General features: G+C 46.0%; 8 protein-coding genes, 2 long non-coding RNA genes and 2 pseudogenes across 26 annotated transcripts; 4 read left to right on the top strand and 8 right to left on the bottom strand.

Annotated features, from left to right (window-relative positions):
• Window positions 1-265: 265 nt before the first annotated feature.
• LIMS2 (LIM zinc finger domain containing 2) lies at window positions 266-17,576 on the bottom strand. The gene is given in 8 exon segments (XM_045575115.1): window positions 266-402; window positions 1,440-1,488; window positions 1,868-2,003; window positions 4,405-4,543; window positions 4,546-4,553; window positions 14,136-14,256; window positions 14,562-14,703; window positions 17,538-17,576. Coding segments are annotated over 8 exon segments (756 nt in total). The 3' UTR covers window positions 266-280.
• GPR17 (G protein-coupled receptor 17) lies at window positions 10,161-11,456 on the top strand. Its single transcript, XM_036420307.2, has one exon. It carries the CDS (start codon window positions 10,282-10,284, stop codon window positions 11,299-11,301), a length of 1,020 nt encoding a protein of 339 aa, XP_036276200.1. The 5' UTR covers window positions 10,161-10,281; the 3' UTR covers window positions 11,302-11,456.
• A 19,248-nt stretch (window positions 17,577-36,824) lies between the features above and the next one.
• SFT2D3 (SFT2 domain containing 3) lies at window positions 36,825-39,376 on the top strand. The gene has a single exon (XM_045575122.1). The coding sequence runs from the start codon at window positions 36,905-36,907 to the stop codon at window positions 37,553-37,555; it is 651 nt and encodes a 216-aa protein (XP_045431078.1). The 5' UTR covers window positions 36,825-36,904; the 3' UTR covers window positions 37,556-39,376.
• A 664-nt stretch (window positions 39,377-40,040) lies between these two features.
• On the bottom strand, window positions 40,041-150,449 carry WDR33 (WD repeat domain 33). Of its 7 annotated transcripts, none has more exons than XM_045575116.1 (23): window positions 150,311-150,449; window positions 135,965-136,141; window positions 101,932-102,088; window positions 99,785-99,853; window positions 98,950-99,054; window positions 96,247-96,342; window positions 95,926-96,077; window positions 94,153-94,250; window positions 59,138-59,264; window positions 57,862-58,016; window positions 57,696-57,774; window positions 56,950-57,060; window positions 56,496-56,590; window positions 56,199-56,285; window positions 55,830-55,969; window positions 54,827-54,979; window positions 53,179-54,228; window positions 50,398-50,506; window positions 47,831-48,251; window positions 44,147-44,310; window positions 43,960-44,052; window positions 43,127-43,342; window positions 40,041-41,156 (listed from the first exon to the last, which is right to left on the bottom strand). In XM_045575116.1, the coding sequence occupies exons 2-23, from the start codon at window positions 136,078-136,080 to the stop codon at window positions 40,927-40,929; spliced, it is 4,023 nt and encodes a 1,340-aa protein (XP_045431072.1). In that variant the 5' UTR covers window positions 136,081-136,141; window positions 150,311-150,449; the 3' UTR covers window positions 40,041-40,926. The 7 variants fall into 7 exon arrangements, with proteins under 7 accessions (XP_045431072.1, XP_045431073.1, XP_036276186.1 ...); XM_045575117.1 differs by having other exon boundaries at window positions 135,965-136,089; window positions 150,311-150,445; XM_036420293.2 differs by lacking the exon at window positions 135,965-136,141 and having other exon boundaries at window positions 101,932-102,158; window positions 150,311-150,443.
• LOC123651601 lies at window positions 72,289-73,363 on the bottom strand. The gene is made up of 2 exons (XR_006740420.1): window positions 73,246-73,363; window positions 72,289-73,009 (listed from the first exon to the last, which is right to left on the bottom strand). It is a non-coding gene; the product is annotated as an uncharacterized LOC123651601 (long non-coding RNA).
• Window positions 150,450-172,298: 21,849 nt separating the features above from the next.
• LOC123651600 lies at window positions 172,299-173,100 on the bottom strand. The gene is made up of 2 exons (XR_006740419.1): window positions 172,756-173,100; window positions 172,299-172,399 (listed from the first exon to the last, which is right to left on the bottom strand). It is a non-coding gene; the product is annotated as an uncharacterized LOC123651600 (long non-coding RNA).
• A 1,899-nt stretch (window positions 173,101-174,999) lies between these two features.
• LOC118708841 lies at window positions 175,000-178,738 on the bottom strand (annotated as a pseudogene).
• POLR2D (RNA polymerase II subunit D) lies at window positions 175,933-209,283 on the bottom strand. Of its 2 annotated transcripts, XR_006740424.1 has the most exons (5): window positions 209,154-209,283; window positions 196,047-196,227; window positions 189,696-189,791; window positions 178,594-178,879; window positions 175,933-176,284 (listed from the first exon to the last, which is right to left on the bottom strand). XR_006740424.1 is itself a non-coding variant. In XM_036420317.2 (4 exons), the coding sequence occupies exons 1-4, from the start codon at window positions 209,224-209,226 to the stop codon at window positions 178,801-178,803; spliced, it is 429 nt and encodes a 142-aa protein (XP_036276210.1). In that variant the 5' UTR covers window positions 209,227-209,283; the 3' UTR covers window positions 178,430-178,800. The 2 variants fall into 2 exon arrangements, 1 of the variants encoding a protein (XP_036276210.1); XM_036420317.2 differs by lacking the exon at window positions 175,933-176,284 and having other exon boundaries at window positions 178,430-178,879.
• LOC118708836 (60S ribosomal protein L36-like) lies at window positions 188,747-189,689 on the bottom strand. The gene has a single exon (XM_036420318.2). It carries the CDS (start codon window positions 189,084-189,086, stop codon window positions 188,775-188,777), a length of 312 nt encoding a protein of 103 aa, XP_036276211.1. The 5' UTR covers window positions 189,087-189,689; the 3' UTR covers window positions 188,747-188,774.
• LOC118708835 lies at window positions 197,611-198,050 on the top strand (annotated as a pseudogene).
• AMMECR1L (AMMECR1 like) lies at window positions 201,109-237,338 on the bottom strand. 10 transcript variants are annotated; one of them, XR_006740423.1, is made up of 11 exons: window positions 237,201-237,338; window positions 235,872-235,981; window positions 223,625-224,068; window positions 221,415-221,525; window positions 220,987-221,101; window positions 220,183-220,273; window positions 218,635-218,731; window positions 217,527-217,659; window positions 216,405-217,053; window positions 216,068-216,069; window positions 201,109-201,123 (listed from the first exon to the last, which is right to left on the bottom strand). XR_006740423.1 is itself a non-coding variant. In XM_045575128.1 (9 exons), exons 3-8 carry the CDS (start codon window positions 224,029-224,031, stop codon window positions 217,780-217,782), a joined length of 849 nt encoding a protein of 282 aa, XP_045431084.1. In that variant the 5' UTR covers window positions 224,032-224,068; window positions 235,872-235,981; window positions 237,201-237,338; the 3' UTR covers window positions 213,739-217,053; window positions 217,754-217,779. The 10 variants fall into 10 exon arrangements, 9 of the variants coding, with proteins under 9 accessions (XP_045431084.1, XP_045431081.1, XP_045431083.1 ...); XM_045575128.1 differs by lacking the exons at window positions 201,109-201,123; window positions 217,527-217,659 and adding an exon at window positions 217,754-217,807 and having other exon boundaries at window positions 213,739-217,053; XM_045575125.1 differs by lacking the exon at window positions 201,109-201,123 and having other exon boundaries at window positions 213,739-217,053.
• LOC123651603 (collagen alpha-2(I) chain-like) lies at window positions 236,218-248,876 on the top strand. Its single transcript, XM_045575124.1, has 3 exons — window positions 236,218-237,997; window positions 240,610-240,715; window positions 248,540-248,876. The coding sequence occupies exon 1, from the start codon at window positions 236,612-236,614 to the stop codon at window positions 237,788-237,790; it is 1,179 nt and encodes a 392-aa protein (XP_045431080.1). The 5' UTR covers window positions 236,218-236,611; the 3' UTR covers window positions 237,791-237,997; window positions 240,610-240,715; window positions 248,540-248,876.
• The last annotated feature ends 20,629 nt before the right edge of the window (window positions 248,877-269,505 follow it).

Genomic DNA, 269,505 nt, shown 5'->3' with positions numbered 1-269,505 from the left:
TCCTCCTCCTCCCATAGAGCTCCTCCTCCTCCTCCTCCTCCTCCCACAGAGCTCCTCCTCCTCCTCCTCCCACAGAGCTCCTCCTCCTCCTCCCATAGAGCTCCTCCTCCTCCTCCTCCTCCTCCCACAGAGCTCCTCCTCCTCCTCCTCCTCCTCCCACAGAGCTCCTCCTCCTCCTCCTCCCACAGAGCTCCTCCTCCTCCTCCTCCTCCTTCACAGAGCTCCTTCTCCTCCTTCTCCTCCTCCTCCTCCTCCTCCTCCCACAGTGCCCAGGGGAGGCCTAAGGAGAGTCGGGGCCGCCCAGGGCACCCACTGGCCACAGCACGTACTTGAGGGTGAGCTTGCTGTGGCAGGCGGAGCAGGAGCAGCTGGCACACCAGGCTTTGTTGAGGGCTGACAGCACTGTGAGGGCAGAGGGCGCACCCAGAGGAACGGGGTGGGGGGACGGGGGCACGTGGCAGAGGCCTTTTTTAAAAAAAAATCAATCTTTATTGTTCATATTATTACAAAGGTTCCTCATTTCTTCCCCCCTCCACCAGGCTCCCACCCCACCCTCCGCCGCCCTCCCCTCCCCATTGTCCTCATCCATAGGTGCACAGTTTATGTTCAGGGTCTCTTCCTCCCTCCTTTTCCCCAATAGTAAATGCCTTTTCAGATAGTAAATCAGTTACTTAGCATTTTCTCATATCAATAATACCTCCACATGCCCAATGATACACTTCACACAAAGACAATTTCCAAATAGGTCAACCAACCTCATCCAGGCCCCACCCAAGGCACTCAGAGATCAACACCCCAGCGCTATACTAACTCAACACATCAGATCTAAGCCTTCATCACTTGATTCAGCAGACCCTCAAGTTCTCGCAAAGTTTCCAGCCATGTCTGAGAGGCAGCCGTGGGGCGGGGGCAGGCGAGGAGCGAACTGTTCCGGGCCTGGCTGCTCCGGGCCTGGCCTCTGTTGCTCTGGTCTGTTCCACAACCAGCTGCTCCGGGTCTGGCCACTGCCGCCCCCGACCTAGTTGCTCTGGACTTGGCAGCTGCTACTCCGGGCCTGGGCCGCACCTGATCCGGCTGCTTCGGGCCCGGCCGCTCCAGGCCTGGTCACTCTCAGCCTGGCAGCTGCTACTCCGGGCCTGGTCGCACCCGACCCGTGCTGCTCTGGGCCTGGCCACTCCCAGCCTGGTAGCCGCTCTCCGGGCCTGGCCGCACCAGACCCGGCTGTTCCGGGCCCGGCCACTCCGGGCCTGGCCGCTCCCAGCCTGGCACCGCGTGCTCCGGCTGGCCGCACCAGACCCTGCTGTTCCGGGCCCCTGCCACGCCGGGTCCTGGCCGCTCCCCAGCCTGGCAGCCGCTGGCTCCGGGCCTGGCCGCACCAACCCGGCTTAGCTGCTGGGCCCGGTCTGCGCCCCGGCCCCGGGCCGCATCTGAGCGCTAACCGTTGCCCTCAATCACGTGGCTGCAGCGGTAGCAGACATCACCGAAGAGCTGCAGCCAGGCAGAGGTCAGACACGGGCGGCGACCCGGGGTCAGGGATGCTGTGCCCCCCGCCCCTCGCCCCCAGAGTGCTCAGCCTCCACCTGGCCTCGGCCTCCTGCCAGGATACAGCCTCCGCCCGAGGAAGCCACCAGGGGCAACCCCTGGCCGTCAGAGCTGCCCCGGGGGGCACCCCAGTGCCCCTCTGCCCCTCGGCCTTCCGGAGAGCGGGAGGGGAAAGGAGGGGAGGAGAGGAGAAGGGAAGGGAAGGGGAGGGGAGAGGGGGGGGCGGAGGGGAGGACAGTGAAGGGAGGAAAAGGGAGGGGAGGGGGCGGAGGGGAGGGAGGGCAGGGAGGGCAGGGCCCGGGCGTGTGGATGGTGCCGCCCTCACCTGGCCGTAGTGGAGCGCGCAGTAGGCCAGGCCCTTCCTCTCGTAGTGCTGGTGGCCCAGGAACTGCTTCGCGCACTGGGCGCACACTGAGTGCTGCGGGGGCTGTGACGGGGCGGTGACCGGGGCGGTGACGGGGCGGTGGACGGGGCGGTGAACAGGGGGGGGCGGTGACGGGGGCGGTGACGGGGCGGTGACGGGGCGGTGACGGGGCGGTGATGGAGGGGCGGTGACGGGGGGGGCGGTGACGGGGGGGCGGTGACAGGGGGGTGGTGACGGGGGGGCGCGGTGACGGGGGCGGTGACCGGGGCGGTGACGGGGCGGTGATGGGGGGCGGTGACGGGGGGCGGTGACGGGGGCGGTGACGGGGGGCGGTGACGGGGGGCGGTGACGGGGGCGGTGACGGGGGGCGGTGACGGGGGGGGGGGGTGACGGGGCGGTGACGGGGGGGGCGGTGACGGGGCGGTGACGGGGGCGGTGACGGGGCGGTGACGGGGCGGTGACGGGGGGCGGTGACGGGGGGGCGGTGACGGGGGGCGGTGACGGGGCGGTGACGGGGGGGGCGGTGACGGGGGGGCGGTGACGGGGCGGTGCGGGGGGCGGTGACGGGGGCGGTGACGGGGGCGGTGACGGGGGGGGGGCGGTGACGGGGCGGTGACGGGGGGGGCGGTCGGAACGGGGCGGTGACGGGGGCGGTGACGGGGCGGTGCGGGGGGGGGGGCGGTGACGGGGGCGGTGACGGGGGCGGTGACGGGGCGGTGACGGGGGGGAGGGGGCGGTGACGGGGCGGTGAACGGGGAGGCGGTGACGGGGCGGTGACGGGGGCAGTGACGGGGGGGGCGGTGACGGGGCGGTGACGGGGGCGGTGACGGGGGCGGTGACGGGGCGGTGACGGGGCGGTGACGGGGCGGTGACAGGGGCGGTGACGGGGGGGGGCGGTGAACGGGGGGGCGGTGACGGGGCGGTGACGGGGGGCGGTGACGGGCGCGTGACGGGGGGCGGTGTCCGGGGCGGTGACGGGGAGCTGGAACGGGGCGGTGACGGGGCGATGACGGGGGGCGGTGACGGGGCGGTGACGGGGCGGTGACGGGGGGCGGTGACGGGGGGCGCGTGACGGGGGGCCGGTGTCGGGGGGCGGTGGTCGGGGGCGGTGACGGGGGGGGCGATGAAGGGGGCGGTGACGGGGGCGGTGACGGGTGGGGTGACGGGGCGGTTCGGGGCGGTACGGGGGGGCGGACGAGACGGGCGGTGACGGGGGCGGTGACGGGGGGCGGTGACGGGGCGGTGACGGGGGCGGTGACGGGGCGGTGACGGGGGGCGGTGACGGGGCGGTGACGGGGGCGGAGCCCTTGCGGGGTCACAGGTCCGGGGCTGCTCCCTCCGGGGACCCCGGGCCAGGAGACCCCCGGCCCAACGCCCGGACAGGGACCCGCACAGCCCGCGGCTCCGGGCCACAGGCCCTGGGTGGGCCAGGCCGCTCTGCCCCACCCGGAGCCGCGGGCTCCTCCAGCAGCTGCACCTGCCCTGGGGGCTCAGCCCGGGCAGGCCCACCACCACCAGCCCCATCCCCCAGCCCCTGTGTGAGCCCCCAGCCCCAGCCCCCAGCCCCATCCCACCAGTGCCCTCTGTGAGCCCCCATCCCATCCCTGCCCCCTCTGTGAGCCCCCCAAAATTCCCATCCCCTGCCCCCTCCGATGAGCCCCCATCCCCTGCCCCCTCTATGAAGCCCCCATCCCATCCCCTCCTGGCCCCCTCATATGAGCCCCCCATCCCCATCCCCACCCTGCCCCCCTCTATTAACACCCCATCCCCTACGCCCCATCCCCCCCATCCACCCTGCCCCCCTCTGTGAGCCCCCATCCCCTGCCCCCCTCTATGAGCCCCCATCCCCATCCCCTGCCCCCCTCTATGAGCCCCCATCCCCTGCCCCCCTCTATGAGCCCCCATCCCCTGCCCCCCTCTGTGAGCCCCCATCCCCTGCCCCCTCTGTGAGCCCCCATCCCCATCCCCTGCCCCCCCTGTGAGCCCCTGACCCCCGGCCTGCAGGGCCCCTCTGTGAGCCCCCATCCCCATCCCCTGCCCCCCTCTATGAGCCCCCATCCCCTGCCCCCCTCTATGAGCCCCCATCCCCATCCCCCATCCCCATCCCCTGCCCCCTCTGTGAGCCCCCATCCCCTGCCCCCCTCTGTGAGCCCCCATCCCCTGCCCCCCTCTGTGAGCCCCCATCCCCATCCCCTGCCCCCCCTCTGAGCCCCTGACCCCCGGCCTGCAGGGCCCTGTGTGAGCCCCAGCAGTGTCAGCCCAGGGAGCAGGACCAGGGCAGGGGCTGCGGGCTTCTGGTCTGGGCACAGCATGTGCAGATGGCGCTGACCTGGCACCAGACAGGCTGGCTCACAGCCCCTCTTCCCTCTCCACCTCCCCACCAGCAGCACCCTCCTCACCCTGCCCCTCCTCGGAGCCCCGTGTCAGCCCCTTTGGGGCCAGCCCCTGAAGAGCCTCCCGCCCCGGCACCTCCCCGCCCGCCCTGCCCTCCCTGGTACCTGCAGTGGGTGCAGCTGAAGTGGTCGGGCTGGCAGGGGTCACTCCTGAACAGGAGGGGCGGCTCCTCGCTGACCAGGTGGCACGGCTGGCAGACGTGCTTGCCCAGGCCCTGGGCCTTCTCCCAGCTGTGGCAGGGCGGCACAGGTGCCTGTGGAAGTGCAGGCACTGAGACGGCCCGGCACAGAGGCCGGCGCCCCCTGCTCCGCCCCTTCCCACGTCCAGGACAGAGCAGCCAACTGAGCTCTTCTCTCCGTCCACCGAGCCCAAGACGTTGTGTGGACCAGAGTAGACATTTCCCTGACTTTTGCTAAGAAATTAGTTTTATTTTTCAAATGCCTCCCAACAGGCATGAGTGGTCACATGGCCAGTGGCAGCCACCACGGCAGGTCCAGCAGGGCGGCCAGGAGGCTGAGAGGGCCGCCTCTCCCTGGGCTCGCCCGGGGACTGCATCTGCAGGCTGTGTGTGCAAAGGGGAGCCCTCTGCAGGCTGTGTGTGCAAAGGGGAGCCGTCTGCAGGCTGTGTGTGCAAAGGGGAGCTGTCTGCAGGCTGTGTGCAGGCTGTGTGCAAAGGGGAGCCATCTGCAGGCTGTGTGTGCAAAGGGGAGCCCTCTGCAGGCTGTGTTTAGGCTGTGTGTGTGCAAAGGGGAGCCGTCTGCAGGCTGTGTGTGCAAAGGGGAGCCGTCTGCAGGCTGTGTGTGCAAAGGGGAGCCCTCTGCAGGCTGTGTGTGCAAAGGGGAGCCCTCTGCAGGCTGTGTGTGTGCAAAGGGGAGCCCTCTGCAGGCTGTGTGTGCAAAGGGGAGCCCTCTGCAGGCTGTGTTTAGGCTGTGTGTGTGCAAAGGGGAGCCCTCTGCAGGCTGTGTGTGCAAAGGGGAGCCCTCTGCAGGCTGTGTTTAGGCTGTGTGTGTGCAAAGGGGAGCCGTCTGCAGGCTGTGTGTGCAAAGGGGAGCCCTCTGCAGGCTGTGTTTAGGCTGTGTGTGTGCAAAGGGGAGCCATCTGCAGGCTGTGTGTGTGCAAAGGGGAGCCGTCTGCAGGCTGTGTGTACAGAGGAGCCATCTGCAGGCTGTATGTGTGCAAAGGGGAGCTGTCTGCAGGCTGTGTGTGTGCAAAGGGGAGTGCGGGCCAGCAGAGGCACCAACCGGGGCCTGTCCCACAGGCTCCTCCGTGAGGCCCCGGTTGGTGCTGCCCCTGCCCTGGGCAGTGGCTGTGGCGCCACGGCATCACCCAGCAGGGTGCTGCCCTGGCCTTGGGTGCCAGGTCCCCAGGCACACTCCTTCCCCGCCGGCCTCCATCTGCAAATGCCCGGGGCACACTCCCCGATCCACTCGATCCCGGTTCCCCTGGCGATGGAGGGCTGCCCCTCACGCTCCAGGCCCGTGGGGCCCAGGCAGGCCTGCTCCCTCTGGGCCTGGGCTCCATGCTGTGCAGCACTGGCCTCTGCCCGCCCCGGTGGTGGGAATGGCAAGGGGCTCGAGTGGGTGCCCGCGGCCGCGTGCTCAGAGGCTCCCAGCCACGCTGCCCCGGGTGAGGAGGACGAGGGTGGTGGCACAGGAGAAGGTGGGCATTGCTCTCGGACGGCACGGCAAGACCCGGGCTGGGAGCTGCGACCCTGGCGCCCTGTCCATCCAAGGCCTCGGCCTTCAGCTCTGTGACTCGGATTCCCCTTTTCAGTCCCCAGATCCCTGAAGCCCAGGGGGCTGTCCGCCCCCCGGCCCGGGGCCCTGCCATAGCAGCCTGAGGGAGGCCATTCCCCGCTGCCCACACAGTGCCTGGGGGCCTCTTGTCATCACACTCAACCCACGTGGGGCAGCCTTTCCTCAAAGCTACGGGAACTGGCACAACTCCCCCAGTCCTGTTGCAGTGACCTCGTCTCTGTGGGCAGTCACCCGACCACAGAAATGGCCTGCCAGGCAGCAGCCGACACCCTCATCCCCAGCCAATGAGCCGCTGCCAGGCGCCCTCCGGCACCAGCAGGCAGACTCGAGGGGCCCAGCTCTCCGACAGAACCCAGATGCCCCCTGCAGACCTGAAGGCAGGCGACTGCGAGGATTCCTCCCGCGAAGGAAGATGGAGCCCCACTTCCTGGCCAGCTCCTCCTCCTGAGCCGCTAGGTCTGCAGGGCAGCCACCCCCACGCGGCCAGCAGGCCAAGGCAGAACAAGTTCAAGGCAGCTTCTCCACAAGGTGGCCACAAACATGTTTCACATTTTAACTAAAGTATTTAAAAGTTTTGAAATTCAAAATGGCAGCTTGGGGCCCATGCCACCGGACACATCATTTTTGGAAAGATGGAGGAACAGCCTCTGTGTGAGGGTCTCGGAGCAGCGAACGCCCAGTAGGGCTTGGGGGCCGGGGCGGTGGGCAGCCTCCGGGAGGGGCGAGGTGCAGACAGCGCCATTATGAGGCCGCAGCTGGCCGGCGGGATAAAGGCCGTGGCTGTGCCCAAAGGGAGCGATTATCGGAGGACACAGGGCCCCACATCGGTGTCCTGAAAAGATCCGTCATCCAGCAGACAGACACCCCAGCCTCTCCCTCCCCACTCACCAGCCCCTCACTGTCTCCTGTGCAGGCTTGGGAGCCTGAGCCAGTTGCCATGGCAGCCAGTGGTGGGAGATTGTCCCCTTCTGAAATGGCTAGTGTGCCTGTCCGTCCCAGCAGCCCCCGCCCGCCCGCAGCACTCCCAGGCCCGCACACTCGGCCTCTGTGGTGCCGGCCCAGCTGGGCGCGGGCGCGGGCGCGGGGGCACTCAGCCGCCCAGCGGGCCGGCACCACAAGGGACCCTTGGTGAGCGGCCTGAGAGCGGGGGCCGCCGCCTCCCCTCCTCTCCTTAAATAGCTGCTCCGCCCGGCCGCTGCAGGAGCTCACACAGCCTTCCTTCCGGCTGCACCTGCGAGAGGTAAGGGGGAGGGCGGAGGGCGGAGGGCGGCGTGGCCTGCCCGGAGGTGCTCTGCATGCTCCTCCCTATGAAGACACCCTCACCAGAGCGGCTGCAGAGTCCCTGCCCACAGGACCTGCTCCAGGGGAGCTGCCGGCCGCCCAGCCCTCACCTGCCGGGCTGAGCCAGCGCGGCAGCCGCAGGGCGGAGCGCGGCCCGCCTGCCAGCGCACTGAGCCTCCTAATGGCCCCGCCGGTCACTCACCTCCCCACGGCCCGCACTCCGGGCCCTGGGCCTCCCCTGAGCAGGGCAGGGAGAGCGGAATGCAGACCGTCCTGGGAAACCCTACCACACCCCTGGCGGGCGGGACAGGGAACCAGCTGACAGCATTGGAACTGAGTCTCGCCTGGAGCGGCTCAGCCCTGGCAGGGAGGCGGCTCCAGCGAGTAGCAGAGCGGTGGTGGGACCAGGGCCCACGCTCGGAGGAGCTCTGCGGTCACCACCCGAAGCTCCTCCTTTCTGAACAAGGGCCCTGCATTTCGCGTTGTATGGACCCCCCAAGCTTGTCACTGGCCCTGGGGCCAGGCGGACAGCCGGCCTCGGGCTGCGGGCCGTCCAGAGCACGGCCCGGGTGCTGGGTGTCCCTGTGAGCTGGCCTCCAGCTCCCAGGCTATCGCCCAGCCCAGTGACCCTGGCAGGTTCGCAGACTCAGGCTGATTCCTACTCTGCAAAATGGGTCCCTGAGGCCTGCCTCTGCACCCCTGGCAGCCGCCAGTCAGCAGCACAGTCTGCAGGGAAGGCTGCAGGCGGGGCCTGGAGGGAGGCGCCCAGCTGGCCCTCAGCAGCCCTCCCTCATCCCTGGGCTCCAAAGGCCCAGCCTCTTCCCAGGCCCCACCCCTCCGCCCCTCTCTCCATACGCACAGGTCACACACACTTGGAAACAGCAGGAAAACCGCCTCCAAATGCTAATTTCAGGCATCCTGCAATTCTCTGGAGCCAGAGGGGACCATTTGGGTGGGGAAAAATCATGGGTCCCTTCAAAAATTAAAAAAAAATCCTATATAATAAAGAGGTAATATGCAAATTAGCCATCACGCCCCCTCCCCCCCAAAAAAAGATGGCTGCCTATGACCAGGCCAGCAGGGGGGTTAGTAAGGGATAACCAAACAACTGAACAAGCAGGCTGCTGGGGTGACCAGGCTGTCAGGAGGGGGGGCCAGTAAGAGATGACCAGGCTGGCCAGTGGGGCAGTGAGGGGCTAACAGGCCAGCAGAGGGGGTGGGGCAGTTAAGGGCAACCAGGCAGACAGGCAGGTGAGTGATTAGAAGCCAGTGGTCCAGAATAGGAAGCGAGAGGTCTGACGGCCAGTTTAGGCCCCATCCAGGATCAGGCCTAATATGGAAGGCGAACATCCTCCAAGGGGTCCGGATTGGAGAGGGTGCAGGCTGGGCTAAGGGGACCCCATCGTGCATGAATTTCTGTGCACTGGGCCTGCAGTGTGATGTAATTAGATGTCCACTCCCTCCATCCCTTAGCAGGCGTCCTCAAACTTTTTAAAGTGGGGGCCAGATCACGGTCCCTCAGAGAGCTGGAGGGCCGGACTATATGAACTACTAATTCCTACTGTAACACCTCGGCTGCGCTCACTGCCCAAAAAACCTGGCGGGCCGGATCAGACTCCTCTGCGGGCCGCATGTGGCCCGCGGGCCGTAGTTTGAAGACGCCTGCTTAAAGCAATCAGCAGCCACTGCTCCCTGATGCTCCTCCCATCCCCTGGACACGCCCTATTCCCTCCCATCCCCTGGGCCCTCCCCCCTGCTCCCTCCCATCCCCTGGACCCTTCCCCAGCTCCCTCCCATCCCCTGGGCCCTCCTCCCTACTCCCTCTCATCCCCTGGGCCCTCCCCCCTACTCCCTCCCATCACCTGGGTCCTCCCCCTTCTCCCTAACATTCCCTGGGCCCCCTCTGCTCCCTCCAATCCTCTGGGCCCTCCCCCTGCTCCCTCCCATCCCTGGACCCACCCTGCTCCCTCCTATCCCCCGGGCCCTCCCCCTGCTCCCTCCCATCCCCTGGGCCCTCCCCCTGCTCCCTCCCATCCCCTGGGCCCTCCCCCTGCTCCCTCAGTGGCCCAGGGGCACACGGGCAGGGCCCAGCCTGTCCCCTGTCCGTGAGGCAGGAGCTCAGTGTGCTGAGGCCCATGAGGAAAGCCCTCTGAGCCAGCACCCAGAACCTGGACCGTTCCCTCATCAGGTGCTTCTCCTGGCACAGCCCTCTCCTGCCCAGCCCCCTCCCCACCCCGGGAGCCTCCGGAGAGCCGTGGGCACCCAGGACTGGAGCAGCAGGGCCAGGAGGCCACCCTCTCCTGCTGCACCTCCCCCTCCAGGCCTGGAGGGTCCGGTGTTTGGGGGGACGTACCCGCCTTTTGGGTCTCCAGAGCAGCCCGGTATCAAAACAAGTGCATGTCACCTGTCTGTGGGGAGAACCTGGCTCGCCAGGCCCGGCCCTGGCCTCCATGTGGGTGCGGCAGGCGGGTGCTCCCGCCCGGCCTCTTGGGTCCTGGGAGCACCTGTGGCCAGTGGCCCTCCTCTGGCAGCGCCTGGCTGCGGCAGGGGCCACACTGCACCCGCCCTGGGGGCGTGCGGCCTCAGGCCCTGCGGAGCTGAGTGCTAGCAGGGCACCTAGGCTCCCCCAGGAAGGGGCTCAGGCCCACGTACCACCCTGCCTCAGACAGCACCCTGAGGGCCCTTCCCGCCTCCCCCGGGGCTGACTGCGAGGTCTGAGACCATGGAGTCCACCCCCCACACACACACACACACACACACACCCTGGCGCAGAGCCTTCACACAGCGGTGCGTCCGCAGCAGGCAGCGCGGGGCTGGCTCTGTGTGCGTCTGGGAACCGGCCGTGCACGGCGGGCTGGGCGGGTCTGTCCCGGCCCCACCCCAGGCCGCGCTCTACCGACCCTTCCTCCGTCCTCAGGCTCCGGGCTCTGCCTCCAGCCCAGCATGACCGGCCTCGGCCTCGAGGGCGCCTCCGGGCTGGCCGCCAACCGCTCCCTGGCAGCGGCGGACCCGTGCGGCCGGGAGACGCGGCTGGAGAATGTGCTCTTGGCCTCCTTCTACCTCCTGGACTTCCTCCTGGCGTTCCTGGGCAACGCCCTGGCCCTGTGGCTCTTCCTCCGGGACCGCCGGGCAGGCACCCCGGCCGACGTGTTCCTGCTGCACCTGGCCCTGGCCGACCTGGCCGCCGTGCTGGCGCTGCCCGCGCGCCTGGTCTACCACTTCTCCGGGAGCCACTGGCCCTTCGGGGAGGTGCCCTGCCGCCTCGCCGGCTTCCTCTTCTACCTCAACATGTACGCCAGCATCTACTTCCTCACCTGCATCAGCGCCGACCGCTTCCTGGCCATCGTGCACCCCGTCCGGTCCCTCAAGCTCCGCCGGCCGCGCTACGCGCACCTGGCCTGCGCCTTCCTGTGGGCGGTGGTGGCCGTGGCCATGGCCCCGCTGCTGCTGAGCCCGCAGACCGTGCGCTCCGGCCGCGCGGTGGTCTGCCTGCAGCTGTACCGGGAGAAGGCCTCGCCCCACGCGCTCGTGTCGCTGGCCGTGGCCTTCGCCTTCCCCTTCGTCACCACGGTGACCTGCTACCTGCTGATCCTGCGCAGCCTGCGGCGGGGCCCCCGCGTGGACGCGCGCCTCCGGGGCCGGGCGGTGCGCACCATCGCGCTGGTGCTGGCCATCTTCCTGGTGTGCTTCCTGCCCTACCACGCGCACCGGGCCGTCTACGTGTTGCGCCGCCACCGCAGCCCCTCCTGCGCCGCCCGGCGCGCCCTGGCCCTGGGCAACCGGCTCACCTCCTGCCTCACCAGCCTCAACGGGGCCCTGGACCCCGTCGTGTACTTCTTCGTGGCCGAGAAGTTCCGCAGCACCCTGTGCAGCCTGCTCGGCGGCCCCCGGCCCTCGGGGCGGCCCCCTAGCCTGGGAGGGAGGACCACCGAGAGCTCGGTGAGCGCCAGGTCCGAGCTGTGAGCTTCCCCAGCCACACGCCCGCCCCACCAGGTCAGACCTCATCCCCCAGGGGCCAGTTCGTGGTCCTGTCTCCCCCACGCACAAACCCCTGAAAAGGGAGCACCGTCTGCAGGCTGCCCTGTGGCCTGGCCCTGCGCCGGGGTCTCAGTGGTCACCGCAGCAGGAGGGCAGGAGGCCCGCTTTCCTGGGTGCTGCCGGCGCTCCGGCTCCTTCCCCTCGGACACAGCGGCTCGGCAGGGAGGCCCGGGCATGGGGGGGGGGGGGGGGGGGCGCAGTACTTCCCGTGATGCGCAGGTGCTGGCGTTCCCTTGGCGCCTTTGCCAGGTGCCCTGGGTTCCGGAGCCGGAGCCGCCGGCACCTCCAGAGCATGGCCTGCCCCTGCCCCTCCTGCTGCCGGAGCCGCTCGGAGCGGGGCACTGCCACCCCCGCTTCTCACAGCTGCCCACGGAGTCCTGGCCGCGCAGACCAGCGGGAGTGTGGTCAGGCCTGCGGAGCCCTCGGCGGGGAGCTGGCCTCCGCCATCGGCCTGCGGGCTCCTCCGCGCCACTGCCACCGGCCAGGCTGAGCAGCTCCGCGGCGTCCCACCATCGACTAGACACGGCCTGCGGCAGGTCTCCGTGTGTTGGTTAGGCGCTCCCAGACTTCTCTCCAACCCCAGGACGGCACTGGGGCGAAGGGGCAGCGGGGCGGCCGCGCTCTGGACTCCCGCAGAGCGCGCCCCCAACCCGAGCTCTGCGCCCTCAGAGTGCGCCCATCGCCAGAGCACCTTCCCTCTCCTGCGGGCTCTCTGAGGAGGCGTGCGCCGGCCTGCGCCTGTGTCTTGGGAGGGGGCAGGACGTGCTCAGGCACACCCGGCAGGGGGCACACCCACAGCGGGCACACCCGGCAGGGGGCACACCCACAGCGGGCACACCCGGCAGCGGGCACACCCACAGGGGGCACACCCGGCAGGGGGCACACCCACAGCGGGCACACCCGGCAGCGGGCACACCCGGCAGCGGGCACACCCCCGGCAGTGGGCACACCTGGCAGCGGGCACACCCAGGGGCGGGCACACACCCGGCAGGGGGCACACCCACAGCGGGCACACCCGGCAGCGGGCACACCCACAGGGGGCACACCCGGCAGCGGGCACACCCCCGGCAGCGGGCACACCTGGCAGCGGGCACACCCAGGGGCGGGCATACACTGGCAGCGGGCGCACACCCGGCAGGGGGCACACCTGGCAGCGGGCACACCCGGCAGCGGGCACACCCAGGGGAGGGCACACCCCCGGCAGCGGGCACACCCCCGGCAGCGGGCACACCTGGCAGCGGGCACACCCGGCAGCGGGCACACCTGGCAGCGGGCACACCCAGGGGCGGGCACACACCCGGCAGGGGGCACACCCACAGCGGGCACACCCGGCAGCGGGCACACACCCAGAGGGGGCACACCCAGCAGGGGCCCGGCCAGGCTCCTGCCGAGCGCCCGAGCCCGGTGGACAGGCTGTGAGGGCGGCAGCGCTGAGCTCGCTAGCAGAGCAGAGGGCAGGGCGCTGTCAGAGCGGTGGGAGCCGGGACCGGGGTGTGTGGAGGGGGCAGCGCGCAGGCGGCTCTGCCCTGAGCGGGTTCAGTGTGTGTGTGTGTGGGGGGGGGGGGGGGCTGCACTGGGGTGCCTGTGCACAGACCGAGCGGAGGGGGTGCCTGTGCACAGACCGAGCGGAGGGGGCGCCTGTGCACAGACCGAGCGGAGGGGGTGCCTGTGCACAGACCGAGCGGAGGCGCAGTGGCCGGGCCAAGGCCACAGGAGGACAGTGGGAGGGCACACAGACCGGAGGGCCCAGTGCGGAGCCCCAGGCGCCAGCAGGAGGGGAGCCCCTGGAGAAGACCCGAGTGCGTGGCCACAGAGAAGGCATTTCAGCAGGAAAGAGGCCTAGGCAGAGCCCCCGAGGCCGGCAGCCTCCCAGGGTGGCGCTGGGGGCCATGGGCCCCGAGGGGGCTGAGGCCATGGAGCAGATGGGGAGGGCTGCGGAGGGCGCTTTGGGCCTTGGGGCCACCCAGCCTTAGGGCGGGAGGAGGGAGGGCGGAGGGAGGAGGGAGGGCGGGGGGGAGGGGGGCGGGAGGGAAGGAGGGAAGGAGGAGGGAGGGAAGGAGGGAAGGAGGAGGGAGGGAGGGAGGAGGGAGGGAGGGGGGAAGGGGGAAGGGAGGGAAGGAGGGAAGGAGGAGGGAGGGAGGGAGGAGGGAGGGGGGAAGGGGGGAGGGAGGAGAGCTACTGAAGCCTCCAGCCTTCTCAACAGGGCACAGGGTGAGCAGAGACATGGCCAGGCTGCAGGGCACAGATGCTGGGCAGCCAGGTGCCCCAGGGCCTGGCCCCTCAGGGAGCAGGAGGGAGGCCACCTGAGTGGGTGGGTGGAGACAGTGGGCGGAGGGGGAAGTGGAGGGCCCCTCTCTGAGAGCCTGGAGTTAGGTGCAAGGAGGCCTGGCGGAGCCCAGGAGGCGTACGAACTTAAGAGTGACAGCCCGGCCGACACCAGTTTGGCTCAGTGGATAGAGCGTCGGCCTGCGGACTGAAAAGTCCCGGGTTCGATTCCAGTCAAGGGCACATCCCCAGTAGGAGGTGTGCGAGAGGCAGCTGATTGATGATTCTCTCTCATCAATGTTTCTAACTCTCAATCCCTCTCCCTTCCTCTCTGTAAAAAATCTATAAAATATATCTTTTTTTAAAAAGAGTGACAGCCGGCCTGCTCTCTCCAGAGCCCAGCCGGGGCAGGTGGGAGGCGGAGGCTGGTGTCACCTGACTCACTCCTGAGGGCTGCCAGCTCCCGCTCGGCACCTCCTTCGCCACCCGCTCACTTGCCGGTGTTCTTCACGAAGCCCAGGTGGGCCAGCTCCGCTCCGCACAGCCGGCAGCAGAAGCAGCCTGGGTGCCAGCTGTTGTTCATGGCCTTGATGACGCGGCCAAGGATGGACTCGCCTGAAAGAGGAGGTCCCTGCTGGCCAGGGCCGGGCCCTCCCTCCGCCCAGCCCCAAGCCCAGTCCACACGGCCCCAGGCCCGGTGCAGCCCCGGGAGCTGCCTGAGGGGCCTGAAGGCTGGTGCTCAGAGAAACAGGCACGGGAGAGCTCCAGACCTGGCCACACGGGGACCCTGGCCACATAGGACCTAGCCACATGGGACCCACACGGGACCTGGCCACACGGGACCCACACGGGACCTGGCCTCACGGGGCCCCGGCCTCACGGGGACCCTGGCCCACCGGCCCGCCACCACCCTTACGTACCACAGGAGCCATAGCACGGAGCAAACAGCATCTGGAAGTTGTGCTCGCAGTACTTCCGGCCTTCAAACTGCAAATGGGCAGCAGAGCCAGCGTCATCTGGTCTGCACGGCGGCTCTGTCTGGTCAGACAGGCACCCACTCTGCTACCCTCCCAGGGCACAGCCTGCAGGAAGTGCGGAGGGACGGGCCGCAGGCTGGGAGCACTGGGCGGGTGTGGGCTGCACGTGTCACTTGCCCCTGCCCTTTCTCTCCGTGTGAGACGTGCATTTCCTAGAGGCACAGAAGGCCAGGGAGGGGGCACAGAAGGGGGGCCGGGGAGAGCCCCAGGCACAGGCCCCAGGCTCCAGCCTCCACCTCCTGTCTGGGCCCCCGCACCTGGCACAGACCCGCAGGGCCGAAGCGGGCCTTGCTCTCTCCTGGCCCTGGTCTCCCGTTCTCAGAAAGGAGTGTCTCACGGCTGCGACTACAGCAGGCAGCCAGCGACGCCCAGAGGCAGAAACACTCTGGGTGAACGTTCCTGAGCCCGTGCTGTGCGCCGGGCTCTGCTCCCGGCGGCCCGCCGTCCCCACAGCCCGGCGCTCTGCGGCTCCGTGGCTGCGGGCGGCCTCGGCCGTGCTGACCGGCCTGGCCGGGCGGCGCCAGCAGACCTCACAGCGCGGCACACAGGTGCCCGGACACAGCTTCAAAGGCACAGGTGACAGGAAATGTAATAAAATAGGAAGTGGTGGGTTTTAAGGGTTTTTTTGCCTGTTTTTAATAAAATTTTTCTCATTGTGCATTTACATAATTTAACTTTTAATCACTCTAACAACCAACCTGCAAGATTACTGAAAATTTAACAATGTGCGTGTGAGCAAGGCTGCCAGTCTAGCCACCTTCCCCTGCATCTGGGTTACCCCAAAAGCCAACCTCCACCGCCTGTATCCCCAGCCTCCGCCTGCACCCCCAGCCTCCTCCGCCTGCACCCCCAGCCTCCTCCGCCTGCACCCCCAGCCTCCTCCGCCTGCACCCCCAGCCTCCTCCGCCTGCACCCCCAGCCTCCACTGCCTGCACCCCCAGCCTCGTACTGCACCTCCAGCCTCCTCCGCCTGCACCCCCAGCCTCCTCCGCCTGCACCCCCAGCCTCCTCCGCCTGCAACCCCGCCTCCTCCGCCTGCACCCCCAGCCTCCACCTGTACCCCCAGCCTCCTCCGCCTGCACCCCCAGCCTCCTCCACCTGCAGCCCCGCCTCCTCTGCCTGCACCCCCAGCCTCCACCTGTACCCCCAGCCTCCACCTGTACCCCCAGCCTCCTCCTACACCCCCAGCCTCCTCCGCCTGCACCCCCGCGCCCGCCCCCACACAGGCTGCCCGCACCCCGTTTCCCGGTGCGGAAAGGCCCGCGGGCCACGCTCCTGCCTCCGCCCGCAGCCCCGGGCAGTCCCAGAGGGTGCGGTCCAGCGGCCTGGGCCAGGCTCCGGCGGGGAGACAGCGGGTCCCCGCTCCGTCCGCCTGCCGCTGAGCCTTGTCTGGGGGTCGGTGCGCAGGCTCAGGGCGTCCCCAGCCCCATTACCCCGGGCGGGCGCAGAGAGGCTCGGTGCCTTGTCCCTTACCCAGCGGCCGCAGAGTCCAGACCTGAGCCCACACGGCTGACTCAGCGGCTCCTTCCCCCGCGCCCGCCTCCCCAACCACGCCCTCCGCCGCCGGAGGTGGCAGCGCCGGTCTCAGAATCTCCGCAGGACGCACAGGAGCCTGTTTCCAGCGCCTCGGACCGGCCTCCCGCCCCACACGGAGCCCGGAAGGCGGCGGGACAGCCTGGGGCGGGCAGCGGCCGGGCCGGGGCGCAGGGACAGCCTGGGGCGGGCAGCGGCGGGGCCGGGGCGCAGGGACAGCCTGGGGCGGGCAGCGGCGGGGCCGGGGCGCAGGGACAGCCTGGGGCGGGCAGCGGCGGGGCCGGGGCGCAGGGACAGCCTGGGGCGGGCAGCGGCGGGGCCGGGGCGCAGGGACAGCCTGGGGCGGGCAGCGGCCCGGCCCGGGCAGCCACCGCCAGACGGACGGGACCGCCCACTCACACCTCATCCTGGCCTCCAAGGGGCAGCGGGCATGTCCCCGGAGGGGCAGCGCGTGGAGGCGAGGCTGGCCGGGGTCCCAGGAGCGCCGGGCCGGGTCCCTGGCCAGGCAGGGCCCCGCACATGCGGAGGAGGGCAAAGCCTGACTGACCCGGGCGAGCCAGGCAGCAACCATTGAGCTTCCTTCCCTTTCCTGCGACCCCGAGGCCACAAATCCCACCCGGACTCCAGCGGCCCAGCCTCCGGGGTCCAGGCGGTCCAAGGCCGCGGTCCCGGGGGCGGAGGCCGGCAGGCGCCGGGGGCGGGCTTCCCCTTCCCCTGAGGAGCGCACGGGGTCCGCACGGAGTCAGAGCCAGAGCAGCACCGAGATCCGAGCGGAGCGTTCGGCCGCCCAGTCCCTGAACCCTAACTCCGCGGCGGCCTTGGGAACAACAGTCCACAGCCCCAGGTTCCGCCTGCGGGAGAAGGGCCGGCCACGGCCTTCCTGCGGAGGAGGGCCCTGCCCGGGGCACATGCCCGGGAAGAGCCTGGCCGCCCGGGAGCCCTCCTGGACCACAGCCGCCCCCTCCGACCACAGCACGGATGAGCCAGTCAAGCAGGACAGTGCTTTTTGGACCAAACTGTACAAATTTGAATTCTTCATTTGCATAAAAATGGGCCCGTCAGGAATGGGCTGTGCGTTCTGTCAGCCGACCTCCCTCTGTCTCCGTTCCACGCCAGCTGCTTCACAACGGAGCCGTTTCCACTGAATAGTCTCTCTCGTACCGCCTCCCAGTTGGCATTGAATTGGGGACAGGGACCTTCCGTTGACACCAGGGATGAGGGAGCAGACAGAGCCAGAGCTCTCCCAAAGCTTCGTCCCCAAAGAGAGTGCAGCTTCCCCTGCCCGGCCTGCGGGCCCCGGGAAGCCTGGTCCTCCCTCCGCCTCACCCACGCGCCCTGGTACCGCCTGTGGCACCATGGCAGCATCGTCCCGGCAACAGGCAGCGCCGGACAATAACCAGCTGACCGAACACTCACAGGGAAGAGAAGTGAGCTGTGCTTAGGTTCTGAAAAGAGCTGGCACCGCTGGGAATCCAGAAAGCCACGGAGACGCGGGGCTGTGTGCGCGGGAAGCCTGGCCGCGACGCCCGGGTTGTGCGGGGCGGAGCTGACCGCTGACGCTGCAAGGTGGCAGCTGGCCACCGGCTGACCACTCCACAACTGAGCCCAGACTCGGGCGCCAGCACAGACAGACTAGGAGACTAGCTCAGAAAGACCACTGAACACGCCAGCAACACACGGCATAAGCTCTGGGTGGTGCGGATCTGATTGCCAGAGTCCCCGCTTCACAGTGTTTGCAATGTCCAGTTCTCAGCAAAGAAACAGACAGTGTGGCCGATATACAGAGAAAAAGAGCTCGCAGCAGAAACTGTCCCCGTGAAGCCCAAGTGGAGAACATTAATAGATAGAAATAATAAAATGGAACCAAATAGAAATTCTGGAGTTGAAAAGAAATACTAAAGAGAGTCCTTCAGGATGAAATGAAAAGACAGTAGACAATAACTGAATCCACATGAAGAAATGAAGATCAGCCGAAACCGGTTTGGCTCAGTGGTAGAGCGTCGGTCTGCGGACTGAAAGGTCCGGGGTTCGATTCCGGTCAGGGGCATGTACGTTGGTTGTGGGCACATCCCCAGTGGGGGGGTGTGCAGGAGGCAGCTGGTCGATGTTTCTCTCTCATCGACGTTTCTAGCTCTCTATCTCCCTTCCTCTCTGTAAAAAATTAATAAATATATATATATAAAAAGAAAAGAAATGAAGATCAGCAAAGTAAATTTTACATTTATACAGTATAGTAAATTACACAAATAAATACAAAAGACAGTATTAATATAAATGTAGTTTTGTTTTGTAAGCCTTTTTCTGCATCTAATTTAAAGACAGCTGCATAATGAAATAATTTAACACAAAAGAAGAAAATGGTATAGGAATTGAGAAACAAAAAAGATATGACATTTTTAAAAAGAACAAATAGCAGATGTAAACCCTGGAATCTTATCATTATATTAAATGTGAGTTTACTTCTCGAATGGAAAGTCAGAGATTAGCTGAAACCAGATTGGCTCAGTGGATAGAACGTCAGCCTGAGGACTGAAAGGTCCCAGGTTTGATTCTGGTCAAGGGCATGTACCTTGGTTGCGGACACATCCCCAATTGGGGCTGTGCAAGAGGCAGCTGATTAATGACTCTCTCTCATCGATGTTTCTAACTCTCTAACCCTCTCTCTTCCTCTCTGTAAAAAGTCAATAAAATATATATTTTTTAAATTTTCTTTTAAAAAATGGAAAGTCAGAGATTAAATGACCTACCCTGCTGGTTTGGCTCAGTGGATAGAGCATCAGCCTTCGAACTGAGGGGTCGCTGGTTCGATTCTGGTCAGGGCACAGGCCTGGCTTGCAGGCTCAATCCCCAGTGTGGGACGTGCAGGAGGCAGCCAATCAATGATTCTCTCTCATCATTGATGTTTCTGTCTCTCTCCCCTTCTCTCTTCCTCTCTGAAATCAATGAAGATATGTATTTTTAAATGGCCTGATTATATCCTTTTTACAAGGATATCCTTATTACACATTTTTAAAATTGATTTCAGAGAGGAAGGAAGAGGTAGAGAGAGTGAGAAACATTAATGATGAGAAATAATCTGATCAGTTGCCTCCTACATGCCCCACAATGGGGATCAAGCCTGCAACCCAAGCATGTGCCCTGACCAAGATCGAACCGTGGCCTCCTGGTTCAGAGGCCGATGCTCAACCACTGAGCCACCCCAGCGTTACACTTTAGATGGCAAAAACACAAATAGTTTGAAAATAAATAGCACTCAATCGAAAGAGAATTGGGGAAGCAAGTCAGAGAGATCTTGCACATGGGGATCCGCAAGAACAAGGGAGGGTGAGAGTGTGAGCAAGAGAGTGAGGTGAGAGTGTGAGTGAGGAGGACAGGAGGGTGCAGTGGGGACTGTAGGGGGGAGACAGGAGGGTGCTGTGGGGACTGTAGGGGGGAGACAGGAGGGTGCTGTGGGGACTGTAGGGGGGAGACAGGAGGGTGCTGTGGGGACTGTAGGGGGGAGACAGGAGAGTGCTGTGGGGACTGTAGGGAGACAGGAGGGTGCTGTGGGGACTGTAGGGAGACAGGAGGGTGCTGTGGGGACTGTAGGGAGACAGGAGGGTGCTATGGGGACTGTAGGGAGACAGGAGGGTGCTGTGGGGACTGTAGGGAGACAGGAGGGTGCTGTGGGGACTGTAGGGGGGAGACAGGAGAGTGCTCTGGGGACTGTAGGGGGGAGACAGGAGGGTGTTGTGGGGACTGTAGGGAGACAGAAGGGTGCTGTGGGGACTGTAGGGAGACAGGAGGGTGCTCTGGGGACTGTAGGGAGACAGGAGGGTGCTCTGGGGACTGTAGGGAGACAGGAGGGTGCTGTGGGGACTGTAGGGAGACAGGAGGGTGCTCTGGGGACTGTAGGGAGACAGGAGGGTGCTGTGGGGACTGTAGGGGGGAGACAGGAGGGTGCTGTGGGGACTGTAGGGGGGAGACAGGAGGGTGCAGTGGGGACTGTAGGAGGGAGACAGGAGGGTGCTGTGGGGACTGTAGGGGGAGACAGGAGGGTGCTGTGGGGACTGTAGGAAGACAGGAGGGTGCTGTGGGGACTGTAGGGAGACAGGAGGGTGCTGTGGGGACTGTAGGGAGACAGGAGGGTGCTGTGGGGACTGTAGGGAGACAGGAGGGTGCTGTGGGGACTGTAGGAAGACAGGAGGGTGCTGTGGGGACTGTAGGGAGACAGGAGGGTGCTGTGGGGACTGTAGGGAGACAGGAGGGTGCTGTGGGGACTGTAGGGAGACAGGAGGGTGCTGTGGGGACTGTAGGGAGACAGGAGGGTGCTCTGGGACTGTAGGGGGGAGACAGGAGAGTGCTCTGGGGACTGTAGGGGGGAGACAGGAGGGTGTTGTGGGGACTGTAGGGAGACAGAAGGGTGCTGTGGGGACTGTAGGGAGACAGGAGGGTGCTCTGGGGACTGTAGGGAGACAGGAGGGTGCTCTGGGGACTGTAGGGAGACAGGAGGGTGCTGTGGGGACTGTAGGGAGACAGGAGGGTGCTCTGGGGACTGTAGGGAGACAGGAGGGTGCTGTGGGGACTGTAGGGGGGAGACAGGAGGGTGCTGTGGGGACTGTAGGGGGGAGACAGGAGGGTGCAGTGGGGACTGTAGGAGGGAGACAGGAGGGTGCTGTGGGGACTGTAGGGGGGAGACAGGAGGGTGCTGTGGGGACTGTAGGAAGACAGGAGGGTGCTGTGGGGACTGTAGGGAGACAGGAGGGTGCTGTGGGGACTGTAGGGAGACAGGAGGGTGCTGTGGGGACTGTAGGGAGACAGGAGGGTGCTCTGGGGACTGTAGGGGGGAGACAGGAGAGTGCTGTGGGGACTGTAGGGAGACAGGAGGGTGCTGTGGGGACTGTAGGGGGGAGACAGGAGAGTGCTGTGGGGACTGTAGGGAGACAGGAGGGTGCTGTGGGGATTGTAGGAGTGAAATATTCAGAAAGTGTCAATTCCATCTGATCTAGTGTGTCACTTAGAATTGCAGTTTCCTTAAAAAAAATTTTCTAGATTTATCCAGTGATATCTTCGAGGTGTTAAAATCCCCTACTATTGGTGTATTGCTGTTGGTCTCTCCCTTAAAATCTTCTTTTTATTTTTTATATTTGGATTATCCTGTATTTGGCGCATATATGTTTACCAGAGTTATGGCCTCTTGTTCTATCGATCTCTTTAATATCATGAAGTGGCCTTCATTACCTTTTTTTTAATTTTGCCTGGAACTTTTTTCCCATCCCTTCTCTTTCATTCTCTATGAGTTCTTTGTTATGATGTGAGTCTCTTGTAGACAGTCATATTTTCTTATTCATTCAGCTACCCTATGTCTTTTTATTGGAGCACTTATGCTATTTATCTTTAAGGTTATTATTGATAGATACTTATTTGTTTCCATTCTTTTTTTTTATTGATTTTTTACAAAGAGGAAGGGAGAGAGATAGAGAGTTAGAGACATCGATCAGCTGCCTCGGGCACACCCCCTACTGGGGATGTGCCGGCAACCACGGTACATGCCCATGACTGGAATCGAACCTGGGGACGCGCGCACACACACACACACACACACACACACCCCAGTCCGCAGGCCAATGCTCTATCCATTGAGCCTAACTGGTTTTGGCTGTTGCCATTCTTATTATTGTTCTTCTCTTTCTATTTTTTTCTTCTTACAACAGTCCCTTTAGCATTTCTTGCAGTGCTGGTTTGTGGTAATAAACTCTTTTAGCCCCCCCCCCCCTTTTTTTTTCTGTCTGCAGAGCTCTTTATTTCACCTTTGATTTTGCATGATAGCCTTGCTAAATAGAGTAGTCTAAGGTTAGTCCTTTATCTTGCATTACTTTGTATACTTCATGCCACTCTCTTCTGGCCTGAAGTGTTTCTATTTAGAAACCAGCTGACAGTCTGATGGGAGCTCCCTTATAAGTAACTTTCTTTCTTTTGCAGCCTTTAGGATTCTCTCTTTTTGTCTTTAATATTTGCCAGTTGAATTATGATGTGCCAAGGTGTGGGTCTTTGGGGGTTCTTCTTGATTCGGACTCTCTGTGCTTCCTGAACTTGAGTGACCTTTTCCTTCACCTTGTTACAAAAATTATTTCTTCAAGCAGGATTATTCAAAGAGAATAATCCAAGCTATTCCTTGCTTGGATTATTCTCTTTCTGGTGCCCCTATGATGTGAATGTAATGTTTCCTGTTGTCTGAAAGTTCTAGACTCCTGCTTCTCAAAAAAAAAAATTTAAATATACTTTTATTGATTATAGCCGAAACCGGTTTGGCTCAGTGGATAGAGTGTCGGTCTGCGGACTGAAGGGTCCCGGGTTCGATTCCGGTCAGGGGCATGTATGTTGGTTGTGGGCACATCCCCAGTGGAGGGTGTGCAGGAGGCAGATTGATCGATGATTCTCTCACATCAATGTTTCCAACTCTCTATCCCTCTCTCTTCCTCTCTGTGAAAAATCAATAAAATATATTTAAATAAACAAATATATATATATATATATATATATATATATATATATATATATATATTGATTATAGAAAGGGAGAAGGAGAGATAGAAACATCAACGATGAGAGGGAATCATTGATCAGCTGCCTCTTGTACACCCCCTACTGGGGATGTGCCTGCAACCAAGGTACATGCCCTTGACCGGAATCGAACCCAGGACCTTTCCGTCCACAGGCCGACGCTCTATCCACTGAGCCAAACCGGTTTCGGCGGGTTTAGCATTATTTATTTAACAATGTTCCCCATATAATTTAACATATCAAATAAGTGTCCTTAGTTTAATATTTCTAGTTTATAAGACAAGAGAAAGAGAAAAGGATTCTTTGAAATGCCCCCCCTGCCCCCCTTTTTTTTTATCTAAAAGTTTTCCAAAAAAATCTTAAAGGTCAAGAAAAAGTCTATAGTTGACTTAAAATTTGGGAAGTTTGTAAAACATCAAGTTTTAAAACATATAGTCAAAAGAATCATAGGTCATTGTGAAATAATACTTAGTAATTCATTTTATCATGGTGACAACAGCTTTGCAGACAAATACAGAAAGTTGAATAAATATAAGCAAAATTTAGCCTTTTACTATGAAGACTCAGTTTACTTAAGGAATTAAAGACCTGATGATAAAGAGCACATGACATCATTTTTAAACATAAAACTTTTGCTTCTACGTATTCTTTTTTTTAATAAATTTTTTATTGTTCATATTATTACAAATGTTCCTTTCCCCCCCCCCTCCATTGCTCTCCTCCACCAGGTTCCCACCCCACCCTCTGCCCTTTCCCCATCCCCCATTGTCCTCATCCATAGGTGCACAGTTTATGTTCAGTCTCTTCCCACATCCCCCTCTCCCCTTTTCCCCAAGAATCTTCAGTTCACTCCCCTTCCATACCTCTGATTCTATTATATTCAATAGTTAATATTGTTCATCAGATTTTTTTTTAATTTCCTTGGTTTTTAGATTCACTTGTTGACAGTTACGTATTTGTTGTTCATAATTTTTATCTTTACTTTCTCTTCTGAAAGAACCCCCTTCAGCAATTCATATAATTCTGGTTTGGTGGTGATGAACTCCTTTAGCTTTTTTTTATTAGTGAAGCTCTTTATCTGGCCTTCGATTCTGAGTGATAGCTTGGCTGGGTAGATTATTTTTGGCTGTAGGTTCTTACTATTCATCACCTTGAATATTTCTTGCCATTCTGTCTGGCCTGCATGGTTTCTGTTGAGAAATCAGCTGACAATCTTATAGGTGCTCCTTTATAGGTAACTACCTTCTTTGCTCTTGCTGCTTTTAATATTCTCTCTTTGTCTTTTGCTCTTGGAATTTTAATTATGGTGTGTCTTGGTGTGGTCCTCTTTGGGTTCCTTTTGTTTGGAGTTCTGTGCGCTTCCTGGACTTGTAAGTCTAATTCTTTCACCAGGTGGGGAAAGTTTTCTGTCACTATTTCTTTCAGTATGTTTTCCATATCTTGCTCTCTCTCATCTCCTGGAACCCCCATAATTCTGATGTTGATTCGCTTGAAGTTGTCCCAGAGGTTTCTTACATTATCTTCAACTTTCTGGATTCTTTTGCCTTCTAGCTTCTGTGGAGGAGTGTCTTCTGGCTCTTTATGTTCCAAATCTTTGACTTGATTCTTGCGATCTTCCATTCTGTTTTTAGGACTCTGTATAATATTTTTTATTTCAGACAATGTATTCTTTATTTCTTGTTGATCCCTTAACATTTCTTGTTGATCCCTTATCATTTCTTGTTGATTCCTTATTAATTCTAGTTGATCTCTCTTCATATCCTCATAGATCTTATCGATATTTTCTAGGAAATTCTTGAAAAACCCTATAAGTGTAGATTTGAACTCTATATTCAGTCGCTTTTTGTCCTCCATTTCTTTCGTTTGTGATCTATTTGGTTTTGGCGTTTTCGCAGCTTTCCTGATGGGGTGGGGTTTCAGGGTGGAGCCTACAGCCTTGGCTTCCATCAGCCCCGCCCTATGCGGCTCCTGGGTCTCAGGGTCCTTCAGTGCTCGCTGCAAAGCGCCTCTGAGAGAAAGGCCCTCGATTTTCGCCTGCTGCCAAACAGTCTAGGCTCTCCCGCAATGAGCCCGGAACTGGGGTTCAGTTCAGTTGGAAGTGGGATTGGAGGTGGCGTTCAGAGCAGACTGGAGCCCGTCTCCTTCCCGCCAGGGCAATTCCGCGGCACAGCCGACCGTCCCTTCTCTGCACGAAATGTGTGCGCCTCTGGGACCTCCTTTTGCCGCTCCCCCGGGGTTCCGCCTTACGGCCCAGCTCCCTCTGTGTGACCCTGGGTCCCCGGGGTCTGGCCCAGAACTGGGGTTCAGAGCAGTCGGAACTGGGGCCCAACACAGTCGGAGCTTTTATCTCCTTCCCGTTAGGGAACGCCAGCCAGGCACTCAGCCTCCCTCCTCTCTGGCTCCGTCCTCTCTGCGCGCGCCGCATGTCTCCATACCTTGGGCTTTTACAGCTCCTCCGCGCTTCCTTCTGGTTTTCTCCTTGCTTCTCGTTGTAGAATTTCCAGTCAGTTGACTTTCCTGTAGTTCTGAGTAATGTCCATTTTATATTTTAGTTGTATTTTATTGAAATTGTTGTGTGCGGCTGCGGCTAGGTGTTTACCTGGGCAGCCATCTTGGATCTGCTTCTACGTATTATTTCTTATTATGAACATAGCAATAGCACAGGGAGACTTTGTCCTTTGAGCAGAGAGAGAAAGAACCAAACTCTAACTTTGCATCAGCTCACTTGTGATATAAATTCACTTAATAATTCATTTTAATCTTAGTTGTCATCTTTACCTACATATATTTCTTTTATTTTGTTCTTAATAATTATGCTTAGGTTAACCATAAAAGCTTTTGGGTATTTTAGAACAAGTTAGTCATCATCCTAAGTCATTTTTGCTGACAAATTTGCAAGCATAGGTGAATAAAAGTATTATACTTAATACTAATCATTTTAAATACATGCCTATTTTATTTTTTTTAATTTTTAAAATATATTTTATTGATTTTACAGAGAGGAATTGAGAGGGACAGAGAGTTAGAAACGTCAATGAGAGTGAAACATCAACCAGCTGCCTCCTGCACACTCCCCACTGAGGATGTGCCCGCAACCAAGGTACATGCCCTTGACCAGAATCGAACCTGGGATCCTTCAATCTGAGGCTGACGCTCTATTCACTGAGCCAAACTGGTCCCGGCAATACATGCCTATTTTAATTAGCTTTAATATAAAATGTTTTTTCAAAACCGGAAACACATTTGGGTTATTTTCTGTTATATTTCTTAATTTATATATATATAAGCATTTAATTCCTTTAAGCCAATTAAACAGAAGTCTTTATAAACCAACTAGAGGCCTGGTCAACCCTAACTGCCCTCCTCTGCAGGGCTGATCACCTTCAACTGCCCTCCCCTGCATGCCTGATTGCCCATAACTGCCTTCCCTTGCAGGCCTGGTGCCTCCCAACTGCCCTTCTCTGCTGGCCATCTTGTGGTGGCCATCTTGTGTCCACATGGGACAGGATCTTTGACCACATGAAGGCAGCCATATTGTGTGTTGCAGTGATGGTCAATTTGCATATTACTCTTTTATTAGATAGGATAGAGGCCTGGTGCACGGGTGGGGGCCAGCTGGTTTGCCCTGGAGGGTGTCCTGGATCAGAGTAGGGGTTCCTTGGGGTGTGGGATGGCTTGGGCAAGGGGCCTGTGGTGGTTTGCAGGCCAGCCACGCCCCTGGTACCCAAGCAGAGGCCCTAGTATCTGGAATTTATTTACCTTCTACAATTAAAACTCTGTAGCCTGGAGCAGAGCCAAGCCCCCTGCTCTTGCTGTGGCTGTTAGCCATTTCTGATGGGGCTCATGTATCTTCTATAATTGAAACTTTGTAGCCTGGAGTGGAGGCCTAGGCCAGCCAGGGTGTGTGGAAAGCTTGGCTTCCGTTGCCAGGGAAACCCAATCCTCTCAACTGTTCTCTGTGGCTGCAGCCATCTTGGTTGGGGTTAATTTGCATACTCACTCTGATTGGCTTTGTGGACATGACTTGTGGCGTGGCTTGAATGGAGTGGTAGTTAATTTGCATATTACTTTTATTACCATGTTTCCCCAAAAATAAGACATCCTCCGAAAATAAGACCTACTTACAGGTTTCCTTCTGAGTGAAATATAAGGCATCCCTCCCAAAATAAGGCCCCCCCTCCCCAGGCTAAACATGAGAGATTTGGTCCACTGATTCTAAAAGAAATGGAGTCACAAGAAATTCACCAGGAAATTCAGGAATTGGATTGTTATGATGATGTTCCAGAAGATGATGACATGATTGTTATTGAATAAATGAGTAAATCGGTTTTTTTTTTTAATATATTTTATTGATTTTTTACAGAGAGGAGGAGAGAGGGATAGAGAGTTAGAAACGTGGATGAGAGAGAAACTTCGACCAGCTGCCCCCTGCACACCCCCCACCGGGGACGTGCCCACAACCAATGTACATGCCCTTGACCGGAATCAAACCTGGGACCTTTCAGTCTGCAGACCGACGCTCTACCACTGAGCCAAACCGGTTTCGGCAATAAGTAAGTTCTTGATACTGTAGGATTCACAGTTTGTCTGGTTTATGTTGACAACTACCGTACTACCGTACCGTATACAGGTAATACGTTTCCTTTATTTTCATTTAACAATAAATGTGTACCGTATTCTTCTTCATGAAAAAATAAGACATCCCCTAAAAATAAGACCTAGCGCATCTTTGAGAACAAAAGTTAATATAAGACACTGTCTTATTTTCCGGAAAACAGGGTAGATAGGATATTTCTTTTTTAAATTTTTTAAAATTTATTTTTAAATAAATTTTTATTGTTCAGATTATTACAGTTGTTCCTCTTCCCCCCCCCATAGCTCCCCTCCACCTGGTTCCCATCCCACCCTCTTCCTTTACCCCCCCACTATACTCATCCATATGTCTATAATTTTTATCCAGTGTCTTCCCGCACCCCCACACCTTTTCCCGCCTGAGATTTGTCAATCCACTCTCTTTCTATGACCCTGATTCTATTATATTCACCAGTTTGTTCTGTTCATAGATTTTTAATTCACTTGATTTTTATATTCACTTGTTGATAGATACGTATTTGTTGTTCATAATTTTTATTTCTTAAAGAATACCTTTCAGCATTTCATATAATACTGGTTTGGTAGTGATGTGCTCCTTTAGTTTTTTCTTATCTGTGAAGCTCTTTAGCTGACCTTTAATTCTGAATGTCAGCTTGGCTAGGTAGGGTACTCTTGGTTGTAGTTTCTTGCTAATCATTACTTTGACTATTTCTTGCCACTCCCATCTGGCCTGCATAGTTTCTGCTGAGAAATCAGCTGATAATCATATGGGTGCTTGTAGGTAATTAACTGTTTTTCTTTTGCTGCTTGTAAGATTCTCTTTGTCTTTTGCTCTTGGCATTTTAATTATGATGTGTCTTGGTGTGGTCCTCTTTGGATTCTTTTTGTTTGGGATTCTGTGCACTTCCTGGACTTGTAAGTCTATTTCTTTCACCAGGTGGGGGAAGTTTTTAGTCATTATTTCTTCAAATAGGTTTTCAGTATCTTGCTCTCTCTCTTCTGTCACCCCCATAATTCTGATGTTGATATACTTAAAGTTGTCCCAGTGGCTTCTTACACTCTTTAAATTTTTGGATTCTTTTTTCTTTTCCAGTTGAATGTTTTTTGCTTCTTTGTATTTCAAATCTTTGACTTGATTCTTGTGTTCCTCTAGTCTGCTGTTGGGTCTTTGTATAATATTTTTTATTTCAGTCAGTGTATGTTTAATTTCTAGTTGGTCCTTTTCCATAACCTTAAGGGTCTCTCTCATATCCTCGAAGGTCTCACTAAATTTATCATCCTTTTCTAGGAAATTCTTGAAAAACCTTATAACCGTGGTTTTGAACTCTATCTCCAGTTGTTTGTTTTCCTCCATTTCTTTTGTTTGTGATTTTTTTTTTTTTTTGTCTCCGCATTTTCACTGCTTCCCTGAGTTGGTAGGGTAGCTTTGTGTGCTTGGTGTCCTATATGGGCCAGTGGTTAAGCCTGCCCAGATACCTGAGGTGGACACTCTTGGTGCACCTCTTTGTGAACTGTGTGTGTGTACAGCCTTGTTGTAGTTAAGTCTTGATTGTTGTTGGTATCAGTGGGAGGAGTTAACCTCCAGGCCAACTGGCTGTAAGGATCAGCTGTGTTTATGCCAGGAGACAGACTTATTCGACTAGACTTGCAAAATTGCAAAAGCTTCTGTGCTCAGCTTGGATGGGGCGGAGTTTCAGGGTAGAGCCTACAGCCTTGGTTTCCTGTCATCCCCGCCCTATCGCTGCAAGCACCTTTGAGAGAAAGGCACCCTCAAGTTTCCTCACTGCCAGTCTAGTCTCTCCCCCAATGAATCTGGATTCCCAGATTCTCGCCCAGAACTGGGGTTCAGCACAGTCCTGAGCTTTTGTCTCCTTCCCACTAGGGCAATCCAGCAGCACAGTCAACAGTCCATCCTCTGCACAAAATCACATGTGCACCTCTGGAGTTCTGCCTTTTTGTTAAATTGTATGAGTTCCCTATAAATTTTGGATTAAACCCTATTGGATGTTAACATTTGCAAATATGTTCTCCTGTGCAGTGGGCTTTCTTGTTGCTTTTCTTTCCTGTATTTTTCCTTGGTTTGTTTAGTCTCAGTTGTGGGCTGTTTACATTTCCAATTTTCTGCAAGATGGATTGGGAGTTGTTGAGGAAGCTTTTAAAAATTCTATCATACTTAATTTTGTCAAATTTCTGATCATAGAATTACTAAAATATTTGAAATATTTTGTCAGTATGGACATAAAGAAATTTTAAAGCATCTGCTCAGATGGTCAAAGTTTGTTTCACAGATATAACTTTATAGTTTGCTTTATTCAGATAATGTTCAAAAACATAACCCAAATTTCCTCATTGTCTTCATGATTATTATCTTAGTAGCTATGACAAGAATTGCTTTGGTTGATGTAACATAATTCACTTTACCTGTAGTCGATGTAGCATAGTTCACTTTACCTGTAGTTTTTGGACATCAATTTCAAGTATTTGTGATTATAAACAAGGCTATAAAGGACAAGTATGATAGGGGAGCATACCACATCTCCCCCTATTGGTAGTGGGGTTTATGGGGAACCCCTGGAATAAGGATTTCCTGAGGTCCAGTTGGAGAATGAGATGGTAGAAAACTTTACTTCCATGGAATTACACCTCTGGGTATCCAAAGTCCCATTTCCCTTAGTCCCTTAGAAGTGTGTAGTTGGGGGCTTCAGTAGAGCTAAAGTCAGAGCCAGTGTCCAGAGTTTCCTTTATATGTTGGAGCCGGTCCAGTACAGCATCAGGCTAGTTACAGCCCATTAGTCCATGCTGGATCTGCATGGCCATGGGCCATACAGGCAAATGCAAGAGAACTGAGAGAGAATGGCCTGAGCAGTGAGTCCCGGAGTCCCGAAAGCACGAGTTTAGCACAGGGAGGTACGTATTCCAAATCTTCATATCCTTGAAATGGCCATGCCCGTTCTGAGCACCATCTCCGTCCACGTGTGATTGGCAGGCAAGAATATCCCCTTGTCACCCCAGCTTTAAGGGCATGTGTGTCTTTCCTCTACGGTTCCCGCCCCTGGTGGTTTACAGGGAACACGCTTGTTTTGCCTTCCCTTGCTGCTTTCCTGTGATTAATAACTAATTCATTGCAATGGTATCAATCTTTGCATTGTTCACTGAAAAATGATTTCTCCAGGATAAGTGTCCTAGAGTGAAATTATTGTTCATGAAATTCAGTCTATAAAAAACTTTATAGCTCCTAATAGTTATTGTCATGTTGCTTTCCAAAACAGATAATGCAAACTTCTGTCAGTAGAAATGTGAGCATATCAATTTCACCAGAAATTTCCCAGCAGTGTGCTATTATGTGTATTATATTAGTTGTAATGTGCTACACATAATAGGTATAAAATGGTTGAGCAAAGTTGTCTTAATTTGAAATTCCATGATTACTAGGAAGCATGAACATTTCCCCAAGCCTATACTGGTATTTATATTTTCTCTATGTAGACCAGTTTCCTTTGAGATCCTTTGAGAGGAGTCATTTTGTCTTTTAGAAGCCTCTGCTTGTCAAAGAATGCATTCCATGGTCCCGAAGAGGTTTCGATCCCTCCTTTAAGGTGGTGGGGTTGGGAGCAGTTCCTGAGATGGAACCAAAGGTTTTCCTGAATGGCTAGTCAAGTTTTAAATTACTTTGGTTACGTTGGTTGATTTTACTAAAAAAAAGGCTCAAGAGGAAGAACCAAAATGTTTGTACATATAACTAGCTGGAATTCACAAAGAAGGACTTTTTTGAGGAACTTTTGGAGAGTGGGAGTCTCATATTATTAATTCCCCTGAAAGTGGTCATGGCCAGACCCCCCCAAAAAATAATAATAAAAGATGTTAACTGAAAGACTCAGGTAATTTGTTTATATAGAAGCTGTTCTGATGAGATCTGCAGATTAGTTTTAGGATTTATGCCTGTGCCCTCTCCTCTGAAATATCTTTCTTATGACAACAGAATAACAAGGAACAACAGAAACAAGACAAGGATACAAACAAACAGAAACCCACCGGGAAAAACTCCTGTGAGCTTCTCACCCCACCCCACCCCGGGGTACTTCTTACAAGTGTGAGAGCCACGAAAGTCCTAAGAAAGGGGAGGTGGGCACTTATTTTTCTCACGCAGCAGCAAGCTCCTCACCTTCCAGGAAACCTTCCATAGGTGCCGGTTTCCTCCTGGGTGGCGGGAGAAATATCTCTGTGGAAGAAAACTCCTGCTCAGCAGCCTCATGCTGGCATGGACAATCACCACCCCCACCACTGCCCTTGCGGTGAAAACCCCTACAGATCTTAAATACAGGCCCTTGGTGGGCTTCGTGAGCACAGAACAGGCTCTCCAGGTACTGTACTTGCCCCAGGGAACGCCAGTCCATGAAGGTGAGGCCACTTTACACCCACGGCTGACGCCAGATATGTTGTTAAGCTAAAAACTAAAGACCAAAGTGAGACTCAGCAAGCATTTCTTTGAGATCTGGGCAGAATCTAAGTTCCAATTCAGGAGACAAAAGAGGCATTTATGAGAAAAGAAAGACAATTGCATCAAATACATCATCAACACAAGGAAGGCATTTTCTAGCGTGCAGATAAGCTAACATAGTGGTGCTAATTCTGAAAATGTTTTTGGTTTCCAGTCTGGAGGTCATAATTTCCGCTTTCTTGTTATCCTTGAACAGTGTTGGGATACAGCGTTGCTTTCGGCCCAGTCCAAAGGGACATTTTGCCATTTGAACATTCCTAAGGGTTGAGGCAGTTCCTCTTGAGCTGGCAGCTCCAAATCCAATTTAAAGCGGCTCCATCCATATTATTCTCTCCAGTGCCACGGGGGAAAGAGAGGAGCAGCAATGCCCTGGGAGCTGGAAAAAGAGCAAACAGAGAGGAGAGACGGTACAACTCGTCCTAAGTGCTGTCCTGCAGGCCTATTGGGTTAAAAGGGAGTGAGCAGCTGTGTGAGATGCTCCTGGAAGCTGAAGGAAGGTAAGGGAATCTTCCTTGGACGAGACAAAGCAGTAGTTGGTGACTTTCTCATGAAGAGTTTTGCTGACACATGGAATGAAGAAGGTTGAAGGGACAATGGAGGCAAATAGAGGCATCAAGCTTATAGATTTTTGAATTTTGTTGCAGTGGCTGAAGGGACAGGGTCAAGGGTTTTATTATGTCCCTTCTATCAGTGCCAGAACCAGAACAGAGCAGATTTGTGGCTTTATATACTACTCTAATATACTACTACTAGAGGCCCAGCACACAAAATTCATGCACGGGGTCCCTCCGCCCAGCCTGCACCCTCTACAACCCAGGAGCTCTCAGGGGATGTCCTACTGCTGGCTCAGGCCCACTCCCCATGGTTCTCTGCTCTCTGTGGGCCTGGAGGTTTCACTGTAACCATGGAGATGAAGCCCCCAAGCCCTGCTGCCCCGGCTCTGCCTGCGGGGCCTGGGGCTTCCCTGCTGTAGCGCTAAGGAAGCCCCCACGCCCTGCTGTCTGGGCTGTTTGCCAGGTCTAGGGACTTTTCTGCTGCCGCCGCCAGGCCAACTGCTGTCCAGGCTCTGGCTGCCCTGTCTGGGGTGGATCAAAAACCCCTCTGGAGTCGGATCCAGCCTCACTGCTCCTGTGGACAGGCAGGACACTCCCCGAGCAGGGCTGCCATTTTGTTGTGGAGTGATGGTTCATTTGCATATTACTCTATTATTAGATAGGATTTCCAGGGAAGCCCTCTTCATATAAAGTGCAGCTCACAAGATTAAAAACAAAATTTCACAACCCTGCCTATCACCCCAATTTTCTGGTGGTCTTGGGTAGATTCTCTCCCATCCCAGAACCTGTGTTTTCCATCTCACAGCTTTATAAATGATTAGGTAATATCATTTATGTACCAATATTCTGTTCTCTGTATGATTTGACCTACACACATACCTCACATAAGTGGAATCACAGTATTCACCTTTTTGTGACTAATCTATTTCACTTAGTATCCTATGTCCTCAAGGTGCATTCATGTAAGTCAGAATTTCCTTTTTAACACTGAATCATATTCCATTATGTGTGTGTATATATATGTATATACACATGTAATAAAAGCATAATATGCTAATGAGGACAGTGGGACCTCCTTCTGGACAAAGCCCAGCGGCTGTGAGGGTGAGGGCAGGCTGCGGCAGCAGGTGACAGGGGCAGCGCCTTCCGTGATCAGCCCGGTTGCCTCCCACAGAGGGAGATCAGACTGTAGCGTGGGAATTAAGGTGTCAGTAGGAAACTCCGAGGACTCCTGGACTGTGAAAGGGAACAGGCGGGCCTCTAGTGTGTGTGTGTGTGCGTGTGTCCTTATATATCCTATATAATAAAAGGCCAGCAACATAATGGCTTGACGACCAGAATGACCGATCAACCATTTGCTATAAGGTGCATTAACCACCTCTCGGTCCTTACCCCCAGCCCGCAGGCTCCAATCCCTGGATGGCCAACAGGGAACCAGGGTGAGTGGCAGCAGGCTGGGACTGGGGACTGACGAGAGGGCGGAAGGCAGACCTCTTGGTCCCTCCCCGCTCCCATAGGCTCTGACCTCTGGATGGCACATGGGGAACCACAGGGAACAGGGGTGGGTGGCAGCGGGGCCAGACTGGGGACTGGCAAGCGGGCAGAAGGTGGTTCTGATGGCAGGCTGGCAGGATTTCCTGCACTGGGCCTCTAGCACATATTATATATATGAGGCCCAGTGCGGGAAATTCGTGCAGGGCTAGGGTCCCTAGACCTGGCTGATCAGGGCTGAGCGGGGCCTTCCTTTCCCTGGCTGCCAGCTGCTGGCTGGGGCCTTCCTTCGTTCTACACAGCCCCATAGTCAAACTCCCAGTGGATGGAACTCTAGAAGATATAATTTTCATATTAGCCTTTTATTATAAGGACTAGAGGCCCGGAGCACAAAATTCATACTGCAACCTCTCCAATCTGGGACCCCTCAGGGGATGTCTGACTACCCATTTAGGCCCAATTCCAGTAGGACATCCCTCTCACAATCCAGGACTGCTGGCTCCCAACTGCTCGTTTGCCTGCCTTCCTGATTGCCCCTAACCACTTCTGCCTGCCAGCCTCATCACCCCCTAACCACTCCCCTGCCAGCCTGATTGATGCCTAACTGCCCTCCCATGCAGGCCTAGTCACCCCTAACTGCCCTCCCTTGCCAGCCTGGTCACCCCTAACTGCCCTCCCGTTGGCCTGGTTCCACCCAACTGCCTTCCCCAGCAGGCCAGGTCCCTCCCAACTGCCCTCCCCTGCTGGCCATCTTATGACAGCCATCTTTGACCACATGGGGCAGCCATCTTGTGTGTTGGAGTGATGGTCAATTTGCATATTATCTTTTATTAGATAGGACAGAGGCCTGGTGCAAGGGTGGGGGCCAGCAGGTTTGCCCTGAAGGGTGTCCCAGATCAGGGTGGGGGTTCCCTTGGGGCGTGGGGTGGCCTGGGCGAGGGGCCTGTGGTGGTTTGCAGGCCGGTGATGCCCCCCGGCAACCCAAGCGGAGGGCTTGGTATCTGGGATTTATCTATCTTCTATAACTGAAATTTTGTAGCCTTGAGCAGAGGACAGGGCAGGCCAGGAAGTTTGACTTCCTCAATTGCCAGGGAAACCCAAGCCTCCTGCTTGCTCCATGACCGCAGTCATTTTTGTTGGGCTTTATTTATATTTTACAATTGACACTTTTATTGCCTTGAGCGGAGGCCAGGGCCAGCCAGAGCGGGCGGGAAGCTTGGCTTCCTCCATTGCTGGAGAAACCCAAGCCTCCTGCTCGCTCTGTGGCCACAGCTACCTTGGTTGGGTTAATTTACATACTCCTTCCTGATTGGCTGGTGGGTGTGGCTTGTGGGCATAGCAGAGGTAGGGTCAATTTGCATGTTTCTCTTTTATTAGTGTAGACTAGAGGCCCATTGCATGGTATTTGTGCAAGAATAGGCCACTGGTTTCACTCCCAGGCTCCATGGAGCCAGCAAGTCCCCGCTCCCCACTCCAGCTACCCGGGAGCTGGCACATTCCCTGCTCCCCGGCTGCCTGGGAGCCGACGTATCCTCATTTCTGTCTGGAGCACCATTCCAGTAGCTTCCTCTGCCGCCTCCCTTTCCCTCATAGCAGGCTTCACACCACTCCCCGCTCCATGCCTCAATATGCAAATTAACCTCCATCTTTGGGTTAATTTGCATACTCACTCTGATTGGGTGTGGGTGTGGCAGAGTGATGGTTAATTTGCATGTTTTTCTTTTATTAGTGTAGATACCACTATTCATTCATCTGAAGATAGACTCTTCAGTCCATTCCAGTTTTTGGCTATCATTAATAATGCTGCTATGAACATGGGTGTACAAATATCTCAAGACCTTGCTTTGAATTCTCACGGTAGTTGATGATCACAATTATCAAGTGTGAAAGTATTTCAATCTAAAATGGAACCAGAGAATACAAAATGGAAACTTTCACACATGCACCCTCAGGAAAAGAAAACTTAAGAATTAGAAAAGTATTTCCCATATCTGGTTTAGAGACTGAAACTTATTTCCTACCAATAAACATTCCTCAAGAATCTTGCCCAGCTGGCATGGCTCAGTGGTGGAACCTATGAACCAGGAAATCCCAGTCAGGCTTGATCCCATATGGGGTGTTCCAGAGGCAGCCCCTATATATTATATATTTTTAAAAAGACACTACTTCCTCAAGCCAAAGAATTTACTGCTTGGCCTCTGGCTGGGCTTGCCCCTAAATACAACTCACCCCAAACTTACAACGGACTGGCCTGTAGCTTGTGGCAGTTTATAGAATTTCCAGTCGTGCCTGTCTAAACTTCTTAAAAGTTTATTAAAGTCATTGCAGGTTAGCATGCAGTTTTAGAAACACATCGATCCCCGTGTGTTTCAATTTCCCCAACTGTGACCTCTTGTAAAACTACGCAGCACGGCGCACCCAGGATCCTGGCGTCCATGAGGTCAAAACACACAGCTGGCAACTCACAAATCGTTCAACAGGTCAATTAGATCTTCAAATTTATATTAAAAAGTAAGACACCAGCCGAAACCGGTTTGGCTCAGTGGTAGAGCGTCGGTCTGCGGACTGAAGGGTCCCAGGTTCGATTCCGGTCAAGGGCATGTACCTGAGTTGCGGGCACATCCCCAGTAGGGGGTGTACAGGAGGCAGCTGGTTGATGTTTCTCTCTCATCGACGTTTCTGGCTCTCTATCTCTCTCCCGTCCTCTCTGTAAAAAATCAATAAAATATATTAAAAAAAAAAAAAAAAAAAAAAAAGTAAGACACCAAAAGGCCGGTCCCCAGAGGAGCTCCCTATCACCCCTCCCCCCAACTGGGTGTGCCAGGAGGCGGGCCGCAGGGCGCCTGCGCGGGTGACTGCGGCAGAGAGGGGGGCGGAGACACAGCGGGCCGGCCCCGCCCCTCCGCGCAGCCGCAGCCCCGCCCCGCCCCGCCGCCGCCCACGGCCGGCCCGCAGTGGGAGAGCCGCTTCCGGCAGGCAGCCTCGGAGGACGCGCGCGGCGCGCCCGGCCCGGCATGGCGGGCGTCCACCGCGAGCTGCAGGAGTACCTGGCGCAGGGGAAGGCCGGCGGGGCGGCCGCCCAGCCGCTGCTCGCCGCGGGGACGGCGGAGGAGCCCGCGGCGGGGGCGTGGCTGGGCCGCGCGGGCCTGCGCTGGGCGTGGGCGCCGAGCCCCGCGGAGCCGCAGCGGGAGCCGCAGCCGGAGGCGGGCCCGGCGGGCCTGCCGCCCGTGACGCGCGCGCAGCGGCTGGCGGCGGCCGGCGCGTGCCTGCTGCTGGCCGCGCTCTGCTTCGGCCTGGCCGCGCTGCACGCGCCCGTGCTGCTGCTGCGCGCCCGCAAGTTCGCGCTGCTCTGGTCGCTGGGCTCGGCGCTGGCGCTGGCGGGGGCCGCCGTCCTGCGGGGCGGCGCGGCGTGCGGGCGCCTGCTGCGCGGCGAGGAGCGGCCCTCGCGGCCCGCGCTGCTGTACGCGGCGGCGCTGGGCGGCACGCTGTACGCCGCGCTGCGCCTGCGCAGCACGTGGCTCACGGCGCTGGGCGCCTGCGCGCAGGTGGCGGCGCTGCTGGCCGCGCTGCTGGCGCTGCTCCCGCGCGGCGCCGGCCCCGCGCTCCGCCTGCTGCTCGGGCGGTGGGGCCCGGGCGCCCGCCTCGCCCAGGCGCTGCCGGTGTAGGAGCCGGAGAGGCCGCCGCGGGAGCTGGAGCGGCTGCGACGCCCCGGGGCGCGGTGACTGCCTCGGGCGGAGCTGCCCTCCGCCCCGCAGGAAAACGTCTCCTCTCGGCTCCTGAAGACTGTTCCTCATCCTTCACTGAGAGGACCCATAGAGGGATCGGCTTAAACATTAACTTAGCCACCGGACGGCGTTAAGTACTTCCGAGGGTTCACTTCGTCCATTTTTTATTGAAATTATAAATGCGCTTTATGAGGTTTGAGGAAAGCAGAGGACCTAAAATCTGTACTGATGCCCGGCCGGTGCGCTCAGTGGTTGAGTCAAGAGACCACGGTTTGAGCGGTAAAAACTTGTTTTAAAACTTGATTTCGGAGAGGAAGAGCGCATCCATGACGAGAGGATCGCCGACCCACTGCCCGCCGCCCGCCCGGCCCCGCCGGTGCCCAGCAGGCCCGCCCCGCGGCGTGGTCTGCCCAGGCTCCGGTGCCGGCAGCCGGCGGCGCCCGCGGTCTGGACGGAACTGAGATGAGGGCCTCCTGAGGAGGAATTCTACAACCAGAGCGCCCGGATTTGATGGAAACCACAGTCAAGTGTCATCTTTATCTGCTTTTGAAGCGATTGAATTGGGCAATCCCAATGCAACGTACGATGCTTTTCACATCTGAGTTTTCCTTTTAGGTCCAGCATGTTTTCTGTGACTTGATTGCACACCTAATTCATTGCCAGAAGGTATGGGCCGAATATTCGAATGAGTCCATAAAACTGCACGGGTAGCCGCTGTGTATCAACCAGAATGGGAAATGTATTAGAATGTTAGGAATTCTGCGGTTCTCAGCTGACAGCTCCTGGAAGAGCCAAACTGCAGATCACTTCGCTCAGCCCCGGGGCGGCGGGGCGGGGCTGCTCTAGAGCCTCGATTCCCATGCTCCAGGCGGTTCCTGTTCCTCTTCCCACCCAACCTCCACACTCTGAGGTCCGAGCAGCGCTCCTGCCACCAGCGTGACACTAGTGAGGCATCCACAGGCGCTTACAGGCCACTCCCAGCTCCCCCGCCCCACAGCCTTCCTTTAAGATGACGCCTGGTTCCTGGAAAAGTAAACAGGCTTACCTACCTCAAGTGTAAAAGCAAATGCAGTTTTCAGGGAGAGGTTTATTTTTTTTAACTGGAAAATCTTGTGCTCCTGGCTGCTCTTACTACCTGCTAGTTAATCTCTAATTCTAAATTTCTCTAGAATCTTCACAACGGAAGATTTTACCACAATTAGCACATTTTTATGATGTTGTTTGTAAATATTGCTTTCCCAACCTTTTCTCAAGAATTCAAGACTGAAAATCTACCTTTTATAAAATTGAAAGCACAACATATTTCAATAGTGATGCTTTAAAATGTGTGTGTATATATATATCATAAATATATATAATGTAGAGATTTCACTTTTTTCTAATTCATACTCAAAATTTGATCTGGCCTGGCTGGTGTGACTCAGTGGTTGGCCCCAACCCATGAAGCAGCTCAAGGTTTGCTTCTGGTCAGAGCACATCCCCTGGTTGCAGGTTTGATCCCCAGTGGCAGGTGTGCAAGAGGCAGCAGATCAATGATTCTCAACATTGATGTTTCTATCCCTCTCTCCTCTTCCTCTCTCTGAACTCAATAAAAACTTTTCTTAAATGTGATCTATTCTGCTTACTGAGGTACTGTGTTTAAAAATTAAAAAGCATAAAATGTTAAGGTTTCTTACCATATTCCCAGAAAAAAACAATCCCTTTTCTGCTTCTCAGAATTGATATAGACCAGTGGAGGGCAAAACGAAGAGCCACAAACCTGAAGCAGTCTTGAGCTACCCAGTCATGTTTGCCTGCGGTGCTGACAAAGAACAGGAAATTACCCGCTTTGCCTTAGCGATCCTGACACCCTGGATGGGCGCCTGCCATTCCCTCCCTGCAGAAGTTATAGCTTTCACTCTTGCGTGTGCTGTCAACACCCCTTAGGACGGGGAGTTTCTAAGCAGCACCACCAAGTTTGCCCAGAAAGCTTGTCTCCAATGCCCAACTCCAATAAAAACTTTTCCTCTTATAAAAACAAAGTAAGGGCCACTATAGGAAGTACTATGGAGCCCTTTTAAAACTGAACATCTTGCCGGGACCGGTTTGGCTCAGTGGATAGAGCGTCGGCCTGCGGACTGAAAGGTCCCGGGTTCGATTCCGGTTAAGGGCATGTACCTTGGTTGCGGGCACATCTCCAGTGGGGGGTGTGCAAGAGGCAGCTGATCGATGATTCTCTCTCATCGATGTTTCTGGCTCTCTCTCCCTCTCTCTTCCTCTCTGTGAAAAATCAATAAAATATATTTTAAAAAAATAAAAATAAAACTGAACATCTGACATCCATTCCAAATGGGGCCAAATGTAACATTTAAAACTAAAGAGATTTGTTGTAGACCATAACTTCCTGGCTTTAAGTTAGGACTATCCTCAGCCTTATAAATGCTGGTATGGAAGAGAAAGCAATTGAAGTTTTACAAAGTTGTTTTAGACATTTTGGTCCATTCTTTTCAACTTGAACAATTTGTGAAATGATTTAAAGTCATCCAAAGGATACATGTAGTTCATTTCTGGCTTACAGCAGTTCCTCTCGTTGGAAACAAGGCAGTTCGAGTCTAAGGTGATTATTAGGAGATGCACCCACGGGAGAACCCCTGCTTGGATGAGAGTATTTTCTCTTCCTCATATAATTTTCCATCTGCCAGAATGTGTTTAACCAAGGCTTTGAATCTACTTCAACCTATGTTATAGTTTTAAGGTATTTCTCTATTACAAAAATAAGAATACAATGGCTGGATGAGAATTTAAAAACCAAGTTCACAGGTGAAACTGATTTAGACTGACAGCGGCTCCATCAAGGGTGCTACAGGGATAAGCACTAACTACGCCCTCCACAGACTGGATACGTGGAAACAGGGTTTCCTTAAGGCAAGTGCATCACAACCAGTTATTTCTGTTAATTCTTGCATAAATCATATTCTGTATTCATACAAAAACAATGTTTTTTCTCTGACAAACTGTACATATAGAAACAAATTTCCAATTGAACATAAACTTAATTTTGAGGAGGTGCTCCTTGTCTCGTGACACTTAAAAAAAATTCCAGCGTTTATCTCACAAAACAATGCAGGAGCCGGGCAGTGAGGGGGCCAGGACAGGACAAGGCCGCTGCTCGGGGCCAGCAGCAGTGTCTTCACCCGAAGACCTCGGGCTCCAGCTCAGCTGCCCCAGAAGAGTTCAGGGCGACAAGGTGCAGGCTTCCTTGTTTCTCTCGGTGAGTCCACGAGAAGTTGTTAAATACTGTCCAGAGAGGCCGGGGGAACTCACCCCAACTTCTACCGGCCCCGCCCACCGCCCCTTGAAGCCCCTCGCCGTGGCGGACCAGAGTTCATGGTGCTCCCTCTACTCCAGTTACTGCTGCTCCGGACCCCTCTGGAAGGAGGGCCGCTGCCGGGAGGGCCCCCGAAAGGCTCATCTCTGTGGTAGCCGTCATGGTGGTCTCCATCCAAGGAGCTGGAGCGCCCAGACTTCAGCACTCTTTGGGAAGGTCCTGGGCCCCCTCGGCCTAAAATGAAACATAGATTTGACATGTGACTTGTTAACATCAGAGACTACTACTAACTCCTGGTACAAACTTGTACCCTGTGGTGACAGCACAATGCTTCTGGGTCTTTCTCTCAAACAGCTCTAAGGACACGAGCACTCGGTGCACTAAGGGTTGTGCCTCCACCCTCTTCTCGACCACTGTCACTCCCAGCCAGGCCCCTTCACATCAGCTAGACCCATGTTCTGCAGGCTGTGTGACAGACAGCGGGAGGCCAGGAGACACAGCACCTTCTGGAGGTCATGGGCACGCCAGGCCTCACCGGTGCACAGTCCCTTCACCTCCTGTGCCACAGCCCTGATTTAATGGGAAGCACCTGCGGCGAGGTGGCTGCAGATGCTGGCCTAGAACGAGCATTCACTAGGTTAGCCCACAGCTAGGTGGCACTCTGATTTCCTTTTATGTAGTGAAATAAAATATTTCTTGAAAAACAAAAGCATAGGAAGAAAAATGCTAGTTTTTAGAATGGTTTCTCCCAGGGGTAGTTCTATTTGTCCTAGGCTTGGACACACAAATTTAGGTATCACTAAAATTCTGATTTAAATTTTTTTTTCTCACGTGATGCTAGAATTTGGCCACCTCTCCCACAATGCACTGTCAGAAGATTATTGACAACTCATTTTGCCTTAAATTTTTTAATGGAACTGAGTCCGGACAAGAAAAAGAGGTTAGGAAAGTTAGCCAAGGAGTAATTTTAGCTTCTTTTCTTACAAAGTGCAGCCCAACCCCAGAGGCACAGGGCAAAGAGCTGTCCGCTGGGATGTAATTTTCACACTAGCCACCGGCCTCGACCAAGGACCCAAACAGCGTGCTGAGTGCCCCTGCAGACCAGCAGCAAAGTGGGCGCTGAGATGGGAGATCTGGTGGCTGAGGGGTGTGCTCGGAGAAGGGCCACACAATTGCCAAGAACAAAAGCCAGAACTCTGTCAGGGAGACAGGTCACCTGGGTATGGAGCACATGGCAGTCTTTCCAGCAGCCTCCACACCACACCCCGCACCACAGCCCTGTCTAACCTAGCCCAGAGCTGTCATCAGCATTAGGTGGCTCCTGCCCTTGCTAAATGTTAGTGCTGCATCAAAAACAAAGATCCAGCCCAATTGAGTGGCTTAGTGGTTGATGTTGACCTATGAACCAGGAGGTCATGGTTTGATTCCCCATCAGTTCACATAATTGATTTTTCTCTCTCCCTCTCCCTTCCTCTCTGAAATTAATAAAAACATTTAAAAATAATAATAAAGATCCAAAAGTTGTAGAAATAATCTTAATGGCCCCACTTGAAAACAGCCCTTCCAGACCATTTTCCCGTCTTTGTAACTGTGGGCTGAAACAGCAGAGCCTGGGCGAGGACCAGCCCACCCCCACGCACTGCGGAGAGCGCTCCAGGGCTCCAAGCAGGCATCCGTGCAGAAAGCACCCCAACAGCGACAGTGCTGGGCACCCCGACAAAGAGCTGAACTTGAATAAAGCAGAGATTTTTTTTTTTTTTTTTTTTTTTTTTTAAGAATTTTGAGAGAGAAGAGAAGGGAGAGGGAGAAAAAGAAACATCAATGGGAGAGCAAAACGTCAATCAGCTGCCTACTGCACACTCCTCAGGCCTGTGCCCTGACTGGGAATGGAACCATGACCTCCTGGCAAACAGGGCGATGCCCAACCACTGAGCCACACCAGCCAGGGCAAAGCAGATTCTTGCAAGCAAGTGGAGAGCTGTGCAGAAGGCGAGGGCGCCAGCCTGAGTGAGCGCGCCGGCTGGCTGAGGAGTGAGCCCACAAACTGCGCCTGCTCCACACTGGGGAGCGTGTGCCTTCCCGCAGCCTATGCCCGGGAGGGAGTCAGCTGCCCTGCAGGGGCAGAGGGAACAGGCACCCCCAGGAGGGGCTGCCTGGGGGCGAGGCCTCCACAGCTCCCAGACCGGAAACCGGCCTCCACCTACCTTTGCCGCCTCGATCCTCCGAAGGACCCCCGGGGGCTTCCATTTCTCTGTGCTCAGAGGTCCCTGGCCCGTCATGCCAGGGGCGCTTTCGAGGTGGCAGGGATGCCATGTCCATGCCTTGGAGAGAAGAGGAGCGCTCTCTGCCAGCTGGGGAATGGCCGTCGTGAGGGGGATGGTCAGGGCGGGGAGCATCACGGAAATGTTCGTGACCTGGCCCTGAAACAGAAACACAAACGGACAATCTCATCATATTACAATATGACCAAAAGCAGACGGAAAAATGCTGTTAAGAATTAGTAACCATCACTCATGCAAGAATCACACCGTGAGTACATATATGAAAGGTCAAGATCAGAAATCAACCTACCACCTGAATTAAGCGGCAGGTGAGGTCCAGAAAAGTGGATCTCAAACTTTTAAGTCTCAGGATAGCTTTTACAGCCTTAAAAATTTCTGGGGACCCCAAAGGGAGATTTCATTTATGAGAGTTATAGCTAACAATATTTGCCATATCAGCAATTAAGATGGAGAAAACTTCAATTGGCCTAACTACGATTTCCAAAGACGGAACAACGCAGTGAAGAGAGTGCTGCCGTCTTGGGTCCGGCCGGCCCTGCCGAAGCGCCCGGCCCAGGGGAAGCAGGACCCCGGCCGTCTGTGCGCGCCATCCTGCTCGCCAGCGAGGCTGCTGGCTGCAGGGTGAAACGATCCCGCCTCCGTGGTGATGCCAGGTGGGAGAGAGAGAACCTGGGGGGCCTGTAGGGTCTCGGGCCCCCAGGGTCCAGGAACTGCTGCCTGGAGTCACCACAGCCCCAGGCGGTCTCCTGCCTCACCTGGCTCTCGACTTCCATCCCAGGAGTCTGGTTTCCGACCTCCTTCAAAGCGAGGGAATTCATCAGGAGTGGGAAGCAGACCCTTCCTTCCTCCTACACAAAGGAACACACCACACGCAGTGCTATTTCAGCTGCGCTCCCAGCGCTGCCCGCCCCGCCCGCCCGCGCCGGGGTCCTCGGCACACACCTCGGGGGGCGCCCCGGCCTCTGCCCCGGAGGTCTCTTCCGCGGGCAGCTTCCTCAGAAGTATCAAAGCTCTCCTCTGGACCGAAGTCTTCAGGACCGGGGAAGCCGTCCCGGCCTCGCGGGGGGGCCCGGCCGTCGTGCCTCGGGGGGGCGCCTCTCCTGAAGCTGGGAGCAAACAGCAGACCGTCACCGTCAGCGTGGGCCTGACCCTCTACATACCGCGACAAGGAAGCACACGATATAAGAAGGCAGGATACAACGTAAACTGTGCATTTTTAAAGGTACACATGTTACAATCCAAATATTACAGGCAGGAAGTAAACATATCAGAATGTAGAATTATTTTAATTTTTTTAGGCTTTGAGGAATAATAGCAGTGAGCATTTTTTAATGCCAAGTGCTTTACATTATTCATTTCATTCTACCCTCATAACCACCCCGCCCATGAAGCTGGTACTATGACTGACTATTCTCCCCAGAGAACGCTGAGGCAGAGAGACTGAGTCACTGGCTGTAGGGTGCACTAGCGCCTGGGTGTGAACTCAGCCCATCTTGCCCCTCAGCCCAGGCTTTTTACCATTGCTCCCTAATACTCTCATTATCAGTGAAATTTCTGCGGGGGGGGGATGATGAGTAACACACACACATAACCAGGGAGAAAGGTGTGTGGACCCTGTCTGCCGACAGCCCGCTCCACAGCAGCGGTGACACGGGCATCAGCAATGGGCAGGCTGGTGCCGGCCGGCCGGCGGGCAGCTTCCCTCCTGAGGGTCTGGACTGGAGTCGGCCAGCGGGAGCTGCTGGCGCTGCGGGCAGCGGGACGGGCCTGCACGTGGGAAGGACATGTGAGCCAGGAGGCCCCAGGCAGCGAGAAGGGTCAGGAGGCAGCCAGGGCGTGGGCTGGTCCGCAGAAGCCACCTGCCAGGGCTTCCTTCAGGCCAGGCCTTCTGCTTTTTTTGAGTCTCCATTCTATTATGTTTTGCTTTGAAAATTTTCCAATTTATAGGTAAGCTGAAAAAATAGAACAAGCCCATACATCCATCACCTAATCAGTTCTTAAGGTTTTACACAGGAGCTTTATCTTCTCTTTATCTACTTGTTTCCAGATTCATTTTCTAAATCATTCTAAAGCCAGCCGCTGGCCTGTGCACCATCCCTGAATGCTGCAGTATGTTCCTCCTGAAAACCGTTCCCCTAGAAACACTCACTGCCCCGGCACGGAATAGTTTATCCTAGTCTCACTCCACCGTCTCCACTTGTCCCCAGTGTCCTTCACGCTGTTTGGACGGTGAATGTCAGTCCTGTCACTGGTAGTTGTTTCTGTGTTCTTTAATCCACAACGCCCCCTCCCTAGTTATCTTCCGTCACCTTTACAGAATGTCCCACAACTTGAACTTTTCTGTTTGTTCCCTCAGGATCAGATTCCAGCTAGGCATCCTTGGCCAAACCCCTTACCCTCCGGGTGGCAGCTGTCTGTTTCATGGGTACGGGGTACGGGTGGGAGGGACCGCGCCTCACTGCGCAAAGGCCATCTCCTCTGCAGGCACCTGCGTGGTGCCTGTGGCCTGGGAGGCTGCCCTGTCCCCACACTTGTTTCCTAGGGCTTTAGCTGCCAGTGAGGGAACGTCTGAGTCCCGCCCTGCACCCACAGGGGTGACCAGCACACTGGCTGAAGTAACAGCAAGAAGGTATGGGTGGGCTGGCCGGGAGAGGGGCAGAGCAGGAAGAGGAAAGCAGAGAGCACTACTGCCCCGAGAGCCACGGGGAACCCCCAAGCACAGCAGGACTCTCTGCCCAGGAACCGTCATGCCACTGCCCTCATTACAAGAAAACAGAATCTAAGTTGCCCTAATCAGAAAGCAGCTCCTGTTAAGGTCTAGATGTGTGTGTCCAGCCCCAAATTCATGCTGAAGACTCCCTGTGAAGACCTGAGGAGATGCCCTGGAGGGCATCAGCATTCCTGAGGACACGGCCCTCACGGTGGGCTCCGGGGCCGCAGCGGCACGGGGAGAGCTGCCCTCCCCTCCAGCGGAGCAGGAAGAGAAGTGTCCCCGGAGCCCTTCCTGCTGGGTCCCGTCTGCAGCCTCCAGATGTGAGGACATAGGTTTCTGTGCTTATTCCTGGCGGGGCGGCATTTGGTTACAGCAGCCTGAGCTCCTAGCAAACTGGCCGCCCTCCACGGCCTCTCCTTCCTCAGCTAACAGGTCCGTTCAGGCATTCCTGCGGCGCCAGTGCTGCTCCAGGCCGAGGCGCGTGGTGGGCGAGCAGAGCCCTGCCCGCAGGACCCCGTGCCCCAGGAGAGGGAAGAGGAAGGGATGACACGGCCTAGGGCCCACGTGCTGGGTGCTGCGAGGCCACAGAGCGCAGGGGGGGGGGGGGGACACGACGACGACAGGAAGAGGTCCGCTCAAGTGAGCCACGCCGTCTGGGAGCCGCGTCCCAGGCAGAGGGAGCAGCAAGCACAGCTCCAACGAGCAGCAGCGCCGTTTAGACGAAACGCAGCACAAACGGAGGGAGGCTCAGTAAAATCTGAAACTGCGCAAGATGCAGATTCAAGAAACCAATGCAAGTCCTGCTGGTGCCAAAGCCAGTGGAAAGGAGGCGCCGCCTCACCGTTCAGAGCGAGTGCACACCTGCCCAGCGTGGAGAAAGGCCTGTTTCCTATGAAAACTGGGCGCCCTTCCCATAGCTGCTCTCCTTCACCCCTCAGGCACCCTCTGCGGCCTTCTGGCAGCCAGCCTTCCCAACGAGCCTGAGGATGGGGTTGCCAGCCCCATCTCAGTCACCTCCTAGCAACACGAGTGAGACTGTGACAGGGGAGGAGGAGGAGGAGGAACAGGAGGGGCGCTGCTCTCGGTGGGCCCGTACCTGGGAAGTGCCAGTGACACTGGCCTCAGGGGCACTGTAGCAGCGAGGCTGTCGAGCACACAGTAAATACCACCCTCATTGACTATTCTGAGTCAAAATTCAAATTTCACTAATTCTTGGTTTTTTTCCTGCATATTTCTCTTATTTTTTTCCCTTTTTGTTCTTTTGTTTCCCTTCATGTATCTTGTGTTAAAAAAAATATTGATTTCAGAGAGGAAGGGAGAGGAAGAGAGAGAACATCAATGATGAGCGACAATCGTTGGTCGGCTGCCCTGCACACACACTGGGGATCGAGCCCACACGCAGGCACGTGCCTGCCGGGGATCCTGACCTCTGGTTCCTAGGCCAATGCTCACCGCGGCGCCACGCCGGCCGGCCTCCCGTGTCCCTTCTTTACCCCAAGCAAGCTGAGTGCTCACCCAAGACTGACCTTGACCTATCCCACAGCACTGATGTGATTTTAGGATCTTTAGGCAGTTTCACAAGAACTGCCTACTAAACAATCCCTTTACTCTTCATCTACATATCTGTCTCATCTTTCATCATTCTAATCCACAGAACCTGGAAATTTCTAATCCGTTCCAGGAAACTGCAGTATGCAGATCTTCCCATTACTTTAAAACAGCCAAAAAGATGCAAAGAAAAAACTATTTCCATACAGCGATTGTATGACAAAGACAAAGAGAACCACATAAAGGTTAGAAAGCATAATTTTTTTAAAAGTCTAAATGCAAAACGTGGAGAGTAGAGCTAGAGGTGAAAAGCAGACACAAAGCTCCCGGGAAGAAGACACAGGCCCTCGGCGGGTCTGCCCCACCTTTCCTCTCGGCGCCCTCGGAAGCGCGGGTCCTCGGGGTCCCGGGGGAACCGCTCGTCTCCGGGTCTGCGGCCTTCCCACGCCCCCGGCGGGCCCCGGGCTGCGCCCCGGCCGTCGCCCTCGCTGAACTCCCTGTGGTCAGGAGGAAAGGGCGGCCCGGGCCCCCCTCGCCTCCACTTCTCTTCCTGCGGCAGAGGTCCTCCTCGCCCCTCAAATTCCCGTAAGCGGTGGCCAAAGCGCTTGTCGGGGTGGAAGTCCTCGGGTCTGCTGAAGTCGTCGGGAAAGTCGGGGTGAGGGCCGCGCCGGTCCGGGCCGCCCCGGAACGGCCCCCTGTCGGCCCCGTGCTCAGGGCCGCCGCTCTGCTCGTGCCGCCGCTCCGACAGCGGGCCCAGGTGGTGGTTGGGAGGGCCCCGGGAGTCACCTACGGGAAACAAAGCTGCTTTTACCAGGTCTTCCACGCTTCAGGTGCATCCTGCCATCGTCCCCCCGGCTCTCAGCACCCTGAGGAGACAGCCGTCTCCAGGGCATCCTATAGGAGCGGACCTAGTGTTCGCTCACCTCCCGGACGTTACTCACACTCTGGCTCTGGACACTCGCTCCTGAGGACGCCCCCTGCCTCTCTGGGAACGGCGGCCTCCTCTCTAACACCATCACCATTCTTTGCAAATAGTATTTGGAAACCCACCAAAATGCTTTTGGAATTTTTGAACATGTGATACATTAAATTACTGAGTAAAAACGGAAAGAGACAGATGAATTTCTGACGGTGAATGGAGCTCACCCCCGCCTCTGAGGGGCGTTGTCCTGAACAGTCGTGGCCATTCTTAACGAGCACTTATTTCGGTGAACATACAATGAAATCACATTTCTGAAAAGCGGAGAGTAAGGAACACTCCTGCCTCTAAAACTAAGGGTTTAAATAAAATTCTTTTCATTCTGCACCCTGGCAATGAAGATGTTTCCAGTATCACAGTCAGCCGTAATTCCTACCCTTCCAAAGTCCTTCCTCTTCATTCTGTCCATTTCCATCCCTCCTCGCCATCAAGCATGCTTAAGAAACGTGGCCGTGGCAGTGAAAACAGCATGGCAAAACTGTCCCCTTCCCCTGGAAAACCAGCTCAGGACCTGGCGGCAGCTGCTCGGACACTGTGCTGCTGGAACGGGTGTGGCCTGACTTGAGGAGCTGATCATGTGCCGCCTGGACTTACCTATGAATGCCAATCTCCCCATTGCTCTCTCTGTCTACAAGCGCCCGATTTATCCCAGGAAAGAAACCCAGCCCCACCCATTAGAAGGCACATGGCCCGGGGATGGGGGGCAGCGCTGGTTAGCTAGCAGGGGACGGCAGGGCCCCTTTTCCGGCTCTCCCTTCTCCCTTCTGCCCCTGGGAAGAAAGGGAAGAAGGGAGAAAAGGAAGGGGGGGGGGGGAGTGGGGGGAGGGGAAGGAGAGGAGGGGAGGGGAGGGAGAGGGAAGGAGGGAGGAGGAGGAGAGAAAAGGGAAAGAACAAGGAGAGGAGACAGGCAGAGACAGACACAGGGCAGGGGAGAGGGAAGGCGGCTCTCAGTTGCTGCCCTGCACCTTGTGGATAAAAGACTTTTTTCTTCGCGCCCAAAGTCCGAAGACTGGTCCTTGATGCTTGGCTTTCTCTTTCTACTTTCCCTGTCGGCCACCACTTCCAGAGGATGGGATTTAAAATAAACATTCTAATTATTTTATTCCTTCCTTTATCCCTCCAATATCTCATATACATTGAAGACAAGCTTCCCATTTCCAAAGTGCTAGGGCTGGAAATGCTGAGAAGGACTTTCCTTACTCTGATAAAACCACAGGATGCTGTGGGCTCAGCCAATTAAAAACAGAGAGGAGAAGGAGGGACGTTCTTTGAAAAGCCACCTGCACGGACACAGGCTCTCTGGTGTCCTCCGAGGAAGGCGCCACGCACCGCCTCCGCCCCACACGCCCTCCCGCCGACGCGCCTCCACGCCTGCCCGGCCCTTCCTGCAGCGGCTTCCCTCTGGGAACAGGGCTCTGGCGCCCAGCATGCGCTCCCTCCACTCCTACGATGGACACTCATTTCCAAACAGCTCCCCATCTGCTAGACACTGCCAGCCCCATCCCTGTGCCCTCCGCTCGGTCAGCACCCGAGGCACGGCACGTCCGCGCACTGCCCTGTTCGTAGTTAGATGTGGTGCAGAATAACGCAACCAGCTAAACAATTCAATACTTGACACGCTTTGGAGGGAGAAAGGGGTGATATTAAAAACACTTAAAATCTCGGAATTCTTTATCCCATCAGAGCATCTCCGCTCTCGCTGCTGGTGCGCAGGCGGCCGGCAGCACTGCCCTCCGCAGGGGCAGGGCCGGGTCTGGGGGCTCACTGCTTGCGCAGGGCTCCGGCTAATGACGCAGGGCCAAGGGCGGGAGCATCACACAGCACTGCCACCTGCAGTGGCTGTTTCCCGGAGGTTCACATACCATCCATCAGACACTGACCCGTAACACTGTTCACTGTGAGGTGTATGCAAAGGTGGTGAGATACAACCGCTTACCGCAGGCAGACAGTTACCTTTGTTAGGGCCAGGTCCTTGTCCAGCGTTAAGAGGGGGGATGCGACCTTGTGCTCCCTGCTGCCCTAGGCCTGGGATCAGGGGTGGCGGGCCTGTATTCTGTCCTTCCTGAAAAGATGTTTTTAAAGAGGTAGTGTGAGTTTCCTGAATAGCAACTGTATGATAATGTGACAGAGAAAAACATTAGGTTGCCTCGAAGCCTTCAGTAGTAAATGTACAGCCAGTGACATCCTGGCAAACGGTCTTTAAATTCAGAGAGATCCTTCTTTGATCATAATAAGAGGAAACACACCTATTTTAAATCTGCCAATAGGTTTCATTTAAAGCTAGATCTTGACTTCTTACGCTAAGCAAGAATGTCAATGGGAAGCGAGAAACCATGAGGCAATGACACCTCCTCCTCCTGGCAACCTCCCAGGACAGCCACTCCTCCTGGTGCCACGCTCTTCCCGCCACAAGCCGGCAGGGCTGGTGTGAGAGCGGGTGGGGAACAGGGCTGGGCTCCTGCCAAGGGAGGTGTGCACACCAGCTTCCTCCTTCGCCACCTCCTCTCCACCACCCTCAGCCCCTCCTGCTCATTCACCCGGGATCTCTTGGATTCGTTTGATTCTGGCAGTTTCTACCTCATACTAACCAGCTGCTCTTATGCTTTTAATCTCTTTGCTCTGGACCCCAAGCTTGTCCCTAGTCCTCATCTCTGTATTTTTATCCAGCCATATCTAAATTCTGATTCCCCACATTGCCAGTGACCTTGGATCAGGTCTGGTGATAAACACACACACCTTCTATGAAAATAACTCAGTTTTAAAAATCAACAGCAAGCCGAAACCGGTTTTGCTCAGTGGTAGAGCGTTGGTCTGTGGACTGAAGGGTCCCAGGTTCGATTCCGGTCAGGGGCATGAATGTTGGTTGCGGGCACATCCCTGGTGGGGGGTGTGTAGGAGGCAGCTGGTCGATGTTCCTCTCTTATCGACGTTTCTAGCTCTCTCTCTCTTCCTTCCTCTCTATAAAAAAATCAATAAAATATATTTAAAAAAAATAAATAAATAAAAAATAAAAATCAACAGCAAAATTGTATTCATACTCCAAATGAGCTGGCATGAAAGAGCAGCCCTGACTGCAGGACACCACTATAGTTATAACAGTAACATCAGTAACTTCTATACTTGTTTTTTGTATGTTTCATCCCCACACAACTCATGCTGTTCATTTAATACATGTCAGCAATTCCAGTAAATTAAGCCAATTAAAACAACTGGTTTAAATCATTCGCCTGGCCGGGACCGGTTTAGCTCAATGGATAGAGCGTCGGCTTGGGGACTGAAGGGACCCGGGTTCGATTCTGGTCAAGGGCATGTACCTTGGTTGCGGGCATATCCCCGGTAGGGGGTGTGCAAGAGGCAACTGATCGATGACTCTCTCTCATCGATGTTTCTAACTCTCTATCTCTCTCCCTTCCTCTCTGTACAAAAATCAATAAAATATATTATAAAAAAATAAATAAATAAATAAATCATTCGCCTGGTCAAAGTGAAGAAAGTATTTCAGTATGTGACAAACATGAGCCTAGATTTCATCAGGCCTACTTCGGAGATGTAAAATTCCCTATTTCACACCTTCTTCACATTCATGCAAACAATACTTCCATATGTCAATTAAATCTTTACAGCAGCTCTGCATTTATAAAACATTTTTGTACATGATAGAATAAAAACTTATTAAAAAGTGCACAATAAATTCTGGAAGTAAAGTCAAATACCATCAGATTCTTCGCTGCTATGAAATTTTTAAGTTCTGGGAGATCTACCGAAGAGTACCACATAATCTTATTTAGCTAGTTCTAATTCTGGGAATTCTCAGAGCTATTAGCGGTGCTTTCTACAGTGTCCGCAGTGTGGCCTCCCCCGGCAATGGCGGCCGGGAGTCCCATCCTCCGAAAGGCGCAGGAGCACACAGCCAGAGGCGAGCGTGCTGACCCTTCCCTGCTCAGGCAGTCTTTCTGTCCGTCTCCCCAGGCAAGCTGAACCTCCTCACACGCTCCAGCACAGCTCAGGGAATGGGCATTATAACTTGGCTAATAAAAGCAGAACTGTCAAAAGGAGGTCAAGAAAATGTCTAGAAAAATACTCCCTCTTATAAATATTGTTGTAGGCTGAAAACCAATTGGACAGAATGTGTGGTTCTGGCCTGAGAGCTCTGAAGGCATTCCCTGGAGCCAGAGCAGTGCGGTGGGGCCACGCTCCTGGGGCCTTCAACACCTATGTGCAAAGGTGGAGCTGGCGGACCACGCCACCAAGGACCCGGAGAGGGAGCACGACAGGCCGGCAGCCTGGCCCCTCGGCCACAGCTCTTCTGGAGGCCTGGGACAACTATCAGCTGGTCACTCTACAACACAGGTTCATATTACGATACGTTTGATGGTCTACAGTGGTCGGCAAACTCATTAGTCCACAGAGCCAAATATCAACAGGACAACGATTGACATTACTTTTGAGAGCCAAATTTTTTAAACTTAAACTTCTTCTAACACCACTTCTTCAAAACAGACTCGCCCAGCCCAGGCCGTGGTGTTTTGTGGAAGAGCCACACTCAAGGAGCCAAAGAGATGCATGTGGCTCGCGAGTCGCAGTTTGCCGACCATGGGCCTATTGCATTTTCTTGTCTCCCTCTTCAGCTGCGATGCTCTTCTCAGGCCGCTGTCACCACCTGAGACATTCCTGCACGTCCGTGCAGTGTGTTTGCCCAAAGGGTGATGCCCACAAGTTGAAAAGAAAAAATACCTGATTGAAGGGGGCCCGGGGCCCATCCCCCAGTAGAGCTGTTTTCTGCTGCTGGAATGGCATTTGCCCTTGAGACGAATGTGGCCCTCGGGCAGGATTCTGCTGTCCTTGAGGTCCGGGGGGCCCCTGCATGCCACCCTGGGGTGGAGGCCCCAGAGAGCCCTGGGGAGGCCCCTGCTGTCCTTGTGAGCCCGGGGGCCCTCGCATCTCCTGGGGAGGGCCCAGCATCGAGCCTTGCGGAGGAGGCCCCTGCATGGCGCGCATCTCCTGAGGGCCGTGTCCCAGGAGTCCGCTTGGAGGGTGAGGTCTCATCTCTGGAGGTGGGTGGCCCATCACCATGCCCTGGGGAGTAGGACCCTGATTCTCTCGAGGGCCTGGAGGACCCTGCATTCCTCTTGGATTCAGTCCCATCAGAGGTCCCTGGGACACAGGACCCTGGATCCCCTGAGACCCGGGCCCACCTTGTATCCCATGAGGATGAGGAGGTCCTTGCATTCCTCTGGGACCAGGTGGCCCCTGCATACCTTGAGTACCTGGAGGACCCTGAGGGCCCATGTGCCCCTGGGGACCAGGTGGGCCTTGGGGGCCTATGTGACCTTGTGGGCCCATAGGACCTTGAGGACCAGAATTACCCTGTGGCCCGGGTGGTCCTTGAAGCCCCAAAGGGCCATGAGGTCCAGGATGCCTTTGCATTCCTTGGGGGCCATGTATGTCCTGAGGCCTCGGCAAGCCTTGAGGGGGGCCCTGGGGCCCTTGTGGTCCCATGAATCCTTGTGGCCCTCCACCTCCCTGATGAAGTGGAGGACCTTGTGGTCCCATTTGTCCCTGGGGTCCAGGGGGTCTGAACTGTCCCTGTGGACCTGGAGGCCCCATTTGAGCCATGTTCACTGGCATCTGCTGAGATGAATGGGGCTGTTGGAAACCTTGAGGAATCTGAGACATTGGACCTTGTCCTGGAAAGGGCTGGGGTCCAAGAAGAGGGGTACCAGATGCAGGAGGAGGCTGAATCTGCTCAGCCTGTTTCTGTGCAAGCCTTTCAATTTTAAGTTGCTGGAAAGAAAAAAAGAAAAAGCACAGTGAAAAATAAGAAGATGACAATGTGGCTGTCACTTATTTCATTGGGGAACCTCAAAACAAACACGAGGCATCAACCTCTTAAATGCCCCAACAATAACTAGAGTTCATATAACATTCCGACATTCAGACGGTGCTCAGGCCTCCAGACTCACTCTAGACTAACTCTTCTTAGGTGCTGGGAAACAGCAGTCAAGGTTATATACATCCATCTTGACCAGGAAAAGCAAAAATTTACCAGTTTTTTTGTCATTCTTGGTAGCTGTCAAGGTAGGAAAACTAAGAACAAACCACTTGCTTTAGAGCCGACAGAAAAAATAAAAACTATTTTATCTGGGGATAAATAAATGAATTCAAATTTACACTATGTTGGCTTTATCATTTCTATTAAAAATGTCTATTTAACTTAGGTCTACTTACTGCTTGACTGATCTAGTTAGCAGCCAGCTCCTACTGTAGCAGTAAGAGGGGTGGTGTTTATCACACCGTCTGAGAGCCCGTCCCTTCTCCTCATGAGCATATCCATAGTCACCCCTCCTTCCTCAGAGCATCTTGAGTCCCCCAAAGAGCTTACCTCTAGAAGCTGTGGGTTAGTATACTGTAATGTGGCCATTTCTTGCTCAATTTCTGCTTGTGTTTTTTTCTTCTCTTCCAATTTAATGTCCTCTTTTCTGTCATTCAGTACCTCATTTGGGGCAGGAATTGGAACTTTATTTTGCATCCAAGCCTTGGGAAAGAAGAGAATATTTAAAAATGCCCTAAGTGTGTAAATTACAATGGCAGAATGAGAAAACTATTGTATTATGTCACTCATTGGCTCATTTCAACTTTCTGAATACAAGGTAGCTCAACTGGTGCACTGTCTTTATTTCTAACGCTAATTCTTAGTGACACATGAGTGGGATTTGGCAAGCACTGTGGTCGGCAAACCGGCTCACGAGCCACATGCGGCTCTTTGGCCCCTTGAGTGTGGCTCTTCCACACAAAAAAACACGGCCTGGGCAAGTCTATTTTGAAGAAGTTGCATTAGAAGAAGTTTAAGTTTAAGTTTGGCTCTCAAAAGAAATTTCAATCGTTGCCCTGTTGTATTTGGCTCTGTTGACTAAAGAGTTTGCCGACCACTGGGCAAGCACATGACTAGGTAGGAATCGCTAAGTGACTAAAAGCTGTTAGATCTGGCATATTATGAAGAATGTGAAGCTCACCTGCCTCTTCCAAAAGACACCCCCCCTTTGTGCTGAGGGAACCGATAATGCAGAAGACAGGCAATGCAGAAGAGAACTGATGCACTCTCTGTGCTCTGGTTTCTTTTTCTTCCTTCCTCCAAGAGCATCGATGAGAATAGGTGACAATAATAAAAGATCTGGAGAAGACTCGTGACAAACCAACACTGCCTGCAGAGCAGCAGATGGGAGCTATGTCTACGAATGCCTGAAATGTGTGGGAAATGCTCTAAGGGTCTATAGCACAGAAATATTGCCATCAATGAGAGGATGCAGAGAAAGAAGTCTGTTTCTGAACTGCAATCAGACTCAGCCAAGCAGCACTAGCAATGCACGAGTGAGACGGCCACTCACCTGCTGGAACTGAGCAGGGATAGGCTTTGCATAAGGAACTTTCTTCTGAGGTACTTTTTTCTGATCCTTTTGCATCACTTCCTCCATTCCCCAATCTAAACCTGGAATTGTCATTTCAATTTCATTTGACTCATCTTTCCCTGTAATCATAAAGATAAGTAATTAGTCAAGGAAATAAAAGAAAGTGGCCCCTTTATCAATGAACACATTTTTGGAAGAATAGATTTAATGTTATGCCATTTACGTTACTTATATTAACATTTCTTTAAAAAAAATTGGCATTATCAAAATAATTTAATACCATAAAATTAAGAACCAGACCTATAAAAATTTTATAAAAGTAGAATTTATAGGTACAATTTCTCTTACCCATCTGCTCTTGCTCCATGGCTAATTTAAGTTGTTCTGGTATTCCCATCCCTGGAATTACTGCCAGGCTATTAGGTTCAAGGTCATCTATAAATAGGAATACATCCACTATCAATAGAGATTTTATAAACATAGTGGTCCAATAAAATTAGAACTTTTAAAAATGAAACTTGACGGTGGTTGTTTACAAATCAATAAACTATAAAACTGAAATTAACTTTGTGAAATCTCCTCTATACTCAGCACTTTCATAGCGGACTCTGGCATCTCAAAGAGGGCTCGGTGGTAGAGCCTCACCGTATTCTACTCCGTCTTCTGACATCCCCGGCAGCAGGTTCAGATTGTAGCGGTCGCGCATTTTATCACCTGGTCGGTTTCGAGTCCAGAATTTGCTGCAAAATAAAAGCAATGGATGGAAAAGGCAAGGTGCATGGGCTCAGTATATTTCCGGGCACTTACCAGTATGAACCAGTTCTCTGGGATACACAATTTTACAATGCTTTTTTTCTAAACATTTAAAATACACTTTCTTTTTTAAAATCAGAAGGCAAGACAAAATTTGAATAATAAAGTCATATTCAATACTCAATCTCCTTCTCATAACATGTGTACAAAAAAACACAAAAATGTTCCTAAGAACAAGACAGAATACAAATTAATATGCCAGTCTATCAATAAAAAACATACATACTTATTTCACCTTCCCCATAAACACAGTAACCCCTTGTTACTTTTCTTACAGAAAGCTCACCTGGTGTGGTCATTTGAGCCTGAGCAGAGAATATGTCCAAGAGGATGCCATGCCAGACTCCAGATCATTCCTTCGTGGGCCATCTCCATCCCGCCCACTTCCTTCTCTACCCTACAGCAGCACCACAGAAAGAAGTCTTTTTCACAAAAGTTATATATATATATTTAAAGACATTTTACTTCAGTGTAACATATAGCTATCAAAGCCCATTACTTTTAATGTCAATTTCACATGATATAGGGGTGCTGATTTGTCATCAGTAATATATATTTTTTAAATATGTTTTTATTGATTTCAGAGTGGAAGGGAGGGAGGGAGGGAGGGAGGAAAGAAAGGAGGGAGGGAGGAAAAATCTCAATGATGTTTCATTGATTGGCTGCCTCGTGCGGACTCCTACTGGGGATCAAGCCCACCTACGCATGTGCCCTGACCGAAAATTGAAAATGACCTCCTGGTTCATAGGTCAACGCTCAACCACTGAGCCACACCAAGTAGGGAAAATGCTTCAAAAATGATTTCACCAATAAGAAACAAGACAATCTATTTTATAATCTTAATGACTTATACAATCCAAAAATAACTGTGCTGTTTCTATTCCAAGCTGGGTTTCCAGAATTGAAAACTGCACAAAGTCTCTGATACAGAACATATGAACACTCAGAGAAAGTACAAACGGTATCATGTTTTGCACTTTCAGGTGCTCTCTCCATAAAGTAGACAGCTCCTTTACGGTAAGTGTTACATACCCAACATGCCAGAAGAGCAAAGAGCCATCGGACCCTCCACTGGCAAAAAGTCCTTCGTGCACAGGATGCCAGGCCACCGCTGTAAACACACAGGGACGGCAGAGTGGTCAGCACCGCAGGCCACCGCAGAAAGTCAGAATGAGAAGCATACCTAAAAGCCACCGACCTGTGGCTTCTTTCTTATGACCTCGGAAGACTTGAAGCTCTTCTTTCAAGTTTCTGATATCAAAAAGTTTGCAGAGATGGTCACGTGATGCTGTGAGTAGCCAATTGCCATTGAGATTTAATTTTACTTCCATCACTGTGTTTTTATGGGCATGACTAGAAACAAAGTATCAAGAAAATAATGTAAGAATTAAAAACAAATCTAAATCCATATAATGGCCATTTATGTTGGATAGCACATGGGTCAAGATGGCAAGAGGTTTAGCCTAGAAGTAATAAAGCATGAAGAAACAGCATTATAGGACCCAGTTAAAAGTACCTTTGAAATGAATAGGTCAATGACAGACATAATGTCCAGTATCTAAGTATTGCTTTCCTTAACCAGTTAAAATAGCAGCAGAGCTTCAACTGGATATAAAAGTTTATCTTTGAAGCAGGGGAAACATTTGAACATATAAATTACTACGCAATAAAACTCATTAAATTTTTTAAATTCAATGACCCTCCTCTCATTAAGACAAAGCATCAAAAAGAGCATGGGGTAGTGTGAGGGTTAATTTGAACTCAAGACACTACCACAAGCCGAGGCCTGCCCAGTGCCCATCTCCACGGAGCACCATAGCCACGCTGGTAGACGCCAGCCATTGGAGGTGTGCGCCAGCCACAGCAGCCCGCTCCAACCAGCTCCCTCCCAATCACAAGGATCAGGACACAGCTGCTTGGTCAAAACAATGTTAACAACATATTCATATCACTGTTCATGTTTACAGATAATCCAGAAAAATTTTATTATGTAGCTGCATCGTAAGTAAGCATCTCAGACAAAAAATAAATAAATAAATAAATAAATAAGAGAGAGAGAACTGATTCAAAAAGAGGAAAAGCTTCTCTGTAAAGATACAGTGAGATGGAGAAAGCTGGGCTGTATGTCCAGTGAGGGGCATACACATCAACTCCACACAGTGCTAAGTGCATTATGAGAGACAGTAAGTCAGAACAGTAATAACCACCTCCTTCTGAATCTCTTCCTCAGACTCCACTCCCAAGATACCCAAATTAAATTTAGATAGCTGTGGCAGAACATAAATCAAGCCGTATTTCATTAGGAATTCAGAGATAAAGCATATTTAATTAATAAGACAGCCATGGATACAAATCCATCTATTGTCTAACCTACTTTTCCAAAAAATATGAGAGGAGAGAAAGCTAAAAGTTAAAGAATACAGGCAGCTGTGGTCCCTTTGTTCGGGGAGCAAGGTGGGGTTCCTATCACTTACAGTGTTGCAAGACTCTGCCCAGTCTTGGGATCCCAGAACTTGATTGGCTGTTGACTATCTTTACTTCCTGAAACAACTAACCCTTTTGTTGGATGCCAGTCTACACATTTCACATCAGCACCATGCCCTGTCGGAAACAAGTTAAGATAAAAACCTAATCAGTCATATATATTTAAAGCAAGATTTCATTCTAATTTGAACCAAAGTAAAGAAATCTATTAAATTAAATGTTTTGATCCTGGCACTCTAAACTTTTTCAAGACTCTTTGGTCTTTGTGTGTAGAGCCTAAGAGATACACAGCAGCCTCTCTCCCACCCAGACGCCCAGGAACCACTCCTCTGCTCCGAGCAACTGCCATCCTCCTGCCACTTGCTGAGTGACTCAAGCCAGTACTTAAAGCTTTTTTGAATTTTCATGCTGTTCCCACGGTACCCTATTAGGCACGATTCCTGTCCTTCACCTTAGTTCTCCCATTTGGCAGTAGTCCTTAAGACAAAGTCCTAAATCCAGGTTTGGACATCACTTTCTGGTGTGATGACAGGAAAAGCATCCCCTCTTTCTGAACCCATTCACTCGATACAGAAGGACAAAAATAATCCCTGCTTCATTCACACACGCCAGATGAGATGCTAATAAAAGATGCCCTACTAATTACTAAGTTAGCAACATACTGAGCACTTATAAGCATCACCTCTTAAAATCCTAACAAAATACCAAGGAAAGTATTATTGTGATGTTCACTTCACAAGTGACAAATGAGGAGGACTGGACGCAGTCAATAACATGTCCTAGATTCCAAAGCGAGTCAACAAGAACAAGGCGGGAGCTGAAACTGCCCACAGGTCCCAGAGACGTTTCTCTTCACCCCCAGCTAAAACACGAGTCACCTCACCAATGTAAGAGATTCACTATGACAAAGAACCACAAATGTGAAAATAAAAATCTATAAAACTGAAAGAGGTGTCCTTTGAAAAGCTGGATGCTGTACAAAGAGTTCCCAGAATATGTTACAGCAAAATGCACTGAGAAGCTGGTGAAGGGGAGGTAAAGAGTATCGGAAACAGCTTCTTCTCAACCTGGGTCAAATCCAGCTTCCATGAAATTTTAGGTGTGAAGAAGGAAGGATACAGAAGAATAGAAAAACAGAAAGTAGAGAAGAAAAAGATGGTTCTAGAGGCAATGGAAAGTGAATTTGCACTAATTCAGAAGGGGAGTAATTCACATCTCAAACATATAATGACTCATGCTGGCAAGCATATATGTAGATACCAACTATTTGGAGAATAGTTTAGCGATCTATATCAAAAGCATGAAGCAAGTATATACCCTATAACTCTCTAATTCCAAATTTCAGAACTTATCCTAAGAAAATAATGGATAGCCCTAGCTAGTTTGGCTCAGTGGATAGAACGTCAGCATGTGAACTGAGAGGTCCCAGGTTCAATTTCGGGAACATGCCCGGGAACGCAAGAATCTAGTCAAAGATTTGAAATACAAAGAAGCAAAAAACACTCAACTGGAAAAGATGGATCCCCAGTGGGGTACTTGCAGGAGTCAGCCAATACATGATTATCTCTCATCATAGATGTTTCTATCTCTCTCTCCCTCTTCCTTCCTCTTTGAAATCAATAAAAATATTTTTTTTAAAGAAAAAAAATAGGAGGAGAATCCAAGATGGCGGCCTAGGTAAGCACCTAAACTGCTGCCTTGCACACAATTTCAAACTACAACTAAAAGACAGAACAGACATCATCCAGAACCACAGGAAAAGCTGGCTGAGTGGAAATTATACAACTAGAAGGAAAGAGAAAAGCTCATGGATCAGAGGAGCTGCAAAGGGCTGAGGTACAAAGACACATGCACAGAGAGGAAAGATGGCTGAGTGCCTGGCTGGCTTTCTCTGGCGCAAGGGGGAAGGAAGCCCCCAACTGCACTGAATCCCAGTTCTGACTTCATTGAACCCCAGCTCCGGCCGAAACCCCATGAACCCAGGCTCATACTGGGGAAGTCTGGACTGACAGGTAGAGAAAAAGGCACACGGAGACTTGGAGACTTGGGGGAGCTGTGGCAGGCAGGGGTCTGGGGGCGTGTTAGTGTGCATAAGGAAGACTGACCGCGGAGGTTGCTGCAGGCTTTCCATAGCAGAAGGATTTGGAAGCTCCTGATTGCACTGAACCACAGTTCCGACTACACTGAAACCCAGTTCTGGGCGAGCCCCTGGGGGCTCACGCTATTCCAGGGGGATCTGGACTGTCAGGTGGAAACTTAGAGGAGCTGAGGAAGGCAGAGGTCTGGAGGCGCACGCACAAGGGCAGGGCTGATATGAAGCCAAGATTGTCTTCTCAGCCCTGAGACACCACCCCATCCAAGCTGAGCTCAGAGGCTTTTGATATTTTGCAAGTCTGGTCCTATAAGGCTAACTCCAGCACAGGTCTCCTGGTGTACATATAGCTGATACTTACAGCTAATTGGCCTGGAGGTCAATTCTCCCAGTGATACCAACAACAATCAAGACTTAACTACAACAAGCTGAAACCGGTTTGGCTCAGTGGTAGAGCATCAGTCTGCTGACTGAAAGGTCCCAGGTTCGATTCTGGTCAAGGACATGTACATTGGTTGCGGGCACCTCCCCGGTAGAGGGTGTGCAAGAGACAGCTGGTTTATGTTTCTCTCTCATTGACGTTTCTAGCCCTCTTTCCTCCTCTCTGTAAAAAATCAATAAAATATATTTTTTTAAAAAAGACAACTACAACAAGGCTGTACACATAGACCACAAAGGGGTGCACCAAAAGTGTCCACCTCAGGTAACTGGGGAGGCTGACCCACTGGACCATATAGGACACCTAGCACACAAAGCTACCCTATCAACTCAGGGAAGCAGCGAAAATGCAGAGAAAAAGTAACAGATCACAAACAAAAGAATGGAGGAAAACAAACAACTGGAGATAGAGTTCAAAACCACAGTTATAAGGTACCTAGAAAAGGCTGATAAATTTAATGAGAACCTTGAGAATATGAAAAAGAACAACTAGAAAGTAAACATACACTGACTGAAATAAAAGAGACCCAACAGCAGACTGGAGGAATGCAAGAATCAAGTCAAAGATTTGAAATACAAAGAAGCAAAACACACTCAACTGGAAAAGAAAAAAGAATAAAAAATTTAAAGAGTGTAAGAAGCCTCTGGGACAACTTCAAGTGTATCAACATTAGAATTATGGGGGTGCCAGAAGAAGAGAGAGAGCAAGATACTGAAAACCTATTTGAAGAAATAATGACAAAAACTTCCCCCACCTGGTGAAAGAAATAGACTTACAAGTCCAGGAAGCGCACAGAACCCCAAACAAAAGAATCCAAAGAGGACCACACCAAGACACATCATAATTAAAGTGCCAAGAGCAAAAAACAAAGAGAGAATATTCCAGTCAAGGGCATGTACATTGGTTGCGGGGCTATCCTCAGCAGGGGATGTGCAAGAGGCAGCTGATAGATGATTCTTTCTCATCGATGTTTCTAAATCTCTATCCCTCTCTCTTCCTCTCTGTAAAACATCAATAAAATATATTTTAAAAAATAAAAGCAGCAAGAGAAAAATAGTTAATTACCTACAAAGGAGCACCTAAGAAATATTCAAAGTGATGAATAGCAAGAACCTACAACCAAGGTTACTCTGCCTAGCAAAGTTATCATTCAGAATTGACGGTCAGATAAAGAGCTTCACCGATAAGAAAAAGCTAAAGGAGCTCATTACCACCAAACCAGTATTATATGAAATGCTGAAAGGTATTCTTTAAGAAGAGGAGGAAGAAAAAAGTAAAGATAAAAATTATGAACAAAAAATACATATCTATCAAAACAAGTGAATCTAAAAATCAAGTGGATTAAAAATCTGAGAAACTGAATAAACTGGTAAATATAATAGAATCAGGGGAAAAGGGTATGGTGGGTGCAGGAAGAGACTTATAGAAGAGGACAGTGGCGGGGAGGTAAGGGCAGAGGGTGGGGTGGGAACCGGGTGGAGGGGCGCTACGGGAGGAAAAAGGAGAAACAATTGTAATAATCCGAACAATAAAGATTTATTAAGTTTAAAATAAAAATTAAAATAAATTTAAAAATTAAAAAAATTTTTTAAATGGATGTTCAAAAACAGTTATGTACAGGATATTTATGATACAACTTATTTTTAAAGTGCCCATGAATAGGCAACATTACAAAATAAAATTCAATATGGCATATGTGCTCAATGGAATATGATGCACCTATCATAAATGATACAAGTAATTAAATGACATCAAAACGTTTGTGATACTAAGTATATTTTAAAAACAAAAAACACCTGTGTGTATAGCATTCTTGGTAACATAACTGTAAAAGACAAACAAATTACTAACACAAGTGACTATGTGTGCATATCCCTACAGACAGAAAAAGTTCCTACCCTAGCTGGTGTGTCTCAGTAGATAGAGTATCTGCCTGTGGACTGAAGGATCCCCGGTTCAATTCCCGTCAAGGGCACATGCCCAGGATTGCAGGCTCAATCCCCAGTTGGGACATGCAGGAGGCAGCTGATCAATGATTTTCATCACTGATGTTTCTCTTTCTCCCTCTCTGAAATCAATAAGAAATATATTTAACAACAACAAAAAAAGGCAAGCTGTCTAGACATCAAACTGTTATCAGAAACAATATTAAGCTGAGTAGTGAAATTAAGGTGTTTCTTACTTCCCTGTATATTTTGTTTTTACATTTTCTATAATAAATGTACATTACTTTGTAATGGGGATCTGAAGAGAAAGGGGAAGAGAGATTTGATTGTTCCTTTCTTTTTTTTTTAATTAAAAAAAAAAAAAAAAGAACTGCCCGGCTAACGCAGCTCAGTGGTTGAGCATCAACCTATGAACCAGTTCGATTCCAGGTTGAGGCACATGCCTGGGTTGCAGGCTCCATCTCTAGTGGGGGGCATGCAGGAAGCAGCCAATCTGTGATTCTCTCTCATCAATGATGTTTCTTTCTCTCCCCCCTTTCGTCTCTGAAATCAATAAAAAATATATTTTAAAAAAAGAACTGAGGATGAACAAATTAAATAGAAATACATTTCACTTCTCCAATCTTGCCTTAAGAGCATTTAATGTTCTAATGATTTGATCCTAAAAATATGTAGTTAAGAAATTTTAAAACTTTATGGACTATCATCATCTAAAATTAAATATTATGTGTAGATATGTTCTATTTTCACCAAATTTGACTTGAAAAAGCATAAGAAAGCACTTTTAAAATGTGATGCACTGCCGAAACCAGTTTGGCTCAGTGGTAGAGCGTCGGTCTGCGGACTGAAAGGTCCCAGGTTCGATTCCGGTCAAGGGCATGTACGTTGGTTGTGGGCACATCCCCGGTAGGGGGTGTGCAGGAGGCAGCTGGTCGATGTTTCTCTCTCATCGACGTTTCTGGCTCTCTATCTCCCTTCCTCTCTGTGAAAAGTCAATAAAATATATTTAAAAAATAAAATAAAATAAAATAAAATGTGATGCACTGCCGTAACTGGTTTGGCTCAGTGGACAGAGCATCGGCCTGTTCTTGGGTTCGATTCCAGTCAAGGACATGTACCTTGGTTGAGGGCACATCCCCTGTGGGAAGTGTGCAGGAGGCAGCTGATCAATGTTTCTCTCCCACCGATGTTTCTAACTTTCTATCCATCTCCCTTTCTAAAAAAGGGAGATGGGTAGAAAAAAAAAAAATCTGTAAAAAAAAAAAAAAATCAATAAAACATATATATATATTTAAAATGTGATGCACTATGTAAAAGTTTATATCTTAGCAGCCATCTTTACCCTCACCTTCTCTGGGATATTTTCATATCATAAAGAGAGTATATCTGTTTACTTTAAACAAGTATATGGAAAAACACAAAAAATATCAATACATAAAAAGGAACATTAATATTTTTAGCTGCTTTAGTTTTGTTTCCTGAAGTTTTCTAAAATGTATTTAAGTAGAATTCAAGCAAGTGATAAATCCCATCCATCCTTTGTTAAATTAATTTAGCCATATCCATAGATCACTACTAGAAATCAAATTATACTGATTGTTGGTTATTATTTTATTAGTCACTGTCCTTAAAAATAAAAATACTACTACTAGCAAACACATATATTTATTTATGGTATATTCTAAGCTAAGTATATATACTGCCTTATCTCCTTCATAGGAAGTGTAAAAGTACAGACAAGTTAAATACCTTGCCCACGCATGAGTGGGGTCTGGGGAAAGCAATGGGGCGATAAAGACACATATATAATAATCAATTAAAGAAAAAAAAATGCCTTGCTCACAAGCACATAGTTGCTACATGGCAGAGCAGACATCTAAACGCAAGGAGTCACTGCTCCCAACACCGAGACTCGGCTGCCTTTGCAGGTGTGAAAGGCGAGTCTGCGGCTCACAGGAGGAAAGGAAACAGAAGGAGATGCTGCCTGACTTGCTTCTGTGCTGCATAAAGCGTCCCTGGAGGACGTGCACAGCAGGCAGGGAGCGAGGACAGAGGGGCACTAATCAAGCCTTTCATTATTGTATTATTGCACCATGAGCATATGGTACCTACTTTTTAAAAGGTAAAATACAAATAAAGTTATCTAAGAAAATATGTGCAAAAAAGTAATGTTAAAAAGCATGTTAACATTTGTGACTTGAAAAGTTATACACGCCCAAAATAGCAAATAAATACATTTCCAAAAAAATGCACAAAATATGTCTTAAAAAGTACACAAAAATCTGACAATATTAACTGCCTCTAAGAAGGGGAAATGAGTAGTGGGGGAACGAGGGTAAGGTGTCTTCAGTGTATAATGTTTGATAATTTTAAAATATTAAAAACTGAATAATCTATTGAGAGAAAAAAAATCAATTTAAAATTTTAATTTACTAAACAGTGGAAATTGGGTATGAAATCTTTATAGGTAGCATACATTTTTAAAACTTTTTAAATAAAAAAGAGGTTGGATGGACTTAGAAAAATATTATGCTAAGAAAAATAAGTCACAGAAAAAAAGACAAAACTATATAAATTCACGTGTGTGTGTGTGTGTGTGTGTGTGTGTAAATCTAAAAACCAAAATAAGTGAACATACAAAACAGAAACAAACTTGTAGATGCATAGAACTAATGATCACCAGGTGGGGGCATGGAGAGGGTGAGGAAAGGGTGCTAAAAGGGTGAAGGGATTCAGTAGAACAAATTGCCAATGATGCCAGAACCGGTTTGGCTCAGTGGATAGAGAATTGGCCTGCGGGCTAAAAGGTTCCAGGTTCGATTCCGGTCAAGGGCATGTACCTTGGTTGCGGGCACATCCCCAGTGGGGGGGATGTGTAAGAGGCAGCTGATCGATGCTTCTCTCTCATCGATGTTTCTAACTCTCTATCCCTCTCTCTTCCTCTCTGTGAAAAATCAATAAAATATATATTTTTAAAAATAGTCACGATGATGTAAAGTACAGCATCCTACCTTATAAAAGGGTAATATGCAAATTAACCACCACTCTGTCACAAAGCTGGTGGCTCCCATAGCCACAATATGGCGGCGCCCAGTCTTCTCAGCCCCACCAGATTCCCCAGACCTGGAAGGGTGGCCACTGAGAGTGTGCGGCGTGACCTGCCTGGTGGAATGCTTGCTTCACTGCTCCGACAAGGCAAGCACTCTGCCCGGCCACGATGGGCCTCTGGGCGTGGAGCCTCTGGGCAGTGGATGCGGAGCGGCCAAGCCCCGCAGAGAGCTACTGATTTTTAAGGACAGTGAATAATGTTAACGTGCTGCACGGATTTGTGTGCAGGGCTACTAGGAGGGAGGAAGTGACTAGTACTGTAATAATTATGTACTAGTGCCAGGTGGGTACTGGACTTCATAAGGTATACAAATGTCTAACAACTCTACAACTGGGCTCTACAACTGAAACTAATATATTGTATGTCAACTATAAGATAATTTTTAAAATGAAAAACAAGAAAATAATAATAAAGAGGAAAAATAGAGTAAGCTAGCATAGATACAAATTGATATGTAACTGCTTCCTTCTTCAGAAGAAAACCATTATTGAATTCTTAATGCAGTGACAAAATCGATTTGAAATGATAAAATTCTACCCTGCCCTGGCAGCTGATATATTTTTTTATTTATTTTTTATTAAATCATTATCTTTGTACATATACCATTGCCCCCCCCCCCCCAAACATACCCTCCCTCCCCAGAGTTTTGTGTCCATTGGTTGTACTTATATGCATGTATGTAAGTCCTTCGGTTCATCTCTTAACTCCCCCAGCTGGCAGCTGATATATTTAAATGCAGAAGAATCACACTAGTAAAAGCTTATCCTAAGGAAATAATTTTAAAAGTTTTTTTTTCAACTTTTCTATTTAAAAAGATGGTATTTGAAGCCTAGTTCATAACTGTGAAAAAGTATAGAATGACTGAACTGTTCCACAGCCAAAAACTAGATGAAGATTCTGGGAATAGCAACAACAAAACACTCAGAAAATAAAGTGACCTTTTAAAAAGAAAACAAAATCGTACCTGCACACACTAAGCATATGGTGTGAGGAGATTAAAACATCGAATGTAATAACAGAAATGTAGATACTGCTAAGTAGGAAATGAAAATTATATTGGGATAGTAGAAACAAAGGTGAAGTTTTCTATTCACATTTCCTCTGCTATATTGTGGTTTTAACCATAAATAACATAGGTTAGGTTTCTTGTGTATGGTAACTTTTGATATGGTTTTAAAATGAGAAAAAACAACACTGAATGCAAGTTACTTTGCTAGCTAATATTTTCTTTACCAAATTAGCACAAACTGAACTTGGTGACACTCATCATAATAAAAAAGTAAGAGGCACTCTCATCCATAACCAGTTGAAAAGTAAATTAGTCCAATTTTTTGGGGGGAGGCCATTTTCCAATCCATTTTCACTTCTAGGAATTTACCCTATGTCTTTAGCTGTACAAACACACTAAGATTTATATATAAAGTTATTTATTGTACCTTGTTTGAACTGCAATACTGGAAACAACCTAAAAATTAATTTCTAGGGGGTGATTTAGGAAAATTTAAGTAAATCCATATATTGAATTCAACAGAACTGTTCAAACTAAGGCAATCACAATGGACACAGACACCAGGGGGAGTGAGGGCATGATTGGGGGAGGGGTTTTAGGGAGGGTAAGGAAACATATGTAATACCTTAATCAATAAATAAATACAACTTGAAAGCCTTAAAAAAAAATTGAGGCAGAAAGATGAGACTTTTTGAGACAGTAAGAAACACTCTATATCTTGAGTATAATGATGGTTTCAAAATGAAGCAGAGAAGAGAGACCTTTGGAAGGGAATGAAATACCATATATCTCAATTATGGTTTACATATTTGTCAAGTCATGGAACTGTACACCTAAAAAGGGTAAATTTAATCATAGGGAAATACCTCAAAAACTGAGGTGTTTTTTAAAATAAGCAAAAAAAGGAGGGTATAATTTTAGTCCCATTTGTAAAAAGAAAACGTAACCTCACAATAGTTTTTTAGGGAGAAGAAATGCTATGGGAATAAGAAGGCATTTATTCTTCTGTACTGCTTGAAGTTTTCTTCTTGACGTTTTTAACACGCTTTTATTATTTATTTGATTCCCTCTACTCAAAACTCATGCGAATGGCTGAGACCAGCTCCCACCTTCATCTCCAATGCAGGCCTTGCTGTGCGGGGCAGGCCTGTGTGGGGCAGAGCTGGGCCAGGCTGTGCGGGGCAGGGCTGTGCGGGCCAGGGCTGTGCGGGCCAGGGCTGTGCGGGCCAGGGCTGTGCGGGCCAGGGCTGTGCGGGGTAGGGCTGTGCGGGGCAGGGCTGTGCGGGGCAGGGCTGTGCGGGGTAGGGCTGTGCGGGGCAGGGCTGTGCGGGGCCAGGCTGTGCGGGCCAGGGCTGTGCGGGGCAGGGCTGTGCGGGGCAGGGCTGTGCGGGCCAGGGCTGTGCGGGGCAGGGCTGTGCGGGCCAGGCTGTGCCAGGCTCGGGAGCCGGTCAGGTCATCACCGCAGCTGTGCACTCAGTGTGGCTGGAGTGAGTCCCCAGGATGTCATGGGCAGTGTGCTCTGGTATGCCATATATATAAACATATTTACGTAAACTACCTTACAGAAGAAATTACTGTCAAACACATGACTTAGCAGTTCCAACCATTAACCCTAAAAAATGCCTCTCTGCTAACTTGTACCATTTCAAAGGTTCAGAATTTCAAGATAAAATCAACATTCTCTGTGATGCCACACAAGTCCCAGGAATGGAGCGCTGTGGTGCTAAAGCAATCCAGACCTAATGAAAACTCATTCAAATGACAACTGGTTTTTTGTGGGTTTTTTTTACTTTGAAATAGTTTTATTGGCTCATAAGACTGACAACTGGTTTATGGCCTAGTGACCTAGATATTTCTTTCTGCTTTCCTTTATTTACTGATTGACTGAGAGAGAGAGGAGAAAAGACAGAGAAGGAGGCCTGGGCTTGTCATTCCACCTATTCATGCACTCATTGGTTGATTCTTATCTGTGTCGTGACTGGGAGCAAACCCACAATCTTACTGGGATGATGCTCCAACCCCATGGTCGGCAAACTGCGGCTCGTGAGCCACATGCAGCTCTTTGGCCCCTTGATCAAAATACCACGGCCTGGGGGAATCTATTTTGAAAAAGTGGCATAGAATAAGTTTAAGTTTAAAAACTTTGGCTCTCCAAAGAAATGTCAATCGTCGTACTGTTGATATTTGGCTCTGTTGACTAATGAGTTTGCCAACCACTGCTCTAACCAATTGAGCAACCTGACCAGGGCTGTGACCTAGATATTTTTAAGTAAATAACACCTTAAAAAATGATTCTAGAGAGAAGGGAGAAAGAACATCTATGTGAAAGAGAAGCCTCAGTCAGTTACCTCCCACTTGCGCCCCAACCAGGGGTCAAACCTGGAACCTGAAACCTGGGTGTGTGCTCTGACAGGAGCCGAAGCCGCTGCCTTTTGGTGTCTGAGATGCCGTTCCAGCTGCGCCACACTGGCCGGGGCCCAACAACATGCTGCTAAAGATTTGAAGACTAAAGACTTGAAGACTGAAAACTTCAAGTATTTTTTGAAAGTGGCATCTAAATTTTTAAGAATCAAGCTCTTAAAAAATACGAAGATAAATCCTCACCACCACCAGTGTGCTCCAGGTCACACACGGCCTACTCCGGGCCCGGTGCAACAGGGCCGGCTCGTGGCCCAGTCCTCCGCAGGGCAGAGCCTGAAAGCCAGGGAGAGGTGTGTGGCTGCCAAGCAGACTGTGGGGCCGTGGCAAAGGTCATGGTGCCCAATCCATTCTTGACTGCAATTAGAAACGGAGGATGTGCTTGAAGAGAGCTTTCAAGACTGAACTTGCCAAATTCTAAAATTAAGAGATCCCAGTTGCAAATCACAAAAGAACAAGGTTTTCATATTAAATCAATGTAAGGAAATTTCCTTTGAATACTTGCATTTAAGAATTTAACCTGCACTGCCTAATACAGTAGCTATTTAGCCACACAGGGCTATTTAACTTTGTTTTAAAGTTAAAATTAGATTCCTCAGTCATGCTAGCAACATTTCACAGCTCAAAGCAATATGTGACTAGTTGCTAGTGTATCAGAAATCACAAATATAGAATATTTCCATCAAAAGCCCTATTGGACAAGACTGATTTATATTGTAGTTGGCCATTTTAAAGAAAGTGTCTTCTTAGGTCCCCATAGTTGTATTACTTTTATTCACTGTCTCAGTTACACCATAAATAGCAATGACAACAACAACAACAATCGCCTCCAATTGGCCCTAGAGCCAGGGAAGAGCTGCGGTGACCTGCCTGTCGTTATAAATAAGGGAACCCTGAGGCCTGAAGGGTAGAGCAGGGGCCAGAGGGGCCTGGGCTCTCTTCTTCCCACCTGGGACCCACCCTCCCTTCGCCCAGTAAGTATATGGCATCCAAATAGCCCGGCAGCAGAGTTCCTTCTGTGTCCCTTCACTCATCAGTCAACTTGCACTTTCTCAATGGAACTGAGGTTGTAAAAGACAAACTTCTGTATACCTTCCCATCTCTCGGAATTTTTAAGAAAAATCTAGGGATAAACTGTAAAAATACATATATAACTAAGAAGTATTTCTTTTAACCATCCGAGAAGCAAACAGATTGCTTCTGAAAACCAGGATCTTGAACCTGGCAACCACTGACCTAACTCCAAAGAAATTCCAAATGAATTAACCACAGTGGGCCCACCTTTAGAGGTTACGCTTTGAGGGCAATGACATTTGTATCACTTTTTAGCTAAACATTCCCTCAGGAAAGAAGGAGCACCTCTGGAAGACAGGTGGTGATGCTCTGAGGATTAACCTGTGTCTGATACATCAGAATTGTTTAAATTACTTCATAATAATTATCTGTTAAAAAAAACCACTATTAATTGTACATTATAATTTATTCCATACAGAAGATAATCTGCTTCTACTTGATCATTTACTCACTCATTAATCTAAAACAAGTGTGCACCTTTATTGGGCTCCTCTTATGGGTACTTAATCTCTAAAATATATGATTAAACAATATGAGGATTGAACACTGGAGAAGTATTTATAGAATCACACAGCCCAATTACAATAACTTTCATTTGAAAAATATTAAAAGCTAATAAAACAACTAATGCAGGTTTTGAAGAGACCTTTTCACCCAAAGTAAAAATAGAAAAATCTTCTTTTAAAAAATGTTAACTACACCTGAAATAGAAAGGTGCAGATCGCAAGAGACTTGTCCTAACTACTGAAAAAATACTTACTGTGTGTCTTTTAAAGGAGATCCTAAAAATACAGAGACTCCTTAATAAACCCTAGCATTCTAGGACTAACAGGACAGATGGGTCAGCGTCTGGTGATTCTGCTCTGGGAAGTGCGCCTTCCTGCATTCCGGCAGCCGGAGCCAGTGCTGGGGGCGGGGCTAAAGGACGGAGCTGGAGGGATGGGCTTGCTCCCGGGCGAGGAGCCTCCAGCCTTCAGGGGAAGGCAGTGAGCTCCGCCCTCAGCAGGTCCCAAGGCCTGCCTGAAGACAACGCGTTCTGCAGCAAGGCTGGGCGAACAGTCTAAAAACTAATAAGAGTTTTATTTGAAGGTCAGAAATAGTGTCCATTTTCCTGTTTTATTTTTCCTGGATCAGACCATTACATGAACAAATGTTAATAAAAAACTCTTTTATACATAAATTACAAAAAGGACCAAGATTTTCTAATACAGGAGAAAAAAGAGCAAAGGATTTGAGTACCATGTTGTACATTAACAGTTAGATAACCGTTATTCAAGAAAATGTGTCAGACATGAACAATAAACTCAGCATAGTCCAACCACAGAACATAAAAGGTTAACAGATGAGTTTAAGGCAAAGGTTATATGTAGCCATGGTCCAGAGCCAGACACTTCAATGGAGGAGAGCTCAGGAACTTAAAAATTAAGGAGGGTAAGTAACTTGCATGCTGGTCAATAAATATGCAACTTATTAGCACTTTACCTTCCTCTTTTGTAAATTTATTTTAAACTTGATCTAATAATCAACATCAACTGGAAATGATGACTACTACTAACTTTGTCATCTACATCTAGAAAGTTAAGAAGCCATAGCATGTTTCAAGCAACCAGAGTGCACAGAGGATGGGGAAAGAGGTTCTGTGGTCAATGCTGACTCCAGAAATTGACAAATTTCTTCCCAGGTCTGAGAGCCTCTTCAGTGCTTTCAACGTATATAACAAATCCGGAGTAAGAATCTGACCACAAGCTTCTTTTCTCAGAATGCCTTCAACCGACCTGGACAATTTTTTAAAAAATATATATATTTTATTGATTTTGTACAGAGAGGAAGGGAGAGAGATAGAAAGCTAGAAACATCAATGAGAGAGAGTCATCGATCAGCTGCCTCTTGCACACCCCCTACTGGGAATATGCCCGCAACCAAGGTACATGCCCTTGACCGGAATCGAACCCGGGTCCCTTCAGTCCCCAAGCCGACGCTCTATCCATTGAGCCAAACTGGTCTCTGCAACCTGGACAATTTTTAAATGCTCGCTTATTATGCTTTGTGGGAGTGACAAGCCTACACTCAGGAGTGGAGACCTCTGAGGAAGGAGAGAAGACACTGGTTTGAAAGGGCATGTAAAAGGCCTCTTACCACACCCGTATGTCTGCCTCTTTTAAAACTAAACTGGAAGTATGGACAGCGAGTGGCAGCAGGAAAGTGGTCACCAGGTTACAATTGCGGTGGAATGCATGGTGTCAGAAGAGCACCCAAATACACCCAAATGGAGCAGCCAACCTCTAACACATTTAATTTGCATATGCAAGTAAAAATGGCTTCTATTTATTTGTATCATATATTTACATGGAAGACTAACTAAAGCTGATCTAAAAGAAATTGTCAAGTAGGTTAAAAATTAAAATAAGCATACAGCTCATAAGATTAATGCTATGTAACTACTTCTGGCATCAAAGTGAAACTTTTACAAATATATGACTAAATATGTAATTTCTGAGTCCAGTAAAAACATAAGTAGGCATGCTGAGATGTAGGTGTCAGAATGCTGGTAAGCACACCTGAGGTGGGAGAAGAGTGGAAACAGAGCAAAGCACTAGTCCTGCCCTTATTAGTGTGACTCAGGTGGCTGAGTGTTATCCCATGCACCAAAAGGTCAGATTGCAGGTTGCAATTCCAGGGGTTCAGAATCCAACAGAAGGCATACAGGAGCCAATCAATTGATGCTTATCTCTCACATTGATGTTTCTCTCTTCCCTCTCCCTTCCTTCCTAAAATCAATATATTACTTTTTTTTAAAAAGAAAAATGGAAAGAGGTGTTTTATTCGAGCACTATTTCCAAGTTTAAAGATTATATATTAGAAAAATATTGAGGTTTTTTTTAAAGGGAGCAAGACAATCAGAAGTCCATAGTGATATAAATTCTATATAATAAAAGCTTAATATGCTAAGTGCCCAGTCATCTGTTCAACAAATCAAAGCATAATATGCTGACTAGAGGCCTGGTGCACGAAATTCATGTGTGTGTGTGGGGGGAGGCCTCCAACCCAGCCTGCAACACCAGCATCCCACCATCTTTGTGATGGAGTGATGGTTAATTTGCATATTACCCTTTTATTAGCTAGGATATGCTAAGGCCCTTTAACTGCTCGCTATGACGTGCACTGATCACTAGGAGGCAGACGCTCCAACCAGTATGTTAGTTTGCTGCTGTGGTTAGACTGATTGGGACTGAGCGAGATGGGCCAGACACGCCCCGGAGCCTTCCCATAGTCCCTCCCTGGCTGGCCAACCTCCCACATCCCTCGCCAGACCCCAACATGCACCAGTGGGGTCCCTTGGCCTAGCCTGTGCCCCCTTGCAATCTGGGATCCCCTCGGTGGATGTCAGAGTGCTGGTTTCGGCCCGATCACGCAGGCCAGGCTGAGGGACCCCACTGGTGCATAAATTTGTAGTAATTGAATAAATAAATAAGAGAGGGGGAAGAGTTGACTCTCCAATGTCTAAAAATTCCAAATATTGGATGTAGAACCTAAGTCCCTATCCCTTAAATATGGACTGTGCATCATGACTTCCTCCCACAGACTTATAAAATGGAAAAAGGAGGGAACCAGCCTGACATTGGGGAACTCTGGCAAACACTGTCTCAACCTTGTGAATAAGGTCAACATCAAGACACCTTTCTTCTGATGTGATAAAAATGACATGTTACCTCTGATCTTCCTCCCAAATCCCATAAAAACCACCCATCATGAGGAAAACAAAAAATCAGCTAAATTCCAATTGAGAAACATTTCAAATTACCATAAAACTTCTTATCAAGAGTCTGAGTACAAGACGGTGGAACAGCCCTAACCGGTTTGGCTCAGTGAATAGAGTGACCTCCTGTGAAAAGTCCCAGGTTCAATTCCGGTCAAGGGCATGTACGTTGGTGGCGGGCACATCCCCAGTAGGGGGGTGCAGGAGGCAGCTAATAGATGTTTTTCTCTCATCAATGTTTCCTACTCTCTATCCCTCTCCCTTCCTTTCTGTAAAAAAATCAATTATATATATATATATATATATATATATTTTTTTTTAGACAGTGGAACAAATTTTTGAGAGTGCTACAGTGGGGGGAAAACTTAGAAGCTGTAATTCTCTACCCAACCAAAACCTCAATGTAAATGTAAGCATAAAATAGATACAATTTGTTTTAAATTTTGCCATATAGGACCTAAATAAAAAATAAAGAGAGAAAGAAAGAAAGAAAAGATAGAAATCATGATTCTAGATATGTGAAAACCAAGTAATGCTTACAAGAAATTTTAAAACTGGCCGGCAAGCATGGCTCAGTGGTTGAGCATCAACCTATGAGCCAGTTTGGGCATATGCCTGGGTGCAAGAGGCAGCCAATCATTGATTCTCTCTCATCATTAATGTTTCTATTGCTCTCTCCCTCTCCTTTCCTCTCTGAAATCAATAAAAATATTTAAAAAGAAAATGTAAAAATCAGTTCAAATTAAATACAAAAAATACCAGTATTTCCTTATGGAGGTGTTTAAAACTGCTATCTTCCTATATTTTACTAAATGAATGAATGATGAAAAAAAAAAAAAAAAAAAAAAAAAGTCCAGAGAGAAAATACATGTATACACATCACATTAAAAACCACAATTGTAAAAACAACAAAAAAAACACAACATAATTATGTTTTTAGGAAAAACGAATCAGTATTCTGCCTTCCTCACTAGTACCAAAATGAATCATGAAAATTCCCATTTCTATGTGCAATTTGCATACTTCCCTCCAATAGGAAGAAATAACCAAGAGATGAAATCAGTTTTCTCCACTAGGTACAGTGCCACCACACTTTTATTTAGAATTAAGGTGTGTTAAATGTAATTTAATTCACATTTGTACTATGGTTAGTGCTCATAGGTGACACCATGGCTGATAGCAGATCTGGAGTAAACCTGATCTATTTAAATCTCGTCACTTTCCATTTATGGCTGTGTATAATATACTTAATCCTTGCTAAACCTTAATATTTTCATGTGTAAAATGAAGACTACTTACTGACTGGGTTATTTCAGGAATTAAATGAAGTACTTAGCATCATGCCTAGGACACATTTTGAAGAGTCAATGAAAGCTCTTATTTTGATCCAATCTCTGCCCTGAAAAAGCTCATCACAGGGATAATTATTTCTACAGTTAGTTATCAAGCAAGAGCTGTTACCATGAAGAGTATGAGAACACATAAAACGGCTCAATTTGAGAGTCCTATCCCAAACTGAGCCATCTTAAGACTTAGCTGCATCTCAGTTTTCAAATGACCCGAGAAAAAAACACTGGGTTGTAATTAACATCCAAAGACTTGATCTAGTACCATGGGTCTCTTAGAATTGGAAAATCTAAAAGGGGGCCATTTATTATTTAGACTATGTTTTAAGTAACTAAGAAAAACAGATTAATACTTTTGATGTAACATTATTGTCTTCACTAGATTGAAATGTCTCAGTAGTGAAATAATACCAATCACTTCCTTTTATATGTATGGAGCAAATGTTTGATGATTCTCTCTACATTTTCTCTGCTTCGAGAATATTAACTCATTTCAACCTGGCCACTGTTTCTCAGTGGTTGGAGTGTCAGCCGAGCACCAAAGGGTGGCAGGTTAGAATCCCACTCATGGGCACATGCCTGGATTGCAGATTCCATCCCTGGCCTTGGTCAGGACATGTGCAGAAGGCAAGCAATCACTTGTCTTTTTCACATCAATGTTTCTCTCTCTCTTTCTCTATCCTCCCATTCCTCTCTTTCTCCCACTCTCTAAAAACCAATGGAAAAAAATATCGAGTGAGGATTAATAGAATATTAACTCATTTCTAGGGGGGGGGGGGACTATAGGAAAAATTCTAAGCTTAATTCAAGTGTATTACAGTTATTTTACTTGATCACTTACCTCTAAATCCCTCAAAGCCAAGGATTACCCTAAATTTCAAATACATGATTAAAAACTTAAATAAATGCCCTGGCCAGTATGGTTCAGTTGATTGGGCATCATCCCATGCACCAAAAAGGTTGAGGGTTCGATTACTACCCTATTTCCCCGAAAATAAGGCAGTGTCTTATATTAATATTTTCTCCCAAAGTTGCGCTAGGTCTTATTTTCAGGGGATGTCTTATCTTTCCATGCGCTAAGTCTTATTTTCGGGGAAACACGGTAGTCAGGGTACATGCCTGGATTACAGGCTAAATCCCCGGAAGTAGTGCAGGAAGCAGCCAATAGATGCTCCACTCTCACACCGATGTTTCTCTCCTGTCCTCTCTTTCTACAAATCAATAAAAATGTTTTTTTTAATTTTAATACACAATATTCCTTAAGAAATGGGGGAGATGATACAAAGAAAAGACTCCCAGAAGAGAAGAAAGGGAAACTGTGTGTCTGGGAGTAAGTCTTAACTCCAGTGCTCAATGAGATGGTACCCTTAAAACCCTTTCTAACTTACTGTCAAAGAGTTACAGTGGGTGCACTGATTTCCCACCACTGCTATTGACCCCAAGTTTTATGAAAATTTCAAAAAACTTAAACCCAAACATGAGCACTGCCCAAAAATAGATGTGCTCATACTGATGAGTGAACTAACACAGAAAATAAAGCCCCAAATACACAGACGGCTAATAGGGCCTTGGTGCCAGAGGCTCCGCCACTCTCCGGAGGGCAATCACAGGCACTTCGGAGCACGCGCCCCGCCTGCCTTCTCGTTTACATTGAACAGCAGCCCTCAGCTCAAGCCAGACAACTGCATCCAAACACAGCCAAGGACGTCTGGGAAGAAACCCCAAAACAGGACTGGAGGCTGACCCCGAAAGGAGGGAAAGAGGAGGGAGAGAAAGGAAGAAAGATGAGACAAGAAAAGGGAGGAGAAAAGGGAAGGGCGGAGGAGAACGAGACGCAGGTTCACCCTGAGTGAACTGAACAAACACTCCACACCATTGTACAACCCATTAACTTGGGCCACTGTGGCAGCTGCCCATTGCTCCAGACTGTCCTTTCACGCCCAGCTCCTGACGCACATGCATGCTCCAGTGAGCTACTCCTCAAGGGAGGAGCCTGTGGGGCGATGGACTCTACATAAACCGTACAGATCTTCATTCCAGTATTTGGCCAACCAAGGTCTACCGGACAGTTGAGAAAAATCAAAAAGGAAGAAAGAGAAAGACCAGGATGAAGAAAACAGATGAATTGATCCTAAGGAGAACAAACAGGAATAGACCACAGCAAACCAAACATCTCAATTACCATGCTAAAAGCTTCCTTTACAACCAACAGCAAAACGGGCCACTATGAGCAATGAAAAGACCAGAGAATTAGTAGGAGATCTTGGAAATTAAACACATAATTGGTAAAATTTTCATCAGAAGGATTGATTGGGCATGACTGAAGATAAAATAGGGGAAAACCTCCAAATAGATAGGAGGACAGAGAGAAAAGATGAAAGAAAACATACAAGGTCGATGGCTTCACCAGGCCGTTTACACACTAAGTTCCATAGGAGGAGCAGAGACGATGTGAAGTGATAAAGGGGAAAAAGGCAACATTTGATTGGGATCAAGATTTGAGATTGAAGATGAAATTTAAAATACACCAATACAACCCCGGCTGGTGTGGCTTGGTTTGGTGGTGTCCTGTGCACCAAAAGGTTGCCATTTTGATTCCCTGTCGGGGCACATACTGGAGTTGCAGGCTCGATCGTGCAGTAGGCAGCCAAACAATGTTTTCCCTCTCACATAGATGTTTCTCTCTCCCTTTCCCTTCCTCTCTAAAAATCAATTGTTAAAAAATATATTTTTTTAAAACTCTGATGGGAAGGCATTTTGTACCAAGAATTCTCAACCTAGACAAACTATGAGTCAAGTATGATGGCAAACTGAAGATCACTCCTCTGAAGCACTAAAAAAATTCCAAGGGAAAATTTTTTTTTAATGTTTTTAACTGAATGAAAAAAAAATGAGTGGCCTTAACAGGGGAAGGCAGAGAAACCCCAGCGTGACTGCAGTCACAGGTACAGAAGACAATTAATCCACATTAGAGCAGACAGCAGAGAAGTCAAGAACGTCCTCAAAAATAAAAATATCCATTTCTAATATTGCAAAATTAAAAATTAAAAAATGTGCAAGATACAGGCTTTTAGTAATATTAAGAAAAGATACAGTAATTAGAACTTGCAAGAAAAAACTATAGCAAACTAAATTGTGGCATAATTATCGACAGATTATAGGATGACAGATTTAAGAAAGCAGAATGTCACTTGATCTTTCACATTCTTCAAGTAGAACAACTTTTAAGCACCACAGGGTTTATTATTATAAACGCAATCACACTACTTGGTTCTGCAATGGACGTATCACTCCTAGTAGTAATTCCATTTATTGGTGTTTTCTTAAAATTTTAAATAGCTATAAAAAAATCCAAAACAATGTTTAAGGGAGATAAAAGGGACAGAGGCAAAAGATACTATAGAAATAAATAAAAACAATGAAAAACCATCAGCACAATTACAACTGTAATAACAAATGCAGAAGGCAGAGGAACTGTTGGCAGTGTAGGTGCATGAAATTCCTCAACTTTCCTGACAGGAATAAAGGGATACTGTCAGACAGACACACTAAGGAATACATTCTTTTGAAGCCCAATGATAATCACAGCAATAAGTCTTCAAAATTATTTTCAAAGATTACCTCCAGAGAATGGTAAAATTTGGCAGGATTTTGCATTTCAAGTTCCATTGCTCTATGGCAGTGTTTCCCAACCTTCTCTCATGATGAGAATCACCTGGTGGAGTTGTTAAAACACAGATTCCTGAATCCCAACTAAGAAGTGCTAAACTAGAATTTTTGGGAACATATAGGTAAAATTGTATACTTAACTAGTGCTCTAAGACAGATTTTATATACAGAGCACTAAGTTAGGTATGCAATTTTACCTATATGTTCCCAAAAATTCTAGTTTAGCACTTCTTAGTTGGGATTCAGGAATCTGTGTTTTAACAACTCCAGGTGATTCTCATCATGAGAGAAGGTTGGGAAACACTGCTTTATGGTATTGAAGGAAACATTTTAGCGGAAGCCGGTTTGGCTCAGTGGTAGAGTGTCGGTCTGTGGACTGAAAGGTCCCAGGTTCGATTCTGGTCAAGGGCATGTACATTGCTTGTGGGCACATCCCCGGTGGGGGGTGTGCAAGAGGCAGCTAATCGACGTTTCTAGCTCTCTCTCTCCCTTCCTCCTCTCCGTGAAATATCAACAAAATATATTTAAAAAAACAAAACATTTTACCATGGTAGAAATTTCCTAAAATGTTAAATTCTATGTTGCCTCTAGTTTCTGACTAAACCACAACATTCTTTTTTTTATTTTTTTTTATTGATTTTTTACAGAGAGGAAGAGAGAGGGATAGAAAGCTAGAAATATTGATGAGAGAGAAACATCGACCAGCTGCCTCCTGCACACCCCCTACCGGGGATGTGCCCGCAACCAAGGTACATGCCCTTGACCGGAATCGAACCCGGGACCCTTCAGTCCGAAGGCCTATGCTCTATCCACAGAGCCAAACCGGTTTCAGCTAAACCACAACCTTCTTAAACGTTATCATTAATGACTCTAGACGTGAGGATAACTCAGAAGTATCTCCCAAAAGTTTAAATGTTTATCCTCTTTGGTCCACGAAGTTTACTGTTAGGAGACTAACCAAAAGGTAACGAGTGGTAACAACTATAAAGGTACAAGGAAGTTTAGCACACAACTGTGTCTTAGCAAAAGCCTCTTGCAAATCCTAAATTCCATCACTGAGTATGGCTAAGTATGTCATTGCAGATATGCGCTATAAAGTGGTAAAGCAGTAACCTAGAGAACTGGGGTAGTAATGAGATGGAAAGATGACCATAATACACTGTGTCATGACAGACTAGCAGAAGAATATATGTAGTAAAATCCCATTTTGTGTAGTTTTCTAAAAACCCTTTTGTATATGCGTAAGAATAGTGAAAATATACATACCAAACTATTAATAGAATTGTGATGACCTCTGGATGTAAGACTAAAAGGTGAGAGGACACTGACTTTTTACTTCTAAATGTTTGAACTTCTTAAAAATATAAACTTTGTAAGTTACAAAAATTCTTGAGAAAACATCATCTACATTAGTCCTGCCCACTGCTTTCCTTACCTTCCCACCCTCCCTCTTCCACCTTCCGTGCAGCACCCAGTGAAAACATGTAGATCCAGAGCTGGTAATTTTCTCCAAATCTCATGTCCATGTAACTCGGAATATACTTGACGCCCTCATGACTGTCAAAAATGCATCTCAATGTTGCATGTGGTCTGCGGCCTGGTCGTTAGGGGCGGTGCTGCCAGGGAGGCCAAGGTGTGCGTGAAACCCCTCCCCCCCTTTAGGTCATTAACTGATATGTGGTCAGTCTGGCTTTTATTCACCATCTGTCATCTTCTTGGTGACAAGACAAGGTGTAGAAAGAGCAAAGCACTTCCCCTTTAACTAGTGGGAACTCTGCTGAAAAGGTGTGCACTGATCGCAGGCTGTCTCAGGGTGGAATTCGAAAGGACACATTTGTGTATGTGTAGTTGGAGTTTACACATTTCTTTGCCAGTCACCCACACTTAAGTCACTAAATTATGTCCTCAGCGTTTCTCGAGTGAGAACGCTGGTTAGCCAGTCTCTGCGGCAACACTGCAGGCTGTGCCCGCGGGAGCAGCGGGATGTCCGGGTTCTGTTCCTGGTCTTTAACTCTCATCTTCAGCCACCACGCTCAACACAAACCAAAGTCATGTGGCAGAGAAAGGCTTCTCAACCTGAACTGTGCTTCAAGAAAGGCTGTTCTTTCCCTACCCATTTTCAGGAAAGGCAACAATAAAAGGAGACATCGAAGAATATAGAAAAAAATGAAAGGAATTAAGAAAAATAGAACAGCCAAAACCGGTTTGGCTCAGTGGATAGAGCGTCGATCTGTGGACTGAAAGATCCCGGGTTCGATTCCGGTCAAGGGCATGTACCTTGGTTGCGGGCACATCCCCAGTGAGGGGTGTGCAAGAGGCAGCTGATTGATGATTCTCTCATCGATGTTTCTAACTCTCTATCCCTCTCTTCCTCTCTGTAAAAAAATCAAAAAATATATATAAAAAAGCCAAAGCTGGTTTGGCTCAGTGATAGAGCGTTGGCCTGCTGACTGAAGGGTCCCAGGTTCGATTCCAGTCAAGGGCACATACAATGGTTGTGGGCACATCCCCGGTAGGGGGTGTGCAGGAGGCAGCTGGTCGATGTTTCTCTCTCATCGATGTTTCTGGCTCTCTATCTCTCTCCCTTCCTCTCTGTAAAAAATCAATAAAATATATTTTAAAAAATAAAAAGAAAGAAAAATAGAACAAATGAGGACTTACAATGTGACCACAGTGCTAGTTATATAAATACTAGAAGCCCGGTGCACAAAACTTGTGCACTGTGAGGAGAGATACGGGAGGTCCCTCAGCCCGGCCTGAGACCCTTGCCGGGAGTGGGCTAAGCCAGCAGTCAGACATTGCTCTCGCAGTCCAGGACCCCTTGCTCGCTGCTCTTTAGCACTATTACAAAGGCGGGAAAAGCTCCCGCCACCATGAGCCCTGCATTGAGCACCTGCCCCCTGGTGGTCAGTGCATATCATAGTGCCCCATTGCTCTGGTCATTCCGCTATAATGGTCACTTAGGCTTCTATTATATAGATCTCTTAACAATTACGTATTTAATTTTGTTCTAATGTAAAATGTCTATTAAAATGTCCAAATCAACAATCCAAACCCAAACATGAATCATATCTTTGGTCATTATATTTTTCAAGATTTTGTAAACCTAGTAAAAGTAGCAATGGAAAGAATATTATGGCCCAGCTGGTTTGGCTCAGTGGATAAAGTGTTGGCCCAAGGAATGAGGGGGTCATAGGTTCAATTCCACTCAAATGTTCCTCAGTTGCAGGCTTGATCCCTGGCTCCAACAGGGCAGGTGAGGGTAGCAACCAATTGATGCTTACATCAATGTTTCTCTCTTTGTCTTTCTCCCTCCTTTCCAATCCTATATAATAAAAGGCTAATATGCAAATTGTCCACTTGAATAGGAGTTTGACCAAGGGGCGGGGCTGGCTGGCCAACTGCTCCCAGCCCCTTCCCTTGGCCAGCCCCACTCATGATCAGCCCCCCCACACCCTAATGGGGGGAAGGGGCACCAGCCCACCAACCACTTTCAGCCCCACCACCCAGCCAACCCAGCCCAACATGCCCGATCCGGACTGGCTAGTCTAACCCCACCATGCATGAATTTGTGCACCAAGCCTCTAGCCCCTATAGAAAAATCAATGGATAGATATCCTCAGGTGAGGATTAACAACAAAAGGAATATTCTGCTCTAAATTAAGAGAATACTTCAGTATATCTTATACACATCATATATGAATTTACCTAACTAGAACTCAAAAAAAGACCAGCTAGTGGTTCTCAGGAAAGATTCAAATATATTATCTGTTCAAAAACCAAAGCAGCAAGCACCCAAACACAGGAAAAGAACAGAACATTGGGAACAGTGCATGGGGAATGGTGTGAGTGAAATACTGCCCTAAAGTAATACTGTGGTTCTGACATGACAGTGGGAGTGAAGAAGTATGAGGACCTATGTAAAGTTTAAAAATAAGTCATAGTTCCATTTTAATGTTAATGATTTAAATGTGGCTTATAATACAATTAATTCTGTTCTTAGGTTTATTGTAAACCTAAGAATGACTACCTAAGAGTCACTATTGGGAACAGGATAGTTACAATATATAGCTACCACATCTCAACTCCTGATTTAGCAAACAAGTTCCTCTAAGTCACATGTGTCAAACACAAGGCCCGCGGGCCAAATCAGTCCCGCCAGGCCTTGCAATGTGGCCCGCACTGCGCTGTCATCACTGCACTCCGCTGCGTTTCCATCACAATGACAGTTTATGACTGTTCAGTAAACCATTCGGCCCGCGATTTAGGCTGGATTTTAGATTTTGGCCCCTTCTCTGATTGAGTTCGACACCCCTACTCTAAGTAAACACTTTATAACACCTTTCGGGTCAATCCACCTCCTCTTAATCAAATTAACTTCAATACGATACTTCCTCTAGCCCCGCCACGCTTTCCAGCCTGTTTCCTTGCACAGGAAGCCAGACTTAAGCAACAAATGTGGACTCACACTGCAGCTTCAGTACAGCCTGCTGTGTACTTCTGGGACCTTCATAACAACTCTGCGAGGTGGGTATCATTAGCCCCATAGTACAGAGGAGGGAACACAAACAAGACCGGCTGGCCTGCCCCGTGGCAAAGCTGAGATTCAAAGCCAGACCAGCTCACTCTCAGAGGAGTGGTGTGTAAAGTAGCCCAGAGGGAAAACAAAGGCTGTCCCAGATAGAAACTATGACTGTACCTAGAATTTTGGAGCAGCTGGAGAAGAGGTTCAATAATATTACTAACTTCTTCATTGTCACTTAACATCATAAACAGAAATTACACTACATTCTGTTATCATTAATATTTAAAGATAACAGCCCAGCCGGTGTGGCTCAGTGGCTGAGCATCGACCTATGAACCAGGAGGTCACAGTTCGATTCCTGGTCAGAGCACGCACCCAGGTTGCAAGCTCAATCCCCAGTAGGGGGAATGCAGGAGGCAGCTGATCAATTATTCTCTCTACTCACTGATGTTTCTATCACTCTCTCCCCCTTCTCTCTGAAATAAAAATATAATTAAAAAAAAATTTAAAGGTAATAAAAAACATAATTTACCTTATCCTTTTCATAGAAAAAAAAATGACGTTACAGACACACACTCATTGACTCTGAAAAGACATAGTAAACTGGTATAATTCTACTTAAGTCCTTGTGAGTGGAGGTTATAAAGACATAAATGAAAATCTAGTGGTTGTAGTAAATAATAATAAGAGTGAATTTTGTGGGGATTATATAAGTGGGCTGCTGCCTATACAGATTGTTTCAAAATATGAAACCTCAATCCAGGCACTTTAACCAAGAGAATATACCACAAACGTAGGCACCTAAATTATATGATGATACATTCTGACATCGACACATAATTTAGTCACAGTAAAAACGATTACATAGTAAGTTCCCTACCAACCTTGAAAACTGGGGTAACTTTGGAACATCTTTCCCATGCAAAAACATGTACTATGCTTAGTAAGTAACATTTAAATGATAGGGTGTTTAAAATCTTGCCCTTACCGGTTTGGCTCAGTGGACAGTGTGTCAGATGTGGACTCAAGGATCCCAGGTTCGATTCAGGTCAAGGGCATGTACCTTGGTTGCAGGCACATACCCAGTGTTGCAGGAGGCAGCTAATCAATGTTTCTCTCTCATCGATGTTTCTAACTCTAACCCTCTCCCTTCCTCTCTGTAAAAAATCATTTTTAAAATCAAATATAAACACATTTTTCTGGGTGAAATAGTATTTTTTTTAATCCTCACCTGAGGATATTTTTTTAATTGATTTTATTTATTTATTTTTTTTAGAGAGAGAGAGAGAAGAGGGGGGAAAGACAAAGAGATAGAAACATCAATGTGAGAGACACACATCGACTGGTTCCTCCTGCACCCGCCTGACTAAGGCCAGGGCTGGAGCCTGCAACCAAGGTACATGCCCTTGACCAGAATCAAAACTGGTCCCTTCAGTCTACGGGCCAATACTGTGGGCTGAGCCAAACAACCAGGACTATGTGAAATGGTCACTAGAGAAAAGCCTTAATCTGAAAACTTATCATCGTTAGTTTAGTATAAATCAACAATATTCCAATGCTATTGCTGCTCCAACGAAAGCACCAAGATGTACAGTTATACAATCTATAACCTTTCTTAAAGGTTTTCAAGGTTTGCCCAGCTGGCATGCTTCCGTGGTTGAGGACCAACCTATGAACAGGAGGTCACGGTTCAATTCCCAGTAGGGACACATGCAGTTTGTGGGCTTGATCTCTATTAGCAGGTATGCAAGAGGCAGCTGATAAGTGTTTCTCATATTTTAGGGGGAAAAGGCATCAAGATTCTCAAAAACACTCAAAACTACCACGAAGATATGAAAATTTCAATGAAAAACCATGGTTACATTTATTTATATATGAAAGCTCTACAGAACTGGCAGTGCCAACGTGAAGACACTGTTTGCCTATAAAGTGTCTTATCTAGTGGACTAAACATTTTGAACCCTCTTTTCATGAGACACCACACAAAAGTGCTCTGGACTTTTCTAAGTATTCATAGTAAGTCTTAGCTACAAGCTTAACTTTTCTGGTTTAAAAATTTACTCAGGCCAAAACCGGTTTGGCTCAATGGATAGAGCGTCGGCTTGGGGACTGAAGGGTTCCGGGTTCGATTCTGGTCAAGGGCATGTACCTTGGTTTCGGGCATATCCTCAGTAGGGGGTGTGCAAGAGGCAGCTGATCAATGACTCTCTCTCATCGATGTTTCTAACTCTATCTCTCTCCCTTCCTCTCTGTAAAAAATCAATAAAATATATTTAAAAAATAAATAAATAAATAAAATAAAAAACTTACTCAGTTTTTACCAAATAATCAAAAGAATTATTACTCAGTATTAAGGAAAATATCCACAATTTATTACTCAAGGTGAAGATACAATCGAAGAAGCCTATCTTGTATTGATAGTTTATTGGGAAACAAATTTTGTTCTGAAGACCACTATATATTTTTTAATATATTTATATTGATTTCAGCCAGGAAGGGAAAGGGAGAGATAGAAACATCAATGAGAGGCATTGACCAGCTGCCTCTTTTATGCCCCATGTTAGGGATCAAGCCTGCATGTGCTCTGACCAGGAATCAAACTGTGACCTCCTGGGTTCATAGGTCAATGCCCAACCATTGAGCCACAACAGCAAAGGATCTTTCTGAAAATTGCTGCCTACGTTATTAATCATCATAATTTGTCACTCTCAAAATACTGGAATCTTTCTATACACGTGTCTGGGTACTGTCATCAACACTGCTAAAACTGAATATGACGGCAGCAACAACCAGCTCTGCCATCCCAGGAAAGCCACAGACTTCATCCAACAAATTTGTATTACCGGTATGTGCAATATTCAGAACACGTGCCGATAGGACAATGAAAGCCAAGTATAAACATCTAAAACAATTCATGTAAAACTCGTACTACTGTACCATGTGAAATATTTTAGGACCTGCCTAATCCCTTTAAATAATGTACTTCAGAAGTAAATATTAAACCTTTTTCCCTTTCATAATATACTCAGATAATTATTTACATAGGAGGACCTACCATAACAGTTTGTTTTTTTTTAAGGAGAGAATTGGGAAAAGACCCTTAAATCGATTTTCCTCAAAATAAGGAAACCCAGACAGAGAAGACAGGTGTCCCTATGTAACAAGTCGACATTTTAGCTGGATGATTAAATGAGATGTGCTTGAAGTGCTTTTAATATTGAAACATACTATGTCACTAAAAGTAGTTTAAAAATATTTTAAAATATCAGAGACTTTTGAAACCCTCAGACTCTGTAAACATGTTTTCACACAGTTCAGAAGCACACTGCTAAATCACAAAATCTTTATAGAGGGGTTGATCTCATTAAACACAGTCAAATGCAATCAGGAAGGAATACACAGGGACTTCTCAATAGTAGTAATAAGCACCAGCTGGTTTGGCTCAGTGGCTAGAGAGCATAGGCCTGCAGAATGAAAGGTGCTGGGTTCAATTCCAGGTTGTGGATTCAATCCCTACCCAGTAGGGGGATGTGGGAGGCAGCCAATCAATGATTCTCATCTGTCTTTCTCTCCCTCTCCCTTCCTCTCTGAAATCAATAAAAATATATCTTTTTTAAAAAGCACTAATAAAGGAGATATTTGTGGATGAGCTTTCCCATGCTGCCAGCAGGACTGGAATCAACACTCATATATGATTCAACCCTGTCAATGCTTAATTGGCTCAAGTAGTGACAGCAGTCCAGTCCCACTGATTGTCCAGGTACATATTCTGGAGACCAGGAAGGGATGAGAGACACCTCTGGGGAGGACCAGGTACGCAGCAGTGCCCACAGGAGGCTGCACAAACAGCAGTGGGGGAAGCCCAGAGGACTTTCTGACCTGGCTGGGAGTAGTATGCCCCAGGACCTGGAGTCAACCTGGGAACCATTCACTCAAGAACTGCCCATTACCATAGAAAGATTAACAACCCAGTTGCCCAAACAATGGAGTCCCACCTCAGCCTCCTACTTCCCAGGCCTGTAATCCCTACTTCCCCATGTAATCTTTCTCTCACCCTCTATGAGCAGCTGGCTTATGGGGGCTGCAGAGCAGAATTTTGTGAATGACCTGCTGCTCTCCCATACTGCCTGCAGGATTGGAATAAACATGGGTGATTTCTTTTTTTTAAAGAAAAGTACTTATAATACTTTTTCTTAAGTTGTGTGTACTCAAGGGTTCCTTTGTTCCCCATGAGTGCTATATTTAAAAACTGAACACATCCTACCTCCTGAGTAAGTCACAATAGAACTCCTTATGTCCAGATTCTATTTATATAATCTACTATGTATCTTATAACCCATTTGCACTTTGAACTATTCCTATGGTTAAATTTTTTGTGAAAATCTATAACTTCTATGAATTGTTTAAAAAAAAAAAAAAAGAACAGGTAAAATGAATTTGAGTAACTGAGTTGCCTGTTCCCACATCCCTCTTTTCTTAAAAAAAACAAAAACAAAAAAAACAACTCTACAATTTGGTCACCACAGATCAGGAAAACATTATTGCTGTTGTTACTTTTAAAAGATTAAAGAGGCAGTTTAACACAGTGGTTTGAGAGTATGAACTCTGGAGCCAAACAACCTGGATTCAAATATGACCTTGGGCTCTGTTTACTTAACCTTTTCCCAGCGTGGTTACTCATTCTCTCAAAGGGTTAATCAGAAGATTAAATGAGGAAGAAATCTATGCCTGACTCATAGTAAGTGTGCCAGCTATTATTGCTAAAATCAGAAAGGAAAGACAAAATTCAAGCCTGACTTACAGCCTGAATTCTTTTTAGGAGTATTATACATTTTACTAAATTGACTTCAATATTCTTACCGACTCCATTTTTTCAACAATTCTCTTTTATAGGTTAGCTGGTCATTAACTACAGATAAAACTACATTTCTATCACAAGCATGACTCTTCTCCCATACTATCCATCTTAAATTTGTGAAAATATTACCTCCTTATTGCACGATAAGGGTCAAAACTTGAACTTAAGGTGGTGTGGATAGTGTAGGTTTATTTCACTTTGAGTCAAATGAATGAACATCAGTAATCTAGAAAAGGGGTGGGGAACATCCTACCTGTGGGCCATATGCAAATCATTTGGTCTGGCGCTGCCAAGGCATTAGGGGTGAGTTAATTAAATGTTTGACCAAATATAGCAGGCTTGCTTTTAAATGGATAATTTTGTAGAGCCTGCAAATGATGTTAAAAATATCCAAATGCCTCTTGGCAGAAAAAAAGGTTCCCCACCACTGATTTAGAAGCTCATGTACTCCTGGTGCTTTAATGTTGCTTTAATTCCAATCCATAAACTGAGTGCTGTAATTTATATGAAGGACAGAATGTGCGTAAGTGGGTAGATATACATATACTTTTCAATGCTGCACTATATTAAATTTACTAAAGGTCTGTCTGTTTTTCCATCCTATGGACCAATCGTCAAGACTTTTTGAGTAGCAAATCTCCTGACACTAGATCTATGGTCTTTATAATCTTAAAAATACTGATTAGTTTTTCTCATGTAACTTACTCCTTCTCCAAGAGGCCTATGAACTATTTCAGGAAGGACATCAAAAAGCAACTGTAAATCCTGCACTCAATAGTATGGTATTGTGATGCATAGGGCACTTTCTATGCTCACAGCTGAGGTTACAATGAGACGTGCCAGTTGTCTTCCAGTACTCCAAGGAGCCATGCAGAGGAGAGGACAGACTTAATTCTTCATGTTCCAGGGGCAGGACAAGTTGTAAGGAAACAGATTTCTGATAGAGCGAAAGAACTCTCTGAAAATTAGGATTACATATGTAAAATGGAAAAGGGAGTCATGTAAGGCACTGAATACTATTATCACTAAAAATGTTTGAGTAGAACACTGACATGTAGAAATGGTGTGGAAAAGGTAATTATTTAGTAAAGAGTTGGACTACATGATCACAATCTTCTCCTTCAATTAAAATGTTCTTGAATTTTTTTTTGTTGTTCTTGAATTTTTTTAATACTTAATCCCAAGTGATGGTCTAATGTACAACACTAATATGCTACAGGCATATGTGTGCCTGCTCGATGTTGCAGAGTGTATGTAGGATACATGAATGTGACCCCTGGGGCAATTGACATTTTAGAAGTTGGAAGATCATATCCCTATTTGTTTGGAATTCTATCATTCCATGATCTCCAACCCAAGTGAAAGATAGGAAAATAAGAACATTGATTTTATTATTTTATAAACATTTCTAAAATTAAAAAAAAAAAAAACTTAAATGAGGAAAAATGGGTAATCCTATTTAATAAGAGTGATATTCAAACTGACGGTTACTCTTAACACACAAGATTGCTGCCTCCACATGGACACAAGGTAGCTGCCACAAGATGGCCAGCAGGGGAGGGCAGTTGTGGGAGATCAGGCCAGCAAGGAAGGGCAGTTGGGGGGACCCAGGCCTGCAGGGAACATAAGTGGGAAGGCGAGGGGGGAGACCAGAACTGCAGGGGGGGCAGTTAGGTATGACCAGGCCTGCAGGGGAGGGCAGTTAGGGGAAATCAGGCTGGCAAGGGGAGTGGTTAGGTAGTGATCAGGCTGGCAGGCAGAAGCATTTAGGGGCAATCAGGAAGGCAGGCAGGCAAGCAGTTGGGAGCCAGCAGTCCTGGATTGTGAGAGGGATCCCAGATTGGAGAGGGTGCAGGCTGGGCTGAGGAACATCCAACCCCACTGGGACACCCAACCCCACTGCCCCCTGTTCGCACCCCACCCCCACCCCCATGCATGAATTTCATGCACCTGGGCAAATTGTCAACTGGGAAAGCAGGAGTTCAACCGCTTGCTATGACGTGTGCTGACCACCAGGGGACAGCACAGAACGAAGGAAGACCTTGGCCCAGCAGCTGGTAGCCAGGAATGGTAGTCCCCAGCTGGCAGCCAGAAGGCCCCAATCGGCCCTGATAGTCAGCCAGGCCTAGAGGTCCAACCTGTGCAGACATTTCATGCACATCTAGTTGAAGTATAATAACTTAAACCAACACACCAGACCTACTATTATATTAAAACTACTTGGGTGGTATATATAACATGGTTTAAGAGTCATATTTATCCCTACTCGGTTTGGCTCAGTGGATAGAGCATTGACCTGCAGACTAAGTAAGGTCCTGGGTTCAATTCAGTCAAGGGAACATGCTGGAATTGTGGGCTCAATCCCCAGTAGGGGGTGAACAGGGGGCAGCCGATTAATGATTTTCTATCATTGATATTTCTATCTCTCTCCTTCTTCCTTCCTCTCTGAAATCAATTTTTTTAAAAAAAATTTAAGTCATATTTATTCAATATACTCACTGAGATACTAAGAAAAATATCATAAAGTTTAAAAAAACATTTTAAAGCAAAAAGTATGGCCTGGCCAATAGGACTCAGTTAGTTGGAGCATCATCCCATATATCAAAAGGAGGCAGGTCCCCTTCCAGGTCAGGGCACATACCCAGGTTGAGGGTTTGATTCCCAGTCGGGGCATGTATGGTAAGCAATTGACTGATGTTTCTTTCTCACATCAATGTCTGCTGTCTGTCTCTTTTTCTTCCCTTCTTCCTCCCCTTTCTCTAAATTTTTTTTTTAAAGCAAAAAACATGAATAACCTAGAACATATATCCTATAAGTACATGAAGGTATAGTATTACACTTTTATGCCTCTTTGCAATTTCCATAGTAAAACTTAAAAAGAGCACCCACAAAAAAATAAAATTGAACTCTCAAATCAATATAAACATGATTGTGGGGTCTTTGTAAACTATAGGAAGAACAGGAACGAATCAGTATCCACTTAACTATACCCAAATTCACCCGGACTCAAATCTGAAAATATGTACGTATGCTATTTAATATCTCAGATGCAGAGGAAATTAAGAACTCTTCCTCTGCAATTTCCTCTAAAAAACTATTCTAAATAGTGCTTAAGAACTCTTCCTCTGCAAGCACTATTTAGAATAGTTTCATTGCTAAAATTGATTAACATTTCATTAGAACTTGGAATGGAAACATCTTACCATATTTTTTAAATCCAAGATGGATAGTAGCTTTATATCTAATTTCAGGTATCATAGTCTTAATCTACTATAAAGTTGTTTTTGATAGTTTAGAATTGCTTTTAATAAATTAAATTATTGTTTCCTCTGTATTTCTTAGATTTTCCAAAGCCTAGAAAAAGATGTTAACAGCTAAGACTTCTGCTAAGTGAAAAAAGAGGAAACACTAGTGTAGCATTAAACTAGGAGTGAGACTCGAGTTCTGGCTCTGACTTACTTTACACTGAACTTATCACTGAAGCCTCCCAGGCCATAGTGCTCACCCATAACATAATTCGAAGCCGGACAACAGAATGACCTTCACAGTGCGTACCCACTTTCCCTGTGATGAGTACTCCGTCCTCACACTAGCTATCGCACACAATACTACGGATGAACCCGCATAAAATGTGCAATGCCAGGAATGTTTAAGCAAATGTGATTTTTTAAAATATACTGTACTGAAATATGGGTTAGATATCAAGGGCATTTATTTTCTTATCTAGAATATATTGACACTATCTGCTGCAAATAAAGTTCTGAAAGTTATTAAAAAAAAAAACAAAAAAAACCACTTACAATTCAATCAACAAAACTAATCCTGCTGACTCTTGAACAGAAAGGAAAATCTCTGAGTAATAATTTCTTGACCCCCAATACTAGTGGCACCCATACACCCATGGAAACTGTTACTTTTCTGGCATAATGAAACCAAGAGCATGAAGGAGAATGTACTCTTGGTTAAATCAGGGCAGGTGCAAATTAAGCACTTGAGAAAACTACCTTCCTAGTTAGTAATAAACTAATGAGATTTCGTTAAAAGTGTAAATGTTTGTGTCTAAATGTTTATATTGCATATAGAAAACACAAAGTTAATTCCCTAACCTCTAGTACCACTTAACTTACATAAATGATATTGACGTATTGTTAGTATTTCAACAGCCCCATTTTATGAAGTCTAAAACTAAGCTAATCCAAATGAAAACATAGACTTCTTTTGTAAGATGGAGTAATTAATAGATGTTAGTTTATAACTATGAAATAAAAAAAATTAAATAAACAAGGACCCTCCAAATTTTAGTAACAAATGGGTTATGTAGTACAAATGTGATATAATGAAAAAACAAGCTTCCAGAAACAGCTATTGATATATCAGTTAATTCATACTGTAAAAAGACTGCCAAGAGAATGTGAGCTAGCTACATAAAATTAGTGTCAGGATGTGCGAGAAAGGTATCCAGAGTACCAGGCATGAAAGGAACAGAGCCCTAAAAATGCATACAGAAGCCAGCCACTGGGGGAAGGAATCACAGACAGGAAACACCTATATTTAATTTCCAGTCAAAGAACTCAAAGATGATATAAGTAGTAAAAGTCCACAAAATGACTTTGAACCAGAGGGTTTAGGTTTCTTTAAAGAGCCTAAGAGAGTGTATATGTGAGAAAACTGAGTGGAGATGTAAGCTAGTATTGTGGTATTGTGATTTAACCACAATTGCCTTCCTATTTAAATATTCCAATGAGTACTGTTAGTACACATACCTCGGAGAATTCTTTCCTCATGGCAACGAAGAAAGTCCCAGATTCTAACAGTGCCGTCATCAGAGCATGTAGCAAATTTATTATCCGTGGGTGAGAAACTGTTACATGAAGACACACAGCAGGGGAAAGAAGTCAGCATTTAACAGATTATCTGTGCTTCTCAGACAGGGAAAAATAAAAACACTGTGCTGCCTTATAAATAGAAGAGGGTAGTTTCCACCCACGAAGATGCAACATAAAGAGAATGTTGTCAGCTAACCATGGCATCTCATCAAAAGAATTTAATACAGTAGTTGCTTCTTAGTTTCCCATCATCAATATTCAGAGCACTTTACAAGTGTATTACTACTACTGCTATTCACACTTCCCACAAATACAGGATTTCTTGTTGTACCAACAGAAAACATGGAGCTAATTTAAGTGTAGAAACTAAATGAATTTCATTTTGCAATATTCCTGTAAACAATCTTTTAAGTCACAAAAGAATTCTGCTCAAAAAATTAGCATCAGCTTCCACCTCAGACGCTTCATGAAATGATAAACTGAAAAAGCTGAACAGGATTTTTAAAGACTGGTGCTAAATATTCCTACATATGATGTTTCTGATTTATTTGAAAAGTCTACGGAAAACTTTCACAGCTCCTTTCTGGCAAGCTATCTCATGAATACTGCACAAAAAAGGTTAGCATAGGGGCATTCAGATTTGTGTGTAAAGCCCAAGGAGAGAGCCTTTTTTTTTTTTTTTTCATCTGTCGTGGAAGATCATCGTTTCTAATTTAACTCTAAGAACTCCCTTGAACTTTTTAACCCTATGACTAGGAAGTGACTGACTGTGCAAACTCAATGTATGGGCAGGACACCACAGCAAAGTCATTGGAGAGACATGTGTATCCACAAAGTTTTGTTAAGATTCTGAAAGTAGAAACAGTGACTGCAGCGGATGATGTTTCTAGAACGATGTCAACCTCTCACCACACGAGTGGCACAACTATGGAGAATGCTGCTCAGCTTTATTCTGAGGATGCAGCAACTCTTCAGGCTGGTTTTTGAAGCTTTCTTTTTCCAGTTTTACTGCACATATCTCGTCGGTATGTACAAATATGTACAACTCACTGAAAATATTGTAAACTGCACTTATTACACATTTGCTCTGACGGTACCAGCAGTGAATTGGAAGACAAGTCCTAGAGTCTTCTTAACAATGACCTGCTCAGTTTCAAAGCTTGAAGAACCCGTTCATTAATCCATTAATGATTGCCACATCCAGAGCTACTCGTGCGAGTTCTAGACCTACTGTACTTTCCTTCGGAGTCAGGGCATAACCAAGCCAACCAGGTCTTCACTTAAGCCTTTTTTCTTGTATTTTGTGTGAACTCTGAAAGTGTTTCTGTAGGCTTTAGATTTTATTCAGTTGCATAATTAAAGACTGAATTCTTTATTTGGAAAGAAATATTCTTGTCTTACACAGTAGGTAATAAAAAGTAATGTATACACATTATTAACCATAAATGAAAAGAGAAAAAACCAGTGCAAAATGCGGCAGACAATACATCTCTAACATATTGTAAAGGCAGATACCAGGACAACACTACTTCAGGAAGGCGCCAGCAAAATGGTGAATATGTGAAAACAAAGAAAAATATCGTGTTCATAGGGTGCAGAGAGTTCCCCAGAATCCGACAGAGCCCATGCATCTCTGCATCCAGAATACACTTAGAGAATAATTTAACCATGACAATAGGGACTACAGAAAATGGTATATTGTGTATAAACCTGGCCTCTCTAATCGCCTCCTTATGTGCCTGGAACATCTTGACGTTGTTCATGTTCGACTGCCAATATTTCACATATCCTCCGTGGTCTGCTGTCAACATCCACATGTCATTATGTGACCACGTCATGGCCCTCACTGGGCTGTCGTGAGCCTATGAAAACAAAACATTTGTAAACATTACATACAAGATGGAAGGCTTTACAGGAGCATGAATTAACTCACAACAATTTGTCTAACTGTAAGTTTAAAATGCCAATACAGTTACTATATCTCAAGTTCTTTACCACAGAATGATGCTGCCATCTGATGATTATGGTTACCTGTAGTATTGTTTCAAAATTGAAAGTGAGTCCATTCCACAAGGTGAACTCTCCACTAGAAGCTCCAGTGACCAACCGTCTTCCTTCTGGAGTCCACTAGGGATGGAAAAAAACAGGTTATACAAGGCCACAAACCCTCAACCTTAACTAATGTTTAAAACACTAAGAAAGTCTTTATTTACAAAATACTCAATAATCAACATTAAGTAATTATACTGTAGCTCAGATTTATAAGCAAGTATTTTGTCAGGGAAAAAAAAAAACTTTATTAACACAGCACTTTAGCTCATTAACTAAATTAAAGAGTTAAGGCCCTAACTGGTTTGGCTCAGTGGATAGAGCATCAGCCTGCAGACTAAAGGGTCCCAAGTTTGATTCCAGTCAAGGACATGTGTGTTGGTTGCGGTCACATCCCCAGTAGGGGGTTTGCAGGAGGCAGCTGGCTGATGTTTCTCATCGATGTTTCTAACTTTCTAACCCTCTCCTTTCCTCTCTGTAAAAAAATCAGTAAAATATATTTTAAATTTTTTTAATTAAAGAAAAAGTTAAGTACAATATAATAAGCACCTTGCTAAGCTACACAGGCCTAAGCACTCTAAAGAGCATTTCAAAACAAAATCTGCATAGACTTTATTTTCCTGGGGTAATGAGCAGACTAACATTATAAGATATTCAGTCACCAGAAAGACTCAAAGCCTGACCTTTAATAATAAGTACCAATTTAAGGACATCAAAGCTATCAAAATTTTACTGGCAAATAAATGTACTATCAAAACTAAAACTAAAAAAAAAAAAAAAAAAAAAAAAAAAAAGCTTTTTAAAGCTCTCCTTCATTCATAGTACCATGCATTAACAAGTCTTATGCTGATCTCAAACAACAACAAAAAAAAAGTCATACAGCAGATTCATGACAAATACTACACCAATATTTTAATGCTACAATTTTCCTATTGTAGAAAACCTGTGATGTTTATAAACTCAAAAAAAAAAAAACCACTATTTTTTCAACTCTGGCTACTGTGGCTCAGTTATAATAGTTGCAGCATCATCCAGTACACCAAAAGATCGTGTGTTTGATTTTCAGTCATGGCACATATCCAGGTTTTGGATTTGAACCCCAGTTGGGGTGCATGTGGGAGGCAACCGATCAAAGTTCCTCTCTCACACTGACATTCTTATGTTCTTTCTCTTTCTTTCCTTCTCCCTCCCTCTATTCCTCTCTCCTTCCCCAATCCCTTCTTCTCTCTGTTAAATCAATAAAAATATACCATTAGATTAAATATATATTCTTTAAAAATACTTATTTGTTCTTACTTTTTATTTTCAAATTTCTATGATAGATTACACAACTAATTTTCCTTAGAAGATGCAAATATAACAACCCTATTTTCCAAAATAAAAACTGTGACACAGAGTTGAAAAATACAAGTTGCTTATAGGAATAGCAGGATGAGATACATAAAATGAAGACTATTTGGTAAATTATAAAGAAATATGTGACAATCTGGCCTTTCATTACTTACCTGCAGATTATGATTTGGATTATTATGAATAAAATCTTCCTACTTTCCTAGTTTCTGTTATCTGCTTGGATCCCAACCCAGTAAATACTATAGGTCACAAACTGTAGACACAAGACCCACAGTTTCTATGTCTTAATAACTTGTAATCTGGATTACACCTCTAAGTGCAAATTTCCCCTAGGATCCTATAGATCCCAAAATGAGAAATTTACCCATGTTACAAGATACAGAATAGAGAATGCTGATTCTATTCATTTCAAAAAGGTTTCCAGTTATTATGCAAAAAGGATATTAAAATAGCTGCAAACAAAATCATTCTATATTCTAGTTAGCTCTATTAACACAAAAGCCATTAAAGGTCTTTTACGGATGTTCCTTCTGGGCTATGCCTGAAGCAGAGTGACTGGATCGTTTTATGCAGCTCAAACCAGCATCTCTTCCAGGCCCTCTCAGTTCTCCATAGGGTTCACCTCCCTAATATCAAAAATCTTACTGATTTTGCTCCTTTGCTACATATTTGCTATGACTGTCTTTTCTCTGTCCTGGTGTTTTGTTTTGTTTTGTTTTGTTTTTTACTGTGACTTTTGTCCAATTCTTACATGCTCAACTTTGACTACTAACTATCAATAGCTTGGGAAAAGAAGTGAGAAGACTTTTTATTTTATTGCAAAACGCTTCAAATGTCACTTTTGAATCATGTTGATGTACAATTTATTTTAAAACTACACTTTAAAAATTTCAGTGAAAATATATTGAATATCTACTATGTACCTTCGGAACTGACAATTATCGTCTACCATTTGTCTTCAGCTCTTCTCAGGTATTTTGCTTCCCAGTAACACCTAAACGTTTTCATTCACCTTTAGACGCTGCTTTCTAAATTCTACACAACAAAAGCATTTCTATTCAAGAGCAAGTCTGAGACCTACTGTAATATATATATTCATAACCGGCTCAGAAAAGAATTCTATGGAAATTGCAATAAGAAGAAAATAACCCAAAAGTAACACCTTATTAAATGCTAATATAGTAGATAATTGGGTATTCTAAAATAAAATTACTAGCGATACACTGATTTTTATCCCAGGCATATATTTAAAACAGTGTTTAATTTTCTTTGTCCTGTTTTATTTACAGACTAAGGATCAATTTTTCCAAAAATATCCAACAGAATACTTACCCTAACAACAAACACTGGACATTTTACTTTATTGGTTGATGTTCTAACAAATTTTGTTGTTACTGCATTCATAGGATTATTCAACATCCCTATAGGTGGGACCAGCTAAAAAAAAAAATAAATAATACATATTGGGTTTTAAGAGCTCCTGATGATGCACAGGACATAAGTCAAGGACATGAAAGTTAATACTTCAACATTTAAAGACAAATTCAGGAATATAAAGAACTTTCAAAAATATTTTAATAGATAATCCTATATAATAAAAGCCTAATATGCAAATTGCCCCCTTGGGTGTTTGACCAACAGGGAGTTCAATTACTTACTATGATATGCGCTGACCACCAGGGGGCGGCATGAAACAAAGAAAGGCCCCAAGTGGCAGCTGGCAACTGGTAGCTGGGGAAAGGAAGGCCCTGATCAGCCCTGGGCTCCTAGGGCTGTAACAGAACCCTACCCATGCATAAATTTTGTGCACCAGGCCTCTAATTAGTATATATTAATTGAGGAAAACTGAGATACAGAAAAGTTAAATGTCAATTAATATAGACAAGCAACAAAATCAAGTACCAAATTTCCCCAATTCCTTCTCAAAGTCAATAATCAGCTAATTTAAAATTAACTTTCCTATTACACAGATTTTGAGACAGTGTAATCTTTTGCTGAATACCACTTTAAGCCCCAAGTCAAAAGTTCACCCTTCATTAGATTAAAAGAAAATTTTAAATTGAGATGAGAAAAGTCCATGTTTTAATTTCAGATCACATTGTTTTCAGATTCACATATCTAAGCAAAGAGGTTTATATTAAGCCAGTATGGCATATCTTATACTTACATCATTATAATAACCTGCGTCAGGCTGAATTGCCCTCATATCTCTCTGGTCTCTTTGCCATATTCTATTCTGTTAAAAAGAGATTAATTAATTAGTTAATTAATCAATTGCTATATGATCTCATTGCACTCAATATGAAACTAATAAAATGTAAGCTATTATTAAATGGGCAGAAAACAGGATTAATATTTTTTCATTATGTTCTAAAACGTACATAATAGTTATCTTACTGACATTGATTAGAATTTCTTCCTCTCCTTACTCATATTATCCCCATCCAATCATCCAAGATTCTCTTAACCCTAAGACATTCTCATTGACCATACACCCCTTAGTAACAGCAGGGGATGGGAGAGGGGGTAGAGGTAGATTCACAATTCCTTCAAAATCCTCAGCACAAAAACAATTCCTTATATCTTGCCCTTAATTTTCTTAATCCCTCTCTTCCATTTAAACTCCCTAGCCTAGTTTTCCAACTGAAACACATGGAAAAAACTAAATCTGTCTTTTATCTCTGAATGAATCTTTTTCTCCTATCTGCCTGCAACATATTAATTCTTAAATTGGAAATCTTTTAACAATTCGTGTATTCTGTAGTATTTCAATGCTGGCAGAGGGATCCCAGTATCCTCTTCCAAGATCTGTGGTGACCCTTTAGAACCAAACCTAGTTCTAATGTTAATAATTTTTGTGAAGATAATAATGCAGGTATCGGGTCTAGTAATAATTAATGTCATTTTTAAACATTCGTTTAAAATCTTGCTTGACGTTGACTTGTATTGACATAACCTTCAAACACGTGGTATCTACAGAACGTGTGAAGTGCAATTAACAAGTTTTGCTTGAAAAAGTTTGTGTTTGGTTTGGTTTTTGTTGCAAAACTAGGGCTAAGAAGATGGCGGATGAAGAGCATATTCGGCACTGCATGCTTTACGAGTTCCAATTAGGAAGTAAAGCAAGTGAGGCTGCAAAAAACATCTGTAGTGCTCTTGGTCAAGATGCAGTTAGCGCCAGAAAATGCCAGCGTTGGTTTGAGAAATTTCGCGAGGGAAATTTTTCGTTAGATGACAAGAGTGGTCGAGGCCGTGTGTCCAATTTTGATCAAGAAGCTCTTCAAGCTCTTTTGATGCAAAATCCTCAAATTACCCAACAAGAGCTTGCGACAACTTTAAATTGTTCACAAAAAAACAATTTCCAATCAATTGCGTGCACTTGGCAAAGTCCAAAAGTTTGGAAAATGGGTTCCTCATGAGTTGACCGACAACAACCGTAATCAAAAGAGTCACAATTTGCAGTTCGCTCCTCTCTCGTCAAAACCGTTTGCCGTTTTTAGAGCAAATTGTTACCTGAGATGAAAAATGGGTGCTGTATGTTAATTTGAAAAGGCGGCCTCAATGGTTGGACAAAAATGAGGCTCCGCAGCCCACGCCAAAACCTGACTTGCATGCGAAAAGTCATGTTGTGTGTTTGGTGGAATTTTAAAGGAATTCTTCATTATGAACTTTTACCATCTAACCAAACCATTACAAGTGCAGCATATAGTGCCCAATTGGAAAGGTTAGCCCAAGCTTTAAGAGAAAAAGAACCCGCGCTGATTAATCAGAAGGGCGTAATTCTTCACCACGATAACGCACGACCGCATACTGCAAGAATCACTGCTGAAAAACTGCGCCAGTTGGAATGGGAAGTTCTCCCTCAACCTGCATATTCTCCTGATATTGCCCCTTCCGATTACCATTTGTTTCCTTCTTTGCAAAACTTTCTTCTTGGAAAAAAATTTAATAATGAAGAATGCCTCAAAAATGCATTGACCAAATTTTTTGCATCAAAATCACAAGAATTTTACAACAGAGGGATTAAAATGCTCCCTGAGCGTTGGGCACGAGTAGTAGAAAACAACGGCAACTATATTGTTGATTAAATTTTGTTGTATTGTTTAAATAAATTCGATTTAAAAAAGTAGTAGAAAACGACATTAATTATTACTAGACCTAATATTTTATTTTAAACACTAGCGATGGGCTGCACTTAAAATCCCAGTACTTTAAGAAATACAGCTATCATTACTATTTTATTATTTTAAAAAAAACTTTCTCCTTTGTAATAAAACAAAGCTTGGTCACATGAAGCACAGGATCTGGACTTACCTCCAAATATTTAATTACAGACGGATTATAGTCTATGGTTTTTCGGTTTACTGCTTTTCTCATTCGTTTTCCATCAAAGGTAAGCTGCTGCATTGCTTGCTGCTGTGCAAAATCAGGTCGCTTATAAAACAGCTGTCGCGGTGCCTGATGTTGGAACCTTGGCATATGGAAAAAACGAGGAGGAGAACCAATTTCTGTAGCCATGGTGATGTTTTCGTTCTAGGACACTGGGGTATGGAAAAAGTACTTTCACTACAAATATCAGCACTGAAAACATTTTCAAATGAACATTTTTACACTTATCTTCCTTTTTCTAAATATGTTTCATTTGTAGCTTTTAGTCAAATTTTAGTCATTTATAAAAATGAACTAATAGATTTAACGGCAGAAACCAGTTCCACATTTGAAAAGGGTCAATTCATAGAATCAGTTGTTAATATTAAGCACCTGCTGTAAAATTCAGCCTGATGAAATGAAAACCACAATTGAAAACAGCTTTGGTTGAGTTGGGGCGGTTGGTGTGCTATGCATGTGAGGGGTGGGAAATAGGAGGGGCAGAATGGGGGGATGGGAGAGTGCTTTCCCTGAAAGTGGTCAGAGGTTACATGACCTCTGAAAATGGTTTGCTAATCACTTGATCCAGAAAACCCCACACAATCAGAGAACTGTTCACATCTATATATATTATTGGTTTCAGAGAGGGAGAGAAAGAGAGAGAGAGAAACATCAGCAGGAGAGATCATTGAAGAGCTGCCTCCAGGACACCTCCCTGGGGTTCGAGCCCACAGCCCAGATATGTGCCCTAACCAGGAATCAAAACCTGACCTCCTGGTTCATAGGTTGACGCTCAACCACCGAGTCACACCAGCCGGTGAGAATTGTTCAAATTTTTTAAATGAAGTTTCCATTAGATGTTTGATAGTATACCAAATCATTTTAAGTTTATCATAAGACCCCCATTTATCACTAAAAAATTTTAAGACCTGACTTTTGTCCTTTTAAATTTCCTAAGAATCGTGTAGAAGGAGGAATCAACTATGCTATTTCACCTGAATACTACAAGTGCATACATCTAATTTCAGGCTCCAAGGACCTACCACAGAAATCCTCACTATGTGTATTTACTTATTTATATAAAGCAGCATTAAGCTAACATTTGAATAGAAAAACTGTAAAGAGCCAAGACCGGTTTGGCTCAATGGATAGAGCGTCGGCTTGGGGACTGAAGGGTCCCAGGTTCGATTCAGGTCAAGGGCATGTACCTTGGTTGCGGGCATATCTCCAGTAGGGGGTGTGCAGGAGGCAGCTGATCGATGACTCTCTCTCATCGATGTTTCTAACTCTCTATCTCTCTCTCCCTTCCTCTCTGTACAAAATCAATAAAATATATTTTAAAAAAAGAAAGAAAAACTGTAAAGAGTCTACGGCCATACCACCTGAACGTGCCCGATCTCGTCAGAAAAACTGTAAAGAGCTTATATAGAGTTTCAATTTTAACACTCTCCAAATAAACTTACATTCCAATAATACAAATATCCATGATTTAAAAACACATTCTTTAAATGTTTTTATTAATTTTAGAGAGAGAGAGGAAGGAAGAGGGGAGAGAGAAACATCCATCAGCTGCCTCTTGCTTGCCCCACACCAAGGATGGAGCCCACAACCCGACATGTGCCCTGACCAGGAATTGAAGTCGGAGAACTTTTGGTGTATGGGACACCCCTCAACCAATGAGCCACCAGGGCTAAAAACACACGTTAAGTATATTTTTTAAATCAGACCATGAAAAACACAAAAAATGTTGGAGGAGGGGGAAGGGAAGGATGAAAGAGTGCTTTCCCTGAAAGTGATCAGAGGTGACCTCTGAAAATGGCTTGATCCAGAAAAAAAACAAAATCATGCGAATCAAAAGATTCAAATCTTCATGTTCACTTTAAAAGCACTCTGAGGAGCCAAGCCAGTGTGGCTCAATGGTTGAGTATTCACCTATGAATTAGAAGGTCACAGTTCGATTCCCAGTCAGGGCACAAGCCTAGATTGTGAGCTCGATCCCCAGTGGGGGGGCATGCAGGAAGCAACTGATCAATGATTCTCTCACCATTAATGTTTCTATCTCTCTTTCCTTCTCCCTTCCTCTCTGAAATCAATAAAAATATTTTTTAAACACACACACACACACACACACACAAAAAAAACAACACTCGTGAAACTGCCCAAGCCATCAAGAGTATGCATATTAGGAAAGCCAACAAGTATCTGAAAGATGTCACTTTATAAAACAATGCACGCCAATTCGTTGTTACAATGGTGGGTTGGTAGGTGTGCCCAGGCCAAACAATGGGCCAAAAAGACTGAATTTTTTATGTATATTCTTAAAAATGCAGAGAATAAAGCTGAATTTAAGGGTTTAGATGCAAATTCTCTGGTCAATGAGCACATCCAGGTGAACTAAATTCCCAAAACTTGGGTACAACTTACAGAGTTCATAGGAAGATGATCCCACACGAGCTCCCTGTCACACTGACAGGATGCCTACTGAGAAAGAGCAGGTGATTTCCTAAACCAGAAAAGAGGCTGCACAGAAGAAAATAATATCCCAGAAGAAACTGAAGAAACAAAAACGTATGGCCCTAATAAATTCAACCTAACATAAATAATAATAAAAGTTAAAAGAAAAAAACAGGAAAAAGTTTATCTGTAATCGGTCTCTGCATAGGATGATGGAAATACTTCAACAGAATTTTCAGCAGAATTTAATGGTTACTTTCTCAATATAAAAATATTCTATAAAAGAGTGAGCAAGTATTGACAGATTTATTTGCCCATGATTTTAGAAGGTTGGTTATGTCATTTTTAAAGCTGAGCCTCTTGATAGAACAAAAGGCTCCATTTAGGTGCTTTTTAAGGTAATATGGATTATTCGAATGTGGATTTCACAGATAAAATTCAGAAAATAAGTCCATGATAATAACGCTTCTAATCAGTAGCATTAAAACACTATTTGAAGAGTGTTTACAGTAACACGTGGTTAATCAATTTCACTTCTACATATTTAAAAAATATTAGAAGCATTTCCACAATTATTTTTGTTTTAAAAACAGGAAAAGGACCTAAAAATTTGTGATTTCCTTTGTATGAAAACATTCTTAGTATTACCTACTTCCTTCATCCTTGTTACTTCAGCCTCTCCTGAAAACATTTAATAATAACAATAGGGAGAAGAAGTATGAAGAGGAAGAGGGAAGGGGGTAGTGGTAGTGAAGGGAGAGGGGAGAAATCCTGACTCCCACAGAAGTTAATAGTGTTATAAAATATGCATTCAATATGTATTATTTCCACTAGTCTGAAGCAATCCCAGAAGGTCCTTGGGACCTTTATTAGAAACATTAATCCTATCTAATAAAAGGCCAATATGCAAATCGTCCAAACAGCAGAACAACCGGTCACTACGATGCGCACTGACCACCAGGGGGCAGATGCTCAATGCAGGAGGTTCCCCCTGGTGGTCAGTGTGCTCCCACAGGGGGAGCACCACTTAGCCAGAAGCTCTGGGGAGTGGGCCTAACCCATCAGTCAGGCATCCCCTGAGGGCTTCGGACTGCAAGAAGGCGCAGGCCAGGCTGAGACATCCCCCCCCACTCGGAGTGCATGAATTTTATGCAATGGGCCTCTAGTGTGTGATAAGAGAATGTTTATTTCAATTCGAATCTCTTAGAGCTGTATGAGATTTTAATTGAAATGTAAAAAAAAAAAAGCATTAAGCATTTGACTCAGTAAGTTTGGTGAAACTATTTGTGGACTCAGGTATCCCATGAATTCAACTAAGTTTCAGCATCCAAATTTCAACTAATGGCTTGAATTCAGATGTCATCACCAGTAATTCTAAAAAGATGTATGAGAGGTAATTTTTAAAACACTTTACTTTCTGCTTTATTATCATCAAATTTCTAATTTTATTAGAATAAAATTATCCTAATATTCTAGTTCCTATTACTAACATCAAATAAGAATAAAGATATTTATACTCATCAAAGGAGGCTTTAAGGTTATTCAGGCAAAAAAGAAATTAAATTAGTGACACATGCTATAACATGGATGAATCTCAGTGAAAGAAGTCAGAAGAAAAGGTCACATATTGTGTCCTAGACAGTTTGGCTCAGTGGATAAAGTGTCGACCTGCAGCCTAAAGGGTCAAGGGCACATGCCCAGGTTCAGGCTCGATCTCCAGTAGGGGGAGTGCAGGAAGCAACTGATCAATGATTCTCACTCATTGGTGTTTCTATCTCTCTCTCCTCTCCCTTCTTCTCTGAAATCAATAAAAATGTATTTTGGGGGGGGAGGGGGAAAGAGTCACACATTGTATATGAAAAATCCAGAACACGCTAACACAGAAACATAAAACAGATTAGTGCCAGAGAAAGAGCCGGAGAAAGGCAGGAAAGAATAATGAATGAATGCTAAATGAGAATGAGGTTGCCTGTGAGGATGATGAAATGTTTTGGAACTAGACAGAGGTGGTGGCTGGAAAACACTGCAAATGTACTAAGTGGCACTGAGTCAGACACTTTAAAATTGTTAAGACAGTAGATTTTATGTTATGTGGCTTTTCCCTCAGTTGAAGAATTTAATGCACTGGGAAGGAAATCAGATGGTAAGTAGATGAAACATTAACAGAAAGTTGATAGTGTTGAGGCTGGATGCAAAGTGCTACACAAGAGCCAAATCAAGGATTTATTATACAAATAAGGGGGAAATGACTGAAGTCAAATGCAAAACAATCAATACATATTGTTACTCACACTTCTGAATAATTCATGTTAAAGAGAGAAAAACACTCCTTCATTTTAAACATTATACAGGATTGGGGGAAATATCTTCCCATTTACAAATTTGTTGAGTAAAATTTGTTCTTAAAAAAAAAAGCCTTTAAATTTTCCTTGAATGGTAAAGTTTTATTTGTTACAGATATAAAGGCCCAACATGAAGAAAGGGTGAAAACAAAGTACAACGATATTCTAAATCAAGACTTGGCTCTAAGTAGTCAATAATTCTATATAATATGTAATATGCAAATCAACTGAACTGCAGAACCATCAGTCACTATGACATGCACTCATGCACTGACCTCCAGGGGGCAGACACTCAACACAAGAGCTGCCCCTCGTGGTAAGGCACGCCCATAGGGGGAGCGCCGCTGAGCCAAAAGCCGGGCTCACGGCTGGCAAGTGCAGTGGCAGTGATGGGAGCCTCTCGTGCCTCTGCTGCAGGTGGGCGGTGAGGAGCGAGGGGTCCCGGACTGAGAGAGCCCTGGGCTGCAGCACTCACCCAACCCCCAGTCTCGTATACGGGGGCCTCTAGTACCATAATAATTATATGTGGTGTCAGATGGGTACTAGATTTATCAGCATAATTACTTCTTAAGTTATGTAAATGTCTCATCATTGGATTGTAGGCCTGAAAGTGATAGAATATTCTGACAACTGTAATAGAAAATAATTTTTTTTTAAAAGACCAGTCCTAAAATAAAACTACTCACAACTAAGTGACCAGTCTTCACATACGCCTCTCACCTCACCTCCTGTAAACTGTTATTACTTGCCCCAAAGCACAACAGAGCCCCTTAATGGCTGTACTGGCTGAACTGTCCCCCCATCACTTCATATGTTGAAGTCCTAACCTCCAGGACCTCAGAATGTGACTGTATTTGGAGAAAGGCCCCTAATCCATGATGGGTGTGCTTATAAGAAGAAATTAGGACACGGGCACTCATCAAAGGCATGACATTTGAAAGCAAGAGAAAGATAGGTATCTGCAAGCCAAGGGAGAGGCCTCTGAAGAAACCAATCCTGCTCATATCTTAATCTGGAACTCCAAAACTGAGCAAACCAATGTCTTTTGTTTGAGCCTCCGAGTCTGTGGTAGTTGGTTATAGCAGCCCAAGCTGACTATGAGAGTGGCAGAGTCAGAGCAAAATACCTGGATCTCCTGACTCTCCTTCAACATCTGTTGTCAAAAGATTTCAACAATGACTTTAACAGTTTTCTCTGGCTAAAGAGAGAAAACATGAGGTTGATAATCAGTGACCCAGACAGAACTCAAGTCATTAAAACTATCCCTTCAGGCTTCACTCAGAACTATACTTCAAACACACACACACACACACACACACACACACACACACACACACACACACACACACGAGGCCAGGTGCACGAATTCCTAGATGGGTGGAATCCGGCCGGCCCAGCCCCAATAGGAGCAGAACGAGGCTGGGCCTGTGAGGAGGAGGAGATGGCAGGAGGTTGCTCGCCTAGCTGCTGGGCAATTGGCCAACAGCCCCCACCACCCCCCCCCGCATTGAAGTTAGGGGTGTGGTCAGGGTTGGGGCCAGCCAGGAGAAGGGGCTGTGGACAGAAGGGTGGGCAGCCCTGCCTGTGATTGGGTTGGGGGGCTGATCTGGTGTGGGGCTGGGCTGGGGAAGCGGCTGCAGGAGGTTGGCCCCATACCTTATTGGGATGGGGGGCTATCAGGAGTGGGGCCAGCCAGGGGCAGCGGCTGCGGCTGTGGGCCAAGCAGGGTGGTGGGGGCCATCAGGAGCAAGGCTAGTGGGGGAAAAAGGTGGGTATTTGGCCAGCCAGCCCTGCCCTAAATCAGGGTGGGAGAGCCTGGTAGTGGATAGTATTTATTAACCCTTTGCACTCCGAACCATTCTGGACTTTGGCTACCAGCTACTTGACGCTACTTTGCAAAACGTGCGTTGAATTAACTCAATTCCCCGTAATCACTAATAAACTGCAATGTCCCCTGAGAGGGGACATCCGAGTGATATGCTAGAATTCCGATGTCCCCTGAGAGGGGACAGCGGAGTGCAAAGGGTTAAAGGATACTTTTGAGAATCATAACTGGGAAGAATGGGAAAAGAGCAGATTTGAGGTCCTGAGAGACCAGGGATGGGGCAGAATCCCTGCAGCAATGATGCAAGCATCCTGCCCATCACTCAGCACCTGTGTATGCAAATTAACCACCACACTGAGTGGCCAGACTATTATGAGTTCAGAGATCATAATAATCTGGGCACTCAGTTACAGACTAGAGGCCCGGTGCACAAAATTCGTGCACGAAGGTGGGGGGTTCCCTCAGCCTGGCCTGTACCCTCTCCAATCCAGGACCCCTTGGGGAATGTCCTACTGCTGGTACAGGCCCAGTCCTGCAGGCCTAAACCAGCAGACATCCCTCTTACAATCGAGAACCACTGGCTCCTAACCACTCACCTGCCTGCCTGCCTGATCACCCCTAACCACCTCTGCCTGTCGGCTTGGTCCACCCCTAACTGCTCTCCGCTGCCAGCCTGATTGCCCCCTAACTCCCCTCCCCTGCCAGCCTAATTACCCCTAACTGCCCACCCCTGCTGACCTAATAACCCCCTTAAGAGCCCTCCTTGGTGGCCTAATTGCCCCTAATACCCTCCCCTGCCGGCCTTGATTGTCCCTAACCACCTCTGCCTTGCCCCCCCATCACCGTGGCTTTGTTGGGAAGGATGTCTGGAAGATGCCCAGTCAAAATTAGCATATTATCCTTTTATTAGTATACATATCATCAAATTCAGGAAAAAAATCAGAGAGTCATCCTTCATATAAAGAATTACTGGGATTTCTACTCACTGCAGTATTCACTTGAGCTACTCTATCATAACACTACAATTTAAACTAGAAGTCAGACTTGTCACTATAGCATATTCATCTCAGATCTGGGGAATCATAAAAAATGCAATTCATTTCAAGAATTAAATCAGTGAGCACTAAAGTACTTAATAAGCTCCCAAGACAGATACGGACACAGACACACAAAGTCTGCTCTCAAGAGATTAACAAGATTTTCAGAAGAAGAAAAAAAAGAGCAAAAAAAGAAAGCAGTATGAGAAACTACTATTTTCTGAGAATCTACTATGCCTGTCTGCCAATAACTCTTATAGGAAACAGGGAGACGGTATGGCTTACAGCATAATTTAGCCTTAAGAAGTTTTAAATTTGAAGCAGGATGGGAAAAAGGGGAGGAAAAGACACAGTTAGAAAATAAACAAAATACATGACACACTCACTCAGCATACCATGGTCAGCATAATCTTTCCCCAAATCAAACAATAAAAAATAACCTTCCCCAAACAAACATTTCGGACTCTATTACCCATAACATCTGATCTCCAGCTAAAATATAGATAAGCCCGGCTGGTGTGTCTCAGTGGTCAATTGAGTATCTACCTATGAGCCAGGAGGTCATGGTTCGATTCCCTGCCAGGCCACAGGCCCAGGTTATAGGCTCAATCCCCAGTGTGGAGAGTGCAGGAGGCAGCCAATCAATGATTCTCTCTCATCATTGATGTTTCTATCTCTTCCCTCTCCTTTCCTCTCTGAAATCAATAAAAAAATATTTTAAATAAAAAGATAATAATAAAACACAGATAAAAGGTATGCTATGTAATAAAAGCCTAATATGAAAATTGACCCCTGGGGAGGTCATTCTATGACATGTGCTGAGCACCAGGGGGCTGCACAAAAGATGGCAGGTATTGGAGATGCAACGTTGGCAGCGGGTGACAGTGAGGCACTGCCAACCCCAATGAGACCCAATGAGAATGGAATAGCAGTGGGATGGTGGAGCAGGTGAGGGCGTGGCACCAGGCAAAGACGGGTGGGAGCCGAGGCTCAACTGCCCCACAGACAGTGACCAGCAGCAGCAACAGGAGATGGGGCCGCCACCCAGCTCCCAGGCACTGAGGGAGCCGGGCAGTGGGCTAAGCCTTGATCGATCACCCTGCAGGCGGGATGGTGGAGCAGGTGAGGGGTGGCACCAGGCCAAGTCAGGGTGCTAGGTGGAGCACGACCGGGCTACAAGGCTGGGGACACAATCTGGGCCCGATCTGCACAAGCACCCCGAGAGACCTCACCCATGCACAAATTTGTGCCCCGGGCCTCTAGTATTTTTATAGGAAATTACTTGCTAAAACTTAACTAATTCTACAAATTTGATCCAAAAGTAATTCAGTGGAAAGCACCAAATACTTCACATAATTTAATAAAAAGAGCTCTAAACTGGATTCAAGCAGGGTGGAAATGAAGCTCTGCATCAAAACAATCCTATGCCTGGAGAGTCATGACTGGGTCTGTAGTAGTTTTCTTCAATCAAGAAGTCATGCCCTACTGGTGGTTCCTGAAATCAATGTGGCTGACAACCAGCATTACTTTAATAATTGTAAAAATAACAAAACACAGAATACATAAGATTAAACTGCACAGTTTAAAGGAAAGAAATGCTTTTGTGAAACTTATGGGTGCATTAAAATACCTAGGATAGCCAAAACCGGTTTGGCTCAGTGGATAGAGCATTAATCTGCAGACTGAAAGGTCCCAGGTTCGATCCCGGTTAAGGGCACATACCTGGGACACAACCCCAGTGAGGCGCGTGCAGGAGGTAGCTGGTCAATGTTTCCCTCTCTCATTTATGTTTCTAACTCTCTCTCTCTCTCTCTCTCTCTCTCTCTCTCTCTCTCTCTCTCTCTCTCCCTCCCTCCCTCCCTCCCTCCCTCCCTCCCTCCCTCTCTGTGGAAAATCAATAAAATATATTTGAAAAAATAAAATAAAATACCTAGGATACAAAGTACAATTACTATAGGGCTTTTAAAAATAATAAAGGTTTTTAGAGAATCCAAGATGGCTGCCCAGATAAACACCTAGCAGCAGCCGCACACAACAATTTCAATAAAATACAACTAAAATATAAAATGGACATTACCCAGAACTACAGGAAAGTCGACTGACTGGAAATTCTACAACGAGAAGCAAGGAGAAAACCAGAAGGAAGCGCGGAGGAGCTGTAAAAGCCCAAGGTACGGAGACACGCGGCGCGCGGAGAGGACGGAGCCGGAGAGGAAGTGCGGGGCGGTTGAGTGCCTGGCTGGCGTTCCCTAGCGGGAAGGAGATAAACGCTCCGACTGTGCTGGGCCCCAGTTCTGACTGCTCTGAACCCCAGCTTTAGGACAGACCCCAGGGACCCAGGCTCATCCATAGGGAGCTGGGCTGTAAGGCGGAACCCCGGGGAAGCGGGGAGAGGAGGTCCCAGCGGCGCGCACATTGTGCGCAGAGAAGGGACAGTTGGCTGTGCCGCGGAATTGCCCTGGCGGGAAGGAGACAGGGGCTCCAGACTGCTCTGAACGCCACCTCCAACTCCACGTCCAACTGAACTGAACCCCAATACTGGGCTAATTGGGGGAGAGCCTACTGTTTGGTAGCAGGCGAAAATCGAGGGCACCTTTCTCTCAGAGGTGCTTGCAGCGAGTACTGAAGGACCCTGAGACCACATAGGGCGGGGCTGACGGAAGCCAAAGATGTAGGCTCCAACCTGAAACTCCGCCCCATCTGTAGCTGTGAAATGCGACAACGAAATAGATCACAAACGAAAGAAATGGAGGACAAAAAGCGACTGGATATAGAATTCAAATCTACACTTATAAGATTTTTCAAGAATTTCCTAGAAAAGATCGATAAGACCTATGAGGATATGAAAAAAGATCAACTAGAATTAATAAGGAATCAACAAGAAATGATAAGGGATCAACAAGAAATAAAGAATACATTGTCTGAAATAAAAAATATTATACAGAGTCCTAAAAACAGAATAGAACATTGCAAGAATCAAGTCAAAGATTTGGAACATAAAGAGCCAGAAGACACTCCTCCACAGAAGCTAGAAGGCAAGAGAATCCAGAAAGTTGAAGATAATGTAAGAAACCTCTGGGACAACTTCAAGCGAACCAACATCAGAATTATGGGGGTCCGAGAAGATAAGAGAGAGCAAGATATGGAAAACATACTGAAAGAAATAGTGACAGAAAACTTCCCCCACCTGGTGAAAGAATTAGACTTACAAGTCCAGGAAGCGCACAGAACTCCAAACAAAAGGAACCCAAAGAGGACCAGACCAAGACAAATCATAATTAAAATTCCAAGAGCAAAAGACAAAGAGAGAATATTAAAAGCAGCAAGAGCAAAGAAGGTAGTTACCTATAAAGGAGCACCTATACGATTGTCAGCTGATTTGTCAACAGAAACGATGCAGGCCAGACGGGAATGGCAAGGAATATTCAAGATGATGAATAGTAAGAACCTACAGCCAAAGATAATCTATCCAGCAAAACTATCAATCAGAATCGAAGGTCAGATAAAGAGCTTCACTAATAAAAAAAAGCTAAAGGTGTTCATCAGCACCAAACCAGAATTATATGAATTGCTGAAGGGGGTTCTTTCAGAAGAGAAAGTAAATAAAGATAAAAATTATGAACAACAAATACGTAACTATCAACAAGTGAATCTAAAAACCAAGGAAATAAAAAAAAAAAATCTGATGAACAATATTAACTGTTGAATATAATAGAATCAGAGGTATGGAAGGGGAGTGAACTGACGATTCTTGGGGAAAAGGGGAGAGGGGGATGTGGGAAGAAACTGAACATAAACTGTGCATCTATGGATGAGGACAATGGGGAGTGGGGAAAGGGCAGAAGGTGGGGTGGGAACCTGGTGGAGGAGAGCAATTGGCGGGGGGGGGGGTGTAAGGAACATTTGTAATAATATGAACAATAACAATTTATTTTTTTTTAATTTTAAATAATAATAAAGGTTTTTAGATCCCCACTCTCATTAACAAAATCCCGGTGCCCAAAGTTAGAACTTTATCCTGGGAACCTCTATTTCAGATTATGTATCTCCAGACTAATAGAACCTGGGATGGACAGTCTACTTATCTGAACCTTGAAGGGATTTATGTGAGTGGTAAACAAGGCCAGTAACAAAATGAGCAGCATGCTCTCTTCTTCACTGTCCAATCCTCCTATTTAATAAAAGGGTAATATGCAAATTAACCATCACTCCATCACAAAGCTGGCGGCTGCACCCAATCCTCTCAGCCCTGCAGGACTCCTCTAGTACAGGGTGGACTCCCCTAGTACAGGGCGGGCAGCCGCTGAGAGTGGCCTGGCAGAATGCTTGCTTCATCACCATGGCAACAGGGCAATCCTTCCTCGCCCGGTGTGGATGGGCCTCTGGGCCACGGAGAGCCTCTGGGCAGTGGGCGCGGAGCAGCCAGGCCCTGCAGAGAGCTACTGATGCACTGATTCATGCTCAGGGCTACCAGTCTATATTATAAAAAGCCAGTAACCATAACATCGTAACAACCAAACCATTGGTCACCAGGAGGTGCTTGAAACACCACTTGGTCCCTCCCCTGCCCACTCATAGCGGCAGGGCGGGGCTCGTGCAAACGGTATCACGCACCGAGGCAGGGCTCGTGGCTTGCGTGGCTTGCGTGGCTTGCGATGGACTCACGCAGCACGGTGGGACTTACAAGGAATGGCTCGCAGCTTGCATGGTGGCTTGCGGCGGCAATCAACTCACACAATTTCATGCCCACTGGGCCTCTAATCTTTAATAAATTCGAACCCAGAACTAATCAGGAGAAATTATATTAAGACCATTTAATCTTTTAAAAGAATAAAATACAGTAGCCATTTAAACAAGTGGATTTTAAAAGTTCACATGATCTTGTCCTGGCCAGGTGGCTCATTTGGTTAGAGTAGGGGTGTCGAACTCAATCAGAGAAGGGGCCAAAATCTAAAATCCAGCCTAAATCGCGGGCCGAATGGTTTACTGAACAGTCATAAACTGTCATTGTGATGGAAACGCAGCGGAGTGCAGTAATGACAGCGCGGTGCAGGCCACATTGCAAGGCCTGGCGGGACGGATTTGGCCCGCGGGCCTTGTGTTTGACACATGTGGGTTAGAGCATCATCCTGTTACACAAGGGGTGTAGGTTCAACACCTGGTTGGGCCACATACAAGAATTAACCAATGGAGAAACCAAGATGGTGGCATAGGTAAACGCCTAACTGCAGTCTCACACAATTTCAAAAAATACAACTAAAATATAAAGTGGACATTATCCATCGCTTCTCGGGCTTTTGGCTAAGATCAAGTGTAAAGTGGACATTATCCAGAACTACAGGAAAGTTGACTGACTGGAAATTCTACAACTAGAAGGAAAGAGAAAAACCAGAAGGAAAATCAGAGGAGCTGTAAAAGCCTAAGGTACAGAGACACGATGCACACGTGGGGAGAGGATGGAGCCGGAGAGGAGAGGCAGCCGAGTGCCTGGTTTGCGTTCCCTAGCGGAAAGGAGATAAAAGCTCCGGACTGTGCTGAATCCCAGTTCCGACTGCACTGAACCCCAGTTCTAGGCCAGACCCTGGGAACCCAGGCTCAAACAGAGGGATTCTGGGCTGTAAGGTGGAAACTCGGGGGAGCGACGAAAAGCAGAGCCCGGGAGTCGTGCACATTGCACGCAGAGGTCTGTTGACTGTGCCACTGGATTGCCCTAGCGGGAAGGAGACAAAAGCTCCGGACTGTGCTGAGCCCCACTTCCAACTGCACTGAACCCAGTTCTAGACCAGATCCTGGGGACCCACGCTAATACAGAGGGAATCTGGGCTGTAAGGCAGAAACTCAGGAGAGCGGAGAAAGGCAGAGCCCCAGAGTCGCATGTTACATGCAGAGGATGGTCTGTTGACTGTGTGCTGGATTGCCCTAGTGGGAAGGAGACAAAAGCTCTGGACTGCACTGAACCCCAGTTCCAGGTTCATTGGAGGAGAGACTAGACTGTCTGGTAGTGGGCGAAACTCGAGGGCACCTTTCTCTCAGAGGTGCTTGTAGCGAATACCAAAGCAGCGAGTACCAAAGGACACAGAGGAACACTGAGACTCAGGAACCTCATAGGCGGGGCTGACATGAAGCCAAGGCCGTAGGCTCCACCCTGAAACTCCGCCCCATCCAAGCTAAGCAAAGAGGCTTTTGAATAAGGCTGTCTCTCTGCTTAGAGACAGCTGATCCTCACAGCCAATTGGCCTTGAGGTCAGTTCCTCCCAGTGATACCAACAACAATCAAGACTTATCTACAAAAGGCTGTACACACAGTCAACAAAGGGGTGCACCAAGAGTGTCCACCTCAGATGACTGGGAGGCTGACCCCCTGACCCACATAGGATACCTTAACATACAAAGCCACTCTACCAACTCAGGGAAGCAGCAAAAATGCCGAGACAAGGAAACAGATCACAAACGAAAGAAATGGAGGACAAAAAGAGACTGGATATAGACTTCAAAACCATGCTTATAAGGTTTTTCAAGAATTTCCTAGAAAAGGCCAATAAAATAAACAAGATCTTTGAGAATATGAAAAGGGATCAACTGGAAAAAAAGAATATACTGTCTGAAATAAAAAATACTATACAGAGTCCTAAAAACAGAATGGAAGTTCCCAAGAATCAAGTAAAAGATTTGGAACACAAAGACCCAGAGGACACTCCTCCGCAGAAGCAAGAAGACAAGAGAATTCAGAAAGTTGAACATAATGTAAGAAACCTCTGGGACAACTTCAAGTGAACCAATATCAGAATTATGGGGGTCCCAGAAAAAGAGAAAGAGCAAAATACTGAAAACATATTGAAAGAAATAGTGACAGAAAACTTCCCCCACCTGGTGAAAGAAATAGACTTACAAGTCCAGGAAGTGCACAGAACTCCAAACAAAAGGACCCCAAGGAGGACCACACTAAGACAAATCATAATTAAAATTCTAAGAGCAAAAGACAAAGAGAGAATATTAAAAGCAGCAAGAGCAAAGAAGGTAGTTACCTATAAAGGAGCACCTATACGATTGTCAGCTGATTTGTCAACAGAAACGATGCAGGCCAGACGGGAATGGCAAGGAATATTCAAGGTGATGAATAGCAAGAACCTACCCAGCAAAGCTATCACTCAGAATCGAAGGCCAGATAAAGAGCTTCACAAATAAAAAAAATAAAAAAGCTAAAGGAGTTTATCACTGCCAAACCAGAATTATATGAATTGCTGAAGAATGTTCTTTAGGAAGAGGAAGAAAATAAAGATAAAAATTATGAACAACAAATATGTAACTATCAACAAGTGAATCTAAAAACCAAGGCAATTAAAAAATGTGATGAACAATATTAACTGGTGAATATAATAGAATCAGAGGTATGGAAGGGGAATGAACTGATGATGCTTGGAGAAAAGAGCAGTGGGGGGTGCGGGAAGAGACTGAACATAAACTGTGCACCAGTGTATGAGGACAATGGGGGGTGGGGAAAGGGCAAAGAGTGGGGTGGGAACCTGGTGGAGGGGGGGAAAAATGAGGAACTTCTGTAATAATATGAATAAAAATTTATTTTAAAAAAAAAATAACCAATGAACCAATGCAACAACAAATTGATGTTTCTCTCTTTCCTTTCTTCTCTCGCTCTCTCGAAAAATCATTCAATGAAAATAAAAAGTTCACATGATCTTGACTGTTCAGATACACAAACCTATCCAGAAGGTTATGTTACCACATGCTTCCATTTAAATGACATTGCTGAAATAAAATGACAGTGATGGAGATTAGTGATTGCCAAGATTAGGGATAGGGGTAGGTGTGTGGTTATAAAAAAGAAATTCTTATAGAGATGAACTGTTAAAAATCTTGACTATGGTGGTGGATACACAAATATACACATACAATGAAACTGGAAAGAAACACAAACACACACACACAAAATTGAATAGAAAAATCAGGAAATCTTTAAGATCAATAGATATAAGTGTCAATATTCAATTTAAAATAATATTGTATTTTGAATGTTGTTACCATTGGAAGAAATTAGGTAAGTTATTCAGGATCCCTCTGAATTACTTTTTGCAAATTTACCATAGAATTACCTCGATTAAAAAAAAATCAATTTTAAAATATTAACATGAGCAATTCACAAGTTGATAAGAACAAACAGCCTATGCTGAGAGCACAAATACTGGTATGGAATAGTCAACTTAAAGGCAAGCATTTTAAGACTCTTACCATAAATTTGTTGATTAAACTTGACATTAAAAATCAATTTTGAAAAGAAACCAAGATGGCGGCATAGGGTAGACACCCGAATGCAGCCTACCACAACAAGTTTGAATTTAGAACTGAAAAACAGAGGAACCATCACCCTGAAGCGCCAGACGGCTGGCTGAGAGGAGGCTCCACCATCTGGGAAGAAGAAAGAAGGCACACTGAACCTCAGGAACTGTGAAGGTGCAGAGAACTGTACGCACAAAAAGGCGGCCGCAGAGTTCGCTGCAGGCTTGCTTGCAGAGCGCGGAGAGGGCAGGCCGAGTTCACTACCGGCTCACTGCCTGCGCGCGGAGAGGGAGGACAGCTAATGTGTGGCTGGCTTTCTTGTTCAGGAGGAAAACAGAACCACCCAATTGCGCTGATAGACGGCCCCACACAGGAAGAGGCCAGACTGTCAGGCAGTGGGCAGAGATCTCTCAGAGGTGTGTGAAGCCAGCGGCCATTACTGCAGGCCTCAGAAACCAGACCCTCATGGGGATGGGGCAGAGTCTCTGCACCACCCGAGACTCCGCCCCATCCATGCGGAGCACAGAAGCCCTTCCAGTGGCTAGCTTGCTCGTTCGCTCCCAATAGGACTCTCCTAGGGAGGGGCAGACAGGAATCTAAAGCTTGTCTGCAACCAATTGTGCGGGATTCAACAAAGCTTGTCTGTGCCACCCCGAGACTCCGCCCCATTCAAGCAGAATACAGAAACCCTCCTAGCTGAGACACTTCTGATCTTCATAGCCAATTGGCTTGGATATCAACGCTTCCCAGTGATACCGACAACAAGCAAGGCTTAACAACAAGACTGCACACACAGCCCACAAAGGGCTACACCAAGACTGTCCACCTCAGGTAACTGGGAGGCTGACTCACTGAACCATATAGGACATCTTAACACACAAAGCCACCCTACCAACTCAGGGAAGCTGAGAAAATGCAGAGACAAGGAAATAGATCACAAACAAAAGAAATGGAGGAAAAGAAGAGACTGGATATAAAGTTCAAAACTACGCTTATAAGGTTTTTCAAGAATTTCCTAGAAAAGGTCGATTAGACTTATGAGGAGATGAAAAGGGATCAACAAGAACTAATAAGGGATCAACAAGAAATAAAGAATACATTGTCTGAAATAAAAAATATTATACAGAATCCTTAAAACAGAATGGAAGATCGCAAGAATCAAGCCAGAAGACACTCCTCCGCAGAAGCAAGAAGACAAAAGAATCCAGAAAGTTGAAAATAATTTAAGAAACCTCTTGGACAACTTCAAGCAAACCAACATCAGAATTATGGGGGTCCCAGAAGAAGAGAGAGAGCAAGATATTGAAAACATACTAAAAGAAATAGTGACAGAAAACTTCCCCCACCTGGTGAAAGAAATAGACTTACAAGTCCAGGAAGCGCACAGAACTCCAAACAAAAGGAATCCAAAGAAGACCACACCCAGACACATCATAATTAAAATTCCAAGAGCAAAAGACAAAGAGAGAATATTAAAAGCAGGAAGAGAAAAGCAGGTAGTTACCTATAAAGGATCACCCATAGGATTGTCAGCTGATTTCTCAACAGCAACCATGCAGGCCAGACGGGAATGGCAAGGAATATTCAAGGTGATGAATAGCAAGAACCTACAGCCAAAAATAATCTACCCAGCAAAGCTATCACTCAGAATTGAAGGCCAGATAAAGAGCTTCACTAATAAAAAAATAAAATAAAAAAGCTAAAGGAGTTCATCACTGCCAAACCAGAATTATATGAATTGCTGAAGGGGGTTCTTTGGGAAGAGAAAGTAAATAAAAATAAAAACTATGAGCAACAAATACATAACTATCAACAAGTGAATCTAAAAACCAAGGGAATTAAAAAATCTGATGAACAATATTATCTGGTGAATATAATAGAATCAAAGGTATGGAAGGGGAGTGAACTGACGATTCTTGGGGGAAAAAGGAGACTGGGGTGTGGGAAGAGACTGAACATAAACTGTGCACCTATGGATGAGGACAACGGGGGGGGAGGGGGGGGGGGAGGGCAGAGAATGGGGTGGGAACCTGGTGGAGGGAAGCAATGGAGGGGGGCCGGAAATGAGGAACATTTGTAATAATATGGACAATACAGATTTATTTTTTTAATCAATTTTAATTAACTCTGGATATATAAGTTTTCCAACTTTTTCAGCTTTTAGCCACAGACTTAACTGTGTAATTCTTCATAACTTATAGTAAGTAGTTTCGGTTGTATATTTAGCCATAAAAAACTTTTCAGTAGATGAAAAATGTAATGCACTTGACCAGTTTAATGTATCTTTACTTGATACTTTACCGGGCTTTTTACAATTAGTTTTCTGCAATAAATCAAAAGATGATTTTAATATATACTGCATATATGACCACAAATCTGGCTGTCTATTTAATTAGAAAGTAACAACTCAATATCTCAATATGTGCTTCAGGGATAAAGAAACCTGTACCATCAATTGTTCTCACAGGAGATAAAAATCAGCAAGTTATTGGGTGTGGTTTTCCCCCTGGTCATAGAAAAGAGGGTTTCCCCATTTTTCCCCTTGTGCTTTAATACATTGTTATCAACTATTTAAATCAATAAAAGACAAAATAATTCTCATTGGAGAATTGCAAAAATAAACAAAAACTAAATCCCATTTTCTAGATAAAGTAAACATAAAATGACACCCCTAACCCCAAAGCTGGAATAAGGAATTCAAAGTCTCAAGTATGAGCTGAAACCCCGAGTTACCAAAGCCAGGCTTGAAGGTTCTCCTTTTCACTCCGGTTTAATGGTATGGGAAATAAATTTAGCAGCAGATATTTCTAAAAGCTCACAGGTAATACTAAACTGTGGCAAAATTTGGGAATCACTGACTTACTTCTGAAAGTTTCCTTATACCAACAAGTTCTTAATCTTTTTACTTCAGGACCTCTTTACTCTTAAAAATTGAGAATTCCCCCCAATTTGTTTACTGTGGTATTTATTGTAGATCTATATAATTCTCATGTTAGAAATTAAAACAGAAAAACACAAAGTAATTCATTTTAAAATGATAAACTCATCAATTCCCCCTAAGTAACCTGAGGTGACCTCTGAAAATGGTTCGCTATTCACTTGACCCAGAAACCCCCACAAAATCATGAAACTCAAGATTCAACTTTAACAACACTTTTGACATTAATACGAGCCATCGAGGGTATGCAAAACCACCAAGTTCCTGAAGGATATGGTTTCACAGAAGCAACGTGTGCAATTTATTCTGTCATTACGATGGTGGAGTTGGTAGGCCAAACAGTGGGGCTAGACCAGGGGTGGGGAACCTTTTCTCTGCCAACGGCATTTGGTTATTTATTACAGCATTTGGGGGCCATACAAAATTATCATCTTAAAAATTAGCCTGCTATATTTGGTCAAACATTAACTCACCCCAATGCCTTGGCAGGGCCAGACCAAATTATTTCACTGGCCGTATATGGCCCGAGGACCAGATGTTCCCTAAACCTGGGCTACAGAATGGGTTAGTGGTTCAAAAAGAGTGAATTTTTGCTGCATGTGCCTAAAAATGCAGAGTAACGCTGAACTTAAGGGTTTGAATGTAGATTCTCTAGTCACTGAGCACATCCAGGTGAACAAAGCCCCCAAGATAGGCGGCAAAACTTCCAGAGTTCATGGGTAGATGACCCCACACATAAGCTCCGTGCCACACTGAGGATCCCTCCTGAGAAAGAGCAGATGGTTCATGAACCAGAGGAGGAGGGTGCACAGAAGAAAAAGATATGCCAGAAAAAAATGAAGAAACAAAAATTAATGGCCCAGGAGTAAACTTAACATAACATGCTAACCTAAGTTTTGAAAAAAAGATAAACTCATTATAATAAATATACCCCCTCCCCAAGAACTAGTGAGAATGGCTTTTAAAAATACTTTTATGTCGAAGCCGGTTTGGCTCAGTGGTAGAGCGTTGGCCTGCAGACTGAAAGGTCCCAGGTTCGATTCCGGTCAAGGGCATGTACCTTGGTTGCGGGCATATCCCCAGTAGGGGGTGTGCAAGAGGCAGCTGATCGATGACTCTCTCTCATTGATGTTTCTAACTCTCTATCTCTCTCCCTTCCTCTCTGTACAAAAATCAATAAAATATATTTTTTTTTAAAAACTTTTATAAATCTCTTTAGTGTCTAGCTTAATTTAAAACAGTTGGATTCTCCTGTCTGCTTCTGCATTCAATCTGTTATACTGTTATTTGGGATGAAGTATATAAAAAATATCTGGACCCACACAAATATTTATTTGGAAAAGGAGTATTTTAATAGCCTTCTCAGATAATGTGGATACTTTTTGACATTTCAACAAAATTTGACAAGTGGTAGCCTAATAAACATTAAGTGTAAATGTGACATCTGAAATTACATCATTATGCTATTTGAACTCTGTCACATTTAAAGGCACTGGTACGCCGAAACCGGTTTTCCTCAGTGGATAGAATGTCGACCTGCGGACTGAAAGGTCCCAGGTTCTATTCCGGTCAAGGGCATGTACCTTGGTTTTGGGCACATCCCCAGTAGGGTGTGTACAGGAGGCAGCTGATCGATGTTTTTCTCTCATCAATGTTTCTAACTCTCTATCCCTCTCTCTTCCTCTCTGTAAAAAAAAAAAAAAAAAAAAAAAAAATCAACAAAATATATTTAAAATAATTTTTTTATAAAAATGGCACTGGCTCATTTGGCACTTTGGAATGTTTATTGACCATTTGGAAAACACTGGTTCCACATAATTACACATATCTGTCACATTACTTATAAAACATAAAATAATCATTTTTATTAAAATCATCACTGGTCTTATCATAAAAACATTAGGAAATTCAATCTCACATAGCAATCCAAAATTCCAATCTTTCTTTGAAAACTTAATTTTTTATTTATCACTGGCAACAAATACAATGTTTTTCCTTGAAGCAAGAGTTGAATTTCATTGAGGCTACACTGATCTTCAAAAAAACTGCAATATATTCAAGTTTGAATGCTTGTCATTCTTTACTTTTAAATTTACTAGTTTTTATAGATTTTATTTGTTAAAGCAAGTGATAAAGATACACACAACACCCAGTATCAGCGTGGTACATTTGTTTCTGTGTGCGTGTCTTATGGTATGCTTGTTAAAATCAGTGTACCAACACTGATGCCTCATTAGCTGGCATCACCCATAGCCCTCTTGATATTGGGTTTGACAAAAACTATGGGTTTTTGAGAAATGGGCTTCTTTCACTTAGTCATATGTGTGTAAGGTCCCTCCATCTTTTTTTATTTTTTTATTCAATAGCTCATTTCTTTTTAGCACTAAATATGATTCCATTGTCTTGATGTATCAATTTGTTTATCCACTTACCTACAGGCCATCTTGATTGCTTTTAAGTTTTGGCAATTATGAGTAAAGCCCTATAACATTCATGTGCATGTTTTTGTATGGATATATTTTCACTTTACTTGGATAAAAACTAAGAAGCATAATTGCTGGATCCTCTGGTAAAAACATGCTTAATTTTATAGGAAACTGACAAACTATCCAATGACAAACTGTCAATTTCACCAGAAACGAATGAGAATTCTTGTTGTTCCACATCCTCACCAGCATTCGGTGTTGTCAGTGTTTGGGATTGTAGACATCCTAATAGGTATGTGATTTGAGCATTGTTTGACATATGTATGTCTTTTCTGTTAATGTGTCTGTTCAGATCTTATATTCATTTTTAATCAAATTTTTCATTTTCTTATTGTTAAAATTTTTTAAGAGTTCTTTATTTATTTTGGATAACAGTCCTGTATCTTCTACAAAAATGTTTTTCCAGTCTATGACCAATCTTCTCATACTCTTAAAGTTTCATGCAATGAAATGAATGGTGTACATTTCTAAGTTTTTACAAATGCATGGGATTATGAAACAAGTACAATCAAGATGCAGCCCAATTCCATTGCCCCCACATATACCTTGGTACTGACACTGTTAGCAATCTCCTACTAGTCCTAGCCCTGCAACTACTGATCTTCAAACTGACAGCAACAACACATTTTAGGTATCAGATCACAGAGTCTTAGAAATATGGTTATAGGCTTTAACTAAATGTTTCGATTGCTTTGGTTGTCAGAAGGCTTATAGTCAAAGATTAAGAAAGTGTGTTAGTCATGCTCTACAGCCCTGCTTGTAAAGTTCCAAGAGAAATGGTTGAAAGTACACTTTGCACCCAGCCAGTGTTTCTCAGTGGTTGAGCATCAGCCCATGAACCAAGAGGTCACCAGTTCACTGCTGATCATAGCACATGCCCAGGCTTCGGGTTTGATCCCGAGTAGGGGGTATGCAGGAGCCAATCAATGATTCTCTCTCATCATCAATGTTTCTATATCTCTATCCCTCTCCCTCTCTCTCTAAAACACATGTGTCAAACACAAGGCCCGCGGGCCAAATCCGTCCCGCCAGGCCTTGCAATGTGGCCCGCACCGCGCTGTCATCACTGCACTCTGCTGCGTTTCCATCACAATGACAGTTTATGACTGTTCAGTAAACCATTCGGCCCGCGATTTAGGCTGGATTTTAGATTTTGGCCCCTTCTCTGATTGAGTTCGAAACCCCTACTCTAAAAGATCAATAAAAACATTTTTTTTTTTAAAGAGTACACAGGCCGAAACTGGTTTGGCTCAATGGATAGAGCGTTGGCTTGGGGACTGAAGGGTCCCGGGTTCGATTCCGGTCAAGGGCATGTACCTTGGTTGCGGGCATATCCCCAGTAGGGGGTGTGCAAGAGGCAGCTGATCGATGACTCTCTCTCATTGATGTTTCTAACTCTCTATCTCTCTCCCTTCCTCTCTGTACAAAAATCAATAAAATAAGATTTTTTTTAAAAAAGAGTACACAGTGCTTAAAAGAATAGAAAAATGTAGCTAGTTAAGCTCAAAAAGATCAGACCTTTGTTCACATATACAAGCAAACTGCTCACTTCCTGCCCAGTACCCCTTGTTCTCACACTTTAGTGTTAAGTTGCTGGTGTGGTCTCTTTTTCAGGCAGGAGGAGATAACTTCAGGGTCCTAAGGAGAATTTGAGTTTGTTTTGCAGAAAGAATAAATGCTTTTTAAGAAAGCTGTCACTGTCCAACTTGCTGGGCACGACGGCTCCCACAAAGAAGGGTGGTGAGAAGGGCTGCTAACCAGCCAATGAGGTGGTGACCAGGGAGCACACCATCAACATGCATAGGGCATCCTCAGGGCGGGTTTCAAGAAGCGTGCCCCTCAGGCACTCAAGATCGGAAATTTGCTGTGGAGATGGGACTCCAGACATGCGCATGGACACCCGGCTCAACAAAGCTGTCTGGGCCAAAGGAGTAAGGAATGTCCCATATCGTATCCGGGTATGTTTGTCCAGAAAAACAGAGAGAATGAAGACTCACCAAACAAACGGTATATATTGGTCACCTCTTTGCCTGTCACCAATTTCAAAAATCTACAGACCATTAATGGGACGAAAACTAATACTGATGGTCAAATGAAGTAACACAACTGCAAAAAAAGTTGCCACCACCTGCTGACGTCCAGAAGTCTGGTTGTACAAAATGTTATCTGTGACTAAAGAAACACCGACTTGCCCCCAGTTCACTGAAACTCCTTCTCCCTTGTGTCCCAATCACCTAAAATTTTGCTTTTTGAAGAGGATGGATTTGAGAAGTCTCACTCTCCCAGCTTCTCACTTTGGCCAAATCAAATAAACCATTCTCTATCTCCAAGCACGGCTCAGTGTTTGCCTTAGTGCATCAGGTACATGAACCTGAATTTTGCAAGGTGTACAATCTGTTTCCCATCATTTAAGCTTTTGTCTTTTCCAGAATGTCATATAAACAAAATCATGCACTGTGTAGCCTTTAGCGTCTGGCATTTCTCATCCTATATATCTAATAAAGAGCTAATATGCAAATGGTAGTCACACCCTCATATCATAACAGTTCAGACAACACTGGGGGGGAATGGGACCAGCCAGGCACAAATGAGCTCACAAGAGAGGAATGGAGACCAGCCAGGCACAAATTAGCTCACAAGAGAGGAATGGCTACCAGCCAGACTGCAACCCGGGAGAGGGACAAGCTGCCCGCCCCACAGTCCTAGGTGCCAGGGCCTGCACCTACAGCTCGGCCCAGGAGAGGGACAAGCCACCGGCTCTGCAGTTTGGGGCGCCTGCAATTGCAGCCCAGGCAAAGCTGTCCACCCATGATCCCCTGCGGCTGTGGCCAGGTCCTGGGTGCCTGCAGCTAGCCAGAGAGAGGGAATCCTGGGTCCCGAGTGCAGGGCAGGCAGAGGTGGTTAGGGGCGATCAGGCCAGCAGGGGAACAGTTAGGGGTGATCAGGCAGGCAGAGGTGGTTGAGGGAGATCAGGCAGGCAGAGGGGTTAGAGGCAATCAGGCAAACAGGTGAGTTGTTAGAGAAGCCAGTGGTCCCAGATTGCAAGAGGCAGTTGGACATCCCCCACGGGGTCCCAGATTGGAGAGGGTGCAGGCCAGGCAGAGAGACACCCCCTCCCATGCACAAATTTCATGCACCAGGCCTCTAGTATCAAACATAATAGTTTTGGGACTCATTAATGTTATTGCAATTATCAAAAAAAAATTTTTAACTGAATTCTATGGATATGCCACAGTTTGCTTATCCACTCACCAATTCAGGGATATTTAGATTATTTGCAGTACTTGGCAACTTGAATGAAATTGTTATAAACATTTGTGTGCAGTTCTCATGCAAACATTGTTTTCATTTTTCCTGGATAAATATCTAGGATTTAAACTGCTGGATCATGTAAGTTTACAATGAACTTTTTTTTAATGTTTTTAACTGAATTGGGAGAGGAGGAGGGAAGGAAGGGAAAACATCGATATGAGATACATCATCGGAGGATCCAAGATGGCTGCTCAGGTAGACACCTAACCACAGCAGCACACAACAATTTCAATGGAATACAACTAAAATGTAGAGTGGACATTGCCCAGAGCTACAGGTAGTCGACCGACTGAAAATTCTACAACAAGAAGGAAAGAGAAAACCAGAAGGAAAATCAGAGGAGCTGAAAAAAGCCTAAGGTACGGAGACATGCTCCGCGCACACACGCACGTGCCCGGAGAGGACGCAGCCGGAGAGGAGGAGAGGGCTGGGTGCCTGCCTGACGTTCCCTAGCAGGAAGGAAATAGAACCCCCAGCCTGGGCTGAACCCCCGAACCGGCAGCACTGACCCCCAGTTATGGGCCAGATCCTGGGGACCCAGGCTCCGGCAGGGGGAGACGGGGCTGTGAGGCGGAATCCCAGGGGAGCGGCAAAAAGCAGGGCCCCCAGAGTAGCGCACATTGCGCGAAGAGGACAGTCTGTTGACTCTGATGCTAGACTCCCCTAGTGGGAAGGAGAAAAAAAGCTCCAGACTGGAGGAACGCGATGAGAAGCAGGAGCCCCTACCGAACACCGGCCAGCCAGGTGCCAGCAAGGAACCGGGCGACGGGGCCCCCACGGAGGGGGGTGCCCCCGAGCCTTGGACTGCTGAGCGCGGGCAATGGAGCCGAGGCCAGGGGCTGCTTCCTGGGCAACGGCGCCGACCCCAGCAACAGGCTGAAGCAGCGCAGGAGCCCGCGGAGAACAAAGGGGTGCCACAGGCCAACCTGCTGAGCTTCCAGGACAAGGAGGAAGAAACCGAAGAAGTTCTCAATGTGAAGAAATCAAGGGAGAGCAAAAGATAGTAAAATTACTTAAGAAAGAACACAAAGAAGATCTTGAAAAATCAAAGACTAAGTCAGAACTCAACTCACCAGCCAACATTGCAACATAAATGCGTTTTTAAAATAAAAACGGCGGCCAGGCCTAGAGTAGCCAGGCACAAGGCAGTGGCGGCCGGGCCTGGAGCAGCAACAGCCAGGCCCCAGAGCAGCAGCAGCCAGAACCAGAGCAACAACAGCCAGGCCTGGAGCAGCCAGACCTGGGGCAGTGGCAGCCAGGCCTGAGGCGGAGGCGGCCAAGCCCAGGTTAGCCAGTCCAGGAACACCCAGACCTGGAGTAGCCAGGCCCGGAGAAGCCGTGTCGGGAGCAGCCAGGCCCAGAACAGCAGTAGCCAAGCCTGAAGCATCCAGGCCGGGAGCGGCCAGGCTCGGAGCAGCCGGGCCCGGGGCAGCCGGGCCCAGAGCAGCCAGGCCCGGAGCAGCAGCTGCCAGGCTGGGAGCGGCCAGACCCGGAGCAGCCAGGTCGGGTGCGGCCAGGCCCAGAGCAGCGGCTGCCAGGCTGGGAGCGGCCAGGCCCGGAGCAGCTGGATCGGGTGCGGCCAGGCCTGGAGCAGCAGCTGCCAGGCTAGGAACGGCCAGGTCCAGAGCAGCCGGGTCTGGTGCGGCCAGGCCCGAAGCAGCAGCTGCCAGGCTTGGAGCAGTCAGGCCCGGAGCAGCGACTGCCAGGCCCGGAGTGGCCGGGCCCGGCGCAGCTGGGTTGGGTGTGGCCAGTCCCGGAGCAGCAGCAGCCAAGCCCGGAGCAACCAGGTCGGGAGCGGCAGTGGCCAGACCCGGAGCAGCTGGTTGTGGAACAGACCAGAGCAACAGAGGCCAGGCCCGGAGCATCCAGGCCCGGAACAGCTCGCTCCTCGCCTGCCCCTGCCCCACGGCTGCCTCTCAGACATGGCTGGAAACTTTTGCGGGAACTTGAGGGTCTGCTGAATCAAGTGATGAAGGCTTAGATCTGGATATGTTGAGTTAGTATAGCGCTGGGGTGTTGATCTGTGAGTGCCCTGTGTGGGGCCTGGATGAGGTTGGTTGACCTATTTGGAAATGTCTTTTGTGTGAAGTGTATCATTGGGCATGTGGAGGTATTATTGATATGAGAAAATGCTAAGTAACTGATTTACTATCTGAAAAGGGATTTACTATCGGGGAAAAGGAGGGAGAAAAAGAGACTGAACATAAACTGTGCACCTATGGATGAGGACAATGGGGGAGGGGGAGGGGGCGGAGGGTGGGGTGGGAACCTGGTGGAGGGGGGAAGAAATGAGGAACCTTTGTAATAATATGAACAATAAAGATTGATTTAAAAAAAATTTTTTTTAAATATATTTTATTGATTTTGTACAGAGAGGAAGGGAAGGAGAGAGAGAGAGAGAAACATCGACGAGAGAGAGTCATCGATCAGCTGCCTCTTGCACACCCCCCACTGGGGATGTGCCCACAACCAAGGTACATGCCCTTGACCGGAATCGAACCCGGGACCCTTCAGTCCCCAAGCCGACGCTCTATCCATTGAGCCAAACCGGTCATGGCTTTTTTTTTTTTTTTTTTTTTTTTTTTTTAAAGAGAGAGATAAGTCATCAGTTGCCTAAACCAGCAACCGAGATACATGCCCCTTGATCAGGGACGGAACAAGTGACCCTTTTGGTCCTCCGGCGGAAAACACTGGCAATTTACAGTTCACTTCAATGGGAAACTGCCAAACTGCTTCAAAGTGGCTTTTCTATTTTGCATTCCACCAGCAACAAATGAAAGTCCCAGTAGCACTACTTTCTCACTAACACTTGGTATTGCAGCTAGCACAAGCTAACAGCTGTTTATTTTCTTGATCATTGTAACAGGTCATCTTAATTTGCATTTCAATAATGATGTAGACCAGTGTTTCCCAAACTTCTCTCATGATGAGAATCACCTGGTGGAGTTGTTAAACTACAGATTCCTGAATCCCAACTAAGAAATTCTAATCTAGAATTTTTGGGAACATATAGGAAAACATGTATACTTAACTAGTGCTCTAAGCTTAAGTTACCATATTTTTCGGACCATAAGACGCTCCGGACCATAAGACGCACCAGTTTTTAGAGAAGGGAAATGAAGAAAAAAAGATTCTGAAACAAATAGTGTCCTAAAATATTTTATGTGCATTAAAACCCAACATCACAGTCATAAACACATGTAATCAACCCTGTAAAGTGAACAGCAGCATTTAGAACCATTTTAGAGCCGGGCAAGTAAAAAAACTTTTTTTTTAAAGTATATGTGTAGGCTATATTTGGACCATAAGACGCAGGGACTTTTCCCCCCCACTTCTGGGGGAAAAAAGTGCGTCTTATGGTCCGAAAAATACGGTAACTTCTCATCATGAGAGAAGTTTGGGAAACACTGGACTGTAGACCATGTTTTCAAGTGCTTGTTTGCTACTTATATATCTTGTCCGTCAGAACTTTTGCCCACTTTTTAATTGCCCACTTTTTAATTGTGTTGTTTCCTTGTTTTATGAGTTTTCTCTGTAACTACAAACAAATCTTTTGTCAGATATGTGATTTGAAAATATTTTCTGTCTGCCACTTTTCATTCTCTTCATACAATAGTATTTTTCAAAGAGCACAAGTTTTTAACTATAATGAAATCTTAACAATTTATTTTGTTTTAAGTCTTTTTTTTTTAATATATTTTATTGATTTTTTTACAGAGAGGAAGAGAGAGGGATAGAGAGTTAGAAACATCGATGAGAGAGAATTATTGATCAGCTGCCTCTTGCACACCCCCTATTGGGGATGTGTCTGCAACCAAGGTACATGCCCTTGACCAGAATGGAACCTGGGATCCTTCAGTCCGCAGGTTGATGCTCTATCCACTGAGGCAAACCGGTTTTGGCTGTTTTTAATCTTATTTAAGCCAAGGTTACAAAGACTTTCCTGTGTTCTCTTCTGCCAATTTTATTGTTTCACATTTTACATTTAGATCTATGACCTATTTTGAGTTCATTTCTACATTAGGTATTAGGGATAGGCTGAGATTCTCTCCTTTTTACTCACATAATACCTAACTGTTCTGGCCCTGTATGCCGGAAAAAGTCTATATTTTTTTTTACATTTTTTTAATTAAATTATTATCTGTGTACATATTTTAACATTGCCCCCCCCTTCCCTACATACCCTCCCTCCCCAGAGTTTTGTGTCCATTGGTTGTATTTATATGCATGTATACAAGTCCTTTGGTTGATCTATTATCTCCCCCAGATCTCCCTACCCTACCTGCTGTAATTTGACAGTCTGCTTGTTGCTTTACTGTAAGAGTCTATATTTTTCTACTAAGTCACCTTTGTTAAAACCAACTGACTGTATTTTGTCGCAGTCTACTTTGGTATCTTGTTTTTTAATGTATTTTTTATTGATTTCAGAGAGAAAGGGAGAGGGAGAGAGCAAGAAACATTAATAATGAGGGTCACTGAAAGACTACCTCCTGCACAGCCCACACTGGAGATTGAGCTTACAACCCAGGCATGTGCCCTGACCTGGAATCAAACCATGACCTCCTGGTTCATAGGTCGATGCTCAATCTCTTGAGTGATGCCAGCCGGGCTACCTCAGTATCTTGATTACTGTAACTTTATAGGATGTCTTGAAATCAGCAAGATTTCAGATCAGAGTCTCCAATTATAATGTTCTTTTATCAAAAGTATTTTAGCAATTTATGTCCTTTGTCCTTCTATAATTTCAAAAAGCAGATTATTGTTCATAGTCTACAAAAATTATTACTTAAGTTCTGATTTGGGTGTATTAATTTGAAGAGAAATTACATCTAATAATACTGAGTATTCAAAATTACAAACAAGCCTTCTTTAATTTCTTTCATCAGTGTTTTGTAGTGTTCAGCACACAAATCCAAGGCTGCAATCCAGGCATGTGCCCTTGACCAGAATTGAACCCGGGACCTTTGACTGATGCTCTATCCACTTAGCCAAACTGGGAAGGGCAAAAATTACAATTATTTTAAAAGAACTGTGTTCTTTAATGTGAAAGTAAAAAAAATAAAATAAAAATAAATAAAAATGGTAAAGAACATATAAAAAGGTAACAGTATGGAACTATGGCAAAATCTTGCCATTTTCTTTATACCTTGCGTTTTTCCAAGTTGTCGACAATAGATATAAATAACTTTTATAGAGAAGAGTGGAGTTTTTAGTTTTGAACATTCTAAAATCTCTAGCTTTGCCAAACATAGTCATGTGCCGCAGAGCATTTTAATAAATGATGGACCACATAAAAGATGGTGACCCCCACAAGATTACAATGGAGCTGGAAAATTCCTATCACCTAGTGACACAACAGCCATCATAATATCATAGCACAATGTTTTATTCACCAGTCTGTGGTCCTGCTGGTGTTCTTTTGCAATTTATTGAATATCGTGTTTTTAACAAATTTGGTTTTTTTTATTATTTTGCTGCTTAAAATGGCACCCAAATGTTGTGCTTAAGTGCTGTCTAGTGTTCTAAGCACAAGAAGTTTGTGATATGCCTTAAGGATAAAAAATATGGTTGAACAAGGCTTGGTTGAGGCGCTGGCTCCGGCTTGAGCTGTAACGAATCAATAATGTACAATAAGAAAGGTATCTTTAAAGAGAAGCACACATAAAACAAGCTTATGTTTTGACTGGCTCCCAGGAATCTAACCCTGCATTTCCCCTAAAGCAGGGGTAAGGAACCTTTTTTTCTGCCAAGGGCCATTTGGATATTTATAACATCATCTGTGGGTCATACAAAATTATCAACTTAAATATTAGCCTGCTATATTTAATCAAACATTTAATTAACTCACCCCTAATGCCAGACCAATGATTTTGTGGGCCTTATGCAGGCCAGACGTTCCTGACCCCTGCCCTAGAACAACAGGTCAATATTTGCTATCGATAGTTCAGTGTTTACAGTAACTTTGGAAAGCATAACTAGCATGAGTAACAAGGAACAGGACTAACTAGTCACAAGAAAAAATAACAGAATTGGATGGTACATACAATGCAAGGATATTTTCATTCTCTTTTGAAATTTTCTTCAACTGCAGAAACCCTACCTCAAGTCACATCTAAGAAGCAAATTCAAGATATATAAAAAAGTTGTGCCACTCTAATATTATTCATAACTCCTCCACAGAATATCTAAACCTTGGGTGATGGAGTACAATATCAACAGAGTGCAAAGAGCAATAAACTAGGGAAGCTAGAACTCTGTGTAAGGCTTGGGCAACTTCCTTTCTCACCTTGAAGCAATTCTAACACCTCTGGGTATTAGCTCAATCTTAAAATTAAAAGAGCAGGATTATGGACTAGCAACATCATTCAATACTTAAAATTTGTAAAGCACAAAATGCTTATGACTTATAATCCTGTATTTTACAATCAAGAAATCTATTGCTATTTTTAAAGCATGTTACATTCTATGATTTAATAAAGATCCATGTGGACAATTAAAATATCCTGTCTTGCCCTAATGGTTTGACTCAGTGGACAATCATTGGCATGAGGACCAAAAGGTTCCATGTTTGATTCCAGTCAAGGGCACATGCCCAGGTTGCATGCTCCATCCCCAGTAGGACCATGCAGGAGGCAGCCGACAATGCTTCTCTCACATCACTGATATTTCTTTCTTCTTCTCTCTTCCTGTCTGAAATAAGAACATATGTTGTTTAAATTCTGTCTTGCAAAAAATTCAGCTCAAAGGCACAGGCAATCAGAGAAAAAAAACTAAATTAATATGGCCCATTTTATAACATAACATTTTATTAACATGCGTTTGAAATATTTTAAGCAAAAAAAATTTACATTCTCTAAAGTTATGTGGGAAAGTCATATTTTAAAAATTACAATTATTATAAAATAAATTTTTATTGATTTCAGAGAGAAAGAGACAGGGGGAGAGAGAGATAGAAACATCAATGATGAGAGACAATCATTGATCGGCTGCCTCCTGCACGCTCCATGCTAAGGATCAAGGCTGGTGTATACAAACCAAATGCAATGCCAGTCATATAAAAGTACGGTGTATTTATGTGCATTACATACTTGGCAATCTTATCTAATAAAGGAATATGCTAATTGACTCTCACACCATTGCAAAGATGGCAGCTCCCACAACCAATAAGAAGGAAATATGCTAATTGAATGTCCCGCCCTCAAAGATGGCAGCTCCCACAGCCAGTAAGATGGGAATATGCTAACTGACTGCCCCATGCTGAAAGATGGCAGTGCCCACAACCATAAGATGGTGGCGCCCAGTCCCCTTAGCCCCGCCAAGGTGGCAGGCACATAGCTGCTCTGCATGCCTGCCTTCAGAGTCCCCCAGTCGCCTCAGCAGCCCAGCCCCCCAGCCACGCAGGGCCAGCCCAAGGTGCAGGCAAGCCTCAGATGGCAGCTGCCCAGCTATCTTGGGCCAGCCTGAGACTCAGATAACCAGGGATGGCCAAGGCTTGCACTGCCGGCAGTGGCAGCAGCAGAGGTGTGATGGGACATCGCCTTTCACTGATCACCGGGTCACCTCCCACCTCTCAGGGCTCCCGGACTGTGAGAGGGGACAGGCTGGGCTGAGGGACACCCACCTCCAGTGTATGAATTTTCATGCACCGGGCCGCTAGTAATATATAACATTACTGGTTTCCTATACTATACACTTTTTACTGTTAGAATGTACTTATTTTTTAAAAGCTTGCTGTAAAATAGCGTGCTGTATTCCAGAGACGACTTCATATATCTTGTTTATACAGTGTCACTTGAATGCACCATTTTATCTGTGCTTAATTTAACCTCGTATTGTTTTTGCAGTAACATGTGTGAAAGTTTGTAGCCTAGGAGCCATAGGCCTAGGTGTGTACTAGCTATGCCATCTAGGTTGGGTAAGTGCACTCTGTGATTTCACAAAATAGTGAAATCATCTAAATGACACATTTCTCAGACCTACCTCCAACATTAAGCAGCACATGAATGTACTTTCAAAACTTTTGGTATATTCCTATACCAATGTTCTCAAATAATTTTGTAAACTTATGCTTAATTTTACTCCATATGTTCAGCAGTCTCTGTACTCCCAAAGTATACTATATATAATCCTAGGAAAGCATATACTGCAATGGTAAAAACTACATATCTGTCTTTCTGTCTAAACAGAAATTCCTTGGAAGCAAGGACTGAATGTCTTGAAGCTCTATTAGTATATTCCTAATAATTTGTATACAGCCTGGTACATATGGAAATTGTAATAGATTTATGTTAAAACATATGCTAACAGAAAATCACCAGTGGAACACCCTGCAACGCTTGCTGCAGACAATGAATGCTAAAATTAATGAGTAAAATATTTGAGAAGAGGAATTCCAAAATGGCGGCAGAGTAAATGGAAGATACACTGACACTCTTCCAGGACCAAACTGGAAATACAATTAAAATACAGAAAACGCCAAAACTGGTTTGGCTCAGTGGATAGAGTGTTGTCCTGAGGACTGAAGGGTCCCAGGTTCGATTCCGGTTAAGGGCAAGTACCTTGGTTGCGGGCACATCACCAGTAGGGGGTGTGCAGGAGGCAGCTGATCGATGTTTCTCTCTCATCAATGTTTCTAGTTCTCTCCCTTCCTCTCTGTAAAAAAATCAATAAAATATACTTTAAAAATAAAATACAGAAAAGCCACTAAAAAATCAACTGAAGACTAGCTGGAGAGAATCCTGATAACTAAGGATGGAAAGTGGAGACCCCATAGTAATAAGTATGGAAGTGTGAAGAGGCTGGCTGGGCTCCCACTGACAGCAGCTGAAGTGTTGTTTTTGTTTTGTTTGTTTTTTTAAAATATATTTTATTGATTTTTTACAGAGAAGAAGAGAGAAAGATAGTTAGAAACATCAATGCAAGAGAGACATCGATCAGCTACCTCTTGCACACCCCCTACAGGGGGTGTACCCGCAACCAAGGTACATGCCCTTGACCGGAATCGAACCCGGGGCCTTTCAGTCTGCAGACCGAAGCTCTACCACTGAGCCAAACTGGTTTCGGCAGCAGCTGAAGTTTTGGAGGGATATCTCAACTAGTGGCGGAGGGTTTCCATCGAGAGCTCTGGGGTCTAAACCCCACACTGGGCTCCCCAGCCCCGAGCACCAGAACTGAGAAAGAAGACCACTTAACACCTGGCTGTGAAAAGCAGCAGGATTGCTGTCTGCCAGAGATCTGAAAATGCAGGCACCTCTTTAAGGGCCAATGCACAAATTTCGTGTGCAGCCACTCACTTTGGTCTCCAGCAGTGAGAGAGAAGAGTGGACTGGAGCTGTGAGCAGAAGCCAGGGTTGGGGGCTCTGGGGTTGGAGATCGGAGGGCAGCCACCTGGTTTCCTGTGCTGGGTCATTCCCTCATGCTAGAGAGGACAACTTTCTCCAGTGAACCTCTGCTATCCAGGCAGTTTTTGTCTGGGGGGTTGGGAGACCACTCTGTTGGAGGACCTCTCCCCCTACCTTGTGGCTGATAGCCTGAGACTAATCAAAACTAAGTGTCAAAGGGACTGAAGGCAGAGGCTGATCTCTGAAGGCTTGTAGTTTTTGCCTGATCTAATCCAGGACACAGGGCTAGGAAAAGCAGACCCTGGGGCATATCTTGGTCCTTTCAAAGGCACCCAGCCCCAGCAGAGGGAGTCACAAGCTGTGGGTTACTGATAGCCCCAAACAGGGTACTCAAGACCAGTCACAAATAGTGTCTGACACTGACCTTCACTAGAGATTGGGGCTCGTAGCAGATCTACCTAATACGCCAACACAAACCCAAAGGCGCAGCAAAAATGGGGAGACATGAAAAATAAAAGAACAAGAGGTATGACATTTATTAGACATAGAATTCAAAATACTGATGGCAAAGATGCTCAACAGAATGAGGATACAATAACTATGAAGAATGGCACAGCAATGATAAAGAATACACTGGAATACACAGCAGATTAGGAGAAGCCAAGGAAAAGATCAGTGAATTAGAATACAGGGTAGGGAAAAATCACACAATCAGAAAATCAAAAAGAAAAAACAGGGGTGGGGGATTGGAATGGGGTTGATAACCAGTATGTGATACCTTAAATCAATAAAGAAATTTTTTTTACGGTAAATGGTGAAAGAGAGAAAAAAAAGAAAAGAAAAAACAATTAAAAACAGGACAGCTTAAGGCAGCAGTCAGCAAACCATGGCTCTCGAGCCACATGCGGCCCTTTGACCCCTTAAGTGTGACTCTTTCACAAAATATCACGTACGGGTACGCACATGCAGTGCGACTGAAACTTTGTGGCCCACGCACAGAAGTTTTCGGCCTGGGCGAGTTGTTTTGAAGAAGTGGTTCTAACACTGAGCCACACTCAAGGGGCCTAAGAGCTGCATGTGGCTTGTGAGGTGTGGTTTGCCAACCACTGGCTTAAGGGAACTGTGGGACAGCATGAAACCTAACAATACTCTCATTACAGGAGTGCCAGGAGGAGAAGTAAGGGATCAGAACCTGTTTGAATAATGGCTGAGAACTTCCCTAACCTGATGAAAGAAAAAAATCACACAAGTTGAGGAGGCACAGAGTCCCAAGCAAGAAGAACTCAAATAGGCTCATACCCAGACACATCATAATTAAAATGCCAAAAATTATAGACCAAGAATATTAAAGGCAGCAAGAGAAAAGCAACCTGTTACCTACAAAGGAGCTCCCTTAAGGCTATCAGTTGATTTTTCATCAGAAACTCTACAGCACATGTGTCAAACACAAGGCCCGCGGGCCAAATCCGTCCCGCCAGGCCTTGCAATGTGGCCCGCACCGCGCTGTCATCACTGCACTCCGCTGCGTTTCCATCACAATGACAGTTTATGACTGTTCAGTAAACCATTTGGCCCGCGATTTAGGCTGGATTTTAGATTTTGGCCCCTTCTCTGATTGAGTTCGACACCCCTACTCTACAAGGGAAATGGCATGAAGTATTTCAGGTGACAAAAAGAAAGGATCAGAAACCAAGTAAGTTTACTATATAAGGCATGGTTATATTCAAAATAGAAAGGGAAATACAGAGCACCCAGACAAAAAAAGGCTAAAGGAGTTTGTCACCAGCAAACCAGAACTGCAAAAAATGCTAAAGGGACTCCTGTAATAATCCCATTTCAAAAAAAATGAAATTTTATGCCAAAACCAGGTTTGGCTCAGTAGATAGAGCGTCGGCCTGAGGACTGAAAGTTCCCAGGTTCGATTCCGGTCAAGGGCAAGTACCTTGATTGCGGGCACATCCCCAGGAGGGGTGTGCAAGAGGCAGCTGATTGATGATTCTCATCAATGTTTCTAACTCTCTATTCCTCTCTGTAAAAAAATCAATAAAATATATACTTTTTTTAAATGGGATTTTTTTTAAAACAAAAAATCCTATATCAAAATAAAAAGCTTGGGCCCAGCCAGCATGGCTCAGTGGTTCAACATCAATCTATGAACCAGGTGCATGCACCTCCCCAATAGAAGGCATTCAGGAGGCAGTCGACCAATGATTCTCTCTCATCATTGATGTTTCTCTCTCCCTCTCCCTTCCTCTCTGAAATCAATAAAAATATAGTTTTTTAAAAATAACAAAAGTAAAATAAAAAATTTCTACACAGCCAAAGAAACCATCAACGAAATGAAAATGGAGCCCACTGTACAGGAGAACATATTTGGCAATGATACATCTGAAAAAGGGTTTAATATTCAAAATATATAAGGAATACATAGAACTTAAAAGGAAGACAGACAATCCACTTAATCCAATTTAAATGGGCAAAGAACATAAACAGACACTTCTCCAAAGTGGACATATAGATGGCCAAGAGACAAATAAAAAAATGCTCAAAGTCAATGATCATCAGAAATGCAAATTAAAACGACAATGAGGTATCACCTCACACCTGTCAGAATGGCTACCATCAACAAATCAACACATGACAAGTGTTGACAAGGATGTGGAGTAAAAGGAACTTTCATGCACTGCTGGTGGGAATGCAGACTGGTGCAGCCACTATGGAAAACAGTATGGAGTTTCCTCAAAAAATTAAATATGAAACTGCCATTTGACCCAGTGATACCACTCCTATGAATATATCCTAAGAGAAATGAAACACAATCAGAAAGGATATATGTACCCCTATGTTCATAGCAGTACAATTTACAATACCTAAGATCTGGAAACAGCCCAAGTGCCCATCAGCAGATGAGTGGATAAAGAAGCTGTGGTACATTTACACCAGGGAATACTATGCAGCAGTAAAACAGAAGAATCTCTTATCCATTGAGACAGCATGGAGCGACCCTAAAGAAAGAGCATCATGCTGATTGAAATAAGTCAGTCAAGAGAAAGACAAGTATCGCCTAATCTTACTCATAGATGGAATCTAATGAACAAAATAAACCGAGGAACTAGACCCAGAGACACAGAAGCATGGAACATAGTGCGGAATCTCAGAGGGAAGGCATGGGAGGGTGGAGGGTGAGAAGTGATTAACCAAAGAACTCATATGCATATATGAATAACTCATGGTCACAGACAATAGGGTGGTGAAGGTTGGAGTTGGGATGGGGGTGGGGGCAGGCAATAAAGGGTTAATGGGAGAAAAAAGGGAACATGTATAATACTTTAAACAATAAAGATTTTTTTTAAGTTTGAGTATAGTATATTTACATAGTTTCAAAGTATCTCCTCCAAGATACATATTAATTTCAAAGGAATAAATAACCATACAGAAAAAAAATTATTAACTCAGAACTATAATTTTTATTTCTGTATCACAAAGAATAAAATATAAGTTTCACCATATTGAAAAGATATGTTTAGGATAGTCTACCTTAAATCCTCCTATATAATAAAAGGCTAATATGGAAATCAGCCAAACAGCAGAACAGACATTCAATGAAGAAGCTGCCCCCTGGTGGTCAGTGCATTCCCACAAGGGGAGCACCGCTCAGCCAGAAGCCAAGCTCACAGCTGGTGAGCACAGCGGCAGCAGTGGTGGAGGCACTGATGGATGTCCCTGGGAAGCGAGCCTAAGGGCTCCTGGACTACAAGAGGTTGCAGGCCAGGCTGAGGGACCTTCCTCCCTCCCACCTCCCCAACCCCCCAGTGCACAAATTTTATGCACCAGCTTCTAGTACAAAATAACACTTTGAGATGGGAAGACAGCCCTTAGACGCACGAAGAGATGCAGTCCATTCTCCAGAACCACCATCAGAGACATGCCTCAAGACTCTTGGACAAGGGAAGTGATGGTTTCAATTAGCCCTACATCAGGTTTGCTGCAAATACAGGCTTTATTTACAACTGAGATATATGAGCAAGTCTTTAAAAAAAAAAAAAGCATATGTATGAAAAATAAAAAATTTTTTTTAAATCATGAAAACAGCTCAGTTAGGACCCAAAGAGATAACCAGAAGAAAAAAAAATTGAACCTTTGAATATGGATCAATTATTACATAATATTAAGGAATTATAGCTAATTTTCTTTGATGTGATGCTGCATACTAATATTGTATACTGAAGCATTATGTATCATGAGGTTTGCAACTACTCTCAAATAGCTAAAAACATGCATGTGTATATGTATTTACATATGTAGAGACAAGATGTATTTTGTTTATCAATACACACATAACCTGGGATCATGTTAAATCTACAGATAAAGTTGAAAAGAACTCAATATCATAAATCTTTATATCCATGTTCAATAAGGACTGTCCCATTTACTTAGATCTTCTTTGATTTTTCATCAAAGTTTTATGGTTTTCCTCATGTACATCTTGTACATTTTGAGGGGATTAAAGTACCAATGCTGTTGTGAATGTAGAAGGCACTGTTTTTTTACTTTTGTTTTTTAATATATTTTTATTGATTTCAGAAATAGGAGAGCCAAAACCAGTTTGGCTCAATGGATAGAGCAGCGGCTTGGGGACTGAAGGGTCCCAGGTTTGATTCCGGTCAAGGGCATGTACCTTGGTTGCGGGCACATCCCCAGTGGGGGGTGTACAAGAGGCAGCTGATCGATGACTCTCTCTCATCGATGTTTCTAACTATCTCTCTCCCTTTCTCTCTGTACAAAATCAATAAAATATATATTTTTTTAAAAATAGGAAGAGGGAGAGATAGAAACATCAATGATGAGAGAAAATCATCGCCTCCCACATGACCCACACTGGGGATTGAGCATGTGCCCCAAGAGGAATCAAACCATGACCTCCTGGTTCACAGGGTAAATACAAAACCACTGATCCACACTGGCCAAGCCTAGATGGCAGTTTTTAGTTCCAAATTCCAACTGTTCCTTGTGGTTATACATATAAAAAACCCACTGGCTTTTGTATATTTATCTTGCATCCTGAAGCCTTGCTATGATCTCTTATTAAAGGTTTTTATGTTCTTTAGATTTTTCTACAAAGATTTTTGATTCTTTATATTTTCTACATACATTTCTGTGAACAAAGACAATGTTAGTTCTTCCTTCCCAATGGGTATACCTTTTATATGCCCTTTTCTTGTCTTATTGCATTAGCTAGAACTTCCAGACAATGCTGAAAAGGAGTGCTGAATGTAGCCATCTCTAACTTTTCCCTGATGTTAAGCCTCTAGTTTCTCACTATTAAGTATATTACCTGTGATGGGTTTACAGGTTTTCTAAATCAACTAGAGGAGGTTACCTTCTATCAATATGTCTAGTTTGCTGAGCATTTTTAACACGAATGGGTACTGAATTCTGTCAAATGTTCTTTTGTATTCATTGATATAATCATGATTTTTCTTCTTCAGCCTGTTAATATGATGGATTTCACCAATTTAAGGAACCAGCTTTGCACACCTGGAACAAATCCCACTTGGTCATGTGCATAATTCTTTTTATTCAGTTTCATTAGATTTGCTAATATTTTATTGAAGATCTAAGTTCCAGAGACATTGATCTATAGTTTTCCTCCTATCGATATAATGTCTTTGTATGGTTTTGGTATTAGCTAATGCTGCCTCAAGAATAAATTGGAAAGTATTTCTTATACTTTCTGGAAGAGACGAGAGAATTGGTATAACCTCTTTCTAAACTGTTTTGTAGCATTCACCAATGAACCCAGCTGGGTCTGGTGTTTTCTGTTTTGGAAGGTTTAATCAATGATTAAATTTCATTCTCTTTCAAGCTTCCATATGATAAAATATTAAGATAGCATTGTTTAAAACCTTAAGACAGCCCAGCAGTTCAGTGGTTGAGCATCAACCCATGAACCAAAAAGTCACAGTTTGATTCTGTAGGGAACCTGTCCAGAGTACACCAAATGTTCAAGGCCAATTTGAGTGAGGGAACCCTAATCAGGATGTTCAAGGCCAATCTGAGCAAGGACACAGCGACTGTACTGTATGCAATGCAAGAAGTGTGCCCTTCTACAATATATCCCCAAGACTGATGTCACTCTTTTGCCTAAGTTGGTATAAAGATGTGTTACTAACCAGGTAAGGCGAGGCTGCTTTCATGTAAGGATGGCTGCTATGGCTCCTAGGTGCTCAGCTGTTTTGTACACCAGATATACTGATTAATAATGCAGATTCTTTTCAATAGATAGAGTTATACATATGGTGATATATACTGTATATACGTGTGTGTGTGTGATTTGTTATGTATGCTATTTTGTTGTATTGACAGCAAGCTTCAAAACTTCATATGTCAAATTTTCTGAGGGTTTTAACATATTTTTATGCTTAAAAATGTCAAATTTCATGCCAAAAAAAAAAGCATTTGCAGGAAGTTTTAATTCATCACTTTATTTTGAAGGAAAGTGCTGCTGAAAGTTATCATATACTTCAAGAAGCTTATGGTGAACATGCTTCAAGATACTTGTGAACACTGGTTTAAACACTTTAAAAGTGATGATTTTGATGTGCAAGACTCTTTAAAGAACGTACAGGTCAAATGAAAAAGTTTGAAGACGAACAATTACAAGCATTATTGGATGAAGATGTGTGTCAAACTCAAAAAGAACTTGCAGAAAGATCAAGACTTGCTCAGCAAACAATTTCCGATCATTTACAAGCAATGGAAAAGATTTTAAAGGAAGGAAAAGGGGTGCCACATCAACTGAATGAAAGACAAATGGAAAACCAAAGTCATCAGTAAAATGTAGTTTCAAAAGCACAAAAGAAAGTCTTTTTAGCATCGAGTTGTGACTGGCAATGAAAAGAGGATTTATTTTGAGAATCCCAAATGCACAAAATCATGGGTTGACCCTGGTCAACCATCAACATCGACTGCAAGGCCAAATTGCTTTAGAAAGAAGACAATGCTCTGCGTCTGGTGAGATCAGTAAGATGTATTATGAGCTTCTAAAGCCAGGTGAAACTGTTAATACTGATCACTACTGACAACAAATAATCAATTTGAACCATGCTTTGATCATAAAATGATCAGAATGGGCCAAAAGACATAGCAAAGTAATTCTGCTTCATGACGACACATCATCACACACTTCAAAAAAAGTTAAAGACACATTAGCCCTAGCCGGTTTGGCCCAGTAGATGGAGAGTCAGCCTGCAGCCTCAAGGGTCCCAGGTTCGATTCCAGTCTGGGGCATGTGCGTTGGTTGCGGGCAGCCTTATGCTTGCTATTGTGTTACCAAGACAGCTCCAAGTAGCAATGGCTATAAGGAGAGAAACTTGATTGCAATATGAGAAACGCCTTCTCATATGTCCTCTAAGGCCCAACATTCATGAAGGTCCAGTTCCCGGCAGAGCAGGACCTGTGTACCCCGCAGTTGGCATAGTCTGGCAGGATGGAGTAAGTACTCCCACAGCTGCTGCTGCAAGAAGGATCAAGGAAAAACTTACTCCAACAATTGTCACAGCAAGCAGGGTCAAGGAGGAACTTACTCCAACAAATTCCTAGTCAGAGCAGAGGCCTAGGTTTTGGGCTCAATCCCTAGTCTGAAGTGTGCAGGAGGCAGCCAATCAATTATTCTCTCATCATATGTTCCTATTTCTCTCCTCTTCTCCCTTCCTATGAAATTAATTTTTAAAAAATTAAAATTTTAGCACTGGCTGGTTTGGCTCAGTGGATAGATTAGGGGTGTCGAACTCAATCAGAGAAGGGGCCAAAATCTAAAATCCAGCCTAAATCGCGGGCCAAATGGTTTACTGAACAGTCATAAACTGTCATTGTGATGGAAACGCAGCGGAGTGCAGTGATGACAGCGCGGTGCGGGCCACATTGCAAGGCCTGGCAGGACGTATTTGGCCCGCGGGCCTTGTGTTTGACACATGTGGGATAGATCATCGGCCTGGAGACTGAAGGGTCCCAGGTTCAATTCCAGGCATGTACCTTGGTTGCAGGCACATCCCCAGTAGGGGGTGTGCAGGAGACAGCTGATCAATGTTTCTCTCTCAATGATGTTTCTAACTCTCCATCCTTCTCCCTTCCTCTCTGTAAAAAAAAAAAAAAGCCGAGACCGGTTTGGCTCAACGGATGGAGCGTCGGCTTGGGGACTGAAGGGCCCGGGTTCGATTCCGGTCAAGGGCATGTACTTTGGTTGCGGGCATATCCCCAGTGGGGGGTGTGCAAGAGGCAGCTGATCGATGACTCTCTCTCATCGATGTTTCTAACTTTCTATCTCTCTCCCTTCCTCTCTGTACAAAATCAATAAAATATTTTTTTAAATCAATAAAATACTTTAAGTGTATATGAAAAAGCAAAAAACAAAAAATAAAACACCGTCATGTTATACCCCAAAAACTAATATAATGTTATGTCAATTCTATCACATCTAGAGGCTTCGTACATGAATTCATGCATGGGTAGGGTTCCTTGGGGTGGCCTTCGTGGATAAGGCCTTAGCTCATACCCCCGGCTCACAACCTCAGCTCAAGCCCCTAGCCTCCCAGCCCTGCAGCCCCAACTGGCGCCCCACCCTGACACCACCCCCTCACCTGCTCCACCATCCCGCTGCAGTCCTGCTCTGCTTAGGGCCCATTGAGACCCACAGTGGTGGTCATCGTAGGTCATAGTGAGCAGTCGAACTCCCAGTCAAACAATTTGCATATTAGGCTTTTATTATATAGGATTAAACTGAAAATGTCACTAATTCAAATCACCAACAGAAAGATACCAAAATTCACTGAATGCTCACTATGTTAGACACTTCCCTTAACTTTTTTTTTTAAATATATTTTATTGATTTTTTACAGAGAGGAAGGGAGAGAGATAGAGAGCTAGAAACGTTGATGAGAGAGAAACATCAACCAGGGATGTGCCCACAACCAATGTACATGCCCTTGACCGGAATCGAACCTGGGACCTTTCAGTCTGCAGACCAACGCTCTACCACTGAGCCAAACCGGTTTCAGCTTCCCTTCACTTTTGAGGTATTATAATTAACATTTTCATATAAAAGGAAACTGACACCAAAACCGGTTTGGCTCAGTGGATAGAGCCTATAGACTGAAAGGTCCCGGGTTCAATTCCGGTCAGGGGCATGTACCTTGGTTGTGGGAACATCCCCAGTGAGGGGTGCAGGAGGCAGCTGATCGATGTTTTTCTCTCATCGATGTTTCTGGCTCTCTATCCCTCTCCTTTCCTCTCTATAAAAAAAATCAATAAAATATATATATATTTTTTTTTTAAAGGAAACTGAAGTATAATTAACTGATCTAGTAGAAGAAAGCTAGTTAGTGGTGAAACTGGCATTCAATCCTACCTGTGTCTCCTGTTGAAACCCATGCCCTTTCCAATGCTACTCAGCCCTGAAAATTTATAGGCACGGTACAATAAAAACATTATGAAATTAGTCACTCTACCAGAAAACACCAAAATGTTCAAGGGCGAGAAAAGATGAGAGTAATGTAAGTAAGATTTTCCAATATACCGGTATTTAAAAGCTTCTGTGTCTAGGACTAGTGTAAATGCTTTGCAATGGGGAGAGAAATGTTACCAAAGAGAAACTGTGTTCAACTAACAAAATTTTGAACCAGAAGATCTGCCAAAGACAAAAGACTTTTAAATAGTAAGAACTATGATCAGCTGACTAACTTGTCACACAACACATTATTGCACCATTGGGGGGAGGGGGGGGGATTAACATCTCTTATAAGCAAAAGTTTCAAAACAAATAAAATCTAGGAGTAATGGCCCTAGCCAGTTTGGCTCAGTGGATAGAGTGTCAGCCTGTGGATTGAAGGGTCCTGGGTTCGATTCCAGTCAAGGGCACATGCTTGGGTTGTGGGTTCAGTTCCCAGGAGGGGCCTGCCGGAGGTCAGTGATTGTCTCTCATCATTGATGTTTCTCTCTCTTTCTCCCTCTCCCTACCTCTCTGAAATCAATAAAAATATATATATTTTTTTAAATCCAGGAGAAATGTTTGGCAGAAAATTAGGTCAATTTAAAAAAAAAATTTTTTTTTTTTTTTTAATATATTTTGCCCTAGCAGGTTTGGCTCTGTGGATAGATCATTGGCATGTGGGCCAAAGGGTCCTGGGTTCAATTCAGGCACATACCTCAAATGCAGGCTCCTCCCCAGCCCAGACCCTGTCAGGGTACGTGTAGGAGGCAACCAACCAATAAGTTTCTCTAAAATGGATGTTTCTGTCTTTCTCTCTCTCTAAAATCAAAAGGGAAATAATTCTGGGGTGAGGATTAAAATACATTTTTAAATTCATTTCAGAGAGGGAGGGAAAGATAAAACCACCAATCATTAGAGAAAATCATTGATCAACTGTCTTTCCATACTCCACACTAGGGATTGAGCTCACAACCCAGCCCCACCAAGAATCGAACTGTGATCTCCTGTTTCATAGGATGCTCAACCAGTGAGCCATGCCTGCTGGACCAATTTAGAATCTTAAAAAACCAATCTGGGGAGATCCAAGATGGCTGCGCCCAGGTGAACACCTAGCCGCAGCCGCACACAACAATTTCAATAAAATACAACTAAAATATAAAACGGACATTGCCCAGAACTACAGGAATGTTGACTGACTGGAAATTCTACAGCGAGAAGCAAGGAGAAAACCAGAAGGAAGCGCGGAGGAGCTGGAAAAGCCAAGGTACGGAGACGCGGCGCGCGGAGAGGACGGAGCCAGAGAGGAGGGGGAGGCCAAGTGCCTGGCGGGCGTTCCCTAGCGGAAAGGAGATAAAACTCCGACTGTGCTGGGCCCCCGACTGCTCTGATCCCCAGTTTTAAGCCAGACCCCGGGGACTCAGGCTCAGCCATAGGGAGCTGGGCTGTAAGGCGGACCCCGGGGAGAAGCGAAAGGAGGTCCCGGAGGCGCGCACACTGCGCACAGAGAAGGGACGGTCGGCTGTGCCCCAGGATTGCCCTGACGGGAAGGAGACTGGGGCTCCAGACTGCTGTGAACGCCACCTCCAACTCCACTTCCAACTGAACTGAACCCCAATACCGGGCTCATTGGGGGAGAGCATAGACAGTTTGGCAGCAGGCGAAAATCGAGGGCACCTTTCTCTCAGAGGCGCCGGCAGCGAGCACTGAAGGACCTGCATAGGGCGGGGCTGACGGAAGCCAAAGCTGCAGGCTCCACCCTGAAACCCCGTCCTATCTGTAACTGCGAAATGCGACAACAAAATAGATCACAAATGAAAGAAATGGAGGACAAAAAGCGTCTGGATATAGAGTTCAAATCTACGCTTATAAGGTTTTTCAAGAATTTCCTAGAAAAGATGGATAAGGCCTATGAGGATATGAAAAGAGATCAACTAGAATTAATAAGGAGTCATCGAGAAATGATAAGGGATCAACAAGAAATAAAGAATACATTGTCTGAAATAAATATTTTACAGAGTCCTAAAAACAGAATGGAAGATCACAAGAATCAAGTCAAAGATTTGGAACATAAAGAGCCAGAAGACACTCAGCCACAGAAGCTAGAAGGCAAGAGAATCCAGAAAATTGAAGATAATGTAAGAAACCTCTGGGACAACTTCAAGCAAACCAACATCAGAATTATGGGGGTCCCAGAAGATGAGAGAGAGCAAGATATCGAAAACATACTGAAAGAAATAGTGACAGAAAACTTCCCCCACCTGGTGAAAGAATTAGACTTACAAGTCCAGGAAGCGCACAGAACTCCAAACAAAAGGAATCCAAAGAGGACCACACCGAGACACATCATTATTAAAATTCCAAGAGCAAAAGACAAAGAGAATATTAAAAGAAGCAAGAGCAAAGAAGGTAGTAATCTATAAAGGAGCACCTATACGATTGTCAGCTGACTTCTCAACAGAAACCATGCAGGCCAGACGGCAATGGCAAGAAATATTCAAGGTGATGAATAGCAAGAACCTACAGCCAAAAATAATCTACCCAGCAAAGCTATCACTCAGAATCGAAGGCCAGATAAAGAGCTTCACTAATAAAAAAAAGCTAAAGGTGTTCATCAACACCAAACCAGAATTATATGAATTGCTGAAGGGGGTTCTTTCAGAAGAGAAAGTAAACAAAGATAAAAATTATGAACAACAAATACGTAACTATCAACAAGTGAATCTAAAAACCAAGGAAATTAAAAAAATCTGATGAACAATATTAACTATTGAATATAATAGAATCAGAGGTATGGAAGGGGAGTGAACTGACGATTCTTGGGGAAAAGGGGAGAGGGAGGCATGGGAAGAGACTGAACATAAACTGTGCACCTATGGATGAGGACAATGGGGAGTGGGGAAAGGGCAGAGGGTGGGGTGGGAACCTGGTGGAGGAGAGCAATGGTGGTAGGGGGGGAAGGAACATTTGTAATAATATGAACAATAAAAACTTATTAAAATAAATAAATAAATTTAAAAAAACCAATCTGGAATACGTAAACAACTGCTAATCTTTTTGATATCTAATAAGCATTTTCATAATGAAGTTTTCTAATATGCAGACTCCAACTAATCAATATGCTTTATCTGAAAACACTGGTAAGTCTTAATCTTTTCCTAAGCAACTTCCCAGGAATTATGTAAATAAGTGAATAACTTTCACTAATATCTTTGCAAATGCATTTGCTGTTATAGAGGTTTACTGAAACCTTACTTTCTTATTCTGAAATATGGAACAGTTCAAATTTCAGCAACAATCAGATTACATGTTTTTCCCAAATTAATGTGAAAAAGAAAAGTATATGGACTTATACTTAGCAAAGAGTTCAAAAAAGCACATAAAGTGGTTACTGAAGTATAATTAAAGGACCAGCCAGATCTCAGTGGTTGAGCCTCAACCTATGAACCAGGAGGTCACGGCTGGATTCTGGTCCGGACACAGGTTGCATGCTCAAGCCCCGGTAGGGGGCATGCAGGAGGCAGCTGGTCAATGACTGATGTTTCTCTCTCTCTCTCCCTCTCACTTTCTCTCTGAAATCAATAAAAATTTTTAAGTGTAATCAAAGCCTTAAGTTAATAGTGATTGCAAAATCTGTCCTTTAAATATTTTTTACCAACCGAACAATGCAAGTTAAACATCAACTTCATAAATAAGGATTTATTTTTTTTCCTAAAGCACTGCGATGTAAAACCAACTTTCTACCAATATCCTTCCCAAGAGTATGGAAAGATAAGCTTTTACAAGAAAACTGGCTAAATATGTAACTTTAAGCCTCAGCACAAACTCAAATCCACCCAGTATTTTTATCTTCTTGGAAAGGATATCAATTAAAAAGTGTGAAAGTATAGTAATAAAAGTTTTGTGCTAAGTATAATTATTATTAGAGGGGAAATGCTATCAAGAGAACAGTAACAAGTTTCTTTTTCAAGTCCAAGTTTTATTTGCATTAAATAGATCGACCCCTGCACGTAACAGGCAAAAAATACAACGTGCACTAGTAGTGTACCTAACAGTCGGCTCAGCGCTCCCAAGAGGCAGTCCTTTTAACACAGGCTTGCTGTTCATATTCTGTCTTCCCACGTTCCTGAAGAGTTAGTTACCTTAATGTCATCTGTGCAGTAAGTACTTCAAAATATTCTTAACAGGCTTTGTATAAATAATCCGTATTTTTCTAATTTGATTTACACGTATCCAGTTACGGAATTCCCTATCCACTCCCCTTCTCCCGATGGGCTACTAACCACAAGGGTTACAACTAACAGAATTTCTCTCTTCAAAAAAAAATACTTTCTAAGAGTCTGAATATTAGCTACCAGAAGGCAACTTAACATCGGAGCTCTTCAAGGAAGCATTACTTGAGCAGGCTTTCTGCCTGTTGCCTATTCTTGTCACAAATACTAATTGCAAGCCAGGTAATACGGAGGCATTAACTTCCCGTGACCCCGCGAACAGCCCTCGAACCGCACGCCGCTCAGCTCCGGCCCAACCCCTTCCACTCCCGCCCCCACCGCGGCGACGCGCTTCCCTCCGCGGCCGCTCACCGGCCTCCCCGGGCGCCCGGCGCTCCGGCCCGGCAGCCCGGGGCCGGCCGCCCCCCTCCCGGCCCCTCGAGCCTCCAGCCGTGTCCTCTAAGGCCCAGCCTGCCTCCGAGAGCCCTCCGACGCCGCTCTCCCCGCGGCCGGCCAGGCCCCAGGCCCTCCGGCCCCACGCAACGGCCGCGCTGGAAAATGGCGGCAAGCGCCGCCCGCCCGGCGAGTGCCGGCCGCACTCACCTCGGCGCGGAGCACAGCTCCTGGCGGAGGGCGAGCGCACGTTCGTGCTCACCGTTGGGAACGTCTCTCCTCTCGGCCTGCTCCCTCCGCCCCTCTCAGTCGCTCTCCTCCACAGCAGCAGCCGCCATCTCCCCGCATTAGCCACCGAGCGCACGCCCGGCGTCACCACGCACCGGCGTACGGCCGTGCGTCACCGCGCCTGGGCCGCGGGGTCCGTGCGGATCAACTGCGCATGTGCGCAGGCGGGGGCGGGCCGGCGCCGTCGCCTCGGCGCTCCCTTTGTCCGGCGGGGCTGGGCCTCCTGGGCCGCGCTCCGCCGGGGAGCAGCCTCGGAGCTCCCAGAGCACTCCGCCGGGTTTGAGAAAGTTCCGCCTGTGGCCGGGACCCGTTTGGCTCAATGGATAGAGCCTTGGCTTGGGGACTGAAGGGTCCCGGGATCAATCCTGGTCAAGGGCATGTACCTTGGTTGCCGGCACATCCCCAGTAGGAGGTGTGCAAGAAGCAGCTGATGGATGATTCTCTCTCATTGACGTTTCTAACTCTCTATCTCCCTCCCTTCCTCTCTGTACAAAATCAATAAAATATATTTAAAAAATAAAAAAAAGAGTTTGGCTCAGTGGTAGAGCGTCGGTCTGCGGACTGAAGGGTCCCAGATTCGATTCCGGTCAGGGGCATGTACCTTGGTTGCGGGCACATCCCCAGTAGGGGGTGTGCAAGAGGCAGCCGATCGATGATTCTCTCTCATTGATGTTTCTAACTCTCTATCCCTCTCTCTTCCTCTCTGTAAAAAAATCAATAAAATATATTTTAAAAAATAAATAAATAAAAATAAATAAACATTCAAACCTGTAAAGAATTTTAAAAAGAAAGAAAATAATTACTGATAAATACAACAACCTGAATGATTATCATAGATATTGGTTAATCAGGCACAAAAGAGGACAGTGGGTTATTTCATTTATATATGAAGTTCAGAATACAATCTCAAACCAAGCAAACTGTCTTCTAAGTTTTGGAAAGTAAATTGGAAATATGAAACAAGAATATATCTAACCGCTATATTGTACACCAGAAACTAATATAAAATAATGTTGAATGTAAACTGTACTTGAAAAAAAATGTTTAAAAGAATCTTTAAAATTACGTTTGACTTTAATCCTTCTAAAAATCTGTAGTCTGCCGAAATAGGTTTGGCTCAGTGGATAGAGCATTGGCCTGTGGACTGAAGGGTCCCGGATTTGATTCCTGTCAAGGGCATGTACCTTGGTTGAAGGCACATCCCCAGTAGGGGGCGTGCAGGAAGCAGCTGATCGGTGACTCTTATCGATGTTTCTAACTATCCCTCTCCCTTCCTCTCTGTAAAAAAATCAATAAAATAATATTTTTTTTAAATCTATAGTCTGAGAAATGTGAAAAAGATTTGTAGACAAACCTGTCACTGAGGTAGTATTGATGATCAAAAAAAATGGAAGCAACTTAAATGACCAACACCAGAAAATGGTTAACAACACTTCATACAACAGAATACCATGCAAACAATACCGAGTATATACTACAAAATGTTTATGATGACATCACAAATGCTTATAATCTAATTTTAGTAAGGCATGAATATGAGCAACTGTAAATATTTATTTCTTAGAAATAGCTAAGAAATAAAATGGTAATATTAAGGATGTCTGTTTACTTCAAATATATTTTGCTTTTGTAATCACTAAGGGGGAAAGGATGTTGATTTTTTTGTTGTTGGATTTTTTTTTTAACAAAATAGCAAGTACTGACATTGTATGTTGTTATTTATTATTATTTTTTATTTGCATTTTTATTTGTTAACACTTACAATATCCAATTTCCTGTACATTGTTTAACATTACACATCACGTAGGGAATCTTTCCATTTTTTCATTAGTTTGTATTAGGCTTGGAAACCACTGGTTGTTATTAATAAACTAGAGGGCCGATGCATGAAATTCATGCACAAGCAGGCCTTCCTTCCCCCGGCTGCTGGCACCCAGGACCCGGGCTCCCCTCACAGCCCGGCTTCCTCCAGATGGATGTCCAGAAGGACGTCTGGTCTAATTAGTATATTATGCTTTTATTGCTATAGATATTAGGACTCTAATATCTCCCTAGCTGTCAAGAGTATAGTCTTTCTTTCCCCAATTACAAGAAGACAAAGATTATAATAAACTTGAAAGCAACAGCAAAGATTTGGGAAAGCAAGAATTATACTCCAGGCTATTATTAAAAAACAAAATTTAACTGAATAAACTTTAAAGATCTATTGACTTTACTCAATGATTCATGATTTTGACAGCATCCAATATAGCAGACAGAAAGGAGCTTCAAGGAGCTATATAAAAATGAAGGACATATAGGCAGAAAGGAGTAGAAACAAGAAACTACACCAAGCAGAAAAGCAGGTTGATTATGGCAAAGTCACTCTCCTTAGGGGTCTATCAGGCAGATTACCAAGCTAATGCCTGATTCACTATGGTAAGAGTTCACTTCAAGGCGAGCCAAACTATAAGTCTTGATTTGGTGACATAGGTCTTAGCATAAGTGACTCCATTTGAACCTGTTGTCTTGTTTGTAACATTAGGATATGTACGTGAGTATATACCCTCAAAGAATATGCTAGAGGTGGGAGTGGGAGAAGCAGGCTTAGGTGGTATGGAAGAACCCATTACTCAGTCAACAAACCACTTATTCATAAAACAAATAGTCCCTGCCCTTCATTTCTTCTAACTTCTGGGCACAGAATTGCCAGATCTCAAGGAGTTCCTTATAGTACAAGAGACAGTTCTAGTTCCATGTGGTAAATGTAGATGAGGATCGCAGGAACTTGAAGGAAAGCCAGAATAGCAGGCAAGATTTCTATGGGCTTAAGAGAAGAATGTGGATGAGAAACCAAGATGGCAACATAGATAAACATCTGAACTTGCTGCCTCGCACAACAACTTCAAAACTACAGCTAAAAGACAAAACGAACATCATCCAGAACCACAGGAAAGCTGGTTGAGTGGAAATTCTACAGCTAGAATGAAAGAGAAAAGCACACTGAGACTCAGGAGCTGCAGAAGTACAGTGCAGAGGTACGAAGGTGCACGTGTGGAGAGGGCTGGCACTGAGGATGCGACTGTCTTTTTCAATCAGGAGGGAGACATAAGCTTCCAACTATGCTGAACACCAGTTCGAGGCGAGACTCTGAAGACCCAGACTCATACAGAGATAAACTGGACTGCCTGGCATGGGGCAGAACTTGAGGGTGGATTTCTCTCAGAGGTGCTTGCAGCAATTACTAAGGGACACTGAGGCCCAAGGGCCCCTTAGGGCAGGGCTGAGGATCAGCGATAGCTGTTTGCTCCTCCCTTTTGATCCTCTGAGACCCCACACCACCCAAGTTATGTGCAGAGGCTTTTGCATATGAATGGCCTGGCCATTTGCAATCTAAAATTACCTAACTGCAGCTGGGTCAGAGAGACCCAGAACATCAAAAAAAAAAAGGCCCAAAGCCCCACAGCAGCTTGCAATGCTTCACAGCTGGGCCTCTTCTAGGCACCTCCAAACCCCAAACAAAGAAGAGGAATCTTCAGATCTCTCTGTAGCTCCTGTTTGGTGGCCTCAGGCGGATGCTAAATTTGCACTTCTTGGAGATCCAAGAGCCAGTGTACCCAGAATCAGAGTAGGACTATCCAGATTACAACTCCTCAGATCCATAAGGGACACACTCAGGGACAGACTCAGTGAGCACCAAAGCCCCACTGAAGCAAGTTCTGCCCCGTATGGGTGTCTCCAGCACAGAGGTTCTCTCATCATAGATACAGCTGATCCTCATAGCCAGTTGGCCTAGAGGTCAATTCCTCCCAGTGATACCAACAACAATCAATGCTTAACTACAACAACACTGTGCACAGAGCCCACAAAGGAGTGCACCAAGAATGTCCACCTCAGGTAATTGGAGAAGCTGAGCCACTAGGCCCTATAGGACACCTAGCACACAAAACCACTCTGTCAACACAGGGAAGCAGCCAAAATGTGAAGACAAAGAAACAGGTCACAAATGACAAAAATGAAGGAAAGCAAACTACTGGATCTAGAGTTCAAAACCATGGTTATAAGGTTACTTAAGAATCTTCTAGAAATCGCTGATAAATTTAGCAAGACAATCGAGGATATGAAATAGGCTTACTAGTCCAGGAAGTGCAGAAAACCCCAAAGAAGAGAAATCTAAAGAGGACCACACCAAGACATATAATTAAAATGCCAAGAGCAAAAGATAAAGAGAGAATATTAAAAGCAGCGAGAGAGAAAAACAGTTACTTACAAGGGAGTAGCCATACGATTGTCAGCTGATTTCTCAACAGAAACTATGCAGGCCAAGTGGGAGTGGCAAGAAATATTCAAAGTGAGGAATATCAAGAACCTACAACCAAGATTACTTTACCCAGCAAAGCTATCACTCAGAATTGAAGGTCAGATAAAGAGCTTCACAGATAAGAAAAAGCTAAAGTTCATCACTGCCAAATCAGTATTATATGAAATGCTGAAAGGTATTCTTTAAAAAGAAAAGGTATTCTTTAAAAAAAAAGGTAAAGATAAAAATTATGAACAAATACATATCTATCAACAAGTGAATCTAAAAATCAAGTGAATAGCCAAAACTGGTTTGGCTTAGTGGATAGAGCATCGGCCTGTGGACTGAAAGGTCCCAGGTTCTATTCCGGTCAAAGGCATGTACATTGATTGGTTGCAGGCACATCCCCAGTAGGGGGTGTGCAGGAGGCAGCTGATTGATGTTTCTCTTTCATTGATGTTTCTAACACTCTATCCCACTTCCTTCCTTTCTATAAACAAATGAATAAAATATATTTTAAAATAAAAATCAGCCAAAACCGGTTTGGCTCAATGGATAGAGTGTTGGCTTGGGGACTGAAGGGTCCTGGGTTCGATTCCGGTCAAGGGCATGTACCTTGGTTGTGGGCTTATCCCCAGTGGGGGGGGGGGGGTGCAAGAGGCAGCTGATCAATGACTCTCTCTCATCGATGTTTCTAGCTCTGTATCTCTCTCCCTTCTTCTCTGTACAAAATCAATAAAATATATATTTTTTTTAAACAAAAATCAAGTGAAAAAATCTAAACAGAATAAACTGGTGCATATAATAGAATCAGGGCATAGAAAGTGAGTGGACTGACAATTCTCGAGTGTGGGGGAGAGCTGTGGGGGTTCAGAAAGAGACTGGACAAAAATCTTACACCTATAGATGAAGACAGTAAGGGCTGAGGGTGGGGTGGGAACAGGGTGGAGGAGAGCTATGCAGGGGGGGTGGGAAAGGAGGAACAATTGTAATAATCTGAACAATAAAGATTTATTTTTTAAAAATGAGTTGGGGGGTGGGGGGGCTGTGGCCAGAAAGCTGTTCCTAATGAGTATACCCTTAAGTTGAGTTCTAAAGGTAAGTAGAAAAGTGACAGACAGTAAGTCCATTCCTAGATTATAGCTATAAGAGGTAAGGAAGGCACTCAAGCATATTAAAGTGTCTCAGCCCTTCAGAACCCTTAACATGTGCTGAACTGCAGGATCAACCTATAAAGCCATCATAAAATGTCACCATAAAAAATGTATTTCATGCACCTCTCAAAATCACCAATTTAATCATAGGCTACTCACACCTCACCTGTCCTTCTGGGAAATTTTTTAATTGATTAGGAAATACACTACCAGTATGCAAATAGCAATAATCTATATTCTATGGAATTTTATATGTGATTTACTGCCTTTAAAAAGATTATTTAGGCCCTAACCGGTTTGGCTCGGTGGATAGAGCATTGGCTGGCAGACTGAAGGGTCCCAGGTTCTATTCTGGTTAAGGGCATGTACCTTGGTTGCGGGCACATCCCAAATAGGGGGTGTGCAGGAGTCAGCTGGTTGATGTTTCTCTCTCATTGATTTTTCTAACTATTTATGTCTTGAGAGGCCAGGGCAGGGTGAGGCGAACTCCTGACTAGAATCCTGACTCCACTGAGGGACAGGGCAGAGTTAGCCTCCATTTTGTTTAACTGGACGCTGGCCCTCACCCAACCAATCAGGGTCAGCCAAAGCAGTGACATCACCACCAGCGTTAAACCCTGGACTTGAAGTTCGCTCTCTCATTCGCCATGCTGTAGGCATGAGTGGGACAGAGCCCATGTTAACATGGAACAGGCTGTCTTGTTAATTGCATTGGACTTGTCTCCCTGGTGGTCTTTGGGGAATCACGGAATCTCGAACAACATTTGGTGTCTCGCCCTGAATTTTCTGGGATTTTTTCGGGAGTTCCAAGACTTGGAGGGACCCGGAATTCGGAGAGCCTCCTTGACTGCGCTGAGTGTCTGTGTGCTTGTGGTCGCTGGCTCTGAAGAGACGCAGGATCTGTGGGTGGTGCCCGAAAACGCCTAGCGACGCGCCATTAAGGACTCGGGGGCCAGAGAGTGGGAGACGTACCCAAGCTCCCTCGGGGAAGTCGGTGTGTGAGCGCGCCGTGTGTAGGAGACCAGCGTGAGCTGAGGTCTCAGATGCGGGAAAGGAACGGGAGCCTTTCCCAGGCCTGATTTTGGTGTCAGCAGGCGGCACGGCGCCCCCAGACAGAGCCGGCAAAGCGGAGCCGGCGGCAGCACAGGGGGCCCCTGGCGACGTGGGGTCAGAGGGGGCTTCCACAGGGCTCTGTCTGCACGTCCGAGCGCGGCTGGGCAGCGGCAGGGGCAGCAGCCTCGCTCTGAGGCCTGGGCCGGCGTGGTGGCACAGGGCCCCCCAGGTGGCATCGGGTCCAGGAGAAGAGGCCTCAAGAACAAATGTCTGTGCTCTTGTAAAGGCGGGAGAGAAGTGGACCTCTCCCAAGTCCGGTTTTAAGTTGAAATGTTGCTGTTGGGCGCCTCCTTGTTGGTTGTTGTGATTTTCTGTGTTGCGGAGGTCCAGAATGGCCAATGGCAGACACTCCTTCTAGTGGGTGGCCAGCTTTCAATGTCAGCGTGAGGCCGTCGTTTGGTTTTGCTTCCATGGAGTTGGAAGACTGTTCTCAGGAGTCCTCTATCTGTTCCTGTGTTTTTTGTTTGTATGTTTGTATAAGTAAAGGTTTCAGTTTGCTCTTGTTTGTAAATTTGCTACTCTCTCCCCCCAGAGCAGGCAGGAGGTGGGGGAGGAGAGACATTTGGCGACTCAATGTGAAAACCACTCCCCAAGAAAGTTTTTATGTATCGGGGATTTCTGTACTCATGTATAGCAAAAGGGCTGGTTCAAAACAACTGAGCATAGTTTTGGGCTGTGCTTAAACTCTTTTCTGTGTACAGAATGAGCTTTAAAGATGGTGCAGATGAACTGGGAGATAAATTAAAGCTGGTTTCCCAAGGGATTTTAAGCAGTTTTTGAAATTCCTGCCCTGAGGCAGGTAAACAAAAAATAAATAACAGGTTTATTGAAGTGTTGATCCAAGTATGCCTTGCATGAAGTCTAGAGAATTGCATTAAAAATGTAAAAGTATTATTGATTTGGGAAAAGCTAAGTATTTGATTTGCTACCTGAAAAAGTTAATAGGGGAAGGGGTGGCATGCCCTTCCCCCAGCTTCAGGTAGGCAAGTTCCTGCCTTCAGCCATGCTTAAAGAATGTGTTCATTTGCATTTGAATAGCTGAAGCTGGCTCCTTTGAAATCAACTTTCTGCCAGTAGCCATTTTTTTAAAAAGGTGATTTAAATTTATTCTTAAAAATATAAAAGTTTAGAGAGAAACCAAGATGGCGGCATAGGATAGATACCCGAATGCAGCCTACCACAACAAATTTGAATTTAGAACTGGAAAACAGGGGAGTCATTGCCCTGAAGCGCCAGACAGCTAGCTGAGAGGAAGCTCTGCCATCTGGGAAGGGGAGAGAAGGCACGCTGAACCTCAGGAATTGTAAAGGTACGGAGAACTGTGTGCACAAAAAGGCACTGGCTTACTCGAGAGAAAGGGCCAGACTGAGATTGCTGCTGGCTTACTCCTGGTCCACAGAGAGGGCAGACAGCTAATGCGCGGCTAGCTTTCTTGTTCGAGAGGAAAACAGAATCAGCCTATTGCTCTGATAGACAGCCCCAGACAGGGAGAGGCCAGACTGTCAAGCAGTGGGCAGAGATCTCTCAGAGGTGTGTGAAGCCAGAGACCATTACTACAGGACTTGGGGAGGAGCCAACGGGAAAACAAAGTTTGTCAGCACCAACCCGAGACTTCGCCCCATCTGTGGCTGAGCACAGAAGATCTCCCAGAGGCTGTTTTCTCTAAGGATGGACTGGCCAAAATCCAAAGCTTGTCTGCGCCTTTACCAAAGAGGTGCACGTGCCTGCAACCAATCTTGCGGGACTCACCACGAACAGGACTTTCCTAAGGCAAGACTGACAGGGAACCAAAGATTGTGTGCGCCACCCCAAGACTCCGCCCCATCCAAGCGGAGTACAGAAGCCTTCCTAGCTGAGACACTGTTGATCCTCACAGCCAATTGGCTTGGAGATCAATGCTTCCGAGTGATACCAACAATAAGCAAGGCTTAACAACAAGACTGCACACGCAGCCCACAAAGGGCTACACCAAGGCTGTCCACAGCAGGCAACTGGGAAGGCTGTGCTACTGGGCTCTACCAGAACACCTAGCACACAAAGCTATTCTATCAAATCAGGAAACAACTAAAATGCACACAAGAGGAAGGACACAAAGGAAGGAGATAGAGGAAAAGAAAAGATTGGACATTGAGTTCAAAACTACAGTTATAAGGTTATTCAACAATATCCTAAAAAAGGCCAATAAAATAAATGAGACCTATGAAGATATGAAAAGGGAGCAACTAAAAATAATAAGGGATCAACAAGAAATGAAGAAAACATTGTCTGAAATAAAAAATATTATACAAAGTCCTAAAAACAGACTGGAAGATCGCAAGAATCAAGGCAAAGATTTAGAACACAAAGAGCCAGAGGACACTCCTCTGCAGAAGGGAGAAGATAAGAAAATCCAGAAAGTTGAAGATAGTGTAAGAAACCTCTGGGACAATTTCAAGCGAACCTACATCAGAATTATGGGGGTCCCAGAAGAAGAGAGAGAGCAAGATACCAAAGAATACTGGAAGAAATAGTGACAGAAAACTTCCCCCACCTAGGGAAAGAAATAGACTTACAAGTCCAGGAAGCACACAGAACCCCAAACAAAAGTAATCCAAGGAGGACCACACCAAGACACATCATAATTAAAATTACAAGAGCAAAAGACAAAGAGAGAATATTAAAAGCAGCAAGAGAAAAGCAGGTAGTTACCTATAAAGGAGCACCCATAGGAATGTCAGCTGATTTCTCAACAGAAACCATGCAGGCCAGATGGGGAATGGCAAGAAATATTCAAGGTGATGAATAGCAAGAACCTACAGCCAAAAATACTCTACCCAGCAAAGCTATCACTCAGAATCAAAGGACAGATAAAGAGCTTCACAAATAAAAAAAAGCTAAAAGAGTTCGTCACCACCAAACCAAAATTATATGAATTGCTGAAGGGGGTTATTTAGGAATAGGAAGAAGGATAAAAATTATGATCAACAAATACGTAACTATCAACAAGTGAATCTAAAAACCAAGGGAATTAAAAATCTGATGAACAATATTAACTGGTGAATATAATAGAATCAGAGGTATGGAAGGGGAGTGGACTGATGATTCTTGGGGAAAAGGGGAGAGGGGGATGTGGGAAGAGACTGAACATAAACTGTGCACCTATGGATGAGGACAATGGGGAGTGGGGAAAGGGCAGAGGGTGGGGTGGGAACCTGGTGGAGGGCAGCAATTGGGGGGGGGGGAGAGGATCACATTTGTAATAATCTGAACAATAAAGATTTATTTTAAATAAATAAATAAATAAATAAATAAACTAAAATATATATATATAATTTTATTAATGAGAAGTTGCTGGATGTTTGGCTTGCGAGCTCTGAACGTTTTGGGATTGGGATATGCTTAAAGAATGTGGTTTCCTTTTTTGAAACATATATTTTATTGATTTTTTACAGAGAGGAAGAGAGAACGATAGAGAGTTAGAAACATCGATGTGAGAGAATCATTGAGCAGCTGCCTCTTGCACACCCCTTACTGGAGATGTGCCCACAACCAAGACACATGCCCCTGCCCGGAATCGAACCCAGGACCTTCCACTCCGCAAGCCGACACTCTATCCACTGAGCCAAACTGGTCCCAGCAAGAATGTGGTTTCTTGTTCAAATTAAAATCTTAGTTTGTATTTGGAATTTAAAATCTGTGATAAGAAGTTGAAACTATGAGGAGAGGTTCGGGGTGGCAGGAGAGTGCAAGACTATTTGTTCTCCTGCAAAGAGATTATTCAGTGCTTTGTTTGAAAATCACAAAAAGTTCACAGGGAAATGCTGATCTTGGCCAAATTGGGTGAAAAAATGTGTGGCCAGGTCTGCTGCTGAAACTCCTCCCTAAGTAAGCAGGATGTAGGAGGAGGAAGAGACATAAAAAAGTAAAATTTAAATTTGCCTCATAAAAATCTAGAGGACAGAATTAAAGCTCTTAATTGATTATATCTTGTATTTTTCTTATTAATCTGGGAAATGCAAAATATATTCGACTTGCCAGCTTTAAAAATTCAAAGTATAAATTAAATTGGGAGGAGTTAATTGTGGTAACTAAATGCCTAGAGTACAATTAAGAGACAAGAGCCTAGAGAGAGATATTAGAATGTTATATGGCAGGCTAAAATGTATTACATGTGTTAAAAATAAGCAGTAATGATCAAAGATCTCAAGGATTGATTTGTTCTCATTTGTCAGATGAGGAATCTATGTGATGCTTACACTTAAAAAAATTATTTTAAGGGATGTGTGGGAGGGAGGGAAAGGGGCAAAAAAAATAAATAAAATATGTAAAAATAAATAAATAAATAAATAAATAAGTAAGAAGTAAAAAATAAATAAATTTAAAAAATTAAAAAATTTAAAAAAATAAAAAAGAAACTACATAGCAAAAATAAAATTATTTTAAGTCAGTGATGCAGTATTTTTTTGAAGTCAGTTTTTCTGAAGTGATGTTTTAATGTAACATGTAAAACTTTTATATTTGATCAGTTTTATTTATGTTATTGTTGTCATTTGTAATTACATTGTAAGCTTGAATTTGGGCTTGTACTTGCATCTTGTATTTTGTATTATACATTCAGTTGTTTAAACTTTGGAAATCATTTTTGGTTTCAGTCATGTGTGTCTACTTTATAGATTTAAGTAGACTTAATCACAAAGGTTTATAATTTATTTAGAATTGTGTTAAAACAATGTGAAAATAATTATTTGTATGTTTGAACCCCCCGTGACTGTGTAGACAATTTTCACCGATGTTCTGTGGGGAAGAGTTGGAGGAGGGCTTAGAAATGCAGATAAATCTGTATCTGTAGGAAAAATGCGGCATTTTACATTTCAAGCGGCTGGAGGCCTGGGAACAGGGTACTGGACCTGCTCCCTCCTCCCTTGCCTTTTCTATAAGATTTGAGGCATGGTTACGTATTTTTGAAGGATATAGAAAGAAGGTTTGGAAGTTAATTTAAAATTATAAAAGTCCAGCAACTAAAGGAAGGAATTAGTATGCTTATTGTAGAAAGCAGGGTAACCTTACAAGTGAGGGTAAACCTGTTTCACTGGGGCAGTCTATTCAGTCTTGACAGAGCCAACAGGACCTGTACATCAGTCCAGGGAGCCTCCTTGGACATCAAAGAAGGTCTGTGGCCCTTGTAAGGAACATGTACTGAGGGAACGCAGCTGCTGAACTTGACCAAAGTGGAACAATGGGCCTTTGAGGAGCTAAAGAAGGCTCTCGTCTCAGCACCTTCCCTAGCCTCGCCAGATGTCACGAAACCCTTCCACCTCTATGTGAGTGAGGTAAGAGGCATTGCCAAAGGGGTTCTCACTCAGACTCTAGGTCCCTGGAAGAGACCTGTGGCCTATCTGTCTAAGAGACTGGACCCTGTGGCAGCAGGGTGGCCAGCGTGCTTCCAGGCAGTGGCTACCACAGCATTGCTGGTGAAGGAGGCAGTTGGGCCAGGAGCTAACCCTGATGGAGGTCAAACACCAAAATCAGTGCGAAGCTCTTCTCCTGGACCAGCCCTGTGTCTGGTTTCATAAGACTCTGGCCATCAACCCAGCCAGCCTGCTTCCAGATGATGGAGGAACCCATTCATTACTGCACAGAGGTAACAGACGACAAGGTACAGTTCTTGAAAGCAGTAAGAGAAAAACAGTTATCTACAAGGGAGTACCCATACGATTGTCAGTTGATTTCTTTTCTTTTTTTTAATTCTTTTATTTATTTATTTATTTATTTACAGGAAGGGAGAGGGATAGAATTAGAAACATTAATGAGAGAGAAACATCAATCAGCTGCCTCCTGCACCCCTCCCCCCCCCCCACTGGGGATGTGCCCGCAACCAAGGTACATGCCCTTGATAGGAATCAAACATGGGACCCTTGCCGAAACCAGTTTGGCTCAGCGGTAGAGCGTCGGTCTGTGGACTGAAAGGTCCCAGGTTCGATTCTGGTCAAGGGCATGTACATTGGTTGTGGGCACATCTCCGGTAGCGGATGTGCAAGAGGCACCTGGTCGATGTTTCTCATCGACGTTTCTAGCTCTCTATCCTTGTCTCTTCCTCTCTGTAAAAAATCAATAAAATATATATTAAAAAAAAACAAAAACAAACAAAAAAAAAAACATGGGACCCTTGAGTCTGCAGGCTGACGCTCTATCCACTGAGCCAAAGCGATTAGGGCTGTCAGCTGATTTCATAACAGAAACTATGCAGGCCAGAAGGGCTTGGCAAGAAATATACAAAGTGATGAACAAAAAGAACCTACAACCAAGTTTACTTTACCCAGCAAAGCTATCATTCAGAATTGAAGGTCAGATAAAGAGCTTCACAAACAAGAAAAAGCTAAAGGAGTTCACCACCAAAACAAAATTATATGAAATGCTGAAAGGTATTCTTTAAGAAGAGGAGAAAGAAGAAAAAGGTAAAGGTAAAAATTATGAACAACACAGTGACAATGCATACATATCTATCAACAAATGAATCGAAAAAGTGAATAAAAAATCTGAAGAACAGAATAAACTGGTGCATATAATACCGTGTTTCCCCGAAAATAAAACATCCTCCGAAAATAAGACCTACTTACAGGTTTCCTTCTGAGTGAAATATAAGGCATCCCCCAGAAAATAAGGCCCCCCTAGGCTCTGTCTCAGAATGAAAATTAATTTACCATAATCAGATAATGATTCCCGCAGGAATGATGGCCTATCTCCAGACTCTTGATATTGCAATAAACAAGCCATTCAAAGACAATTTGCATATGGAAATTAATGACTACATTGAAAATAAAATGGAGAGAAATCAGCATGGAAACTTTGTGAAACCTAAACTGCAAGAAGTTGTGACTTCAGTGAAGAATTCATGGGAGAAAATCACTGACAGTTGCATTGCAAATGCTCTGCGAGCAGGCTACCTTGACAAGAAGTACTCATTTAAAGACAGTGCTATTGCTAAACATGAGAGATTTGGTCTACTGATTCTGAAAGAAATGGAGTCACAAGAAATTCACCAGGAAATTCAGGAATTGGATTGTTATGATGATGTTCCAGAAGATGATGACATGCTTGTCATTGAATAAATGAGTAAATTCTCGATACTGTAGGATTCACAGTTTGTCTGGATTGTGTTGACAACTACCGTACTACCGTACTGTATACAGGTAATAAATTTCCTTTATTTTCATTTAATAATAAATGTGTACCATATTCTTCTTCATGGAAAAATAAGATATCCCCTGAAAATAAGACCTAGCGCATCTTTGCGAGCAAAAATTAATATAAGACACTGTCTTATTTTCAGGGAAACAGGGTAGAATCAAGGGCATAGAAAGGGAGTGGACTGACAATTCTCGGGGGGAAGGAGTGTGGGGAGTCGGGGAAATCATTGGACAAAAGTCTTACACCTGTGGAGGAGGACAATGGTGGGGACAGTAGGGCATGGGATGGTGTGGGAACTGGGTGGTGGGGAGGGGGGAGAGGTACAACTGTAATAATCTAAACAGTAAAGATTTATTCCAAATTAATTAGTTAATTAAAATAAAGTAAAAATGTTCAAAAATCTCTTGGTCTTTATTTATTTTTTTAAATCAATCTTTATTGTTCATAGTATTACAAAGGTTCCTCATTTCTTCCCCCCTCCACCAGGTTCCCACCCCACCCTCCGCCCCCTCCCCATCACCCATTGTCCTCATCCATAGGTGCACAGTTTATGCTCAGTCTCTTTCTCCCTCCCTTTCCCCGATGGCAAATCCCTTTTCAGATAGTAAATCAGTTACTTAGCATTTTCTCATATCAATAATACCTCCACATGCCCAAAGATACACTTCACACAAAAGACATCTCCAAATAGGTCAACCAGCCTCATCCAGGCCCCACCCAAGGCACTCACAGATCAACACCCCAGCCCTATACTAACTCAACACATCCAGATCTAAGCCTTCATCACTTGATTCAGCAGACCCTCAAGTTCCCGCAAAAGTTTCCAGCCATGTCTGAGAGGCAGCCGTGGGGCAGGGGCAGGTGAGGAGCGAGCTGTTCCGGGCCTGGCTGCTCTGGGCCTGGCCTCTGTTGCTCTGGTTCGTTCCACAACCAGCTGCTCCGGGTCTGGTCACTGCCGCTCCCGACCTAGTTGCTCTGGACTTGGCTGCTGCTGCTCCGAGCCTGGCCACACCCGACCTGGCTGCTCTGGGCCCGGCCGCTCCGGGCCTGGCAGTCGCTGCTCCGGGCCTGGCTGCTCCCAGCCTGGCAGCCGCTGCTCTGAGAATGTCTCTCTAATCGACGTTTCTAGCTCTCTATCTCCCTTCCTCACTGTAAAAATTCAATAAAATATATATTTTAAAAAAAATCTGTTTCTTTCATCAGTTAGGGGAAGTTTCCTGTCATTCCTTCAAATAGGTTTTGATGAGAAACACCACATGACCTCACTCATTTATGGATAATAAAGAACATTATAAACTGATGAACCAAAAGATAGATATAGAGACAGTAAAGCAACAAGCAGACTGTCAAATTACAGTGGGGAGGGGAGGAAGATCTGGGGGTGATAATAGATCAACCGAAGGACTTGTATACATGCATATAAGTACAACCAATGGACATAAAACTCTGGGGAGGGAGGGTATGTGTGGGAGGGAGGGGGGCAAAAAAAAATCAATAAAATATATTTAAAAAATAGGTTTTAAACATACTATTCTCTTCTTCTCTTCCTCTTCCTCCTCCTCCTTCTTCCTCCCTCCTCCTCCCTTCTACTCCTCCTTCCTCCCTTCTCCCTCCTCCTCCATCTTCCTCCCTCCTTCTCCTTCTTCCTCCCTCCTCCTTCCTCCAACTTCTCCTCCTTCCTCACCCCTCTCCTTCTTTTCTTCTTTCTTCTGCTTGAAGGTGTCCCATAGGTTCCTTACACTTTGGCTTTTCTTTTTGGGTGTTTTTTGCTTCCTCATATTCCAAATAGGTTATTTGAATCTCAAAATCATCTACTCTACTGTCGAAACCCTGTACATTATTCTTTATTTCAGTTTGTGTCTGAATTTCAGTTAATTTCTGACTAGTCCTTTAGCATGTCTTTGACATTCTAAGATCCTTGAAAGCCTCATGAAGTCCCTTGAGTAACCTTATAACTATTGTTTTGAACTCTGTATCCAGGAGTTTGTTTCCATTTCCTTCATTTGTAACATGTCACTTTGGCTGTTTCCCTGTGTTAGCTTCTGTGTATTGGGAAGAGCTGCTGTGTCTCCTGGATTGGCAGAGTACCTTGTGTAGTAGGTGTCCCATAGGGCCCCATGACTCAGCCTCCCGTCACCTGGGCTGGGCACTCTAGGTGTAGCTCTGTGTGGGCTGAGTGCAGAATTTTGTAGTTGAGCCTCAATTGATAGCTGTTGGTACACTGGGAGGAACTGACCTCCAGGCCAATTGGCTGTGAGGACCCGCTGTGTCTACACAGGAAGATCTGTTGCCCAGGAGACAGCCAATGGAGCAGGACTTGCTTCAGTGGGGCTTTAATGCTCAGTGAGTCTGCCCTTGCATGTGTTGCTTGTGGGTGTGTAGAGCTGTAATATGCTGTGGTCTGAAGCTGTCCACGAGGTGCACTGGCTCTGGGACCTCCAGGGAGGCACAAAGGCAGCCTCTGCCTAGGGCAACTCAGCAGGAATTAGAGAGGGATATGTAGATGACTGCTACTTGTGTTTGGCTTAGGACTGTCCAGGGGAGGCCCAGCTGTGATATAAGTGGGCTGGTGCAAACACTGGGTATTGGGCTTTTTATTGATAAGCTTGGAGCATGCTGACACCAGCTGCAGCTTGTTTGAGAGATCTTAGGAAAGTCTAAATCCTAAGCCAGGGCAGGCTACTCATATGGAAAAGCTACTGAAATCAGGTTGAGCAGGGCTGCCAATTGGATTGGACAGGGTCTCAGGGAATCGCTAGGGCAGAGTGAACAATGTGAGCCTGGCTAATGGAGACTCAGGATATGGCTGAGAGTCAGCCCTGCAAGAGGAGAGAGCCCCCAGCACAGGAACAAGGATCCCTGCAAACCCACCCCCAAGTTCCTGCCCTGATACCAGACAATTCAGTTCCTCCAGTGTCTGGTGCCCCAAAGCTGCCCAGCGCTGGCACTCAGATGGATTGAGTCTGATTAAGTTCATGCACCAGCTTTTTTTCTTTTCTTTTTTAATATATTTTATTGATTTTGTACAGAGAGGAAGGGAGAGAGATAGAGAGCTAGAAACATCGATGAGAGTCATCGAACAGCTGCCTCTTGCACACCCCCTACTGGGGATATGCCCGCAACCAATGTACATGCCCTTGACCGGAATCGAACCCGGGTCCCTTCAGTCCCCAAGCCGACACTATATCCATTGAGCCAAACCAGTTTCGGCCATGCACCAGCCTTTTAAGAGGGGCTGCCTGGGGCTCTGTGCCACTCAGGCACAATCCTTACTGGTTTTTACAGTCAGTTATAGGAACTTCTCTTCCCAACTCTCGAACCCTGGGCTCGGGCTCTGGTGTGGGGCTGGGTCCTCTTGCTCCTCACAGATGGCCTTCTCAGAGATAATCTCCCTCCCTATTAGAACAGCAGCACAGGTGGTTATCGAAGCGGACGGTTCCACACCTCTGCCCTCCCATCACACTCAGTGTGCTTTCCTCTTCACTTCTCATGCTGTAGGACTTCCAATCGGCCAAAGTTCAGGCAGTTCTGAATGGCAGTTCTTCTGTATTTTAGTTGTAATTTTGATGTGGTTGTGGGAGACTGTGAGTACAGGCATTTACCTATGCCACCATCTTGGTTCTCTGAACATATCGCAAAGTTGTTTTTTTTAATAAATATATTTTATTGATTTTTTTACAGGGAGGGAGAGGGATAGAGAGCTAGAAATATCAATGAGAGTCAATTAAGTAAAAGCCCTCGACCGGAATCAAACCTGGGATCTTTCAGTCCACAGGCCGACGCTGTATCCACTGAGACAAACTGGTAAGAGCTTTTTTTCTTAATAAAATAAACATCTTTGAAGGATGGAAGAAGGGGATAAAGGTTTGATAAATGGTAATGGAAGGACACTTGATTTGGAGTAGTGAACACTGAATACAATATACAGATGATATGCTATAGAACTGTACACTTTAAAGCTACCGTATTTTCCAGCATATAAGACGACCCCCCTAATTTTACAGTTAAAACATAGGTTTAGGACTATATTCGCTGTATAATTCTACCCACGACTTCAAAGAAAAGACTTACGTTGCCGTCAAGATCTGCAGGTAATTCTTGTGCAATTTTGGTCTTTTGCCCCTGATATTCGGTTGACTTTTTTTCATTTCAAAAGTAGTCTTATATGCCGGAAAATACGGTATATAATTTTATTAACCAATGTAACCCCAATAAATTCAATGAAAAAAAGAAAAAGGGAGAGGAAAACCAAGATGGCTGCATAGGTAAACACCTAATTGCAGCCTCACACAACAATTTCAAAAAATACAACTAAAATATAAAGTGGACATTATCCAGAACTACAGGAAAGTTGACTGACTGGAAATTCTACAACTAGAAGGAAAGAGAAAACCAGAAGGAAAATCAGAGGAGCTCAAAAAGCCTAAGATACGGAGACACGATGCACACGTGGGGAGAGGATGGAGCCGGAGAGGAGGGGCCGCAGAGTGCCTGGTTTGCGTTCCCTAGCGGGAAGGAGATAAAAGCTCCGGACTGTGCTGAATCCCAGTTCCGACTGCACTGAACCCCAGTTCTAGGCCAGACCCTGGGAACCCAGGCTCAAACAGAGGGATTCTGGGCTGTAAGGCGGAAACTCGGGGGAGCGGCGAAAGGCAGAGCCCCAGAGCCACGCACATTGCGCACAGAGGACTAACTGTTGATTGAGCCGCTGGACTGCCCTAGAGGGAAGGAGACAAAAGCTCCGGACTACACTGAACCCCACTTCCAACTGCACTGAACCCCAGTTTGGGCTCATTGGGGGAGAGACTAGACTGTCTGGTAGTGGGCAAAACTCGAGGACACCTTTCTGTCAGAGGTGTTTGCAGCGAGTACCAAAGGACACTGAGGAACACTGAGATACAGGAACCTCATACAGCGGGGCTGACAGGAAGCCAAGGCTGTAAGCTCCACCCTGAACTCCATCCCATGCAAGCTGAGCACAGAGGCTTTTGAATGAGGCTGTCTCTGGCATAGACACAGCTGATCCTCACAGCCAATTGGTCTGGAGGTCAGTTCCTCCCAGTGATACCAACAACAATTAGACTTAACTACAGCCGAGACCAGTTTGGCTCAGCGGATAGAGCGTCTACCTGCAGACTGAAAGGTCCCAGGTTCGATTCCGGTCAAGGGCATGTACCTTGGTTGTGGGCACATCCCTAGTGGGGGTGGTGCAAGAGGCGGCTGATCAATGACTCTCTCTCATCGATATTTCTAACTCTCTATCCCTCTCCCTTCCTCTCTGTAAAAAATCAATAAATTTATTGGGGGGAAAAAAAGACAACCACAAAAGGCTGTACACACAGTCCACAAAGGGGTGCACCAAGAGTGTCCACCTCAGATAACTGGGAGGCTGACCCAATGAACCATATAGGACACCTTAACACACAAAGCCATCTTACCAACTCACGGAAGCAGTAAAAATGCCGAGACAAGGAAACAGATCACAAATGAAAGAAATAGAGGACAAAAAGAGACTGGATATAGAGTTCAAAACCACACTTATAAGGTTTTTCAAGAAATAAACAAGACCTATGAGGATATGAAAAGGGATCAACTAGAAATAAAGAATACATTGTCTGAAATAAAAAATATTATAGAGTCCTAAAAACAGTATGGAAGATCACAAGAATCAAGTAAAAGACTTGGAAGACAAAGAACCAGAGGACACTCCTCCGCAGAAGACAAGAGAATCCAGAAAGTTGAAGATAGTGTAAGAAACCTCTGGGACAACTTCAAGCGAACCAACATCAGAATTATGGGGGTTCCAGAAAAAGAGAGAGAAACATATTAAAAGAAATGACAAAAAACTTCCCCCTCCTGGGGAAAGAAATAGACTTCTAAATCCAGGAAGTGCACAGAACCCCAAACAAAAGGAATCCAAAGAGGGCCACACCAAGACACATCATAATTAAAATTACAAGAGCAAAAGACAAAGAGAGAATATTAAAAGCAGCAAGAGAAAAGCAGGTAGTTACCTATAAAGGAGCACCCATAGGATTGTCAGCTGATTTCTCAACAGAAACCATGCAGGGCAGATGGGAATGGCAAGAAATATTCAAGGTGATGAACAGCAAGAACCTACAGCCAAAAATACTCTACCCAGCAAAGCTATCACTCAGAATTGAAGGCCAGATAAAGAGCTTCACAAATAAAAAGAAGCTAAAAGAGTTCATGACTGCCAAACCAGAATTATATGAATTGCTGAAGGGGGTTCTTTAGGAAGAGGAAAAAAATAAAGATAAAAATTATGAACAAATATGTAACTATCAACAAGTGAATCTAAAAACCAAGGAAATTAAAAAAAACCTGATGAGCCGAAACTGGTTTGGCTCAGTGGTAGTGCGTCGGTCTTCGGACTGAAAGGTCGCAGGTTCAATTCCGATCAAGGGCATGTACATTGGTTGCGGGCACATCCCCGGTAGGGGGTGTGCAAGAGGCAGCTGGTCGATGTTTCTCTCTCATCGATGTTTCTAGCTCTCTATCTCTCTCCCTTCCTCTCTGTAAAAAATCAATAAAATATATTTAAAATAAAATAAATAAAAAAACCTGATGAACAATATTAACTGTTGAATATAATAGGATCAGAGGCATGGAAGGGGAGTGGACTGATGATTCTCGGGGAAAAGAGGAGTGGGGGGTGCGGGAAGAGACTGAACATAAACTGTGCACCTATGGATGAGGACAATGGGGGCTGGGGAAAGGGAAGAGGGTGGGGTGGGAACCTGATGGAGGGTGAAAAAAATAAGGAACTTTTGTAACAATATGAACAATAAAGATTAAAAAAAAAGAAAAACGAAAAACGAATCATCACCCTTTGCCTGTCTTCTCTGTTCCAAATTTTTGCTTTTAGTAATGTTAGTTTTTATTTTTATTTATTTTTTTTAAAATATATTTTATTGATTTTTTACAGAGAGGAAGAAAGAGGGATAGAGAGTTATTATAGAAACATCGATGAGAGAGATTCATCGACCAGCTGCCTCTTGCACATCCCCCACTGGGGATGTGCCCCCAACTGAGGTGGTACATGCCTTGACTGGAATCGAACCCGGGACCTTTCAGACCACAGGCCGATGCTCTATCCACTGAGCCAAACCAGTTTAGGCTAGTGATTTTAGTTTTTAAATTTACATAATCATGTCTTTTTTGTTTTTTACCCTCTGCCATCACTAAATTGAGAAAGCATTATCAAATACCTCACAATTTCAGTTCCCTCTGAACATGAACTGTTAAGTTCTCTATAAATAAAAATATATTTGGGACATGCATGACCCCAGCCCATTATTAATATCGCTCAAGAGATACTCTGAATTAAAAGGACACCAGTCCCTGTTCCTGACCCACCTTTAATAGAATTACAGATATGAACATTGGAAGCTTTAAAAGATGACGCATTTTGGGGTTTTGTTTTGTTAGTTTGATTTTGTTTACCCTCACCTGACAATAGTTTTTCCACTGATTTAAAAAAATATATATATATTTTATTGATTTTTCACAGAGGAAGAGAGAGGGATAGAGAGTAGGAAACATCGATGAGAGAGAATCATCGATCAGCTGCCTCTTGCACACCCCCTACTGGGGATGTGCCCGCAACCAAGGTACATGCCCTTGCCTGAAATCGAACCCGGGACCTTTCAGTCTGCAGGCCGACGCTCTATTCACTGAGCCAAACCGGTGCCGGCTCCACTGATTTTTTAATTTTTATTTTTTTAACGAGAGTTGGAGAAAGATCCAGTAAGAGGGACACATTGATGACTAGTTGCCTCCTGCACACTTTCTTCCAGGGCTAAAGACTGAACCTACAAGGGAGGCATTATGTGCCCTTGTCTAGGAAATGATCCTGGGACCTTTGCTGTGCGGGCTGTCAAGCTAACCACTGCCTAATGCAAGCCAGGGTTTATAATTTTGTTTTTTAAATTCAACATACAGCCAGGACTGGTTTGGCTCAGTGGATAGAGTGTCGGCCTGGAGACTGAAAGGTCCCAGGTTCGATTCCGGTCAAGGGCATGTACCTTGGTTGCGGGCACATCCCCAGTAGAGGATGTGCAAGAGGCAGCTGATCGATGATTCTCTCTCATTGATGTTTCTAACTCTCTGTCCCCCTCTCTTCCTCTCTGTGAAAAATCAATAAAAGTTAAAAAAAAAGAAAAAAAAAAGAAAGTAAATTCAACATACAAGTTATCAGCGTACTGAAAAGGCAAAATTAGGAAAGAGGTTCTTCCAAAAGATGTTAATCACTTTTTCACTATTTCCAGATGTTTCCTTCAAATAGCTTTCAATAAGGGGGGAGAAAAGGGGGTAATGGGGGAATAAGGACACATATGTAACACCTTAATCAATAAAGAAATTTATTTAAAAAAAAAAAAAAGCCAAAACCGGTTTGGTTCAATGTATAGAGCATCGGTCAGCAGACTGAAAGGTCCCGGGTTCGATTCCAGTCAAGGGCACACACCTTGGTTGCAGGTAGATCCCCAGTGGGGGGTGTGCAAGAGGCAGCTGGTTGATGTTTCTTTCTCATCGATGTTTCTAACTCTCGATCCCTCTCAATTCCTCTCTGTGTAAAATCAATAAAATATATATTAAAACACACACACACACACACACACACAAAAAAAAACAAATAGCTTTCAAAATTTTTTGACATTAGTAAAGAGGTAGACTTTAAAAATTTTTTAAAATAAATCTTTATTGTTCAGATTACAGTTGTTCCTTTTGATCCCCATAGATACCCTCCTCCTGTTCCCATCTCACCCTCTTCCCTTTCTTCCCCCCATACTGTACTCATCCACAGATGTACAATTTGTCGTCTCATCCCACACCCCCCCCACTCCTTTCCCCCTGAGTTGTCAGTCCCTTTCTATGCCCGATTCTATTATATTCACCAGTTTATTCTGTTCCTTAGATTAATAATTCACTCGATTTTTAGATTCACTTATTGATAGATACGTATATGTTGATCATAATTTTTTATATTTACCTTTTTCTTCTTCCTCCTCTTCTTAAGAATACCTTTCAGCATCTCATTTAATACTGGTTTGGTGGTGGTGAACTCCTTTAGCTTTTTCTTATCTGTGAAGCTCTTTAGCTGACCTTCAATTCTGAATGTCAGCTTGGCTGGATAGAGTACTATTGGTTGTAGGTTCTTGCTGTTCCTCACTTTGAATATTTTTTGCCACTTCCATCTGGCCTGCATAGTTTCTGCTGAGAAATCAGCTGACAATCATGTAAGAGTTCTCTTGTAGTTGTTTTTCTCTCGCTCCTTTTAATATTCTTTGTCTTTTGCTCTTGGCATTTTATTTACTTATTTATTTTTAAAATAAATCCACTTTTCTTTTTAAAATATATTTTATTGATTTTTTTACAGAGAGGGAGAGAGGGATAGAGAGCCAGAAACATCGATGAGAGAATCATCGATCAGCCACTTCCTGCACAACCCCCACGGGGGATGTGCCCACAACCAATGTACATGCCCTTGACTGGAATCAAACCTGGGACCTTTCAGTCCGCAGACGGACACTCTACCACTGAGCCAAAAACGGTTTTGGCTGCTCTTGGCATTTTAATTATGATGTGTCTTGGTGTGGTTCTTTTTTGGATTCCTTTTGTTTGGGGTTTTGTGTTCCTCTTAGATTTGTAAGTCTATTTCTTTCACCAGGTGGGGGAAGTTTTCAGCCATTATTTCTTCAAATAGGTTTTCAGTATCTTGTTCTTTTTTTCTGGCACCCCCATAATTCGGATGTTGGTATGGTTCAAGTTGTCGCAGAGGCTTCTTACACTATCTTCAAATTTTTGGATTTTTTTCTTTTTGCTTTTCGGGCTAAGTGATTTTTGCATCTTTCTATTACAAATCTTTGACTTGATTCTTGCATTCCTCTAGTTTGCTTTTGGGTGCTAGATAATATTTTTTTTATTTCAGTTTATGTTCTAGTTGGTCCTTTTCCATATCCACAAGGGTCTTGCTAAATTTATCAGCCTTTTCTAGAAATTCTGAAAAACCTTATAACCATGGTTTTGAACTCTATCTCAGTTGTTTTGTTTTCCTCCATTTCGTTTGTGATGTTTTTTTTTGTCTCCGCATTTTCACCGCTTCCCTGAGTTGGTAGGGTGGCTTTGTGTGCTGGTGTCCTATATGTCCCGGTGGGTCAGCCTCCCGTTACCTGAGGTGGACACTCTTGGTGCACTCCCCCCCCCCCTTTTTTTCTCCGTGTGTGTATGTTTTAATTAATTGTTTGCAGAATGCCCAACAGAGAGGAGGTTTTTTTGGGAGAAGTCAGCTGTGTGGAAACTCGGAAGGCAGCATGATTTTCCTTTAAATAAAAGCTACACATGGGAACCAGTGGGGTTTTGGAGGACCCCCTGCCCCCCGTATCAGGGTGAGGGGGGGCGTCAGTGCTCGTGATCGGAGAGGGTCTCGTCTTAGGTCCACACCCAGGGTTGCCAAGATCCAGCTGGGGGGACGGGAGGGTGTCTGGTCGGCTGGGGGGCTTTGGGGCCCATTTTGGGGGTACAGCATGGGAATGGGGGGTATCAGTGGTCGTGATCAGAGAAGGTCTCATCCTAGGTCACCGCCAGGGGCTGCCATGATCCGGCCGGGGGGAAGGGGGTGTCTGGTCAGATCGGGGGTGAGGGGGGGGTGGGAGACCCGTGGCAAGTTTGCGGGTACAGGGTGGGAACTAGGGGCATCTGGTTGTGATCGGAGAGGGTCTCGTCCTAGGTCCCCGCCTGGGACTGCCATGATTGGGCCAGAGGGACGGGGGGTGTCTGGTCAGATCGGGGCCTAGTTTGGGGGTACAGGGCGGGAACAGGGGTGTTAGTGGTCATGATCAGAGAGGGCCTCATCCTAGGCCCCACCTGGGGCTGCCATGATTGGGCCAGTGGGACGGGGGGTGTCTGGTCAGCTGGGGAGGCCCCCAGACCCCAAAGCCCGGTTTGGGGGTACAGAGGGGGATTGGGGGTGTCAGTGGTCGTGATCGGAGAGGGTCTCGTCAGACTCCTTCCCAGCACTGATGTGATCCGGCCGGGGGGATGGGGGAGTCTGGTCGGCTGGGGGATTCGGGGGGCCCTGGGGCCGGCGTGGGGGCAGCGTGGGAACGGGGGCCTAGAGGACCTTCTTGAACTCGTCGCAGAGCACCAGCACGAAGGTGCCGCCCATGCCCCACAGCAAGCTGGACTGGCCCCCTTGGAGAAGGCTCGCCGCCCTCGTCCCGGACGAGGAAGACCTTGCGCCCGCAGTCGATGGTGCCCGTGTAATAATGTCGGCTCCTTTGCGCCCTGACTGCACCACCATCCGCCGCCTCACGGTGTCGAAGGGTAGACCATGCCGGCCACGCCGGCCCCCGCTGGGCGGCCCCCCGGCCGATGGAGACGGGGCGCTCTTGGGTCCGGGAGCATGCCTTTGCCGTGTGGTGCGCGCCGAAGCAGGCGGCGCGGTGGGTGACGATGCCCTGCTCGGCCGGTGAAGCCCGGTACAGGCCCCGGACGCCGCCCGAGCGGGTCACCGGCACCAGACGGTCCCCGAGGACCTTGAACTGCCCTCGCACGTCCGTGGCGAGGCGTGTGCGGGCGAAGTCCAGCGGGCACAGGAAGCAGAGGGATGTGGCGCCCGCCGCCCCCCCAGGCCAGGTTACGGCGAAGTAGCGCCAGAACTGCGTGTGCTTGTCCACGCCGCCTGGGAACACCTGCCTGTACTTGTCCTTGAGGGCAAAGTGGAGGGCCTGCGTGGGGAAGTAGCGGATCACGTTGGCCAGGCTGCCCCACAGAAGCTCAGCACGCCTGCTCCTTGTGGATGCGCACAATGCCCTTGTCCTGCTTGTCCGCCGTGGTCTGCTGGCTGGCATGCTGCACCTGCAGCAGCAGCTCGACCCTCTCGATTGGGGCCACCATCTCGGAGATGGTGGCGGCGACGCCCCCGGTCAGGAAGTCCTTGGCGAAGGAGATGGTCTGTTCCGTTATGGTTTCGGGGAGTGGAGTGGATTCTCGGGGAGCAGCCGTGTGGGCGCCGCCGGGACCGAAAATCTGTAGTTAAGTCGATTGTTGTTGGTATCACTGGGAGGAGTTGACCGTCAGACCAACTGGCTGTGAGGATCAGCTTTGTTTTTGCCGGGAGACAGCCTTGTTCATCAAATACATACCTACCAACAAGTGAATCTAAAAATCAAGAGAATAAAAAAAAAAAATCTGAAGAACAGAATGGACTGAATATAATAGAATCAGGGACATAGAAAGGGAGTGGACTGACAATTCTCAGGGGAAGGGGGGTCTGCAGGGTGTGGGAAGAGATTGGACAAAAATCTTACACCTATGGATGAAGACAGTGGCAGGGGGTAAGGGCATGGGGTGGGGTGGGGAATCAGGTGGAGGGGAGCTATGGGGTGGGGGGGGGGGGGCAGAGGAAAACCTGTAATAATCCGAGTAAAAGTTTATTATATTTTTTTAAAAAAGTAATTCTGGAGATTTAGGAATAAGCAATTTGGTTTCCTAGTCTGATACCAGTACAATTTGATATGCTACCAAATTCTTGCACTACTTTCTATGAAGCAAGCTGATTTATCACCTATTCCTGTTCATCTACTGAACATAACAACAGCCAACATTTACTGGAATAAAAAATATATCAGATATTAATGGGTTGCTTTTAATATTTCTCATTTGATAATCTCAAAATTTAGTGCACACAAATATTATTTTCCACATTTCACAACTGGTCAGTCTAAAAGAAGTGAAGTTGTCTAAAGATGAACACATTACTTCAATTTTTATAAGTTGAAGAGTTGTCATTTGTTTCATATATATATATATATATATATATATATATATATATATATATATATTTACTTTTAGAGGTAAAGGGAGTCGGAGGGAAAGATAGAAACATCAATCAGCCACCTCCTGCACACGCCCTGTTGAGAACCCACCAGCAAACTCTGGGTGCAGGTGATGACAACCACTCACCCATATCAGTCAGGCTGGCTGTCATTCCTTTTAAACATTAATAAGAATACTGGTGACAAAACCATGTCATTTAAGAATTTATAAAAATAAACACATTTTATTTTTGTCTTAGCAGCTAATATAAAACTATCTTGGCCTTTAAAGCCAACTTTGTTCTTTCCTCAAGCTCCTTTTTTTTAATTAAATATATTTTATTGACTTTTTACAGAGAGGAACGGAGAGGGATAGAGAGTTAAAAACATCAATGAGAAAGAAACATCAATCAGCTGCCTTTGACTGGAATCGAACCTGGGACCTTTCAGTATGCAGGCCGACGCACTATTCATTGAGCCAAACCTGTTAAGGCTCCTCAACCTCTTTTAAAAAAATATTTTTATTGATTTCACAGAGAAGAGAAAGGGAGAGACAGAAACATCTGTGATGAGAGAGACGTGTAGATGTTTCTATGTGCTCTTGACTGGAACTGAACCCGGGACTCTTCAGTCCGCTGGCCAACACTCTACCTACTGAGACAAAACAGCTAGGGCCTCAACCTCTTCTTTGGATCATGAATTCATTTCAAGCCAACAACAAAAAAAAATCCCCAACTATGAAGACACCAGGCATATTTCCCTTCATAAAAATCAAAGCTAAAGTGTTTAGCTCTTAGAAAGGTTTCACTGTAGTGTTTCAGGAAGGGGCAAACTCTGTCCTTCCAGAATACCGCTGCAGCAAACATCTGGGCCAAAACCCAGCAGAGGTTTGGATGGGATGCACATACAAAGGATTTCAAAGCGTGGCCCTAGCCAGTTTGGCTCAGTGGATAAAGCACTGGTCTATGGACCAAAGGGTTCCAGGTTCTATTCCAGTCAAGGGCATGTACCTCAGTTGCAGAATACTCCCTGGTCCAGGCCTTGGTCAGGGCATGTGCAGGAGGCAACCCAATCTAGATGTTTCTCTCATATCAATATTTCTGCCTTTCTGTCTCTCTGAAAATCAGTGGAAAAATATTCTCGGGTGAGGATTAAAAAAACAAAAACAAAGAAAGTGTTGAGACCTTCATGTCTGGCATGAAGAAAAAACATCTTAGTTTAGGAGTGAAAAATTAAGTACATTAGGATCACTTAGTCCAAAACTAAATTCTGCAACAGTGCAAGAAAAAAGGCAAAGTGCTGTCTACCTCAAGTCTACAGGCTCCACTCACTCAGCAGTGATCCTCTGACATAACTGCTTTCCCTCGTGAGCTTCCTCCTGTCTCCGGGTTAAGCACAAAAATGTCAAGGCTCTCTCTGGTAATCAACACCACCATCCTATCTTTAAGAATTTCAAATATTGATACAGGTCTGGCTTAATTATTCCTTGTGCATTTAGATAAGACTGTTGTTTACCATTCCAGCTTTATATGTTTTAAAAACTATAAAGACATTGAAACCAAAACATGAACTACGAGGAATAAAAAATAACACAGGGCCAAACCCTCGATATGAGGTAGACAACAGCATGGTTTATATGTAATCACCCCTCACCCTCTCCAGGGGGAGCTCAGGCAGCCAGCAAGCAGCACAGCAAGGTCTCTCCAAGACTCCCTGGTCGTCATGATCTAACAGCCAAGTCTGAAACAGCAACCCAAACCAAGCCCGAGCAGTGCTGCTGTCCCGTGTCCCGTGCCATCCGGGAGTTTCAGGTCCTGGAGACGTGCCGCGGGGGCTCGCTCGGCAGCACGGTGCTGGAGATTAGTACTGGAAGCTGCGCTTGGTCTGGATGTCATCGAGGATCTGCTGCAGCTCCTCGTCTTCAAATCGCCCCTCCAGGCTGCAAGGACACAGCAGCCATGAGTGTCTCAGCGGCTGACAGCATGCCCACACTCACGTTAACTCGAGCCAGTATTTATCCAAGTTGCCCACCTCTCCATTTATCCCTAAAAACCGACACTTTTACGTTTCCATCTTAATTTCTTGCCATCCTTTTAAGAAACATTTTGAAGTGTTTAAAACATATTAAAGGTATAGGAAATAAGGTAACCTTCATAGTTAGCCTTAATTGATTTAGATTTCTTTAATAAACACAACAGGAAAAAACTGATGACTGCATACTTGTCCATCTCAAAACCTTCCTTTCCTTCCCCAGAAGTGACTACTGTCCTACATTTGGCATTTATCATGCTGATAAATATTTTTGTGCTAACAATATGTACATGTAAAGACACCTATAAGAAATATCAGCACTGCCGGGACCGGTTGGGCTCAATGGATAGAGCGTCGGCTTGGGGACTGAAGGGTCCCGGGTTCGATTCTGGTCAGGGGCATGTACCTTGTTTGCAGGCATATCCCCAGTAGGGGGTGTGCAAGAGGCAGCTGATCGATGACTCTCTCTCGATGTTTCTAACTCTTTATCTCTCTCCCTTCTTCTCTGTACAAAATCAATAAAATATATTTAAAAAAAATATATATATATCAGCACTGTAAACTTTGAAAGAAAAATCATCATACTGCACTTACTGAAACTTTCTGGCTCAAAATTCATTCTGGTATGTGGTGGCATTATTTCATGTTCATTCATTTTTTTTTTTTTTTTTAATTTTTTCCTCCAATAGTGGTAGTATTTTCTTTTCTTTTTTTTTAAATATATTTTTATTGATTTTGTACAGAGAGGAAGGGAGAGAGATAGAGTTAGAAACATCGATGAGAGAGAGTCATCGACCAGCTTCCTCTTGCACACCCCCCACTGGGGATATGCCCACAACCTAGTTCATTCATTTTTTCACTGCTATATAACACACGACGTATAGTCATATGATGATGTATTTGTAGTCTCTTTTTTTTAATTTCTATTATTGAAAGTATTACATATGTCCCTTTTTCCCCACCATTGACCCCTTCTAACCCTCCTCCATCTCCTGCCCCAGGACTAAACCACCCTATTGTCTGTGTCCATGGATTATGCATACATTTTTGGTTGAAAACTTCTCACACACCTTTTCCTCCGTGCCATCTCTCTAAGGTTCCATAGTCTGTTCTATGCTTCTATATCCCGGGATCTATTTTGTTCATCACTTTATTTTGTTTGTTAGATTCCACATGAGTGAGATCATATGGTACTTGTCTTTCTCTGACTGGCTTATTTTGCTTAGTGTAATACTCTCCTGGTCCCTCCATGCTGTCTCAAAATGTAAGAGATTCTTTTTTACTGCTGCATAATACTAGGTATACCAGTTAATAATGCGGATTTTTTTTAATAAATGGAATTACACATATATTCATATATATGCAATTTGATATGTACGCTGTTTTGGTGTATTGACAAGCTTCAAAATTCATATGCCGCCCTAACCAGTCTGGCTCAGTGGATAGAGCATCGGCCTGTGGACTCAAGGGTCCAAGGTTCGATTCCAGTCAAGGGCATGTACCTTGGTTGCAGGCATATACCCAGTAGGAAGTATATAGGAAGCAGCTGATTGATGTTTCTCTTTCACTGATGTTTCTAATGCTCTATCCCTCTTACCTTCCTCTCTGTAAAAAAATCAATAAAATAGGAAGAGAAACCAAGATGGCAGCCAAGGTAAGCAACTAAGCTGCAGCCTCACACAACAATTTCAAAACAACAACTAAAAGAGAACAGACTTCATCCAAAACCACAGGAACGCTGGCTGAATGGGAAATCTACAACAAGAAAGAAGAAGAGAGGCTCACAGATCAGAGGAGCCGCAAAGCGCAGAGAAGGTATCCCAGTGTAGACACAGCTGATACTCACATCCAATTGGCCTGGAGGTCAATTCCTCCCAGTGATACCAACAACAATTAAGACTTGTTGAAACTGGTTTGGCTCAGTGGACAGAGCGTCAGTCTGTGGACTGAAGGGTCCCGGGTTCAATTCCGGTCAAGGGCATGTACATTGGTTGTGGGCACATCCCCAGAAGGGGGTGTGCAGGAGGCAGCTGGTCGAAGATATTCTCTAGCTCTCTCCCTTCCTCTCTCTGAAAAATAATTTTTTAAAAAAGAGAGAGACTTAACTACAATAAGGCTGTATGCACAGTCCACAAAGGGGAGCACCAAGAGTGTCTACCTCAGGTAACTGGGGAGGCTGACTCACCAGGCCTTATAGGACACCAAACACACAAAGCCACCCTATCAACTGAGGGAAGCAGCAAAAATGAGACAGGAAATAGATCTCAAAAGAAAGAAGTGGAGGAGAATAAAAGATTGATTATAGAGTTCAAAACCATAATTATAAGGTTTTTCAAGAATTTCCTAGAAAAGGCCAATAAATTTAACGAGACCCTTGAGGAAATGAAACAGGTCCAACATGAAATTAATCATACACTGACTGAAATAAAAAATATTATACAGCCCTAACCGGTTTGGCTCAGTGGTAGAGCGTTGGTCTGCGGACTGAAAGGTCCCAGGTTTGATTCTAGTTAAGGGCATGTACATCGGTTGCGGGCACATCCCCGGTAGGGGGTGTGCAAGAGGCAGCTGGTCAATGTTTCTCTCTCATCGATGTTTCTAGCTCTCTATCCCTCTCCCTTCCTCTCGGTAAAAAATAAAAAAAATATATTAAAAAAAAATTTATACAGAGACCCAACAGCAGACTAGAGAAACGCAAGAATCAAGTCAAAGATTTGGAATACAAAGAGGCAAAGAACACTCCTCTGGAGAAACAAGAAGAGAAGAGAACCCAGAAAGTTGAAGATAGTGTCAGGAGCCTCTGGGACAACTTCAATTGTACCAACATCAGACTTATGGGGGTGCCAGAGGAAGAGAGATTGCAAGATACTGAAAACCTATTTGAAGAAATAATGACTGAAAACTTTCCCACCTGGTGAAAGAAATAGACTTTCAAGTCCAGGAAGCGCACAGAATCCCAAACAACAGGAATCCAAAGAGGAACACACCAAGACACATCATAATTAAAATGTCAAGGGCAAAAGACAAAGAGAATCTTGAAAGCAGCAAGAGAAAAGCAGTTAGTTACCTATAAGGGAGCACCCATAAGATTGTCAGCTGATTTCTCAACAGAAACTATGCAGGCCAGATGGGATTGGCAAGAAATATTCAAAGTGAGGAATAGCAAGAACCTACAACCAAGATTACTCAGCAAAGTTATCATTCAGAATTGAAGGTCAGCTAAAGAGATTCACAGATAAGAAAAAGCTAAGGAGTTCATCAACATCAAAACAGTATTATATGAAATGCTGAAAGGTATTTTATAAGAAGAGGAAGAAAAAGAAAAAAGATAAAAATTATGATCAACAAATACATATATATCAACAAGTGAATCTAAAAGTCAAGTGAATTAAAAATCTAAGGAACAAAATAAACTGGTGAATATAATAGAATCAGGGGCAAAGAAAGGGAGTGGATTGATAATTATCAGGGAGAAAGGGGTGTGGGGGTGCAGGAAGAGACTGGATTAAAATCGTACACCTATGGATGAGGACACAATGGCAGGGGGGAGGTAAGGGCAGAAGGTGGGGTAGAAACCAGGTGGAAGGGAGCTATGGGGGGGGAAAGGAGAAACAATTGTAATAACCTAAGCAATAAAGACTTATTAAATTTTAAAAAATCAATAAAATATATTAAAATGTACATAATAAAAAAACTTCATATGTCAAATTTTCTGAAGGTGTCAACATCACAGATATTTTTATGCTTAAAAATTTCATGCCAAAAAAAAAAAAAAAAGGAGCGTTTGCAGAAAGTTTTAATTCATTACTTTATTTTGAAAGAAAGTGCTGCTGAAAGTTATCATATACTTCGAAAAGCTTATGGTGAACATGCTCCATCTCAAGAAACTTTAAAAGTAATGATTTTGGCAGAAACCGGTTTGGCTCAGTGGTAGAGCGTCGGTCTGCGGTCTGAAAGGTCCCGGGTTCGATTCCGGTCAAGGGCATGTACCTTGGTTGCGGGCACATCCCCAGTAGGGGGTGTGCAAGAGGCAGCTGATCAATGATTCTCTCTCATCGATGTTTCTAACTCTCTGTTCCTCTTTTTAACAATTTGTCCCGCGGAGTTTTAAAAAAGTCCCGATTTTTTGAAAGATTCTTTTAAATCTTTTGGACTTTTTAAAAACGCCATGGGACATGGGACAAATTGTTAACAATTGAGACTGTCCCGCCAAAAGCAGGCCATCTGGTCACCTTATTGTATGCTCTTGCCTCCTTTGTCACATATTGAGCATAATGGTGTGGGTCAACTTCTGGGGTCTCTGTTGCATTCTAACGATCTACATGCCTATTCTTGTGCCAGCACCAGGTTGTTTTGATCACTGATGGCTTTGTACTATAACTTGACATCTGGCATTGTGATCCCTCCAGCATTGTTCTTTCTCAAGATTGTTGGGGATGCCCCGGTCTGTTTAGTTCAGTGGTCAGAGCATCAGCCTGTGGACCAAAGGTTCCCCCGTTTGATTCCGGTCAAGGGCATGTACCTTGGTTGCTGGCTTCTACCGGGCCAGAACCCTAGTAAGGGCTCATGCAGAGACAACCAGCTGATATGTTTCTCTCACATCACTATTTCTGTCTTCCCTCTCTAAAAATCAATGGAGAAATATCGGGGGCGGGGGGGGGCGCAGGGGGAAGAGGTAGGGAGAGTTTAAAAATAAATAAATTTCCCTAACTGGTTTGGCTCAGTGATAGAGTATTGGCCTGGGGACTGAAAAATTCCAGATTCAATTCCCATCAAGGCATATACCTTGGTTGTAGGCACATTCCCAGTAGGGAGTGTATATGAGGCAGTTGATCGATGTTTCTCTCTCATCAGTGTTTCTAACTCTCTATCCCTCTCTTTCTCTCTGTAAAAAAATCAATCAAATATATTTAATAATAAATAAATTTAAAAAAGATTGCTGAGATACTCAGAATTATTTTTGGTTCCATATAAATTTTTGGAGTATTTGTCCTAGATCTGTGAAATATGGTATTTGTAATTTAATTGGGATTATATTGAATCTGTAGATTGCTTTGTGTAATATGGCCATTTTAATGATGTTAATTCTACCAATCCAAGAAGATGGTATATCATGGTATATTCTTCCATTTGATATCTTCATCTTTTTTTCCAATGTCCTGTAGTTTTGAGTACAACTATTTTATCATCTCCTTAATTTTTTCCTAAGTATGCTAATTTATTTGTTGCAATAGTAAATGGGCTGTTTGTTTACATTCTCTTTCTGAGGATTCATTATTATTGTATAAAAATGCCATTGATTTGTGGTGGTTGATTTTTCACCTGTTACATTGGTGAAACGATTTATTAAATCTAGTAGTTTCTCGATGGAGTCTTTAGGGTTATGTACAATATCATGCCATTGGCAAATGACAGTTTTAGTTCCTCCTGTCCAGTTTGGAGGCATTTATTTCTTCTTGTCTGATCACTGTGGTTAGGGTTTCCAGTACTATGTTGAATAGGAGTGGTGAAAACAGACATCCCGGTCTTGTTCCTGTTCTTAGGGTAAATGCATTTAGTTTCTGCCCATAGAGCAGTGTTTCCCAAACTTTTGACATGTGTACCCCTTCTATAATTTTCGTAACGCTGAGTACCCCTCGTACTCATGAGAATGTAGAATTAGGTGCAGCTAAGCATGGTGCAGTGTATATCCCCAACAAACTCCGGTGCAACGCGTACCCCCACCAAACTCTTCCTGTACCCCTGGGGGTACACGTACCACACTTTGGGAAACACTGCCATAGAGTATAACATTCACAGTATGTTTGTCATATATGGCCTTTATCATGTTGAGATATGCACCCTCAATTCATATTTTGGAAAAAATGGCTGTTGGATTTTATTGAATACTTTTTCTGCATCTATTTATATAATCGTAAGGTTTTTGCCTTTCAATTTATGTGATATATCACATTTATTGTGAATATTGTTACCAAACTTGCTTCCTGGAATAAATCCAACTTGGTCATGGTGTATGATCATTATAATATATTGCTGGATCCTATTTGCTAATATTTTGTTGAGGATTTTAGCATTTATGTTCATGAAGGATATTGACTTGTAAATCTCTTTGTAGTCTATAACTGGTTTTGGAATTAGGTTAATGCTGGTCACATAAGAAGTACTTAGAAGTGTTCCTTCCTCCTTGATTTTTTTGAATAGTTTCAGTATAGATGTTAGTTCTTCTTTGAATGTTTGTTTAAACTCCCCTGGGAGCCGAAACCGGTTTGGCTCAGTGGATAGAGCATCAATCTGCGGACTGAAAGGTCCCAGGTTCGATTGTGGTCAAGGGCATGTACATTGGTTGTGGGCACATCCCCAGCAGGGGGTGTGCAAGAGGCAGCTGGTCAATGTTTCTCTCATGGATGTTTCTAGCTCTCTATCCCTCTCCCTTCCTCTCTGTAAAAAAAAAAAAAAAAAAAAAAAAAAAAAAAAAAAAAAAAAAAAATCAATAAAATATATACATATTAAAAACAAACAAAAAATCTCCCCTGGGAAGCCATCACTTCTGATTTTTTTTGTGGTCCTCTTTGTTTTTTGATGAAACCAGCTCTTGGTTTCATGTTTTTAAAAAGTCTCCATGTTATTTATTTCTCTTCTAATATTTATATTTATTATTTTTTTTAATGTCCTTCTTTCTTATTTTGTCTTGTTCTCTTTCTAATAGTTTACATTGCAGGGTTACATAGTTTATTAATAATTATTCTTGTTTTCTTGAGATAGGCCTGTAGTGCTATGAACTTCCCTCTCAGAGCTGCTTTTTCCGTGTCCCAGAGATTTTGAGTTGTTGTGTATTCATTTTAATTTGTTTCCAGGAAGTTTTGTATTTCATTGGTAACCTATTCATTGCTTATTAACATGCTATTTAACCTCCATGTGTTTGAATGTTGTTTTTACTGTAGTTTACTTTTAATTTAATTCCATTGTGGTCTGAGGAGATGCTTGATATGATTTCAGTCTTCTTAAACTTGCAGTGGCCCGTTTTGTGTCCTAACATGTAGTCTATCTTTGTGAATGACCCATGTGCTTGAGAAGAATGTATATTCTGTAGCTTTGAGATGAAATGTTCTATAAATGTCAATTAAATCTAACTGATTCAGTGTGTCCTTTAAAATCACTGTTTCCTTGTTAATTTTTTGTAAGATCTATTCAGTGAAATCAGTGGACTGACTGTATTGTTGACAATCTTTCCCTTAAGGTCCTCCAGAAGTTTTTTTAGATATTGTGTGTTCCTATATTGGGTGCATATATGTTTACTAGAGTTATATCTTCCTGTTGGATTAATCACTTTAGTATTTAGTACTACGTAATGATCTTTGTTGTCTCTTGTGATGGCCTTCATTTTGAAGTCTATTTTGTCAGGTATGAGTACTGCTACCCCAACTTTTTTTCATTTCTATTTGCATGGAAAATTTTTTCCATCCCTTTACTCTCATGTTGTGTGAGTTCTTTGTTTTGAGTTGAGTCTCTTTTAGACATCATATAGTTGTGTCATGTTTTCTTATCCATCCAACTTCCCTATGTCTTTTGACTGAGTATTTAATCCATTTATATTTAAGATTAGATGCCCGTTGGAGGAAGATTCCTGCAATAGGGCTTCCTGCTGCAGTTGCTGCACCGCCTGCTTCCCTTCCTTCTCCCCACCCTGCCTGCTTCCCTTCCTTCTCCCCAGCCCCACGTGCTTGCTTCTCCACAGTGCTTGGCTTCTTTCTGCGAGTCTTCAGTCTTCACTCTGGCCTGGACATGCAAATTAACTTCCATCTTGGTTGGGTTAATTTGCATACTCGCCTGATTGGCTTGTGGGCGTAGTGAAGGTGCGGTCAATTTGAATGTTTTTCTTTTATTAGGTAGGATTATCATCAACTTGAGGCTTAGTGCAGGAAGTTTATGCATGGGTCAGATCCTTAATGGCTGCTGGCAGGGCCTCCCTTCTCCTAGCTGCCTGCCACCATTGCTGGCCGAGTGGGCCAGCCAGGGGAGGAGCCATGGGCAGTTGGCTGGATGGTCCCACCCCCTGGTCGAATGAATAAATTGCATATTAGGTTTTTATTATATAGGCTAGGTACTCATTTATTGCAATTTTACTTCTATGTGCCTATGTCTTTCTATTTATTCTTATTATTATAGCAGTACCGTTATGATTTCTTATAGTGCCGATTTGATGGTGACAAATTCCTTTAGCTTTTATTGCCAAGGAAGATCTTTATTTCACCATCTATTTCGAATGATAGGGTTGCTGGATATAGTAATTTTGATTTCAGATCCTTGCTTTTTATTACTTTGAGTATTTCATGACATTCCCTTCTGGACTGTAGAGTTTCTGATGAGAAATCAGCTAACACCCTTGTGGGAGCTCCTTTGTAAGTAACAAATTGCTTTTCTCTTGCTGACTAAGATTCTCTGTAGTTAATTTTTGGCATTTTAATTATGATGTGTCTGGGCATGGCCTGTTTAGGTTCTAATAGCTTGGGACTCTTTTTCTGCCTCCCAACATGTAACTTGTGTGCATTTTCCTTTACCAGGTTAGAAAGTTTTCTGCCATTATTTCTTCAAACACCTTCTATGTCCCTTTCTCACTTTCTTCCCCTTCTTGCTCACTTATTATGCAAATATTGTTATGTTTCATGTTGTCCCACAGCTCCCTTAAACTAGCCTCCTGGTTTTTTGTTTTGTTTTGTTTTATAATATATATATATATTTTATTGATTTTGTACAGAGAGGAAGGGAGAGAGTTAGAAACATCGATGAGAGAGTCACTGATCAGCTGCCTCTTGCACACCCCTTACTGGGGATATGCCCGCAACCAAGGTACGTGCCCTTGACCGGAATCGAACCCGGGTCCCTTCAGACCCCAAGCCGATGCTCTATCCATTGAGCCAAACCGGTCTCGGCTGTTTTTTTTCTCTTTCAGTTTTCTGATTGTGTTATTTTTTCTACCCTACCTTCTAATTCACTGATCTTCCCCAATCTGCCGTGTATTCCTTCCATTTCCATTGTGTTCTTTATTAGTGCTATGTCATTCTTCATAGTTACTATATCTTTTCTTATGATCTTGAGAATCATTGCCATCATTAGTATAAACTCTCTGATAAATTTCTTATTTCCATTTCATTTAGCTCTTCTTCTGGACAATTCTCTTGTTCATTTGGGGGTGGTGTTCTGTCTCCCCATTTTGGCTGCCTATTTGGGTTTGTGACTATGTATTAGCTATATCTGCTAACTCCTAATCTCTAGTGTAGGACAGTATCAAACGCTATTTCTCTCTCATTAGCTCAGGCAAAGACTTAAAGCCTCCAGAGACCAGCCTCTGCCTGCAGACCTATTGGGTTCATTCTGAATAGCCTCAAGCTATCATCCACAGGTTGGGGAGAGGTTTTCCAACTGGGTGAGGTAATTGCTTCTGCCTGGAGTCTAATTGTTATTCTCAGTGTCTTAATGGGCCTCAGAAACTACAGAGGATGTGGCAAGGGATTTCCCAATGGGGTGGTCTTCCCCAACACTCCAGGCAAAAAAATCACCTGGATAGCAAAGAAAGATGTCCTCCACAGCATGAGGGAACAACTCAGCACAGGAAACCAGGGGGTCCACTCTGAACTCCCTCTGTAGAAGCCCAGTATGAGTGGCTGTACACAAAATTTTGTGTTTTGGACCTTTAAGAGGGTGCCTGCATTTCTAGCTCTCTCTCCCTGGCATATTGTAACGCTGCTGCTTTTCTTTCTTTTTTTTTTTCTGAACAAGTTTTTATTATGCAATCGGGGTGGGGTTCAGTCCTTCTTGGCTGTTGCCTTCCTCATGGCTGCAAGGACATTGCTCAGCTCCCCTCTCTTCCTCTTGGTGTGAATGTGTGTCCCCACCCTTTTCTTGATGAACTTCAGGGCCCTCTCGTCCTTAGAGACCTTGAGCAGCTCCATGGCACACGCTCGTCGGGGCAAGCTGCACACTCTCAGATCATGTCCGTGAGAACTTGGTGTGCTTGGTGAGGCGCCGCGGCGGCCGCTGTGCCTCGGCTTGCTCACGCTCTTGGTCACCTTGTGGCCCTTGTTGAGGCCCATGGCCATGGGGTAGCGCAGAGCCATGGCTGCCGCTGCGGAAGCAACGCTGCTGCTTTTCACAGACAGTTAGGCGGGCACCTTTCTCGGTCCTGGTGCTCTCTGCTGGGGCCCAGCTTTGGGTTTAGATCCCAGAGCTCTCAGCAACCCCTAGAGCTGAGATGTGCCTCCAGACCTTCCATTGCTTTCTGTGAAAACTCTTTCAACCAGTCTTGTATCTACCTAGTCTCCAGTTAGCCTATACACTGTTGTCATATTTTTGCTATCACTAACATGTAGCAATATATCCTGGAATACACATCTACTTCTAAACCTATAATTGGGTCTGAGGGCATCTATTCAGGAATAAATTTTGGGGTCATGAGGTATATTCACTTTTACCTATGTTAGATGTGGCCAAATTGCTCTCCAAAGTGACTGTACTAATTTGTACCCCATTAGTGTTTGAGAGTTACAGCTATTCCACATTTCTGCTAACAGTTGGTTTGCTACAAACTCATCATTTTCATACTGTTAAAAGAGGCCCTCTCAATATTTACGTCTATCCAGATTTTAAATGCACCCACTTTTTAGACAGTAATTCTAGTTGTAGAAATATATACAAAACACATCGAATTTATCATACCCAGTACTAACCTTGGAATGAGAGCCTTGGACTCCTCAGCAGTCTCTGGACAAAGGTTGGCCAAACAGGCCAACTCAAACTTATGAAGCTTCTTCTGGAGCAACAAGCTGATCATAAGGAAGAAAATCATAACCAAACATAATCAAAAAGTGATGAATAAGAAATGGGGGGAGGGGGTTTCAAATGAAACAAGAAATAGGAAAATAAAGCACTTGCAATCTTTCTGTAATGGTTAGGGCGGTTGCAAAATCCTACTTTTAATTTACTTTGTGGTCCTATTCCTGGGGAACAGGAAGTTACAACAAAATGAAGGAAACAAAGTTATGAAATCACATGCAGTCAGAGAAGCCCTGCTATTGCAACTGATGAAAAACCACAATATGCCTCAAGGAGTATGCAATGTTTCCCCAGGAATTTATTTTGCTGCTCTCTGCTCTTCTTACTACTCTGCCTTGCTTCCATTAATTTTGTCAAACACATATTAGATGCTCCCAACCGGTTAGGTGTTTGACCTGGAGAAAATTCTTTTAAATTTATAAAAATAAATAAATATATACATACATATCTTACTTTGTACAAAAATATATGTAAACTGCATCTTATTTTAAATGCCAAACTATATAAAACAACAGCCAATGCCATGACTTCTCTGCTCGGTGGTTCAAGTGTTGGTCTGTGCACCAAAATGTCAAAGATTCAATCACAGGTCAAGGGTACATACCTGGGTTGCAGGATCGATCCCCAGCCCAGGTCAGGCAACCAACCTATGTCTCTCTCATATCAATGTTTCTTTCTCTGTAAAAACTACTAAAAAAATCTTTAAAATTTTTAAAAATGTATTTTTATTGCTTTCAAAGAGGAAGGGAGAGGGAGAAAGATGGAAACATCAATGATAAGAAATAATCATTGATCAGCTGCCTCCTGCACACTCCACATCATGGATTGGGCCCACAAACCAGGCAATGTGCCCTGACTGGGAATTGAACTGTTACTCTTGGTTCATAAACTGACATTCAACCAAAGGGCCATGCTGGCTGGGCCCAATAAAAAATATTTTAAAAGAATAAATGGCCCTGGCTAGCTTGACTCAGTGGATAGAGCATAGGCCTGAGGACTGAAGGGTCCCAAGTTCGATTCCAATCAAGGACACATGCCTGGGTTGTGAGCTCAATTCCCAGTAGGGGGTGTGCAGAAGGCAGCCAATCAATGATTCTCTCTCTTCATTGATGTTTCTCTCTCTCCATCTCCCTTCCTCTCTGAAACCAATAAAAATATATTAAATAAATAAATAAAAATAAAATAGAGCTCATCAATGGTAAATGTGGTTTCAAAGAAAACTTTATCTGTTCAGAAACAAAACACTGTTTATCACTCTATTACAAGCATATTAATGTACAAAATTTAGAAAATACAGAAAGGCAAAAAAAAAGTGTGACCTACCTAGCTATTTTACCACATAAACAAATATCAACATATCATATTAGTATAGCATTCTAGACATTTTTCTATGTTTCAGAATATAAACTTACACATTCTGTTAGTAACTTCCTGTCACTTGAAGCTATTTTCATTTTGTAAAGAAAATGCAGTAAATTTAAATTTTACTTAAGTTTATGAAGAGGGTCATGTTTTAAAAATGAGCACATACTCATTTACAAACAATCCCAAAAAAGTATCAATAGCCCTGACCAATCTGCTACCGTGTTTCCCCGAAAATAAGACATCCTACAAATATAAGACCTAGCGCATGGAAAGATAAGACATCCCCTGAAAATAAGACCTATTGCAACTTTGGGAGAAAAAATTAATATAAGACACTGTCTTACTTTCGGGGAAACAGGATAGCACTTAGAGCATTGCCCTGTGGACCAAAGGGTCTTGGGATCAATTCCTGATCAAGGGTACGCACCTTGATTACAGGCTCAATTCCCAACCCCTGTCAGTGTGTGTGGGACGCAACCAACTGATGTGTCCCTAACACATAGACGTTTTTCTTTCTCTCCCTCCCCCATCCCATCCACTATCTCTAAAACATACTAAAGAATTTACCCTCAGTCTTTGGGTGAGGATTTAATTAATTAATTTATTTATTTATTTATTTATTTATTGCTTTTTTATTTTTTATTTCTTTCTAGGGTGAGGATTTAAAAAAAAAAAATAGTATTGCTCTGGCTGGTTTGGCTCAGTGGAGTCAGCCTATGGACTGAAGGGTGCTGGGTTTGATTCCAGTCAAGGGCACATGGCCAGATTGTGGACTCCATTCTCAGTAGGGGACATTTAGGAAGCAGCTAATCAATGATTATCTCTTATCATTGATGTTTCTATCTCTCTCTCCCTTTTCTATCTCTCTCTCCCTCTCCCTTTTTCTCTGAAATCAATAAAAATATATATATTTTAAAAGGTTCAGTAATGAAAAGTAATGTAAAATTCTTCCCAGAAATAACCAGTATTAATGTTTTCATAGCTCGGCCAGCATGTCTCAGTGGTTGAGCATTGACCTATGAACCAGGAGGTCACGGGTTTCATTCCCTATCAGAGTACCTGCTTGGGTTTGGGGATCAATCCCCAGTAGGGAGCATGGATGACACAGCTGATCAATGATTCCTCTCATCAATGTTTCTATCTTTATCGCCCTCTCTCCTCCACTTTGAAATCAATACAAATATATTTTTTTAAGCTATAAAAAGGAATCCTAACATGTTATTCTAAAATTGGCCCTTTTTCTTTTTTCTTTTCTTAAGCCTCACTAGAGAGTATTTTTTCCATTGCTAGAGACTGGAAGGGAGGAATGGAGGAGGGTAGGAAGGTGTTGAGAGAGAAACATCAACGTGAGAGAGACACATTGACTCGTTTCCTTTGACAGGTATCCCTTAAGAGGCTTGGGTAGTGAACCTGAAACCCAGGCATATGCCCTGACCAGGAATTGAACCCCTCCCTTCTGGTTTATAGGTTGACACTCAACAACTGAACCACAACAGCCAAGCACAACTGGCCATTTTTCACTCAACAACATAGTAATTGTTTTCCATGTTAGTACACACATGACTACACATTCCACTGAAACGCTGTGCTATAACTTATCATCAAATTTCCTCTTGTTGAACGTTTCATTTGTTTCCAATGCTTTTTGAAAATCATTGTAAATGAATACTTGTTTGTGTAGTTGATTGCTGTGTGTTTTAAAAATAAATTCCTGGAAGTAGGATTATTCAAAGGTAAGACTGTTAATGGGGGGGGAAATGGGAATGGAATAGACAAATGTGTTCCAAGCCTCGTCCCAGAGCAGATAGAAAGAACAGCTATGGGTCGCATGGGGAGTGTCTGTTGGTGAGCTGAGGGACAGCTATACTCCAGGAGGAGGTGGGGACTGCTGCTGGGTTCCCTCCCGGAGCCACCAGCTCGACAAGGAGCCTTGAAGGGAAAAGTGGATGCTATTGGAAGCCCCCCGAACAGCTGTGACCCCCAGAGCATCTATCCCCTACTGGCCCAAATATTCAAGGAGCTTTTCACTCCACCACCAAGGAAAGGAGAGAGAGAACTACATAACCAGACACCCGGAGAAGGAGACCATGGGAGTCAAAGAAACAGCCCACATGTAAAAGAAAAGCAGGCATCACCAGAAAAGGAAGTAAACAAAATGGAGGCAAGCAACCTGTCAGAGAAAGAATTCAGAGAAATGGTCACAATGTGGCTCAAAGGTAAGACTGTCTGGAAGGCTTCTGAGAGACTGCCTTCTAGGGCTTCACCAATATACGCTCCCATCAACAATAAATGGCAGCGCCCATTTCTCCTACCGGTCAAACGGGTCAAACGAGGTTTCCCCTTCTTTTTAATCTTTTCTAAGTCTACTTAAATATTTCACCATTGCTTTGATTTCCTTGAATATGATCATTATTTCATGAGAACTAGACAGTCTTAAATTTAAAGTTGTGATATAAATCAACCCATTTTTATAAACTGGGTATCATCTAAGGATATCAATCCTTCTCCAGTTTACTCACACTTACATTTTACACACTGTATTTTATTTGATATAAGAAAGTTTAAGGGGGGAAGAAAAGAGGAACCTTTGTAATAATATGAACAATAAAGATTGATTTAAAAAAAAAAGTTTAAATACATTTATGCAATGTATTTAAACTTTCTTATATCAAATAAAATACAATGTGTAAAATGTAAGTGTGAGTAATTTCAATTCCCTTTCAATTCCCTCGACGATTTTTTTATTTTTATTTTTTTAAATAAATATTTTATTGATTTTTTACAGAGAGGAAGAGAGAGGGATAGAGAGTTAGAAACATCGATGAGAGCCAAAACCGGTTTGGCTCAGTGGATAGAGCATCAGTCTGCAGACTGAAAGGTCCTGGGTTCGATTCTGATCAAGGGCATATACATTGGTTGCATGTACACCCCCGGTAGGGAGTGTGGAGGAGGCAACTGGTTGATGATTCTCTCTCATCGATGTTTCTGGCTCTCTATCCCTCTCCCTTTCTCTCTGTAAAAATTCAATAAAATATATTAAAAAAAAAAAAGAAATATCAATGAAAGAGTCATTGATGTGCCTGCAACCAAGGTACATGCCCTTGACTGGAATCGAATCCGGGACTTTTCAGTCTGCAGGCCAACACTCTATCCACTGAGCCAAACCGGTTTTGGCTTCTCAACGATTTAGAATAGCAAATGTATACATTAATTTGGGGCAAATTGACATTTTTACAATATAAAGACTTTTCACTCATGAATGTGTTTAAATCCACCTTCATTTGTTCAAGTCATCTTTTAGGCCTACCAGTTTATGGTTTTACATGAAAGGTCTGCACAGTTCCTTCTAATCTTTTCTCCATGCATACATCCACACTTATCAGAATAGACTATATTCCACATACAGTTTTATCACCTTCATTTTCTGTACACTTAACATATGTAACCATCTTTCTATTTCTTTTTCTATCATAGGTTTTAATGACAGCATAGTAGCCATCAAACAGATTTATCACAACGTAATTAATTACTGTCAGGGATGGGGCTGGTAGGCAAATCGCCCACAGCTCCTCTTCCCCAGCCAGCCCTGCCCAAGGCCCCTCACCCCAGCCAGCCCACCCCAATGGCCTCCACTGGGGCAGACCAGCTGGAACCCACCAGTGCACAAATTCGTGCACCAGGCCTCTAGTTCATATATATTTTTTAGTCCAAATATGCTGATATCCATGCAAATCTTTTAAATCACCTTCTATCAAGTAAAACTGATACTTCCAACCCTAGTTGATTTGGCTCAGTAGATAGAGCGTCAGCCTATCTGAAGGGTCTTGGGTTTGATTCTGGGTCAAGGGCAAACACTTTGGTTGTAGGTTCCATCCCAACCCTAGTCAGGACACATGCAGGAGGCAACCAATCGATGAGTTTCTCTCACATCTATGTTTCTCTCTCTGTCCCCTCCCTTCTACTTTCTCTAAAAATCAATTTAAAAAATCTCCTCAGGTGAGGATTAGCAAAAACAAACAACAAAAAATTAACCCTTTGAGAAGATGTGCTATTCTTCCTGTGGCCTTCAACACCCCAAGCACATCACTGTTTCTCACATCCAACCCAATGTGTGAAGCAAACATGGATGTTTCTCTTTGTCTTTCCCTCTCTCTTAAACATCAATGGAAAAATAACCTCAGGTGAGGAATCACAAAAAACAAAACAAAACAAAAAAAAAACACCACAAAACACACAGACACACACAAAATGCTGTTAAAAAAAAATTTTTTTTTAAATTGATTTCAGAGAGGAAAGAGAGATAGAAATATCAATGATGAGAATCTGATTGGCTGCCTCCTGCAAACCTCCTACTGGGGGGATTGAGTCCCCAACCAGGCATGTGCCCTTGGCCATAATCAAATCTAGGACCCTTTAGTCTGCAGGCCAACGCTTTGTCCATTGAGCCAAATCCGGTAGGGCCAAAATGCTGGTTTTTTTTACAACATATATCAATATATGAACGTATGAAAAAAAATATCTGAAGGGGTAACAACAAACTGCAAATAGTTACTTTGCAAGGGGGTAACTGGAATTTGGGATATGTGAGAAGATGGCCCAAGAGAAATTTGGCCTTATAAGCAATTTTTAATTTTTGACAAATTATTTTACATACATTCATCCTAGAGATGATGAGGGGTAATAGCCTACCCCTGTAGATGCCCAATAGTCTAGATTAACAAAAACTTTCTTTTAGCCCAGCAGGCATGATCCTCAGTGTGTGGTGTGCATGGCGCAGCCAATCAACTATTCTCTCTCATCACTGATTTTTCTCTCTCTCCCTCTTCCTCTCTGAAACCGGTAAAAATATTTTATTTAAAAAAACGTCCTTTAGCACTCACCTTCGGACACTGGCAATGGTCTCTCTGTTTTTGAAACGACTGAAACGAGCTGTGTAGTTTAACGTTTTCATGAAGACCTCAGAAAGTTCCTGTTCGTCCTCCGCACTCTCGTTCTGCTGCTTTCGATGCTCCAGGAGCATGTGGACTTCTGAATTTAGAAGTGTCTCAGCTGTCTCAAACTCTATTTGTGAGAAGCATAAACGTTAGCGGAAAATATTCCTTCAAAGGTGAGCTTCTAAATGTTGATTTTTTCCTTTGAGACTTATAGCAATCTATTACATTGTTAATATATTGTATTGGGTTATTAGTTTCAGGTGTACAATACAGTGGTTGGACATTTCTATACCTTACAATGTGCCCATCCATTCCATTAATTCTAGTGATCATCTGCCACTGTGCAAACCTATCACAATATTAGTCCTCTCCCCCTCTCCACACAGCCGAAAACCCCCCCTCAGTCTGTCTCTATCAGTCTTTTTGTTCATTTGTGTTATCTGGGTCCCACATATAAGTGAAACTGCACAACAGCTTTTTCTCTTACTTATTTTCCTTTAGCATAATACTCTCTAGGTCACTGGTTCTCAACCTTTCTAATGCTGCGACCCTTTAATACAGTTCCTCATGGTGCGGTGACCCCCAACAATAAAATTATTTTCGTTGCTACTTCATAACCGTAATTTTGCTACGTTACTGAATCATAATGTAAATATCTGTATTTTCCGATGGTCTTAGGCTCTACAGCAGCAATTCTCAACCTGTGGGTCACGACACCTAGGTTGCTTCTGTACCTTGCCTATCATAAAAAATGCTGCAGTGAACAGAGGTGTATATATATTTTTGAATTCATGTTTTGCTTTATTTACGTAAATACCCAGAATTAGAATTGCTAGACCTATTTTAGTTTTCTAAGGAACCTCTACACTGTTCTCCACAGTGGCTACACCAGTCTGCATTCCACCAACAGCGCATGAGGGTTCCTTTTTCTCTCCCATTTTTGCCACGACTTGTTCTTTTTTGATTTGCTAATAGCCATTCTGACAAGTGTGAAGTGATATCTCGTTGTGGTTTTAATTTACATTTCTCTGATGATTAGTGATGTTGAGCATCTTTTAATACTCGTAGGCCATTTGTATGTCTCCTTTGGAGAAAAGTTTTTCTGCCCATTTTTTCTAGTATATGTGCTGCAGAGGTGCATACTGTATGGCCATTTTACGATAGCATTATCTTTTATTGAGCTATGTGGGTTCTTTATATATTTTTGCCATTAACCCTTTGTCTGATACATCATTTGCAAATATACTCTCATTTTAAGAATTATTGTTAGGCCCAGGTAGCATGGCTCAATGCTTGAGCATCGACCAATGAACCAGGTGGTTACATTTTTGATTCCCAGTCAGGGCACATCCCGAGGCTGCAGGCTCAATTTCCAGTACGGAGCATGAAAGAGGCAGCCAGCTGATGATTCTCTCTCATCATTGAGATGCTTCCCTCTCTCCCCCTTCCTCTCTGAAATCAATAAAACAAAATAATGCCCCCTTTCCCTGCCGCAGTGGAGTTGCTCGGAGGAGGACGCTTGCATGTGTTCAAGATTCGGCTCCACCCATAACCCACTGCCATGGCCGAGGAAGGCATTGCCGCTGGAGGGGTAATGGACCTGAACGCTGCTTTGCAAGAGGCGCTGCAGACCACCTGCATGCCCACGGCCTGCGCGGGTTCGTGACGCTGCCAAAGCCTTAGATGAGCACCAAGCCACCTTTGCGCACTCGCATCCGACTGTGATGAGCCCATGTGCGTCAAGTTGGTGAGGCTCTTTGTGCTGACCACCAAATCAACCCATAAAGGCTGACGACAACAAGAAACTAGGGCAATGGGTAGGCCTCTGTAAAACCGACAGAGAGGGAAAACCCCGTAAAGTGGTTGGCTGCAGTTGCGTGGTGGTTAAGGACTATGGCAGAGTCTCAGGCAAAGGATGTCATTGAGGAGTACTTCAAATGCAAGAAATGAACAAATAAACTTGGTTTTTGTTTATAAACACACACACACACACTCTAGAGGCCCGGTGCACAGCCTTCACCCTCTTCAATCTGGGGTCTCTCAAGCGATGTCTGACCCCGGTGGGATTGGGCCTAACCGGGCATCGGATATCCCTCACAATCCAGGACTGCTGGCTCCCAAATGCTCTCCTGCCTGCCTTCCTGATTGCCCCCTAACCACTCCCCTGACAGCCTAATTGATGTCTAACTGCTTCCCTGCCAGTCTGTTTGCCAACTTCCTTCCTCTGCTGGCCTGGTCACCCCTAACTGCCCTTCCCTGCAGGTTTGATCATCCCCAGCTGTCCTCCCTTGCAAGCCTGGTCCCTCCCAACTTCCCTCCCCTGCTGGCCATCTTGTGTTCACATGAGGACAGGATACTTGACCACATGGGGGCAGCCACCTTGTGTGTTGGAGTGATGGTCAATCTGCATATTACTCTTTGGTGCATGGGTGGGGGCCAGCTGGTTTGCCCTGAAGGGTGTCCCGGATCAGGGTGGGGGTTCTCTTGGCGCGTGGGGTGGCCTGGGCGTGGTGGTTTGCAGGCCGGCCACAGGCCCCTGTGACTCAAGGGACCAAAGAGAGGCCCTGGCATCTGGGATTTATTTATCTTCTACAATTGAAACTTTGTAGCCTTAAGTGGAGGCCTGCGCCTGCCAGGGTGTACAGAAAGCTGCCGGGGAAATCCAAGCCTCCCTCCTGTTCTCCCCGTGACCACAGCCATCTTGGTTGGGTTAATTTGCACACTCACTCCTGATTGGCTGGTGGGTGTAGCAGAGTGGTGGTTAATTTACATATTACTCTTTCATTAGATTGTGTATGTGTATAAAGAAATATTATGTTAGAGAGGGCCCAATCTTTGGAAGCAAACATTAATGAAACATTCCAAATTACATTTTTGTTTGCAAGAGACCACACTGAACCAACTGAGTCATACCTGCCAGGGCAATTGATGATTTTAAGGCTTTTGTATATAATAGGATTTGACTTGCAGATAAAAACATCCATTCCCTCTATATTTCATAGTCAAAGTACTCTATCAGGTGAACCTAATTTATTTAACTTTTTAAATTGATTTCGGAGCCGAAACCAGTTTGGCTCAGTGGATAGAGAGTTGGCCTGCAGACTAAAAGGTCCCAGGTTCGAATCCAGTCAGGGGCATGTACCTTGGTTGTGGACACATCCCCAATTGGGGATGGGCAGTAGGCAGCTGATCAGTGATTGTCATCAATGTTTCTAACTCTCTATCCCTCTCTTCCTCTCTGTAAAAAATCAATAAAACATATTTAAGAAAATAAAATAAAATAAAATAGATTGATTTCAGAGAGATAGAAACATCAATGATGAGAGAGAATCACTGATTGTCTGCCTTTTACACACCCCCTACTGGGGATCAGGCCTGAAACTTGGCATGTGCCCTTGACAGGAATCAAACCTTGGACCCTTTACTCCGCAGGCCGACACTCTATCCAGGCGTCTTCAAACTACGGCCCGCGGGCCACATGCGGCCCGCAGAGGAGTCTGATCCGGCCCGCCAGGTTTTTTGGGCAGTGAGCGCAGCCGAGGTGTTACAGTAGGAATTAGTAGTTCATATAGTCCGGCCCTCCAGCTCTCTGAGGGACCGTGATCTGGCCCCCACTTTAAAAAGTTTGAGGACCCCTGCTATCCATTGAGCCAAACCAGCTAGGGCAACTAAATCTAATTTAAATATTAGCATGGCACTCATCCTATATAATAAAAGGGTAATGTGCAAATCGGCCAAACGACACGTCACTATGATGCTGACTGACAACCAGGCGGGCAGTTGCTCAACACGGGAGCGGCCCCTGGTGGTCAGAGCGCTCCCACAGGGGAGCGCCGCTCAGCCAGAAGCCGGGCTCACGGCTGGCGAGCGCAGTGGTGGTGGCAGGAGCCTCTCCCACGTCTGCGGCAGCGCTAAGGACCCCAAGGGGCCACGGACTGCAAGAGGGTGCAGGCCGGGCTGGGGGAGCCCCTGCCCCAGTGCACGAATGCCATGCACCAGGCCTCTAGTATAAAACAATTCTCTTGATCAATGATAATGCTATATAATAAAAGCCTAGCATGCTGTGTCTGGTCGTCCAATCAATCAAAGCCTAACATGCTAATGATGATATGCTAAGGCTGCTCACTCACTCACTATGACATGCAGTGACCACCAGGGGGCAGTCGACAGGTTGACTAGTGGCTATGATGTGCACTGATCACCAGGGGTAGATGCTCAGACTGCTAGGTGATAGCTTGTTGCTGGGGTCTGGCCGATCCGGACTAAGCGAGACAGGCCAGACACACCCTGGAGCCCTCCTGCAGTCCCTCCCCAGCTGGCCAACTTAACGTGTCCCTCCCGACTGTGCACCAGTGGGATCTCTCGGCCTGGCCTGCACCCTCTTGCAATCTGGGACCCGCAGGGCATGCCAAAGAGCCAGTTTTGGCCGGATCCCGCAGACCAGTCTAAGGGACCCCACTGATGCATGGATTCATGCACCTGGCCTCTAGTACCTATATAAGCAATCTTTAAAAATTGTTTTAAAAAAAGGAAAAAAAACCACACATACTTTTGGTTCTTTTTCATGAAATATGGCAACCTTTTCCTATATTTTCAGGATGACATTGTTAAAATGCTATTATTCCTTGGGAAAATCATTATCTTCCTCACATTCCCAAAGAAGCATATTTTCCTAATACTTATTATAAAATATTAGAGCTGGTTTTTAACTGCCTTTCCCTTATCTGTGAGTTCCCCCAGAGTAGAAATCATCCATAAACATGATTCATGTTTATAATGCCACAATGATGAAGAGGAAACAATAATGAGAAAACTCCAGTTACTTGCAATTTGGCATTTATGTGTGATATGAATATGTCCACTATTGGGGAAATCACAAACACCTCCATTGGATTATTGCCTTCCATTCTCAGGCCAGGTGATAAGAGCTTCACTCTTTTCACAACTGTCTGGGGAGAGGATGTCAAAAGGAAACTTTATGTGAAAGTTCTCATAGCTACTAAATATAATGGCCACCCCTAACCTATTTTCAGAGGGCAGCATAGTTTGAAAAAGAGGACCATCAAGAGTTAATTCTAGCCCTAGCTAGTTTGGCTCAGTGGACAGAGCATCAGCCTGTGGACTGAAGGATCCCAGGTTCGATTCCGGTCAAGGGCACATGCATGCGATGTGGGCTCAATTCCCAGTAAGGAGTGTGCAGGAGGCAGCCAATCCATGATTCTCTCTCATCATTGATATTTCTCTTTCCCTTCTCTTAAATCGATAAAAAAAATATATATATTTTTAAAAAGTTAATTCCAGTCAAACCTTTTGAGGTAGTGTACAGGTGAAGAAACTATTGCCTCAGAACAATGGATCGAGAAAGCATTAAATACCAGAAAATATGACCCCAAATTTCTGAAGTGAAGGTAACAAGCGAGATAAAGAGGGAGGGGGGAGGCAGCAGTAGCTAACAGGGGTCAGTCTCAGCTTCTGAGGCAACAGCATTAATATAGCCTTAGAAAATGGAAATTAAGACTCAACAAGTTACTAATAATCACCTCCAAGTTTGTTACAGCTGCTGCTACTGCTGTGTGTGTGTGTGTGTACATATGTGTTTTTATTGATTTGAGAGAGGAAAAGGGAGAAAAATCAATGAGAGAGAACCATCAGTCAGCTGTCTCCTGCATGCCCCTTAGTGGCGATTGAGCCAGCACCCCAGACATATGCCCTGACCAGGAACTGAACTGGTGACCTCTCTGTGCATAAAACCACACTGAACCAACTGAGTCACACCTGCCAGGGCAGTTGATGTTTTTAAGCTTCTGAAAAATCGCCCAAAGTTAGAGATGCCTACCTTTCAGCACTAAACAAATTTACCTGTGAAATGTAATGGTTGGAACTTAGGACATCAGGAGACGAATCACCTGTCACTACTCTTCACTGAAGGCAAAGACCACGTACTATTTCCAGACCACCCTCACTCTTCAATCAATGAAAGGACAGGTAGCCAAATTGTGACTGGAGGATCTAAGGGGTACCTGAGTCCAACTTACATCGAACTTCCTTTCTCTCTCTCCCCACCCTTCCTCTCCCACTTCACACTCTCTAAAAATCAATGGAAAAAAATATTCTTAAAAAAAAAAAAAAAATTTTTATTGATTTCCAGAGAGGAAGGCAGAGGGATAGAGAGCTAGAAACATCGATGAGAGAGAAACATCGACCACAGCTGCCTCCTGCACACCTCCTACTGAGATGTGCCCACAACCAATGTACATGCCTTTGACCGGAATCGAACCTGGGACCTTTTCAGACTGACGCTCTATCCACTAAGCCAAATCGGTTTCGGTGGAAAAAATATTCTTGAGTGTGGATTAATAACAACAAAAAACAATAAAAACTTATCCTTGGGTGAGGATTTAAAAAATCCTATATAATAAAGAGCTAATATGCAAATGGTGTCACACCCTCACGCAGGGGCCAGGGGACCTGAGGCCACGCTCCTCGCCAGGCAGGGCTTGATGGGGGACCTGAGGCTGCACACCCTCCCCCGCCCCTGCGGGTCTCGACGGGTCTGGCCGGATCTGGGTCTTGCGTGATTTCGAAGTGCACATGCGCAGGCGGCTGGGGACTTGACTCTGGGTCCCACAGTGCACCCCAGACTCTGACAGGAGAAAGATTTTCATATACATTTTACAATTTTTCTTTCATCTCTACCACTTCTATTACAGTGAAAGGCTAATAGCAATATTAAAGTATCTCCTCTAATTAATTCTCTTCTAATGTGTAAAAATTTCACGCATCAGGCCACAGTAATAATATTAATAATAATAATAAATGGAAAGAGAAGAGGTGGTGAAACACTTTTTTTATAACTATGGAGAACTAGGACCCAAGACCTCTACCCATAGCTAACAACAACCACCACTTTTTAGATGTAATCTCTCACACTCACACTATACATAATTTATTTGGAAAAGGAAAGGAAATAGATTATGGGATCTGGAAGTTATGAACCCCCTGTGCAGGTATTTTTAAAAAATATTTCTTTATTGATTTCAGAGAGGGAGAGGGAGAGATAGAAGTATCAATGATGAGAATCATTGATTGGCTGCCTCCTGCACACCCCACACTGGGGATTGAGCCCACAACCCAGATATGTGGCCTTGGCCGGAATTGAACCTGGGACCCTTCAGCTCTATCCCCTGAACCAAACCAGCTAGGGCACTGTGCAGGTATTTTAAGAGCATCCTTATAGGGGGAGGGACAATTCACTAATCCCTCTTCCTATAAGGAAAACAATTCCTTGGCCAGCACGTCAGTTGGGAATTTCCTTGAAGACCCTTCATTGCAGCCACTCATGTTTTATGATAGGGTTGCAATTTCAGATGGTATTCTTCTATTGTACATTTTTCTCTAGTACAAAATGGTTTAGGGGATTTCTTTACTCGAGGGAGGAAGTGACTGGGATGATATAATCCTCTTTAGAAAAATTACTTTCTAATATCTTCAAGAGTTGCTGTTCATTATGTCACATAGATGAAGGGTAAATTTTATTTGTGGGCAAATATGGTTGTGAAACCTACCACTAAAAGTACTTAGAAGCTTTGAGTCCTACGATTATTTTCACACGTTTGTTTACATCCCACAGCACAGTCTTTCCTATCTCCTATGTACTGTTGTTTTAAAATACTTAATACAGGCAGTCCTCAGGTTACTTCGGACTCAATGTACATCGTTATGTCACTATCTCCAATTTACTTATTAAAAAAAAGTGCCGTCATTTTGACATATGTACATATGTGCTTTATGTTCTTTATTATTTATTTACCACAAGTAAAGGTCAGGAATTGTTATCTTTCTTTTAATTTAAAAAAAAATATATATTCTATTGATTTTTTACAGAGAGGAAGGAAGAGAGCTAGAGAGCTAGAAATGTCGAAGGAAGAGAGAGAAACATCGACCAGCTGCCTCCTGCACACCCACTACTGGGGATGTGCCCGCAACCAAGGTACATGCCCTTGACCGGAATCGAACCCAGGACCTTTCAGTCCGTAGACCGACGCTCTACCCCTGAGCCAAACCGGCTTCGGCTTTCTTTTAATTTTTTTTATTGTTTCACTTAATTACTGCTGTGTGTGTGCCCCATGTGAGTGACAGAGGTGCTTATGTAGGGGGGTTCTGACATGGCTAAAATCACATTACGCGCAACAGGGATGGATCTCCGACGTAACCAGAGGACCTACTGTACTTTATTTGCTTGTATCAGCTGAGAAGATAATAACTTGATAGGGTCTATGATCTAATTATACCCAATTCAATAAAATTCTCTTGTATACCAGATGCTACCTGCTTTTTATCAAATCAAGTGTTTTAAGAGTATAAAAAGAAAATAACACTAAGAAAAAGTACGCAGAGAAAATCCAAACACAAAAAAACTGGCTTAAGGATCCAAGATGCTTGCTTACGTAAACACACCTAAAATGTTACCGTGCACAATTCACAATTTCCAAACTACAACTAAAAGACAAACGTCTACCACCCAGAACCACAGGAAAGCTGGCTGAGTGGAAGCTCTTACTATACTGACAGATAAAGGAGCATTCAGGGCACAAACACGGAAAAACAGGTAGGAGGATGCACACATGATACGGGCTGGTTACAGATCCCGGCTGACAGAGGGCGTTGACTTTCTTTAACCCGAAGAGAGACAAGCTCCCAATCTCTCCCAATCTCTCTCCCAAATCCAGTTTCTGGGGAGAAGCCAGACTGTCTGACATCGAGTCGGAAAGTGAGGGTGGCTTGCTTGCAGAGCTGTACACAAGAATAATTGTTTGCTGTGCTGGGTTGCGAGACACGGAAATGCAGTCAGAGAGGTAGAGAAGGCTGACTGGCAGCCACTGCTGTTTGCCACACCCCAGCCTAGTGTCGCCCAAAGACTGGCCCGCACAGTCTAGAAACACACCCAAGCTCCAAGCAGCAGCTTTTGCATATGAATGGCCTTCTCTAGTGCAGTTTAACCTAGCAAACTTGCAACCCAGTGCAGACATCTCCGAGGCCTCCAAGCTCCAAGCAGGGAAGAGAGGACTGTGGTTCTTGCTGTAGCTCCTGCAGGGTGGCCTCAGACAGTAGCTGAACTGCACCCCTTTGGAGATCCAGAAGCCAGGGAACCTAGTGGTCAGTGTGAGACACCAGATTGCAACTCCTTACATCCATAAGTGACACATTCAGGAGGTGGACTCAACAGCAAAGCCCACTGAAACCAGGCCTGCACCATAAGCGTGTCTCCAGCGCAGCAGTTCTTCCATTACAGACACAGCGGGTCCTCACAGACAACTGGCCTGGAGGTCAATTCCTCCCAGTGCACCAACAGCAATCAAGGCTTAATTACACCAAGACTTTGCACTCAGCCCACAAAGGGGTGTAACCAAAAGCAACCACCTCGGGTGATTGGGGAATCTGAGCTACTGGGTCCTATAGGTCATCGACCACACAAAGCCACTCCATCAATACAGGGAGGTAACCAAAATGCGGAGACACAGAAGCATGTCACGAATGGGAGACAGAAAAAAGTAAACTACTGGACAACACAGAGTTACTCAAGAATCTTCTAAAAACCACTGAGAAGCTTGAAGAGACCTTCAAGGACCTTAACGAGAATGAAAAAAAAAAAAAAAAAAAAAAAAAGGAAACAAATTAAGCATACACTGTCCTAAATAAAGAATACCCAGAAACTCAACTGTAGATCAACATGCCCCAAGAATCAAACCAAAGATCTGAAATATAAGGAAGAAAAAAATCACCGAACCAGAGAGGAAGAAAGAAGAATCCAAAAGTGTGAGGATAGTGTAAGGAGCCTCTGGGACAGCTTTCAGCGTACCAACATCCGGATTTTTGGGGTGCCAGAAGAAGAGAGAGAGCAGGATATTGAAGGCCTTCTGAAAGAAATAATAACAGAAAACTTTCCCTACCTGGTAAAAGAAATAGACTTACAAGTCCAGGAAGCACACAGAACCCCAAACAGGAATCCAAAGAGGACCACACCAAGACACATCATAATTAAAATGCCAAGGGCAAAAGACAAAGAGAGAATCTTGAAAGCAGCGAGAGAAAAACAGTTAGTTACCTACAAGAGTACCCAAACAACTGTTGGCTGATTTCTCAACAGAAACTATGCAGGCCAGAAGGGAGTGGCAAGAAAGATTCAAAATGATGAACAACAAGAACCTACAACCAAGATTACTCTACCCAGTAAAGCTATCATTCAGAATTGAAGGTCAGGTAAAGAGCTTCACAGACAAGAAAAAGCTAAAGGAATTCATCACCACCAAACCAGGATTCCATGAAATGCTGAAGGGTATTCTTTAAGAAGAGGAAGAAGAAAAAGGTAAAGGTAAAAACCATGAACACCTAAAAGACATCAAATACATACCTACCAACAAGTGAATCTAAAAATCAAGTGAATAAAATATCTGAAGAACAGAATGGACTGGTGAATGTAATAGAATCAGGGACATAGAAAGGGATTGGACTGACAATTCTCAGGGGGAAGGGGGTCTGGGGGAAGAGATTGGACAAAAATCTTACACTTATGGATGAAGGCAGTGGCAGAGAGAAAGGGCATGGGGTGGGGTATCAGATGGAGGGGAGCAATGGGAGAGGGAAGAGGAACACCTGTAATAATCTGAAAAATAAAGATTTATTATATTAAAAAATAAAATTTTAAAAACTGGCCTAATTTCTCACAAAATTAAGAAAACCATTTCCTTCTTAGTTATTACATTTTTAAAAAGAAACACATGTATATTGCCATCATGCAAAAAACTTTTGTGAAGTTATCCTATGGAAATTTTTTCACCTGAGTTTATGAAATAAAAAACTGGCCTGGCTGGCATGGCTCAGTGGTTAAACATCACAGTTGGATTCCTGGTTAGGACACAGGCCTAGGTTTAATCCCTAGTAGGGGGTTTGTAGGAGGCAGCCAATCAATGTTTCTCTCTCCCCCCTTCTCCCTTCCTCTCTGAAATCAATAAAAATTTTTTTTTTAAATTGGAAGCAAGCTATCTATAGATAAACAGTATTATAGTACAACCATTAAGTACTAATCCCATTTTGCAAAGAAAAAAATGTACGAGTATATTTATGAATAAAAATAAATTTGGATAAGCAATGAACTATTTACAGTACTTGTCTTGGAGAAAGGTTGTGGAGTTTCACTTTTTATTATGAAAATTTATATAAGCCTGGCTGGTGTGTTCAGTGCTAGAATGTCAGCACCTGGTACTGAAGGGTCACAGGTCCAATTCCAGGTCCAGGGCAGGTGCATACCTGCAGTGCAGGTTCTATTCTGGTCAGTCTAGCAAAAGACTATCTCCCTCTCTCACATGAAGTTTGTCTCTCTCTCCTCCCCTCCCTTCTACTCTCTCTCTCTCTCTCTAAAAAAAAAAAAAAAAATATATATATATATATATATATATATATATATATATATATATTTATTTATATGAATGGGAAAATATTCTTGGGTGAGGATAAACAAATAATAATAGTAATTTAAGTATAATTTTAATTATATAACTTAGTTATAAATATATAAAGTTTCACAATAAATACAATTACTCGATTTTTTAATAAGAAGGGTACTGTTAAGGTTTCCTCCATTTGCTTTGTTTTTCCATACCTACAAGGTAACATCTTACGCTCTCTCTTTATTCTTGGCTTCATCACACTGCACAGAAGAAGTTCCCAAATAGCATAATGTGCTCTTTGGGCCGCCCAAACCTGGCCAGGGTCCTCCGCCCCTTTCCGACGGGCTCCGAGGCCAGCCCAGAGGACAGCTCCGGGGATTCCTAGGCCGCGCACCTCAGGGGGCCGTGCCTGCTCCTGGGGGACAGTGCCCGCTCCGGGGGGACAGTGCCCGCTCCGGGGGGACACTGCCCGCTCCCGGGGGGACAGTGCCCGCTCCCGGGGGACACTGCCCGCTCCCGGGGGGACAGTGCCCGCTCCCGGGGGGACAGTGCCCGCTCCCGGGGGGACAGTGCCCGCTCCGGGGGGACACTGCCCGCTCCCGGGGGGACAGTGCCCGCTCCGGGGGGACAGTGCCCGCTCCCGGGGGGACACTGCCCGCTCCCGGGGGGACAGTGCCCGCTCCCGGGGGGACACTGCCCGCTCCCGGGGGACACTGCCCGCTCCCGGGGGGACAGTGCCCGCTCCGGGGGGACAGTGCCCGCTCCCGGGGGGACACTGCCCGCTCCCGGGGGGACAGTGCCCGCTCCCGGGGGGACACTGCCCGCTCCCGGGGGACACTGCCCGCTCCCGGGGGACACTGCCCGCTCCCGGGGGGACACTGCCCGCTCCCGGGGGGACACTGCCCGCTCCCGGGGGGACACTGCCCGCTTCCCGGGGGGACACTGCCCGCTCCCGGGGGACACTGCCCGCTCCCGGGGGGACACTGCCCGCTCCCGGGGGACACTGCCCGCTCCCGGGGGGACAGTGCCCGCTCCCGGGGGACACTGCCCGCTCCCGGGGGGACACTGCCCGCTCCCGGGGGGACACTGCCCGCTCCCGGGGGACACTGCCCGCTCCCGGGGGGACAGTGCCCGCTCCCGGGGGGACACTGCCCGCTCCCGGGGGACAGTGCCCGCTCCCGGGGGGACACTGCCCGCTCCCGGGGGGATAGTGCCCGCTCCCGGGGGACAGTGCCCGCTCCTTGGGGGACCGTGCCCGCTCCCGGGGGACAGTGCCCGCTCCCGGGGGGACAGTGCCCGCTCCCGGGGGGACACTGCCCGCTCCCGGGGGACAGTGCCCGCTCCCGGGGGGCCGCGCCTGAAGGCGCCGGCGGGAACTGCACGCAGAGGCTGCAGCGGCGGGCGGGAGCCCCCTCCGCGCCGGCGCCCGCTCCTCCCGCCGGGTCCCTTCCCCGCCGCGGGTCTGGGCTCGGCCTGGCGGGAGCCCGGGCCCTCGGTACCAAGGAGCCGAGCTCGGCGCGCGCGGCCTCCTAACGGCTGAGCCCTGGGCCCCTCGGAGAGTCGGCTCCGTCCCCCGACGGCCTGCGGCTGGGCAGCCCGGGCCCACCTTTGGGGAAGATGAGCTGCGAGGCGTCCTCCTCCACGTCGCCTGCCCTCGGGTCGCTGCCGCCCGCCGCCATCGCACACCGGTCTGCCTCCGCCGGAAGTGGGAGCGCGGGCCCCGCCCACAGCGGAAGGGGCGGAGCCTCTAGGTGGGCGGAGCAGCAGCTGAGGCCCCGGGGAGGTGCGCGCAGGTCTCCGCCCCGCCTCCTTCGCCCCTCCCCCTCCGCCCCGCCCCCGCTCCCGCCCCTCCGCCCTATAGAGGTTTATAATACCATACATGATCCCATTGAGCCAAACCGGTTTCGGCTGTTAGGGATTTTTATCCTCAGACTGTCAGTTTTGCTATTTTTGGTCCCGGATTTGCAAGGACTGCTCTTCAGGCCTCCCCTGAGCTTGTCAGGTTTATCCTCTGGCCCCATTTTGGTCCACAGGCAAAGTAATGGTAGACTAGGTAGCATTGCCAGAGCTTGCTGTTTTGAAGAGCTGCGAACAGAGGTACTGAAAGGAATCCCGAGACAGGCAGCCGCTGGTGTGGGCAGTGGATTCTGTCCATCTGTCCATCCTGCAAGCCTTTACAAAGCACCTGCTACTCCTTACTGTGTGCTGCCCCAGGAGTTAGCTGGGTACTCAGCGCTTTGTGCCCTCTGCACACACCATGGTAGAGAAGAGAGGAGAAGAACAAATAACACATATAGTGATGTTCACAATATGCACTTGGTTTGTCCACATTTTCATGCAGGAAACCACTGTAAACATGTATGTGCAACATTCTAGGGTTAAAAAAACAATGCCATCACTGATAGATCCTCCCTTCCCCCAAATGATGGATGGAGTATGACGTAACCTGCACCTGCGGCTTAGACATTCCTGAGCACCTAGCCAGGCACCTTACATGGACTGTACATTGAACCACCAATCAGCATCTGCCAGATACCCTATGCCCCTGATTTCTAAGTGCATAATCATGTGCCTTATATGAAACCACCCATCAGCGTGTGCAGAGTATCGTAAGCACCATCCCTTCCCATTCCTCCCCTCAAAAGGCATGTTCCCTCTGCACGTGTGGCTACTCTCCCCTTGTGACAGCTCAGCAAGGTCCTTCTCTGATAAAGCCTGTAGTCCTGGTTTTCAGCCTCTGTCTCATCTTTCATTTGGTGCTGAAGTCTGGGAGAGGTGCATGGGAGCATGGACAATCCTCAAGCTTTCTGAATCCTGCTCTGGCTTTGCTGGGTGGCATGGTTCAGAGATGATTGGCTCGCTCTGCACACCTCTCAAACCCTGCCGTACCATGGCCACCTTCTGGATCCAGACCTCCTGGGACTGCCCAGGCCCTGACAGGGCCCCACAGACTTACATCACTAGGACAGAACCTCAGGTAATTACTGTGGTGGTAGTTTTTTGCAGTATAGAATGCAGGCGTTCACCAACCAGAAGGTGGGAGAGATTTATCTGGCCTTGAATTCAGAACCTAAAGTCACATATGTCACCAGAATATTTGAGATCCCTGGTAGACACACCTGACAAACGTCCCCTCTCAGCAGGAGGTAGCTACGGAAGACGGACCTTCACCCCCTGTCCTTGCCCAAACACTCACACTCTCTCTCTCTCTCTCTCTCTCTCTCTCTCTCTCTCTCTCTCTCTTTTTTTAATATTACCAAAAGCCTGGAATGACAGGTGCTCCCTTCCCCCAACTGGTGGGCGGAGGATGACGTAACCTGTACCTGCAGCCGGACATTCCTGAGCACCTAAGCAGGCACCTTACATGGACTGTACACTGAACCACCAATCAGCACCTGCCAGATACCCTAAGCCCCCGATTCCTAAGTCCCTAAGTGCCTAATCATGTGCCTTATCTGAAACCACCAATCAGCGTGTGCCGAGTGCCCTGAGCCCCATCCCTTCTCATTCCTCCCCTCAAAAGGCGTGTTCCCTTCTGCATGTGTTGCTACTCTCCCCTTGTGACAGCTCAGCAGGGTCCTTCTCTTCCAATAGAGCCTGTAGTCCTGGTTTTCAGCCTCTGTTTCATCTTTCAATCACCCTATCTCAGTGGCCAGCAAACCACAGCTCGCAAGCCACATGTGGCTCTTTGGCCCCTTGAGTGTTCTAACGCCATTAAATATATATATATATATATATTCAATATATATATATATATATGTGTGTGTGTGTGTGTGTGTGTGTGATTTTTTACAAAGAGTAAGGGAGAGGGATAGTCAGAAACATTGATTGAAGAGATACATCGATCAGCTGTGGCCTGCACATCCCCTACTGGAGACATGCCCAAAACCCAAGATACATGCCCTTGACCGGAATCAAACCTGGGACCTTTCAGTCTGCAGGCCAACGTTTTATCCACTGAGCCAAACCTGTCAGGACAACCTCCCCCCTTTTTAGTCGCCTGGACTCTGTGTTTTGTCTCCTGCATAGCAAACCTCTCAGAAGGTGCCAAGGTCAGCAACTGAGGTATTTCTTTGGCTGCAGACTAGACTGGCCACACTGGGAGAGGGGCTGGGACCAGACTGGCCACACTGGGGGAGGGGCTGGAGACCAGAAGGGTCACCCTGGGGGAGAGGCTGGGGACTGCCTGGCACTAGGAACTGGAGTGACTGGGTGAGCCTGAGACCTCTCTCATTTGGTTCCACATCAAGTGTTGTTTTGAAATCAAAGTCACTCCTTTTTCAGTTTTCTGTAGTCTACATAGAAACCGAGGGAACCGAAACCAGTCTGGCTCAGCGGTAGAGCGTCGGTCTGTGGACTGAAAGGTCCCAGGTTCGATTCTGGTCAAGGGCATGTACGTTGGTTGCGGGCACATCCCCGGTAGGGGATGTGAAAGAGGCAGCTGGTTGATGTTTCTCTCATCGACGTTTCTAGCTCTCTCCCTTCCTTGCTGCAAAAAATCAATAAAATATATTAAATTTAAAAAAAAGAAACCAAGGGAGTAAGCAACAAAGACAGAGACCCTAGAATCTTTGTCAGAACTTTTTAAAATGTTTTGTTGTGTGTGTGATTTTTTTATTTCAGAAAGTAAGAGAGGGAGACAGCGACATCAATGATGATTCATTGATCAGCTGCCTCCTGCATGCCCCCGACTGGGGATTGAGCCCAAAACCTGGGCATGTGCCCTACCCAGGAATCAAACCGTGACCTCCAGGCTCATGAGTCAACACTCAACCACTCACTCAACCTGCCAGGCAGAGCTTCATTTTATTATTATTTTAATACTTTTTAAAATTGATTTCAGAGAGGGAGATAGAAACATCAATGTGAGAAAGAATCACTGATTGGCTGCTAATGCACGCCCCACATTGGGATCGAGTCCACAAGCCGGGCATGTGCTCTGACAGGGAATCGAACCATCACCTCCTGGTTCATAGTTTAACACTCAACCACTGAGCCATGCTGGTTGGGCCAGGGTGGCATATTTCATGTTAAAGTGTACCATCACCATCACCACCACCAAGTCCTAACCAAAACAATGAGGTCAAAGTCTTGGCTGTTTGTACTACAATGTGGAATATTAATCTCTAGAACCATAATTTCTCTCGAAGGAACAATTCCTCTCACACAGCCCAGTTATTGCCAAACTGTTTAGTCAGTTGTTCCTAGTTTTTCCAAAATTATCATATGAACCTGACTTCTAACATGTGGTCACATGTTTATGAACTGGGTATTTTAAGAAAAAAAATTACATCCTGGTAAATAAAAATTTAAACCAAAGACTGACAATCTCAGAATGTTTGTTTGAAAATGATTAGTCATTTTTCTCCAAACACATCTCATTTTCCTGGGCCTTTTCTTTAGGTCAGAAGATACTAGTGTCCCAGGGTGGATTAATGTCACCCAATGGTATTTCTCCTCCCTCTTCAGATTTTAACTTTACGGGCAAGGTCAGTTTTATTGGAAAAGCTAACGAGATCTATGAACCTTCTTTCCAAAGACCAAACTGTACAAGGTTCACGGCCCCTGGCTCAGGAAACACGGCTCTAACAAAGCAGTGCAGTGGCATTGCCCCGAACACGAGACAAGTGCAGTGTAGGAGGCCGTGACACCACACAGAATATGTAGCCTGAAGGAATACCATTTAGTTGGCTATCTTTAAAAATAGGATGACTGCGCCTGGACAGGTTTGGCTCAGTGGATAGAGCGTCGGCCTGCGGACTAAAAGGTCCCGGGTTCGATTCCGGTCAAGGGCATGTACCTTGGTTGCAGGCACATCCCCAGTAGGGGGTGTGCAAGAGGCAGCTGATCGATGATTCTCTCTCATCGATGTTTCTAACTCTCTATCCCTCTCTCTTCCTCTCTGTGAAAAATCAATAAAATATATTTTAAAAAAATAAAATAAAAATAGGATGACTGGGACCACTAATGAAAAAAAATAAAAAGATGCCTGGCCAGAGTGGCTCAGTTGGCTGGGCATAGTCCTGTGCACTAGGTTAGAGTCCTGGTCAATGGGTTGTGGGCTCAATGCAGTAGGCAGCCGATCAATTATTCTCACATCAATGCTTCTCTCCCCCTTTCTAGCTTCCTCTTTCTAAAAATCAATAAACTACTTAAAAAAAAAAAAAGCAAAAGGCAGGACAAAGAACAAATTTTACTCATAATGATTTATTCTCTACAATACTTCATTAAAGAGTTCAATGATTTGCACTCAGCAGTTATATAGCCAAGAGGCAACCAAGTGTAATACGAAGAATTGGTCTGAAGTCCTTGCACTTGAAGGCTATACAAAGTCTCTTGCTTCAAAGAAATAGGGAAATTAATAAAAAATACACAAGCTCCCTAGGCTCCAGAATCTCAACAGAAAATAACATCAACAGTTAGTGAAATAGGTGTTAACATGGAAAACAAATCTTGTGCAAATATTAACACCTAGGACTTCTTATAGGTTTTTATTACAAACAATAAAATGTTATGTCTCCATTACAAACCTTTCATATTGAAAGGATCTCTAACATGAATTACTTTAATATTAATTATGAAGCAAAAAAAGTTTAAGAACCTCACAGTGGAAACAATGCAACACCGACAACTCCAGCGATGAGACATTCTCCTTTAACGCAATTCGTGATGACACGCAATGTCCTCGCTGTGGGCGTCAGGAGACAAGCTCGCTTTCCAGACCAAAGGCACTCGCTGCAAGGGAGGAAACAAGCTCCGAGCCAGACCCGCACGTGGGGCTGGTCCCGTGACAACAGTGGTCACCTACTGTTCAGCTTGAGCAGCCCAAGGGCAGACGGAGCGAGCAAAACCAGCCTTCTCTGTAAAGCCGCCGCTCACACGCTGTTCAGATCTAGCTTGGAGCGGTCAACCCCTCTGCACGGCCGCCACCCGGATGGTTGGCTTGGTGCCTTTCTGAGGGCCACCCGCCACACCTCCATGTGGCCACGACCGTGCACTCCATACCGCGTCCTGACTAGGCCCGTTGCAGACAGACAGGGATGGCGCCCTTCCTTCCAGGACCACATAGCTTTCCTTGGTCAACTCCGGAGTCCCCGTGATGAGCAAGGGACCCCGAGCAGCTCCTCTGCTGGGCCTGAAGCCCACTCAGTGTGGTGCTGGCATCACCAGCCAGGTCTGTGCAGATTCCCCAGCCCCTCGTGTGTGGGTTCAAATGTTTCTGTTCATTTTCTTAATGGCAGGTATCCTACCCCACCCTAATAAGATAAAACAAAAAATCACACTCTACATTGGGGAAGACAGACAGGGCAGCATGTCTACGAGAAACAATAGGCTTGAGAAGCATGGCACTGTAAATGCTTGCATGACCAGTTTCACTGAGCGTGCTCAGGGGTAAAATTTTAGCACCATTTTTTTTTGCTTTTTTTTAATCTTTAGAAATTAAACACAACTTTTAACATAGAACACTTGAATAATAATGAAGTGTAGCCCTATAGATCAACACTGTTGTACAAATTGAAGGTGGGTGGTTTAGTCCCAAACTGACCACCCTGATGTCAATCCATGGCACCGGCACCTAAAAGTAACTGTCATCACGTTTTAACATTTATTATTCTCAGCAGCAGGAAATCATGAAACCATCCCTTCATCTTCAATAGCTTTTGCATTACCTCTGCAAGGAAAAGGGGCACAAGTGAGAATCAGCCCAGCCTGGGCATCTGATGCCAGCCCATCGCCCCTGCGTGCGCCGCAGCCTGAGAGGATGACGCCAAGCTAGTCTGCCCACCTTTATTCATCTCTTCCAGGAAACAGACAGCTGTGCCTGTAATAGCATGTGTCGTTTCTTACACCGTGTCCCGGTCCACCCCCTTCCCCAATTCTGGCAGAAGAAAACTCAAAAGGTCTTTTGACTTGACTATGTGCCCATTCTGGAAAGCCACACCACCACCACATAAACTTTTAAAAATAAATTAAATAAAAACATTGTGTCCACCAGGTTGACATCTAATCCACTTCAAGAGTTCTCCAAGTGCTGCTGGAGTGTCACCCTCAGGGTCTCCCCTCCCACCGGCCACGCCTCCCATAGCCCTCCAGCACTGTGCTGCCAGGTCCCTGCTGCCGCTGCAGTCAGCTCTGCACCAAGGGAGCGGAGGCGGGGCCAGGGGGAGGAGGACTCGCTGACAGGTCCTCAGGGATACGGGAAAGGGAGAAGTGCCACAGGAGAATGGAAGGACAGAGCTAACGGGAGCTGTTGGGAAGCCTGCCCGGGTGGGGTAAAGATTCCCAGCATATTAGGCAAGATAATGATTCGCCTGGTGTGACCACACAGCGTTGCTCTCAAGTCCCGAAAAGGACAGAATCAACTGTCTTCTCCTCCTACAGGGAAAGCAGGAAAAGGAACTCCTCTGCTTTTAAGTCCCTTAAAGATGTTTGCCTGAAGGAACACAAACAGCTTGGAGACCCTGGATTTTCTCCTGTGACAATGTCTTTCTGCAGCCCAACCCGGGTGCGTGTTTGAACATCTCCGTCTTCCGGGAACCTAGATGCGGCTATAGGCACTGCTGCCAGGCGAGGAGTGAGGTAGCCGGGTGGTGAGGAGGTCTCTCCTTTCACGCTGCACACAGCAAGGATGTCAGGACCTCCCGCAGGCATCCCAGTTCATTCCTCAGCAGGTGACAACACAGAGCTCTGGTGAGTACCGGGAGACTCCATGCGAGAGAGCGCCCAAAAATCCAACGTCAGCAGGGTTAGAACGAAACCTTGGAGATCGATTGAGCAACAAATGAGATCTGCCCTGCCACCCAAAGGGCTTTCCATCTGGAAGTGGGTGTCTGTCCAGGAGCCTCACAGGACTCACGGCGTCCACTCATGAAGCATGGAGGTTGTAACCAACTGTTGGTATGCAATAAACTGGACGTTTAAAAAAGGAATTTAAAACAACCTAAAAATGTGTCTTGTTGGTCTCCGTTGCCCAGACTGCCAGGGGAAACACATCTACTCGATCTGGGAGGCTACAAGGTGCAAGTGGGTCAACCTTCAGGAACCATGAATTCCAGCTCCCACCGTGTAGCCAGCAAGCAGGTGCATGCCGAGGGCCTTCTGAACCCACAGGCAGTTCTCACTGGTCATGGAGGAGCCCCAATCCAACGGAACCCCATAATGAGGAAAGGCTGAAGTAAGGCTTGGGCCCCTCAAGTTCTGTTTCATTCAATGTGACCCCGCCCTCCCACCCCACACCCCCAAGTCAGCTGGAGGCAGACTTGGCAACGGAAGCTAGCATCATAAAATGGTGCAGTAATAGAAGTAACTGGACCAGGAAGAGGAGGCGTCCGCTCCAATGATGTCATAGCCATGGGTGGCCACAGGGGGGTGGGACTGGTCATGCAGCCGTGTGTCAGGAGTAATGATTGTAGAGGGGCGGGGCATGAAGAGTGCCATTCTGGAGACAGTGCTGTCGAGAAGCAACATATTCTGCATAACTGATTGTCACCTTCTCACTTCGGTACCTGTGTGAGGAGACAGGGAAGGGTATTATGAACCCCAAACACTTCATTCAGTAAGGTCACTCAGCATAGAAAATCAAAAGCTTATTCCACATTTTGAAAGAATAAAATGGAAGACCAAGAGCAACCTTACTTACAGAAAATGAAAGACAGCACAAGAAAACAATGTTGTTATTACAAATGAACGAGATGAAAAAGCACAACCACATCTCCCTGAGAAGGTGTTTTCTGCACATCCCACCTTTAATACTACATATACTTATCGTCAGGCTGCTCTTAAGCAATCTGCTACGGGGTCTGGGGGGAGTATCTCAAGTCAGAGGACATGGGTGGCAGAGTGGAAAAGGACTGCAACCAAGGCCCAGTGTAAACTGCAAGTCTACTTTCAGGTTAAAATGAGGTAAAATGACAGAAACACAACCTCCATTTGCAAAAAGTAACAAGCGAGTTATTTATAACCAAAAGGGCACAGATACCTAATTCTGGGTCAAATTCTCATGAAGCAGGTTAAAGGATCCTGGGGCTATATAGGACAGCCTCAATTTCTGGATGAATATGCCATCTATCACAGGGTCATCAGAACAGAATTCATAGCACTTTGGCTTTGCTCTGGAAAGAGCCATGAGTCAGGATGCGAAGCATGGGTGTTACAGACCTATGGAGCCTACTACAGACCACAGGAGCTGGGCGTGACAATCCTTACCCAGAGCCATCTCTTTCCCACTGTAATCACTCCTCCACTGCAAGGTGATTATTCCTGAATTTTGACAGGGAAATGGCTGTTCAAATAAATTATAATAATAATAATAATAATAATAATGATAATAATAATGCTTTGTATTTGAAAGTTTATTTTTTAATTTTTCTTGGAATCCAAAGCATTTAAAAAAACACTGGGTTATCTTCCAGATAGACCTGTGGGGTTACTATATGATTACTTAGCATTTTACGATCACGGGGCCAGAAGCCCCCAGAAGCCCATAGAAGCTAAACCTCTCAGTGTTTTAGATTTCAGTAGGGATGGGAAGAGAACTGACATCTATGCTTGGCCCTGGTTTAGAAATTCCTCATATATTACCTTACCACAACCTAAAACAACCCTAAGGCATTCACTTTTTACAGCCAGCAGAGTTTTTCCATTTAAGAGTGGCAGAATAACTGACCGGGTCCCATGGCTAAGTGGTGAGGCTGTTTCAGACGCCAAGGCCTCATATTCTACCACGCTAGGCAGCCCCCCAAAGAAGCATTCACTCCCAACAGGCAGGGAGGTTCCTTTCCAATCTTCCTAAGAAGCGTTTTCTGACTACTCCTTTAAGGTGCCACTGACCGCATCAGCCTCCCCCAAAGCGAGTCTGGCACAGACACGACCTGCTCAGTGGCCTCGCCTGCTCCCTGCTCTCAGCTGAGCTGCCGGGACACTCAGGGGCCGAGTCTGCTGTGCTGCCACTGTCTCTGCACGGCCTCACGCACCGCACTTCTGTGGTGAGGAGACAGCAGACACTTTCTTCCCCTTCCCACCAACAAGTACCCTCCATGCAAACCCAACTAGATTAAGATGACAAGGAAAACGAGACACGGGGTTACCTGGTGAGTCTGATCGTTTTTCTGAATTCACTGGTAATTGGAGCCTTAAAGCCACCTTTCCTGAGCAAGGAGTCTATTGTCTGGATCTGATCCCAGTCTGAGGAGAGGAGACACACCGAGGTCAGGCACAGTGACAGAGGGTCATGCTCTCACACAGGGAGCGGCGGAAGCGGCCACGTCTGCCAGGGAGGGGGAGGGGGAGCCCTGGGACTCCTCCCTGGCAACCAAGGGAGACCTTGGCCACCTGAGATGATGGCCTGACACATGCCGTATGGCTGGCTCCAGACTCCTGCTTCTGTCTCTTTCCTGTCAGTGTATCAGGAACAAACATGGTTCCAGCTTAGACTGGCTGTGGACCTACTGCTGGGAGCCAGGGCTGTTCTGTGGAGAGAAAGCTCAGTTCTGCAGCTTACAGTCCTTGGTGCGGCCTTCCTTCATGTGATTTCTTGGAGTCCAGTTTTCAATGTCAGAGAGTTAACAGCAGGAGGGAAGCTATTCCTTTAACAGGATGGGAAAGTTGTTCACACAGTGCTGCTGTGTTCTTGCATGTTTGTAACAGATACAACCAAATGTACCAAACTGAGACCCAAATAAAACTCCCTAAATTACTGCACTATGTGCCATGTTTTAATTTTTCCAATCAATATTCAAATGGCAAAAGTATTTTGATTATTTACCTAAGTTATCATCACATCTCAGTATTAGAAAATACTTACGATGTGCCCTCTTGTACAGAATATGGGATTTATGATTTCAAAAAGGTGGATAAAAGGCTTCTGTTTTATGTCACGTCCTCACTGTTTTTGAAAGTTTAAACACAACCACAATGAAAACCAACAAGGCAACTCGCTGGCCACATGATTAGTTCACTGACATATTAAACTGGACATTTTCTCTATTTCAGGTTCACATCTAACGAATACTGTGTGCGTGTGTTAATTTACATATTGATTAAAAAACAAAACAAAAATGGAATTCCAAGAAAGGAAGAAAATGAGGTTACATATCACAGAATATACAAACATTTACAGGTCTTCTCTTAAAGGGAAACCTGTCCAACCCATTTCCCATCTCCAATGTCACAGTTTAACTACCAAGTTCCTTCGCCCCTAATACCTCTACTACCAAGTTCTTTAAAAAGTAGGATTAATTATGTTTTGCCTTTTTCCAAGTATAATACTGTTTAATAATTCATGACCAAGAGTTCAAAACTCCTGATAAGGGGAGCTTCCCATTACAATGAACTCCACAATATGATCAAGCTGATTGGTGGCATTTTGCTTCTATCACCAATCTTGGAGGACAAGAAATAAAGCTATTCCCTGAAAGTGAAATAAGTAAGTAAGTAGGAGAAATCACACCAACCCCCGCGTCTGCATCGTTCAGAGTTCACTCCTCCTCTGGAAGAAGCTGGTAGGCATTGAAGAGAAGAAGGGCACTCATTCTTAGTGGCACTTGGACTGAAAGACCACACACTCTATTCTCCTGCCTGGTAGTTGGCAACACCATGTCCAATGTTGTTCAATGACACTCCATTGTCCAACTCACCTTGCTCCTTAGCAACCTCAGGTAAATATGTGGCTGTACGTTTGACACCTTTTTCATTGATGAATTCAATTCGAATCCCATGGACCCCTACCTACAAAAAAAAAACAAAAAACCACAACCAAATAAATGGCACTGGTTTATACTAAGGAAATTTGAGCCACCCAAACATAAACAGGAGAAGCTCTTGATTTTTACCACCAATGCTCTGTCAGAGATAAAAGCCAAAAAAACTAGCTTGAGAGATGGGATTCCACATGTAGTCACCTCTCGGAGTATGAAAGCTATAGAAATAGTTCCTTTCAATTGCTCATCTGGTTATCCTCAATACTCCTTAATCTAGTCCATTAAAGGAGCATACCACAGGGTTTGATCTGGCTTGGGGCTCTTCACAAATGACTCTGAATAACAACTTTGACTCAAGGGTTCACCAAGAAGGATCTGGAATATTCCACTTTAACATGATTGCTTCTTTTGTTGTTTGTTCAATATTATTGTCATAATTTGTAATTTATCTTTATTGTTGCAAGTATTACAGATGTCCCCCTTTTCTCCCCACCTCAGTATCACTTCTTATTAGTCATGGGAGAAAGACGTGAACCCAAGTAGACTTGGGAGGAAAAAGCCTTCACAATTCTTTCTGCTTCTGATATCGTAGCACCTTTCTGTCCACCCATTCTGCCCATAATTGTTTCCAAACTCAACTTTCACATTCTCATGCCCTCTCAATGAAGGAGATACATCACCATGTACTAACCCGAACCCAAATGCAACGAGACGCAGAGTTCCAAATGCAGCTGTTCTCACCTCCCAGTCCAGATAATCACTGGCATCCTCAAAGTTAGTGAGGAGGGAGACAGAGCAGGAAAGTTTAGGCAGCTCCTCTCGGGTCAGGGGGGGGAAGCGACTGTCCTTAAGTGCACTGGAAGGGGACAAAAAAAGTAAGTGAGCTGCTCTGGTGTGGGAGCATGTGCCCGAGCATTTACAACTGGAGCTCCGCAGAGAACGTCCATTACCATTCATACCAATGTGCTCAGACACAACTGACGCTATGAACCGTCTACACCGGAACCATAAGTGACTCACCAGATGAAAGCCTCCACAGTTCCTCATTACCAAGAAGAGAACACTCATTCTTTATTACTTTGAAGACATAACGTCTGGCAGTTGTTTTCGATTCTGTAGATAAATTTGATCGCCATTTTTTCCACCAATCGTGTGCCTCGTGTAATTACCTGGTTAACGTGTATTCCCTGAGTCCTGAGTGAAGATTCATGGCTGAGAAGGTCCCAATGCAGCCACGAAGCCGCTTGTCCCGCCCTGTCTTCCATGTCACAAAGAGCGGACTAAAAAGCAAAACACAAAACACTCTCCAGCCCCAAGTCAAACATGGATCAGAACAGACCGTGGCTTTATTCCTGCTCATTTTTTATTCCCCATAAGGACTGCCTTCTGAGCTGCCAGCTAGCTGCAGGACCCTATGCCTTTCTGGGAGGCAAACAGTCCCGGGGACATGAGAGGACACCTCGAAAGGCGCAAGCAGAAGGCCCTCTGGGTAGCCTTCCCCGGGGGCCTTGCTGCACATGCATGTGCTACAGTCCTCCTCCTGTCTGGACTTCACTGCGTTTCCTTCTAATTCTCCATGTCTTTCTCCTCGTCTTTGCCCTATTGTGGATGTATAAGTTCCCTAGTCCATCGTCATGAAGATACACTGGGCCCTGTGCACCTCCTTACCTGCACTCCCTACAGCCCATACTGTTCCGTTATTTCTGCCAATGGCAACTACAAATAGTTCCTGCTCATAAATGTCCAGAGAAGAAAAACAGTGTTTCCCGAAGAGAGCTTATTACTAGAAGAAATCGCCACCTGTTCTAGGCTACATCAGGTGGATGGTGACAGGGGTTCTAAAAGTCTCCAGTCTGTCTCTCTTCCTGACACTCCTCCAAGCCCCTATGCCTTTATCTCTTTGATGCTTGAGTTAAACACTTCCTAAAAGCAACTTAAAAACTTGAAGTTACCTACTTCTTTGATCGTTGTTACAAAGCGGATCTCCCACCCACACGTCTTTCCCTTGTCCTGTAGAAGTTGAACAGCACCAGCCTGAGTTACTGTCTCAAAACTACTCCACAGCCTCAATAGTCCAGTGTTTCCGGGAGGAAATACAAGCCCGAATATAATGGCCCACAACGCTGCAGCCACCACCCTCCCGCAAACCTGTGTCGGACACACCTGCTCCAGCACACCCGGTGATCACCTGCACATGCGCAGCAGGGCTCTCTGACAATGGCACCCTGAGGCAGTGCTGCCCTGAAAAGTTAGCACTTCTTCTCTTCATCTCTTCTCCTCTGACACCATCACAAAGGAGGGACGACTCCCACTCTACTCTGCCCACAGTGCACCACACACTATTTAACTCTGTGCCTGTGGTTGGCCGACTCAACAAGTCTCCCGAGAACAAGGACTTTTCCTCCTCCTCACTCCTGCCAGTGGGCTGTGCAATGCCTCCCTCTGCTGAGGGAGTGACCTGAGGTCATGAGCGCTGCAAGCATCTCAAAAAGCAGCTCTTACAAGGCAACTCAGAGCTGCTTCCAATTCTGAGGAAGGAGCCAACACTGGCAGGAGTTTCTTCACTTTACGCTTTATACACACACTGCTTACATCATTGGCACGTGAGAGGGCTGGGGACAAACAACAGAGTCTTGAATTACAGAGAGTAAAATAGAGCCCTGGCCGGTTTGGCTAAGTGAATAGTGTCAGCCCGTGCACTGGGTTTGATCCTGGTCAAATGCATGTACCTCAGTTGCAGGCTCAATCTCCAACCCTGGTGGGGGCACGTGAGGGAGGCAACCAGTTATTGTCTCTCTCTCACATCAATGTTTCTCTCTCTCTCCTTCCCTCCTTCTACTCACTCTAAAAATCAATGGAAAAATATCCTCAGGTGAAGGTTAACAAAACCAATCAACCAACCAACCAACCAACCAACCAACCAGTAAAGCAGACTCTGACACCTGGGAGGGGTGCCAGCAGCCCTGAGATATCCATGCGATTGCTGATGAACAGAGGGAGAGGACCCCTATAAAAGCATCACAGCTCCCATTAAATGAGCTCCTAGTTTCCAGCATGGCCCTCAGGCACTCCCAGTTTACTTGAACCTCAACACTACTGGGGTCCATGATGTGACATGTAATGATGTGATAGTGTGACCTGTACATCTGAAACAACTGAAGACCCAAGAAAAAAATCCCGATTTCCAGAACATTACTTTCACAAGCTACACCTTCTCCAAATATAACCTAGTCCCTTTCCAATACTGAACCCAGTGGGTACTCCAGATATTGCTGGACATTTCTCACCATTCTATTCCCAAGTCACATTCAAGTTTTATAAGTAGCGGGAAGATGCCATCTGCCTTTCTCATTGTCCCTGCTCTGATGGATTTACTCACTAGGGGTCATTGGTGAATCTAGGAAGTCGTGGCTGAGGGAAGCCATAGAGGTGACAGTAGAGGACATCAAAGCAGTAGCAGCACATCTCTGCGGTCACCACCAGATTCTTGGCGGTGTTGGCAGTTCCATTGGGCCGGGGAAGAGGACTCAGAGCTCCCGATGCGGGATTCATTCGTGTAATGGGAGAGTTTCCAGGTCCCAGAGTTAAGTCTGACACATTCTCCCGACCATTGCTGCCATCCACATGCTGGTGGTTTTGAAGAGGTCCTGAACTAGAGCCGGGGACAGTGGTGGCCTGGTTTCCGTGAGTGTGTGTTCCACTTCCAGATAACTTGGGCTTCTTGACCCCACAACAGCCTGCTGCCAACTTGGGCTCGAGTGGAGGAACGCAGCGTCTTTTTCCCATCCTGACTCAGTGCTCGCGGTCTGGAATGTACAGAACCCTAACCAAAAAGAGAACAGATAAGCATTGACTCAAATGGTTAGCTAGAAAGAGAAAACAAAAAACAGAAGAAAGAGTCTCCACACAGAGGCAAGAGTCCTCAATGCTTTCTCCCCCTGGTCACACGGCCAGCTTGACAAGAAGAAACCCTGGGCTCCGCAGCAGGAATGCCTGAAGGGAAGCCATTTTTTATTTTCCATGAAGCCATTGTCAGCGTGGATGGAGGCCGGCAGCAAAGCGTTCTCTTGCCTGGGCAGAAGGAAGGGTGGGGCAGCCATGAGGCTGGATGGCGGAGGGCATTGCAAGGTTGGCTGGAGGGCTGCACCGGACCTGCCAGACTCGTCATCAGGCTGCTTTCTCTACCACCTCATGGAACCACCCTCATTTCAGAGGAGCCCAGAGGAACATCATGCTTTTCCTTGTTAACCACATCCTTTCAGCATTTCCCATCACTATCAGAAATATGTGTGTCCTCAGTCTCTGACCTTCGTGAAGGTGAAAAGCAGTAAGCTGCCATTCCAAAAAGAGCACACCTCCCAACACAAGGCTCCCATCTTTCTGTCCTCACAGCGATCATTCGAAAATGCTACTCATTTTCTCTCGTTTTCAGAACTCCACTTCTACACATCTCGCTATCCTTTTAAGACCTCATTTAAGAAAAGCTACACCTAGTAGAAACCTTTATTCCTACAACGACCCAAGCTTCATAGTCCTTTTGTCAGGTAGCCTTTCTGCCCTGTCCTAGCAAAACAGACATCTGCAAAGCCACTCAGCGTAACACAGCGTGCGTCAGGCGGGCCAGAAGCCATCTGATCAGGGAATGGGAGGACCGTTTTACCAAACGTTTTTTTCTTAAAAAGCCAAAGGCAGAAATGTACAATTGTGACATGACCAAAACCCTCTTTCTGTTGTGTTAATGATCACAGAACTAGTAAATAGATCCTAGTTACTTCAATATTGATTATGCCAGTTTGTAAAATTCTATTGACTTGAGAAAAGTATACTGGTTTTTCTCAAGTGACTACATGTTTGAGCCCTTCCCCAGATATTCTCCCTAAATTTTCTCTGATTTGAACACATAGCATATCACTGCCTTTTTACGCATTGCTCTAAAACAGTGTTTTGGTTATAAATTCCAGTTTTAAATCAAATTAGATGTTTACCTACCCACTTGCAATGGCATTATTCCTACAAAAACAGCTTGTGACTTTAAGTTGAATGAGACAAAAATTTCACAAGTTTTACTCACTTATGTTCTTTTTTAAAAAATATATATTTTTTGATTTTTCACAGAGAGGAAGAGAGAGGGATAGAGAGTTAGAAACATCCATGAGAGAGAATCATCGATCAGCTGCCTCTTGCACACCTCCTACTGGGGATGTGACCGCAACCAAGGTACATGCCCTTGACCAGAATCGAACCTGGGACCTTTCAGTCTGCAGGCCTACGCTCTATCCACTGAGCCAAACCAGTCCCGGCTCACTTATGTTCTTGATATATGGTGATCCATAACAAAATACACATTTTTGTATCAAGGGCAATTTGTAGTGAGTTGAAAGAGCCGAAAATATACTTCTGTACTCTTCAATATTTGGCTTGAAAATAGGATTAGTTTTGAGAAACCCTTATGCACCTGATCCATTAAAACTTCTAGAAACTATAATGATTCTGAGCAGAGACTTCATTGTCTTGTTGAGACAATTAAGAGAGGGAGCGGAACATCTTGGTTGAAAAATACTGACTCCAGAACCAACTGGCCAGGGTTCAAATCCTGACACTTCAGTATTACCTCTATCTCAGTTTTCTCATAATGGGAGTAACCAGACTGGCCTCGTGTGTTTGTTAGGAAAACGAGTTAACACATGTGAAGTGCTTAATACAATGTCTGCCATGTAGTAAGTGTCAATTTATTCAGCTGCTCTCACCTTCTGGGTTTTGAGGGCCAGGACTTCACTGTGGAGTGGTTGCCCTAAACACAGTGGGATTGGGCCTAAACAGGCAGTCAGACACCATTCTCACAATCCAGGACTGCTGGCTCCAAATAGCTCGCCTGCCTGCCTGATTGCCCCTAACTGCTTCTGCCTGACAGCCTGATCACTCCCTAAACCACTTCCCTGCCAGCCTGACTGATGCCTAACTGCTCCCCTGCCAGCCTGATTGCCCCTAACTGCGCTCCCCTGCAGGCCTGGTCACCCCTAACCGCCCTCCCCTGCAGGCCGGATCACCTCTCCCCCACCAACTGCATTTCCCTACAGGCCTGGTTCCCCCCAACTGCCCTCCCTTTCAGGCCTGGTCCCCCTCAACTGCCCTCCCTTTCAGGCCTGGTCCCACTCAACTGCCCTCCCTTGCAGGCCTGGTCCCCCCCAACTGCCCTCCCTTGCTGGCCTGATTGCCCACAACTACCCTCCCCTGCTGGCCATCTTGTGTCCACATGGGGTGGCCAGCTTGAGTGTTGGAGTAATGGTACATTTGCATATTATCGCTTTATTATATAGGATGTGTTAAATGAAGCAGAACAATCTAATCTCTAGAGCACGTGTCAAACACAAGGCCCGCGGGCCAAATCCGTCCTGCCAGGCCTTGCAATGTGGCCCGCACCGCGCTGTCATCACTGCACTCCGCTGCGTTTCCATCACAATGACAGTTTATGACTGTTCAGTAAACCATTCGGCCCGCGATTTAGGCTGGATTTTAGATTTTGGCCCCTTCTCTGATTGAGTTCGACACCCCTACTCTAGAGAGTTGGAATTTTAAGAGGACAACAGGGCCTGGAAGCTATGCCTCCAGAGACCCAAAATTCAAAGAAACCAAAAGCAAGGATGAAACACCAAGGTTAAAGAAACCTTTGCTCATTCTCATTACACCAAGCACACCTGAAGGAAGAGTTAGATGTTATGAGATTGTAGCAACTCTAAGTGTTATCAACTACCTAATTGGGAAACACCCTGGAACAGAGCAACAGAAGAGATTGTCACACCACACCAAGGCAGAAGAAATGAATTCTGGGAATATTCTGCCTACACACAATGTACAACCACTGATGGGCAGTGGGAACAAACACAAGAGTTTACAATTCCCCCACACCCTTCCAAGCTACCATTTGAAACCAAGAGTACCAACCCAAATCATGTGACTCTTTAGGCCCAAGTATTTCTTGGGAGGCCACTAAGCAAGTAATTCAATCCATGTTCTCCAGTAGTGCCCAAAGGCAGCCGTGTCTTCAGAGCAATGCTAAGTGAGCCACATACAGGATGTGGGTAACCCTGGCCCGGGGGCTCAGTCAGTTGGAGAGCTGTCCCGATGCCGCAGCCAGGGCACATGCCAGTGAGTGCACGGTAAGTGAACAACAAATCCACATTTCTGTCTCTAAAAATCAGTAAGTAAATAAAAAAGAAGGAAATACTTTTATTTTTTACATTAACTACTATCCACCAATTTTATCAAAACTTATTCTTTCGTTAGAGCCTCTTCTAACCCTACTCCAACAAAGCAGGCATCTCACCACAACCAGGCAGTCCCAGACTCGGCTCCCAGGAGCACCCTACAATAAGCACTCATTTCTCCAACAGCGAGGCACCTGAGAGTACAGCGTAAAACATCTTAGAATAACAGCTCAAAACAAAATAAACAAACAAAAATCCCCTAAAGACATACTCAACATCTCTTCTAAAACAATGTGGGAATTTGTTCTTACTCTTCCTCAAAACCTCATAAAAACTAGCCAAAACGGTACTTTGATCCTAGTACGAGTAATAAGTGGAAACTAGTGTAAAAATCCTTGCTTTACAGACACCTTATATCACTAGGACCCTCGCAAGCTTTCAGCTGGCTACTTCAAAGCTAAATTCCCCCGCCCGGGTGGCCCAGTGGTTGAACACCGACCCAGACACTAGCAGGTCTCAGGTTTGATTCCTGGTCAGGGCGCATGCCTGGGTTGCTGGCTCAATTACCAGTAGGGGATATGCAGGATGTTTCTAGCTCTCTCCTTCCCTAATAAGTAAATAAATAAATCAATAAAAATGTAATTTAAAAAAAAAAAAAAAAGCTAAACTCAAGGGCCATTGTAAGAGCCATAGTAGTGATCTCATTTTCCTCTGTTCACCGGATATCAATGAGAATGGACGAGGTAAAATGGATTTCCACCAGATAGAGATGAAGATGTACTTCCACAGAAAGCTGGAGGAAATAAAAGGAATGACTGTTTCACCTCCTAACTTAGCAAGTGTCAAATAAAAATGTTCTCGATGCTGAAGAGTCATCCACCTTCCTTAGGGTCCATAACAGGCCAGCTGGCAAGTCCTCCTCCCTTTCTGCGGGGATGCGGGCAGGTTCTTCCATCACTTCAGTCCCAGCCAGCCCTGCAGCCACCCTCAACCTCAGTCAGGGCTGGATGCCTTTACCTCTCACTACACCTAACCTGGTGCCCTGCATAAGGAATACACACCAGCCATCTTATTTACAGATTTCCTAGTTGACTTCAAGTTTGTCATTTTATGAGAACTAGAGGTTCAGTGCATGAATTCGTGCACCAGTGGGGTCCCTCAGCCTGTGAAACTGGCTCTCCAACATCCCCCAGGGGGTCCTGGATTGCGACAGGGCACAGACCAGGCTGAAGGACTACACCAGTGCACAATTGGGGCAGGGAGGGACGCAGGAGGTGGCCGGCTGGAGAGGGACCGCAGGAGGGCTCCAGGTGTGTCCAGCCCTGTCTTGCTCAGTCCCAATCAGCAGGACCCCAGCAGCAAGCTAACCTACCAGTTGGAGTACCTGCCCCCTGGTGGTCAGTGAACATCACAGCAAGTAGCTGAGTGGCCTTAGAATATCACGCTTTGGACTGGACACTTAGCATCTTGGGCTTTTATTATATAGGCTGTTTATGGCACAACCTAATCTTTAAATACTTGGTTCCATCCTGGTGCTAACTGGAGAGTGTGTCAGAAACTGGAGCTAGAGAGAAGAGGAGGAGAAACCAAGATGGCGGCCTAACTGCAGCCTCACACAACAATTTCTTTTTTTTTTTTTTTTAATATTTTATTGATTTTTTTACAGAGAGGAAGGGAGAGAGATAGAGCTAGAAACGTCGATGAGAGAGAAACATCGACCAGCTGCCTCTTGCACACCCCCTACCGGGGATGTGCCCGCAACCAACGTACATGCCCTTGACGGGAATCGAACCCGGGACCCGTCAGTCCCCAAGCCGACGCTCTATCCATTGAGCCAAACCGGTCTCGGCTCACACAACAATTTCAATAAAATATAAAGTGGACATTATCCAGAACTACAGGAAAGCTGACTGACTGGAAATTCTACAATGAGAAGGAAAGAGAAAACCAGAAGGAAAATCAGAGGAGCTGTAAAAGCCTAAGGTAGGGAGACACCATGCATGCGGGGAGAGGACGGAGCTGGAGAGGAGGGGCGGCTGAGTGCCTGGCTGGCATTCCCTAGCGCAGTGTTTTTCAACCTTTTTTGGGCAAAGGCACACTTGTTTCATGAAAAAAAATCACGAGGCACACCACCATTAGAAAATGTTAAAAAATTAAACTCTGTGCCTATATTGACTATATATAAAGTAATTCTCTTGAATAGGAATCAAATAAACACAAAGAAAGTATTTTATAATTACTTTATGATGAAATATTAAGTAAACAAAATAGTGAAAAATAATAAAATTCTTGTCTTGTCTGCACCTACGGCACACCAGGCAACATCTGTGCCGCGGAACAGCGGTTGAAAAACGCTGCCCTAGCGGGAAGGAGATAAAAGCTCCGGACTGTGTTGAACCCCTGATCTGACAGCACTGAACCCCAGTTCTAGGCGAGACCCTCGGGCCCCAGGCTCATACAGAGGGAATCTGGGCTGTAAGGCGGAAGCTCAGGGGAGCGGCGAAAGGCAGAGCCCCCGAGTCACGCACATTTCGCACAGACTGTTGACTGTGCCACTGGATTGCCCTAGCGGGAAGGAGACATAAGCTCCGGACTGCTCTTAACCCCACTTTCAACTGCACTGAACCCCAGTTCTGGGCTCGTTGTGGGAGAGACTAGACTGTCTGGTAGCGGGTGAAACTCTAGGGCACCTTTCTCTCAGAGGTGCTTGCTGCGAGTACCAAAGGACACGGAGGAACACTGAGACTCAGGAACCTCATAGGGCAGGGCTAACAGGAAGCCAAGGCTGTAGGCTCCACCCTGAAACTCCACCCCATCCAAGCTGAGCACAGAGGCTCTTGCAGTTTTCCAAGTCTAGTCGAATAAGGCTGTCTCCTGGCATAGATACAGCTGATCCTACCAACTCAGGGAAGCAGATCACAAACAAAAGAAATGGAAGACAAAAAGTGACTGGATATAGACTTCAAAACCACGCTTATCAGGTTTTTCAAGAATCTCCTAGAAAAGGCCGATAAAATAAACAAGACCTATGAGGATATGAAAAGGGATCAACTAGAAATAATAAAGGATCAACTAGAAATAAAGAATACATTCTCTGAAATAAAAAATATTGACCAGTTACTGGTGTGTTTTAGCAAAGAAGATAGCTACTAGCATAAATCAAACCAGGAAGTTCATGTAGGGGATAATTCACCTAACTTTTGAATTATCCACATTGGCTATCCATTTTCCTAAAAACAGAATGGAAGATTGCAAGAATCAAGTCAAAGATTTGGAATACAAAGAGCCAGAAGACACTCTTCCACAGAAGCAAGAAAACAAGAGAATCCAGAAAGTTGAAAATAATGTAAGAAACCTCTGGGACAACTTCAAGCGAACCAACATCAGAATTATGGGGGTCCCAGAAGATGAGAGAGAGCAAGATATCGAAAATATACTGAAAGAAATAGTGACAGAAAACTTCCCCCACCTGGTGAAAGAATTAGACTTACAAGTCCAGGAAGCGCACAGAACCCCAAACAAAAGGAATCCAAAGAGGATCACACCAAGACACATCATAATTAAAATTCCAAGAGCAAAAGACAAAGGGAGAATATTAAAAGCAGCAAGAGAAAAGCAGGTAGTTACCTATAAAGGAGCACACATACGACCGTCAGACAGGAATGGCAAGAAATATTCAAGGTGATGAACAGCAAGAACCTACAGGCAAAACTACTCTACCCAGCAAAGCTATCACTCAGAATCGAAGGCCAGATAAAGAGCTTCACAAATAAAAAAAAGCTAAAGGAATTCATCACCACCAAACGAATTGCTGAAGGGGGTTATTTAGGAAGAGGAAGAAATAAAGATAAAAATTATGAACAACAAATATGTAACTATCAACAAGTGAATCTAAAAACCAAGGGAATTAAAAAACCTGATGAATAATATTAACTGGTGAATATAATAGAATCAAAGGTATGGAAGGGGAGCGAACTGATGATTCTCGGGGAAAAGAGGAGTGGGGGGTGAGGGAAGAGACTGAACATAAACTGTGCACCTATGGATTAGGACAATGGGGGCTGGGGAAAGGGCAGAGGGTGGGGTGGGAACCTGGTGGAGGGGAAAAAAATGAGGAACTTTTGTAATAATATGAACAATAAAGATTTATTAAAAAGAAAAAGAAAAAAGAAACTGGAGCTAAATTCTAAGTATTTGTTCTCATCAACAATGTCAACTCTATTCAGCCCAAACCTAGGAATGATTTAAATCATAGGAAAATGGACAGCCAATGTGGATATTTCAAAAGTTAGGTGAAATATCCCCTACATGAACTTCCTGGTTTGATTTATGCTAGTAGCTGTCTTCTTTGCTAAAACACACCAGTAACTGGTCAATCCTGAACTTAGCCTCAGCTGATACTAACTTCAGATTGCTTGAGGCTTTCCTCGAGCAGACGATATCTACTTTTTAAACTGCACTTGAGAAGAATTTTCTTTCTTTTTGAATTGATGGGCACTTTTATTTGCCTGAAGGGCAATTTATCATTTCAGGAGTTAATACAAATGTTGTCTTATAAATTGCTGATGTTTACAAACAAGGTATAAAGATCAGTCCTGGAGGGAGGACACCCTGACTGAAGTGGCCTTCCTCTCCCAATATCTTAAATCACTGCAAACGGCAAGCTGACGCTCCCAGACAGTTTCCATCTTCAGAGTACAGAACCTAGGCTGTGGGGTTACAGTCTGGCTCAAATCCCAACTATGATTTGCCACATACTGGCTATGTACTCAGGCAGGCTGCCACATCTGTGTGGCCTTAGGCTCCTGCTACCCACAGAGTTACCTGTGAGTAGTCAATGAGCAAAACATTAAGAGTATTTAGCAGTTCTTTAACTTATAGTTATTATTTATTAAAGTACCTGCTATAACCAATACTACCAGTGTCTCTATTAATAAAATAATGAAATAGAGATACTGGTAGTTTTCAGTTCCAAAACAACATAGCTCTGAATCCTTACCATTTCTACAGAAATAAGGAGAAGTCAACGGGGAAAAAAGGAGATTCATGTAATACTTTAAACAATAAAGAATAACAGCCGGGACCGGTTTGGCTCAATGGACAGAGCGTCGGCTTGGGGACTGAAGGGTCCCGGGTTCGATTCCGGTCAAGGGCATGTACCTTGGTTGCGGGCATATCCCCAGGGGGTGTGTGCAAGAGGCAGCTGATCAATGACTCTCTCTCATAGATGTTTCTAACTCTCTATCTCTCTCCCTTCCTCTCTGTATAAAAATCAATAAAATATATTAAAAAAAAAAAAAAAGAACAAAAGAACCGCCTTGTAGTTTAAAAGATTGTGATATTAACATGTGATTATTACTCTGATGACTGTAAGGCTTGCCTCCTGGGAGAGCACTTCTAGTAAACCACCCGCCGTCCTTGTCACCAAGTGCCAGGCCACACAGAGAACAACTGTGGGCTAGAGAGTGGCACACAGTTTTCCTCTGTCTGGCTCCTCTAAGTTTATACTACAAAGAAACTAAACTTGCTAGATATGCTATTATTATAGAAGTCTTGATATATATTGAGCACTGAGAGGACTCCATCAAAGTTAGACTGCAAAATAATCGGATTGAAGTATCTAGACAAGTCTGGAGGTGAGAAAATACACACCAGGTTCAAACAGTTAACTGGAGGCACCACCATACTGCAGGAAAGGTTTGTAGTAGGAGTAGCAAAGAGGCCAAGAAAAATGAGGTCTCTGAATATTTTTCTCTTATTAGTGTACATTCAAATCAAGCTTTAATACAGAAGGGAACAGAATTTTCCTTTGTGTGTCAGAGAGTTAAATAAAACTGCATCACATGAGTAGTGAGATGGCACCTGAGATATAATTCTGGATGACTTATGGAACTATTCCAAACAATAGTCAAATGGAAAACCCACAAACATTCTGGTAATAATTTCAAACAATCATTTCCATATTTTTGAAATCCCATCATACCCAAAATACTTGCTGTGTGAAAAATTTCCCTGCAAAATATAGATTTACCTATATAATTAAAAGTTTCTTAAGTTACAGAACTATACATTTTCATGTTAACTTAAAAACACACACAAATACAGGATCAAAAGTTCTACTTTGTTTTTAGATTCCTTCACATTACTACCTGCCAGATCTTTCTGGGCTTCAGTTCTTTCTATTTAAAAAAAAAAAAAAAAAAATGTTTTCATTGATTTCAGAGAGGAAGGGAGAGAGAGGGAGAGAAAGAGAGAGAGAGAGGGAGAGACATCAATGATGAGAATCATTGATTGGCTGCCTCCTGCACACCCCACACTGGGGTTCGAGCCCGCACCCAGGCCTGTGCCTGGGATCCTTCAGTCCGCAGGCTGATGCTCTATCCTCTGACCAAACCAGTGAGGGCTGGGCTTCAGTTTTTTCATTTGTAAAACGAAGTATTTGTTCCTGCCTCCCTTACAGAGAAACGGTTTGTGAGGCTCCAATAGATATAAACTATGCCCTCGCTGGTTTGGCTCAGTGGATAGAGCCTCAGTCTGCAGACTGAAGGGTACCGGGTTTGATTCCAGTCAAGGGCACATACTATGGTTATAGGCTCAATCCTGGCCCTGGTAGGGTGCGTGCAGGAGCATATAATTCATGTGAGTTATTGATACTCACATTGATGTTTCTCTCTGTGTCTCTCTCCCCCTCCCTTTCACTCTCTCTGAAAATCAATGGAAAAATACCCTCAGGTGAAAATTAACCAAAAAGAAAAAAGCAAAGCACTCTGAAAAAAAAAAACCTGAAGTGTTTGCATACCATCCTACTTAATCTTATCTAATATTAGAGTAATATGCAAATTAACCATCACTCCACAACAAAATGGCGGCCCCCATAGCCACAGGATGGCTGTACACAGTCCCCTCAGCCCCGCTGCTGGAGTGTCCAGCCTGTCTCTGGAGCAGCGAGGCTGGATCTGCTTCTTCCCTGCTCCACGCTGCTGCAATGTCTGGGCCTATCAGCCCCACTGGGGTCTGGATCTGCCCTCAGACCTGGCAAATGGAGCCCAGACAGCAGGGCGTGGGGGCTCCCTTAGCGCTACAGCAGGGAAGCCCCAGGCCCCGCAGGCAGAGCCGGGGCAGCAGGGCTTGGGGGCTTCATCTCCATGGTTACAGTGAAACCTCCAGGCCCACAGAGAGCAGAGAACCATGGGGAGTGGGCCTGAGCCAGCAGTAGGACATCCCCTGAGAGCTCCTGGGTTGTAGAGGGTGCAGGCTGGGCGGAGGGACCCCGTGCACCGGCCTCTAGTTATTAATAAACTCAAAGGGCCCAGCTGGTGTGGCTCAGTAGTGTAGTGTCGACCTATGAACCAGGAGGTCATGGTTCAATTTCAGGTCAGGGCAGGTGCCTAGGTTGTGGACTCAATCCCCAGTGTGGGCATGCAGAAGGCAGCTAATCAATGATTCTCTCTCATCACTGATGTTTCTATCTCTCATTCCCTCTCCCTTCCTCTCTGAAATCAATAAAAAATATATATATATAAAAAAAACAAAAAAACAAACCCTCAAAGGAAGCCCTGGCTGGATGGCTCACTTCGTTGGGAGTGTTGACTCATGCACCAAAAAGCTGCAGGTTCGACTCCTGATCAGGGCGAGTACAGGAGGCAACCAATCAATGTTTCTCTCTCCCCACTCCTCTAAAAATCAATAATAATTTTTTCCCAGAACTTTGTTTTCATGTATCGAATTAATAGAATTTTAATTATTTTCAAGATAATAGCATCACCAATTTAGGGCAAACTGTTCCTAATATCTCTGAACACTATAACTGTATGGAAGAGACCCAGTAACTGACCTTGATAGGAACTGAACGAGTTATGCTCTTTGTTTTTGTGGTGTTTTTTTTAAAGGGTAATTTGTGAAGGGACAGAGCCAGCTTACATATTCAGACAAAGAGGGTAAGTGTAATGCTACGTATACTCCACCTAGGTCAATCCACTGGAATTATGAGCAATAAACTTGTCTTTACATATTTAAATTATTTTTAAAAAGAGCAAGTGGAAAGAACTTTATCAACAGTAAGACACCCCCCCTCCCCCACATGGAAGTAGAAAAATCAAGTAAACAAAGTAAAATCTAGCTGGGACCGGTTTGGCTCAATGGATAGAGCGTTGGCTTGGGGACTGAAGGGTCCTGGATTCGATTCCGGTCAAGGGCATGTACCTTGGTTGCGGGCATATCCCCAGGGGGGGTGTGCAAGAGGCAGCTGATCGATGACTCTCTCTCATCGATGTTTCTAACTCTCTATCTCTCTCCCTTCCTCTCTGTATAAAATCAATAAAATATATTAAAAAAAACAACAAAGTAAAATCTATACCCGCAAGTCCTAACACAGGCCTAAAACAATGAACTTACATTCTAAATATCCAAAGTAATACTCACTGAAGCAGGAAGTTTGTCTTGCCAGGAGAAACAGCTATAACAGAGGAGGGGAGCTATTTTGTCTCTGAAATGAATTTTCTTCCTTCCGTTTCCATTCTTTCTTCCTGTACCTAAGATGGAATGCAGGTGCAGTGAATGAACAAAATCAAGGTAGTGTAGATGAAAGAGACGGGTTCTGAAAAACTACAATTCAACAGAGCAACTTCTAAAAACACAAACAGCTAAGGAACAGGCTGGCTCTCCGAACTTCAAACATCTCAAACCCAAACCTCGGGCGGCAATGGCCGTCCCAGGCATGGTTCACCTCCTCCTCGGCATCACAGAGAGGCCGCTGAGAGTCAGAGGTTTTACTGAACCTGAACATGAGGCCCACATGAAACTTTCTCCACCACTAATTTATAACAAAACCTGCTCTCAGGCCGAGATATAGCGTTCCAAGGCTCTCCACCGGTTTCAGAATACCAACATATTCCCAAATCCTCTGCTGCAGAGATGGTGCTGGCTACTGGACAGCAGGCCAGGGTCCGAGGACAGGCCCTCGTGCAGCAGCGGAGCACGCCTGAGGCTAAGAGCCATCCATCCTTACTCCGACAGGCCCATCAATCTCAGTCTCCATCCATCTCACCAACTCTCCCACCCCTAAGAGCAGAGAACAGCTCTTCCCAAACTTGTCAACAGGAGACTCCAGGCCCCACCTACTCGCCGAGCAGAGGGCAGTGAAAGCCTAGAGGCCCGCGGTGATGGGGTGGAGCGCGGTGATGGGGTGGAGCGCGGGGCGAGTTCAGGTCGGGACACGGCCCCGAGAAGGGCAGGGGATGAAGGGCAAAGCCACGCCGGCAGGAGGCAGACAGCGGGGAGGCGGCAGGCGCAGGGACGGCGCCGGGAGGCAGGGGACCGGGGGCTGGCCACACCAGCACCCAGGAAGCGGAGCGGAGCGTGCGGAGGGCGGCGCGAGCGCGCGAGCCCGAGGGGCGCAGGGGCCGCGGGGCCCAGGCCGGGGAGGGGCCGCGGGAGGGAGCCGGGGCCGGGAAGACCGCACGGCGACGGGTGGGGCCGAGGGGCCGACCGCGGACGGGGAAGCCCCTGGCAGAACGAGGAGGAGGAGGCGGGGGCAGGGAGGGGCCGCCGGAGGCCCGAGACCCCCAACTTTACCCGGACCCGAAACTGTTTCCGGAGGCCGCGCGGGACGGAGCGGGGCCCGCCTCGCCCAGCCGGCCTCCGCCGCCGCCCTCGCGGGACACGCGGCCTCAGCCCCCGCCTCCCCCGCCCTGGCCGGGCCTCGCCGCGACCCCGGAGGAGGCCAGCGGCGGGGGCGCCGCCGAGTCCCACCTTCTCTCCCGGGCCAGGCGCAGCCGGGGCGGGCGGGACCTCTCGCGCGCCGCCTTGGCCTGCCTCATGGAGCCATGCGCCTGGGGCCCGGAGGAGCGGCCCGCGGGCGGCGGACGGGCGGGAGACGCGCCGGCGGCGGAACTGGACGCCCCGCGGCTGGAGGTCTGAGCGGGACCGGCCCGAGCCGCCCGTATCCCGGCAGCCACCGGGGCAGGGTGACGGGAGCGCCGAGGGGCTCTCCAGGGGCCGCGAGCGCCGCCCGGCCCCTCCGGCGCCGTCACGTGGCCCCGCCGGCGCGCGGTATTGGCTGGCGTTGGTGGAGAGGCGGCTTTGCAGGGTCCGCTGTCGGGCGGTGGGAAGCGAGAGGGACCCGCGGCGAGGAGCCCAGGAAGGCGGGCCGGCGGCGCCGCACGCCCTGCGGAGGCCGCTCGGGCCGCGTCGGCGGCAGGCGCGGTGCATGCCGGGCCGACCCCGCGAGCGCTGGGCGCGCCGGGACTTGTAGTCCAACCTCGCCGCGCCCCGCGAGCCTCCAGCCGGGCCTCCGCTCTGAGCACCGGCCCCGCCGCCGCCCTGACTCGGCCGTGGCCTGACGAGCAGCCCAGCCAGCGGGAAGGGCAGCTCTGGCCAGCGTTCAGTTTGGCCGACTCGCGGGCCGGAGGGCCAGCTGCACCAGCCTGGGTCCTGTCCGGAGTCTCCACACCTCTCGCGGCCCCAGACCAAGGCTGCGGCGGTGTTAGCCACAGTACAGAGCTATTCCATAAACATCAGCGCCAAAAAACATCTTATTGAAGTTAGGAGTAAGTTATTTTAAGTTCACCTACTTGCTATTGGATTTGAATTGATGACCGCGTTTCTATTTTTTTTAAAACAGATTTCTGTTGATTTCAGAGAAAGAGACAAACATCAATGAGAGCAAATAATGATTGTCTGCCTCCTGCACTCCCCACACGGGATGAGCCCGCTGCTGAAGCGTGTGCCCTTCAAACAGCGACCTCTTGGTTCTGTTTTTATTTATTTTATTTTATTTTTATTTATTTATTTGTTAAATATATTTTATTGAGCCGAAACCGGTTTGGCTCAGTGGATAGAGCGTCGGCTTGGGGACTGAGGGGTCCTGGGTTCGATTCCGGTCAAGGGCATGTACCTTGGTTGAGGGCATATCCCCGGTGGGGGTGTGCAAGAGGCAGCTGATCGATGACTCTCCCTCATCGATGTTTCTAACTCTGTCTCTCTCCCTTTCTTTCTGTACAAAATCAATAAAATATATTTAAAAATATATATATTTTTTATTGATTTTTTTATAGAGAGGAAGAGAGAGGGATAGAGAGTTAGAAACATTGATGGGAGGGAAACATCGATCAGCTGCCTCTTGCACACCCCCGGGGATGCGCTGGCAACCAAGGTACATGCCCTTGACCGGAATCGAACCCCTGACCCTTGAGTCCGCAGGCGGATGCTCTATCCACTGAGCCAAACTGGTTTCGGCGTTGGTTCTATTTTTAATCACAGAGTTCACTGAAAGTCCTAGTTTCGCCCTGCTCCCTCAACCTACCCATATTATATAGGCTCTGCAACACGGACACACCCTGTTGTTTATATATTTATTAATTCTCTCCTGAGAATGTTGATTTTTTTTTTTTTTAAGAGAGAGAGGAAGGAAGGAAGACAAAAACTTGGATGTGAGGAACATTGATCAGTTGCTTCCTGAAAGGGATTGAACCTGCAACCTAGGCATGTGCCCTCACCAGGAATCCTGGAATACAATGGGACCTTCTGATGCACCAGAGGAGATGCTCCAACCAACAGGGCCAGGGCAAAGCATGGCAATCTTGTTAGCAACACAGACTCAATCTCACATGCTAGTATAGACTGCCATGTCTTGCTGTTCTGTTCATGCACGAAGGAATTCTTAACGTGTTTGTTCCCAGGGAGCCAAGAAAAGTATCCTGTATAATAAAAGCCCAACATGAAAGTGTTTGGTCATGCAATCGTCTGTTCAACCAATCAAAACATGATATGCTAATGATATACCAAGGCCCCTTAACCGCTTGCCATGATGTGCACTGACCACCAGGGGGCAGACACTCCAACTGGTAGGTTAGCTTGCTGCTGGTGTTTGTCTGATTGGGGCTGAGTGAGGTGGGCTGTCACGCCCTGGAGCGCTCCCAGGTCCCTCCCTGGTTGGCCAGCCTCCTGTGTCCCTCCCCGGCCCCAATAGTGCAACTATAGGGTCCCTTAGCCTGGCCTACACCCTCTCACAATCCAGGCTGAGCCCCCCCCCCGCCACCCTGAGTGTACAGATTTTGTGCACCAGGCCTCTAGTATAAAATGCAAAATGGCCCTGGCTGGTGTTCGCAGTGTTAGAGCATCCTCCTGTACATGGGGAAGGTCTCCAGTTCAGTTTCTCGCCAGGCCACATGCCTGTGATGCTGGATTGATCCCCAGCAGCGGGTGCATATGAGGTGACCCATTAATGTTTCTCACATCCATGTTTCTCTTCCTCTTAGAATCAATGTTATCAGGTGAGGATTAAAAAAATAAAAAATAAAATGTACTCAAGTAGGATAAGATCTACTACTACAGACTTTTAGCATTATTGCATGTAGGCAAAACAAACAGGAAATGGAATGTTTGGGGTGCCTCTTGAACCGAGGACTCTCAAAGAGAACCTGGCAAAGGACAAGAGGGAAAGGAAGAGAATGAAGTGCTTTGTACAACAGGTAACTTTTTGAAAGGGGATTTCTATAACTTCATAATTCCTCAGTCTTTTTATTTTATTTTATTTTTATTGATTTTTTTACAGAGAGGAGAAGAGAGGGATAGAGAGCTAGAAACCTCGATGAGAGTGAAACATCGACCAGCTGCCTCTTGCACACCCCCTACCAGGGATGTGCCTGCAACCAACATACATGCCGAAATCGAACCTGGGACCTTTCAGTCCGAAGACCGATGCTCTATCCACTGAGCCAAACCGGTTTTGGCTCCTCTCAGTCTTGACACACTATCTGCTGTCAAGGTCACATTTGCCAGATTCTTACCCTGGTCTGCCTGAAATACACAAATTAGATGTTCGTCTGCCTTGGAACGGGTGGGGAACAGCAGGTCCACTGGCTGTATAAGACCCGAGAAATCATTTGGTCTGGCGCTGCCAAGGCATTAGGGGTGAGTTAATTAAATGTTTGGCCAAATACAGCAGGCTAATTTTTAAGGTGATAATTTTGTGTGGCCCAAGAATGATGTTATAACTATCCAAATGACAGAAAAAAAGGTTCTCCAACCCTGGCCTGGAGCCAGAAATGTGGGAGGCAATAGCCAGAGGTCAATTTACGGGTTTGCTTCTGAATAAGATCAGATCTGACTTACAATAATCAGAATAAATTTTACATAACGAAGGTCTTTCCACTGACAGTGTTAAAACATGCATCTGAAAGAGGGCCTTATGCTGCTGCTCCCAGGGCGGTACTGTATTGCCCACAGACGGGATTATTGCTCCCTGCCTGTCCAGCCGTGGGGAGGTAAGTGATGGAACTAAATTGGACTTGAAACATTACCAAATTAAAACAAAAAGAAACCTTGTTTTTTGCTATCAAAAAGGCATTTCACTGAGAAGTAGGACCTAAATGCTGCTACTGTTGTTTAATACCAAAAAGCAAAGACGAGATTTTTTATTTTTTTATAGGAGAACATTTAGTTGTTTGTTTATTTATTTATTTTAGTCTTTATTGTTGATGTCCCTTACAGATGTCCCCTTTTCCCCCAGCATCACCCTCAACCTGGTTCCTGCACGCCCTAGGCTTTCACCATCTTATTGTGTCCATCCTAATGCCTACTTATAATAATAAAAGGGAAATATGTGAATTAGGCCAGACATCCTTCCGGATGTCATTCTGGACATCCTTCCAGATGAAGCTGGAGCTGGAGGGAAACAAGTCCGGATCCTGGGTGACAGAGGAAGCCGGTGCTGGCAGCCAGGAGAAGGAAGGCCTACTCTTGCATGGATTTTGTGTACCAGTCCTCTAGTCTATATATATAAAAGCCTGAGTGACTGGAACAATTGGTCACTATGGTGTGCACTGACTAACAGGAGGCAGATGGTCAGCGCAGGGGCTACCCCCTGGTGGTCAGTGCACTCCTACAGCCAACCTCCCATGGCCAGCCCACCTCCTCTAGTCCTTACCTCCAGCCAGCAAACCTCCTGCGATCCCTGCCCTGTCCCTTCAGACCTGTCCAGCAGCCTGAAGCCCAATCAGGACTGGGTGAGACAGCCTTTATAGGCCCTGATTGATGGCCAGGCCTAGGTACCTCCACCCATGCATGAATTTAGTGCACCAGGCCTCTAGTCTATCCTAATATATAAAAACCCAGGGTAGTAACATCCAAAACAACTGAAAGCTCGACCAACTAGAAGTCAGTGCTGGGTTGCCATGGTGACCCAGTACTGACTGCCTGCCACTGTGGGTGCAGTGACCCAGCACTGACTGCTGAGGGGGCTTGTGGATCAGACCCAAAGAGAGGCCCTAAGAGAGAGGCAGGGTCTGATCCATAGCCTCCGTGGCAGCAGTTGATCAGCACTTGCCTCTCTCTTTCTCTCAGGGCCTGGCCGGCAGCTGTACCTCTCTTTCTCTTGGGACTCCACTGGGGCTGCTGATCAGCCCCACTTCTCAGATCAGGCCTGTTGATAGGCCTGGAAATGCTGACTAGCATAGAAACCAACCAATCAGAACCAAATCTAGGTGAAGTGTGAGGAGACAACTGCTGCCTAGGAGGTGGAGCTTTTGACGCAGACTGGCATAGAAACCGGCCAATCAGAACCTAATCTGGGTGAAGTGCGAAGGCAGAACCTAAGGTGGGGACTGAGGAGGGGTTTTAAGGGCAATAGCTGTTTCGTGTAAGATGTAAGAAGGCAGTTCAAATTTTTTAAAAATATATTTTATTGATTTTGTACAGAGCTAGAAACATCGATGAGAGAGAGTCATTGACCAGCTGCCTCTTGCACACCCCCTACCGGGGATGTGCCCGCAACGAATGTACATGCCCTTGACTGGAATCGAACCTGGGACCTTTCAGTCCACAGACCGACGCTCTACCACTGAGCCAAACCGGTTTTGGTGCAACAGCAACTTTTAAAATATATATTTATTTTCTTGATTTTTTACAGAGAGGAAGGGAGAGGGAAAGAGAGTTAGAAACATAAATGAGAGAGAAACACCGATCAGCTGCCTCCTGCACACCCCTTACTGAGGATGTGCCTGCAACAAAGGTACATGCCTGAAGGGAGCAGCTATGGGTTAAGCCTAGAACTGACTTGCTGGCAAAGCCACAAAAACAAGTCCCAGCTTAGAGGGCACAGCCCTCTTAGCATAATTTAGCTTGACCTTATGACCTCCCATAGATCCTTCCTGGGTAGCGAATGGGCTGTGGGAGGTGCAGCAAGTGCTGCCAAAACAAGTGAAACTCAGAAGAACATTGTAACTATGGTGACCACTACCTTGTTTACTTCTAGTTATAAAATAAAGGCTCAGCTTACCGTCTGGATATCTTGCTGTGGCCTTAGCCAGGCACAGGAGATCCACCTAGACCCATCTTATTCTTTTTGTCTTTTCTTCATCCTTCTCCGGCCCTCCCTCAGGCTCATTGAACCCTTGGCTGATCTGGCCCAGCACACATGCCCTTGACTAGAATCGAACCTACTATCCCTCAGTCCACAGGCCGACTCGCTATCCACTGAGCCAAACTGGTTAGAGCGCGACAGCAACTTTGCAGTGTCCTCATAGACTCCAGGACCTCTTAGGGGATGTCAGCCTGCTGGTTTTGGCCCAGTCCCCAGGGGCTGGGCTGAGGGACCCCACCTGCTGGAGATATCCGCAGACTCCCTTCGAGGTCCAGTGCTCCAGGATGTGTGCAGCCCATCTTGCCCATTCTCGCCCTGACAGCCACCTTCTAATTAATTTCCTTTCAATGTGCACAAATACGTGCACTGGGCGTCAGGTACGCACATAAGTTCTTTAGTTAATCTCTTCCTGTGTGCACCCTTTCCCAAATGAGATTTATCAATCTGTTTCATGTTTCCATGCCTATGGTTCTATTTTATTCATCAGTTTATTTTGCTCATTAGATTCCTTGTTGTTTATTTTAATTTTTTGATTCAATTGTTGATATCTATGTATTTATTGCCATTTTATTGTTCATATTTAAAAAATATTTTTCTTCTTTTTTCTTTTCCTGCTTCCTGGCCCAGGACCATTCCCCTTCCTACCCCCTCCCCTGCACTTCTTACTCTCCTCCCCATCCCCCTCCTCTTTCTTTCTTTCTTTCTTTTTTTTTTTAAATATATTTTATTGATTTTGTACAGAGAGGAAGGGAGAGAGATAGAGAGCTAGAAACATCGATGAGAGAGAGTCATCGATCAGCTGCTGGAGATATGCCCGCAACCAAGGTACATGCCCTTGACCGGAATCGAACCGGGGTCCCTTCAGTCCCCAAGCCGACGCTCTATCCATTGAGCCAAACCGGTCTCGGCCCCCTCCTCTTTCTCTCTGCAAAGTTTCTGTTGAGAAATCAGCTGACAGTCCTATAGGTGCTCCCTTGTAGGTAACTAATTGCTTTTCTCTTGCTGATTTTATGATTCTCTCTTTGTCTTTAGCCCTTGGCATTTTAATTATGATGTGTCTTAGTGTGGGCCTCTTTGAGTTCCTCTTGCACTTCCTGGATTTGGAAGTCCATTTCTTTCACTAGGTAGGGGAAGTTTCCTGTCATTATTTCTTCAAATAGGTTTTCAATATCTTTTTTTTTGTTGTGGGGTCGAACCCTGGGTTCAAAATAAGACCACCGGAGGCTGATTAATTAATTAAAAAAAGCAGGCAAGGATTTATTGCCTGGCCAGGACAGCCACAAGAGCACCGCATGCAGGTGGACTCCAAATGACTGCACCGTTTCAGGGGTAGGCAATTCCTTTTAAAGGTTTAAACCACAAGAATTTTCCTTTTGTTCCTAAAATCCTAAAGACTATTATAAATTCTAAAGACTGGGGACAACCCGCAGGGTTGGTTCCCAGTCACATCCTGCTGGACATTGGAATGTGGCCCTATCTTGCAGAGCTCAGCGGTTAGACTCTAAAGGTTATCTACAGTTTCTATCCCTGAAGCTACTGAGTCAGTGGGAATCAATCTCCTGTGGTCCTGGTTCCAGGCAAAGGAAAATTGCCTTAGCCTCCAGGTCTCCACCTGGAAGCTGAGGTAAGTACCCAGTGTTTTAATCAGATGCAAGAGCCAGACTTAGCAGGGTTAAAATTCAAACAGCAGTTTTTACCAAAGTATGGTTGCCACTATATTTCATTTTTGTTTTTGTTTTTAATTCTCACCTGAGTATATTTTTCTATTTATTTTTAGGGAGAGTGGTAGAGAGAGGGAAATATAGAGCAAAAATTAATGTGAGAGAAACACATTGATTGGTTGCCTCCTGCATGAACCCCAACCGGGGGAGGAACCTGAAACCAAGGTATGTGCCTTTTACTGGACTTGAACCTGGGACCCTTTGGTCCACACGCCTTATCCACTGAGCAAACCTGGCTAGGGCAGGTTTTCAATATTTTGCTCTCTCTCTTCTTCTGGTACCCCATGATACAAATGTTGGTATGCTTGAGGTTGCCCCAGAGGCTTCTTACACAATCTTCATATTTTTGGGTTCTTTTTTCTTCCTGCTCTTCTGTCTGGGTTTTTGCTTCCTGTAAATTATTCTTAATTTCTGACAGCTCTCTCTTTTTTTTTTTTTTAATGTATTTGATGTTTTTACTAAGGTTCTTGAAATTCTCACTAAGTCCCTTAAAGCTCTCATTAAGATTCTCGAGCAATCTTATAAACATTGTTTTAACTGTGTATCTAGTAGTTTGCTTGCTTCCATTTCACTTATTTCTTTTACAGAAGACTTCTTATGTTCTTTCATTTGTGACGTTTCTTTGTCTCTGCATTTTAGCTGTTTCCCTGTGTTTGTTTCTATGTATTGGGTAGAGTTGCTATGTCTCCTGGAATTGGCAGAGTGGCCTTATGTAGTAGGTGTCCTGTAGGGCCCAGTGACTCAGCCTCCCCAGGCACCTGGGCTGGACACTCTAGGTGTGTCCCTGTGTGGGCTGTGTGCACTGTCTTGTAGTTGAGCCTTGATTGCTGTTAGCATCTCTGAGAGGAATTGACCTTGAGGCCAGCTGGCTGTGAAGATCAGCTGTGACTACGGGGAAAGAGCAACTGTGCAGGAGACAGCCTATGGATCAGGATTTGCTTCATTGGGGCCTTGGTGCTCACTGAGTCTGCCCCTTGAATGTGGCAAGTATGGATGTGTAGAGTATAATCTGGTATGGTCTGATGTGGGATCCCTTAACACGACCTGCGCGGTTCAGGGCCCACTCAGGGTCCGGTTTCTGGAGAAGGCCGCACACTAAAATGAAGAGAGAGACTGGAAAAGAGTTAATTTGGGAGAATGGGGTCCAGGTGGGAAGTCCACCTCTAGTGGGAAGACTAACCCTTCTCTGGCCTTTTACCATTCCTTTTATTGAGATTCTGAAACAAAGACATCTCTTAGGCAGGAAGTTCCAACAACAGAAAATCAACTTACATTTACATATGATTAACAAATTAAAGTTGCCTCAACCACCACTATCTCAACTAGACAATGAGTTAATAGCTCTGACCATTCAGAGCCCTCAAGGTTGGCTAGCTCTTTCTATAATTTACTACCAGTGACTCAACTTAGAGTCAATGAGTTAATAGCTCTGACCATTCAGAGCCCTCAAGCCTGGCTAGCTCTTTTTACATTTTATCACCAGTGACAATGTTAGGTTTCGGTTGGCAGTCTGAAGCTGTCCTTCAGGTGCACTGGCTCTGGGTCTCCCCTGGAGAGGCAAAGTCAGCCACTGCTTGTGCCTTGCTTGGAGCCACCCATCAGGACCTACAGAATGATCTGCAGATGGCTGCCACTTGTGTTGTGCATAGAAGTGCCCAGGAGAGGCCAAGCTGTGAAACAAGGCAGGCTGCTGATAGTGCCAGGACTGGGACCATTTATTGAGAGGAATGGGACATAGTGATGCCAGCGGATGCTCATTTGAGAGATTTTAGGAAGTCTGAAACCTGAGCCAGGACAGGACATTCATATAGAAAAGCCACTGCAAACAGATTGGGTGGGGCTGCAAATTTGAAGGGAAGGGATCTCATCAGGGCAGAGCAAACAGTGTGAGCCAGGCTGATGGAAACTCAGATATGGCCCTGTCAGTCAGCTCTGAGAAGAGAGAGGCCTCAGCATAGGAAAAATGACCTCTGTGAGCACTTTTGTCTGGGAGAAAGCCACCCCTGAGTTCTTGCCCTGGTGCCAGACACTCCGGTTTTCCCTGAATGTCCTGGAATCCCCATAAGCTGCTGCCCCAGCCCTGGAGCTCAGAAGTAGTGAGTCTGTGTGCTGGCCCTTTAAGAGGAACTACCTAGGACTCTAGTAATCTCTGTGTCATTCAGCCACAGTTTCTGCCGGTTTTTATAGCCCAAAGTTATGGGAGTTTCTCTTCCCAGCACTGGGACCCTGGGTGGAAGGGTCTGGCGTGGAGCGGGGACCCCTGCTTCTCATGGAAGGCCTCCACAGACTAGGTGTTCCTCTGAGCAAAACCCTGGAGGCCCGTTCTTGGCCACTGTGCCTCCTACCAGTCTCCATGTGCTTTCTTCTTCACTTCTCGTTGTAAGGCTTCCATTCCGCTAGATTTCAGGCGCTTCTGAAGGATGGCTGTTCTGTGTTTTAGTTGTGAATTTGATGTGATTGTGAGAGGCAGCGAATGCCAGCGTTTACCTACACTGCTCTTCAAAGAGAATTAAAAAATATATTTTTATTTATTTCAGAGAGGAAGGGGCCCCGAGGAGGTCCCAAAAGGGGGAGGGTGCAGGCTGGGCCGAGGGGACCCTGTGCACAAATTTCATGCACTGGGCTTCTAGTAATTATATGAAACATTAATCTTGCTCTGTTAACCCTGATGGCTCTGTTCTGCATAGAGAAAGCACATTCTAGCCTGGCTGAGAGTTCACATTGGAATGCAGTCCATCCTCCTTTTGAGAATTGCCTGTCATTATGGAAAGATTTACAAAATTGTAGCCAAATGAATCTGCTATAGCAGACCTCTGCTCTTTACAATCCCCAGCCCCTATCACTTGTAATCTGGTCCTGGGGTGCCCAGGGACACCCCTCTGCCTGCTTGCATGTTGATTAGCCTGTGCTTGCTTTCCCAGGCCTGTCATACCTACTTCTCCACATACTCTTGTCCTATCCAGTATAAGCAGCGGCTTATGGGGGGTGCAGAGCAGATTTTTGTGGATGAGTTGCTGCTCTCCCATGCTGCCAGCAGTATTGGAATAAACGCTCATACACGATTCAACCCTGTCCCAGCTTAATTGGCTCAAGTGATAGGCAGCTGGACCCCTTGGTTGTCCGGTTACTCTTAATGTATAGTCTGTAACAAGAATTTTGTATTACTTTTTTATTGAAATACAACATACTGATGTAGAATGCACAAATCTTAAGTGTGCAGCTTGGTGAATTCCCACATCAGTGTGTGTCCACGTGACACTGTCGGAGGGAAGATGTAGACATTTCCAGGGACACAGAGGCCTGTCTTTGCCTGGTATCAATCTCCCTTCTAAAGATAACTGTCCTTCTGACTTCTGTCACCACCGAATAGCTTTGCTTGCTCTTGAATGTCATAGAAATGGACTCACAGTATGTATTCTTCTGTGCCTAAGTTCCTTTTGTTTAGCATTATGTCCCAGAAATTCATCTCTTTGGTTATGTGCTGCTCAAGTTCATTTTTTTCCTTTACTACACAGACTGCTATGCCATTCAATACATATTGAATAATACTAAATACATATTGAATGATTTTTCCACAATTTATTTATCCTACATTTAAACAATATATTTTTTATTGATTTCAGAGAGGAAGGGAGAAGGGAGAGAGAAACATCAACAATGAGAAAGAATCATTAATCTCTGCCTCCTGCAAGCCACCTATTGGGGATTGAGCCTGAAACCTGGGCCTGTGTGTGAGTGGGAATGGAACTGTGACCCCTGGTTTATAGATCAACATTCAACCACTGAGCCATGCTGGCTGGACCGACACGTTTTAAGACACTCTTGTTTCCTTCTCTGAATCTAAGTTTTTAAGTTTTGTGTTTGTTTGTTTTTTTTTACAAGAGAACATAAATTTTTGAAATTTCAGTGTAGTTTATCCTCAAATTGCAGTTGTTAAAATAGTGATTGTTTTAGTTAGGAAAAAGTTATTTCAGAAATTAAAATACATCTTAATTGTTTACCCTCAGAATTATGTCATCTGTCCTTCTCTACCACAATCCTGCTTACTGGGAAGTACTATTCCTGACCTCCACAGGACATCACCCTGATCTGTCGCCTTGGTGACTGTTGGCCTGAGCAGGTAATTAAACCGATGCCCCTCCCCTGGGAACTGACTGTTAGGCCACTTCCAATGGACATTCCACTTGCTGAGACCATTCTCTCTCTGCTCTGGAGTTTCCAGAATTCCCGGCCCAGAAGAGTCCGCCTGGAGTCCTTAAACACCTCTGCTCCCCCAGCTTTGGGTGCTGGGGCTCTTTTGGAGTTCAGCCCATCTGGTATCCAGATGACCTATTAAATTCACAAGTCTTTACCCCCTGGGCCTCGTGTGTTCCTTCTTTGGCGACCCTAACATTTGGTGCCCTAACCTGGGAAGCTTCCAGTGGGTTAGGGAACTATTGTCCCAGCTTCAGCCACCTGAGTTTGATACTCAGAGAGCAGTAGGCAGTGACAGCTCAACCTGGGCTTACCCCGAATCCTATTCCACCTGGGCTTAACCCAAATCCTTCCCGACCTGGGCTTCCCCCGAATCCTTTCCATCCTGGGCTTACCCCGAATCCTACTGGACCTGGGCTTCCTCCGAATCCTACTGGACCTGGGCTTACCCCAAATCCTACTGGACCTGGGCTTACCCCGAATCCTACTGGACCTGGGCTTACCCCCGAATCCTACTGGACCAGGGCTTAACCCAAATCCTTCTTGACCTGGGCTTACCTCCGAATCCTACTGGACCAGGGCTTAACCCGAATCCTACTGGACCTGGGCTTACCGCGAATCCTACTGGACCTGGGCTTACCCCCAAATCCTACTGGACATGGGCTTATCACGAATCCTACTGGACCTGGGCTTACCCCGAATCCTACTGGACCTGGGCTTCCTCCAAATCCTACTGGACCTGGGCTTACCCCAAATCCTACTCCACCTGGGCTTACCCCGAATCCTACTCCACCTGGGCTTCCTCCAAATCCTACTGGACCTGGGCTTACCCCGAATCTTACTGGACCTGGGCTTATCCTGAATCCTACTGGACCAGGGCTTACCCCAAATCCTACTGGACCTGGGCTTACCCCAAATCCTACTGGACCTGGGCTTACCCCGAATCCTACTGGACCAGGGCTTACCCCAAATCCTACTGGACATGGGCTTACCCCGAATCCTACTGGACCTGGGCTTCCTCCGAATCCTACTGGACCTGGGCTTCCTCCGAATCCTACTGGACTTGGGCTTACCCCCGAATCCTACTGGACCTGGGCTTATCCCGAATCCTACTGGACCAGGGCTTACCCCGAATCCTACTGGACCTGGGCTTACCCCCGAATCCTTCCCGACCGGGGCTTACCCCGAATCCTTCCCGACCTGCGCTTCCCTGAATCCTACTGGACCTGGGCTTCCCCCGAATCCTACTGGACCTGGGCTTACCCCGAATCCTACTGGACCTGGGCTTAACCCGAATCCTACTGGACCTGGGCTTATCCCAAATCCTACTGGACCTGGGCTTATCCCAAATCCTACTGGACCTGGGCTTCCCCCGATTCCTACTGGACCTGGGCTTACCCTGAATCCTACTAGACCTGGGCTTACCCCCCGAATCCTACTGGACCTGGGCTTATCCCAAATCCTTCCCATCCTGGGCTTTCCCTGAATCCTTCCCGACCTGGGCTTCCCACAAATCCTACTGGACCTGGGCTTATCCCGAATCCTACTGGACCTGGGCTTATCCCAAATCCTACTGGACCTGGGCTTACTCCAAATCTTACTGGACCTGGGCTTCCCCTGAATCCTACTTCACCTGGGCTTCCCCTGAATCCTTCCCGACCTGGGCTTATCCCGAATCCTATTGGACCTGGGCTTACCCTGAATCCTACTCCACCTGGGCTTCCCCCAAATCCTTCCTCACCTGGGCTTATCCCGAATCCTATTGGACCTGGGCTTACCCCGAATCCTACTGGACCTGGGCTTACCCCCGAATCCTTCCCAACCGGGGCTTACCCCGAATCCTACTCCACCTGGGCTTACCCTCGAATCCTACTGGACCTGCGCTTACCCCGAATCCTACTGGACCTGGGCTTACCCCGAATCCTACTGGACCTGGGCTTACCCCAAATCCTACTGGACCTGGGCTTACCCCCGAATCCTTCCCGACCGGGGCTTACCCTGAATCCTTCCCGACCTGGGCTTACCCCGAATCCTACTCCACCTGGGCTTACCCCTGAAGCCTACTGGACCTGGCTTACCCCGAATCTTTCCTGACCTGGACTTAACCCGAATCCTTCTCGACCTAGACTTACCCCAAATCCCACTGGACATAGGCTTACCCCCGAATCCTACTGGACATGGGCTTACCCCGAATCCTACTGGACCTGGGCTTACCCCGAATCCTACTGGACCTGGGCTTACCCCAAATCCTACTGGACCTGGGCTTACCCCCGAATCCTTCCCGACCGGGGCTTACCCTGAATCCTTCCCGACCTGGGCTTACCCCGAATCCTACTCCACCTGGGCTTACCCCTGAATCCTACTGGACCTGGGCTTACCCCGAATCTTTCCTGACCTGGACTTAACCCGAATCCTTCTCGACGTAGGCTTACCCCAAATCCCACTGGACATGGGCTTACCCCCGAATCCTACTGGACATGGGCTTACCCCCGAATCCTACTGGACCTGAGCTTCCTCCGAATCCTACTCCACCTGGGCTTACCCCGAATCCTACTCCACCTGGGCTTACCCCGAATCCTACTGGACCTGGGCTTACCCCGAATCCTACTGGACCTGAGCTTCCTCCGAATCCTACTCCACCTGGGCTTACCCCGAATCCTACTGGACCTGGGCTTACCCCGAATCCTACTCCACCTGGGCTTACCCCGAATCCTTCCTGACCTGGACTTACCCCAAAGTTTTTGAAAAATGTCAATCAAAGAAATGCTGGTTGTTTACTCTTTTGTCAAAGCTGGTTATTTGTGAATAGGTAGAAATGCTTGTGAAAGTTCTAAATCAGGGCCTGATCAACCCTGACATCCAAAGAGACCCATTCGCTAAGCCCCATATTATGTCCTAATACACTCCAGAAGAACTTCAGTTCCCATTAGCTCTTGGGGCCACTCAGAAAGATCCATGGCTAAAACTTCTGGGAACATATATCCTTTCCCAGGGACAGGCCCATGATATCTTACAGGCTATTCACAATTCCCTGCATATAGGGTACAGACAGCTTCTACAACCCCTAATATCCCTCATCACCTGTCCTAGCCAGGCCTCCATACTGCAAGGTATCCCCAAACCTGTTCCACTTGGTACTCAGTATCTCCCCAAGCACCTTCTTTCCCCACTCCTCAGCAAGGGGCCAAGTCCCTGGACAAGACTGGCGAATTGACTTCACTCACATGCCCCTATTAAAAAACATATACACAAATATCTCTTAACCCTTGTAGATACTTCTCAGGCTGGGCAGAAGCCACTTCCTCCACTAGTCTGACCCACCTCATTACAATCAGATAATGGACCTGCTTTCAGATCTCAAATGACTCAGCAGTCTCCTCCACTCTGAACATCCAGTGGAACTTAACTCAGTCTCACCTAACTAAACCAACTCTCAAAACTAAAGAACCTGAAACTGCTCTCCTACCTCCAGGCCTTCTGCGCATCAGGACAGCCCCCGTGCACCCTCCCTTCTCAGTCCCTGTGAACTCATGTATTAGGAAGCTTCCCTCTACAGGGACCCCTCCAGGAGACTTGAGTCCCCATCTTAAATCTCGTCATACAATCACCAAAGAGCATGCTGATCAGGTCCTCCTTCGACCTGTTACAGGAACACCCCCTACTCCTCCTAAAAGAAATCCGCCATAATTCATAGCCCTGAAGGAAAGGCCCTGATCAGGTACTCCTAACCACCCCAACTGCAGCTACACTGTTGGGGCACACCCATGGTTCCACCTTCCAGGTTATAACCCGCCCCAGAACAACTCCACGACGTGAGCCTGAGTCCCTAAGTATCACAGCTACCAGATTGGGCCCACCAGACCCACTTTGCCACCTCCCAGAGGCAGAGGACGAATGAGTGAGCGCCCGCACGTGCCCCTGTGTACTGCCCCTACCAACCCAGACCTCCCTGGAAGCCCGCTCCTCTCCCAGGACACACCCTCCAGGTCCTACGACTGCCCCTTCCCCTTCACACCAGGACTCTCACCTTCCTCTGGGACTCCCTTCTCCAAGGGACTTCGCTTACCCATGGGGTGAGATTACCTTCTTCCTAAAGCCTAAACATCCCCATTCCCCCATTGGGACCATCCCTGCCTGGAAGTGGGGATTAGCTCTCCTTCTCATCCCAGCCCAGCCCAGCCCTCCTCTCCTCTCCCATTAGGAGCTTTCCCCCTCCACTCATCCCCAACAAACACCCATCCTCGCCCATCCCTCCTAAGCCAGGACCACTGGCTCTGCCTTCCCCTCTCCTCTTCAGTGAACACCACTATCCCTACCCCAATCCAGAGATGGAGCCAGGCAAAACCACTCTGCTTATAAAAAGGGAAAGGGAACTCTGTTTCTCAGAAAGGCAGACACCCTTCTAGGTAATTATCCTGCAGTCCAGGCATCAAGCCTCCCTCCTTTTCCATTCTTACATTCTATCTCCTACTAAGGTGGCTCCTTCCTCCACCCAGTCACAGGTCCTATCACCCTACACACCCCAGTTATCACCCAGCCCCTTTGTGCTTTACAAGGTCACAGGCTAGTATATCAATAGGCCACCTCCCTCATCAGCTTGTAACCCCCCAGTTAACCTAGAACTACCAACACTTAACTCTTGTCCCAATGGGTGACTACCAGTACCCGGAAGCCAATGGTTATTTCCCACAGCCTGTCTTTTTACTTCTTCTTCTTCTTCTTTTAAAAATATATTTTATTGATTTTTACACAGAGAGGAATTGAGAGGGATAGAGAGCCAGAAATGTTGATGAGAGAGAAACATCGACCAGCTGCCTCTTGCACACTCCCCACTGGGGATGTGCCCGCAACCAAGGTACGTGCCCCTCACCAGAATCGAACCCGGGACCTTTCATTCCGCAGGCCGACACTCTATCCACTGAGCAAAACCGGTCTCGGCTCTTTTTACTTCTTATTCAACCATGCAGGCCCCAGGCTTCAACTGCTCCTTCCCTTGCCTTCTCTTTTCCCTTGGATAACAGCCCATCATAGCATTTCCGCCCACTTTCACTGCAATAAACACTCAACCACTTGTCTGTCACCCTTATGAGTAGAGCCATGGCAACAACCCTCTCAGCTTGGACCACTGAACCAGGAAAAGGAACCTCATACCCTTTCGTCACCTCTTCTCCCCAAACCTTTCAGCTTGTCTCCGTGCTGGGATTTTCTTCCTCTGTGGGGAGAACACCTACATCTGTCTCCCCATCAGCTGCACAGGAGCCTGTACTCTCATCCATGTAGATGCAGCCCCAATGATCAGTCTTTACCTGTCCCCTAACCCACCTTATCTGACACAAAAGGACAGCCCAGATCATCCCTCTCCTCGTCACCCTGGGCATCACAGCAGGGGTTGGAACTGCCACAGGGAGCTTACCCACTGCTCTGTCTACTCTGAACCCCTGTCTCAGGACCTACAAGAAACACGTGGATGCCGAGCAAGGGGGAAATCTGGGAAAACAAGAGCCTCATCCCAGGGTCACCTCTCCTCCCCTTTCACATCACTAATAAGGCAACTGAGCCCACTCTCTCCCCTCCTAAAAACAGCATCTAGGTCTCAGCTGTATTTCAGCTCCAGGCCCAGAAAAGCAGCAAAACTAGACACGTGACGCTGTGGCCGCCTCAGGACCAGCTTTTACCTCCCCAGTCACTCTACAGGACCGTTTTTGAGCTTTCACCAACCAGTGTCTTGGGGAAATCGTGCTGCTGTGACTACGAGTCCAGCTGATTACTATCAAAGTTCATCCCCCTGTGATCTCGAAGTCCCCTCTCAGCAGGAAGTAAGTACGGAAGACACATCTTTGTCCCTATTCCATAAAACAAAAAGGCTGGAATGTTAGGTCTGATCAAATAATTGAATCAATACCCCCTCCCCTGGGGACTGACCTTCAGGCCATTTCACAATGGACATGCCACTTGCGTAGACCACATTCCACTTGCTAAGACCATTCTCTCTCCCCTCAGAGTTTCCCAGGACCCGGACCAGCACAGAGAATTCCCCGCCCGGATAAAGCCCCCCTAGATCCTTTAAGACCTCTGACTCCCCATCCTGGGGCTGGTGCCATTTCGGGGCTCAGCCCATCTGCTTTCCAGATGAACTAACACATTTATAATTCCTCACCACTTTGGTCTCATGCGTTCCTCTAGGCCAGTGTTTCCCAACCTTCTCTCATGATGAAAATCACCTGGTGGAGTTGTTAAAACTCAGATTCCCGGATCCCAACTAAGAAGTGCTAAACTAGAATTTTTGGGAACATATAGGTAAAATTGTATACTTAACTAGTGCTCTAAGACAGATTTTATATACAGAGCACTAAGTTAGGTATGCAATTTTACCTATATGTTCTCAAAAATTCTAGTTTAGCACTTCTTAGTTGGGATCCGGGAATCTGTGTTTTAACAACTCCACCAGGTGATTCTCATCATGAGAGAAGGTTGGGAAACACTGCTCTAGGCGACCCGCACAGTGACATCTTGTGAATGGACCCAATGAGCAGGAAGTGGCAAGTACCTCACATGCTAGAAAGTCAAAACTGTGAGTGCACTGGGGAGAAAGTCCTTTGATGGGAACCCTGAGAAGGCATTTATCTCCTGTGATGCACTCCCACGGCCAATTGGGAACAATGAACAATGAACAATGAATAATGAATAATGAGAGCCTAGCATCCATTTGCTGTCGGGTGCTTCTCATTACTCTATACATTGGAACATTTTCAGACTGAACCCTCAGCTTCCCATACTACACCAAGCTTGTTTGCATCTGATCTATCACTGCAAGAAAACCTTTTGTCTTTCTACCAATAGACTGAGACCTGTCCTGTCCAATCAGAACTGCGCAATTTGGAACCTCATTTACATGAAAAAGACATAATTGAGAACCTGGAAGGGAACTTTTACTATAAAAAATGGGCCCTCCCCTTTGTCTCCACACACTGTAGATTGCTACCTGAATCTGTCTCCCAGCTGCAGCTCCTTTTTCCTTAAGTAAATGCTTTCTGCTTTTATTACAAACTAAAATTAGTTTTGGTTTGCAGTAATGGAGGCAGCAGAGGGGCCCAGAGTGGGGACCCCTGCCCGCTGGCACCAGAGCCACTGGGTCCTCCGGCCCCTGAGCTGATGTGTCTCGGCAGGAAGTCCTCCTGGTCTGAACATCTCTGTGTGGTCAAGCCTGTTCTGACTTTGTGAGCGTACTTTTTCTGTTTGCTGGCTCCACTTGTCTAAGAGGGAGATTCAGATTCATGAATTTCTATCTCTTTTGTTTTTAAGTCAGAGATTCGAGTTCCAGTTTTTTCTTTCTTTTTTTAAATAAATGTTATTGACTTTTTTCAGAGAGGAAAGGGGAGGGATAGAGAGTTAGAAACATCAATGAGAAAGAAACATCCATCAGCTGCCTCCTGCACACCCCCTACTGGGGATGTGCCCGCAATCAAGGTACATGCCCACGACTGAAATCGAACCCGGAACCCTTCAGTCCGCAGGCCGACGCTCTATCTACTGAGCCACACCGGTCAGGGCGAGTTCCAGTTTTTCCATCTCCACATGTTCACATGGGCTCTCAGTGAGGGCTCAGATGGTGTGTCGGTCCAGGAGAGGAGGCCTCGCCGAGTTAGTGAGGTCTGCAGGGCGTGGGCCTCTCTGTGAGGCAGGCTTGTCTCCGCAGAGGCTGAGGACACCCACCCTGAGGTGCCCTCGAGGGGCCCTCCGGCTCTGCCACCCGGTGCAGTGCTGGTGGCTGGTTCTTAAACAAAGGGCACCAGGATTCCTGCGTCCGGCTCCGGCCTCGTGCCTCCCCGGGCGCCTGCTCCTGCGCTTGGCCTCCCCCTCCACTGCTGGTCCCAGCTTCAGAGGGAACCGTCTGTCTGCCTCTCCCCAGCATCTGTCTGAACAGCGCCTTCACCAAGGGGATCTCAAGCCTCTCAAAGACAGTAGAAAGTATTTTTTTAATTTTAAAGTCAGCTTCAAAGGAATTTCTTTTAAAAATATTTTTATTGATTTCAGGGAGGACAAAAGATGGAAACATCAGTGATGAGAGAGGGTCATTGGCTGCTCCTGCACGCCCCTCACTGGGCCTGAGCCTGTGACCTGGGCATGTGCCTGATGGGCAATCAATCCGTGACCTCCTGGTTCATGGGTCGACGCTCAACCACTGAGCCACACTGGTCGGGCCAAAGGAATTTTATAGCATGAAAAAGTTTTGGCCATCTGAACAAAATCTGAATTTAGTCCATCTGCTAGAAACATAAATTGGATCCAGTTTTTCTTCTTAGTTTTGTAAGCTGTAAAGAAATAAAAATTTTTAAATGAAAGCTGCGACAAAAAACAATTAAAATGAAATTTGTGAGACCCTGGATGGTTAGCCTCGTTGGTTAGAGAGTCCTCCTAATTCACTAAGATAGTGGGTTCAGTTTCTGGTCAGGGCACATACAAGAAACAACTAATGAATGAATAAATAAGTGGAACAACAAATCAACGTTTCCCTCTCTCAAGATAAATAAAAAATAAAATGAAAGCCATGAGATCTCTGTATTTGTATGTTATTATATGGCTACCCTTTCCCCCCGAAAATAAGACAGTGTCTTATATTAATTTTTGCTCCCAAAGATGCGCTGAGTCTTATTTTCAGGGGATGTCTTATTTTTCTATGAAGAAGAATACGGTACACATTTATTGTTAAATGAAAATAAAGGAAATTTATTACCTGTATATGGTACGGTAGAACGGTAGTTGTCAACACAAACCAGACAAACTGTGAATCCTACAGTATCAAGAATTTACTCATTTATTCAATGACAATCATGTCATCATCTTCTGGAACATCATCTTAACAATCCAATTCCTGAATTTCCTGGTGAATTTCTTGTGACTCCATTTCTTTCAGAATCAGTGGACCAAATCTCTCATGTTTAGCCGAGGGGGGCCTTATTTTCGGGGGGATGCCTTATATTTCACTCAGAAGGAAACCTATAAGTAGGTCTTATTTTCGGAGGATGTCTTATTTTCGGGGAAACACGGTATGTATGTATGATAAAGATATGGCATTTTTCTATTGGAAGGCATTGCTAAATTTGATTTGTAATGTCAAAATTAGGTTAAAAAATTCTTATTCAGTTGACTTAAACAAATGAATCTACAATAATAATCTATAATAATAAAAGAGTAATACGCTAATTAGACCAAACATCCTTCCGGGCGTCATTCCAGACGTCCGTCCTTTGGGACGACGCCGGGCCACAGCGCAGCCTGGGTCCTGTGTGCCCAGGGAAGGAAGGCCTATTCTCGCACAAATTTTCGTGCATCTGCCTCTAGTACTTATACATGGTAAGTTGGAGAAATAGCAACTGACCCAAATTCTTTTTAAATGCACATGACCTAGTGTTACTTTTTAGTAATAAAAGTTGACTTAATTAAAATGGCAATATCTTTAATTATCAAAGCTGAGAAATAATGCAGACATGCAGCTTTTATTCTACCTAGGTTAAAAACAATGTTTTTGTTGATTTTAGAGAGAGAAGAAAGGAGAGGGAGAGAGAATCATCAATAAGAGAGAAACCTTTATTGCCCCCCTCCCCTCCCCCCGGGATAGATCCTGAGTCCTGGGTCTGGGCCCTCAGCCCAAGAGCAAACCGCAGCCTCTGGTTACACCAGACACTCAGAGCTACGTTGACGAGGGCCGTTCTGTATACTTCTATTAGTCACATAAGCTCACATTTTATCATTACAAAATTTGTTAGCAAGAAAAATAATGTAAGCCCCAGCTGGTGTGGGTAGAGCATCAGCCTGCGGACTGAAGGGTCCCGGGCTCGATTCTAATCAGGGGCACATGCCTGGGTTCTGGTTCAGTTCCCTGTGTGGGGGCATGCGGGAAGCAGTTGGTCAGATATTCTCTCTCATCTTTTTAAAATATTAAAAAAATATATTTTTATTGATTTCATATAGAAAGGGAGAGGGAGAGAGAGATAAAAACATCAATGATGAGAATAATATTTTTTACTTCAGACAATGTATTCTTTATTTCTAGTTGATCCCTTATTATTTCTAATTGATCCCTTTTCATATCATCATAGGTCTCTTTATTTTATCAGTCTTTTCTAAGAAATTCTTGAAAAACCTTATAAGCGTGGTTTTGAACTCTATATCCAGTCGCTTTTTGACCTCCATTTCTTTCGCTTGTGGTCTGTTTCCTTCTCTCGGCATTTTCGCAGCTTCCCTGAGTTGGTAGCCTTAAAAGTCTCTGAGTTCAGCTTGGATGGGGCGGAGTTTCAGGGTAGAGCCTACAGCCTTGGCTTCTGTCAGCCCCACCCTATGAGGCTCCTGAGTCTCAGTGTTCCTCAGTGTCCTTCGGTACTCGCTGCAAGCACCTCTGTGAGAAAGGTGCCCTTGAGTTTTGCCCACTACCGGACAGTCTATGCTCTCCCCCAATGAGCCTGGAACTGGGGTTCAGTTCAGTTGTAAGTGGGGTTGGAAGTGGGGTTCAGAAAAGTCTGGAGCTTTTGTCTCCTTCCCACCAGGGCAATCCCACAGCTCAGTCAACTGCCCGTTCTATGCGCGCAATGTGCGTGCCTCCGGGCCTGCCTTTCGCTGCTCCCCTGAGGTTCTGCCTCACAGCCCAGACTCCCTCCTTATGTGTCTGGGTCCCCAGGGTCTCACTGGGGTTCGGTGCTGACGGAACTGGGGTTCAGCACAGTCCAGAGCTTTTATCTCCTTCCTGCTAGGTAACGCCAGCCAGGCACTCAGCCTCCCCCTCCTTTCCAGCTCTGTCCTCTCCTGTTGTGCACCGTGTCTCCGTACCTTAGGCTTTTAGAGCTCCTCTGATTTTCCTTCTGGTTTTCTCTTTTCTCCTCATTGTAGAATTTCCAGTCAGTCGAGTTTCCTGTAGTTCTAGGTAATGTCCATTTTGTATTTTAGTTGTATTTTATTGAAATTGTTGTGTGAGGCTGCTGCAGTTAGGCGTTTACCTATGCCGCCATCTTGATTTCTCTCATAAAATCTTAAGAAGTAATCTAAATATGATTGTAAAAAAATAAATGGCTATATATAAATACTAGAGTCTCCAGGCACAAAATTTGTGCATGGGGGGCAGTGTCTCACAGCCTGGCCTGTACCCTCTCCAATCTGAGAACCCCTCAGGGGATGACCGACTGCTGGTGTAGGCCCGATCCCGACAGTCGGACATCCCTCTCACAATCTGGGACCTCTAGCTGCTAATGGCTTGCCTGCCTGCCTGATTGTCCCGAACCCCTCTGCCTGCCTGCCTGATCTCCACCTCACTATTCCCCTGGTGGCCTGATAGACGCTGATTGCCCCAACTGCCCTCCCTGCTACGATCTGTCTCCTCCGCCAGGACCCGCCTCCTCTGTGCCCTGTGGAGGGCCACCAGCCCCCGCCTCCACTGTGTGTGGCCATCTTGTGACGATGCCACATGCAAGGGCGTGAGAATCACCTAGGCTTTTATTAGTATAGACTATAACAGTTTCTCAGTAAACTTTTCAGCAAATAGTTTCCAAACATTTTGGTAACTTGAAATCCTAGAGTTTTGCTTGGGGCAGTGAACACACAGTACAAGACAGATGATGTGTACAAAATTGTACACCTGAAACCCATATAACTGTATTAACCAATGTCACCCAATAAATTCAATAAAAAAGAAATCCCAGAGTTTCACAAGTTAATTGAAGAGTCAAGTTCATTAAATATCTAAATCATTTCTAAATAAAATACTGAAACATTAATTGTTAACATTTACCCACTTTTTTTTTACTTCTTATTACTGAGAAACTTAAAGATAAATTTGAAATTGTTAATGAAAATGTTTTGTGCTTTGTTGAGTAAACATATGTTTCTAAAAATTATGAAGTATATTTGCCAATAAAGAACCCATGTTGCCAAAACCGGTTTGGCTCAGTGGATGGAGTGTCAGCCTGCAGACTGAAGGGTCCCAGTTCAATTCCAATCAAGGGCATGTACCTTGGTTGCAGGCACATCCCCAGTAGCGGGCGGTGTGTGTGTGTGTGTGTGTGTGTGTATGTGTGTGTGTGTGTGTGTGTGTTTTATGTTTCTGATTTATGTTTCTCTCTCATTGATGTTTCTAACTCTCTATCCCTCTAAAGAGGTTTTAAAGTTAACACCTTAATTTTAATGGAGAAAGGGAATGACAAGCCCTTCCCACCCAGAACAGGTAATCCAATTCCAACCAGCACCTATGTTTAAACAATGTGTCCATTTGCACTTGAATGGCTACGCCTTTTGATAGCCTAAGGGCAAGTTTACATGTAAACAAGTTTGCTCTCAATTCCCGGACAGAATAAAAACAGGGTTTAAAATTATTAGATTTTAGAATTTGTTCTTGGAATTGTAAAAGTTTATTAATGAAACAACAACAACAACAACAAAAGAGAGATTGAAGAACCTGATGAACAATAATAGCGGTTCATTGTAGTAGAGTCAACGATATGGGAGGGGAGTGGACTGACTGTTCTCAGGGAAAGGGAGGGAGGAAGAGACTGAACATAAACTTTGCACCTATGGATGAGACAATGGGGGGTGGGGAGGGGGCGGAGGGTGGGGTGGGAGTCTGGTGGAGGGGGGAAGAAATGAGGAACCTTTGTAATATGAACAATAAAAATTGATTAAAAAAAAAAAAAGCAGCCAGAGAGAGACAGAAAGTTACATATAAAGGAACCCCCATCAGACTAGCAACTGATTTATCCACAGAAACTCATCAGGCCAGAATGGAATGGAATGAAATATATGAAGTCATGCAAAGGAAGGGTCTGAATCCAAGAATACTGTACCCAGCAAGGCTATCAATCAAAATTGAAGGTGAAATCAGGAACTTCACAGACAAAAACAGACTAAGGGAATTTATCACCACCAAGCCAGCAATACAAGAAATGCTAAAGGGTCTGCTGTAAAAATAAAGTAATAGGAAGCAAAGAAGGAACATGTTACACCCAGACTTCGTGATCCCCAAGGACCACCAGGGAGCTGAGTCCGATGCAATAAACAAAAGAGCCTTTTCCATGCTAGCATGGGCTCCGTCCCACTCACGTCGGCAGCATGGCGGAAGAGAGAGTGAATTTTGCCCAGTCCAGGGGTTTTACTCTGGTCGGTGGTGATGTCACTGCCTTGGCTAACCCTGATTGGTTGGGTAAGGGCTAGGGAGCTCATCCTCGCCCCTCCCTGCCCTCTCATTCCCCCCTTGTCTTATGTGCCTGAGTCAAATAATTGACTCAGCCTACTTCCTTTCAGCATAAACAACAAATACAGTTACCAAGACCCTTAGTACCACAGTTCTCATCAGTATTGTCCTCACTGAAGTCCAGTTCCCCTCCTGAAGGCATCAGTTCTCCTCCTTGCCTGCATGGAACCCAGGCTGGGGATCTCACAGGTGAGGCCGCTAGTTGCCAGGATCCAGGCCATGCAGGAGCTGGGAGCCATGTAGTCAGGACTGGGTGCCATCTACTTCAACAGCAGTGGGCGTGCTCAGGATAACAGTGCAGCGTCCCTTTGAGTCCTTGGGCAGTGAATTTCTTTACCCACATTGAGTTCCTGGGCTACAGGGTCAGCGGTGGGCACTGGCAGTGCATCTGGAACAAGCAAACTGCAGAGCCTGTAAGGACTTGAGCAAGGGAATGGTTACCATACATGATCCCCTCCCAAAAAAGAGGAAACTTGTCCCAGTAAGGGGTACACCTGGCCCTCAAAAGGGCAAAGGACGGGGTTGGTCCAATTTTCACCGATTCTAGGACACATTTAGTTAAACCCCTTTTCCAGAGTCTCACTTTTGTCTGTCCTAAGGCTAGAGCTATACTTTGAGATACCTTGGCTGTAAAGATGGGGCTGTTATCTGATACTGGCAGCCTGAATCTAGGTATAATCTCCTGGAGTAATTTCTTGACTACTATAGAGGCAGTTTCTGTCTTAGTGGGGTATACCTAATCAGAAGTGTCTACAAAAACTAGACCTTAATGCTGGTGGTTTAATCTCTGAAATCCACCTACCAATGCTCTCCTGGGCAAGTTCCCTGGGACCTGAATTCCCAGGGGGACCCCCTTACCTTGCTTAGCATTTACCTGTGCACAGACAGTACTTCTAGCAACTCTGCCTCACGGAAGTTCAGAAGTCTTGGTGACACTTAAGTGGGTAATCTGGTGTCACTGGGCAACTCTGACCTAGAGCCTCTGGGACCAACAGTCTTGTCATCTGGAGGGTCCACCAAACATCTGGTCTGTCAGGGGCTTGCTTCTGTCCAGCCGATTCCTTCTGGCTGCAGTTGGTAACCCTCTTTTCTGGATGGCACAGTGTCTCCATCAAAGGGCCTGGATTAAGGCCAAAAGTTCTGGAATTGTGCCCAAATGGTGTGGTCCAGGGTGACTACCACTGCCCCTGCATATCAGGTCCCATCCTGAACATAACTGCTCCCATCCGTGAACAGTACCTTGTTGTCTGTTACTTCTGTGCAGTCATGATGGGTTCCTCCATCATCATCTGGAAGCAGGCTGGCAGGGTTGATGGCCAGAGTCTTATGAATCCGGACACAGGCTGGTCCAGGAGAAAAGCCTGGCCCATCCAGGTTAGCTCCTCGCCCAGAGTCTGGCCCAGAGTCTGTTTATCTGCCTCCTTCACCAGCAATGCTGTGGTGGCCACTTCCTGGAAGCACGCTGGCCAGCCTGCTGCCACAGGGTCCAGTCTCTTAGACAGATAGGCAACAGGTCTCTTCCAGGGACCTAGAGTCTGAGTGAGAACCCCTTTGGCAATTCCTCTTACCTCACTCACATAGAGGTGGAAGGGCTTTGCGACGTCTGGCAAGGCTAGGGAAGCTGCTGAGATGAGAGCCTTCTTTAGCTTCTCAAAGGCCCGTTGTTCCACTTTGGACCAGTTCAACAGCTGCATTCCCCCAGTACGTGTTCCTTCCGAGGACCACAGTCCTTCTTGATGTCCAAGGAAAACAGGCAGTTTGTCCGGTGGCTTCCTGGGCTGATGTATGAGTCCTATCAGCTCTCTCAAGACTAAATAGGCTGCCCCAATGCCCATCAGGAAACTAACAGGCTTGCCTCTCCTAGCTATCCTGTCAGGACATTCTCTTTATAATTTTTATAAAAATCTTATCTTCCAAAAATACATAACCATGCCTCAAATTTTAAAGAAAAGGCAAGGGAGGAGGGAGCAGGTCCAGTACCTGTTCCCAGGCCTCCAGCTGCTTGAAATTTAAAATGCCACATTTTTCCTACAGATACAGATTTATCTGCATTTCTAAGCCCCTCTCTACTCCCCCTGGCAGAACATTGGTAAAAATTGTCCAAGCAGTCGCGGGGGGGTTAAATCATACAAATAATTGTTTTAACACAATTCTAAATAAATTATAGCCTTTGTGATGAAGTCTATTTAAATCTATAAAGTAAACACCCATGACTGAAACCAAAAATGATTCCCAAAGTTTAAACAAAATACAAGATGCAGGTACAAGCCCAAATTCAACAACAATGGCATATAAGAAAAGCAAAACAAAACAAATTAATATGGCTATCACTTTTTTACATTAAGGGAAAAATATATGACTTGGCCTAGTTTTTCACAAGAGGCACACTATAAATTCCCAACAAATTTACTTAGGTCTGTATGAAACAACCTGGATAGGGCTCAAGCATCATATAGATTCCTCATCTGACAAATGAGAATAAATCAATCCTTGAGATCTTTGATCATTACTGCTTATTCTTAACACATATAATACAGATTAGCCTGCTATATTCTAGGCATCTAGTTACTGCAATTAATTTTTCCTAATTCAATTTATACTTTGAACTTTTAAAGCTGGCAAGTCAAATATATTTGGCATTTTTTAGATTAATAACATTATATTTCTAATACATCCTGCTTACTTAGGGTAAAGTTTCAGCAACAGATCTGGTCATACATTTTTTCAGATCTCAAAATTTTTCTTCTGAAGTTCAAACAAAGCATTGAATAATCTCTTTGCAGGAGAGCTAATAGTCTTGCACTCTCTGGCCTCCCCTAGACCTCTCCGCACCAGATGCAGTTTACTAAGATTCAAGATAATGTCAGAGAAAAGAATGAATTTTGTTCATAGGTCAATCACAATTCATACTTAAGCAGCTATATGACTCTGCTTAGCTGATACCAATGACAAAGACTAAACATTGTAAGCAAGGCCATTTGGGCAGCTTCACCACAGAATCACCTGCCACTCCCTGCAGATCACTGGAGTAGCATTCAAATGCAAATGAACACATTCTTTAGCTGAAGACTCCCAGCCATTACCATCTAGTTTCCGATTCATGGCAGGGAATTTCAAAAGCTGCTTACAATGACTTGGGAAACCAGTTTTAATTTATCTCCCAGTTATCTCCACCACTTTTAAAGCTCATTCTGTTCACAGAAAAGGGTTTTAAGCACAGTCCAAAACTATGCGCACTCGTTTTGAACTGGCCTTTTCCTTTACATGAGCACAGAAATTCACCCTTGAGCTCTTCTCCCGTACCCAAGGCCTCCACGCCGGCCCAGGCCCCCGGAGCGAGGCTGCTGCCGCAGCCCCAGCCACTCAACTCAGGCGGCCCCCGAGGAGAAAGTGCGGGTCGCCCCAGCGGCTTCCCGGCTCCGCCTCCCCTTCTCCAGGCAGCCAGCAAATTAACCTAGGTGCCTGCTCCCTGAGCGAGGCCACCACTGCCCCGCCGCGCTCCAATGCGCAGACTGAACCCCGCAGGAGCCCCCCCTCCGACCCAAAGCCACCAGGAGGCCCCACACCACCACGCCGGCCACACTTCGCCGGCTCCATCCTGGGGCGCCATGTCGCCCACAGATACCAAACTCAGACCTGGGAAAGGCTCACTTTCCCCAGGTGAGGCACATCCTGGGAGAAGCTTCCATTCCTCTCCCTACATGAGGGTCTCTCTAGGGCCCTCCCGGGAGCTCAGAACGTCTTCTGAAACCTCCTGCTCCCTGAGCGAGGCCACCACTGCCCAGACTTCATGGTGCGTCCATCAGGTGTATTCAGGCACCAATTCCATGAGGGGTTTTACGTCCCTCCAGAGCACGCACACACCTACTGCGGCCAGTCAGGCTCTCCGGATCGGGCTCCCTCATGGTCCTGCCTGGGGATCCTGGATGAGCCCCCATATGTTATGCCCAGACTTCGTGATCCCCAAGGACCACCAGGGAGCCGAGTCCGATGCAATAAACAAAAGAGCCTTTTAGAGAAACCAAGACGGTGGCATAGGGTAGATACCCGAATGCAGCCTGCCACAACAAATTTGAATTTATAACTGAAAAACAGGGGAGGCATTGCCCTGAAGCGCCAGACAGCTAGCTGAGAGGAGGCTCTGCCATCTGGGAAGGAGAGAGAAGGCACGCTGAACCTCAGGAACTGTGAAGGTACGGAGAACTGTGTGCGCGAAAAGACACTGGCTTACTCCCGGTGCGGAGAGGAAGGGCCGGACCGAGATTGCTGCTGGCTTACTCCCGGCGCGCAGAGAGGGCGGGCCTGGCTGAGTTCCCTACTGGCTTACTCCTGGCGCGGAGAGGGCAGACAGCTAACACGGCTGGCTTTCTTGTTCCAGAAGAAAACAGAATCACCCTATTGCTCTGATAAACGGCCCCAGACAGGGAGAGGAGAGACTGTCAGGCAGTGGACAGAGATCTCTCAGAGGTGTGTGAAGCCAGAGGCCATTACTGCGGGACTTGGGGAGGAGCTGAAGGGAAAACAAAGTTTGTCTGCACCAACCCGAGACTTCGCCCTACCTGTGGCTGAGCACAGAAGCTCTCCCAGAGGCTGGCTTTCTCTAAGGAGAGACTGACCGGAATCCAAAGCTTGTCTGCGCCTTTACCAAAGAGCTGCAACCAATCTTCCAAAACTCTCCCAGAACAGGACTTTTCTAAGGCGAGACTGACAGGGAACCAAAGATTGTCTGCGCCACCCCGAGACCCTGCCCTATTCAAGCAGAGTACTGAAACCCTCCTAGCTGAGACACTGCTGATCCTCACAGCCAATTGACTTGGACATCAACGCTTCCCAGTGATACCAACAATAAGCAAGGCTTATCAACAAGACTGCACACACAGCCCACAAAGGGCTACACCAAGGCTGTCCACTGCAGGTAACTGGGAAGGCTGTGCTACTGGGCTCTACCAGAACACCTAGCACACAAAGCTATTCCATCAAATCAGGGAAACAACTAAAATGCAGACAAGAAGAAGGACACAAAGGAAGGAGATGGAGGAAAAGAAAAGATTGGACATTGAGTTCAAAACTACAGTTATAAGGTTATTCAACAATATCCTAAAAAAGGCCAATAAAATACATGAGATCTATGAGGATATGAAAAGGGAGCAACTAGAAATAATAAGGGATCAACAAGAAATGAAGAAAACATTGTCTGAAATAAAAAATATTATACAAAGTCCTAAAAACAGACTGGAAGATTGCAAGAATCAAGACAAAGATTTAGAACACAAAGAGCCAGAGGACACTCCTCTGCAGAAGGGAGAAGATAAGAGAATCCAGAAAGTTGAAGATAGTGTAAGAAATCTCTGGGACAATTTCAAGCGAAGCAACATCAGAATTATGGGGATTCCAGAAGAGAGAGAGCAAGATACTGAAAGAATACTAGAAGAAATAGTGACAGAAAACTTCTTCCACCTGGGGAAAGAAATAAACTCACAAGTCCAGGAACCGCAAACAAAAGGAATCCAAGGAGGACCACACCAAGACATATCATAATTAAAATTCCAAGAGCAAAAGACAAAGAGAGAATATTAAAAGCAGCAAGAGAAAAGCAGGTAGTGACCTATAAAGGAGCACCCATAAGATTGTCAGCTGATTTCTCAACAGAAACCATGCAGGCCAGACGGGAATGGCAAGAAATATTCAAGGTGATGAATAGCAAGAACCTACAGCCAAAAATAATCTACCCAGCAAAGCTATCACTCAGAATCAAAGGCCAGATAAAGAGCTTCACAAATAAAAAAAAGCTAAAAGAGTTCATCACCACCAAACCAGAATTATATGAATTGCTGAAGGGGTTATTTAGGAAGAGGAAGAAGATAAAGATAAAAATTATGATCAACAAATACGTAGCTATCAACAAGTGAATCTAAAAACCAAGGGAATTAAAAAATCTGATGAACAATATTAACTGGTGAATATAATAGAATCAGAGGTATGGAAGGGGAGTGGACTGACGATTCTCAGGGAAAAGGGGAGTGGGGATGCGGGAAGAGACTGAACAAAAACTGTGCATCTATGGATGGGGAATGGGGAAAGGACAGAGGGTGGGGTGGGAACCTGGTGAAGGGGAGCAATTGAGGGGGGGAAGAGGATCACATTTGTAATAATCTGAAATATAAAGATTTATTAAAAAAAACAAAAACAAAAACAAAAACAAAAAACAAAAGAGCCTTTTCCATGCTAGCATGGGCTCCGTCCCACTCACGCCGGCAGCATGGCGGAAGAGAGAGCGAATTTCGCCCAGTCCAGGGGTTTTACTGCGGTCGGTGGTGATGTCACTGCCTTGGCTAACCCTGATTGGTTGGGTAAGGGCTAGGGATAACTCTGACCTGCGGGGTGGAGTCGGGAGCTCATCCTAGCCCCTCCCTGCCCTCTCAGAACACAGGGGTATAGAATAAAAATGGTGTCAAATAAGTACCTATCAATAATAACTTTAAATGTAAACGGATTAAATGCTCTAATCAAAAGACATAGGGTAACAGATTGGATAAGAAAACAAGACCCATACATCTGTTGTCTACAAGAAACCCAGTTCAGAAAAAAAGATGCACACAGACTGAGGTTGAAGGGATAGAAAAAGATTTTCCAGGCAAATGGAAATAAAAAAAAAAAGCTGGGGTAGCAATACTTATATCTGACAAATTTGATCTCAGAGTGAAGGACATAAGAAGAGATAATGAAGGCCACTTCATAATACTAAAGGGAACGACCCAACAAGAAGAAATAACCTGGTAAACATATATGCACCCAATACAGGAGCACCCAAATACATAAAAAAAACAACAACAACAACTGCTGGAGGACGTTAAGGGAGAGATTAATAGCAACCCAATCATAGTAGGAGATTTTAATACCCCACTGTCACCTTTGGACAAATCATCTAAACAAAAAATTAGCAAAGAAATATCAATCTTAGCCGAAACCGGTTTGGCTCAGTGGATAGAGCGTCAGCCTGCGGACTGAGAGGTCCTGGGTTCGATTCCGGTCAGGGGCATGTACCTTGGATGCCGACACATTCCCATTGGGGGATGTGCAGGAGGCAGCTGATCGATGATTCTCTCTCATCGATGTTTCTAGCTCTCTATCCTTCTCCCTTCCTCTCTGTAAAATATCAATAAAATATATTTTTTTAAAAAAGAAAAGAAATATCAATCCTAAATGACTCACTACACCAGATAGAATTAATCGACATCTTCAGAACATTCCACCCCAAAGCCACAGAATATACATTCTTCTTAAGTGCACATGGGTTATTTTCAAATAGGCAAACTACCCAAGATTACATGTTCTAAAAGATAAATAAAAGTTCTTTCAGAGCTCAACAGAGTCCTGGGGAGGATCAAGAAAATTTTAATCAAAACAACAATGTAGGACCATCTCACACCTGTCAGAATGGCTATCATCAACAAATCAACAAGCGACAAGTGTTGGCGAGGTTGAGGAGAAAAAGGAACCCTCGTGCACTGCTGGTGGGAATGCAGACTGGTGCAACCACTGTGG

This window comes from Pipistrellus kuhlii, unplaced genomic scaffold, assembly GCF_014108245.1.
Source record: "Pipistrellus kuhlii isolate mPipKuh1 unplaced genomic scaffold, mPipKuh1.p scaffold_m20_p_66, whole genome shotgun sequence".
Taxonomy (NCBI): Eukaryota; Metazoa; Chordata; class Mammalia; order Chiroptera; family Vespertilionidae; genus Pipistrellus; species Pipistrellus kuhlii.
The sequence above is the reverse complement of the archived record's forward strand: the minus strand, read 5'-3'. Positions and strand labels throughout refer to the sequence as shown.

Bases quoted from the DNA above. Each gene is read 5' to 3' on its own strand.
- GPR17 (XM_036420307.2), top strand. From the start codon at position 10,282: ATGACCGGCCTCGGCCTCGAGGGCGCCTCCGGGCTGGCCGCCAACCGC.
- SFT2D3 (XM_045575122.1), top strand. From the start codon at position 36,905: ATGGCGGGCGTCCACCGCGAGCTGCAGGAGTACCTGGCGCAGGGGAAG.
- WDR33 (XM_045575116.1), bottom strand. From the start codon at position 136,080: ATGACCCAGCACAGGAAACCAGGTGGCTGCCCTCCGATCTCCAACCCC. The intron at 99,055-99,784 runs GTAAGTATAAGA...TTTTTTTTTTAG, and splicing joins ACGCAGGTTATTATAATGAT to CTGGTCCCACCTATAGGGAT. The intron at 54,980-55,829 runs GTGAGTGGCCGT...TTCTTTCCCAAG, and splicing joins TCCCTGCTCAGTTCCAGCAG to GCTTGGATGCAAAATAAAGT.
- LOC118708836 (XM_036420318.2), bottom strand. From the start codon at position 189,086: ATGGCTCTGCGCTACCCCATGGCCATGGGCCTCAACAAGGGCCACAAG.
- POLR2D (XM_036420317.2), bottom strand. From the start codon at position 209,226: ATGGCGGCGGGCGGCAGCGACCCGAGGGCAGGCGACGTGGAGGAGGAC. The intron at 196,228-209,153 runs GTGGGCCCGGGC...TCTCACAAATAG, and splicing joins GCAGCTCATCTTCCCCAAAG to AGTTTGAGACAGCTGAGACA. The intron at 178,880-189,695 runs GTTAGTACTGGG...GTGTCCTTGCAG, and splicing joins TCCAAGGCTCTCATTCCAAG to CCTGGAGGGGCGATTTGAAG.
- AMMECR1L (XM_045575125.1), bottom strand. From the start codon at position 224,031: ATGGGAAAAAGACGCTGCGTTCCTCCACTCGAGCCCAAGTTGGCAGCA. The intron at 218,732-220,182 runs GTGAGTTGGACA...TCCTCTCCTCAG, and splicing joins TGAGGTTGCTAAGGAGCAAG to ACTGGGATCAGATCCAGACA. The intron at 217,660-218,634 runs GTAACCCCGTGT...GGCTCTTTCCAG, and splicing joins AAAACGATCAGACTCACCAG to AGCAAAGCCAAAGTGCTATG.
- LOC123651603 (XM_045575124.1), top strand. From the start codon at position 236,612: ATGGGGTGGAGCGCGGTGATGGGGTGGAGCGCGGGGCGAGTTCAGGTC.